Consider the following 288,358-nt stretch of genomic DNA (forward strand, 5'->3'; position numbering starts at 1 on the left):
CCACTGATCCCGAAAAAACGGATCTGGCATATCCAGGAATGAAGGCAAAAGTGGTTGCACATGCTCACGGCAGCTTCACCCATTCCAATGGGATTTTCAGAAGTAGTTCAGGAATTGAACTTAGCTATCTCTGCAAGCCCCATTGAAATGAATGAAGCAGTAACCAAACATGTTATTGTATTCATTGCCATCAGCACAGAGGGATATGGGACCGTCAGTCTGGATATTGGTGGGGGACACAGCGATCAAACACCATCAATCAGGTAATTATCCTCCAACCCTATAGTTAGCCTTTTAAGCCTCTTTTGCCTTGCCATTATCCCTGCCATCCCACTTTTGTTGTTGAGAACCAATTGTGCTGACAGACACCACTGACTAGAAAGGGATCCATTGGATTTCCACAAAATCCATCATTTTCAAGCCAATTACCAGACAGTGTTGATCGAGATAATGGCTTAGAGGAGTTGTTCCAGCAATACAAAGTACCCCCTATCCATAGGATAGGAGATAACCTGCAGATCGGCGGAGGTCCAACCACTGGGATGCTCGATAATCCTGAAAAAAGGGATCTGGCAAATCCATTAGATTTCCTTTACAGAGACTACCATTTTACTGGAATAGAATACTGCTACATGCTGCACTATTTTGTCCAGTGGTTTTGATGGAATCTGTGATGTTCACTCCTCATATATCCTTCAGTGTGGCTATGAACAAAACCTAAAATAATGATACATATAGACTTGTATTATATTTAGGGGGATATGGTAAATATTTCTGAAATAATACAATTTCAATAATGTTTTTTGCTTAAGCTGCCAAGAATGACGGGGCCTTATCACTTAGTAATGTACCTACAACCCAAATTTCGTAAACCGTAATCCACAACACCACGCAGCTTTAAAAGAGCCTGTACAAGAAAGTGAATTTTCATATCTGACCTGAGTTGCTCTTTGCGAAATCTACTGCATTTGACAGTGCATTTACCTAAAATAGCTTCATGAACCGCAAGTACATTATGAAGTGCTTAACTACAGCATCCAATGTCCTTAGAGAGTACATGAATTTTTAAAGACATTCAAAGCATTCCAAGGTGATCCAATTAACTAATGGGTAGGTTGCTGTGCATGTGTACTCAGGGCTAGATTCCACTGTGGCGATTATGGATGTCAAAGAGCGATGGACAAATAAAACAGAGGTGTTAACAGAGCGAAAGCTTGTCTGAAGACCACCTTCTGCTAGACTGCTGCTAGAAATCCCTGGTGCCGCATGTATAAAGGGGTAACATCAAAAGAAAATAAAACATGGCAATCTATCGCAGAGAAGGGATGTTGTGGGTCTGCATCAATCACATTAGATTTCAGCAGATACTTATATGGAATGAGTGGCTGAACCCACTCCTTGTTAACAGAGTTAAAGGGGTTGTCTGAGTTAAGGGATACTCCTGTCACTGGGTCCTCCTTGGTATAAAATAACAAACAAGCGGGTACTCGCCTCTCTCCACTCCCCAGCTTGTTCTCCGCATGCTCCAGTCTCTGTTTACAGGCTGCTATGACTTCCCGTAAACCTGCTGTAGCAGCCAATGAGAGCGCTCAGCCATTATTGTTGAGCGCTGTCATTAGCTGCTGCAGCCTGTTTATAGGCAGACTCAGCATGCAGAGTGATGTCACAGGGAGACTGGAGCTGGTGTCAGAGGATTACCGGGGTAGCAGGACGAGGTGGGTGACTGCTCATATGTTATTTAGACCTTGAGCGATCTGGTGATAGGGGTGGCCTTTACTCGGACAACCCCCTTAACCACTGATCGTTTGGGATCCATCGTGGATCGTTTGGGAGGCAGTCAGAGGCGCAAATACACAGAAGTCGGAGCAGAAGTCTCCATGCAGACCTCCGTGTAGTGGCCGGCGCTTGTAACTGCATGTATAGCCCGCGTTGCTTTTCAATGAGAGCCGTGCCTGCGGTTACATGCACCGATCACTGCAAAGAGGTCAGTGCAGAGACTTCCGCTGCTTCCGCTTTGACCTCTGTGTATTTGCAGCGCTGACAGCATGCGCCCGCTCAGCTGATCGGTTGGGGTCTCGAGCGACGGACCCTAGCCGGTCAACTATTAATGACCTATCCTGAGGATAGATCATCAATAGTATTCTCACTGGAAAACCCCTTTAAAACCTGAAACTATGTGCTCTACTACTGTAAACTCCTGATGTATCTCTATGACATGTCAGAAGCTTCCTACAACTGGAGATACACTTTAAGGACTTCTTCACAGGACCATATGTGCGCATGTTTTTGTGCACTTAAATATACGTGTACAAAGCACAAGGAATAGAACCCATTGATCTCAATAGACTAGCTCACATGACCATGTTTTACGTGCAAACGGAAAAACGTTAGACCTGCTATATCTTTCTGCGTATTGTGCACCAAAGGCCCCCATAGAAGTCTATGGGAGGTGCACAAATATAGAAGGGGATGCGTGAAACCCTGTACAAAACTGCGAAAAAAAGAACACATCTGGACCTCATTAGGTTAAATAGCCTTTTAATCCACAGAAAGGGCTTGTCGCGCATGTGTGTGAACTGGTGGTCCTGCATGCGCAAAAAATAAAGTACTATGTGCAGACACGAGCGTAAATCAACATCATCAACCTCGTTCATGTGCAAATAAGTATTTGCGCATATGTTTGTGTGAAGCCTGCCTAGCGGTATATTCAGACGTTGCGGAAATACTGCAAATCTGGTGTGTTGCAGGGTCTACTAGAATGTCTATGGGCTCATAAACAGCCTATTATTAGCATGAGATCTGCTCTGCGGGATATGGCGCATGAAACAATTGTGTTGGCAGTATCTTCTAAAGCAATTATGTACATGCATCGCTATTTCATGATGCATGTTACAGATTGCATGTGGAATGCAGAACACAAATACTATATGACAATATGTCTGGATAGGACATTTAAGTGCTTTTTTTCTTTTTGTTGCCATATCAGATAATCCCTTTACATACAATGAAACGCATAAATGAGGGTGCAAAGTGACAATGAACTTAATTAATTAAGCACACACAATAAAATAAATATGCACTGAGTACAATGTATGCAACATTGGCAAATCCACAGACCATTATCACAACACCTACATAGTATGTAAGGCCGGGAAAAAGAAATGTGTCCATCCAGTTCAACCTATTACCCCCCCCAATGATATATAAGCTCATTTAGGGGGAAAAATTCCTTCCTGACTCCAAAATACTGATGAATCAAACGGGGTTTATAGGAAGGAAGTATCTGATGTAAAATACTCGTTGTGCTATAAACTCAGCTAGAGCGAATACTGCAATATAAAGATATAACATTCCTGATCATCATGGTAGAAACTGCAGCAAACATTTTATAGCCGCACGATTCACAGCCCATCCAAGAAACTTCTAGTATTCCGTATTTGGAGCAGTTTGCACGACTCGTTACCTTGGAAACTTTTAGTTTGAATAAATGATAGAACTCATGAACATGAGAACTGAACCCAAAGGAAAACTATCATTTGCATTCATTTTAATGGATTATGAAAGAAACATATGTGACTTAAAAGTTCAGTACAAAAAGAACAATGTATGATGTGGCTTTTCCTTACTCTGTTCACTCACTACAAGATATGATACTTGTAATTGAAGGAGCTTTCAAGCAGTTAGGAATGGGGTATATGCTATATAGCGCGCTCTCTCTGTGAAGTTGCCGGGCTCTCGCGATATAATCGCAGAGAGCCCGGCCTGTTGCCATGGCAACAGGACGCCAGACACTGGCGTCCTGTGTTGCCAGTGCCTGAAATCGCTGTATAAGAGATAAGGCATGGCAGGGCTACTGCCCTGCCATGCCTTATCATAGCGATCATCAGGGCAGTGTTGTAAGTCCCCCAGGGGGACACAAATTGTGTTAAAAAAAGATTTAAAAAATGAATAAAAAAGCATAAAAAAGGTTAAAAAAATTAAAACCCCACATATTTGGTATTGTCGCATCCGTAATGATGCGTACAATAAGCTGCACATGCTTTTGACTGTGCACGGAAGAAAGCGTAAAAAAACGCTAAAAACTGAGGCAAAATGCTAATTTTTAGCATTTTGCCTCCCTAAAAACACAATAAAAGTGATCAAAAAAGCCATATGTACCCCAAATGGTACCAATAAAAACTACAGCTCGTCTCGCAAAAAATAAGCCCTTATAGAGCTCCGTACATAAAAAATTTTAAAAGTTACAGGACTTTGAATGCAGCGATATAGAAAAAAAAAAGATTTCCAAAAAAAAGGTTTTTTATTGCAGAAAAGTCGAAAAACCTTTAAAAAAAAGTGAGAATTTTGGTATCGTTGTAACCATACCAACCCGCAGAAAAAATGGATTGTGTCATTTATGCTGCATGATTAACGCTGTAAAAAAAATCTATGACAGAATTGATGCGTTTTCTCTCCCTGTTATCATAAAAAAATAAAATAAAAGTTTTACAATATAGTCAATGTACCCAAAAGGGGCACCGATAAAAACTACAGTTCGACACGCAAAAACCAAGCTTTTACACGGCCGCGTCGACGGAAAAATAAAAAAGATATGACTTTTGATAAATGGGGAGGAAAATCCGGCAAAATCCTTAAGCCCAAAATAGGCCATGTCCTTAAGGGGTTAAAGGTGAAGAACTAAAATAATGATGACCTATCCTCAGGAAAAAACAAGCAGTATAGATGACAGAAATTGAAAAGTGAAAGATTTATTTCAGGTTCCACAGAGGTTTGTGTATGTCTAACACGAAATAAATCTTGTACTTTTAGAATACTGATGTCCTTACTGCTTGTTCATGCACAACTGGCTTGTGGGTAAAAAGTGATTGTTCCAGTAAGAGAAACAAAGTAATCTTGTAGATATGATACCTTTTAATGGCTAACAAAAATACATGGTGTTATAGCGAGCTTCCGAACCTACTAAGGGCTCTTACTCAGACTTAAAGGGGTTGTCCCGCGAAAGAAAGTGGGGTTCAGCACTTCTGTATGGCCATATTAATACACTTTGTAATGTACATCGTGCATTAATTATGAGCCATACAGAAGTTATTCACTTACCTGTTCCGTTGCTAGCGTCCCCGTCGCCATGGTGCCGTCTAATTTCAGCGTCTAATCGCCCGATTAGACGCGCTTGCGCAGTCCGGTCTTCTCCCTGGTGAATGGGGCCGCTCGTGCCGGAGAACTGGTCCTCGTAGCTCCGCCCCGTCACGTGTGCCGATTCCAGCCAATCAGGAGGCTGGAATCGGCAATGGACCGCACAGAGCCCACGGTGCACCATGGGAGAAGACCCGCGGTGCATCGTGGGTGAAGATCCCGGCGGCCATCTTGGTAAGGTAAGTAAGAAGTCGCCGCAGCGCGGGGATTTGGGTAAGTACTAAACCTTTTTTTTTTTAACCCATCCCTTGGGTTTGTCTCGCGCCGAACGGGGGGCCTATTGAATAAAAAAAAAAACGTTTCGGCGCGGGACAACCCCTTTAATGAAACAGATCTGAAGACGCATTCATATAAATACATATACACATGGTCACATGAAAGGGCACAGGCATGATGTGATTAATTTGCATTTAAAAAGAATTCTAGAACAGGATAAGAGTGCACAGACATGTTGTGATTAATTATTACTTAGATAAATACCAGAAAGGGATGAGCATAACAGTAAAAACTAAATTAGTCTTGTGACAAGGGATGTGAAAGTTCTATGATCCCTAACTTGATGTTAGGGGGTAACCAAGCCAGAGTATTACCAGCGCTAGGTTTCTCTAGGTTCACATAAACACACGCCCACTTGAGTAAACAACATACACAAGTGTTTACTTTAGCTAATGAGGGAAATGGAGAGGATTTCAGAAGATATCTGTATTTTTAAATGTTTAGCATTTCATGCAAAAAAGTCATTAATTCATTCAGTTGTTCGGCTGTTCAAACAATAATCGTTGCGTGTAAAAGGGTATTAAGCCAACTAAAAAGCTGATATAAAGTAAGACTAGACAATCTTAAAAAATTCAACAGATTTATCATTCAGTAGAGTCACTGTGATAATCTGGCACAATTTAAGACTGTCTAGTGTAAGTTTACACTGTCTAATTCACTAGGCAATGTGATTTTTGTGTCTAAGAAAAGTTTATTTGTTCCTGTTAGCTTATTCTAAAATATAATGGAAAATAAATTTCACTTCGAAAAAAGTTTGCTTTTGTGGTCAAGACATCAATAATTTAAAATCAATGATCTGGAATTTCAAATGTTTCAAAAACATACACAGTGAGAAAAGAAATTACTTACAATCATGAGCCAAAAGTCATTATACCATGCAGAGTATGTCCATATAGTTCAAAATTAATAAAAATGTCTGTCTCTTTTCGATTGACGATTGTGTACTTGGTCACTTTCACGTACCAGCCCCCAGATGTAGTCGCCCATCATATTTGCATTGTATTGTCCTTGATAGCGACGCTCAAACTGCTGCATATCTTGGTGGAACCTTTCTCCTTGTTCCTCAGAGTATGCTCCCATGTTCTGCTTGAATTTATGTAGATGAGAATCCAGGATATGAACCTTGAGTGACATCCTGCAGCCCATAGTGTGGTATTTCTTCCCCATTGTTTCCACCAACTCCCCATAGTTGTCTGCTTTGTGATTTCCCGAGAACCCCTGAAGCACAGCAACAAAAATGTTCCAAGCTGCTTTCTGTAGTTCAGTGAGCATGTTAGGAACGGCTTCAGGAAGAAGTTTAGTAGATGTTTCATCCATGTAGATTCTTTATCTAGAGCTGTGACAAACTGTTTCATAAGCCCGAGTTTTATATGAAGAGGTGGCATCAGAATCATCTAACGATCTACTAGGGGTTCCCACTTGTCGTTGCTTCGGCCGACAGTGAAGTCAATGCGTTCAGGCCAGTCTCGTCGATGGTAGTGTTCAGTTTTGGCCCTGCTATCCCAAAGACAAAGACAGCAGGGAAACTTTGTGAAACTGCCTTGAAGACCCATTAGGAAAGCAACCATCTTGAAGTCTCCAATAACCTCCCAACCATACTTATTATACTTCAGAACTTGCAACAGGAATTTGACACTACTGTACTCCTTTAGATGTGCAGAGTGAGCCACTGGAAGGGATGACAGTTGATTTCCATTGTGGAGCAGGACTGCTTTTAATGCTTTTGGAAGAACTGTTGATGAAAAGGCACCAATCCTGTGCGTTACAAGGTATTCCAATTTCACTGAATAGACCTGTCACGTCATGGCAATAACAGAGCCCATCTTGAAGGTTGAAGGAGGTAAAAAAGAAAAAGATGAAGTTTTCTTTGACTTGTAAGCTGCATGCTATCATCCAGCAAGTTCCACTGTTTCAGCCTGGATGTCAGAATTTCTGCTTTAGCTTTTGTAAAACTAAGATCTCTTACCAAATCATTAACATCCTTCTGGTTTGGGTAGTATAGTGTTTTGTCATCTTTGCTGGCATGGAAAGGATCAGTTGCATCTTCACTGTCTGAGCTGATGTTTTCTGAACTAGTCTGCAGGCTAGGCATGCTCTGTGGAGCCGTCGGCATGGGAAGATCAGATCCATGCGGTGGCGGGGCCATAGACGAAGGAATGGTTGGATACGTCACAGTTACTTCACTTTTTCCACTTTGACGTTTGGAGGGGTTTACCATGCAGAAACAACAGTTGGTGGAATGCTCAGTTGGCTCCAGCCAAAATCTTGGTATTGCAAACTTCATGGCTCTATTTTCACCTTTAAACCAACTTTCAAGAATTTTCTTGCAATTATAGCAGCTGTAGTGAGGTTCCCATGACTTATCTTGATCATCCACAGCCATCCCAAAATAAGCTTTGCAGGCTGCATTCATTTTTGCTGTTGCCAAAGAGTACTTCTTTGCCCTTGTTTTGATGAACTCTCTCCATACATAACATAAAGCATCTGCAGGATATTTACAACCTCTTGATGCCGTACTTGATTCAAGTAATCACCAATTTATCAACAGATATAAAAAAACAAAAAATAACAGCATTATATTAGCATACAAAATAATTACTGTGCATGTATAATCATGAACCTGACTGCACATATAATCTTAGTCAGCAATGTGACAATCAAAGTTTTGGCTCAATAACTGTTAATTACCATTTGTTTGTTATCCAAATAATGTGAAAATACCATTGATTTCCCAGACACACAAAAAAATATAATTTTTTGTTTCCTAGTCGATTACTAAATAAACCACAATTTGTTATCAGATCTGTTTTCTTTACCAATTTTTAACAGTAAAACAAAATACTATTGTTACCTTAGCCTATAGTTGCCCATAGAAATTAGATTCTAGTCAATAGATACTAATATTTTGACATCTGCTCATAATCTAATGAGGCTTTCCAGGGGACAAAACTTGAATAGGGAAGTTTTGATTTTACTTCAATAATATTGCTTCTCTGCAAATAAGACTGGGGATCCACAGCGGCCTGTCATTTCTGACATCTTGCAATGTGAGCTCACACAAGACTCTATTGGGAAATCACAAGGTAAGTACATTGCAATTTTTTGCTATCTCAGTGTTGCGGTTGCTTAGCAATGAAATACATAGCATGCATTATTACATAATGTGCTGTGATCTACAATACTCAGAAAGAGCAAACAAAGAAAAATTCAGCAGCAGGTAGAATGTAGAAAACAAACAGCTCTTATTTTAAAGAGGATTTTCGAGACTTGAAAAAAAAAGTTTTTAAAGGGCTTAACATCAATTAAATACTTACCTATCCTGGCTGCTTCCTGTCCTGCAGTCCTGGTGCTCGCGACACAGAACTCAGTAGAATCGGCGGGCGGTCACATGCCGTTCATTGTTCATGTGACAGCTCAGCCACTCACAGGCTTCAGCAGGGATTCTTCTATGGCCGCTGAACCCTGTGAGTGGCTGAGTGGTCACAAGCAGAATGCATGTCATGTGACTGCCCACCGCTTCTTCCAGGTTCCGTGCGGCAGAGTTGGGTATTCAACTTTTATTGATTCTAAGTTGCTTTTTTTTTTTAAGGCTGCCTGTCCACGGGCGAGTTATCATTGCGAGATCCACGGCGATAAATCCCCCGCGGACCTCGCATGACACACTTTCCATAGGCTAGCTATGGAAAGCACAGCCCGACGTCCAGGAGTGGAAAATCATAACGATTCTCCGCTCGTGGGATTCAAATCGTGGGATTTAAAGCCTGTTAGATAGGCTCACAGTGGAGATCTGTCAGTTCTCCCCCCTGCTCCCCCACAGCGGAATATCGCTAGGGATATTCCGGCTCGGTCGTGGACGGGGGCCTACATCCTGTTAAACCCCTTTAGCATTACTCGTGTTGGCTATATTCTAGTTTTCATATATTGATATATTGGACTGAATAAAAGCTACATTTTATTTTTACATCCTACCTGGTGCTGGAGCTTCTTTTGTCTCTTCTGGGGGGAATGAAATTAACCCAACTTCCATTGTCTGTGTGCACAAGTAAAGATTCAGAAGTGAGGTGACCATTTTTTGCATTTGTGTGGTCTACCATATTAATATGATAATTGTGCACAATGTATCGCCATGGTATGCTGGTATAAGCTATGCAAGTATGAATTGAAACTACTGATTAAACCTATCAACTATAATGCTTCAGTCGTGGTAATGGTCTCCATATATGGGGAAGAGAGACCTTATGGGCTCTCTAATGGCTCCTTTACACCAGCCGCTGATCGCTAAAAAATCGCTAATTGGCGATCCCTCTAGCGATAATCGTTGCGTCTAAATGTGCGCCCATCATGTACTTTTTGGGCACTGCTAGCTGATCGTTGAATTCAGTCCAAACTAAAAATTGTCATTCAGCCTTATCAGCAGATCTCCTCAGGGAGTGCTGATAGCATTGTTTCCCTGTGGATAACAAAGTATCTGAGCACAGATAAGAGCCCTCCAACTATTAACTGCTTTCAGCTAAGGCTTCATTTGCACACTTAGATCTCCGCAGCGGGAGCCGCTGCATGGGAGCAGGAGCCGCACACGTTTCTCCGCAGGTCAGCCTAATCTAATAGATAGGCTGACTGCGGAGAATCGGTCATGGACAGAGGGCCCTAATTGCTATTAAGTAGCTGAGTAGCTACTTAATAGTTTATGCAAAATGATGGCTTAAAGCTGTCACTCAAACTGTGGTTCGAGCAATCTTCGAGCATTCATCTGCTGGTGTAAATGGGCCTTAAGGCGCCATGGTCTCGGTGCCATCACATCTTTTGAACCCATTATAGTTATACCCTTGGCTACAAATGTGAAAGCTAACAATTATCGTGCAAATCACTCAATCTAACAATTATTTGCACGATAATCATGCCATGTAAAAAAGTCCTAAGAAATACACAGAAAGCAAGTTACGTGGTTTATATATATTACTTGCAACTGACTTACAAACACCCGTGCCATGTGGGAACAAAAACATGGCTTTCCTGTTTGAAGATAACATCACTAATAAAATGCACATGAAGAGGCTGTCTGGGTAGCTCACAAGCAGCAGATTTGTTGCGCACATTTCTGCGACTGTCCTATTCATCTTAATGGGTATTCACGCCGGCCGACGCCAGTATACGCTGTCCCTCTCTGCAGGGGGAGGAGGCTGGATGCACTGAGCTCCCGCCCCCTCTCCGCCCCTCACCACTGTTTGCAATGGGAGGGGTGGTGCTAAGTTCCGCCCCCTCCCCGTGCAAATAGTGGGGAGGGGGTGGGAACTCAGTGCACTAGCTCCCGGCCCTGCTCCTCACCCTGCAGAGAGGGACTGCGTATATCGGCTGGGCGTGAAACACCCCCGACCAATATACGGATGTCGGAATAGGCACTTTGGGCAGGTTCACACAGGTGTATGTGCAATTGCGCACACCTAAACGCAGCATATTTGCACTGTGAATAGGTCTTTTTTACACTTGTCTGTGCATTTTACTGTAGTTTTCCTGTTTTTTGCACAGGACACAACCCTGCTCGGATTTAAATGGCTATTTGGCGTAATGAGTTCCAGATGTGCTCTTTTTCCCATGGAATTGCACTGCACATTGTCCATCTCCTTGCATATTGTGCCCGCATTTGTGCACACCCTATGGACTTCTACAAGGTTCTTTGGTGCCAAAATGCGTGCAAAAAAAGGAAATATGAACTAACCCATTGAAATCAATGGGCTCTATTCTCTACGTACTGCACACAAATTTCTCACATGGGAAATCATTCGTATGAAGCCGCCGTAAGGGCACAATCACACGGGCGTATACAATTTCAGTGCATGAAAATCACACTAATTCCACTGCATGTGTATGTTGGGAATTTAGCGTGTTTTTGGTGGTATGCATTCTTTTATACATGTTGTATCTATATTCATTGTGTTTTTCACATGCATTAAATAAAAAGGAAGAAGGCTTAACTAATATCTATATATTTTTACCCTGCCTCCTGCTGACATGTGTAACAATGTGGTGAATACGCATGTGACTAGGTATTTGCTGCATTTTTAAGTGATTCCATAGAGTATAATGGACAATTTCAATCCATGATACAGATCAAGATAGAACATGTTGTGATTACGTGCCTAAAAAACGCATGTCTAAATGCCCCAAGGCAAATCAATGGGATCTAGGGCTTCTTCACATGCGTGTATGCACACAAACGCTTGCCACAACGTAACATATTTGTTCATGAATGAGGTTGGATAAGTTATATTTGTGTACATTCCTGCGCTTAGTACTGTACTTTTAACGCACGCAAGGCTAGTCCATGCGATTGCGCAGCACACCCTTTCCGTAAATTAAAATTCTATTAGCCTAGTGAAGCCCAGATGTGTTCTTTTTTTCAGTTTTGTGCAGTGTATCACGTATCCCCTTGTGTATTTTCTCACCTCCCATAGACTTCTATAGGTGTCTTTGAAAGATAGGGCAAGTCCTATTTTCCTATGTGTGCAAAACACACTCATGAGAACAAATCCATTGAAATCAATGGTTTCTATTCTCTCTGTTTTGCGCACGTATATTTTACAAAAAAACATGCGCTAATATGGTCGTGTGAAGGAGCTTTTATGCTGTCTGCATTAAATCTGTAAAAATAATATGCACAGTAAATAGGCTCATGTAAATGTGCCCTAACAGTATACCCAAGTGGGGATATAAATGGCAATCAATGTCTGATGCAAATTTCCTCAGAAAATCCCAAAGAATGTACAATATCAGGAGGGAGATTCGGACATTGCGACAAAGAATGTGAAATATCTCCAGCTCAGTCTGTTCAGACTGACCAGCAAGAATGGAGGATGTGTGTACGATTGTAAATGGTGCATGTTCATGTTCCATTACTCTCCATTGGTTTTTAAGGACTATCCCATAATTACATCCGCTATTTGTACAGTGCAGGCATACTGTGCAGCAGTATAGATAACAATGGTGAACATTATAAGCTGATGATAAAATTAACAATAAACAATACAGCAATAAACCGGAAATTGTACAGCAGCTGTGGGTCAGACTGTTAGTCACCTCACATGGGACAAGCATAAAAGGGATTCTTATACAGGGTTATTACAAATCATCTTCCCCATTTGAAACCCTCATAACTCCCATTTAATGACACTCAAATACAGAAATGTGATATAAATGGAAACAGACAAAATACCTGCCAAAAAGGACAGGAGAATGTTTTCATGTATTAGTGTGAAATATCATTTTTAAACAAAGTCTGGTGAAGATGGGTTGCACCTTACAAAAACAGGTAAGCATATATTTGGTGGGTGCCTTGTTTCACTCATTAGGAGAGTTTTAACCCATTAAGGACCAGGCACGGTAAATATACGGCACCTGGTCCTGGGCTTAAAACCCCACCGATAGTAAAATTGCGGCGGCGCTTTAAGCCTCCTGTCTCTACAATCAATCAGAAGTAGGACAGGTTGTCAGCTGTTAGTAACTGCTGATAACCCGGAGGAGAAGGCAGGAGGGGTTTTAACCTCAATGAGCACTGTGTACTAGAAAGTGAAAGTGGAAGGGTTTCTTTCACTGCGGGAGTCAGGGGGGTCATGTGACCGCCGGGGTTCCCTGCTACAGCAGAGCTGGAGGGTCATACTAGACCCTGGCCAGCTCTGCCAGTGACTAATGTCAGTACAGGGGATGTTTTCCCCTGTAACTGGGGCTCCTATGGATGCCCCAGTTACAGTGGGAAAGTGTCAAATAAAAAAAAAAAAGTGAATGTTCCCCAGAGGTCTTATATGACATCATTGGGGATCATAGATGGTAAAAAAAACATAATTACATACACGAGTAAATAAAAATTACAGAATAAAACAACAATATATACATAGCAAAGAAAATAACACAAAGCCGACGCCAACCAAAACCGTTGCTGTATGTGCCCTGTAAACCAAAACCATACATACTATATATCAAAACATTCAAAACAAATAGAGAAAGCCATTCCCATACTTTATTTTGGCATAAACAAAATACGGCAGTAAAACCGCCACATAGGTAAAATCCCTAAAAAGTGTCTGGTCCTTAAGGTACAAAAAAGCTTGGTCCTTAAGGGGTTAAAGTAGAACAATATGGGAAAGGAAGTGAAAGGCGATGTAAAAATATACAGCTAATTAATACATTTGAGAACCTTGCTATTAGAAGTAGAAAGAAAGAACAAAGAAGAAGAGAAAGGAAGAGAAAGATGATGTCATAGGCATCATGGAAACTTGGTGGGATGATACACATGATTGGAATACAAGGCTTGAAGGATACAACTTATTTATAAGAAACAGACCTAAAAAAAGAGGAGGAGGTATTGCGTTATATATAAGGAAAACATTCATCTCCACTGAAAGTCAAGCTTCAGAGCATGGTAGTTCTGTAGAAACTGTTTGGGTAAAAATACAAGGAGAGAACAACAGAAAGGACACCTTTGTAGGCATTTACTATGGGCCACCCAGACAAGCAGAAGATATGGATGAACTCTTTCTACATCAGATGGCCAAGGTTGGGAAATATTGTGAAATGAGATTCTCAAAGCACAATCATTAACAATCCCTAAAAGAAGGAAGAATGGGAAGCATTCAAAGAGACCAGGACGGATGAACACAGAACTTGCACATATGTTAAAAATGAAAAAAAAAATGTTTATCAAATGGAAAGAGGGGGGAATGTCTAAAGAAGAATATAATGCCATTTGCAGAAACTGCAGGGCAAGTGTCAGAAAAGCTAATAATGAATTGATGCTTGCAACAGAGGCCAACAGCAATAAAAAAGGATTTGGGGGGTATGTCAAAAGCAAAAGAAAAGTCAAAGATGCTATTGGATGCTTACAAGATGAAAATGGTGAATTGGTAAAGAATTATGTTGAGAAGGCCGAACTTTTAAATTCCTATTTTGTATCTGTTTTCTCTCAGAAAGTAGATGTAAAATCAACTGATCTTCCCTGTGCTACTGGGGGAATAAAATAATGCAGGCTATCTGGAGGCAGAGAGATGGTGAGGGAACACTTAGCTAACTTAAATTCAAGTCTCAAGGTCCAGATGAATTACATTCTAGGATACTGAAGGAAGCAGCTGAGGTAACTGCTGAACCACTCGCCATAATCTTTGAAAATTCCTGGAGAACAGGAGAAGTCCCAGAAGATTGGAAAAGGGCAAATGTTGTCCCTATCTTCAAAAGGTGGATCCAGGAAACTACAGGCCCGTGAGCCTGACTTCTATACCAGGAAAGATCTTTGAACAAATTATTAAACAGCATATATGCAAGTACTTGGATAAGAATGGAGTAATTAACCAGAGCCAGCTTGGGTTTGTAACAAACAAGTCATGCCAGACGAATCTAATTTCCTTCTTTGACAGAATCACCGACTTGGCTGATCAGGGAAATGTCGTGGATATAGTTTATCTTAACCTTAGTAAAGCATTTGACAAAGTATCTCATATCATCCTTATTGAAAAAATGACCAAATGTGAGATTGACAAGGCAACTGTTAGGTGGATTCACAAGTGGCTGAGTAATCATACTCAAAGAGTGGTCATAAATGGCTGCACATCCAAGTGGAAGAATGTATAAAGTCTGGTACCACAAGGCTCTGTCCTAGGCCCAGTGTTGTTCGACAAAATGATCTGGAGGAGGGAATTGATAGGAAACTGATCAAATTTTCCAATGACACAAAACTAGGAGGGATAGCTAACACTAGGGAGGGAGAGTATTCAAAAAGATCTAGAAAAGCTTGAACAGTGGTCGTCGACAGAATGGCATTTAAGAAGAAGAAATGCAAAGTCCTACATCCGGGCAAGAAAAATAAAAAAACAAACACATTCAGAATGGGAGGAATTGGGCTAAGCAGCAGCACATATGAGAAAGACTTGGGTATACTAATAGATCATAGACTGAACATGAGTCAACAATGTGATGCAGCAGCCAAAAAGGCAAACACAATTCTGGGATGTATTAAGAGAAGCATAGAGTCTAGATCACATGAGGTAATTATTCCCCTCTACTCTTCCTTAGTCAGACCTCATCTGGAATACTGTGTCCTGTTCTCGGCACCGCACTTTAAAAAAGACATAGACAGACTAGAGCAAGTTCAGAAAAGAGTTACCAAGATGGTGAGCGGTCTGCAAATTATGTCATATGAGGAACGGTTAAAGGATCTGGGAATGTTTAGCTTGCAAAAAAGAAGGCTGAGAGGAGACTTAATAGTTGTCTACAGATATCTGAAGGGCTGTCACAGTGCAGAGGGATCAGTCCTATTCTTATTTGCACAAGGAAAAGCTAGAAGCAATGGGATGAAACTGAAAGGGAGAAGACACAGATTAGATATTAGAAAAAACTTTCTGACAATGAGGGTGATCAATGAGTGGAACAGCTTACCATGGGAGGTGGTGAGTTCTTCTTCAATGGAAGTGTTCACACAAAGGCTGGACAAATATCTGTCTGGGATGATTTAGTGAATCCTGCACTCAGCAGGGGGTTGGACCAGATGACCCTGGAGGACCCTTCCAACTCTACCATTCTATGATTCTAAGATCCGCCCAGCAGGCTTCACAGTTTGTTAAGTGGTACTTCAATTTTAAGGAAAAAGGTTGCATTTGTAAGGGTAAATCATCCGACTGTCCACCAGTAAGTGTGAAAACAGTGGAGCGTGCCCGTGCAAGTTTCACATGAAGTCGTCAGAAATCCGCTGTCAGAGCAAGCAGAGAATTGGACATCCCAATGCCGACTGTATGGAAGATTCTATGCAAATATTTATGAGGTTATCCCTACCAATTGCAATTTTTATAAGCCCTGAAACAGGACAACAAAGTGAAACGACATTCTTTCTGCGGGTGTATCCAAACTCTAATGGAAGCTGTTTCATGAAATCTTTAGCGTTTAGTGATGAAGTCGTCTTCTACCTTTTGGCACAGTTAACAAACATAATGTCAGAATCTGGGGAAACCCACCTGTCTACATGCAGTGCATGGGTGACCCCTCCTAGGTCAATGTGTTTGCACTATAACCTGTAGTAAAGTGTACAGCACCTTCTTTTTCCATGAGGAAACAATCCCGGGGATTTCATAATTGGACAAGCTACAGATATGACTTCTGCCGCAGCTGGAACAGGAAATCCCAGGCTTCATCCTATAGCAGAACGGGGCATCCCCTCCATTTTTACAATGAAGTCAGAAGTGAGCTCAATAGGCGACTACCAAACAGATGGATTGGCCAAGCAAATGGAGATGATAGTGTCAGTGCAAATGTGCTCTTAGATAGTCTGTGGGTGCTATATTAGGTGTGGTTGGTACAAGCTCTGAGAAGCCAATGAATAATATGTGTTAAACTGAAGGGCATCTAATTTCATAATGGCAGCAAAAAAGTTTATATTGTAACTCAGACAAAAGAAGGAGTGACATTCAGATACATTATAACACGTGTCAAATAGAAGGCCCGCGGGCCGAATCCGGCCCGCTGCCTCATGTTATGTGGCCCGTGGCGTGCCGATGTCGCTCACCACTGCAGCGATTACCAGCTGGGGTGCCGCAGCTCCCCGCTGGTAATCATGCTCTTAGTGCTGATCCCAGCTGCACACTGACGTCAGTGTGCAGCCAGGATCCTCCTCCTCCCCTGAGTCCCCTGCTCTTCAGTTCCACAGGAGAGGACTCGGGGAGGAAACGTGCCGGGCGCACACACTGACGTCAGAGTGCATCCGGGCTCAGTGTGAGTAGAGGGGGAGTGACGCTGACAGCTGGGAGGAGGTAAGTATATGGGTTGGGAGGAACTATTATTACTGAGGGTGGCTTATTATTATTGAGGGGGGCTTATTATTATTATTATTATTACTGAGGAGGGCTTATTCTTATTACTGAGGAGGGCTTATTCTTATTACTGAGGGGGGCTTATTATTATAACTAAGGGAGGGTTAATGTTGCTATGGGGGTATTACTACTGAGGGGGTTAATATTACTAATTGGGCCACTGTGGGGATCGTTATTTTTACTGAGACCACTATAGGGCTCAATATTAGGGCTCGTTCACACTGGTGTAATCGTATTTTGGTCGCACAAATACACTGTGTGTTTGCGCAATCGAAAATCGCTTATCCCTGCGTATTTGGGCACACAAAAAACGTAGATGGGTCCACTGAAATGGTGCGCAAATATTCAGTAAATACATAGGTTTTTTGCGCAATCACCACGTATTTGCATGGCCCGTTCACTTCAATGGCCTATTGGGGTGTGTAGTACGCAACAAAATAGGTCATGCTGTGTGAAAATATACATCATGTGAATGAAATCATTGAAATCAATGGCTTCTATTCACTGCATATTATGTACGCAAATACGCTGGTGTGAACAAGCCCTCTCTATACTGTCTTAGGCCCCCTGTCCACGGGCGTTGCAAAGTCCTGCGGTGAACCTCCGCCGCAGGAGTTGGCAGACGAATCTCAGATGGTCAGCCTATCTGACAGATAAACTGACCGCGGAGAATCGCGGCAATTCACAGCATGCTGCGAATTTTCGGCCGCAAGCGGAGAATCGCAATGATTCTCTGCTCGTGGACACGAAATCACGTCCGTGGACAGGGGGCTTTAAAATCGGCCCTTTGAAGGTCACAATAAGCCTGGTGTGGCCCTCGGTGAAAATGAGTTTGACACCCCTGCATTATAACATATCATGTGCTGATAGGTCATTCTCATGGGGAATGTTCATGAGGTAATCAAAAGGGAGGGAATTAACAGATATGCTCAGTAGGGTCTTGCCACATGACAAAGTTAAAAACAGACTACATCATTCATTTGGTTCAAGCTGGTTTTCCTTTGAAGTGTAAAGAATGATCACGTACTGTTGACTTGTCTCTCTGCTAGTTTTGTGTGTTTGATAAGAATCCATTTTTTCCTATTTATGTAGAAACTTCTCTAGATAAGAAACAATACATCACACTCTCATTGTGTATGGGAAATGCTTGCTGACATAAGTGGATTTAGACTAAAATACAAAACGAAATCATACAAGATATAATTTCCCTCACATTAGTGAACCTCTTCCTTGGCCTCCATGCTCCTCGCACCTTATGCCTTGTAATTTTTTTTCTCTGATAAGGTGTTAAAGATAGAGTCTGCATACCACCCTTCCCAACCACCATGCATGATCTGCGAGTACGCATCACAGAAGCCTTTGCATCAGTCAATCGTGATACGCTACAATGTGTATAGTAGGAACTTGAATACAGGTTACATGTGTGTCAAGTGACAAAGGAAACTCACACTGATCACCTCTGATGGCGAAAACACTTTTGATGTTGTGCAACAAAACTTTTTACGTTTCTGCTTTTATTAATATCAAATTTATGTATCTGAGTGTCATCAAGCGTCAGTTATAAGTGTAACAAATCAGGAAGATCATTTGTAATAACCCTAGATAATTGTTGCATGAAGCAGTCATCCAAAGTGTACCATGTGTATAAACTGCAACATAGAGCCTAAGGCCGGTTTCACACGAGCGTGACGGGCTCCGCTGCGGAATATTCCGCAGTGAAGCCTGTCACGGCGCCCCCCAGAGACCCCATACTTACCAGCGGAAGATAGCGTGAAGACGCTTCCCCGCCCACCGCCGTCGCGTCATGTGATACGCCCACCGCGTCACATGACGCGGCCGGCCGTGTCACGTGACGCGCCGGCCGCGTCATATGACGCGGCGGCAGTAGGCGGGGAAGCGTTTTCACGCTATCTTCCGCTGTGTTACAGCGGGAGATAGCGTGAACGGACGGCTTCCATTGACTGCAATGGAAGCCGTCAGCGCGTACACCCGCGGCAAATAGAGCATGCTGCGGGTGAGGACGGGAGATTTCACGGTGCGAAATTCCGCGGTGGAATTCCGCATCGTGAGCATTGTGCTATTAGGTTCAATAGAACCTAATAGCAGGGGGCAACGCAGCGGATTTTTGCCGCGAATGTACGCGGCGTAAATCCGTTCGTGGGAAGGAGGCCTAAGAGTGCCTTCACCCCGGAGAGAAAATGACGTGAGATTTGTACGTTGGAAGATGCACAAATCTTACACAAATATGAACCCCATTCTTTTAAATGGGTTCATTCACATAAGCAATGTTTTCCTGCATGGCACCGCAATGCTATGCAGGAAATAAATTGTGGCATGTCCTATCTTTCTGCGATACCGCTGGTCCCATTGAAAGCAAAAGGGAGAACTCTGCGATCCTCTGCCGTGGCTGTGACAGCTGTGGCGGGGGATTACCTTCATCCGCGCAGTGATGCGAGGCTGTTTTCTCATGAAAACACCTCGCATCCATGGGGCTTTCACATGGTGGCAAGTGCAATCTCGGGGCGTGAATCATGGCCTGATATTACCCTCGCCAGTGTGTAGGAGCCCTAAGGCCGGTTTCATACAAGCGCAAATGTAATTTTCTGCTGAACAAACACCGGTCTGTATTTGCCCAATAGAAAATAATAGCAATATGGAGGTAAAAATGGAAGACATAGTTCATGCTGCATTTATAAAAAATGGCCGCGTGAAACATGGACCACATACGGAGCTAAAATATTGTCTTCTGAAAGCGACCTTATTAGAGATGAGCGAACCTACTTGTTTCGAGTAATTACTCGATCGAGCACTGCGATTTTCGAGTACTTCCGTACTCGGGTGAAAAGATTCGGGGGGGCGGGGGGAGGCGTGGCGGAGCGGGGGGTAGCAGCGGGGAACAGGGGGGAGCCCTCTCTCTCTCCCTCTCCTCCCCACTCCCCGCTGCAACCCCCCACTCACCCATGGCGCCTCCCGAATCTTTTCGCCCGAGTACGGAAGTACTCGAAAATCGCAGTGCTCGGGGGGGAAAGGGGCGTGGCCGAGTAGGTTCGCTCATCTCTAGACCTTATGTAACTTGTTAGCACATATGGAAATAATACAGCAGGTACCCTATAAACCAGACTGTCCTTGCTCCTGAAGACCTTTAGCATCCTTGTAGTACAGAAATACCTATTTACGATAACGTCATTTCTTCTTTATTCTCCGCTTGAATTTGGAAGGGGTTAAAGGGAACCTGTCACCTCCCCCTGAAGTGATGGCGCTGTTAGGGGACGTGAACCAGAGTTGGGTGATGTATTTTTTTATAGTCACCCGATTCCGCGATCCAGCGGTGTCTCCCTCTGTAGTCGGCGCGTGGTATGAGAATCGGACTCATTTCAGAGTCCCATGTACCTTCTCCTATACAAGTCCATGGGAGAGTGTGGGCACAGGACTCTGAAAAGGGTCACATTTTCGGTAGGCATGTGAACTGTGCAGGTGGGCACCATGGGAACCAGGAATCGGGTATGAAAGATACATCACCCGGCTCTCTTTCACCTCGCCTAACAGCGCCATTAGGGCATATACAAAAATACGCTCGCCTCAGCATAACATATTTGCGCAGTGAACAAGGCTGCTTTGTAGCATACTACTGTACGTTTTTGCGCACACAGGGCCGGTTCATATGTGCGTGTGACATCCCCCACCCCGATTGGATCGGATTCCAAAACATTAGTTCAGATGGGTGATTTACCGGTGCGTAAAATCAGCCGGCAAAGATGGCGCATACGGTGTCCTATATTTTGCGGGAATACGCCGTCCATTCCCATAGAATCCTATGAGAGCCGTCAGGAAAGGGGGAGGGAGTTTAGCAGCGGCTCACGTTGCTAAAGTCCCTCCCCCTCCTGGCAGCTCCCATAAGAGGGAGGAAGTTTAGCGCACTGGCTCTGCTAAGCTCCCGCCCCCTCTCTTTGCCAGCAGTTGGCAAGGGGCAGAGAGGGGGAGGGAGTTGAGCAGAGCTGAACTCTCTCCCCTGGCCGACGGTATTCCAGGCTGCGGTGTATTGTACGTTGCACCCGGTCGTTGGAATGGGCAAGAAAACGGGAGATGCAGATGTGACTTGTTCTCGTTCGTGTGATTTTTGGACGCAATACAGGCGGCCAAAAATCACAGTGCCCCTGTGAAAGAGCCCTTATGCATGTGCGCAAATACGCAAAAAGATGGAGCTGGTCCTATTTTTTTGTGAGCACACGAAATGCGCGCAAAAAAACGTTAACGAGAGCGAAGCTATTGACATCAATGGGTTTAATTCTCTGTATATTGCGCTTATATGTTACGCTCAGATCTGAAGAAGCCCTCAGTTAGCTTATGGTGCCTCAGACAAGTGACAGGGTCTCTGAATTGAACCCCTCTTTTACGAGGAGCCCCCATAGAAGCCCCTGATATATCCTTTGCCTTCAGACAACACTACAAGGCTTGCTGGGACATCTAGTTCCCCAGTCGCCTCAGGTGGTCAGCATGGAGCTGCGGGATTACGTGCTCATTCCCGCGCCCTTTAGGCCGCACACGGGAGCGCGCCCTGGGAAGTTCTCCTCCGCCGCTTCCTCCTCCCCTCCCGTGTCAGAGGCGGGCGGGAGCGCGCACTGCTCGCAGCCTTGGATTGGCTGGCTGTCGGGGACGCGCTCGGCTTGGCAGTTAGTTATTTGGGAAGAACGAGGAGGAAGAAGGAATCGGAGCCCGGGGGAGGAGGGAAAAGTGATGGCGGCGCGGCTAAGAGTGGCATAAGGAGCCCTCATTAACGCTAAGTACTCCCCCCAAGTCCCGGTTGGATTATTCCTTGCTTTCATATCACTATTTGGGACGGATCCAAAGCACGCCTTCCGCAGGGGGATAACAGGAGTTCAGGTAACTTTACAAAGTTTCCTCCGAGGTCGTACCAAAAGTACTTGCGAGCACGGGTCGGTCCGGCCGCTTTGTGTTGAGAGGTGTTAATGGGGGTCCCAACTTGCAGCCTTGTGCCTGTTAGTTCTACTCCCCCCATTGGCTCCTCTGCATCATCCACATCCATTGTGTGTTCTTCATTGTCTCATCCTGAGATCCCCCAGCTGGGCTGCCTTCCAGAAAGACTTGGAAGCTCTTTGTAGTACTTCAATGGAAGTCTCCGAGCCTTGGACAGTATCAGCCCAAGTTCAAGAACAAATTGTCTTTACCAGGGAAGAGCTGGTGGGCATTTTTAATGGAATTTCTGTTTTATACCATCCCTTTAATAATATTTGTATATTGATATAGAGCTAACTGATGACTTCTATGACCAACGATTGCACCTGGCTGGGGTTGTAGTACCATGCTTGTACGCCATAGGAGGGCACTGAGCCATGCAGTGTGTGCCACTCAGGATGCCGCTCGTCTGGCATTCGCTGCAGTTCTCATCTGATCTTGCACTGTGCCACAACAACACTTTGTAGAAGTCGTTGGGAAGACAATGCAAGAACGGAGATCAACGTTTCCTTTGCTTTTAAAGGAGAAAATGTTGCAGACGTGTCTTTTATTTATTTTTATACAGTATCAGCGCAGATGGTCAGGAGGGCACTACAAGTGACAGCAACCCTTGACAGCTTCTGTTCCCCTTTAGCGAAGTGGAGCAGCTGATGATGTAATATTGAGCATAAATGGCCCCTACATCCCTAAGACCTTAGGGTACTTTGCTGTGTGCCAGAATTTGGCCGCAGGACGCATTGCAACACACGGCTGGAGCTGCGGAAATCTGCACTAAGGTCTGAGGGTCTACATGTGGATTTTGATGCAGAATTAAAGGTGTTTGGTTACTTGACAACATCCCTTTAATAGGGCTGCCTAAAGCCAAATAATTGCGCAGTGCTTAGACCGCTGCTGGGATCCAGCGCCGCTGTGGTCTTGCTGATGTCACCGGACTTCAGGTGACCGCTGCAGCGTCACGTTCCCAAACGCCTAACACCATTGTGAATGAGAATGAGCCGCACTTCTACAGCCTCTGATTGGCTGCGATGGTCCCCTGCCTTCCCATGTTGACAACTGTCACAGCAAACACCGGGACTACAATGGCGCTGCAGTGCTGGATCCCCACAAAGGGGTAAGCACTGCTCAGTTTATTATTTTACTAAGGGCAGCCCTGTTAAAGGCATGTTGGTCAGTAACTGGACAACCCCTTAAAGCAATCTTCAGTACCGCATTAAAATCTGCATGGAGGCATTTGGATTTTGATGCAAAACTTCTCACATGTTGCGGCAGCCAAATTTTGCCCATGTGAAAGGTGGCTGAAAATCACAACACCGCTGTGAGAGAGGCCTTATAAATGCTTCTGGCTGGAGTAATCATCACCTTCCCACTGGATCAGTGCTAAATGCTACTTTGGAGAGGATTTGGCAGCTGGGACCCCCATTGATTGCCTGGATGTGTTCCTGCTAGCCACCAGAGTGACGCGGAGCAGCAGTCAGCCTTGTGCTCTGCCGCTCTGTTTAAAGTCTACGGCATTTAAATTGACCCTCCAGTCCTAGGGACTAACCTGAGCTGGGACGGGAGGGAGGCGCAGGGCTCCTTGGCTGCCCTGTTTGTAGTGTTTGCTACAAGTCTGCTGAAGATGCTTTTACGCAAACCGATTATCATTAAGAATAAATAAAAAAAATTGCTTGATCACTTGAATTTTTTTACAATAATCATTTAGTGTTCACAGGTAAACGATTGAATAATTTGTTCACTTCTTGTTCATCGATCATTTCTTGCAAGCATAAAAGTCATCGTTGGCTTGTTTGCTAATCATTTGGTTTAAATATCAATCAGTTGTTCTCATTCACCGGTACAGCGAACTGAACAATCCTGTAAAAGTACAAAACCTATTTGTGTTTAGACTGAACACCTGCGCAAACTGTGTCATCGTGTGCGCAAATGTTTTCTTGCTGCGTGTAAAAGTACCCTAATGTAGGTCCCTCTTTGGTCTTCCCAATTGGCTACAGGGCTCCTCCTACTGTCCTGTGCATCACTTCACACTGCTCTTCAGTTGGCCAGCCAATTAGAACAGCATGTGGCAATTTAGACCACCAAGTGTACATAGGGTAGCCAGAGAAGTGCTGCTGCCAACTTACTAGACTGAGGCGGTGCCGAGGAATGGCAAATCTGTAGCAGAACACCACAAACTGAGGACGGCAGGCCCTATTACTCCCACCCCCATTCTAGTTCTGAGACCAGAGGGTCCCTTTAATAAAAGTATATCTCATATTTCACTTGGGGTTGTTCACATCAGTGCTGGAGGTTCCCTTCGGAACGTCCATTATTGAATTCCGTTAAACAGGCGGAAACAGTGCTGTATGCTGCGCTATTTCATCCTGTAAAATGCCAGCGGGCCGGAAGCCTCACAAGCCTAGTTGTAGTCAGCGGTCTGTTCAGCGCGGTTGGCTGCCGTCATCAGACCGTTCCATTCAGCTAGAGGATGCATAACCGAGCAGGAAAATGTAACCTCTTGGTGTTAGTCTGAAGCGGTTAATAAAAATAGAGATGTAACTTGTCACTATGGGTATTTCTAGACCTTCTGTGGGATCTTAAATTGATATCCTCTTTTGTAGTTCCCTAGAGCTTGATGGGCTGGAGGTTATCTAATCTGGTTTCTCAAACAGTGGGCCTCATTTATCAAAACTGCCTAATTTGCCAGAGCTCAGCTTTTTGTTTTATTTCTAGAGATGAGCGAGCGTACTCGGAAAAGCACTACTCGCTCGAGTAATTTGCTTTATCCGAGTATCGCTGTGCTCGTCCCTGAAGATTCGGGTGCCGGCACGGAGCGGGGAGCTGCAGGGGAGAGCGGGGAGGAACGGAGGTAAGATCTTTCTCTCCCGCCCGCTCTCCCCTGCTCCCCGCTGCGACTCACCTGTCAGCCGCAGCGGCACCCGAATCTTCAGGGACAAGCACAGCGATACTCGGATAAAGCAAATTACTCGAGCGAGTAGTGCTTTTCCGAGTACGCTCGCTCATCTCTATTTATTTCTCAAACTGCTCTGGTAAAGTGAAAGTTGCGCTGTGATTGGTTGCTATGGGCAACAAAGAAAGTTTTGAAAAATAAGTCCAGTATGTTATAAAGATGTCTGTAGAAGCTTGATCCCAAAGGGGTGTTTTCACACCTGCTTCGGGGGCTCTGTCTTCCGGCTCCGTCATGGAAGGGGAATCTCTATGGCCGAACGGTTCTGTCATGGGGTGGAACCGAACAGCTCTGAACAGACTCCATTGACTATAATGGAGTCTGTTCGCTTTCCACTCAGCTGCCTGGTTTTTAGCTGGAAGAAAAAGCGCTGCACACAGGGCTGTTTATTCCGGTATTTTGTGCTGGACCGGCGACAGAACCTTAGACTGAAGCTTCCATTACAAATGTGAAACCATCCTAACATGTTACGCTAGGTTCCATCATAAATGGCAGGAAGCGCGGTATTCAACATTATTTTTGTTTTCCCGATAGAATGATGGACCCCACGGTGGAAGCCTGATGGACCCCATCCTAGTCAGTTGGTTTTGTCAGGCGCTGTTGATGTATGTTATTTGATGGGTTCAGCACTGCTGTCATCATTTTTCCGTTCCCATGACGGAGCGAAAAGAAGGAAATGCACGTGTGAACCCGGATGTAATCATATTAAAAAAATAATTGAGGAAGTGACACTTTTATGTCAAGTTTTATTTCTGATACAAACTATCTCGAAAGATATTTCTGTCTCCTACAGGCAGGAGACTTGTAGTCCCGGTACAACCTAGCTGGCTTAGTCTTGGTTATTGGCGTCTGGTGTAGCTGGTCATTTGCAGAACATATGTTTAACCTTTATTGTTGTCATATATATATATTCCAGATTTTATACCACTTAACTTGATTCCTCCTATTACGATTATTAATGAAGGGCTTGGTGTTCTTGTATATCATTTATGCAGATGTGTCTTGTACTTCAGTACATCTCTGCTTATCATGGAAAAATGTTTAGTTCCCCTGTATGAATTTCTTCTTCTTTCGTTCAGCAGATGGTCGTCCTGTGGCAATGAAATTAGACAGACAGCTGAGTGCGGAGCGAGTGATTCACTGCTTGGGATTTCCCATGAACCCAGCGCTGCATTAATTCCTAAGATCCTTGTGTCCATGTAGAGAGGGGAGTGACGCTGTACGTTTTATCAAGCAGGGCAATTTCGTGAAAGGAAAAAAAAAAATGATGAAAACAGAAGGCAAAGGGGAGAGGACCCTCAGGAGTGCTTCTCCGCACAGGAATGCATACAAGTCTGATTTCCATGCTATCAAGTGCTCATTTGATGGGGTCAAACCAGAAATCTCTCCAAAGCCTACATCTTTGAAGTTAAATGCTAATGGAGCACAAGGGGACCTTAACCGAGGCCGTGCCTCCTATGGTAATCGGGTACATAAGATCAAGAATATGTTCATGCAGATGAGCTCATCTCCTCCTGAAACAGTGGAAAGCAAACTTATAAAGCCTGAGGTTTCTCCTTCTCCACCGACAAACACTTCTTCTGTAAGTGTGCAAAAAAACAATGCCTTAAACATTAGCCCCGAGTTGCCAAGTACAGATAAAGCCGTCAAAACGGTTGAAGAAGTAGATTTGGACAAAGCAGCTTTGGCAGAGAAGTTTTCAGAAACCAGGAAACTTTTTGAAAGGAATCTTAACCGCCAAACTACTTTTGACAAGGCTTCTCCAACCAAGGAGGACAAGGTGACGAAGTCTGACCGCAGACATGGGTCTGTTGAAATGGAAAGTGCCTCTTGCGATCGTAGCCCCAATAGTATTTCTTCAAACTCTGCCATGTCTACGTTATCTGAAAACATCAGCAACCGGTCCACATCTTCAACATCATCCTCTTCCTCCTTAAACGCAGGGCCTATAAGCAGGAGATTAGAAAGTTTTCTTGCTGACAGTGATGGAGAGGAACATAAAGACTTGTCCAAGACCAATGAAATTTTGATAGAGTCCCGTAGTACTGCTTCTTCTGTGACCATAAACCACTCTGATGCCTTGACTGATAAAGGGCTAAATAATAATGATGGGACCAAAAACATTACTGCTCAGGACCAACCAGTAGAAGAGGACCTGAGGTTAAATGTTGAGGCTACAAAAAATGCTTTAATGCAAGACGAATCCCATTCTCTTCAGAATAACAATGCGCTTCCAGGTACAAAAGAAGTTGGCGCCGAGGCTCCCGTATTGGAGAAAACTCGGACTCAGATGGTGCGAGCAGAACTTGTGGTATTACAAAATGAATCTTCTGAGAGTGAAGAAGATGCAATCTTAAAAGATGATGTATTTGAGGATATAAAGCCACTTGGTCCAAAGCCATGTCTAAATGATAGCTTCCAAATTGCAGAAAGAAAAGTCAAGGAAGAACGTAAGAGTTCTATGGAAGACCTAACAAGGGCTGGCACAGAGGCTGTCACAAAGCCAACAGATGAAGAGGTGGAGAGCGATGACGAGGATGAAAGTGAATTTGAAGAACCCATTGATGGCAACAAAAATTTAATACGCTACTCCACTGAGGCTTTTGGTATTGAAAATGCAGCCTTCGATGACGATAGAGACACTGAAGGAGAACCTCATGCAGCCGAGAACGAGAAGCTCGTAGTAAATGAAGATGCGGATTATGATTTCAGCAGCGACTATGAGGAAGTACCTGGTCTGTCGGAGGAAGAGGACTTGGTGCCTACAAGAAAAGTAAAGTTTTCCACAGCTCCAATTAAGGTATCCAGAGTTGTATCTTTAAATTTTCTGCTGTTCCATATATGTGCTATGTTGTGTTGTGTTTTTCTTTGTGTTCCTTCCCACAAACGCTGCAAACTCTGTCTATAGATTCTTTACAGACTGCAGACTTTCCTGACTTTACTATTTGATAACCATAGAAGAGCGCAGCAAATAATCAATTTAAAAACAAAAAATGGAAACTTGCCCGGCCGGGGATCTCTGCGTACCTGTCCGCAGTGTTTTCATCTGTATATACGGATGGGCGGGGCGCCTGGCACATGCTCAGAACAGATGATGCAGCACCGTCACTAGGCGATGATGCGGATTCCACGGCCCATCTGTACCTGCCCCTGATGCAGCCAGTAGAAGACCCGACAGGGACGTCATCAGTTAAGTCCCATAAACCTGCTGGGGTCTTCTATATTAGACCATGTGACAGGTTTAAGGGACGTCACCAGGTCTTCTGGCCTGCTGACATTACCTGTCAAATGCTATAGAACCGAAGAGGCGATCAAATGCCACAGTGAGCATATTGATTTTATATAGTTTTGGGCACATGGGGCCCAAAATCATATAGAAAAAAAATTAATTAAAAAACCTCTTTAAAGTGGGAAATATAAAATGATAAGTAAAAATACAGATTTTTAAATACAATTTGAAGGGGTTATCCAGTACTTTTAAAATTGGGTAGACCATCCGTATTAGATCAGTGGCTGTCCAACACTTGAAACAACCAGTGATCAGCACGTCGGAGATTGCTGTGTCCCCTTTATTCTTTTTGGGGCACAGCTCTGTACCTTTAGTAGTGGCTGTGACTGGTATTACAATTCACTACAGCGCCATTCCATTCAATGATGAGGACTGTAATACAAGCCACCGACACTACTGAAAATACGGTGGCTTTACATGATAAAAGTAGAAGGGGCCGAGATTTCGACCCCACCGTACAGACATTGATGGCCTATCCTTAGGCCATTTTCAGACAAGCGTATTATGAATGAGTCTGGCCCTGAACTTGGATCTGCCTATGATGCAGTGAGTTTGGATCAGTGTTATTTTTCAAGGCTAAGTAAAGGCCCTTGAATTTTTGTGTTGGAATTTGAAAACTCTTAGGTGGCCGAGAGATAACCAAAGTAATTTCTTAGATCCAGTTCCTTACCCTCTTTTTCATGTTTACCATCTTGAGGAACAACCATTATTGACTACTGGTTGCACTGTAGTTGGATAACTGTTAGATAGTAGATAGGTTCTATTGGTTGAGTGAAACCTGTCTAAATCAACGTAGTATGTCTTGAACTGCAGGGACCACAATCTGATCTACCGGCCTGTTCGATGACCTTAAAGGAGATGTCCCGAGGCAGCAAGTGGGGTTATACACTTCTGTATGGCCATAATAATGCACTTTGTAATATACATTGTGCATTAATTATGAGCCATACAGAAGTTATAAAAAGTTTTATACTTACCTGCTCCGTTGCTAGCGTCCTCGTTCCCATGGTGCCGACTAATTTTCGGCCTCCGATGGCCAAATTAGCCGCGCTTGCGCAGTCCGGGTCTTCTGTAGTCTTCTATGGAGCCGCTCGTGCCAGAGAGCGGCTCCGTGTAGCTCCGCCCCGTCACGTGCCGATTCCAGCCAATCAGGAGGCTGGAATCGGCAGTGGACCGCACAGAAGAGCTGCGGTCCACGAAGGCAGAGGATCCCGGCGGCCATCTTCAGCAGGTGAGTATGAAGACGCCGGACCGCCGGGATTCAGGTAAGCGCTGTGCGGGTGGGTTTTTTAACCCCTGCATCGGGGTTGTCTCGCGCCGAACGGGGGGGGGTTTAAAAAAAAAAAAACCCGTTTCGGCGCGGGACATCTCCTTTAAGGTTTGGTGTCCTACTGTCAGCCAGGGACCCCCCGACAAAGTCTAGTGGACCCAAGTTGAGGAAACTCTGTATTAACACAACCAACACTCCTTTTTGTAAAGCTTCTAATAAGGACTCTGCTTCACAGTGTACTCCATGATGTGAAAACCACTGCTAATTATTAAGTGCGTAGGTCTAGTATTGTATAACATGACCATTACAAGACTCTGACAACTTAATGGCATGTTTTAGCAAGTTATGAAACAACTGTATACATTTGATGGGCTAATGTATGTGTTTCACTTGGTACTAATTACCTCTTTTGTACATTCGTGAAGGTCGTGTAAGGATCTGTTGACATTGGTGTTTTTAGGTTTCCGCCAGCAATTCCACTATTTTGTGAGGGCAAAAGTAAGAGTTGCAGTGCTGCTCTTATTTTTCAAAATGCCAGAATCCTGGTGGACCCCGGTATACCTCAGTGGTATGCAGCAGCATTAGTTGGGATTTATTTGAAAATGTATTTTGTGTTGCCGTCCTAGCCAATTTATTTTTATTTATTTTTGTTTTTAGCATTTCTTGCATCTAGTCAGAACATAAACTGCTAAATGTCGTCTGCATACAACAGTTGCTGACCTATTCCAAAAAAAAAAACAACTTTTTTTTTTTTTCAAGACCCAAAATTGCAGACCCATATATACTGCCAAATGTGTTTACTAGGTTAGGAGTATTTAAAGGTAACATGTCCTTTTTTTCCACCCATTGAACTATCTTCAGCACGCTGTCAGACACCAAACCACATTTCTCAAACGCTGTTTTCTATGTTTGCTCCTTTCACTTGATTCCCTGTCATGCTCTAGAGGTCTCCTCTGTGTATTAGTCAGTTCCATGCAGTACAGTCCTCTCTCTGATCGTGAGATTGTTTGTTTTACTTTCAATCAATCCCGTAATGCATTAGTTTAGGTTGTACTATTTTATTTTTCTGCCTCCGGGGGTGGGGGGAGGTCATCAATACTTTGTATTTTCAACTAAATAAGCTACATAGCACAAGGATACAATCAATAGGGTGAGCTGTGATCTCCTCTATTACAATTGTGTGACCGGGTCTAGGTGATCATCAGCAGTAACTGCAATTGTGTCTGTATTATCCTCTGAGCAGTTTCTGCGGTAGATCCATGTAACTGCAGCTCACAGACTGTGAAATTTGAGTAGAAAATGAATACATAATCTATAAGTAGATCTGAGCTGGTCAGAACTGAGATCAGACGACCATCTGAGGGAAAAGAGGCTTCCGACAGAAAGGGATAACTAACCAAGGTAACCCCAGTATTATATATATATATATATAGTAGATGGCTACATAATGTGACTAAAAAACAAAACACCGGAGTGACCCTTTAACATGTTTTCCGTTTGTCAATACCGCCCAAATACCTTAAAAATAGGCTTCCTTGCAGAGCAGCGCATGTGCAGCAAAAAGGCAAAAGAGATGGCGAATGCACGAGATTTGGATGACGTAGGGGACAATCGAGGGCCAGAAGAGCGTTGTTTCAAAGAACCCTTCGGGCTGTTGCACGGTTCTAGCATGACTACTTGCCTGTTAAGTCCTCATTGGAATACGGTGTGGGAGTTTATAAAGTAGGTTTCCTAAGGGCTCCTGCACACTGGCGAGAGCAATATCTGGATGTGATTGACGCCCCGATATCGCTCTCGCAATCCTTCTGGAAGCCCTGGATGCAAGGCGTTTCCACAGGGAAACAGCCTCCCATCCCAGCAGGGCTGAAGAAATCTCCTGCTGTGATTGTCACAGCCACGGCAGGAGATGGTGGTCTTCTCCCACTGATTTCAATGGGGCCAGCGGCAGCAGTGCCAGCCCCATTGCAATCAATGGAACACTGTCACTGAAGGAATCCCCTGCTGCACTTGTCACAGCTGCAGCAGTGGATCCTGATGTCTTCAATGGGGGCTGCAGCAGCAACGCCGGCCCCATTGAAAACAATGGGAGATAATCGCGACCCTCTGCCACTGCTATGACAGCAGTGGCTGGAGACTCCCTACGACCAACTATTTATTTATTTTTTCTACAGTTAGGCGAGTTCACATAAAGATTGGACATGCTGCGATTTTCGCTTACGTGCTGCATGGCAAGCGTTAAAACATCGCACATGTGAATCGCACGTGAGCCATTGGAAGCCATTGTCTTAATAATTTTGCGATTTCTCGCCGCGCTGGGGAAATCGTGCGATTTCATTGCCAGTGTGAAGGCACCCTAGGTGTGACAATTTGTTGTTGGCCATTGTGGTTTGGTGGCTGACCGCACGCTGGGCATGTTTCATGAGTAAGGAGTTGATGGGTTCCCTTTTAGTACGTGGCGTAAGCTGATGAGATGTTCCCATAATGGCGCCGCTACAATAGCACGTGTATGTAAATGACGTGGCGGTCTTGGCTAATTGGCCTAGAGAGACTGTGGCCACGATTATTGCACATCTCCTACTAAGGACAGGTTCACATGGCAGATTCTGGCGCAGAAATTTCTGTGCGGAATTCGTGTGTAAAACCGTGGCAGAAATCGGAGGCTTTTCTACTATGGCATTTTATATATTTTGTTTGTGTGGCTCCAACGTGGATTTAGCGCTGTCACTGGCAAAATCCACCTGCTAAATTACCAACCTATTTCTGCATGAATCTGCATGTGTAAGTGACGTGTAGCTTCTCACGGATCCACATGGAAATGCTTTAGAAGTTACACATACGTTTGTGCACGGATCAGCGTGACAAAGTGCCCATCGGTTTGTACAAAAAAAACCAAAAGCGCACATATCAAGTTTACTCAGTGGGTGCGTTTGCTGTCCGTACCCATAAAAAATGCAGACTGTAGTACGGCCATGTGAATGGGCCCTTAGGGTTCATGATACTGAACGTACAGCCAGACATATGGGATATGACTATACGGGTGTGTGCATCTGTCATAGACTACAGTTACTAAATATATACAACATCGTATAATTGTAACTGGTGTTAATTTATCTTTAAATGGCAAAAACTAGTGACCGGCAGAAGGGTATTTGAGGCTCTGCAGGGAGGGACAAGACACCTCTAGGATACAATATGCTGACATTTTTGATAAAATTAATTTTTGATTGGAAAGAACATTGCATTCTCCTACCACGCACTTATACCGGCAGAGAGGGTTACTATGGTAACCCCATGTTATTTGCCCTTTTTTATTTGTATTTTTGTGAAGTACAGGGACACTGGCGTATCAGGCTTCCGTTACACTGTTATTCTAGGTATGGTCAGGTCTGTTATTGTATATCTGCCGTCCTATGATTTTACTCGTATGCACAGCAGTCCGAAAGTGTTGCTTTATACCGTCTGCATAGCGCTGTCTACATGTATATTAGTGGTTGTAGTGCAATATGGCTTACCTGACGGTATTGGTGTATCTTGACGCCACCGGAAGCTAGGGGTTTGACAGGAGAAACGCCCCTGTCACACCCCCAGCTAAAGGTCCTAGAAGCTGCTGCAGTGGATGAGGGGCAGAACCGGGCTGTCATGTATGTGAGCCATGGACCCTGTCTTCCCCGCGGCTGTGTTGCAACGCTGGTTTCTATAACCTTGTTCAGTGGATGAGGGGCAGAAGTGGAGTGCACTGCGATCCCTCTTGTGCTCTTGAAGTGTGCGGCTGCCTGTCACTGTCTCTGTGGCCTCTGCCCTGTTGCCCTCCTGCTGGCGGGCACTAGCTAACAGTGATATCGGGAGGATGGTGGCCAACTTCTGCTGTGCCGCCGGGAGGGGCTGGCTGCTGCTGCGTTCAGGGAGCCCAGCTTCCCCCCCCCCCCCCCCCCCCCCCCGGTCATTCTTGACTCCACCAGTACTTGCTGGTGGCATCAAGATACACATACTGCCTCTGACGATGGGTTTATTCACCTGTATTTTTTAACTTTTTTGCTCCATATTTTGTACCAAAAGAGTGCAACGAAACTATGGCATGGGACCGGAAAATTCTGGCTTGATAGCGTTGATATCTGAGCACAAAACTAGGATTAGTGCTGAAAACTATGTAATATTTATAGCAGTTGTTCTGAGTACTACAGGCTTATCTTATGGACGTGAATGGGACTGTAATTCTCAGAATGGCTGCTATAAATAATGCGGCGTCCTAAGTGCGAACAGGATTGTGCCGAGACGTTGAAGAGGTTGCGGCCCCTTCGATCAGCAGGGATCCTGAGTGGCGACCCACACCGATTAGATCATTTAATTTTTTAAGTCTGGATAACTGATGTAAAGTTGTCCCGAAGACGACGACGTCTTATATTTGGCCTAGAGATAGTCGGTGCGATTACTCAGTCTCTCATGAATATAATCTGTTTTTGCTATCTCTTGGGCTTTTATGTATTTCCCAGCAGATTTCCTCTGCTCTCGCTCCCCACACAGACTTCTGAATGCCCCTTTCATCCTTTTATTGCTATGTTTGTTTTGTGACTTTGTCCTTTCCAACAGTATTCCTTGTCTTTATGTGGGTTTCCTCACAGTAGTTGCTATGCTGACTTGCAGCTGTGCTTAGCGCATCAAACTTTTTAATTCTATCCATAAATAGAGAAAGTCTCTGTCTCTGAAATGCTCATGTTAAACAGTTACATCAGCGCAAAAGACATGGAAAAGTTTTTTGGCTCTCTAACTTCCTAACCCCCCTCCCTTTTCAATCAAGATCGATGAAATCTGTGGCATTTCTGAAGTTGCCGGTTACATAGTGATCTAGTTTGAGTTTAGGAAGGCTGTGGGATGTTTGGGTGTTGCAGCTGTAATCTTGGTCTCATCACAGTTTTATGGCACCAACCTTACAAGTTGTTACAGGCAGCCTGTCTCGTGAATGAGAAATAGTCACCGATTTATTGCTTTATTCTGTATTTCCTATTTACTCACCTTTTATAGCATGTTTAAATATTTTTGGTCAGTGTTCATTCTACAAATGTTTCTTATTCATCACAATCGTAACCGATTGTCACAGTTATGACTCTATGTAACAAATTCTGCTCTGTGACATCTGTGTTTGTCATTGGCAATGTGTGCCTTCTCCCTATGTCACCATTATAATGGAAGCCCGCCTTTTGCTTCTAGATAACTTTGTCCACAGCTGGTTGGACAAATATTTGTTCCTCTTTTCTAGCAGTTTGTTTGACAAGGATGATCCTTATTTGGGAAGTTTGTCTTCTCTGCAATTCTAAGTGCTTGAGAACAAACATTTTAATTTGCTTGTGAAGTAAGGATCTAATTGTTGAGTGAGAGGCATTGTTCTTCCCGGATTCTTTTGTATGTCTTACCGGTTTCATGCGAATGTTTTACTTTTCCAGCTTTGAAGTTTTTATAGGATGTTCTTGTAAAGTTGATGTAGCGACATGGTATGAGAACTGTGCGGTGGAAGTGTAGCCGCTGTATTGCCAGTCCTGTTCAATGAGGGTTATAAATCCATGTTAATACTTTCCTACAGCTTTAGGTTTGAAGCTTTGCAAGAAAAACTGCGAGGGATGGAAAAAAAAAAATCACCTAGATGTAGATGTCCTTGAGTTATTAAAGGGAGGCTGCCATCACCGTTGGGTGCCATAAACTATGTTTACAAAGGTGAGGGAACAGGGAGTCTGGAAAGCAGTTTTACATACTCAACGGATACCCTGCTCCTGCGCTGTCCCACCCCACGAAGTTGGCACACGTACGCAGTGTGAGTCTTTTTGGATGGCTCTGTGCACGGTCTCCATGCATCTCTATGGGGGAATGCATACACAGAGCTGTCTGTAAAGAGTCATGCTCACAATCCCAGTCAGTCAGTTGATTGAAGGGGCCATGGTGGTCATGCGAGCGCTGCAGCATCTTCATTGTTCACATCAGAGCATGAAATAGGTCAGTGTTCAAGGCTGTCATATTTATAGCGGCCTTGTCTTATTGAAGCGCATGGGACAAGCTTGTAGTACTTAGAATGGCCGTTAGAAATAATCTAGCGTTGGGGGTGCGAACAGGATTGTAACGAGGTTTAAATGCCAAAGAGGCTGAAGCGCTCGCATGCTGCGTCCATGCACCAACTTCATGCAGCCACAGCATAGAAACGGGGCATCTGGCGGGTATAAAACGCAGCTCCCCAGACTCTCCATTCGCTCACCTTGGAGTGCCTTTAAGGTGGAAATACACATGGCATACATTTTCCTTTTTAAAGGGTTGTCTAAGATTAAAGAATTGGGAAAAATGGTCTTTAGTGTGATTTTTTTCAACCAGCAATAAGGAAGATGAAACAATACCTCCGCAACGCCACTATTCCATCTCCCTTATTTGCATATTACCCAGAGGAGCATGAATGGCCTTAAGTCTCCTCACTCACCTTCTAGGTGCTCTCCCTAAGGAGAAAAGATAGTGTTTTCAACTGGAATTGATGGAGTTGCGTGGAAGTATTCATTAAAAAGTCTTGCTATGAATAATATATATATATATATATATATATATATATATATCTATCTATCCTGCACCAGCTGAATTGCGTTCAGCCAACAGAATTTAGTTTTTCTGCACGGTTGTATAGTAATATAACCTGCTACGGGGATCAGGACTATTGCTTCCAGTTCTTGATATGGGAGGCCTACAGGCAGGAGAGCTGCGTACTGCAGTACATTTGTGGTAATGCTGGTTTGTGAGCGCCTGTTCAGAAACAGAAAATTACAGGGTATTCGCAGAGAGTTTCTAGCACACATCACACCGATGTTTAGAGTGAGGCCGTAGGTTGGCCCTATTTGATGTACCGGCTGCTCTTTAGGGATGATGTGGGTGAGCGGAAATGTGTTTTGTTGTGTGTTTTGAGGACGCTCCCTTTTAATGTGCTGTATTGTGGCAGTACAAGTTCTGTATTGTCTGCATGTCACATAATGGTTCTGTAAACCTTTTATTAACCTGCTAATTCTAGTCATGTAGATCACTTTATCTGTAGATTATCTGGGATTTATATTATGTTAATTTGTCACTTTTCAGAGATTCTCTATGAAGTCTAATCTAGTCTTTACAATCCCTTTTGTTCCCTAGTTGACATCAGGGTTTGTGGGCTGTCCCTGTTGGGTACACCAATAACCATGATCTACCAATATTGGTAGACCCAACTGTCTAATGTACATGGTCATCTACCAATTCTCACCCTGATGCCAGATTTTGGGGGATAATAAGGATCAGGTATGTTGGATTTCAACATACCTAATTTTTATTTTTTGCTCTCATAGGAGGTAAGGCTTCAAGTTCGGCTTGTACACTGAGCCAAACTTGCATGTCTTTGGGGGAATCGGAAGGAATAGCTGTTGGCCAATGGCTACCTAAGGTGTATGGCCACCTTTTTTTTAGACCCTCCAGGTTCCAGGCAATGAGAACTTCAATCAACTTTAATGAAACCTAGCTTAAAACTTAAGTACCAGCAAGAAATGTCTATAGATTTCTGAAGGCCAAACGAAAAAAATAAAATAACTGAACCAAGGGCGCAGGATCTGAGTGTAGTAAAACCAACTGAGAAAGTGATGTGAGACTCGCCTGATCAGATGGCCAGTTTCATCCCATTGCTTCTAGTCGTTTCTTGTACAAATGAGAATAGGGCTGATCCCTCTGCACGGTGACAGCCCTTCAGATATTTGTAGACAGCTATTAAGTCTCCTTTCAGCCTTCTTTTTGGCAAGCTAAACATTCCCAGATCCTTTAACTGTTCCTCATAGGATATGATTTGCAGAACCTTCACCATCCTGGTAACTCTTCTCTGAACCTACTCCAGTTTGTGTGTCTTTTTTAAAGTGGGATGCCCAGAACTGGACAGAGTATTCCAGATGAGGTCTGACTAAGGAAGAGTAGAGGGGATAATTAGCTCATGTGATCTAGTCTTTGCTTCTCAACACATCCCAGAATTGTTTGCCTTTTTGGCTGCTGCATCACATTGTTGACTCATGTTCAGTCTCTGATCTATTAGTATTCCCAAGTCTTTTTCACATGTGCTGCTGCTTAGCTCAATTCCTTCTATTCTGTATGAGCTTTTTTCATTTTTCTTGCCCAGATTTAGGACTTTGCATTTCTCCTTGTTAAATGCCATTCTGTTAGTCGCCGCCCACTGTTCAAGCTTTTCTAGATCTTTTTGAATATTCTCTCTCTCTTCCCTAGTGTTAGCTATCCTTCCTAGCTTTGTGTCGTCAGCAAATTGGATCAGTTTCCCATCCATTCCCTCCTCTAGATCATTTATAAAAATGTTGAACAACACTGGTCCTAGGACAGAGCCTTGTGGTACCCCACTTGATACATTCTTCCACTTGGATGTGCAGCGATGTATGATTACTCAGCCAGTTGTGGATCCACCTAACAGTTGCCTTGTCAATCCCACATTTGGTCATTTTTTTTTTTTCCAATAAGGATGGTATGAGATACTTTGTCAAATGCTTTACTAAAGTCACACTAAAACTGTACATTTGGATTGCTGAGAATGCCGTGTGTTTGAAGCGCCCTAAAATGTGTGGTCTTCAAATGCAAAATCCACTTGAGATTTTTGGGCTGGGTTCCCACAGGACAGAAATCTTGCGGCTTGGATGCACTGAAAAGCCGCAGCTTCAAAACCCGTGGAATTTCGCCGTGGGTTTTGGAGCGGTTCGGCTTCTTGCATTCCGTTGCGACTTTCTCTTGCCATAGAGAAGAGTGAGGCCGCAACAGAAAAAAAAAAAGAATCTACATGCTGCGGTAGTCAATTCCGCGCCGCATTGCTAGTTCCATCCGGCTTTGCCGGAACGGATTGGCCTACCCACGTGGACGAGATTTTTGCAAAATCTCATCCACATGGCTGGCTAATCCCGGGATTAGGAGCTGCGGGCGGATTTGCCGTGCAAACATTTTGCATGGAATTTCCGCGGCAAATCCGTCCCATGCGAACCCAGCCTTACAGATTTCATTGACCTATGTGAAACATCAGGACACTACTAACGGTAAAACTGAACCTACCCATAACGCTCATGCACACCATCAAGGAGAAGTTTGGATTCCATCTGACAGAAGGTTTGGAAAAGGTCTTTCTGATGTAAGAGTACTAGATCGATATCTGTCCTTGGCTCACCATAACCACTCTTCGTTCAAAGACAGTTGCTATCTTTGCAACTTTTTGTTTCCGCTACCCCCAACACTCTGGGACTGGGATCACACAAACGGGTTCTAATTGCAAATGGTCACGTATACGTGCGGTTTTCTGTGTGGATGTATGTATATGGACACGGTAAGAAAGATGGCAAGCAGGGGATGAAATAAGAAAGTAGCCTTTGGAACAGGATACTGCTCTCTAGGTTTGGCTGGTTTTTATACTACTTATTTTGGAATAAGCCCCGTCATGACACTTCGTCGTGGTGCACCGTAAGCTCGGTCTGCCGGATCCACATCACTTTTCCACCTTGTTCTGAAGCGACGCCATGTCTTCAGACTTTGCTTTGTATCCTTGCTCTTGTCCACTTCCTTGCTGGAAACTTGCTACACCTCTATGATGTGCATCTCCTCTTATATATCTCCTTCTGAGGGCTAAATTCCACCCCCTTGCTAGGAATTTCCTGTACTGGTACAGAAGGTCCACCAACCTGCAATATAACATAATGTTACTTAAAAGGGTGTTCTAGAACTTCAACTAGGATCCTGAGGATAGGTCATCAGTAGTTAATTGACGGGGTTCACCGTTTGGGATCAGCTGATTGTTTGTCCTGCTATCAGCGCCAATAGTGTAATATCCAGCTTCGCTCTGGGATTGAAGCTGGCTATTGCGTTTCAGATGCTGATCGAGCCGCTTTACTGACAGCAGGTTAGAGGATCAGCTGATCGGCAGGCGTCCCGTCAATCAACTATTCATAACTTGCGTATTCCAAGGCTAGATCAATAGTTAAAGGTCTCAAAATGCCCCTTTAAAGAATGTGACCTCACAGCGCTGTAGCGGTAATCTATTTGTGACCTGCAGCACCTCCTATAACCGTCCTGAATGCCCCTTTTGCGCCTCCGCCTATAATATCGGATTTGCTATTTATGCAGACCTCCCCCTATAACAGAAGTTTTGCTGCTTTCTGTCTATTCTTAATTGCACCCTTAAAGCGTATTATAGGGTAAGAAAAATTCTATGCAGGCAATACCGGCCGAATGGTAGAAAAGGAAACCTTGTAGGGTTTATGCGTCGTTCCCGTGCAGACTACAAAGTGGGTCCGACGCCTTTAAACGCCGACTGCATGGCTGAATGGGGCCGTTCTTCTCAGCTTACTCCCTTGTAGAACTGCGCTTCTGTATTGGATAACAAATGACAGCAAGCCTATTGTCTGCCACTGTTTACTTGTTATGTGCAGCCGGATGGGAGCCAAAGTCAAGTGCGCCAGGTCGTACCGTTCCTTCTCCTGACTTTTAATATTCCTTATCCTGGTCTCCAAGTTAGAAATAATGCTGCTGCTTGCAGTACATACTGGCCCCAATCTATAAAGTAATATACATGTCTGGCTTACCTCTAGTACCTTCTGCAGCTCACATTTCATTTTTAGGCTACAGTTAACATAAAAACACATTCTTACTACTCGAAACTCTAAAATTAGTAACTTAACGGTGTAATTTTCGACTTTAAATATTGATGTCCTTTTCTTTAGGATTGATCATCCATATAAGATTGCTAAGAGTGCAGGATCCCCACCAATCGGCTGTTTTGAAGGAGGCCGTGGCTATTCAAGCAATAGCACTGTACATTTTGTAGTGGGTGTGTCTAGTATTACAGCTTGGTCTCCTTCACTTAAATGAGACTGAGCTTCATAAAGGCCGTTTTGATCAATGAACTTGGCATCACAGGTCACAGAAAAGGCTGTAGTGATCACCGCAAGCATTGTGGACCCTTCAAATGGCCAAACATGTAATCCGCAGTGATTCTATGTAAATACACTTATTGCGATTTAATTGGTTGCAGCTCATAACACACAAAACTCGCATTATTAACTCGCTAGTGCGAAAACACCCTTAACACGAGAACAAATGGTTACGTTAACCTGAAACGGACCATAATTTGTGGCATGTCCTTTGTTGGCGCGTATTACGTGCGCATACATGACAAGCTAGGGCACGCAATAAGTACAGATGCACAGGATATGTGTGTAGTCTGCAGGTGAACACAGTCGCGTGAGCCTCGGCGTTAGAATGCACGGAATAATGTAACCATTTTGTATCCGTAGCCTTAACAATTTTTCCAAAAACTAATATAATATATAGTATGCCTTTTCAAGCCAAAATGGAATTGTGTCGGTGTTAGAAATACCGAAGTGAGGAGAGCAAACGGGAAGAATTATTTGCATAAATCACTATATTTATTGCCCGATCCTGGACTAAATATTTTGTAAAGTTTTTAAATCTACTTTTTTTTCTTTTTTGCACAAAGGAAAGTAAGAAAGTGGGAAATTATACTTTTAAGCACAGTTTAATCGCAGTTAAAGCAAAAAAAACAAACAAAAAAAACCCTTTTCCCAGTTGACTTGCAGTGTTGCAGTGACCCGAAGCGGGTCGTGGGTACCTCCAGGCATTAAGTTGTCATGGAAATGGTAAATGTTTCCAGCATAACACATGAATCCTGTAAAGCATTAGTCAGTGATGTCAGTGGCCAGAGCCGGCGGGCGCTGATCCTGGAGTTACTTTGTATTCCCCCCTTGTGTACTATTCCCAGCACCGTCGCTGCAGAGACCCGAGCGGACATCTGCGCTCTTATGCCTTCTCTACTTGTAAAGCACGCTGGCTCAACCAGAGCATATCATTTGGGATTTTCTTGGCTTCCCTTTTTACTAAGAGGCTTTTGGTATATAAAGGAGCATTGTGTGCCATAGCTGAGGTATTCCTTAGCAACCACTCACATTCTTTCTGCAGAACGCTGGCAGCAAGTACTGTAGATTGTAATGGCGTTACTTGTCGCACTGGAGGAACCGCCGGTGTCCTGTCATGTATCCAGGGGTTTTAGTTTTTAAAGGATTTTTTTTTTTTCCTCTTATAAAGTGGCGTATCACTATATGCTATCATTTTGATTGGCGAGGGTCCCCCCTTCCCACCCTAAGCAGAAGAGTCTCTTTAATAAAAAAATTTTTTCCCCCCTGCATAGATGGCCGCTGGGAACTGCATTACTGCCTCACTCACTCGAAGGGAGCAGTTAGCAGTTTCCTTGCCCAGCAGGTTGGTAGGTCACCTCTGTGAAGGGGCGATAGCGCTCTAACCAGCGTTGCAGCCCTTTAGTTCTCAAGATTGGTGGAATCCCCTAAAATCAGACTCCAGGCGATCATAATGTGATGTATTGTACCATGACCATATGCCCTAACTTTGCAAGATGAGAAAAACTTGAAGTTGAGAAGGGTGCACATAGTTTGCTTTTTTTTTTCAATGCTATTTTTGCAGATTATATAGTAAACTTAAAAGGAGCTGCCTGCTTTAAGCTAAACCACTTAATTCTTCCTTTCGAGTTAATAAGGGGGCTCAGAATCTTCATCACTTGGCCAGAGTAGAGCAGTTACGGAAAACAAACCCTCTCTTTATACACATAGTATAATTCTTAATTTTTCCTTTAGAGGTGCTGTAGAGAAAGTTCACACTTACTTGCTCCCCAGCTATCACCACAGATTAAAGGGGTTGTCTCGTGAAAGCAAGTGGGGTTCAGCACTTCTGTATGGCCATATTAATGCACTTTGTAATATACATCGTGCATTAAATATGAGCCATACAGAAGTTATTCACTTACCTTCCCTGCGCTGGCGTCCCCGTCTCCATGGCTCCGTCTAACTTCAGCGTCTAATCGCCCGATTAGACGCGCTTGCGCAGAAGGGTCTTCTGCCTTCGGGTCTGTTCGGCAGCAGCGGCGTTCTGGCCCCGCCCCCTTCTACGCATCATCGCGTAGCTCCGCCCTGTCACGTGTGCCGATTCCAGCCTCTTGCTTTCGCGAGACAACCCCTTTAAGGTAAAGTTAAAGTCCCCTGGTGCAAGCGTGAGTCGTGACCGACTTCTACGGTGATGTCCCAGCGTGACGTTTTCTTGGCAGACTGTTCCTGCGGGGTGGTTTGCCTTCCCAAGTCATCTTTACCCTCCAGCAAGCTGGGTACTCATTTTACCAATGGAAGGCTGAGTCAACCTTGAGCCGGCTACCTAAACCATGTGGGGATTGAACCCGCAACCTTCAGGTCGTAAACGAGAGCTTAGGACTGCATACTGCTGCCCCACACAAGGCTCCTGTCCCCAGAGATTATTAATCAAAGAAAAAGGAACATGTGATGGATATCTGTGCAGAGCCTAAAGGGACCTTTACATTGTATAACTGTTGGGCACACAAGTACCTGGCAACCGTTCAGTGGCTATCACTCCTGTGCTTTCATACAGGGGCAATAGTCTGTCAGAGAATACAGGAAGAGCGGAACAGAGATCTCTTCCAACCGCGTGCCTCTGTTCACTCCAAACAGTCGTTCAGAGATTGAGCAGCAGCTATGTACATGGAGTGAGAATCCGCTCAGTAGTCCTGTTTCATTGTACGAGTGGCTTCTTGTTTAGTGCCCTGTTGCAGACCAATAGTTGCACATAATTGCTTTTTTGAGCGACTGGATGGGCCAATAGTCCCCTGAATAAAGGGATCGTCTGAGTTAAGGAAACCTGTCACTCAGTCCCCCGTGCCTTTTTAAAATAACAAATCGGCGGTTCTCCCCCACTCGTCCTCCCACGATTGACTCTAGTCTCCTTGTGACGTCCCTTTGCAGGCTGCAGTCGCCTAACCCCTTGTACAAACAATCCGCAGCAGCCAATGACAGCGCTCAGCGATCATGGCTGAGTGCTGTCATTGGCTGCTACAGCAGGTTTACAGAATGTCACAGCAGCCTGTAAATACAGTGGCGAGCAGACAACCCCTTTTTAAACTTTTGCTGATCAAACAATGGAAATAGTAACAAGTTTTTAGGCCTCTGACTAACTTTTATACTAGTCAGAGGCCTTTCTTGTTTTTTAGGCAACTTTTAACCCATACGGTGCTTGGTCCTCTGCTTTAATCCCGGTTGATAGTAAATATACAGCATTGGATTAAAGCTCCTGCAATCTAGCAGGCCGGGTCTTCGGCTTTCAGACCCGAGGAGGAGACGGAAGCTGTTTTGTCTGAGTTGTGTTAGAAGGAAAGCGAAGGAGACTGCCAAACCTCCTGGGATGCACAAGATCATTTTTGGATGCAGGTTCTCGGCCTTTGTAATGAACGCGGATCAACAAAGCATGTCGATCAACTCTTGTCTACTGCTGTGCTCCTATGACAGAGGGTCGCTAATATGGGGACACAATTGTTAAGACGTTCTTTCATCCCTATACAGATGGCATTCGCCAGCAGCACATCCCGCTGTCTATACGACATATAGAGCTAATATAGGTCTGCGCAAAAGATCCATTGATCAAAGTTCGTCAGTGGATTACCGGACTATTTTTTTTTTAGATGAGCCAATTTATTGGGCAAGTGAATGTTTAGGCCAACTTCTGTGCCCGATCAGCAGTCCGTGTGGTAGAGCCTTTAATGGAAAAACTTTTGGCATGTTATGTACTTGAGAATTATCATTTATTGATACTCTGTAACGCCATTTAAAATAATCTGTAATGATCGTTTATACACACAGAGTTTGTGCTAATGATTGTTGCTCATGGTGCAAAGTACAGTAAATGGCTTTTAGCTGTCTAACGGCCATACAATAAGCTGACTGTGTTTTGCCCAGTGCTTGGCATGTCATACCTGTGGAATGCGCTCCTCCTCATTTGTCTACATTCCTTCTTCCTAGCTCATGAATCCATACACACCCTTCAGCACTTGTAGGACAGGTGAGAGCTTCCGGCCTTTGCTCTCTACAGCCTAGGAACATAATAGAGCGTAATAAAAATAAAATAAATCTTATTTGTATAGCGCCAACTTATTCTACAGCGCTTTCAAGTAATTTATTTATTCGCCCCCCCCCCCCCCCACCGAATCCTTGAGCCCTCACAGATATAAGGCGTGTTGAGTATGAAGCCCTATATATGGTTATTACTTGGGTAGTAAATGGCGTATCATTGGTGGCTTTCTGTGCTTCTTGTCCCTTCTTGCCAGTGAACTGTTGTCCAAACTTGTTAAGATTCTCGAATGGTAGTGTGCATGTTTATGGTGGAGTCTGCAGAAGTAATTGCAATTGAGCTGTTGACTATACTTGTATGGCCAGCTTTTAAGTAACCTTCGAGTTCTGGCTCTCTTCAGACTTCTATGCTCTTTGGTAGTGCAAGTAACTTTTTGCACCAATCCAGTTATAGACTATGTTGTACCTCTTCCAGTAGAATACTTTAGGTGTTGTATGGTATGGGATCTAGCAAAAAAAAAAAAAAAGTTCATGCAGTGTTGCAGGAGGCAATTCAAGAAAACCCTCACAACCTACCATAATCGTCGCCCCTTTGTTACTGACCTATAGGAATAAAATTAATCCGGATTACGAACTGCTTGTATAAACTCTAAAGCTCTAAATGCTGTGGACTTTCCATGCGTAGAGACTGGACGGAACATCGCTGGCTAATCTGCCCTGTGTAAACATGGCCCTATTCTTCCTTTCCTGGCCCAGTGCTGCGGGTAGGAGCTACCGTAGATTTCCTGTGCCACAGCAGAACGTTAACCCTTTGCAATCCACTGTGACGTCCTCCAACATTCTGATTTGAAGCCTGTACAGCTCCGATGTCGGAAGACGTCCGGCAGGGTATTCTTACTGTATATTACTGGCCGCTCTGTTTTTCGGGGGCCTCTCCGGGATGTCACATGCTGCAGTACTGGCTCTAACCAGCAGATGGTGCCATTGTAAAATGGCAGAAAGAAAGAGCCCCACCCCCTTCCCAGGAAACCCTGAATCCAAAATTGGATTGCAAAGGGTTAATACATAAAATTGAATTTCTACACTTATAATCTTTTATAAAGCCTGCGTCTCCGTTTATTGTTCTAACATAGATGCTTTCTCATTACTAATGCAACCCAAATCTCCCCCACCAATTGAGGCAGTAATGAGTCAGAGTCTTGGGCCAGCCCTTTGTGCCATAGCCATTCCTTAGATGCCAGTGGTAAGAGACTTTGACAACCCTTCTTCCCACACCCACCATTTACGGTAACAGGATCTGAAAAACAGCTGCTTTTGAAAGAATATATTTTTAAGTGAAGTAGAACATGCACAATGTGTTATTACCAGGAATGTAGACGCATTAAATATTTCTGATTCTGCGGTCCCGCTGGTATAATCCAGGAGTAAGTGATGATATTCTAGGAAATGCTATAGCCTGTGATATATAGCATGCTCCGCTCACATTACTTGGGGCTTTCTTTTTGGCAGACTTCAATATTACAAGGTCTTTCTCTCCTTCCGAAAAGTTCGTTCAGTACGATATTTTTATTTTTTTTGTCTCTCTGTGCAATGTATTAGTAATGTTGATGAATTGGAGACTGAGTAAAAATGCGATTCATGGCCTGGACCACCCATACGATAGATTGAGTAATCACGTCTATCATTGTCTCAGGCAAACAGTCAAGATACTGGGAGCTCCTCTCAAACTGGGCAATAGTTTCCTGTACTAAACTCAAAACTGTAGCAGACAACAACTGTAGACGTGTCATGGAAAACTTTTTTAGTTTTGTGTGTGTTTTTTTTTTTTTGTTTTTTTTTTTTTTTTTTTTTTTTTACTTCTCTTCTTAACCTGCTTGGCCAAGAACCGCATTGATGTGTAGCGTGAACACCGTCTCCAGACCCACATTTACTATGGGAGCTGTTCTCTACCCTATGAATCTATATTTTGGATGTATAGACCCTCGCAGTTCTATAAGCAAGGCTTCTAGTGAAGATTTTCTTTGTGATTAAAAAAACCCATTGAAATTTTTTTTTTTTTAAAGAATCCATGAGGAAGTGCTACATGTAGCCCTATCAAAACTGAAGTCTTGAGAGGTATAATGTAGGCTCATAGACTTGTATTTGTGCCAATAGTATATTAGTGTGTATGAGGCTTTATGCTGATTCGCACAGTCAAAATATGGCCGTAGCACCATCCCCCAACGCTCCTACCAAACCAAACTTGGATCACTATAGGGTTTAATACAGTCCAAGGTTTCGGTTCACACCTTGTTGTTGGTGAACATCCAGCTTTTTGTCGGAGTTCTGTTTGAATGCTCCTAAATAGAGATGAGCGAACTTACTCGTTTAGGGTGTTTTTGCACTCGAGCACCGCTTTTTCCGAGTAACCAACTACTCGGGCGAAGAGATTCGGGGGGCACCGGGGGTTGCAAAGGGGAGTGGGGGGAGAGAGAGCTCCCCCCCTGTTCCCCACTGCTACCCCCCCGCTCCACCACGCCACCCGAATCTTTTCATCCGAGTAGTCAGTTACTCGGAAAAAGCGGTGCTCGAGTGCAAAAACGCCCTAAACTAGTAAATTCGCTCATCTCTACTCATAAACCATAATGGAGCCATTGATTTGTAAGAAGTCAATCTGAGACCTGAAGTGCATTGCACTTGAGGGTCCATTCACATCTGCATCAGAGGCTCTGTTGGGAGCTTTCGGGACAGATCTGCAGGAATAACCCAGACTAATCGCACCGCATGCTGGGACAGAATGCTGGAAGCCAGTTGGACTCCTATATAGTCATGAGTCTGTTCGGCTCTGTTATATCCTGTTCCTTTTTGGTTTTTATATATTTTTTTTTTTCACCAAAGAAACCATTTTGGGTAAAGAAAGTGATTTCCACTTGTGCTTATGCAATAGCCAATGTTATAACTGGCAAAAGTTTGTTAAAAAACTGAGGTTTAGGTGATAGAACCCCCACCGATCGCTGAAATTAAGTTGCAGAAGCTGATTTGCGTGCCGTGTGCAGTAGCTGAAGACTGGCTACCGATCGGCCAAGGGACCTTTTTGACTCCATTTGAATAATGCATCTGTATACTTCCATTAAATGTTCTCTCAATGCTCTGGATGATTAGAAGTGGCAAAACTTCAGGTACCAACTATTCAATGCTTCAACTAGCTGTTATCTACTGTCTTATTTCAGGCTGTCGGGGCCCTAACAAAAACCTGTTTACAGAGCTCTAACCTTGCCTTCAGCCTTAAATGGGTTGTCCCACTTTAGCTGTTTTGATGCAGGAAGCGGACGGCTCTGGACATTGCAGAGCGGCCCAGGTTGGTACTGCAGGATAATTCCCATACACTTCAATAGGACTCAGTCTACACTACCAACCCAGTACACCATTCAACATACAGAACTGTCTGCCTCCTGCAGCAAAACCACTATAATGGGGACAATCCCTTTAAAGGCTATGGTCGTCCCCCCCCCCCCCCCCCCCCCCTTTTTTTTTTCTTCTCTTCACTTAAATGCATGTATTTTGGGCTGACAATTATTTTTGGAATGGGGTTTCATTAAACATTTGGCACCATTTGTCTTCTGCAGCTTCTACTTATCACTGTACATAGAAACAGCAATAGATCTGTCAGTGTGCTGGACTGACCACTTGGTTTACCTCTGCTCTCTTCTGTCCTGCATATTAGCTAATTTATGGCCACCACAAAGCTGCTTTGGGAGTCATAAATAAGCTGATTAAAAAGTGCAGAGTAGAATAAAGAGGCCTCAAAACCCAGCCATCAGTCCAGCACACTGACGGATCTCCTCCTGAGACTTATGGGCCATTTACAAGGGATGAAATTTGTTCAAACTGACAAATTTGATCAATAATTGTGCAATGTAAAAGCAAAAAAAAAAAAACGCTCCTTTTTCGTTCTCAAGTTTTAATCGCTGACTTTCAATTAGCATAACAACTATCTTAGGATTACGGGCTTGTCATTCTGTGTAAACTCTCAGCGCTGTGCGAGAAGCCCGCATTAAAGTCTGTCAGTGTAAACGCCCTGCATGAGCGCTAACGGCATTAATTATGACGTCCGCGCTTGGCAGGCATCCCGTGTAAAAGGAACTATATATCAATATACAGTGACATAATGAAAGGCTTTTAAAAGCCCCTCCACTCCCATCCCCTCATCCCAAAGGTGTCAACAAAAGAAAATTGTTCCACCCTCGCATTATACATGGCATGAAGTTGTTGACCTGATCTTCACTCCATCATGATTCTTGACACTAATGTGTAAACAAGACCCCAGTAAATGAGATGTAGCATACAATGGGTAGGTTACCAGCAATGTCTAGTCACCAATTATCCTAGATGCCTAGCCTACGGCCGAGGCGCCGCCCGTAGATGCCTAGCCTACGGCCGAGGCGCCGCCCGTGGATGCCTAGCCTACGGCCGAGGCGCCGCCCGTGGATGCCTAGCCTACGGCCGAGGCGCCGCCCGTGGATGCCTAGCCTACGGCCGAGGCGCCGCCCGTGGATGCCTAGCCTACGGCCGAGGCGCCGCCCGTGGATGCCTAGCCTACGGCCGAGGCGCCGCCCGTGGATGCCTAGCCTACGGCCGAGGCGCCGCCCGTGGATGCCTAGCCTACGGCCGAGGCGCCGCCCGTGGATGCCTAGCCTACGGCCGAGGCTCGGCGCACCATGCGACCTGCCCTATAGCTATACAGTTGTGTAAGATTTGCTTTGACTCATATTGTCTGCACATCAAGAATTAAAGCTGTGGAGATGTTTGTGCGGCTGAGTAGCTGCTAACTCATCTTGTGACCAGAGTATGCCCCGCTGTCTGAGAACACTCATCTATCCATGTCTGGCAGGTAATTGCAAAACCCAAAAGGATTTCCGCGTTTTTCCTTTGTAAAAACAAACATTCATCTCTGCCCGGCTTTATTTGTAAGACGAGATTGTTCTTGTGGTTATTATATTGCTGCTGCGCTTTAGCAACTTTACATAAGATCTGTTTTGACTTGTTTGCTACTGCAGATATATCAAAATAAACTTTAATTTCCTGTTGTGTGTTTTTTTTTTTTGTTTTTTTTAATCTAAAGGAAGCCTTTTGTAAATCTTATACTCTGCGAGGGGAAAAATAAAGTTTAAGGCAAACCTTCCCGTATGAAAGGTGGATGTTCTGACAACAATAATGGAACTCTGTTGTGGACGAACAATCGTTCATCCCCCACAGAGTCTAAACCGGCCTGTATAAAGGCCAGGTAGACAAGCGTTGATCGCTGCTCGTCATCGGGACCCTATGTGTATATGTGAAGGGACCTTTTTGTACCAAATTTTTTTTTCCTTGCGTGTAAATAACATTTATGTACCAATTGTAACTCTATAGTGAAAAATAATATCTGAATTCGATCAAAGGTGTGATGTGATGATGCATGGCTCTCTGTGCATGGGGGTTTATAGGGTTTGCAGTTTAATAACCAAAGTTGACGCTTGAGAACTTCATTGTTTGGCAAAAGTTTTTGTTTTTAATATTTCGCTGGGTACTGCCATGGGGTCAGTGTGGATGCCGAGGGTGTATCTACCACAGGAATGGTCTTGTGATGGATACATGGCTTATTACAGCATGTGTTTTCAGCGCTGTGATGTCTAAAAATTCCTGCTAGGGTCTGTCAAAACTTCTGAAATGAAACAATAGATGTGCTTTTTTTCAGCCCATTTCCATGGGTGGAAATCCGCGGTGTTGCCCTGCAGCTATAAGGATCTATTTGAACCTAATAGCACAATGCTCACAGTGCATAATTCCACCGTGACGTTCCGGCCGCGTTATGTGATGCGGGTGTCGGTGGGCGAGGAAACTTTTTTTCACGCTATCTACTGCTGTGCTACAGCAGCAGATGGCGTGACGGATGGCTTCCATTGACTGCAATGGAAGCCGTCCACGCGTACGGCCGCGGCAAATAGAACATGCCACAAGTGATTTCACGGGGCGGAATTCCACACCGTGAGCATTGCGCTATTAGATTCAATAGAACCTAATAGCTATGGGGCAACGCCGCGTATTTCCGCCCGTGGGAATTAGGCCTAAGATCTCTGCTTGCAGTCACTCAACTGTGAGCAATTGCTAAAGTATATTGGAAATAACATTTTGCTAAAATAGTGGAAGAGAAAGTGTATATGAAAGTGTGCTGATATAATACATACGTTTGTCTTCTATCCCAAGTCCAAATGCAATACGTTTATTATATTTCCTTCATATCCAGGTATTCCCTACATTTTCCAATGAAGATTATGACCGCCGTAATGAAGAGGTGGACCCGGTTGCTGCTTCTGCTGAGTATGAGTTGGAAAAAAGAGTGGAAAAGATGGATGTTTTCCCTGTCGAAATTGAAAAAGGTACCGTAGATAATTTTTTTAAAACTATTCTGCTAGAAATACAATACAAAAATTATTTAAAAGCCCTGCAGTGATATGTAAACTAGCCCAACCTGCACTTCGTTTAGGTTATGCTCCATTGCACATTTTAATGGGTTTCTTTCTCCTATGTAGCCATTCTAATGCATTTTCTAGTATAGTATATACCTGGAGCTCCTCGGCTGTTGAGGTGCTACAATTCCTTGCAAGCTGGGAACTTCAAATTACATAACTATCATTAGATACCTTTTTTTTTTTACCAGAGCAGACAAATTATCAGAACATAAGGGATACTTAACGGTACACAACTAGTACATACAGCACATTCTCTCTACTTTCAGACTGAGTGTTTATCTCTAGGTCCCTTGACTAGTGGGACTTCTGGAGAAGTACAGTAAGGGTTGCCCTTCCTGATTTGTTGACCGTACCTCACTAGCGGTTGAAAGCTACCATCCTATATATCATATAAAAATTGATAAAGTAGTTGGATGTTTTGAAGCAGTCGGTTGGTACGGCCACGAGATAACGGGCACTTCTTGGAGCTAGGGGATTGCTGATTCTTACCTATATCAAAACCCCAAGTGTACATTTCTCGTCATATGTTTTTGGTCTGTCCAATTTTAATTTTAAGGTTCTTTAATAAAGTTAGTAGGTTTTAATAAATTCCTTCACCTGTGACTAAAGCTATTCGGTAGGGTTCAGGTCGGGACTCTGTGCAGCCAGTCCAATCATGGAACATCCATATCTCTAAACCAACGTAAAACAGGGTTGGATTTGTGACAAGGCACCTTGTCTTGTTGGAAGTATTGCTGACCATTCTCCGAGTATTGCCTTATTGTTGGCAGTACATTATTGTCTAGAATGTCAAGGTACACCTCCGTGTTCATGGTTATTGCCACTACAACCAATGGACTGAGACCATGCCACGTCAAACATTCCCAGACCATAACAGAACCTCCGCCATACTTAACGGTTGGCCAAACTCTCAGGCAAAAAGCATTCCCCAGCATCCTCCACACCCAGGGACGTCCATCTGATTTGAGGATGGAGTAGTGTGATTCATCACTCCATAGAACGTTATTCTGTTGCCCAACTGTCCAGTGATTACTTGCCCCATTGTAGATGGGCTGATGCATTGCGCTTCATCATGGACAGCTTGTGTGCAGCAGTATAACCCGTATATCCAGTAGGGTGCAGTTTCCATCACAAACTATGACTGCCACCTCCGAGCGTCTGCATCTTATGTAGCGTGGATTAGGACAGGTGATATGCTAATAAGACACTATCTAGTCTACTGTTAGGGCTGTCCAAATATTTTGGTAGGATAGTGCACTTAGATACTTGATTTGTCAATGGTTTTTGTCTGTTCCAGAAATGTTCTGTGTTCATTGACAAGAATGAGTAATAAAACTAACCGTACATGTAAGGATGCAATGTATAGGATCTGTTAATGTTAAGTTGGTTGATTTTGTTTAGTCATTGTTGTACATGGCAATTGTTAAAAATTTATTTCCCACCATTTCTGATTCTTACCACCTTCTGGTGATGGGTGTGTCCTATGTTTAATAGTTTATGTACTGTGTATTCTGGGGGTCAGTATATCTCTGCCTCTGTTTTTCTTGCTGATGTGCTTTATCTCTGCCCAGGTGACAGCGGCCTTGGAATCAGCATCATTGGTATGGGGGTTGGCGCTGACCAGGGCTTGGAAAAGCTGGGAATATTTGTGAAAACTATTACAGAGGGAGGATCTGCTCAACGGGATGGGCGGTAAGTAATTGGTTGTAGGGTATTGTTGGTCTTTTACTTTGACTAGTTTTAACTCTATTGGCACAAAAATGTACATTAGCTTGATAACAAGCCATTGTCATGGCCAATATTCTACAAACTCTTTAGCAAAGCTTTCAGTTTGTGTATGTATGTATATACAGAACAGGATCCGTTCCAGGAAGCTGTTTGCGGGAACATTTGTTCTTATGTCCGAACAAATGCTTTTATGGAGGGTGAACGCAAGCCGTGCTGCAGAATTGACGACTGCATTTAAAGTGTTAACAGTTCTGACAAGCGGCATGGCTTGTTGGAGCTGCTGCCAGGTGTCGGCTGTAAGAAACTGCCTGCACCCAATGTCCGGGGGTCCCACACGGCCTCCCGCAATAAGATCACGGAATGTCATGTGGTTGCCACGGCAGCCGGGGGGGCCTTCTGAAAGGCCCCAGCGCTGCCTATGCAGAGTGCCTATCAAGTCATGCCTATGGCACAACTTGATAGAAGCCTGTCCAATTGCTGCACATTATGATGTCATGCCATGGCATTACATCATACTGCAGGACAGGCTTGTTCGTATCTTGTGAAGCTTGTAACTCGAATGTTCGCAAGTAGGGGTGTTTCTGTATATCTAATATAATTTGCTTAAGTAACTTTAAGGGATTTTCTAGGGCGCTAATATTGAAATCCTTAGGATAGGTAATCAATATCTGAGCAGTCAGGGTCAACTACTCTTGATTCTTTAGTGCTGCGGCCTCTTTGCTACATCCCAGGCACAGTGCTGTAGATTTCGTAGTGGTTGTGCCTGGTATAGCAGCTCCTTCTCATTCACAGGAATGGGATTGAGCTCTAGCCAGATAACAACTGAATGTGATGTCGCTGGCCTGAAAAGAGGCCACAATATTCCCCTGAGTGATGCAATCTCTTGAAACCGCTGATCAGTGGGGTCCTGAGTGATTAACCTCCCCCCACAATCCAATACTGATGACCTATCCCTAAGGATAGATCATTAGTATTGGAGTCCTAGAAAGTACTTTTAAAGAGGCTTTCTTGTATGGCATATCCATAGGGAGAATAAGAGCTGAAGTGGCTGTGTATATGCATAGCTCACTCTAAGTTTATGGGAGTTACTCCCACCTTATTTGGCAGAACAGGGGACCCTCGTTATTCCAGTGGGTGAGAATCTCAGAAGTAGAATCTAGACATTTTACTGCATATCCCACCATAAATTTCGCAGATGGAAAATCTCCTTTTTATATAGTAACTTATTTGAGAGCCCCATAAATCCCAGAAAGTGCGTAACCAATGCGCCTTGAAATCTCCTAATGGCTTTTACATTTTTTGGCCGTCTTTTATTGATCTCTTTTGAAAATTCTCCTTGCTGAACCATTTAAAAAAACAAAACAAGAAAAACCCCAAACAAATTTGGCTCCTGCTTTGACCTTATTTGCTCCTATGGTATTTAGTTTGTCTCAAGTCGGTAACATCTGGGACTGTGTAGACTTTTTTTTTTTTTTTTTAAAGAGGTATTTCCTTTACATAAAGTGATGGCATATCACTAGGATGATTGGTGGGAGTCCAGACTTTGGGGCCCTCACCGATTTTAGAGTGAACCAGTACTGCGGCTTCTTCAGTTTACCTTGCACGGCAGTTTCTTGCTACCCGCTGTGCAGGGTAATTGCAGCACTGAGAGGTTGGACTCCCACCCATCAAATATTAGACATGCCATCACTTTGAGATGGTAATAACTCTTTAATTTCCCTGAGCTTGCTTTGCAAACATTTGTTGCAGATAGCAGTTATTTTGCAGTACTATTAGAGTAGTCTGCGGATTCACAAGCCGTCATATCCTGTGGGTACAGTGTGGCAACTTTCCTAATAACCCTATATTGGAGAACGTAGCCTTTGGGCCTTTGCTGGACTCCTGCAGCTTGCTGGTTATTAGTAACAAAGTAATAGAAACTATTAGAAGTGCAGAATTGTCAGAAGCTTTGCCAAAGCGTTTTCAATCATTTTTGCATAATACAACAGAAGCCAAGGATCTTCTGTTCTCCGATGATGACCTGTAATTGCTCCCAATAATCCCAACACATTATTGCTTATTTAGAATTGCGTAGATCTATCTGGCAGCATGTTGTGGCTTTTGTTCTAATGGAAAGGGCAAACGTTATCGGAGACTAATGCACTTGATTGCAGCTTAGCTGCTGTACATAGGGATGCGACGGCCGTGCCTGGGAAACATTGAAGGACTATGGCCTTCATACGAACCCCTTTGTTTGGCTTATTACTGAGGACCTTTGGGGTTTGATCTCCACCAATCACGCTTTCTAAAGATAAGGCTATTAATGTATATTACTTGAAAACTTCTTTAGGGGACTCCTGTACTGAGTATCGAAGGACCTGTAACTTAGCGTCTTTGGGGTAGGTCTATGAGCTCAGACCCAATGTCAAGAATTAAGGTCTGGAAATGGCAGTAGGGGCTGTTTACATTGGGATTCTAGGTTGTGTTTGGTATCAAACAAATTTAAAGGGGTATTCCAAACTCATCCTATTATGACTGAGATGGGAATACCGCGTTGGGTGGCAGAACGCAAACGCACGAGAAAGCTGTGCTATACTGTTTCCATAACTCCTTTCCTTCTATGCGAGTTACGGTAGTGGCGTAAGGCGGCCTGCTCTGCTGTTTTTCATCATACTTAACCACCCCTGGCCACCATATGCAGCCAATTCAGGCTGGTTGGGTTCCCCTATCAGATTTTTATGGCATATCCTTGTGGATATGTCTCTTCACTCCCTTTTGCGTGTGCTGTGCACACGCAGCATTGTAAAGTCTCGTTTTCATATGGATACACTCATTCTATAAATATAGTTTTATATCTTGTCTAATGGAAATGTTTTCATTGCTGATGGCGGTGTGCAGTGATCGCCATACCCAAGATTGTAGCCTAACAGGACCCACTATATTAGAGGAGAGCTATCAGTCACACATGAAACTGAACTGTAGTCCTCTTATTATACCTCAATGAAATATTTTTGTCTCTATCTATTTAGTCTTAGTCCATAGCATGCGAGAAAAACACGGACTAGAGTACGGGACATTCAGTGTTCCATAGACCTCTGCAATTAATCAATCAATGAACATGGCAGACTGCTCACGAGTTTCACAGAGGCAGTCAAGGTCCAATTACTAAATTCACCACTGACTCTTTTGGACGGCAGACTAATAAGCTTAAAATTAAAATTTAACTTTTATTTATTCACTTAAAAAGTATGAAATAGACAAACAAACATACACATATATGTAGTGGATACTGTCTCACTTAGAGATCTCAATTCCTCAATCAAAGATTTCGGACAACTAGTGTGTCCAATTACTAGCAAGCTAATATAGTGTGTATATTTTATGCGTGCCCTCAGGTAGAGTGGCAATTCTGAATAATTCACAGGCCCTCGCGGCCACAAACACACCAGTGGCGGTCGATTTGTATGATATATTTTGACCGCAACAAGTGTTTAATAAGTGCCCTACGCGTTTTACCCCCAACCACACAGGGGCTCCTCAGGGGCCAATAGTTATACCAGGAATCAGTTTCTGGCAAGTTGTTATGGAGAACAAGAATGTCGTGCGAAGGTCAAATCACCTCCCTCACGTACGTATTAGTTAGTGATCAGCTAGTATGTTTCAAAATTATTTGTTAGTGATTAGCTGGTATAATCTTCCCACAAAAACAATCGTGGACAAAAAAAAAAATAAAAAATTATAATCTTTTGGGGAGTTACCCTGAGGAGTATTGTTATAGGCAGGGAAACCCCAATAGATATTAATACGTCCCTCTATGGTTTCTACTGCCTTTTCCTCTAAGGAGCTACTCCCTCACTGGTGACTCACTATAGGGAAGGTAGTAGCATCCAACGAGCAGTTGTTCTCCTTGGATATCTAATGCATCTACCTAACCTTCTCTCAGGAGTCAGTAGTGACAACCCACAATTGGTTATTCACCCTCTGTTTCGAAGATAAGAGACAGCGTTTAAAAGCAGATATCAGAAAATAAACAGACAAGTTTGCTGTTAGCCCACCATCAGGGCTGACATGCTGCATCTCTGTTTATTTATTTTCTGATATCTGCTTTTAAATGCTGTCTCTTATCTTAGAAACAGAGGGTGAATAACCAATTGTGGGTTGTCACTACTGACTCCTGAGAGAAGGTTAGGTAGATGCATTAGATATCCAAGGAGAACAACTGCTCATTGGATGCTACTACCTTCCCTGTAGTGAGTCACCAGTGAGGGAGTAGCTCCTTAGAGGACAAGGCAGTGGAAACCATAGAGGGATGTATTAATATCTATTGGGGTTTCCCTGCCTATAATAACAATACTCCTCAGGGTAACTCCCAAAAAGATAAATGTTTTTTATTTTTTTGGTCCACGATTGTTTTTGTGGGAAAGAGTATATCAGCTAATCACTAACAAATAATTTTGAAACATACTAGCTGATCACTAACTAATACGTACATGAGGGAAGTGATTTGACCTTCGCACGACATTCTTGTTCTCAATAACCACTTGCCAGAAACTGATTCCTGGTATAACTATTGGCCCCTGAGGAGCCCCTGTGTGGTTGGGGGTGAAACGTGTAGGGCACTTATTATACACTTGTTGCGGTCAAAATATATCCTACACAACGACCGCCACTGGTGTGTTTGTGGCCGGGAGGGCCTGTGAATTATTCAGAATTGCCACTCTACCTGAGGGCACGCATAAAATATACACACTATATTAGCTTGCTAGTAATTGGACACATTAGTTGTCCGAAATCTTCGATTGAGGAATTGAGATCTCTAAGTGAGACAGTATCCACTACATATATGTGTATGTTTGTTTGTCTATTTCATACTTTTTAAGTGAATAAATAAAAGTTACATTTTGATTTTAAGCTTATTAGTCTGCTGGTCCAAAAGAGTCAGTGGCAGACTGCTCACCAGTCATCCGACAACTGTGATGTCTACCGGAGATTTCTTTCCCTGCAAGGCGTGTTAACTATTGGAAATGCTGCATTCTACTGTGATGTGGGTAATAATAGCCCCCTTCCAGGTCAACCCATAATACAGGCAGTGAAGCCATATATACATAGTGTCAGACAACTCGGAGAAGCTACTGTATGAGCCACAATGTATTGGAACAAGACAGGGGGATACACGCAGCGTGTTTCAGAGGGCCACCCACCCTCTGCCTCATTTTTCAAGCAAATTGAGTGAAGATATGCCACTTGGAAACATAGAAAATTAACGGCAGAAAGACCACATATAACAAATTATCTGCCCTTGTACTATTCCTCTCTTGGGACAGATATATGCTTATTCCTGTCAGGTTTGAATTCATTCATTATTGATTTTCCAAACATGTATGCTGGAAGTTAGTTCCAAGCGTCTACTACTCCATTGGTAAAGTATTTTCTGACATTACTTCAGATTTTTTTTTTCCCCACCCTAACTAATCTCAGATTGTGGCCGCTTGTTCTAGTGTTCAGTTTTCTAATAGACACTGCTCCTGAACCTTATTTATACCTTTTAACGTAATATAAAGGTTTCCATCATGTCCTCCTCTCCCTTCTCTCATCCAGTAACATATATAAAGGTTTCCATCATGCCACCCCCTCCTTTCACCCCTCCTGTAATATATATAAAGGTTCCCATCATGTCCCCACTCTCCCCTCCTGTAACATATATAAATGTTTCCATCCTGTCTCTCCTCTCTACTGTCCTCCTGTAAGGCCGCCTGCAGACGAGCGGGTCGGATCCGGCAGCGAGAATTCTCGCCGCGCGATCCGACCCGAGCGCCTGCAGGGACGAGCGCGTACTCACCCGCGCCTGGCGGCCCCGGCTCTTTCATGTGCCGGCTGCCGCGCAGCCGGCGCATGCACAGACCGGAGCCGGCGGCCGGGTGAGTGCGTGCCCCGCAAAAAATTAGGACATGCCGCGGTTTGTTTGCGCGGCCAAACCGCGGCCGGCTGCATAGGAGTGCGTATTTTAATGCACTCCTATGCAAACTTTCAGCGGCGGAAATCCCGCGGCGGGATTTCCGCTCGTGTGCAGGCGGCCTAACCTAGATAAACATTTCCATCATGCTTATCCTTTCCTTTCTCCCCTCCTGCAACCTATATAAAGGTTTTCATCATGTCCCCACCCCCACACACACACTTTCCTTCTCCCCTACTGTAACATATATAAAAGTTTCCGTCATGTTCCTTCTTTCCCCCTGTCACATATATAAAGGTTTCCATCATGTCCCCCCTCACCCTTCTCTCCTCCTGATAAGTTTTGGTCTTGAGACCTTCCACCATTTTTGTAGCCAATCTTGGGACTTGTTCTGTTTTATCAATGTCTTTCTGTAGATGAGATCTCTAGAACTGAACGCTATATTCCAGATGTGGTCTCACCAGAACTCTATGCTACAGGATCACAATGCCCCTCTTTCTACTGGTCATATCTATAGCTATGCAGCTGAGCATTTTACTTTCTTTGCTGCCTGACCGCACTGTGAACTCATTTTGAGGCTGTCAAATCACAACCATAAATCCTTTTCTTCTGAAGTCCTGGATAACACAGAACACACACTGATACTCAGTCCAAGACTTCTTTCTCCCAATTGCATTATTTAATATTTGGAAAACTTGAACTGGAGCTTCCATTGTTCTGAACATTTATCCAGTAAGGATAAATCATTCTGCATGTTCAAGCCACCACCTGTATCCCTCTGGTTCCAAAATATTTTGGATCATAAAGTGGCTTCTCTGAGCTTTCTGGCGCTGTATATAGGACTTTGCTGCATACCTTACGGGTGGACCTGGAAGGTGGTGGTTGTAACCCACCCCCCTCTTACCTCCAAGTAAGTCATAGTTGAGCCCTATTTGTCTGTGGCACTATACCTGTAGTAAATCCTGAGAACTGGTATATTTTCTTTCTGTATTTGGTTTCTTGTAATACCAAGACCCTAGAGATTCTTAGTATTTGGTGAATACTGGGGTATTCAGATTCTATGTTGATGATTTGAAGGCTTTCCTGACTTCAGATATTATAAAAAACACTTTCTGACAGTGAAGGTAATCAATGAGTGGAACAGGTTACTACAGGAGGTAGTGAGTTCTCCTTCAATGGAAGTGTTCAAACAAAGGCTGGACAGACATCTGTCTGGGATGATTTAGTGATCCTGCACTGAGCAGGGGGTTGGACCCGATTACCCTGGAGGTCCCTTCTAACTCTACCAGTCTATGACTTTTTGGTGTGGTGGAGAGTTCTGATGGGCCTACCCGAAACACCGGGCAAGATGCTCCTCACAATGTTGCTTTTTTTCCATTCTTCCTTCAATTTTGCAGTGTGGTCCCCCCCCCCCCCCATTCTTTGTGTTTTAGAAAGTCATTACAAGCTTTGTCCCATCAGGAAACCCCTGTCATTATGCCCTATTTCCCTAGGATTCCCCTCTATGAGCTACAGTGAGGCCCATTGAATATTAGTGGCTCCCTCTTTGGTGGACCAAACTTGTCAATCATGTATTGCATGGATGGCCATTCACATGAATGGTGATCCAGCATATAAAGCCTTGTTCATACTGTTTTTGCATTTATAATGGAAAACTCCATGCATTGCGAGTCTTGTTGCATAACTGTTAGGATCTATCAGCATCGGTATTATTGCCTTACAGAATGGTCAGCCGGCGTTGTGTTCTGTTCTGTCAGTACTCTCGGTGGCATAGCTGCCTCTCTGATTTACTGTTTGAACAAGAAAGGTCTGCGTTCACTTGTGCGTCCTGTTTACACAGGCGGATCGTTGGCTGAATTGTTCAGTCGCTCCCATTCACTGTATAAGGCCGGTTTCACATGGCCAAGAAACTTGCGTGAGATTTGTGTTTCGCAAGACTGGCAAATCTTGCGTAAATATTAACCCCATACTTTTGAATGGCGTCCTACACATGAGGGACGTCCTATGTCTTTGCGCTCCTTGGAATGCATCACCCGGTGTCTTCAATGGCACAGTAAAAGACACCTCACCGTGCAGTGTTTCCCTTTGAAAACAATGGGTAACATTTGCTTTCATGTAACGTGGCTGAAAGCTGCATCGGAGGATCGCTTCTTCACAGAAGTGAGCTGCCAGAAAAACACCTTGTGTCAGTATGAGAACCCAGGCTGGCAAACGCTATAGCGGGTCTAGTTTCTCTGCCTCATATCACGCTCGCCCGTATGTAGCCTAAGTGAATGAGAACGACTAATTGGTATTTACACCGAAGGATTAGTGAATGAGCCAACCATGATTTCTATGCCTGCATGAAATGAACACTAAGCAAACGAATTCTCTGCCCAGCCAAAACTTCCAGTGAAAAGTTAGTAGTTGGGGGTTTAAAAAGTTTGACCAGCTAACTTTTTTTTCTTCTTTTTTTTAAACTTTAATACATGGCATATTTGACCGCCTGTGTAAAATTGAGCTTTGCCGGCCATCATCGCTGCATGTACCTCCGTCAATATTGATTCTTAGTACCTAATCTTGATTCGCCTGTTAATGATTGAAGTGGACACCCCTCTGGACAGACGTCTGAGCAGTCTCTCTTCTTTTTACCTTTTCATGACCTTTTTAATCCTTTTTTTTTTTTTTTAACAATAGTTTTTATTGAAAGTTTTCTGATTATATAAAAGAATATAGCGGTAGACTACATTTTTACCGGTATAACATGGTGATATAGTTACAAAGCATTGTGTATTCTGGCTAGGTCAAGTTTATCAAAGTAGTAGCAATCCAGTGTTGTCAGTTTTCTCTCCTTACATTACTATTGTTCTTGTAAAAATGCTTGACAGAAAACAGCCTTTTTAATCTCTCCTAGATTTGATTCTATTATTTTATTTTATTTTTCCTTTTTTTCCCTCTTAGAATTCAAGTGAATGACCAAATTGTGGAAGTTGATGGTACAAGCCTAGTTGGGGTCACACAACTTTTTGCAGCTACGGTACTCAAAAACACCAAAGGTACAGTCAGGTGGGTACAAGTCTTCCGGAGTCATTGTTAACGTTTTTATCTGTGGCAAATTTTCGATGTGTTTCTGTTGCTGTGAAATTGTGTCCATTACTAATATTTATGCCTTCTTTTAAAAGAAGGGATTGAGTGTCTTTATAAAGGCTCCTTTAGACACAACAAATATCGTTCAAAAGCCGTCTTTTGAGCAATAATCATTGTGTTACTGCACCGACGTTTTCGTTAAGCCATCGCTCATCGTTGTATAACAATGAGCCTTATCAGGGATTCACAGCGGGATACAGCTGATACTATTGTCTCAGCTGTATCCTGCTCCCTGATGACAGACTGGGTATGAAGAACAGAACGGTATAACAGCCAGGCGCACCAAGCAGAGAACAGCTGGATGCAGAAGACAAGCTTTTTTTTTTTTGACGCATACACGTCGCGCGTGCAAAAATAGAACCTGCTCTCATTTTGTGTATTTGCACACCAAACATCCCTATAGAAGACTATGAGAGGTGCGCAATACGCAAGGGGATGCGTGAAACACTGCACAATTGCGTTCGAAGAAAAGAACACCTCTGGAACGTATTAGGCAAAATGGCTGTTTAAATCAGGGCGTGCTTGTCTGCCGCATGCAAATGAACATGCGCAAAACATACTGTAAAATGCGCCAATATGTTTGTGAAAGACTCGTTCATAGTGCATATACATTGCGATGAGTTGCGTTCCAAAGCGCATGCACCCATGTAAAGCCACTTAATACCGGCTCCACACAGGTGTAAGAGCAATTGCACTTGTCTTAGAGCAACGGTTTGCGCTGTGAATGAGGCTTTTTTTTTTTTGCGTGCTTATCTGCATATTCTGTAACGATTTTTCTGCCCGTACGGCATGATCGTTTGCTTGCGGCACACCAATGCACTGATCGAGATGGCTAATTAGTTCCGCAGTAAGAGCAGACTCTAAATTGTGTTTTTTGTTTTTTTTTGTGTGTGGGTGGGACCGAAAAAGCACACGCAAAATACAGGCATGTGAACACGACTATTGAAATTGATGGGTTGTTATCTCAGTGTATTGTCTGCGCAAATATGTCCGTGTAAAGGAGCCCTAAGGCTGGGACAGAATTGCCCTGGAATTCCCATGTGGATCCTCCACACGGAAATTCTGCATGTATTTTTAAACCTGAGACTAAGCGACAAAGTGGACGAGATTAGCAAAAATCTCATCACATGCTGCCGACAAGCCGCATGGAAACTGACGTGTCAATTTTGATGCCATTTCCTTTGCGGACGCTATTCTCTCTATGGGGAGAGATTTCTGCAGTGGGATACAGGCTGAAAAGCCACTTCAAAACCTGCAACGAATGGCTCTGGTTTTAAAGCAGCCTTTCCACTGCGGAAATCTTGCGGAATTTCCATGCAGACATTCTGCGAGATTTCCATCCCGTGTGACCCCAGCCTAAAGATGCAAAGTGCTAATAGTAGGAATACTAGACCAATCCCCTGCTGGTCTTGTGCTGCTACTTCCCCATCTGTGCTTTCTGTTGCAGCGATGTCTACACACTGGCTGCTGCAGCCCCTAAGGCCTCATGTCCTCTGCACGCACGGAATCCCGCATTGAATCCCTCCGCGGCCATGTACCATTTTCTTGCCTGTCCGGATGCGTTGTTGATCTCCTGCATCCCGGCCAGTATCTTCTTTCTTCTGCACAGCGGATGCGTGCAGGCGCACCGACCAGTGCCCTGTGAATGCACAGTGCATTCCCCCCTCCCCCTTCCAATCCCCAAATCTCCTGCTTTCCCACTGATCCGCAGCACATCCACAGTGTCAGCTGCGGGTATGCACAGATCGGATGGCTTCCTTTGACTTCAATGGAAGCTGGCCGTGCAGGAATCTACAAAAAATGGAGCATGCTGCGTTTTATTTATTTTTTTTTTATTTTGCCGCGCGTGAAAAAATGACATCCGCATGCTTCTAATTGTTTTGTGGATGCTAATGCATCCCTATGGGCGGCTTAATTTGCAGATCTCGCACGCGGGGAACGCAAATCAAATCCACCTGTGGACATTGGGCCTAAATGGCTGTATGGGGGACATGTCACTGCTGACGTCATTGGGTGCAGCAGTTGCATGTCCTGCTGAAACGCTTTTGCTAGGGGAGCAGTACAGACTTGGTAAAGTGGGTACTACTACTTTTATTTTACACCCCCAAAAATGTAAAAACTTCAAGGGTTGGGCAACGCATTTAACACCGGCTAATCCCTCAGTTTACCTGGCCTGATTTACAGGTTTATCATAGGCTCCAGGGTGTAAAAATGTGACAGGTGACCAGTGTAACCAGAAGTTGTATTTGTTTCCTTTTTGCTGATTTTCGTCATCCTGCTACATCTTGTCACGCTTATTGCTGGTTTACAAGGGGCACAACCTGTCGGGAGTTGAAGTGCCCTGGGAAGTGGATACCTAGATCTACTTCCCCTCTTTCTGGAGTTCTCTGTGCTGCTGTGGACTTTACATTGTATCATATTAAACAATGGAGGAGGATTTCCATCCAGTGGTGCAATGGTGATCTAGAAGTTACAGCAGCTGCAAAATTATTGTAACTGTTAATTTATAGTAAGTGTCGTTTTTTGTTTTTTTTTTTTTCCTTTTTTTGACAGCCATTTTTACAAAAAATGACAACTGGACGTGCCACTATATTTGTTGGCACCTTTTCAATTGGCCATCAGTTTCAGAAGATAACCAATTTTCTTAACACCAAAACAACTTTTTTCATTTGCTGAGATGCCAATTAAAGACACAACAACCAATATCACTGCTGCAAACGAATAGAATGACACTATTTCTAAGTAAACCGGCGGAGAGGACCTTTAAACCCTCTTCCATACAGGCACTGGCAGTCCTCTATGGCTGTCTATAAAAGTTTTCTAAGGTTTCGCACCATATTCTCTACTTGCCATGTGGAAGTAAAGTCCAGTTATAATGATATAATGTAGAGCAGTCAGTGACCGGGATGATAAAGGGTTACACCGGCTGCACTGGATTCCCCCCCATGATCTGATGAAGCCTTTGTATACATGCTAAGCTCTGTACTTAGGCCGGCAGCTGTCCCCTTATCCCCTGTAACCAGAGTATTTCCTCTCATCCTTATTTGCTGGGTGTGCTTCGCTAAAAAAAGGAAAAATCAGACAATGTAGAACGGAGCCAAATTACAATACCTCATAATTTCTAATACTACAAGGTGGTCTCTCCTCTGGCTGCCTATATAGCACCAACATATTCCAGAGCTGTGTACAGGAAATTGTCATATTGCCATATAGGCTGGGCACTTCTACACTATTGGAGGGTCCGCTATACTACCAGTGGTCACTGTCGGCTTGTTGGCCGGTGTGCCACCATATTGTAGATGTCTAGTAATGTGGTATTTTGACTGGAGCAGTCAGCAGCACCCCAGACAGTTTAATTGGTGAAGTCTGCCAATATTGGTGCCACCTTCACCGTGGATATTGATAATCTAACCCATCTGTTTTGTATCCACTTGTCTTGCATAAAGAAGACAAACGTCTTCTAGAGGTGACACCTATATTGGCTAACCAGAAAAATGTTTATTTGCAAGGTTTCAGAAGTTCCTTCTTTAGGCAGGATAACAAGCTGAGAGAAAAAAGGGCATTTAAATCACATTCTATCAAGATAAAGCCGAGTCCTGGCAGGAAGATTATACACAAGGCTCGGTTTGAGGACTCTGGCTTATCTTGATGTAACATTTATTTAAATATTGTGCTTTTTCTCGCAGCCCTTCATGTGCTGTTCTGCCTGAAGAAGGAGCCTCCAAGCTCGGAAAGCTGGCAGATTCCTTTATTGCTAACTAGAAAAATTTATATAAGGGTTATAATACACTTTTTTTTTAAACTCTTTTTTCTTTTATACAAGAGTAACACAACGTATACTTTTCTGGCTAACATGGTGCCACGCAATTTTTTTTTTTTTTTTCTCTACAACATTTTACAAGAGCATACAATAAAACATGTCTTTGAAGATATATCTTCTGGACTCGTATTTGGATTTCTTCTAGTGAATTTTGGAGCAGTCTGTGCCCAGAATATCCCTTTAATGGAACAATGGCAACAGGGCAAGTGGAGCACAAATGTGCTTACAGACTTACTGTTGGACCCTTCAGGTGCTAAGTGCTCTACTCTGTACAGATTGCTGCGCACACAGTTTACTGTATTACCTCCATTTACAAACAAAATCTTTACGTAGTAGACATTCTAAAATTCGCCCCGAAACGCGTTTGCCAATGCTGGTTGCTTACATTGCCAAATAAAGGAGAAGTTTCAACCTACTTGTTCTTAGTATTTGATCACTCTTGGAACGCTGCGCTGAGCCACCAGTTATTTGTTTTTTGACTATATCTTTTTGTTCACCAATGCCCACTTAGGTGGCGCACAGTATCTGGTCCATAATGTCTTGCACACTTTAAGCCCTATGGCCCTTGCCTCTTCTTTGGGCCATTCTTTGCTCCGCCCCGTTTTTCTATTCTGCATCTTTATTCTAAAATAACAGTATTTCCTGTGTTAAATTCAAATATTAAAATTAGAAAGCTGGTTGTTCAGGGGCTTCGTTCCTGGTTCCAGCGGTTTCTGGTTTTCCTGCTTCAGCTATGACGTGTGCCCGCCACAGCCAATCCGTGTCTGTAGTGGTGATATGTTAATGCCACTACTGAGGGCATTGGCAAGGTGAGTATTACTACTTTGGTTATTTTATAGCCCTGTCGGGCCGGGTTCCATTTATCTAGTCATCTGAGTACTTAAGGGTTTTTTTTTCCTTTTCGGCTTTGTAGTGAAACGCTAGAGGGAAACCGATGCCAGAACTGATCCTATAGTTTTCTGTGGGATTATTCATGGTATCCAACATGTCTGTTTTGATTCCAGATTCCTCGCTGTGCCAAAAATAAAAAAAACTGCGTGTAACTCTTTTCAGTCTGGCCTTTTGGATTGGTGCAAAAAAGGCACCCAAAAGTCAGAATTTGTTTCTGGCTCGGAAACAAAACCACTGCCCAATTACAACTGATGTGAACCCAATGGAAGCAGTGCAGCTCAAAAAACAACATGTTGCTGGACAACTTCTATCCGTTTAGTAGCTGCTCGTTTCTGCGGGGCCAAAAAAATTTTTTATTTTTTTTTAAACTTATTTTAGGTTCCTTATTGGGAGAGAGAGACCAGGATCACAGAGTGAAGTGGCTCGGCTGATCAGCGAGACTCTGGAGCAGGAGAGATGTCAGCAGCAGATGTATGACCAGCAGTACTCTGAAGGCAGCACCGGGCAGGTAGTTGAGTAGTGTCTTATGATGTGGATTATAGAAATTCTGTCGTTTTTTTTCTCTTTGATCATAAAATATTAAGGAAGAGGATTCAGTTGCTTCTGGGAATACGAATAAAACCTCTCCGTCTCTGATGTAGACCTTTTAATCGTGTTCTGATGCTTTAGGGGGACATGTGTAGGACATCTGTTTTTAATTCATTTGTAAGTTTACAAACTTTGAATTTTTGGCAAATTTCTGCACTTTTTCACAACAGGAAGAAGATTTCGAAGAGGATGATGAGGATAATCTAGAATCACATCTACATGGAAATTCTGTTGAAGTGTTTGAGTTGCCAGAGTGTGACGATATAAACTTTCCTTCAGATATGGATGCATCTCAGCTGGCACTCAAGTTTAAAGAGGTAGACTATTGCCAATATGACCAAACCGCTAGTATTCGGCTTTTCTACGTTTTGGTATATCAACAATGTTATGGGAGGTGGCGGCCTTTTATGCATTTGGGCTGTGAAAGTCTCTTGCCATATTTGTAGCATTGTAATGTGGCAGGTTGTGTATGGAAGAGTTTGGGAAAGTCTCCAATAGTTAAAAGGGGTTTTGGTTTTCTCTGGACATGGGTATATTCCAGTGTGCTGGGAAAAGGCAAATTTGGGCTTCGTAGTTCATGCACAAACCTCTGGAATTGGACTGGAAGCCCTCGGGTTGAATAGTGTTCAAATGCTGTAAGGGAAAAATGGTATTATGATGTCTGTTATCATTTGTCACAACAAGTCCACCAGGCACAATTTGTTTGGAATAGGCAAGAAATTGGGCGAAGGGGGAAAATTGGCATAATAAAATGCAGCATTACTTCTATCCTAAATTCCCCATCAATTCAGTGCTGCAACGGCGGTACTACCTGCAGTCTTAGTTTTCTAGATTGCATCAGTGACATCTTATTGACAACCTGTGACTGCTGCAGGCAATCGCCTGTCTTGGCTGTCTCTTGCTGTACACCACAGAGCGCACTGATTGGCTGCAGTGGTTATGAGTGTCGTGTGACGTCATCGTTGCTGCATTCTAATCAAAGATGGTCAAGGAGCAACAAGGCTGCAGCTGTGGGGAACTTATCAGATAAGTAATGCTACTTTTTATTTTGTTATGCCATTACCCACCCGGGCCCAATTTTTTTTTTTTTTTTTTCTGATCCTGGACAACCCCTCTGTGCCCCCTTTTTTTTTTAATTTATTTATTTATTTATTTATTTTTCTTTACTGTTGATGGTTGGTAATATGGACTTGCAGTAGTTGTGAAGTGGACTTTTTGTAAATCTCTGAACTAATTCCCACATATGTGTAATGATTTTTAGAATTATGGGTTGCTTGCAGATTAGCCACGGATTCCACTCTTTGCATTGCAAATATGCAGCATAAAGGCCTGTTTAGACACAACGATTATCGCCCAAAATTAGCTCAAAAGCCGTCTTTTGAGCGATAAACGTGTGTAACTGCACTTCTATCGTGCAGTTTTCGTTATCCCATCGCTCAACATCGTTTTTCAGCGTGCTGAAAGACAACGATGAGCCTTATCAGGGATTCATAGCGGGATACAGCTGATACTATTGTTTCAGCTGTATCCTCCTCCCTGATAACAGGCTAGGTATAAAGAACAGAGCGGTCCAGCTCTGTTCTCCATACCACGCCTGAGAGTGCTTAGCTGTATAACAGCCGGGCACTCCGAGCAGAGCACAGCTGGATGCAGAAGACAAGCGGGGACACTCCGCTTGTCTTCTGCATCCTTCGTTGGCAGCGCAAGGTGATCGCTCATCTTGAGTGAACCTCTTGCGCTGTAAATGACACGATTATCGCTCAAAAGTCACTTGAGCAGCATCTTTAGAGCGATAATCTTGTCTAAATGGGCCTTAAGGCAGAGTGTGGATTGGAAAACCACATTCACTAGCGTTGTATTATAATTGTTTACAAACTTTTTGGTGCAGAATCCACATGGAAAACATTTGCTGTAAATAAGGCTCCTCTGAACATGCCCTTTAGGCTGGCTTCACACGGCCGTGTCTTGCTCCGCCGCGGAGTTCTGCGGCGGAGCCTGTCACGGCGCCACCCCCCCCCCCCCCCCCCCAGAGACCCCAATACTTACCTGCGGATCCGGCGTCACACGTCCCGCACGACGCGGCGGTGGTAGGTGGGGAAGCGGTTTCACGCTATCTTTCGCTGTGCTACAGCGAAAGATAGCGTGACAGACTGCTTCCATTGACTGCAATGAAAGCCGTCCGTGCGTACACCCGCGGCAAATAGAACATGCCGCGGGTGAGGTCGGGTGATTTCACTGTGTGGAATTCCGCACCGTGAGCATTGAGCTATTAGGTTCAATAGAACCTAATAGCTGCGGGCAACGCGGCGGAAATCTGTTCGTGGGAAGGAGCCCTTACACGAAGGGCTTTACTACTTGGGCTGGATACACAATCTAATGACTTTCTAGTTGAGCATTTTTGTAACAGAGGTGTATATAGAGTTGACCTTTTTTTATCGATTTCTATGTACTTGCGTTGTGTTTTACTAGCAGAATGTTTTGTTTTTTTGTCTTTTTTTAGCTCCAGCTAAAGCATGCTGTCACAACTGCTGAAGTCAATCAACTGAAAGACAGGGTAAGTCAACAGGGCAAGGTTTTTGGTTTTTTTTCCTCTCTCCTTAGAGCGTGCATTAATGCAGACTTCACAAGACCGACTTTAATTTTCTTGTCACTATCTGCTTTTAAGATATCTATATTTTATTGGGATGTGTTACTGGTATATAATCCTTACATAATAGTAAAGTAGAAATAAACAGCCTGTCTTTCCTGTGGCATAATGGACCTTGAAGGCCATCATCTGACTGAGGTGGTTGGTCACGCTAAGACACGTTATCAGCCAGTTATTTGCAAATATGCATTTGACTTTTCCCCAGTCTTCCCCCCCTGTCCTTGCACTATGCTTTCCTTTTTAAAGCGGATCTGACAGGCCTCCTACCCTATCCTCGCCCACACAGAGTGGTTGACAGCTTTTCTTGTATGAGTTTCTGTATAACTAGAGCCATCCATCATGATGTATCCGCAGGGTGATTGTCTCACTCTATTTCCTATGCTACGTTACATAGGGGATCATAATAAACGTGATAGAGCTGCTGTAGACAATCTGGTGGCAGTGTGCAGTGATGGAAAGTTACATTTTTGCTGGAAGTGGTGTTTAAAAGTGGCTTTAACTTTTTTCATATCCTACAACCATGAATGGCCTCTTATAACTATAATTGCACGGATGCTGTTCGGTCAACTTCTTCTCCATATCGATTTTCTTGGAATTATGTAGAACTTACACAATGAAACTACTGTATTTTTCACCACTGAAATTAGATCCCTTGAAAAATATTTTCTGTAGACTATCTGCTTGAATATGTTAGCAGTAAGAATAGTATGAATATACAGTCATGAGTAAAACGCAGTACACCCTCTTTTGAATTTTATGGCGCTTCATATTAGAATATAACAGCATTTCTAGTCCATAGAAGGTCTGTAAAACTGGGTACATACAGTCTCAGATGTACAACACCACATGACATTACAGTGTAACTATTTATTTAACAAAAACTAGGCTGAAATGCAGATGAAGTGTGAAAAATTTAAGTACACCTTTACTGCTTTCATAAGACTTAAGAGGGTAAGTAGCAACCAGGAGTTGCTAATCAAATGCCCTTAATTAATTGATCATTAGCAAGTGACGACCTCTACAAAAGTAGGTTTTGGCAGTTTGCTGGTCTGGAGCACTCAGGCGTGTGTTAACACAATGCCAAGGAGGAAAGGTATCCACAATGATCTTGGAGAAGCAATTGTTGTTGTCCATCAATCTGAGAGGGGTTATAAGGCCATTTCCAAACAATTTGCAATCCATCATTCTGCAGTGAGAAAGCTTATTCACAAGTGGAAAGCATTCAAGACAGTTGACAATCTTCCCAGTAGTGGATGCCCCAGCAAATTCACCCCAAGGTCAGACCGTGCAATTCTCAGAGAAATTGAGAAAACTCTAGAACTATATCTTCATCTCAGACTCTAAAGGCCTCAGTTATCTTGTTAAATGTTTGTTTTCTTTTTTCTAATTGTCCTAAACGTGAACATGTATGGCTTGTTTGGAAGGGTTGCCAGGATAAAGCCTTTTCTTTCTAAGAAGAACATGGCAGCATGGCTAAAATTTGCAAAGTTGCATCTGAGAAACCACAAGACTTCAGGAATAATAATTTTTGGACAGACAAGGCCAAAATGGTGATGTTTGGTTAGAATGCCCAGGACCACATTTGTCGAAAACAAAAAATTACATATCTGCGAAACCTCCTCATTCCAACTAGCATTCACAGTGGTGGAGGGTTTATTTGGGCTTGTATTGCGGCCACAGGACCAAGTCACCTTGCAGTCATTGGTATACAGAGGAGCTAATAGTCAACTCAAAGTATTCTAGAGTCAAATGTGAGGCCATCTAACCAAAAGCTAAAGCTTGACCGAAACTGGGTCATGTAACAGGACAATAATCCCAAGCACACCAGAATGGCTGAAAAAGAAACAAATCAAGATGTTGCTATGACCCAGTCAAAGTTCAGACCTCAGCCCAATTGAAATGCTGTAGCGGGGTCTTTTTAAGAGAGCTGTGCATAAATGAATGCACACAAACCTCAATGAACTGAAGCAACGTCGTAGAGACGAGCGGGCCAAAATTCCTTCAGAATGATGCGAGAGACTGAGAGTCGTACAGAAAACTAATACTTTAAATTATTGTTGCTAAGGTTGGTTCTATAAGCTACTGATTTATGGAGCGTACTTTTTCACACACTGCTTCTGCATTTTGGCCTAGTCTTTGTTTGAAAAAAAAAAAAAGCTTAAAGTGATGACACTGTGTAATTTGTCGTGTGGTGGTATTCATATTAGGTTGCAGTTACCTAATTTTAAGACCCGAGGACCGTGTGTGTGTGTGTGTGTGTGTGTGTGTGTGTGTGTGTGTGTGTGTGTGTGTGTGGTGGTTTTTTTTTTTTTTGTTTTTTTTTTAATGTCCTGATATGTAAAACCGTGGAATACATAGAGGGTGTACTTAGTTTTTCTGACGATTCTATTTTATAGATCAAAGCTACAGAAAATGAGAAGCTGGAATGGGAAACAAACCGACTGAAGTACCAACAGTCTGTTGAGGAAAACAAGGAAAAGATTAAGAAGTTGGAGACTTACTGGCTGGAGGCTCAGGCACTGTGTAAGACCGTAAATGAACATCTGAAGGAGACACAGGAACAGTATGATACGTTGGAGAAGAAATATACCAAGGCCAAGAAACTATTGAAGGATTTTCAGCTGAAGTAGGTTGTGTACTTTACTATGCATCGCTCACAGACTAGAGTTTTTGCATGTAAGCAGAGGTCGAGATGATTCATGAATGCAGGTTCTGGTGTCTAGATTGCCTGTAACATGATTGCATTTCTTCTCTAAACCTGCTTACTTCATAGAGGTATTCTCATTTTGTAGAGCGATGGCATATTAAGATACAGTATTATTTGAGGTCTGACCCCTCAGACCTCCATTACAACAAAAAATTAAAGGGGGTGCAAAATTGGCACTTTGTGCATTTCACTGTTTTTCTGTTGCACAGCAGCACTCCAGCCACCCATTCTGCAGGGAATTGCAGCATGGCCCCATTAAAGTGAATGGAGCTCTGCCGTGCAGGAAAACTTAGAAGACACCGTGCTAAACCAGCACTGCTGCCCCTTTTTTTTTTTTCCTCTTTCAGGATCAGTGGGTCTCAGAGGTTCCCCCACCCCCCCACCAATCATAAAGTGATGCCATCACTCTGCAAAATGGAAGCAGAACCCATTATTTTAACCCTGTTTAGGCAAGCTTAAAAACTCCTCTTAAAGGGACACTCCATAAAAATTTTTTCTTCGATTAATTATGTAGCTAGTACCCTAGTAGATATAATTCAGCTAGTATTACTTTTTCTTTCGATCTTAAAATGTGACTGAGGACTACTTGTAGTTATGATGTCTCTAGGAGTCACGATGTCTCGTCTGCGTCACTGGCGGACACAGCAAGATCTTGGGTATAGCTTCTGCCACTAGGAGGCGGCACTAAGTATAAAAGTGTTAACTCCTCCCACTTCCTATACCCCTCCTGTAAGCACGAAGCTAGCTCAGTTTTTAGCTTGGTGTCTGCAGGAAGCAGACCTGTTTAGTGTAGGTCTTCGTCGAAGGGGGAATACGGAGAGGCAGATCTCTTACTGCCCTCCTTGTCCTCCCACGGGGAAGGCAAACAGTACAGTTTCTATGCCATGGTGTTACGCCTGACCCAAAGACGACAAGGTGGCACGATCATGCCTTAGTGTATTCTACTTGTTTGCTCTGACTGCTTGCATACAAACTGAGCTAGCTTTGTGCTTGTGGGAGGGGTATAGCTAGTGGAAGGAGTAACACTTTTATACTTGGTGTCACCTCCTAGTGGCAGAAGCTATAACAAAGGTCTTGCTGTGTCCTGCAATAAACAGGACAAGAAAGTGATTTTACAGTAAGTTACATAAAAAATCTTGTTGTTCAGCCACCAGCAGCACCTCCTGTGTGATGAAATAGCATGGACTGTGTATCATACAGGCTCTTCAGAGGGTGACAAACGTCAATCACAGTTAATGCTGATTATTAGTCTCATGCAGTTATAATAAAGATGACAGTACATCTTCTCTGTCTGAGTATACTTATGGTTTTTATCTTATTTAGGAGACTAGAGAGGTGAATTATCACACTGTCCTCTCAGTAGGCAGAGATGGCACTGGCTCTAGCTGGTCATGTGATGCTATGCTGATGTATCATGATTTTGCTAGCACAAAAAAAGAGGAAGAGAAAATAGGGAGAAATATAAAGCTGGTATTTAACTATTGGACAAGAGGCTGCACTGCATGGAAGGGAGCACAATATATATGACATCTAGGGTGTGATAGACAATCGGATGAGAGCCACAGTGATGGAAAAAAAAATGTTCTCTCTGGATTGGCCCTTTAAAGACTAGTGCATCATGATTTGACCTGACATGTAGGTTCACGCGTTGCATCTTCATTCAGTAACATATCATATGGTCTTTTTATAAGATGTCTTCATGATTCCATTGTAATTTGTTACATATTTCCTTTTTTTTTTTTTTTTAAAGGGAAATAGAATTTGAGAAGAAAGAACTGGAACACAAGGAGCTTTTAAAAGAAAAGGAAAGACAGCATATTGAACAAATGAATATTCTGCATGCAAGGGTAACGCTGATTGTATTTCAAGGATATACTTGAAAAAGTTGTGTAAGATTAAAGAAATTTGGCTTTTCTCTTCTGAAAACAGCGCCACTCCTGTCAATAAGTTGTGTGAGTGGTATTACAGCTCATGCCCCTATTAACCTCAGTGAAGCTGAGCTGTAGTACCACACATAACCTGTGGAGAGGCGTCGTGCTATTTCTGGAAGCAAGCAGTAGTATTTTTCTAATCATGGACAATCCCTTTTAATATCCACCTTCAAGTATTCTGCTGGTATTTTAGGTCTGAACTTCAATGCAGAATAATATCTTAAAGGGATTTTCCAATCTCAGACTTTACTATCACATCCACAGACTATGCAATAAGAGCCCCCTCTGGGCTCCTTAATCTTGCAGCCATATTTTCTTCTACTTTTTCCCTACTTCATGCTAATGTCCTGTACATTTAGTAAGAAGTAAAAGTGGAAAGGAATATTACTGCAGGATCAGACTACACCGAATTTGTTTGTGGTCTGTTGCCGTGGTGACACAAGTCTGTATAGGAGCTGTAGAAGCCAAGACGGTAGGAAACTTTTAATCATGACCTAGTGCAAAGTTGCTTCATTTCTCATTTTAGATGAATTGGGACTAGAGATGAGCGAGCCTATTTGGTAAGACAGTTACTCGAACGAGCATCGCTCTTCTCGAGTAACTGCTTAGTGATCCGAGCAGACTCGGGTGGGATGTGGGGGTGAGCAGCGGGAAGCAGAGCGGAGCAGGGGGAATAGAGAGAGAGGGAGATCTCTCTCTTCCCCCCCGCAGCGCACCCGAGCCTGCTCGGATCACTAAGCAGTTACTCGAGAAGAGCGATGCTCGCTCGAGTAACTGTCTTCCCGAGTAGGATTGCTCATCTCTAGTTGGGACAAATTGGTTGCAAAAATTTTATGTAGCCTCTAAAACTGGAGAAATCTGGGTTTTCTGCACGCTTTTTCTTCCTGCAGTGTCAATAGCCTATTAACACCATTGACCAGCCTTTTTTTTTTTTTTGATGCAATCATAATTTTATTTTTCTGTTCAATTAATGGTATGAGGGGCTGTTGTATTCTTTAATATACCATATTACGTATTTGAAAAACTTAGTGTTGAAAGATTACACATAGTAACATAGTATGTTAAGGCCCATTTAGACACAAAAATAATCGCTCAAAAGATGTCACTGAAGCGACTTTTGAGCGATAATCGTTGTCACTTGCAGTCCAAGATCACTCAAGATGAGCAATCACCTTGCGCTGCCAGCGGAGGGTGTCCCCGCTTGTCTTCTGCATTCAGCTGTTTTCTGCACGGAGTTCCAGGCTGTTATACGGCCGAGCGCTCTGAGCGGAGGATGCAGAAGACAAGCCTGGTGTCTCCACTTGTCTTCTGCATCCAGATGTTTTTTGCACGGAGCGCCCGGCTGTTATGCAGCAGAGCGCTCCATGCCGGGTATGGAGCACAGAGCCGGACTGCTGTGTTCTCCATACCCAGCCTATCATCAGGGAGCAGAATACAGCTGAAACAATAGTATCAGCTGTTTCCGACTCTGAATCCCTCATGAGGCCCATTGTTGTCTTTCAGCACACTGAAAGACAACGATGAGCGACGGCATAACGAAAACTGCACGATGTCAGTGCAGTTACACACAACGATTATCGCTCAAAAGACGGCTTTTGAGCGAATTTGAGCTATTTAATCATTGTGTCTAAATGGGCCTTTGGGCTGTAAGGAGACATTGTCCATCTAGTTCAGCCTTTCTCTCACCCCCCCCCCCCCACCCCCTCCCCTACTTGTTGATCCAGAGAAAAGCCAAAACCCCAATGAGGCAGAAGCCAATTTAGCCCATTTTGAGGAAAAAAAATCCTTCCTGACTCCATAATGGCAGTAAGAATAATCCCTGGAACAATGCTTTAAAGTTCCTACCTGACTCCCAAGACCCGAATCAACAACCCTGCTGGTTATTTAATGTCTATCCTGTAATATCATAGTGCTCTAAAGACATCTAATCTAGTGCCCTGTTAAACTCCTCTAGGGATTTTGCCATCCCCACGTCCTCAGGCAGAGAGTTCGTCTCACTGCTCTTCCAGCAAAGAACCCCCTTCTATGTTGGTGACGAAACCTTTTCTTCAGATGTAGAGGATGCCCTCTTGTTGCTCTTGGTATCCTGGGTATAAACAGATCATGGGAGAGATCCCTGTATTGTCCACTAATTGTTTGAATGGGTTAATAAGACAGCTTATTAACGGTATATGCACATCAGTCTCACCACCGAGTTTTACAAAAAGGTTCTTACATTTCACAATATCTCTCCACCTGAATTATTTTCTGGACGGGCATTTCTAGATTGAATGAACCTAGATGAGAAACGTCAGCCCTTTTTCCAGCAAGTTGTTGAAATTGAGGAAGATAATGAATACTGTAACACTCACCATATCTTAGATTGTTCCTAAAATTCTATTTTGCTGTACCATATTTGGAAATGCAATTGAGATTTAGGAACTGACGAAGTACAGCAGTTGTGTAGGCGGCAACGTTCAACTTAAAACCTCTTCATAAGGATGATGTGACTTGCGAAAAATATATATATTTTAAAAAGTCCCATCATTACTGGCAGTCTTAAAATAGAAATAATTGCATACACCTCTTATCTAATGGATCGGAGTGAATTTGTGCAGTTATTTTAAACTGTGTCTGACGGAATATGGTGTTCTGTAACACTCTGGGGAAAGTTCAGAGGGAGTTCTCATGAGCAGATATAATTCATGTTATCAGTATATACACTCATTGTCAAAAGTAATCGCCTAGAAGGATTTGTCGGAATCAAATGGAACTTTGTATGTGTGATTATAACGTGGATATAAGTGACTACAAGATCAGAGCAGAAGGATAATTTATTGCTGAAAACTCAACCTTTGAATGGGAGGCTCTAGTACCCTGTTATACCGCCTCTAGCTTGGATACAGGATGTGATACGGGTGGGCATGGAGGATCTAGTACCCTGTTGTACCATCTCTAGCTTGGATAAAATATGTGATATGGGCAGGCATAGAGGCTCTAGTACCCTGTTCCGCCTCCAGCTTGGATACAAGATGTGGTATGGGCAGGCATGGAGGCTCTAATACCCTGTTGTCCCCCTGGATCACATCTTGTATCCAAGCTAGAGGCGGTACATGGAGGCCCTAGTACCCTGTTGTACCACTTCTAGCTTGGATATAAGATGTAATACGGGTGGGCATGGAGACTCTAGTACCCTATTATCCCACCTCTGGCTTGGATTCAAGATATGATATGGGCGGGCATGGAGGCTCTAGTACCCTGTTATACTGCCTCTAGCCTGGATACAAGATGTGATACAGGAGGGCATGGAGGCTCTTGTATCCAAGCTAGTTGCAGTACAACGGGGTACAAGATGTGATACGGGTGGGCATGGAGGCATACAGATTCCGTATGGTGTCCAGCGGCATATCGGTCCACGTTTAGTGTAACCGAGCCTCTAGTGCAAAGTCATAGGCTGCCAAACTTGGGAGTCCCAGATGGTCTCATACATGTTCTATTGGTGATAAATCTATTGACCAGGAGGCCACAGAAGTGTGACAATGTTGGGGGGAAATTCCTGTGACACTTGTGTGTGCGGCCGAACATTATCCTGCTGGAAAACGCCTCTTGGAAGCTGCCATGTGAGGCACACATGTGGCTACAGGATGACCTGAACATATCGCTGAGTTGTCAGTGTCCCTCGTACCACTACTAGGGGTGACCGACTGTTGTAGACGAGACCATCACACCAGCAGAGGTCAGTGTGCCGCTCCACAGCAAAGGCAGGTTTGAGGCATTCACCCCCAGATCTCAAGACACGAATACCACATCGTCAGCACCCAAACTAAACCTCTATTTGTCGCTGAAGACAACCCAGTTCCACTCCGTAGCCTCCAGTTTCATCGTTCATGACACCTTTGCAAACGGAGGCGACTGTGTGGGTGTCAAAGGCAGAATATGTAATGGGCACCATGAGACCAAATGTCCTTTAGCCAAATGCCTGGTAATGGTTCAGGCAGACACAGAGGGCCTGTAATGATGGTGCCACCTGTCTCTGGATGGCGGATAATGAAATTGTCAGAGCTGCTTGTTGGATGTTCACTCTATTGGTGGTCTATGAAGGAAGGCATGATGTATCCGCCTGTCCCAACACCACCTAACAGTCTGGTCAGAACGGCACAGATGGCGGTATGACCATTCAGCTTTTAGTATTCCAACAATGCTCCCCTCTCAAACTCTGTTAACTGGGCAAAATCTTTGATTGTATCGTAGAGGCATCTAGTGGCCAACAAGCTCTACACAAGCAGAAGAAGAGGTCACTACACACAAGGAGCTTCTGAGGGCATTTTTATAGGCCAGGGGTGGAACCAATTTTGGGGCCTCAGGTGGCAAGACCGTTTATCTAATCACACCACAACACTAATCATTTACATATCTGCCTCAGATGGAACTGCATGCCGAGTTTTATAACAAAAGAACTCCTAGGTGATTGGTTTTTTTGGTTTTTGATTTGGGGGGGGATTCTTTTTTTTCCCTTTATGACCGTGTATGATTGTTTGTGAATCGTGTCTATTAGCGCTACATAAAATTTACTTCTGGTTCAATTTTTAGATTACAGATCTTGAGAACAAACTTGGTGCCTACGACCAAAAACTTCAGGTGATTCCCAACAATAAACATGACAATGACGACTTCACGCAACGTACTGTGACCGCTCCAGCTGAACTAGGATCAGAAGGCTGTACCTTCCTAGAGTGCTCCATATCTGGTAATTAAAAAAAAAAAGTGTCCAGATTTAAAATAGTCTGTTTCCAATAGTGAAACACTGAAGTTGTGAGAGTGCCACAATTTTAACACAACTTGTGGGTGAAATAGATATTGGCCACTAACAAACTTCCCTAGTGGCTGAGGTGTCAAGTTCACTGCTTGGTTCTTGTACTCTAGGAAAAGCGAATAAGCCATTTAACGAGTTTCTAGACAACCTAAATGCTAAATTCTATGCTACATCGAATAGTAAAATCATCAAAATAATGTAATTTAAAAAAAAAATTTCTACAGCGGTTTTCCAGTTCTTAGAAACTGATGACCTATCCACAGGAGAGGTTATCAATAGCTGATTGGCAGGGGTCTGCTGCCCAGGATCCTGGCAGAACAGCTGTTCACTGGGCTGCTGTCACTTTGTATGGAATAGAAAGCAAACTGCTCTGTACACAATGCAGTGGCCAGGTTTGGTACTGCAGGCACAGCTCCATTTCATTTTAGCGAGAGCTCAGCCTGCAATACCATGCCAGACTACTGCACAATGAACAAAGCCAACCTATTCCTGATCTGTATAGGGTCACGACGGCCTGATGAACAGCTAATTGGCTGGGGTTCCAGTCTACAGACCCTTGCCCATCACATATTGATGACCTAATCTGTCGATAGATCATTGGTTTTAAGAGCCGGAAAATGCCTTTTAATGTCTGTTGCGATTTTGAAGATTGCAACACAAACCAATGAAAATTATAGTAAACAAGAAAATGGTGACCGATAAAACTTCCAAAATTTTATTTTTTATTTATTCATTTTATCGAGACTTTGTCTTGGTTTTTATGTTGTTTTGAGTATTAAAACATTCTGACATTAAATACAGGGTATCTCTAGAGTTAGGCCTCCCTCACACAGGGCGGTTTGTACAGTGTTTAACACTGCATTTTCAGCCCAGCGCTAAACGCTGTACAAGGCTCCCATTCATTTCAATGGGGCTGCTCACACAGGGCTGAAAACGCAGCGCCTTCCAACACTGCGCTTTGACAGCGATGCATGTTCTATTTTGGGGTGTTTCCAGCCCTGCATCACCCATTAAAATTAATGGGCAGCGGTTTCAGCACTGCTGAAAACACGGCAACACTTTGTGCCACGTTTTTGGCCGCGTTAACCGCTCTCTGATTTTCAGGGGGGAGGGCTTGCAATAGAAGCCCTACCCCGAAAATCAGTCCCAGCTAGGGTAGATGGAGAAAAAAAGAAAAAGTAATACTCACCTAGCCGCTGCGTCTCTGACGCTCATCCGGGCTTCCCCTGCACTCACAAGTCTATTGCCGTAGGCCAGGTTTGAGAACCCCACCTCCAGCAATAGAGTGCTGTGATTAGTTGTCGGTGCTGGCTCGATGCCCAATCACAGCCCTTCATTGACTGTCTCAGCCAATCAGAGCTTGCCATCACTGCATCCCGCGTCCCCATGTATCAACCGAAATGAAAGGCCCATTTACACGTAACGATGATCGTTCAAAATTTGAGAACGAATTTGAGCGATAATCGATCAGTGTGAATGTGAAAATATTGCTGCCTTGTTTAGGCTGACTTTTCAGTCAGCTTAAAAAGCTTGTTAGCTCACTGGCTTGACGTTCCTTGTAAATGCTTCCTGCTCCCCACAGGAGGTGAAGCGCTGAGCGAGAAGCCAGCGAGCTGCCGGCAGGACTTTTGGTTTGAATTCTCTGCACGAGCGCTAACAACCTTTAGCGGTGACATAACTATGGTGTAACCCCCAAATATTTGGATACATTTTTGGATGACCTGTACTTGATGACTTACTGGATGTAGGATACAGTGATGAATGGCATGTGACCATGGCAGGGACCAATACATCTGATCTGGATCAAGGGAGGGGCGATTTAACAAGATTTTTTTTTTTTACCTGTTCCCAGCTTTTGGGGACTTTTAAAAAATCCAGGAAAACTCCTTTAAAATAGATGGATATGTCTTTCCAAGTCACCTTATGCATATGATCAATTTACATCTATAACCATTTACCCATAATTTTTAATCAAATCGTTTGAGAAGAAGTCATAGGGGTAACTTTTTCCAAATTCCCTACACCTAACGTTCTCTTAACCCCTTGAGTGGCACGCCCGGAAATTTTCTGGGACAAGCTCCACTGCCCATAGCGCTATAGCCCTGAAGATTTCCGGGCTATGTTCCACTATCGGACCTGCAGAGCACAATGCCATAAGCTGTGAACAGTGCAGGACTTTGAAAAAAGAAGCAGGGAGATATTACCGATCTGCCGCAATCTCTTCTATTTTCAAACTCCTGCACTGCTTTGTTTACAGGTTGCCATGGAGACCATCGGCTTGTCAGAAACCAGCCAATGGTCTCTGTGGCAGGGAGAGCTGGTGCTTGGCTGTCAGAGGATACCCAAGCACCAGCTCTTACACCGCAGAGAATAGAGAAAACCTCCGATCTCTGCTCGGTTAACCCTTTATATGCCGCGGTCTATGCGACTGCAGCATATAAAGGGCTGACAGAGGGAGGTGGCTCCCTCTATCAGAGGATAGCCAGGCACCAGCTCTTACACAGCAGAGAATGGAAAAAACCTCCGATCTGTGTTAACCCATTACATTCCGCGGTCTATTAGACTGCAGCATGTAAACGGCGGTCACAATCGGACCCCCGGAATGGGGGTCCTGATGGGTCTCTGTGGAAGTCCCTCCAAGGGACAAAAATTTAAAAAAAAAAATTTAAAAAGAAAAAAAAGGGAAAAAATTATTAAAGGTAAAAATAAAAACCCTTCTCTATTTACTTTGTAAAAAATAAAATTACTCATGTGGTACATTATTTAACCCCTTAATGATGCGGCCCCCTTTTTCCTCCCCCTGTTTAAAGAATCATAACTCCTTTATTTATCCATCGACGTCGCTGTATGAGGGCTTGTTTTTTGCGGGACGAGTTGTTTTTTTCAATGGTGCTATTTAAAGGACCATATAATGTACTGAAAAACTTTTACAGAATTCTATGTGGAGTAAAATGAAAAAAAAATATTCCACCATCTTTCAGTGTGTTTTGTTTCTACGGCGCACAAACTGCAACAAAAATGCCATAACTTTATTCCATACGTCAGTACTAGAGATGAGCGAGCCTACTCGGCCACGCCCCTTTTTCGCCCGAGCACCGCGATTTTCAAGTACTTCCGTACTCGGGCGAAAAGATTCGGGGGGCGCCGTGGGTGAGTGGGGGGTTGCAGTGGGGAATGGGGGGGGAGAGGGAGAGAGGGCTCCCCGCTGCTACCCCCTGCGTCGCCACGCCTCCCCCCGAATCTTTTCACCCGAGTATTGAAGTACTCGAAAATCTCAGTGCTCGATCGAGTAAATTCTCGAAACGAGTAGATTCGCTCATCTCTAGTCAGTACGATTACTGCGATACCAAACTTGTATAGGTTTTTTTTGCTGTAGTACTTGTATTTTTTTCAAAGACATTTAATTTTTTTCAACTTCCTGCTGCATCTTCTGCGCGCAATAACTTTTTAAAATTTTTCAGTCGACATCGTTGAGCAAGGGCTCATGTTTCGCTGGGATCATGTTGACTCAGAATAATGTTATCACATTATTTATTCTACACGCTGAACGTCGTAAAAATAAAATCTAAAAAACAAATGGCAGAATTTCTCCTCCTCCCCCCCCCCCCCCCCCAATCTCCCTACAATTTTTTTTTACAAAGGATATGCAATACATTATATACACCCAAAAATGATGCCATCAAAAAGTACAACTTGTCCCACAAAAAACAAGCCCTTATATGGCTGTGTCAATGGAAAAATTAAAAAGTTATGGCTCTTGGAAAGCGACTGCAAAATTAGTTGAAATTTAAATGTTTGGCCCATTTAAAAAATCTGCCCTGGTGGGTACGACAGGGTGGTGAAAAAACCCGCCACTGAAGGGGTCAAAGAGGTTTTCTGGTCAAAAATACTATTGATGACCTATAAGCGTCCGCCGCTAAGGACCCCGACCAATCAGCTGTGCAGAAGCAAGCTGTCAGCGCCGCAATAAGAGGTTGGAGCGGAAGCCTCTACGCCGACCTTTGTGTAGTGGCCGGCGCTGGTAACAGCAGGCACAGCTCTCATTGATTTCAAGCGTCGAACCCCGGCCGATCAACTATTGCTGACCTATCCTGATGATAGGTCATCAATAGAATTTTTGACCGGAAAACTCCTTTAAATCTAATAAGTGCTGAGTGACATTTACTGCTGGCACAGGAATTTTTTTTTGGTCAACAGGTACACTACTTCTGCCAACTGCACCGTAAATCGGTGTGCATACTTATTTCAAAGAGGAGTAAGTTGTTATATGACTTTTGTTCCTGCTCGAGCAAAGGATTCGGCATCATCAAATCTGACAATTGCCATAGAGAGAGTTGGCAAGAAAGTATGGCTGACTTCTCTCTATCATGCATGACCAGCGTTGGAGCCTTTTTTAGATTAACTTGTGGTCATTTGTCTATGACCTGTTCCAAAGACACCCCTGTTTGGATGATGCACAAACTTTTTATTAGATGCGATCTACGTCTTTGTGATGCCATAAAACCAAACGTATTTTTGTCTGTAGACAGATATTCTTGTATTAGGAGCAGCGTAATGTAGAGATGTAACATTCCTTGGAGAGAGACTTAACATCACTGAAGTGAAAAATTACTTGTTTAGTCTTGGCTGACATTCTAACAGTCTGTGATTGACACTTTAGATTTTGATGCGTGCGTGGGAGACATCCAGCGTTTGGACACGAGCGCCCACAGAGCCAAAGCACAGCTCGCTCATAAAGTGAGACGTCAGCGACCGTCGAGAAACAAGTTAAAAGAGCAAATCGTTGGCAAGGAACAAAAATTGTATCCAGAGGTGAGAACGTGAAAATGAAATGTACGAGGCTGAGTCAAAGATTATCTGCACTCTAACTATAGAATTGTATGATCTTTATCAACTTTCAGAAAAAAAACTTTAATTATTTTTCTATGTAATCTCCCGGCTTCTCGGTACTTTGCCAATCGGTCAGCAAGTTTTCGTACTCCATCATTAAAAAATGTTTTAGGCTGAGCTGTGAGCCACGAATGCACCGCCGTATTTAGCTCTTCATCAGATGAGAATCTTTTTCCTCTTAGGACCTCTTTTAGGTGACCTAACAGGTGATCGTTTAATGGGACACGATCAGGACTCTAGGGAGGATGCTAGTATTTAAATACTGGCCCCTGGCAATTTCAAAAAACTGTAAGCATCGATTTCTATCGAAGGATCACGTCAATTTTGAACCCAAACATTGAATGAAGTGTGTTATGAAGCGGTCACGCCTTTTGGATTATTTTGAGAACCCGCAGCAATTTTAAAGATTGAAAATTGAAACCAAATTGCCAATTGTATTTAATTACTTTCATATTTAACACTCCACAGGAGGATGAAGCAGAGGAGTCCCTGCAATCTGAAACCACAAGCCCTTGTGAGAAAACTGATGATTCAGAGGACCAGCTTGGCTCCCAAGACGAAGATCAAAGGATTGAAAAGTCTCGAACAGCAGAAAGTTTAGGTAGTCTCCTGGAGTCAAACCCCTCCATTTCCACTTCCTCCTCCCCAGCCCACAGGACTAACACTGAAACCATTCTAACCTCCAGTCAGTCTCCCACTGGGGAAGGGCTCGCTCAGAGTTCCTCAGGAGGATACATTAGGAATACCAAGCTGAGAGAATCTAAAGGCAAAGGAAAAGTCGCCAAAGGTAAGCTTAGGTAGTAGATAAGCTTTGTGCAGTATGTACAAAAGACCCAAGCTCCAGTGGTAACTATATAACCCAAGGGATATGATCATAGTATTAGTAGCAATCATGAGTAGGTGCAAAGATTGTAACTTCAAGTGACCCTCCGGTCCTGGACAAACAAAGATGGCCGAATCGCTTCTGTGACTACCTGATGCACCTTGTACATCTGCGTTCATCATTAGTCTAAGACAATGCATGCAGCTCTGACTGGCCAACACTACTCACATGGGCAGTGCTATCTAATTAAAGCAGGGTAGTCCGAGAAACGGTTCGGCCATCTTTGTCCAGGACCAGAGGATCCCTTTAGTAGGTCTACGGTTTCTACAACAGGGAAGCAGGGATACAGTGTATTAGAAATGGCTCAGGCTACACGGAACATGACATGACTTGGTTAGTATGTGCAGTTTGCATTGTTTCACAAAGGCATGGAAAGATGTTTTTGAAGAGCTTTCTGCAATTTTTTTTTTTCTTTTTGCTTGTGTTTTTTTGTTTTTTGTTTTAACTGGATGCATCTACGTAGGACACACTTTTTTTGGCCACTGTTGGGTAATTGGAGGCCTATGGATACAGTGTGAATGCATCCGTAGCTGGTTTGAGGTTTACCGTTTGGATTATATACAGCATCATCAGCTGCATGTGATAACCATTTTAATTTGCACTAAACAGGTTTCCTAAGCTTAAGCTATTGATGGCCTAGCTTCAGGACAGATATCCATGGTAGATGCTTGCTGGGCTCCCTGTTTCCACGTGGTCACCCTAGGTAGGGCTCGGTCTACCACTATGACTCCTTTCCTTCAGTCTGTGCGCACGCTCTGCTTATCTCTATAGGAGTGTGCAGTCATGGACTGAAAGAAGAGACTCCTATTGATAGACATAATGTTGGTTTACTGGGGTGAAAGCATGGAAACTTTGTGCCCAGTAAGTATGAATATTATACCCCTGGCCTCAGCGAGACCTATCCTATAAGCACCATGTGTTAGTTTGTGCTGTTTATAGATGGAGACCGCTTCTGTTTAAATCTAGAAAACCCCTTTTCATGTGTTCATTGCTAATTTGGTATGTTGTGTTTTTTCGTTTAAGCCCCCCTATCACCCCCAGCTGGAGCAGATATGTCAGGAGTTTATAACATTAACTTCCAGAGGAGAAAATGAAGAAAATTGACTTGGTTTATTTAAAAGGGGTTGCCATAGCATTAGATATCATACTCCTTATATGATACGGATCGTAAAAATAGTAGTTTCAAGTTTTACATGCTGTGTGTTTGGTTTTTTTTTTAAATAATAAAAACAGTGGCTTTATGACATTTTACTTACATAGTATGGCGTTACCTGATGATCAAAGTGTGCATCCACCTAATGACCTAAGGTCTGACACTCAGTCACTCTTATCACAGCCAGGTCTCTGCATGGTGATTCACTGCAGGGCAGCCAATAGAAATTGCTTCCCACTGTACCTCTCAGGAGGGAGCAGAGCCTCGACAATAGCATGCAACATAGCTGAGAAGACTCCTTCTGCGGAAAAAGTACTGTAATGAGATACTGTTAGCTGCCAGAAGGGAAAGGAGACTGATTTTGTTCAAGGGGGAAACTTGAAAGCAGAAAATGAGGGTATTTTTTCTACTAGAAACAATGAAAAGTACTTTAAAATGACTTTTGGGCTCCTTTCACATCAGCATTAGATCAGTCATAATTCTGTTTTTTGGAGCTGATAAACAGAATTACATTTATTTTCCCCCGTTTATCTCAAAGGAGTTTAAAAAAAAATTAAAAAAACAGCTGCCGGTTTGCTTTCTGTTTTTGAAAAACCCATTGAAATCAATGAGGAAAAAATTGATCAGTTAATCTTTTTAATTCGATTTTTCTGTTCCAAAAACAGGGCAGAGAAACCGAATTATGACTGAAGCCCTAACGCTGGCGCCATAACTGTATTTGAAGACTTGTTATAAAACTGATTCATGGGATAAACCCTGTAAATGGCGTTTTCACTATATACCGCAGTCCTCGCAACCCATAGGACAGGGAGATAATGCTATGTTAAGCTGGGCTCTATGATACATACACCTGCCCATCATAGAACGCTAATGCGAGCACCAGGATGTCTAGGTAGGTGGATCTGCTCTTACGTGGGGATGTGAAAATGTTTTTAGGACCAGTTCATAATTACATGGTCTTTTTCGTCTGTGGACTCGGACCAGATCTCTACCGTGTATAACTTTTTGATATAGAGACCTTTTTTAATTTGCTGACTTCTCAGGATATTTTCTTCCTTCTCTCCTCTGGCAGAACAGAATCCATTTGTTACATATTAATGTTTGTCTTAATGCCGATCACAGAGATGTACGTTACATTTGTTCCATAATATAGATTTATGTTTGATTACTAAATGTCTGTGACTTGTATCTGCCCGCATAGATGACAAGAAAAATGATGATAAAGCTGCAGAATCGAGCGAAAACGCAGGGAAGCACAAAAGAAGATTCCCAGATTTTGGGTACGAGACGCCAATAAGTGTTTTCATCCCTCTTTCTGATAGAGTAGAACTCGTTGTTTTCTGTTTATGCGGGATTTTTTGTTTTGTTTAATTCTTACACTTCTACAGACTACTGGGGGAGGTTGTCAATTGCATCCTGATACTTGTTGCTAAGCAATAGAGCTAACCTATTTCGGTAACAGTCTTTTAAAATGTTTCTTTTAATTAACATGAAAATTTTGTCTGCGTTTCTCTTTAAAATATCATTCGATCCTCCATACAAAGATAATTTGACACCTGAGCAATGATCATAAGTAGTATGTATTTACGTATGTTAATGCTTAGTGGGGCTCCTTTGGCCCTAATTATATTGGATACTCTCCGTAACATACTTCAGTGGTATTTAAAATACCTCAGTGGTGTTTCCCTCCATTCATCCTGCAAATGTCCAGCAAGTTCTCTCAAAGATGGATTCTGTTCATATTTCCTGACCTGATGTTCCAGTTCATCCCAAAGATGTTCAGTAGGTTCAGGTCGGGACTCTGTGCAGCTAGTCCAATCGTGGAACGTCCATATCCTCAAACCAATGTAAAACAGTGTTGGATTTGTGACAAGGCCCACTGTCTTGTTGGAAGTATGGCTGACCATTCCTAGAGTATTGCCACATTGTCAGCAGCACATTGTCTAGAATGTCAAGGTACACCTCCGTGTTCATGGTTCTTGCCATTACAACCATGCCACGTAAAACCTCTCCAGACCATAATGGACCCTCCCCCCATACTTAACTCTTGGTATACCACTCAGGCAAAAGGTGTTCCTCAGGCCGCCTCCACACCCTGGTACCTCCATCCAACTCATCACTCCACAGAACATTCTTCTGTTGCTCAACTGTCCAATGATGACGCTCCATGCACCATTGTAGATGCATGTCTTTTGAGAGAACTCGCCAGGTGTTTGCAGGATAAGTGGAGGGTATTACCAGCTAAGGTGTATCAGATGTTAGCAGAATGTATGCCACGAAGAGTATCTGATGTCATTGGGGGCCAAAGGAGGTCTACTAAGTATTAACATATGTAAATACTACTTTTGATTCTTCCTCAGACATCTATTTACTTTGGTAGGATAGTGTACATGTGAGAATAGCACATTGGTGAAGTTTTGATGTTAATTCACCACTGACTTGCAGGAGAAAGTGCTTAAGAGGATGGTGCCAAGAAGGCATTCCCTGTTCATATAGTTTATTAGGGAAAGTGAACATCATAGAATAGGGCACCTCACTTGGGACCACCTCTGTGACTTGGAACACAGAGCTGCTCTATAGTAGCTGCTGCCTTTCTGGCGGACCGTTTGCCATTCTTGCACTAGAGGGTGGCCACTCATGTGAACGGCTGTCCTGTAACAGTACATTTCCCATGCAGGAAAAATGCTTGCTTGGCCAATGCTTACCCTAAAAATGTTTTTTTTTGTTTTTTTTTGCCCCGGGTGCCAAATATAAGCCTTGGAACAATTTGCTGATCGCCTCTCGCCACCACATTCTGAAGTTAGTTGTGTATATTGGCACAACCCCTTTAAATCCCTTTGACACTTGATCGCTTCTACCTGACATCCAATGTGATTGGATCTTTGTAATAAAGTGTGGCTAAATGGCTGAAATAGCCCATCGACAGGCTGCAGCGAACAGCAATCTATCAGTTAACAGTATGTGAATGATAACTACAAGTTATCAGAATAGTCACTCTTAAAGGGAGTGTTGCTCATAATAAGGCAAGATTAGTATTATGTAATTGCACTAGGATGTTGTAAAGCCACTCTGAAGGAGGCTGTTTGGATTACTGATTGCCCTAAAGGCATATAGTATACACCTATAGGAAATCGTATTATCGAACTCCAGAGTAAAGCTGATGTAGATCTGTACATGTAGTCACAATTCTCACTTTACACCTTGAAATCTTGGGGGCCCCTCAGCTACAGGATGGTGCAGGACGATTCTCTCATGTCTATAGACAAGCTGTGTACATTTATGTTCTTTGTGATGGTTTCATTGCTTTTACAACAGTGGCTCACAACCCCTTGCCATGAGGTTTCTGAGTTTTGACCATAGGTACCGACAATTGACATTATTGCAGACATATCAGAACTGCCAAACCGTGCTAATTGAGATTACCTAAATTTCACACTGAATTTGCAAGCATTTGCTGATTCACATTTCAGAGTTTGCTGTTCCTTTACATTTAGGCAGGACTACACAGTGATTTCACGCACGACACACCTTGGTGGCCAGCCAACGATTGCACTCTGGCTCAACTACTTTAAATGGTTCTGGAAGTGAATGCAGTTTTGTTACGACTCGAAAGTTGACTTGACCATCGTAAGAAATCCATCAGGTTTGGATTCCTTGCAGTTGTCCCGTCACATCGACTGTCGAGTCTCCACACAACCACATTTACTTACATCAGGATGTGATCTAGCACAGTCATGGTCCAGTCTTTGGCTGGACTGTGTGTGTGCTGCACCTAAAGTTGTTGCATAGCCCCAACCTAAAAGTTTCTTTTCCCCATTTTTGAGTTGTGTGATTCTTAGCGATCACTTAAAGTTGAATGTGGCTCACAAGGTACAAAAGGTCGGGATCTTCTGCTCTGCAATGTTGCTGCTTGCCTGCAAAATCCTATTTTATTACAACTGGAATGTTTTACTTTAGGGGACTGCGAAAGTCTGGAGGGAAGGGCAAAAAGCAAGACCGGGAGAACCAGAGGGGATCCTTGGATAGTCGGTAAATAACACATACAGTTCTTTTTGTTTTTCTTTCATTCACTGTAGGATGTAAATGGCTCAGAAATAAAATAGAGTATATATATTATTTTTTTCTAGTTATTTATATAGTTTTTATGGTACTTCACTATTGTCCAAATTATATATTCCTCGTTTTAGTAATCTTTAAAACAAATAAAGGCGCCCCCTCCAGGATCCCCCTTACTCAGTAGCCTCAGGGTATGTCGGGCAATTACCTGATAATCTTCTTGCTGGTGATTTAGTAATCTGTTATAATCATTCTACTAGTGTTTCTGGAAAGCTGCATGTTATGTAATTTATTGTTATACACAAAACAGCCATATTATAAAAGGGGTTTTCTAAGGACCCCTAACATTGGCAGCAGGGGGAGTAGGGGGGAGGGGGGGACGTATTGTATGTAAAGAGATAAATCAAAATACTCGCCTCCCACTGCGTTCTGCTCCCCTGCTTCCGCTTGCTGTTTGTTGGGCTTTTATTTATCCACATGACCGCAGCAGCCAATAGGAGGCCGGACAGGGATGTCATCGTTGGCATCCCGTAAGCCCACATGACAGTCTTATGGGACATGAGCTGGCCTTCACACCTGGTGACGTTACCTGTTGGATGCTGTGGTGGCGGCCTGGTAAGTGTATTGTTTTATGTAGTTTTGGGCATGAGGGGCCCAAAACTATATAAAAACAATAACTTGGAAAACCTCTTTAAAAACCGGTAAAAGGTGGAGTGAATTACATTGATTATCTCCTGACAATGGCTCCTGTCAGGGTGTGGCATATATTAGGTAGCCAATTACCAGTCGGTTTTTGAAGTTGCTGTGTTTAGAAGCAGGAAAATTGACAAGTGTGAGGATCAGAGCGACTTTGACAAGAGCCAAGTTCTGATGGCTAGATGACTGGGTCAGAGCATTTCCAAAATGGCAGGTCTTGCGGGGTGTTCCTGGCATTTGGTAGTTAGCAGCTACTGGAAGTGGGCCAAGGAAGCAGAAGCAGTGAAGCAGCCACAAAGTCATGGGCACTTAAGTTTCATTTATGTATGTGGGAAATGAAGGATAGTTTGTTGGATCCAATCCCAGAGAAGGACTAGTGTAACACAAATTGCTGAAGGGGTTACTGTTGATTATGATGGAATGATGTGAGAAGAAACAGGGCATCACGGCTTATAGTGTAGCCATAGACCGCTCAGAGTTCCCATGCAGGCCCCTGCTCACTGCACTGCCGAAAGCGCCTACAATGGGCAAGTGAGCATCGGAACTGGAGCAATGAAAGACTGATGAATTACGTTTTCCCTTATATCATGTGGGCGGCCGGGTGTGTGTGGAAGAGATGGCACCAGGATGTACCAAGGGAAGACTACAAGCCAGCAGAGGAAATAGGATGGTCTGGGTAATGTTCCACTGGGAAACCTTGGGTTCTGGCATTCGTGTGGATGTTACTATTTCATGTGCCTCCTACCTAAACTTTGTGCAGATCAAGTACACCCCTTCATGGCAGCGGTATTCTCGAATAGCCATGGCCTTAATGCGTCCCGCCACAATGCAAACATTGGTCAGGAATGCTTTGAGGACCATGACAAAGAGCTCAAGATGATTACTTGGACTTCAAATTTCACAGATCTCAATCCAATTGAGCATCTGTGGGGGTGTGCTGGAAAAACCAGTCCAGTCCATGGAGGCTGCACCGTGCCAGATGCCACAGGACACCTTCAGATGTATTGTGTAGTCTATGCCTTGACGGGTCAGAGTCATCTTGGTGGCTATAGAGAATATTAGGCAGGCGGTCTTAATAGTATTGCTGATCTGTGTATATATAGATTGACCTTATTTAAAGGTGAATCTGCAGTATAGGTCAAGCTCTTTCTAATTCTGTTCTGTCTTATTTCCAGTGGTTCCAGAGACTTGCTAGACGAATCTGGAAATCAGTCTCTGTCCGATTCCGACTCCCCAGTTCCCACATGCATGCCCTTTTCTTGGTTTGGCGAGAGCCACAAAGAGTCTGCTTACAGCGGTAGCCTGTCCTTTCCCAGCTCCGACCCTCTGGATGAGCAGGAGCGGGCCCGACTCAAGGTAATGACTGACTATTATATTGCCTCTACTATCCAAAATTCGTACAAACCAGTAAGGCCACTGAAATGGCCAACTTATTTTGGTCTGGCAAAAAACTTTCATAGACCTCAGTAGAAAACTCCAACTTGTTAGGGGCCAGTAACAAACTGCTAGGTAGATTCGTCGTTTGACGCTTGGGAAAATAAATAGGACTTTTCATATCACGGGATTGCAAAACTTCCAACTCCCTAGTGGCGAATAAAAAAAAATCTAAGGGAGCTTGTGTTGAGCCATACTTTTTGCCAATTGGGAATATCTGTCATCGTCTGTGTTTGTGGTTTAAATCCTATAAGAGAAATGCATAATTCAAGCCTCAGACCAATGCGGGTCAGGGCATACCCCCGCTGGAACTATGCTAGGACTGATGTTTCTAATGGATAGCGCTTGGAAATCGGGAAGCCATTTCAGGCAAATGTAAACTTCTTAAAGTCTACATTTCTTCCTGTTTAGGTCTGAATTAGGACAGTACGATGGTAACCAATGCTGGCAAATTGTTGAGTGGGTCAAAAAGTCACAACCTTAAGGGAGAAACAATCCTGTGCAAAGGAGTTGTCGGCTCCAATCTCCTGCAGACTTCAGAGTTCCTCCAGTGCTCTGTACTCTATAGTGATGTTTAAAGGGGTTGCCAGGGTTAGAAAAATAGGGCTACTTTCTTCCAAACATAGAGCCACCCATCTCTATGGGCTGTGTCTGGTATTGCAACTCCGCTCCAATACACCTCAATGGAGCTGAGCTGCAATATCGTAAACAGCCTATGGGCAAGAGTGGTGCTGAGTTTTAAAGAAAATGATCATGTTGTTCTAAACCTGGACAACTGAAAACTTTAACCCCTTCAGCATGTGGCTTTTTTGGGGGGGGTTTGTTTTTCCTTTCCATGTCCAAAAAAAACCCAACTTTTTTTCTTTTCCTGCCAATGCAGCTGGGGGCTTGTTTTTTTTTGTGAGTGGAGTACATTTGTCAATGTTACTATTTAATGTACTAAAATGTTTAAGTACAGTGAAATGGGGAAAAAAAGCAACTCCGCCATTTTTATGGAGGCTGTTTTTACAGCATACACATTGCGACAAAAGTTACATAACTTTATTCTATGTGTCAGAATGACTACGACAATACCAAACTCTTAGTTTTTTTTTTTTTCTTTCAGGAATGCTTTTATAAAATGAAATGTTTTTTTCATAATTCAAATTTTCTGCCGCTGTGTGCTGACCACCCTAACGCTTATTTTCCATCAATATAACTGTGAGGGCTCTTTTTTTGTGTGTGATGTCCTATAGTTCCTGCATTGTGGAGTACATACTACTTCTTAGCCTCCAAGAGAAAAATAAATAAATGTAATAGAATGCGACTATTTGAGCAAAAAAAAAAAAGCTATTCTGTCTTTGTGTATTTTTCTTTTCTGATGATGATCACCGTACAGGATAACGAATGTGTTACTTTGATAGTTGGGACTTCTATAGATGCAGCAATACCAAATGTTTTGTTTCCAATTTTTTATTCTAAATACGGGAATTAAAAGAAAACTTAAGAACATTTTTTTTTTCCCTTTAAGTCTCCATAGAGGACATAAATTTCCAATCGTTTGATCTTTTATACCATATACTGTAATACTGAAGTATTGCAGTTTATGGTATATATTTGACAGCATTCTATCAAGACAGGCCACCAGACCATCTTAATAGGCAGAAATACATGGCAGCCCTGGGAGCCTTGAAAAGGCTCTTAGATGCCATGACACCAAAAGGCAGCTCACAATCTCAACGGGGGTGTTGGTGGGGGGCAGTGAGTATCGGGCATTTAAAGGGCTAACTGCTTAAAAGAGAGCTTACCTCTACCTTGTTTGGAATGGACTCCACTCCCGAACCTGCTCCATACAAACTGTGAGCACGTGCTATGTGGTTAATAAGGCTTTTGTGCCCTGTTTGAGTTTTTAAATCTGTATTAGGCCGCCTGCAGACGAGCGGGTCGGATCCGGCGGCGAGGATCCACGCAGGCGGCCTTAATCTATGACTTTGTATATGATGATGCGGCCCACAAGCTAGATATCTCTTAGGCTATATTCACACTTCCATTGTGGCTGCCATTATGAATTGAAGCAACAATGCTCTGCCGGATCCATTACACATGGCATACCATCTGTGCCCGTCAGACCCCATTGACATGCAGTGGTGTCCTTTTTGTGTTCCAACATCTGTTAATTTTATATTTTTATGTCTCACGTTGTAGAATGTAGAAATTATAGATCCACAAAGCTGAGAAAATGCATAATTATGTCTCGTGTGTGAATTGTCTGCAAACTTTCTTCCCTTCCTGGCACAGCGTCTCACTTCGAGCTGATGCAGTCTGACTTCAAAGTAACACACTGCAATTTAATTCTAACTTCTCACTGTTTGTTTCCCTTCGTGTGTTAATTATCTCAGCACATATTTGTATAATCTGAAACAAAGTTAATTGCTGAAAAACAATAATTGGAGAAACATCATGCTAGGCAGCCAATTCTGCCAACTGTGACTTACATGTTTATCATCTTGGCGGATAATTGAAGTCCGTCTTCCCTAGCACCGATTTTTATAATGCCAGCGAGGTGAATGTTATGCCAGCGCAGGGATATATTTCATTTAACAGTTACTGGAATGTGCACTGATCATCATGTACTGCAAGTCGAGACACTAGACTGTTCATGTGCATTGCCAGGTTTAACCCTGTTGACTGTGACTTAGGGTATAGTTTCTCCTTAAGGAGAGCAACTAGAAAGTGCAAGGAAACTTTTATAAAGCCATGCATGCTCCTCTGGGAATATGCAAAAGAAAGATGGAACCATGCCTCTACAGCGCCACCTATTAGAAGGTAACATTCCTGCAAGTCCACGTCAGACCTTTTCACAAGCCTTGTAACAATGACTGGGAATAGGGACAAAAGCCAGCGTCTTCTCCAGAAGGAAAAGCTAATCGTACATGGACAGAATGTTTCAGGGGTATTCCCTTAGGTTGCTGGCTGGCTGAGAGGCCTATAATATGTGTCAGGAAGGGTATAATCTACTTGCACCTAGATGCCCTCCCTAAGGAGAAACTATACCCTTCCTGGCCTACGTCATATGCCTCTTACCCTCTCAGCAAATACTGCAAGCTGATGAGGGTCAAAAACTCTGAAGCATTCTGTCTGTACATGGTTATCTTTTCCTTCTAAAGAGGACTTTGGAAATATAACCCAAAGCCAGTCATTGTTACAAGGCTTGTAAAAAGGTCTGACATTGACTTGCAGGAATGCTGCCTTCTAAAAGGTGGCGCTGTAGAGGCATTGTTCCATCTTGGTGTTTGCATATGATTACAGTAGATGACATTTGATAACTTAACACCTATGATTTGAAATTTCTTCAGGCTCCACATCCATTAGCTTGGATTATTCTGGAGTTGGAGAAAGGGCTTACATTGAATTCGGGATACAGTTATGACTATCCTGGGAGCATTGGGAAATCATTAGGCTTAGGGGGATATCCAGCGTTGTTTATTTTTTTTTTTTATGGAGGTTACCAATCATTCTAGTTGGCATGGTCATTGTAGGTAGAGTAATCACGAGTGCCCCCCAGCTTGTTAGTGTAACACCGCCCGTACCTAGAAGCATGTTATGGGTGCATTCACACGTCGATGATTTGCTGAAGATTTTGGTGCAGATCCGCAGCTGATTTCACCCTCTACTGAATGCAAATTGAAGGGATGAAATCTGCTGCAAATCCACAACAAAATCTAAAGCAAATCAGCAATGTGCAAATGCTTCCAAAAGAGAGTCCAGATGATTTTGTGATATGTCATACATGCATAGGAAAAGATCACATTGGTGAGTCTGACCTCAGACCTGAAGTAACGAAGGGCCAGCCAATTTACGTGTGTGTGTGTGTGTGTGTGTGTGTGTGTGTGTGTGTGTGTTTTATGCTCCTGCGTTATTCTAGTCGAATGCCATAAAAATAAAATGACAGTGTGCATCATCGGATGGTGATCTGTAGGGGAGAACTACCCATAGAAGTCAATGGAGAGTAAAAATCACATACATGATAGTGAGAAGAATCTGTCTGTGGCATCTGTAATATAGTGAAGTGGTTAGTGGGCTCATGTATCTTGGCCAACATCCAACCAATGCCTTGCATTTATTATCTATCATTCACATGCAGTGTGGAATTAAGACTCCAGGGGGAGCCCAGGGTGACAGTACCAATGTGGTTCACTGATGGAAGTGCAGGGCAACCCGCCGAATTATCATGGCGTCATTAATAGGTTGCTGGTCTGCATGGTGAACTACATATATCAGAATGGTCTGGCACCCTGTATCCACTATGTGTGGGAGTATACACCAAGCACCCACCCCCCTCATTATCAGGAGGCAGTGTGAGTGGGTGTTTTTATCGGTGCCCTCACAGGTGTTATTGGCTCCTCTATTTGGTAGTCAGCTACCTGCATGGTGAGAGGAGGATGCATCTATATGCACTCCTCAGTCAGTAAGTAACGGCCATTTTCTGGGATTTCTTTTTGTCTTCTCGTCGCCTCTCTGCCGGTCAACAGAGTCAGGTGATCGGCACCAGTAACGTTTGTCGCAGGTGGCCAATCCCCAACCACACTCAGTGCTGCCACTGTCCGCTGCATTCTCTTTGTGAGACAGACTATGATTCTAGAGGTCATGGAGCAGACTCTCTACCAGTGTGATCTTCTCATATACATCTATGATGGCCCCAAACGGTTTGTCTAGATTCCCCTGCAATCTTGTCCCTTTTCTCAATGCACCAATGTGAGCCAATCAGGAATATCTCTTTACTTGGCGGCACTTTCCTGCTTTTTGCAAAAGACCTACTTAAAGAATAGAAGGTTAAAGAAGTCATTCCTACGAACCTTGTCAGAGGGGTGTAAGCTAACCCAAGTCTGCTGCAGCTGTGCGGTCTCTTGGCTGAATCTTCACTCTTGGTTGTGTACTGTGCTCTTATTCCCCTGACACTGGCGGTCTTGTAAATGGGACACAATCTGCCTCTAAGAACAAGGAAGGTTTTGATACTAACCTTGGACACAATTTCACTATAGATCTGAAAGTCTATGCAGATTAACTTCTTAGTGTAACTTTTTATAACTTTCATGAACGGAGTTCCAGGTCCGCACCATAGGAATCTATCAGCAGTTTGGACCATACAGAACTGCTGACTACGCCAGGCAGGGAGAGGGTTGGAGAGATGTCAATGGTTTCATTTAAAATTAACTCTTATTTCCCCGTGCGCTGAAGGTTTTTTTTTTTATCCTTAAAGGGGTTGTCCCGCGCCGAAACGGGTTTTTTTTTTTTTTTTAAACCCCCCCCCGTTCGGCGCGAGACAACCCCGATGCAGGGGTTAAAAAAACAACCCGCACAGCGCTTACCTGAATCCCGGCGGTCCGGCGTCTTCATACTCACCTGCTGAAGATGGCCGCCGGGATCCTCTGTCTCCATGGACCGCAGGGCTTCTGTGCGGTCCATTGCCGATTCCAGCCTCCTGATTGGCTGGAATCGGCACGTGACGGGGCGGAGCTACACGGAGCCCCATTCAGAAAAGAAGACCCGGACTGCGCAAGCGCGGCTAATTTGGCCATCGGAGGGCGAAAATTAGTCGGCACCATGGAGACGAGGACGCCAGCAACGGAGCAGGTAAGTGTAAAACTTTTTATAACTTCTGTATGGCTCATAATTAATGCACAATGTACATTACAAAGTGCATTATTATGGCCATGCAGAAGTGTATAACCCCACTTGCTGCCTCGGGACAACCCCTTTAAGTGCTCTCGGTTGACAGCTTTAGCAGTCTCCTATCAATCGGAGCTGTATTGCAGCTCAATGGAGAAAAGGGAGAGCACTTTCGGGAGAAGGACCTGATGGAGCAATGTGCAAAGGAGTAAAAAATGTTAAATTTTTTTTTCCTACATCGATTATCTTTTGCATATGTGACAAAAACTCGGAGTAATGCAGTGCACTGTAATTAATGATGACCTGAACAGTATGACCTTCGCCCCGTGCGCCTAGGTAGTCCTCCGTGTACATGGTGCTTATTGAATTTGTGTTATAGATGTTTCTGGAGGAGAGGGGCCCGGATAATACAGTCTTGTTTCTACTTGTTTTCAGAGTAGAGTTTACATAGATGATTCATACAGTTACAGCCATAGCTCTGATCTATCAGGGTTGGTGGCAGAGCCCTCCCTATCGGGACGCTCACACACTTTCACCTTCTCGTCTAATGAGGTGAGTGGCAGACTTGTGTACGTGGTGTGGTGTTAGTGTTTTGTGTTTACCGCATGTCTCTTGTGCCGTCCTAATCTAGTCACGTAAAGCATTCATGGGTTAACAAGTCGGTGTTCACGACTACAACTTTTTCAGTGTCTGCAACCCTAAGATTTGTTTGCCGTAAGTAAAATAAAAGTAAAGCACCCTTATTAGTGAAGGGTCTGCAGTGCATCACTGCGGGGCAAAAAAGCAAAATAGACACTGAAAATGTTAATAAAACTTTTTTTCCTCCTTTTCGTTACTTAGCCTGAAACTAAAGACAGTTTAAAAAGGTGTAATGCTAAACCTGACCCTAACTGCCTCATGGTGTTAGGGAAAGCGGTGACACACATGTATTCGCATATGTGATCCAATTAAATGTCTTGCAAACCCCCACCTGTCACCACCCAATACTGATAGATGATATCACTTGTGGATTTGCAGCATTCATGGTGGAAAATCTACGGCAGATCATTTCTGTGTGTGAACATGCCCCAAGTGTGTCAAAGATGGCTGAATTACCAAGGCATGTCCAAGGGGCAAATCTTGGTTTATAGTTCAGTAATTGAAACAAATGGAACCACCAGTTCAATAAGCAGATTACAAGATATACATTAGGAAACCAAGGTCAGGTTGCATTAAAAAAGGAACACCTACAGGTATTGAAATTTGTGGATGACGAAAAGTCAAGTCAAGACTTGAACACAACTGAAGGAAGACCGCGGACAAGTGGGGAAAGTAAAATGAAAAGTTAAGGAAGGAGAAAGAAATGGAGTGGGGGGTGGAGATGAGGAAAAATGGAGAAGTTAATTAGGGGGAATTGATTACCAATTGGAAAATAGGATGGACCAATCACACTGAGTATCAAGAGTTCAACCATTCCATAATAAAGAAGACCTCTAAGAACACGCTGGACTTGCCAGACCCTATAATATTGGTTAGACAAACTGGAATCTGCCGCTAGAAGTTTCTTCATACAGTGTAGCTCTTCAAACCTGTCCAGCCATTCCTTGGCTGATTGAGGATTTCATATTGTCGAATATAACCAGATCTTGCTGCCTGAAGGAAAGAGCGTAATCAGTCTGTCTTCAGATGTGAAATCTTACCCGGTACTATAGACAGGAGTATATATGTCCAATGGGTGGAAAATCTACACATCCTATTATACAACTCATTGATGGAGTCCCAGAAAGGTCTACTTCTGGTACAGTGTTGCCATATGTGGATCATAGTACCATCCTCCAGACCTCTTTAGACATAAGTAGTTATTTATAATTTTTGCAATACGTAATAAGTTTCCTGGTTTGTGGAATATAATATATAATGGATTTATGTATAAGAAGTTACACACCAATACAACGTATAACAAATAACCAACCCAAAAATTACTTAAAACACATTTTATATGAGGCTTTTGAATTCCTTGGAACTGTTCTTAAGGTGGTAGTGACACTTGGCTCAGATGACTCCTTTTGCTGATCATTGAAACAATTGCGGTCTGTAACGCCTGCGTCATGCACTCAACAACCCATTCAATCCATACGTGAAAAGGCAGCCACACTGGTCTATATTTAGGATTGACCCCTTTCCGTTATGCATACGGCTATATACGTCCTAACTGCACATACCCCGTATACTTAGGACGTCTGTATCCGTCCACAACATATGCTGTATATGTAGCGGACTCGTGAGCCAAACCCGCTCCATTCATGATCGGTATCGGCTGTCTTTCACAGCCAATGCCTGCATTAGCTGTAGCTGTTAACCCTTTAAAAGCCGCTGTCCATTCTGACAGCAGCAGAATTTATATATTCCAATCCATCGAGATTTAAATTGCCCAAATGGCGCCTGTCCTCGGGGTCATTGCAGCCTGAGGCCTTCTGAAGGCTCTCAGGGCTGCCATGAAGTGTCTGTGGCACGTCATTAATGGGCAGCTTCTTAAAATACAACATAATGCAATACCATACCAATGCATTTTGCTGTATAAGTGATCAATTGGAACGCAAGTTCAAGTCCCCTACAGGAACGAATTAAAAAAAAATGTATTCTCTTTATTTTTTAACCTTTTTATTATAAAAATTAAAAAAAGCTAAAAATAACCCCTTTTCACAGTTGCATTAAAAAATCAAAAAATTGATATTGCTACATTCATAAAGTTCTAATATTTATTAAAATATCACATTATGAATCCTACATGGTTAAAGGGCTTTTTGGGGGACTTAAGGCTTAAAAGCAATAAAAATTAAATGCTCCTCTATCCTGGCCACTTCCCATCCAGCGCTGCTGCCCTGGAGCCTGCTGCAGGACCCAGGAGAAGCAGCGAGTTGTCACGTCGTACCGTCCACTGTGCACTTGACCACTCAGCCACTCGCAGGCTTCAAGGGTGATTCCTCTGTGACCACTGAAGCCTATGAGTGGCTGAGTGGTCACATGCACAATGAACAGCACTGACCGCCTGACGCTTCCTCTGGGCTCTGTGCAGCAGTCACTAGAGTTCTAGTGCTTGATCGGGAGCCAATGGAATAGGTGAGTATTTAATTTTTGATCATTTTAAGCCCTTTAACCTGTTTTCCCATTTTGACCCCACTTAGGAATTTTTAAGTCTTCCAACACATTGTATGCTATATTAAGTAGTGCCATTGAAAAATATAACTCGCCCCACAAAAAAACAAGCCCCCCTCTAGAGTAGTCACTGGAAAAATTTAAAAAAAATCATAATTTTTCAAAAGTGCAAATACCAGAACAGTAGAATGTGACCTGGACCCAAGTGCACCAATGGCCTTGGTCATGAAGGGGTTGAGGATTAAGGTTTGTTCTATTCAATAATTAAGAAACATGCAGTAATTTCGCTTTGTTTCAACACAACGGAATGATGTTTAAAGGCATAAATTCTGTAAATTCATGCGATTTTTTGAGTCAGGGGTGTGTACCCTGAAATGTCCGCACAGCTCTGTGATTATTAAGAAGTAGTAGGTAGCTTCTATTCCCATGAGAACATGAGATTTCATAATTTTTATTCACTGTAAACTACTCATTTGCGATGGCCATGTACTTCCTTTTGTCTTCAGGAAACGTCTTGTTTTCTCTCCATGCATGCACCCAGAAGTGCATAAAAGGAGTCTGCTGTGGTGCATGTACAAGCCTCCATCATCCCTGCAGAATAGTGTTACTGCTTGGGGTTCTGAGGTAGCTCTGTCTTTCCCGGAGCAGGAAATCCCAGCACACTTCTGAGAGTTAATCGACAGTTGCACGCAGCCAATTAGCTAGACATGTTATTACTTCCCACACACTGTCGAAGTTGGCAAAAGAATTAATCTGCTTCTCTGCTTAGGATGATTACTCTTTTTTGTTTTTTAAAAGTAATTTACAGGCCCAGAAACTTCAGGTTTTCACCTCACAGGACTGCTGTTGGCCTACTAAAACGTAGGGTCACAAATAAGGTAATGGAATACTGTGAATGCTCAGATAACACTCAAAGAAAATTCCTTAAAGGGAAAGTCGCCGCTGAATGCATTGAGCGACGCTGCTAAGTAGTCCACCCATTATAAAATTAGGGTAAGAAGACTACTTCAGCACCGCTCACTGCTTTCAGCGCTGACACTGGGGGTAGTGGGGGCCGACTGGGAAGGTAAGTATAACCCTTACATCCCTAGACTTAGCGGGTCACCGACTTTCAGCCCATATCGGCTAAATAACTTGTAGAACATCTAGAATAGCAGCAGAGATAGCAGAGTGGAGTTTAGCAGTTGGTACAACTTTTTATCATGTCTTCATGAATTATCTCGGATTTTCCATAGGAGATTTGGTACAAATTTGCTGCTAATCTCTTGTGTTGGCTTATTGAGTTGTCATGTGGCACCATGGAGACCGGTCACAGCCCTGTCATACTTGTTAGATTGGTAGGGCAATGCCCCCTAATAGTACACAGAATAACCCCATTCTGCACACCACAAGCAAGCAATATACTAATCCTTCTATAATGACCCTTCTAGTAAGTGTAGACTGCTTGTAGACTCTTCATTACGGCTTGTCACACGGGCGTATTTGCGCAGTGTATTATGTATGAAACATTTGCGCTCACAATACACGGTGAACAGAACTCATTGATTTAAATGGGCTTGTTATAAGCGTATTTGGTGTGTGCATGTTCGCGGGAAAAAATCTGCAGCATGGTCTATTCCTGAGCAGAGCTGCAGGAAATAAGAGCACATATTGAACGAATTATAGGAATTGCCCATTTTAATGAATGGCAGCATGGTCACGTGGCTTTTTGCGTGTGCAAAAAGTACAGTAAAACACAAATGCCATGATGCAAATGCACACATAAATGCATTGACACCCGTGTAGAGATGGCCTGAAGGTGGTTTGGTACAGATAAAAGCCAATTTCTCAATTTTCTATTGCGCAAAATCGACAAATGCAGGATGGTGACTGTGTCTACTGTGATTGGATGTAGCTGCCATCTACCATTTTTCAATATACAAGCTTAATTTTCTGTCCCCAAACTGCCCCTTGATTTCGTTCTTCGGGCCTCACGGCTGTCGCTCAGTGTGAATAGTCTCTATCGTGGGGAAAGACCTGTAGTTCTCATGATTAAGAGAGGAAGGAACTACTGTAGCTTCTCCTCCCACTCTGGGTTTGAATAGAAGTCATTGTAGATGGTCACTTGGATCATAATTATATGAGAAGATCTTGTATTTTACCAAAGAGAGAAATCGACTTAAAGGGAATCTGTCAGCTAGTTTTACCCCCTACAAGGGTGAGGGGCGAGGAGTGCTGCAATGCATTTATGTTTATTTATTTATTAATACCCCTGTTGGTGAGTAACTTTGCCTGTAAAGTTCTTGTCAATCCTTCTCTTGACTCCCTTTCTTCCGCGCTGCCCTTGCAATGCATATTGATTTTCGCCAGGTCCTCCCCCTCTCTGGACTGCGTTGTCAGAGCGAGATTTGTCTTCGAATCTCACACATGCACAGTTTGCCTAAAGAAACCGTGTCCTATGTAAATACTGTCACTTCTGCCTACCATCTTCTGTCTTTGGTAGCGTTTGACTTTCCTTTCAGTAAGGCTGTCTTTGTCTATAACTGGGGAGCAGTGGCCCTGGCCTCTAAGCTAGGGAGGGTCCACGGGCCCCACTTGCCACACTATAGTGTCTACTATGCAGCCCTCCCCATACTATAGCACCTCTTGCCACTGAATGGTGCTAGAAGATGAAACTTCCGGTCACCACCATTCTCTAGCATAATCCGAAGGCCTTGCAGCACGAGTCCTCTTCTATGTTTCCAGTGCAAGCTGAGTGCTGGAGACAGTAGAGGGGGATAATTACCTCATGTGATCTAGACTCTATGCTTCTCTTAATACATTCCAGAATTGTGTTTGCCTTTTTGGCTGCTGCATCACATTATTGACTCATGTTCAGTCTATGATCTATTAGTATATCCAAGTCTTTTTCACATGTGCTGCTTAGCTCAATTCCTCCCATTCTGTATGTGCTTTTTTTCATTTTTCTTGCCGAGATGTAGGACTTTGCATTTCTCCTTGTTAAATACCATTTTATTAGTTGACGCCCACTGTTCAAGTCTGTTTAGATCTTTTTGAATCCTCTTTCTAATGTTGGTTATCCCTACTAGATCTGTGGTGTTGGCAAACCTCATCAGTTTTCCCTCAATTCCCTTCTCCTAGGTCATTTATAAAAATGTTGAGCAACACTGGGCCCAGAACAGAGCCTTGTGGTACCCCACTTGATACATTCTTCCACTTGGATGTGCAGCCATTGACCAGGGACAGTGCTTGGAAATGGCAAAAAGCTTAAATATTTCCAGTACTGCCATTGCAATGAATAGAGTGGTAGCCAAGCAGATGCACTGCTGCTCCATTCATTGCCAGTCCCACAGGGAAAAATGGGGTACTCATTTTGGTGATCAGTGGGGTCCAACCTCCAGAATGTCCCTTTAAATTGACCCATTTTACAGTCACGCCTTAACACAACTGTCCATAAAGTAACTATCCTGATAACTCAAAATATACATTGAACCCCCTGTTATCTAAATGCTGCACTATATTACCTCTCAAACCATCTTGGGTACATCTTGGGCCGGTGTTTTAAAGCACCGTAGATGTATCCCATACAGTTGAGATGGTGGCAGATATTAAAGGCTTTTTTTTTTTTTTTTTGACTGGAGTCCTTGTCCTGTGAATAAAGAAGCAGACCTCCACATATATTGCAGAGATACACTGACCTGCCACACATTATTAGGGTAAGCTGACGATATTGGCAACTATGTAGTGTGTAGTTGGAGAGAGTAATGCTCTGCAGCAGTTAGGACCCTCAAGATAAGAGGCAGCGCTGTGTACTTTAGAAGGATGACCATCTCTAGATCTTCTATTGGACTTTGTACAATGACAGCTATAGAGTGCCAATATAATATAAAGCAAATCCCGTTGTGTTTACAGTCAGAGGTTTGTAATGGGTTACCTGGGTTACTTTATGTGTTTTTGTTTTTTCATATTTTTATATTTTAATAAACCATATATTTTAGAGGGGGTTCGCCACTAATTACATTTATCCCGAGCTATAGGGTAGGGTATAAATGTCTGATCGCTGGAGGTCCAATTGCTGGGATCCCTACCAATCCTGACATCTGCACAGCCATATCTCCCCATTTGAACGGAGTGGTGGCACATATGCGTGATTGATCCAATCAGCAATGCCGCACATGAAAATGGACGATTAGGGAGTCAGTTTAAAAAATAAATATATAATCACCGGAGCTTAAAGGGTTTTTTGGGCATAAAATGGAAATTCTGAAAATGCTGCAATCTAGGAAGTACAGCCAAGTAGCGGTAACCTGTACCTCTTCTTCGTCCCCTGCACCTCTTCTTCGTCCCCTGCAGCCACTGACCTGCTGCTGTTTACATGTATCCCTTCCACAGTAACAGACTGTTACCTTCAACTCCCAGCGTGCATAGTGCTTGTTTATTGGCCAGCGCTATAGCTCCGCCCACAACTCACAGGTCCTACAACTTACTGGCACCAACCACCTCCTCACTCATGGTGAAAACCTGAAGCAGACAGACAGGAGCTTCCGTCACTCTGAACTGCACATGAGCAATACAGCGGAGTGCTTCCACCCCTCCCATCATGCACTGCTCACAGGATGTTGGAGGCTATAGACGGGGGAGGAAGTAGCAAATGCCGCCAAGATGTCCGACAAAGTGTAGATGTTTTTTGGGCAGAGGGTCATGTGACATAAAAAAAGAAGAAAGTAGCAGACCGGGTACAGTGAACCCATAACAAAATTACTTATTGTGGTGTTGTACATTAGATTCTAATGTTGGTCTGTGTCGGAATCCCCCTTTAAATATAGCAGCTGACCCCACGTCATACACCTGTTATTTCTGCTGCGGTTCGCGGAAGTTTTTTAACTGGACACAGTTCATGCATTACGGACGATCGTTCAAATTTTTCAACAAAGGGTCACCCACCTGAAATGGCAAAAAGTGGCCACCTTTTACCTGTCGCACATCCTTGATACAATCTATGCAAATTTAGCATTGCCTTGTAAAGGGGTTGGCTGGGTGTGGGTATGATTTATTTATTTTATTCTTTATACTGGTTCCCAATCTATTAAACCGATTAAAGCAGCGGTACTCACCCGTTTTCTTCCCTGGCGATCCAGTGCTGCAGTCCTATGGTACTCCTGGCCTTCTTTTGGAGTAGCTTCTACCTGACCACTGCAGCCAGTTAGATGCTGTAGTGGCCACTGTGGCCTATGCTTAGGATAGGCCATCGATAGTAGATCAGCAGGCATCTGCTGTCTGTTGATCCCCAGCAATCAGCTGTCCTCTATGGCAGTGCTCTTGTGCACTAAGCCAATTTCTGCAGGAAATGGACAGCTCTGTTCCCACTGCAGTGGCCAGGCTTAGTATTGCAGACAAACTTCCTACTGAAATGAATAGGAACTTTGCCTGTTCTACCAAGGCTGGCAACTGCAGTAGGAACGGAGCTGTTCCCTTCTTGCCAAAACTGGCTTAGTAAACAGCTGATTGAGAGGTCCTGGGTAACAAAGCTCACCGATCCACTACTGATGGCCTAGCCTGTGGGTGGACCATCAATAGTTTACCTTCACTTTTCTATTCCTTGAAAATTTAAAAGGGGCTGTCCAGTTGTAATGTGTGGGGGAAAAAATTGTGGTGTTTTTTAACAAAAAGGTTTTAAAAAAACGACATTCATTAGATGTTCACTTTTGTAATAGACAGAAATACAAGATTAATTCTGCAATATTTAAATAAGCCCTACAAGATAAACTGAGTTGCTTCCCCTTTTAGAACCAGAACCGTTTACAAAAGTCTGTATTATGGTTGTTGAATGAACGTAAGTTCCGTAGGCGTGAGCCATACATGAGTGACACAAAGTGTTCGGTTTCTTTGTGACCTTGCAAAAGATACCGGTCTCCCGGGGCTGCCTGCAGTATCATCAGGAATCCACTAGAGGCGGACGGCAGAATGCCCAAATAAGCACAAGCAGATAGACGACTAGGATCGGTGCCAGCATTGACTACAGCTTACAGAAATGAGACCTTTAGTGCCAAAATATTGGGGCTTTTATGTTTCTTTTTAGGCCTGGAGTCTTTCCAGCTCTCTATACCCAACAGACCCCCAGCAGCAGCATTGTTACTAAGCATTTTTCTTGTTGCAGGCTTTAGATGACGATGCTACCCCAACCGGCAAACAAAACCAATGGCATAGTCGGCCTGTGTGCGACTGGAGCTGCCAGCAAGTGTGTCACTGGTTAATGGGAATGAACCTGGAGCAATACATTGAGGAATTCACAGCCAAGAACGTCGATGGTCAGCAGTTAATGCTGCTGGATAGTGAGAGATTGAAGGTAAGGTCCAGCGCGTCTTGCTACATGCGGAGAGAAGGCCAACGCTGTCCGACAGCTGGGATCTTTATTTTCATAAAATGTTGCGTAATCGCACGTTTCTTAGCAATAAAAAGAAATGTAACAAAACAGCATAAAATATTTATCAAGAGTTGGTAATACTTTTGCTCTCTCCAGACTTGTTAGTTTAGCCTTGGCTAAAGGACGCCATCTGCTGTTAAAATAAAAACTAGCAGTGACTTGTAAGATGCAAGTAGTTAGGAAATTGCATGAATACTGTGCTTCCTCTAAAATAAGGCACTGTCTTATATTAACTTCTGCCCCCAAAAGAGTCAGTGTCTCATTTTCAGGGAGGTCTTATAATACCTAGCAGCCGGCATTCGGGTCCCTCGCGCTGGCCTGCCGCACTGCTGCAGGCTGCCGTTTTCTGAATGCCGACGGAGCATTTCTTCCTGGTAGCTGGGCTTGAATACCCCGCCTCCAGCAAGCTAATGCTCTGATTGGTTAATCGAGCCCCGCGTCTGCTTTTTTTTTTTTTTTTTTCTTTCCCCCAATTTCTGTGTTTTTTCCTTCCCTACTTTTCAAAAGTTCTTTTGTATTTTCGTTGACTCGGCTGTCTGAGGGCTTGTTTTTGATGGGCTGAGAAACAGAAGTAGAGTGAATTGGAAAATGAAATTCCACCTTTTTGAGGTGGGGTGGGGTGTTATGGCATACATATTGTCTTTTTAGAGTTTGGTACTGTGTTGGCCAGTAGAGCAGAATGTGATTGTTCCCAGTAAGAGAAACCAAGTGATCTTGTATATATACAGTGGGGAAAAAGTATTTAGTCAGATACCAATTGTACAAGTTCTCCCACTTAAAAAGATGAGGCCTGTAATTGACATCATAGGTAGACCTCAACTATGAGAGAACATGAGAAAACACATCCAGAAAATCACATTCTGTCTGATTTTTATTTTTAAACAAATTTATTTGCAAATTATGGTGGAAAATAAGTATTTGGTCAATAACAAAAATTCATCTATCCTTTATTGGCAATGACAGAGGTCAAACGTCTTCTGTAAGTCCTCACAAGGTTGGCACACACTGTTGCTAGTATGTTAGCCCATTACTCCATGTAGATCTCCTCAAGAGCAGTGATGTTCTGCAAGTAATTCACTAGGTTTCCCCGTGTGGTTCTGGGATTTTTGCTCACCGTTCTTGTGATCATTTTGACCCCACGGGGTGAGATCTTGCGTGGAGCCCCAGATCGAGGGAGATTATCAGTGGTCTTGTATCTCTTCCATTTTCTAATTATTGCTCCCACAGTTGATTTCTTCACACCAAGCTGCTTGCCTATTGCAGATTCAGTCTCCCCAGTCTGGTGCAGGGCTACAATTGTGTTTCTGGTGTCCTTCGACAGCTCTTTGGTCTTCACCATAGTGGAGTTTGGAGTGTGACTGCTTAAGGTTGTGGACAGGTGTCTTTAATACTGATAACAAGTTCAAACAGGTGCCATTACTACAGGTAATGAGTGGAGGACAGAGGAGCCTCTTAAAGAAGTAGTTACAGGTCTGTGAGACCCAGAAATCCTGCTTGTTTGTAGGTGACCAAATACTTATTTTCCACCATAATTAGCAAATAAATTCGTTAAAATTCAGACAATGTGATTTTTCTGGATGTGTTTTCTCATGTTGGCTCACATAGTTGAGGTCTACCTATGATCTCTTTTTAAGTGGGAGAACTTGTACAATTGGGGGGGGGGGGGGGGGGGGGGGGGGGGGGGGAGAGTATTTGTACCCACTGTACCTTTTTTTTTAATGGCTAACAAAAATACATAAGATCCCTGCGACATTCTTATGGTCCACGTCTGATGTTTTGTACCTGGTCCTGTGCAGTAAATGTTCTGTTGGGGGCCTTATGTTGGAGAAACAGGACAAAATCTGAAAGCGATAATGTCTCACCGTCACACACTTAAAGGGGTGGTCTCGCGAAACCAAGTGGGGGTATACACTTCCGTATGGCCATATTAATGCACTTTGTAATATACATCGTGCATTAAATATGAGCCATACAGAAGTTATTCACTTACCTGCTCCGTTGCTAGCGTCCTCGTCTCCATGGTTCCGTCTAAATTCGCTGGCAGCTTGCTTTTTTAGACGCGCTTGCGCAGTCCGGTCTTCTCCTTTCAGCACGAGCCGCTTCAGTGTGCTCCCCGCTACAGCTCTTCTGCGCATGCGCAGACGAGCTGTCACTGCTCGGGAGCGCGCTGGAGCGGCCATTCTGTACCTTCCTCTGTTAGAGGAAGGTGCAGAAACTGGAGCTGCCGTCCGGAGAAGCCGCCCAGCTGTCCTGCCGTCCAGGTAAGTGATGGGCCGGGGGGGGGCTGCCGCTGCGCCGGGGGGGGGGGGCTGTCGTCGCTGTGATGCGCCGGGGGGGGGGCTGTCGCTAGGCCGGGGGGGGGGGGCTGTCGCTAGGCCGGGGGGGGGGGGCTGTCGCTAGGCCGGGGGGGGGCTGTCGCTGCGATGGGGGGGCTGTCGCTGCGATGGGGGGGCTGTCGCTAGGCCGGGGGGGGGGGGGGCTGTCGCTGCGATGGGGGGGCTGTCGCTAGGCCGGGGGGGGAGGGCTGTCGCTGCGATGGGAGGGCTGTCGCTGCGATGGGGGGGCTGTCGCTAGGCCGGGGGGGGGGGGGGGCTGTCGCTGCGATGGGGGGGCTGTCGCTAGGCCGGGGGGGGGGGGCTGTCGCTGCGATGGGGGGGCTGTCGCTAGGCCGGGGGGGGCTGTCGCTAGGCCGTGGGGGGCTGTCGCTAGGCCGTGGGGGGCTGTCGCTAGGCCGGGGGGAACTAGCGCTGGGCCAGGGGGGTAAGTGATGGGTCGGGGGTGATGTTCACTGACAGGTGAAGGCCCCGGAGCCCAGCGCTGGGCTCCGGGGCCTTCACCTGGGCTGAGGGTCTAGCGCTGGGGAGCCGGGGGCTAGCGCCGGTTACCTGCTGCCTGGCGGTGGGTGACTGGTCGGCGGCTGCTGGGCGTCTGGTCGGCGGCTGCGCGGCGTCTGGTCGGCGGCTGCAGGGCGTCCGGTTGCCATGGAGACACAGCTGGCAGCGCCTCGGGAGCGCGCACGTCGGGCTGCAGCGAGCGACGGGGAAAGAGCCGGCGGCCATCTTGGGGAAACTTTTATAAGTTGCTGAAACACTGGAACGGTAAGTACAAACCAGCTAGGAAAGTCATTTACAGGGGTAATTAGTAATGTATGTTTAATTAGGGGGATTGGGCAAAAAAAAAAAATCACTGCTTCCTCGAGACATCTCCTTTAAAGAAAGGAAGACAGAATTGCCTGCGGCGGAGCACAATATAGAACACATGAAAGACACCATATTAAATGCCCATTTCAAACCACAAAGCCACAGAGTACAAATTTATAACAACTTTTCACACTTTCAACAGAAGGCTAAAGTCTTCAAGAGGATTCATGTGTGACTGGGAAGTATGAGAACTCTATAGCAGAGATAACACTCTGGTCTGTTGACCCCCTAACACTAATTCGGAGACCATAAAACCTTTACATCTTTATCAAGTATTTATTTGTCTCTGGTCATCCTGTTGTATTTTTTTTTTATGTCAATTAATCACATCCATGTCTGTGAGGAACCCTGAGAGGTTCAATAGCTCGTAATAACCTCATGTATTTTTCTTAGCCGTTAAAAGGTATATTCACAAGATTTCTTGGATTCTCTTACTGGGAGCAATCACAAATTAATAAAACTTTCTCTTTTTTTGCCCCTATAGGGAACCTAAACTTGTGAACATTTGATTGCTCATACAGTATAATGCAAAACCATGGTATTGCATTATACAGTGTTCTACATGCTACAGGCATGTCTTAATAGGCAATCAGTCTTACAGGTAGGTGTGGGGGATGTTCAGCACCCCCTGACGCTGATTGGGGCATTTAAATTCTTTACTCAGAATTGACACATGCATTTAAAGGGTTAACAGCCGCAATCAGCGTCAACACTTTTCACAAATGTTGCATGCAGGTCTCCGTTATTAAGCACAGCCAGCACCTGATATGAATGGAATGAGATCAGCTCAGGACGTAACTGTACCCTCTGGGGAATGAAGGGGTTACAGTGAATGTTGATGTCGGAGCTCTAAGGAACTCCATACAGCGTTTCATGGTCTACTCTGGATTATTTATGAGAAGTTGTGTACACAAATCACTGACACATGACACGGCCAGTATCATGGGACAATGATGCTCTTCTGCCTTTATTAACATTCTCATGGTACAAATATACCTTGGATTACACCCCTCTGTACTCGTGAGAACTCATGATTGGCTCTAGGTGCTAATGATTTAACATATGTTAACGCCTTAAGGTGTGTTACTACTAAATATGTAAATAAGGGAGATGGAATAAATCCTCCACAGTGCCACCTACTGAAAGGCAGCATTCCTTCGAGTCAAAGTGGGACTTTTTATACAAGTCTTGCTACAATGACTGGGAATCAAAAGCAAAGCCAGACCCCATGTACATACAGCTGTTTCCGGGTTATTGCCCATCATCAGTGTACAGTAGGAGTCTGGCTTTTGCTAGTGAGAGGCCAGGGACAGGGGTCAGAAACGCTCTTTTCTCCTTAGGGAGAGCAACTATATACTATAAATAAGTGAGGAGACTCAAATGGCCACGCACGCTCCTCTGGGTAATATGCAAATAAGGGAGATGGAATAAATCCTCCACAGTGCCACCTACTGAAAGGCAGCATTCCTTCGAGTCAAAGTGGGACTTTTTATACAAGTCTTGCTACAATGACTGGGAATCAAAAGCAAAGCCAGACCCCATGTACATACAGCTGTTTCCGGGTTATTGCCCATCATCAGTGTACAGTAGGAGTCTGGCTTTTGCTAGTGAGAGGCCAGGGACAGGGGTCAGAAACGCTCTTTTCTCCTTAGGGAGAGCAACTATATACTATAAATAAGTGAGGAGACTCAAATGGCCACGCACGCTCCTCTGGGTAATATGCAAATAAGGGAGATGGAATAAATCCTCCACAGTGCCACCTACTGAAAGGCAGCATTCCTTCGAGTCAAAGTGGGACTTTTTATACAAGTCTTGCTACAATGACTGGGAATCAAAAGCAAAGCCAGACCCCATGTGGCACTGTGGCACTGTGGAGGATTTATTCCATCTCCCTTATTTGCATATTACCCAGAGGAGCGTGCGTGGCCATTTGAGTCTCCTCACTTATTTATAGTATATAGTTGCTCTCCCTAAGGAGAAAAGAGCGTTTCTGACCCCTGTCCCTGGCCTCTCACTAGCAAAAGCCAGACTCCTACTGTACACTGATGATGGGCAATAACCCGGAAACAGCTGTATGTACATGGGGTCTGGCTTTGCTTTTGATTCCCAGTCATTGTAGCAAGACTTGTATAAAAAGTCCCACTTTGACTCGAAGGAATGCTGCCTTTCAGTAGGTGGCACTGTGGAGGATTTATTCCATCTCCCTTATTTGCATATTACCCAGAGGAGCGTGCGTGGCCATTTGAGTCTCCTCACTTATTTATAGTATATAGTTGCTCTCCCTAAGGAGAAAAGAGCGTTACTAAATATGTGATATCTAGGAAACCAAAACTTAAGAAGAATAGGCTCATTCTGCATTTGTTTTAACAGCCCCTCTCTGAAGGGAAGGGGCAAGAACCTGCTATCTCAGGACATTCCTAAGCCAGGAAAGGATATGGGGGAGTGCGAGCCTACATCTAATACATACCAGTGCATAACAGAAACATGTTAACCATGTACATGCTAGCTATTAATGGAAATGGACCTCCACCAATTTGTCATTAATGGTCTATTCCAAAAAATAGACCATTAAAGTCCTGGAAAGCTCTATTAAAGGGGATATCCAGTTTCATATACCTAATCATGGAATGAATTCTCAATTAACACAATTAGGACCAAGCATCCTTTAAATATATGGCACTTGGTCCGGAGTTTTAAACCTAGACAATAGTAAAAATATGGTGCAGGAGCAGTTTGAGTGCCTGGCTGTCATCGGCAGCAGAAGACCCGGTGTAGAAGACAGATTAGCCTTGGCAGTGATTATTGTTACTTTAGGGGGATGTTTGCCCCTGTAACTGGAGCTCCTGTGGGTGCCCCAGCTACAAGGAAAACGACAATGGGCCATAAAATCATCATATGCATAAAATCGCAAAAAAAGTGTCTGGTCTTTTTTAAGACCGAAACACTATTGTCCTTAAAGGGGGTTATCTGATCGCTGAGCCTTGTTATGGACTGCAGCATCTGTGACGTCCCGTAAACAGGATGGGGGGGGGGGTCTGTAAATGTGCCGTCTGAGAGGAGAGTGTTCTGAAATGGCACTTCTTGTTTCAAAGGGCCGGTCCTGGCAAAAAATTATACGGTATCTAATCAAGTCAATGGGTTGTCTTTGTAAATTTGACCCGTGGGGGCGCTGCAGGTAAGATGAACACTTACAGGCTTTCCTACAGATTACAGCTGATCACTAGGAGTCACAAGTATCATTAAGCAACCCCTCGTAGCTAGTAGGGATTGTCCAAAGCGGAGAACCCCTTAAAGCGGTTGTACAGCATTATGAGGAAGTGTCCTGTGACCTCTTCCATCTATTCTGTGACTCGGTGCCCCTGTCCTCCATCGTCTGTCTTGGGTATTGCGGCTCAGTGTTGTACATTCTCTGCAGCCACCACTGTTTTCTTGAGCAAGAATGGAGGAGTTCCAGATTTCCTGATGTTTTTTCTTTTACCTTTCAAGGCACTAGGAGTTTCAAGCCAGACAGACCGAGCCATGATCAAGAAGAAAATTAAGGAAATTAAAAAAGCACAAGAGAAACTGGAAAAGCAAAAGGAAAAATGTTCAAAGAAGGAAGCACAAAAGAAGAGTGGCAGCGGTGGTGGTGGTAGTGCTGGTGGCAGTGGTGGCGGCGGCGGCAAAGTAGTCGCCACTGTAGAATCGAGCTGCTAAGATACCGCACCACAATCTTGTTTTCAGTCCCCGTGTTGTATATGTATATAGCTGTACAATTAAAGTGACGATGGCAGATCTCTAACGTAATTAGATCATTTAACTACTCGTAGGGTCGTCTTCTGAGGCGTACGTCACCCGCGGATCAGGATTTTTATCTAGCCTTTTTATTAAGATAAAGAATAGATACTATATTTGTACTGATTTCTCGAACTGTAATTTTATAAGTGTCTGAGGATGTGGATATTGTAGAGATGAGCTTTATTTTTTTTCTTCCTTTTTTTTGCCCTGAAACAACCACTTTAATATATATAGCATGATGGCATACGGACCTTGCGTCAAGGACTGTCTGCATCGCTGTCCGCAGTACGTGCTCGTAGACCTGTGGTTACATGACTGGTCAGTCTGCCGTTGGTGACCGCATGTGCTAATGGTATCCAAGTGTGAGTGTTCTGCCTTTACTGTAAAATACATGACCAGAACAGACCTCAGGCGACGGCAGGAGGACGTCTTTATATATGACCGGTGAGACTGAGGAGTATGACCACTGATAACCGGATGAACAATGTGTGCTTGCTTTGTCATCACCTGCGTTTAGCGTCCATTTCCTTCTGCCTGGGCTTCCTTGACAAACTCTTCCATTCTTCTTTTATCTGTTGCCTATCTCTGTGCACTTAAGTCTACATACCTTCCAATGAATCTTGGAGCATTCCCCTCAACATGCTCTAATAAACCTGTTTAGCCGTTAGCTCTTGATTGATTTCCAACTTTGAACATCTGTTTTTTGTAATCTAAATAGGTCCATAATTCCATGCTGCCTGATTTCCCAATATATCTCCATATTGCAATCAAAGCTTTGTTTATAGCCTTATTTCAGTGAAACTGGGTGCTGTGAGCACCCCCTAGTGGTGGCTGGAGGCAGCTAGATTTGTAGAATTTTTAAAACGGGCCGATCAGCTGATTGGACGCCTGCTGTTACACTGGGGTAGAAATGGAAGCTGCTGCTCCGACCTCCTGTGTAGTGGCCGACTCTTGTAACTGCAAGCACTGCTCTCATTGAAAATCAATGATGGCTGCATCTGCTCCCACTCTGTAACCCTGAGTGTAGCTGCAGTAATAGCAGATAGCTGGTTTACTGGGGTTCACCACTCGGGACCCCTGTCAATCAATAGTATTTCATTGAAAACCTCCTTTTTAAAGGGGTTTGTCCAGGATTAGAAAAATGATTGGCTGTTTATTTTTCTAGAAACCCTTCCACATATGGTGTGCTTAGAGAGGCACATGACTGCTGGATCCAGAGGAGAGCGGAGACCATGGCAACCCTTTTGGACCTGGGTTAGGTTATTTTTTGGTGGCAGCAAAAAAAAAAAGTTTGCGGTTGATGCGCGGCACATTGTAATGCCCGTGTAGTGGACCCACTTGTATATTGGCACAGCCCTCAGAGAGCGTGGTGCTATTTCTGGACAAACGGCAGTCATATGGTTTTTTTAGTCCTGGACAAAGACTAACTTTTTTTAACCCCTTCAATGTTGACTTGGCAACTGTGTTTCAGAAAAAAAACACAGACTTCCACCCGATGTAAAGATATATTAAGAAATTAATCAACACAGAATACTGGACCTAAAATGACTATTGAGATGTGGGCATTTATTTTCAGGACTAGATTACTCTGCTTGCCGTGTTTAAATTAACCCTATAAGAGGACAGGTGCGATGTAGGTACCTGTTGGGGGGAAGAATGTGCATCCATCTGCCTGTGGTACTTAGTCACATTTTTGCGGTCTGCACCCTATTCATTGTTTTGTATCCTGCCAGCTTTGGGGTTCATGGAGAACCAGCCACAGTACTTATTACTTTACCCTGCTGAGTAGTAGTTAGATGGTATACAGCTCACAATATCATACCACATGGGAATTCATGGTTATGACCTACTGCAGCCATCTAAACCTCTTGTGTGATGTAATCTATGGATATTCATGAAAATGGCTATTGCTGCTAGACTTTTTTTTTTTTTTTTCTTTTGGTGTGCAGATCCTCTTACTGCACATTTAGATGTTAACATGTTGTACCTGATACGACTGGCCTCCGAGTCATTACGGTGCACATATACACAGGGTGCTTATGTCAACAGTGACCTATATCACACCACTGTGCCAGCATTACTAAACCCATCGTTTTACGTGCACACTTGGTCAGTCTCTAAGGAACGAATTTGGAGATGTTGGTGTTTGGCATGAGTAATGATTTCTTAAAGGGGGACGGTCAGCTTGAACATGCCGGCATCATCTTATAGAGCATGAGGAACTGAGCAGATTGATATATAGTTTTATGGGGAAAGATTCAGTAGAACTTGTGTTTTATTTCTAAAAACATCTGTACATTCTGAGCTGAACCGTCCAATGGGCGGAGCGATCAACGATTGACAGGATCGCCCACTGGACTCTTATTCAAAAAACCTCTGCACATTCTGAGCTGAAAACAGAAGTTATACTGGATCTTTCCTCATAAAACTACATATCAATCTGCATCTGCTCAGCGCCTCATGCTTTATAACATGATGCCTGCGGTTTGGAGAACAAGCTCGAGCTGACAGATTCCTATAAAGCAATGTATCGATACTCGAAGTGGATGTGCGGTTCTCTTAATGCATTTTTTCTTAATTCCTGCTGAAAAAACTGGGATCTGATCAAATTGGGGGACACATGTATAAAGGTTTACTCGACACATTCACATAGTGTGACTGCAGCCTAAGTAAGAGACTGTACATTTCTGTGGTAGCTGTTTTATATGTCTGAAGTACCGATTTTGTATACTTTAATATAGAGCTCGATACACATATATATTTTTTGTACTGTTTAGGGGGAGAGTGAGAAAGATAGTAAAATGCTGTTTCTTGGGTTTGACCTCTAAAGGGGATGATGTATTGGCTACTGTACACCTCTTTTTGGATGTTCAATAGGGTCTGCCATGTCTGCGAGATGATTTCCTAATTGTAGTTTATATCTCACTTTGGCCTTATACAGACAAGCCTATTATGGCTCCATATAACCTGCGAGTTGTGATGTCACTCCTAGTCCTGTACTGCATTACTGTACCTTCATATGCCCCTGACTTACTATCATCTTCAGTAGGAATCCAAGGGGGGGGGGGGGGGGGAAGAATGGTGGCATCGTCCTGCGGCCGTCATGTTATGGAGCTAATCTCCATGAGAATCGTTGCTTCTATAGGGACATGGCTCAGTAATGCCTTACAGTGACACATAGTGATTCGGGGTTACTTTATGCCCAACGACTATCACTCCTGTCCTTTAATACACAAGAATGAGTCGTTCAGTGAAATGCGCGGGTCTCCTCTGGCCGCACGCTTCCATTTATTGTCAACATCTATTTATTCGTCAGTACATACGTGACACTAACCTTTTAAAGGGATGGTATAAAGAAAAATGAAATCAGTTGTATGTAATTAAGTTGATTTTTTTTTTAGAAAACGTTGTAGGTAGAGATGAGCAAGCATACTCGCTAAGGACAATTACTCGATCGAGCATTGTCCTTAGCGAGTATCTCCCCGCTCGGAAGAAAAGGTTCGGCTGCCGGCGCGGGTGAGCGGTGAGTTGCAGCCATGAGCAGGGGGGAGAGAGCGAGATCTCCCCTCCGTTCCTCCCCGCCCGCCGCCGGCAGCCGAATGTTTTCTTGCGAGCGGGCTGGTACTCGCTAAGGGCAATGCTCGATCGAGTAATTGCCCTTAGCGAGTATACTCGCTCATCTCTAGTTGTAGGCAGATTGCGTCCCCCTATTCCATTCTGTTTAGATGATGCTGTCCCTTATAAGATTATTGTACAGTAGTTGCATTTTTTTTCTCTAAAGTACAAATGAATTCTCCTTCACCACTACATGTGTGTCCTGTTACTCCTGCGCTTTTTACAATCCTGTACTAATTGTATTTTTCAATTGTGGACCAATTCTTGCTCTGAACTTTCACTTTTTCCACTAAACGTAGCTCTTTAAAGAAAATCATGAGAAACTAGAACATTTTTGTAAAAAAGAAAGTGTTTTATATAATAAAACTGACCATTTTCTGCAATGTTGTGTTCATGTCTCATTTTGCAAAATGAGTGAATATTTAGTTCATGCTGAGATTTTTGTTTTCTTCTAGGTTGTCCTTTTAGTAATTGGTCATTTATTGAGTGCAAAGAACCTATAACCCCGTCTGTCAATTTTGATCTGTTCACATTATGGCTAAATACTGGCCAAGAAAGTCCAAAGAGAAGTTCGTGGTACGATCAAACAGTTACTGGTGGTTTGGATGTTGGGCAAAGGGTAAACTTAGAAGTACATTAGCGCACAGAGGGAATTTTGTAGACTTTCTGCTGCAGAAAATCCGCAGTATTTTACCGTAGCGGCAGTACGGATGCAATCGCTTCCACCTGCTGCAGAAGAAATGCACTGCGGAAATTCACTTGTGTGTGTATTTTAAATCCGCTTCATGTTAACTTATGTTGTGTATTTCACCTCTTCAATTAAGGGCTGTAAATTTGCATCAAAATTTGTGTAAGGGGCAGTTGACGTCCCCTAAAGCATCCTACAGTCGCCCCAGCGATCATCCCTCCTGCTCTTTCACATTGGAGCAATGATCAGTGAATGGAGGCGGAATAGCTGCAGATCACTGATCGCCCGCCTCCATTCACAGTAAACTGGCAGTCATTTATAAGCTGATCATTGCCTCGATTTATTTTTATACCGGCACAAACCGAACGATTAATGAATTACGTTGATCGTTGTTGGCAGCATTTACACTGAACGATTATAGATTTCCGTGATCCAGCGAGAATCCTTCCTTGTAAAAGGGCCCTTAGTGGATTTTCTACTGCAAAAAGTCTGCTGCAGATCCGCGTCAAAATCCACATCAGTGTGTGAATAGAAGCTACTTGTTTATACACTCTTTGACTCTGGGGGTCATTTTCCATAAAAGCATTGCTTTATGACCTTTTTCTGTACACCAGAGGTCCCTCAAAGCCTTACAGCTCTGCTATGTATATGAGCCCTGGGGGTATTTTAACATTAACGGTTTTGCAATAAAATGCCTCATGTGAAGGTCATTTTTATGTAATGGTTTGCAGCAATCTGTGCGCCGGCTGCAATTACTCCCCCATTCAGACGTGTGGAATAGACCTTTTACAGAATACGGGAAACTAAACTGTCACATGCAAATATACTCTAGGATTTTATTTCTGACGGGAAAAAATATGGTCCAAACTCTCCTGCTGCCTGTCTGTTCATAGCACAAAAATGTTGTAGGCTGGCTTCAAAGTTTATTCCCCCCCCCCCCCCCCCCCCACGTGTATTTTACTATACTCATTACCCGCGTGGCATGCTCATTTGCGAGCGGCAAACCATTACACCAATTTAAATGGCGAGCTGGTTTCAGATAGTGTTTCAGGGGAATTGCGCAGTGATGTTATTTTCAAAGATTTTCTTGTTACTTTCCCCAAGTCCTGTAAAAGTATCGCAAAGTTTTGATTACTGTGGGCAGAAAGTGGCAGCAGCTCAGTGGTTGGCACAGGCTTCTTACAACGCTCGGTCAAACCCAACCAAGGACAACAAGATGGAGTTTGTATGTTGTCACTCTGCTGGTATGGACTTCTCATTAGAAATGAAAACTCGGGCAGACACAACTGATCTCAGAATCCCACTTTAATAATTTTATTGCAACTTAAAGATCATTAATCTTCCAACAAATAAAAAAGTGTGTCTGTGACAGAATGCAGATCAGTCTCTGCCGCCTCCACAAATCTGTGATCCAGCGATGTATAAATAATTTACACCAAATCTTCACTAACAGTTACAGTAATCAGCAGTCCGCTACACAACTGCTACAAAGTTATCAGCTGGTGCATGTAACTGCACTTGTTTAACCGCCTGTGTGACCCTGGTCTAAGGGGTTGCAACAGAAAACAGTTTTATCACCTATTGGTAATGAAAGGCTGATTAGTGGGGGTCTCACTACTGAGACCCCCCCCCCCCCCCCCCCCCCCCCCCCACTGATCCCAAGAACAGGGGCCCCATCTCCCTTCTCATCACTGCAACCCCCAGAGAGGAAGAGATTGAAAGGAGCGGTGTTCATTTTCCATAGAAGTACCGGTCATAGCCAAACACTTGTACTTTGCTACTTCTGTCAACCCCACTGAAATGAATGAATGCAGGGGCGGCCTCCGCTCCAATGTGCCATCACTGCAGGTGGGTGCAGAGAGCCAACAGTGAGACAAGAGGAGGGGAGGGGAACTGCCACAACCCCATGATCAGTGGGGGTCTAAGTGGTGAGTCTCCAACCCCTCAGATGTATCACCTATGTTGTGTTTTCTGGTGTAGCCCCTTTAAGACTCTGTTCACGCTGGCCTCTTACATTGTCAGCACTGTGAAGAAAATGTGACATAACTCATTTGTAATAGTTTGGGGTAGCATGAACCTGGGACAGGTATGCATGTTGCCCCTGTGTGTTGGGCTTCTTTGACACGAAGCGATTTATCATTCGCATGTGTGAACGAGGCCAGTTAGCGTGTGCAGCCATATAAATTGTTTGCTCATAGATCGTTCACATTCACTGTACCAGTGACTATCAAAACCCCTGCCGTTTGCACGCTGCGAGGTGTAGTGTAAAAACTACAATGGGCATACCTGTGCCTGGTTCGGGCAGCATGTAAATCTATGCAGGAGATTTGGCGCTCTGCTTATTTTTCAAGCTCAATTTCTGATGCAAAGTGTTTTAAAACCAATCTAGAGAACAAAAATGGTAAAGCCCCATTTACATGCAAGATAATCGCTCCAAAGACAGGCTGCATTACCGTTTTGAGTGAAAATTTTGCATAGCTACTAATGGGCACTAATGTCCATTAGAAGCTAATTAACATAATGTGCATGTTAATGAGCCACATGAGATGTATTTATAGAACAGGAGGTGTTCTGTTCTTTAAATACGTGCCCTTTGCTCTGCTGCTGGCTAATAATATCAGCGCTGCCCCCCGAGAACTCAGCCTGCAGTCCCTATCACAAATGATGGATTTCATGCTCACCTGAAATCCATCGTTCAGCAGAAAAGCAAGCGAGGGTAGGATTTAGCCAGATTGTGAGCGATAATCACTGTGTCTAAATGGGCCTTTAAATGGTAATCCGCAGTGAGCACTCACTTTAACAATAGTAGTGTGAACAGAGTCCCTTCACCATTTTTGCTATTGTGGTATGAGTAATATTACTGACCATAATTTTTTTTTCCCATTTTTCCCTGCAGCCCCTCCCCCAGGCTTAATGGGGTTAAGTTGGGAAGGGGTCATAAACAAAAGTTTATAAAAATGCATATTTAGAGCACATATGCAGTACTGTACATGTTACAGAAAGCTCTGTAGGAACACTCCCACAATATAACACATACAGGATTTATATGTGCTGGTGAAGCAGTTTACAGCACTTACCACTGCTAATGCCTCCTGTGTGAAAGAGGTCCACGCCACAAAATTAGCTGGGATTATTTTTAAAAAATTTGTAAAAAGAAACAGCAAAAAAAAATCTGGTGGATTTGTTGCCTTTATTTGCCAACAAAGGCGAAAGAAATATTTTTACTAAAAAAGGCACACAAAAAAAAATAAAAATTAATGGGAACCAGTCAGCAGGTAGGAGCAACATAAACTCAGTTCTGGTGCCTATACAGCAGGTTCCCTGAAGTCCAGGGAGGTATTTCTTATACTTACCAGACTCCCTGATCCAGCACTGTCACCCCTGAAAGCCATCGTGGATCGTGCAGTCGGCCCGTTGGCTGCACACTACATGCGCACTCCTGTCGAGTGTGTGTGCAGGCAGCGATCCGGCTGAACGATCCACGCTGATTTTGGGGGGGGTGACGGTGCTGGATCGCGGAGTCTGGTAAGTATAAAAAAAAAAAACTCCCCGGACTCCAAGGGATCTGTCGTATGAGCACCATAACTTAGTTTATGGTGCTCATAGCGGTTGACCGTTTCCTTTTAAACAAGGCGTATTTTCACTTAACAAATGCAAAGAAAGCATCAAACTGAAACAGAGGCACAATCCTGAGGGAGATGAATGTAAAAAGGCAAAGATCCCAAATAATCCAACCTTACTACACAATACAGTGATTATTATAAAGAAAACTTTATTTAATCTGTAAAAAAAAAAAAGCTATCTTTTTTTTTAAATTATAGGCGCACATGTTAAAACAACAAAGGCAGCGGTAGTTACCCATCATGTGCCTCTGCGGTCCTCTAGGACTGCTGGAGCCACTCAAGAGGTTGCAGTGGTCAGATGCCATTCTTCTGGCATCACTGTTCAGATACTGGGAGCCATGATGCCAGGAGACCAGAATCGGACCACTGCACTCTGATTGGTCCTAGTGGTCAGGTGGTAGCTGCTATACAACTAAGACTGCAGGGCTGCAGTTCCAGATTGCGGGGGCAGAAGACAGGCAAGTACCCCCTGCTTTGTTACTTTTACGCATGCACCTATCACTAAAGGGTTGTCCACTTGGAAACTACTGATGGTCTTCCACTGCAAAAATCAGCTCACTCCACAAACATATCAGCCTGGTTACTAGCTGATTGGCAGGGGTTCCAGAAGGCAGATCCAACCAATGAACTATTGCTGGCATATCTTGAGTATAGGCTACCAGTAGTTTACAAGCGGCCAACCCAGTTAAAAAAAAAAAATCTAACCCCTTAAAGGGCACATTCACATTTGATGCCCAGCAAGGCTTTGTGTAAAAAATAATCATAATTATGTAAATGGGATACATACAGCTTGGACAACTCCTACATTGGTGATTGGGTAACAATCTATTCAATAACATAAATAGGCGCTCGCAATTATTGCAGCTGTGAAGCAAGCCCCAAGCTTCAGCGAGGAGCGGCTCAGCCACACGGACTCCGCTACCCCACAGGGCGTTTATCTACAATACTGCACCGCAGAGCCAGAGCGTTCGCTTAGACGGGTTTGTTAAACTCTTCAGATAATGGATCCCACGCAGTAACAACGTTTAAGCACCTTTTCTTAGAACAGACATTTCTTTGTTAATCCTCCTGGAAATGTATGGATACATTAAAGGGGTTGTGCCAAGTTATAAACTTATCCACAGGATAGGGAATAACTTTAGGATCATGGAAGGGGGTGGGCCCCACCAATCCCGAGACTGGACATTGAGTCAGTCCACAAGTCAATAGAGTGGAAGTTACTCAGGAGCTTCAGCACCATCCCTGAAGTGTATGGAGCAGTAGTGTGCTGTTGTGATCTCCACTCCAGTTACTCAAGGACCAACCGGACCCCCATTCTCGGGATCGGTGGGGGCATAGCAGTCGGACCCCCCACCGATCATAAAGTTATCCCCTATCCTTTATAACTTGGCACAACCCCTTTAAAGAACCAGGAGTTACCTACCATACACAGTATGAGTGAAGTGGATGAAGAAAAAAAAAAGAAAACGGGAAGCGGAGTGATGGGCGGGACCAGAAACCAAAGTCAAGTACTAAGAGGAAGAAACCAATTGTAGGTGCTGCCGGCCTAGGCTGGTAGACCTAAAAGGTGGTGGTAGTGTCAAAGTGCGTTGTAGTGAGAACGGAGTATGACACTGCCCTACATGTTCAGGTGCACGAATACTCAGCGTATATGCATACACAAAAAAAGAATGCAGATATGCCCATGGAAACTGCACAAATATACAGTGAATAAGCAGGTTTCCTGCATATACATGCCTGCCCATTCACTTCAATGGCCTACTGGGGCAGTCAAAGCGGTATTTCCATCTCCGCTCTTCATGGCCAAGATGGGAAAACCTGGCGCTCCGTCTCGAACATCTATAAAAAAAAGTTGAGCGCTTTAGCAGAGAACCATTTCCATAGGTCTCATTGAAGTGAATGGGAGCAACAGGGAAACAGTTCTTGGCTCTTTCCATAAGGCTTCGGGCCGAGTGGCCAGTATCCATAGCAGCAGTTTCCCATCTCAGCTATGAAAATCCAAGATGGAAACACCCCTTTAATTCTATGACCACTACAGGTTGTAGGTTGCGCCAGCCAGCCCCCTAGTGTTTTTCTCTGTTTTCACTCCTTTCCAAACACAAATGACACGGCCAGCACTGATTGGACAATATCTAAAAGAATATGTAGAGGCACCGCCCATTGACAAGGGAATGGTAACATATAGTCAACAATTTATTTGTATATTTCCAGGAGGACTAACAGAGGAATGGGACACTGCAGAATTCTAAAACAAGATGCTTCTGAAGTGTTCATATTTTATAGAGAATCCAAGTATTATGTCAGGAAATCTGAAAGGTGGTCTTTAGTTTTTACCACAGTGAATTTGATGCATGAATGGTGCACACTGAAAAATACTAATTACATTACTGAGAACAATGATAATGTAACCTCTTGGGCTCTACAGTACAGCGAGAAAAAAGCCGAAGTCAAAGTGAGTCTTACCTTATGCGGCACAAATTAAGCATCTTGCTTCATTCAATAATTAATTGTTTGGATAGTTCTTAAACGAAATATATACAAAACATCACAAAAATATCTATAGAGAAACAGATTTAAAAAAAAAAAAGGCATTTTGAGAAATTTGAAAACAAAAACACACCTTTGTTGGTGAAAAAACCTTGAAAATATTCTGCAGATAAATCAGACTTCTGAAAGCACAAAGTTAAATAGGTTGAAAGAAAGTGTCACCCTGACCGCTAAAATTCAGCATTGTGGCCCATAAAAAGTATCGCTAAGGTTAAACTTAGCCTCACAGCACACCGAATAATAAAATACAGACAGAAAACATACAGAATATGCTAATTGCTTCGACTTAAAATGCTGGTTTTCATGAAAGAGCATTTCACCTAACAAAAAAAAAAAAATCCCAAATATGTGACCTCCAGTTTTTTGTCATGGGACCGAAGAGTGGAGCATCTATTACTAAACGTCATTCTTTTTTGTCAATGTTCCTCTGATCCGCTGGTTTGGGATCCAGTTTTTTGAGCATCCAAGATGGCACACTGTGCACTGCTCTCTGACTGGCCAGGACTGATCACATGAGTAGGTATAGGGCATTGGTAGATTAACACCACCAATTCACTGTGGGGATTAGGTAGTCTAAAAACTGTATTGGCCATATTGGACAGCTGAAAATGGGACTTAAAGGGGAGTCAGCATAGAAGACGCAACAGTGAGTAAATACAACTGCTCCCTCAGGGCCCAGGACAAAATTCTGTCCCAAATACAGAGAGTCACTTTATAAAGAGCTCCAGTATCCGCTTTGCATAATCCTGTTTCAATAGATGGGTTCCCTAAAAATAAACGGATCACTGGATATCGCGGTTCGAGAATCCCCAGCGATCAGCTGTGCAACAGAACCTAGCAGCAAGTGTTCAATTCCCCTGCAGCGCCAAATAAAAAGCATTACATGCTGCTCACTGGCACCATGTAATACCCAATTTCTCCAGCAGTGGCCGCAGTAGGAGAAATGGAGGTAAAAAGGAGGTGGAGCAACCCCATGGGGGTGTATGTAAGAGAAATGGACAGCTGCCTTCAGTAGTAACAGTGAGTGTTGGGTGCTTTAGCTGCTGGAACGGATCCATATTTAGAATGGAACCACTTTACCGGGTAGTTTTTTTTATACTAGGGGAAATGCTCTCTCACACCAGCCATAGTCTGGCACGGCTTTACACTTATCAGCTTATCTCTTATATATTAGCTTATGAGGCATGAGAATATATGTATATACAAGTCCTGTTCATGGACACAGAATATCGATGTCATTACTTCCCTCCCATGAGCAGTCGGACACACCGTGCAGAATACAATGTGTTATAACTGGATAGAGGGGGTTAAGCCTGTGCAATACATTTCATCACAGAATGCACTCGGAATAATGCATAAAAAGTGCAAACCGCACAACGAAACGGTGAGCGACAAGCCGGGTCCAAGACGTGCTGAAACCGAGGGCGGCTCAGCTGCTGCGGAATGTGGTCATGTCCTTAGGTTCACTGCTCGGCACACACCAGTCGTCAGCTTCATGGTTGGTCTTGTAATGTTTCCATGCGGACTTGTTATACACAGGGAGCCTCTCTATTGATTCTGTAGATAAAGCCTGGTGATGCAGGCAAAAGATACAGAAAAAATAAAATAATTAATTTGCATAGCACCAACTTATTCCACAGTGTTTTCAGGTAATTTATTACCCCCCACCAAGCTGGGTGCTCATTTAACAGACATCGGAAGGATGGAAGGCAGAGTCAACCTTGAGTCAGCTACCTGAACCACGCGGAGATTGAACTCGCAACCTTCAGGTTGTGAGCAAGAGCTTAGGACTGTATTTCTGCTGCCTTAGTACTCTGCGCCATACGGGACTCTATGGGATTTATGATCGCAGTCAGAAAGTGGAATAGTTTAAAGATATTAAAAGTTGTCTGGGAAATGGGGGGGGGGGGAAAAAGGAAATCGTGAAAAACCCAGAATATACAGTATTTTTAATAGATACCTGTATTGCTTTAGTCATTTCTATCGTCTCGCTTGGTCTAGAGGATAATCATTGGCCAATAAAAATGGCCATTAAAACACAGAAGCCTTCCTGCCAGGACGGGTTGCGTCAGGACTGAGAGCCGAGTACGCACCTAAGGCTCTCCTTACTACTCTGACCATCCTGCACTTGTAACCCCTCTGAAAGAGAAAAGTAACAGTAACAAGTGTGGCTATCACAGCTCAGATAACATCTCAGCTATATCTGTGAGTCAGAAATGGGGCTTTTATACCCTCGGGCTGCAATTGCCAGCCTTGCCGCTTCTCGCATGCTGTTAGTCCTGTGGCCAATGTGTCTACTGTGTCTTCTTGGTGCTCTCCGCCTCTTCACATGCGAGTAAAAAGCTCCATTCCTCCTGCTGACAGAGAGGTTATCTCGGCAACGGTAACAATACATACTACTGTCGATTGTCAGCGGGGTTACTACTGCATGGAATGACTACTGATGGGCAGAGTAACAAGGAAACTTAGATAGGTGCTCAGCTCTCTATCCTGACATTAGCGACCTTAACAGGACGGGTTCTGTGTTTAGGGGCCATTTTCATTCCCCAAACATGAATCCCTAGGCAAAAAGAGAATGAAAGCTATTCAGGTATCTCTTTACTCTGCTGTATACATTGAGTTTTTCACTTTTATCTTTTTTTCTATATTTCTCAGCCAACCCCTTTAAATTTAACAATTAAAAAAAATGAGCAACATCTTAATTCCAAATGAGTTAGAAAAGTAGAAATTTTTGAACCTAAAAGTGAATCTATAACATTTAAGTGAGTTATACGCATAAAAGCGACACTACGAGCTCCGCAATACTAAACAACGTTTTAAAGCCTATTTAGACACAACAATTATCACTCAAAAGCCGTCTTTTGAGCGATAATTGTTCTGTCTAACTGTACTGACATTGTGCAGTTTTCGTTATCCTGTCGCTCATCGTTGTCTTTCAGCATGCTATAACAGCTGGGCTCTCCGTGCAGAAGACAAGTGGAGACACCCCGCTTGTCTTCTGCATTCTCCGCTCCGAGCGCTCGGCTGTATGACAGCTGGGGGTTTGAAGCAAAGAACAGCTGGATGCAGAAGACAAGCGGGGACACCTTGCTTGTCTTCTGCATCCTCCGCTCGGAGCGCAAGGTGATGACTCCTCTTGAGCGATCATCTTGCGCTGTAAATGACACAACGATGATCATTTAAAAGCGATTATCGTTGTGTCTAAAGATACAGCAAGTCAATTAGCACTTGTTTAACTGCATTAACATATTTCAGTTATCAGGCTTGATCGTTTGTTAACCCCTCCCATACAGTTTCCATTATTGTAGTTTACCAGCAATTGGTAGCCCACACAAGCTTTCATATCTTTCCGTACCTTGATGTATATAACAGCATCAGTCCCATATCCTTCCAAAGAATACAACTTCAGATCCCCTTGAAAGTAGCGTGCATACAGTCTGGATATAGGCAAGCCATAGCCGAACCCCGCCTGCGTGGCACATGGAAGGAGCAAAAATTACAACTCATTGGGTTTTATGTAATACTAGGTGATTGTATACCCGTGTGTTGCATGGCGATTTTATGATAAACGGTCCTGGAATATACAAAGTGGCCACAAAAATGAGGCCAGCACCGCACTCTTATGAAAGCTGTCCAAAAGAAAATCTGTTACCCATAGCAACCAATTACAGCGCAGCTTTCATTTTACCTCAGCAGTATAAGGCCAGTCTCACATGACCGGATTTGAATTGTGGAATCCGCGATTGTCAGACGTGTGGATGATCCGTGGTATTCCGCATCCATTACAAGAATAGAACGTTCACGTGAGCGGACAGTGATTCTGATTTCCGGAAATAAAGTCGCAGCATGTTCTATTCTTATGTTGATTCTGCACAGTCGGATTCCACTGAAGTCAATGGAAGCTGTGCGACCCGCAGCCCATCTGCAATTGACATCGCGAATTGGTTGCGAGTACCCGCGTCGTTGCCTAGCGGTGGCGCGGGTATAGGATAGGTATGCGCGGATGCCGGCCTGGGACAGAGGCGGATTCCGTTGCAGGTTCCTGCATGCAGAATCCAACCCATCTATGCGAGACCAGCCTTAGAAATAGCAACCAATCACAGCCCAGCTTTTATTTTACTTCAGTAGTATAAGAAGTGGCAACCAATCACAGCGCAGCTTTCATTTTACCTCAGCAGCGTAAGGAATGTAAGCTCAGCTGTGATTGGTTGCTATTAGCAACAAAAATTACAGCGTAAGTCATCAAGTTTTCGATTTTTAATTCCGCCAGTATTTGTTACCTGGTGCTGAAAAACGCTCATGCAGAATTTCACTCGAAATCGGACCAGAACCATGGATTTGTATAGGTCACAAACAAACAGATTTTGTATGTGTTATATAATGTGTCCCAGATAGTCCCAAACATGTTCTATTGGTGATAGATCTGCTGACCAGGCGGTGTAGTGCAGATATATCTGTTACCCCCTTGTGTTTGCGGCCGAGCATTAGCCTGCTGGGAAATGCCTCTTGGAAGCCACCATGAGAGGAACACATGTGGCTGCAGGATGTCCTGAACATATCGCTGAGCTGCCATTGTCCCTCGTACCACTACTAGGGGTGACCGACTGTTGTATGCAATCGCCCCCCAGACATCACACCAGCAGTGGGGGCAGTGTGCCGCTGCACAGCAGAGGCAGGATTGAGGCGTTTATCCCAAGGTCTACAGATACAAACACAGCTGTGATCAGTGCCCAAACTAAACCTGGATTCATCACTGAAGACAACCCGGTGCTACAACCCGTAGCGTCCAGTTGTGTCGTTCACATCACTGCAAACAAAGGCAATGGTGGGAGTCAAAGGCAGTGCACAAAATGGGTGGGCTACATGATACCAAATGTCCTTCCACCAAACAAATGGAAACAGTTCTGATAACACAGGGGTGTAACAATGGCGCCACCAGTCTCTGGATGGCGAACAATGAAACAGTTGGAGCTGCTCGTGCTTGTTGGATGAGATGTTCCTCTCTACTGGTGGTCTGTGGAGGGTGTCCTGAGCCTGGTTGCCTTAGGTGCCCTCACATATTCACTGGTCCCAACATCTCCTAACAGTCTGGTCAGAACAGTCCAGATAGCAAGCAATTTGTAGATATGACCATCCAGCTTCTCGCATTCCACTAACGCCCCTCTCAAACTCTGTTAACTGGGCAAAATCTCTTGGATTGCGTCATAGAGGCGTCTAGTGACCAACAAGCTCCACACAAGCGGATAAAGAGGTCACTACACATAAGGAGCCTTCGAGAGCCTTTTTATAGGCCAAGTAGGGGGAACCACTTTTAGGACCTCAGGTGCCAAGACCATTCATGTAATCACACCACAACTGTCATCATTTGTATATCTGCTTGAGATGTAACTGCATGCCGAGCTTTTAAGGAAAATGACAACAACTTGTAGGGGATGGATTTTTTTTTTGACAAGAGTATATATAAACCGTCACATGCAGAAACTGCCCACACATCTGCGTATATAGTGTGGGCCAGAAAGGGTTAACAAAAACAGGTCTAGGAGATCTTCAGGGCATCTTCATACAGGATGGATTTGCTGCGGAATGTCCACAGTGGACAGTATACAGCAGATCCGCAACTTCAAGTCTACATCAAAACCCGTACCACTTGGTGCAGATTTTGACCTGGTTTTTAACATGGATTTTGGTGCAGAATTCACCCGTCATTGAGGAGAGGTCGATTTCGCAGAGTAAACGGCCATAAAATTGACGTGCTGCAGATTTAATTTCTGCACTGCATGTCGATTTCTGCAGTGTGTAGATGAGATTTTGAAAATCTCATCCACTTTACTGCTACTGTAAATGCAGTGCATTTTCTGCCATGCTTGAACATGGCCTTATAAGGCTGCCTGTCCACGGGCGGGTTTTCATTGCGTTCCCCGCAGCCATAATCCGGTCCATGAGCGGAGAACCATTGCGATTCTCCGTTCGCAGTGGCAAATCGCAGCATGCTGTGATAGGCTGACGGCAGAGATCCGCCTGCCATCTCCTGCTCCTGGGCGGCGGTATCCCGCGGCGGAGATCCGCCACAGGATACCGCTGCGCCTGTGGACGGGCAGCCTTAGAAATGCTATTGGAAACTGTAATTCAGTATTTAGGTTTTCCCAACTGAAGTGATCGTTGGAAAAATACTGCTTTTGAACGTATTTAGGCCGGCCCATTGATTTCAATGGTCTTCTACAGTGCGTAATACACACCAAGATAGAACATGCCACGTATACGCTCAAGTGAACAAACCCACTGAAATATGCTTGTGTGAATGAGTCCTTAGTCAATGGGGCTCATCAGTCGCCATCTGTATGATAGATCCAACACAACACAAGGGCTTCCACAATAAAAGGAAGTCCTGATGTGAATATGGTCTAACCTACACCAATTCATTCAGCTTCATAAACTCTGCCCACCATTTTTATGGCGTGGCCCTGAACTGTGGGATGTTCCTAAGCCATAAGAATGCACTTACCGTATTTGTTATAGACAACTTGTTGTGAAGCCATGGACTTACCAGCGGTGTGGCACGAGAAGTCTCCATTTTAGGAAGAGGAGCAGTAGAATACATGTAGTTGAACAGCCTATCAATTTTCCTGAGGGGCACTCCGCCGCCACGATCACTCAGCTGTAAGGTAGCATGAAGCAATGGTTAGTTTGAGGATTAGGGTAAATTCGGATGTGGATGTGTGGTGTGGATTCTGCAGTACAATACATGTGGATGGGGTATTTAAAAACAGCATCAACATGTAGCAAAAATATGGGCACGGTGCCGATTTTCACCAACAATTTCACACCTTCAACGTATAGGAGTAAATCAGAGGTGAATCCACAGCACAAGTCACAGGAAATCCGGAACACGGCGGCCACTTCCATAGACTCCTGTGGGAGCTGCCGTAAAAGGGAGGTGGGAGGGAATTTAGCAGCGGCTCTGCTAAACTCCCTCCCCTTCTCCGCCCCTTGCCAGCAAAGAGTGGGAGTTTAGCACTAGCTCTTGCCCCATCCCATGCCCTGCCTTTGCCGACAGCGAGCAAGTAGTGCCTTAGCCAAGTATCACCCCGCTCGTCTCTAAATATTCAGGGGCCGGCGCCGGTGAAAGGGGAGTTGCGGCGGGGATGAGGGGGAAGGGGCATTGCCTTTAGCGAGTACCTGCCCACTCAAGACCGAAGGTTCAGGTGCCGGCACGGGGGAGCGGTGAGTAGCGGCTGTCAGCAGGACGGAGCAGGAAGGGGGGGGGGGTGGAGAGGGAGAGAGAGATCCCCTCCGTTCCGCCCCGCTCTCCCCCGCAGCTCCCTGCCCGCCGCCGGCACCCGAACCTTCTGTCTCGAGCGGGCAGGTACTCGCTAAAGGCAATGCTCGCTCGAGCAATTGCCTTTAGCGAGTATACTCGCTCATCTCTAGTCTGAACCTATCTTTGGCCGGAACACGGCGGCCACTCCCATAGACTCCTATGGGAGCTGCCGTAAAAGGGAGGTGGGAGGGAATTTAGCAGCGGCTCTGCTAAACTCCCTCCCCTCCCCTTTTCCGCCCCTTGCCGGCAAAGAGTGGGAGTTTAGCACTAGCTCCCGCCCCATCCCATGCCCTGCAAAGGGCGGAAAAGGGGAGAGAGTTTAGTAGAGCCTAACTCACTCTCTTCCTCCGCCCGACGGTATCCCGGGCTGTAGCATAATATGCACCAGAGCCCCAGCCATCTGCATAGGCGAAAAAACGAGAAATGCAGCTGTGACTTGGTCACGGCTGCCCCTCGTTCATGCGATTTTCGGCCGTGCTACGGCCAAAAATCACAGCGCCCATGCGAAGGAGCCCTTACGTTGAAGATAGTTCTTAGTTACATTGTCTGTATGGGGTTGTTGTCTGGAGGCAAAAAAAATTGGGGACCAATCAGATGCCTTCCTCAAAGTATTGCATGATGGATAAGTATCTGCCCGTATTTCTCAGCATTGAAGACACCATTAATCCTGTACCTGCTGGCTCGTCCCTGAAGATTCAGGGGGGGGGGGGGGGGGGGCTGCAGAGGGGATCGGGAGAGAGAGAGAGATCTCTCTTACTCTGGACCCTGCTCATCTCCGCCGCCCTCCCCCAAATCTTCAGGGGCGAGCCAGCAGGTACCCAAAAAAGGGAATGCTCTCTCAAGTAAATGGCCTTAACGAGTATGCTCCCTCATCTCTAATCATTATCACCTGTTTGGTAAAATTGGTTAATCATACACCTGACTACAATCCTACAAAATCTCTGACTGTGTGCAAGTGTACTTAAAAGAACTGACGCGCATTTGAAGGCAAAGTGGTCACACTATATATTGATTTGGTTTACATTTCTATTTTTGTTCATTCAATTTGCATTTTGTTAATTGATGAAAATAAACGATTAACCCTTTCCAATCCAATTTGTATCCTGGTTTTCCTAGGGGGCTCACTCTTTTTCTGCCGTTATATAATGGCGCTATCTGCTGGCTAAAGCCAGTACTGCATGAGGTGACACGTTGGCTAGGCTCTGACAGCAGAGAGGCTGGCAATATACAGTAAGAGAACCTCGACGGACGTCTTCCAACATCGGAGCTGTACAGCCTTAAATCCTAATGTCTTCATATGTCAGACAGTGGATTGGAGAGGGTTAAAGGAGTTGTCCAGTCACTTTAATAGGAGCGTTGCAGTTCCATTGTAGTCATGGCATTTGTTATGATAGCTGCTGTCAGCAGAAGTCAAGTGACCACTGCAGCATCACCGCTCGTTCTCCTAGAATTTGGCACTCACATTCTAAGTGCCATGATGCCAGGAGTTCGGGAACAGGACGCTGCAGCGGTAACCTGACGACCAGTGATGACAGCTATCACAACAAACGTCGGGCCCACAGCTGGGCTGCAGCACTGGATCCCAGTGACGGCATATGGGTAACTACTGCCAAGTTTATCTTACTACAGCCCAACTAACTGGACAACCCCTGTAACACTTCTATTTTTGAAAGCATTCTTAATTTTCAGCAATTTTTCCACACTTGCGTAAAACTTTTGCACAGTACTGTATAATAAAAATGTGCTACCCAATATATGTTCTGTATCAGTTCTTCATGGTTTTTCAAGACCTCTGCTTGCAGTCATTAATTAAAAATTTTCATAACTTACTTCCTAAAGACCAAAATCACTTAAGGCCATGCAAGACTGACGCAGGTGCACTGCTCTAAAGTATTACATCACTAACAGATTTTTATCTGCTGGAAGTATATAATGAAGATTCCAATTCAAAGTCTGCAAGCAGAGGTCTTGAAAGTTATGAGGAAGGGATACACAGACTATATAACAAAATTGTAATTGCTGAAACTGGAATATACTTTTAAAGATAATTCTCTAGGAAGGCGTGTAATCCAGAATGAAAAGCTTCCATCTCCGGTCAGTCTTTAACCCCTTCCCTGCACTACCATGGGCAGATAGGACTTAGCACACTGTACCATATATTTACGGTAATGTGATGCCATCGGCAGCAGGTCTCCATTGTATAGCACAGCAGGCATCGTTGTTTAAGCCCTTAGATCCTGTAGACTATAGCAGATGTGATGTATAGGGACTTTGTCAAACATGCAGTAATGAGGTACTGATGGGTTATCATGGCTTGGCTATAGTGTCCACCAAAAACAATGATAAACTGACACCAACATATTCGTTTTCCTACAGGTGGATGGTGCATGAATACAACAGTACATACCTTGACTGTTAAGTCTTCACTTCCCAGAGATACTCTCACTTTGACAGGAGGATAAACGCCTTTATCTGCATGAAATTCCATGGTGGCACGCATCGCATTCTAAGCGGCAAAAGGATAAAAAAAAATAAATAAATCAAAGTCATGTAGCTACTTATCAGTTATGTAGGAATGCTTATTTATAAAAGTGCAGTACTAACCCTCTTAACATAATGCATCACATGTCCTAAAAAGTTTTGATAGGTCATAGGGATATGTTAAAAGTTCTGATCGCTGGGGCTTCGGCCGCCGAGATTCGCACCGATCACTAAAAAGAGCCATCTAAAGTGCTCATCCGAGGGCTGTCCCTGCTCGCTAGCTGAAGAGTAGTCCATAGACTTTCTATTGGGCCAGAAAATCAGAATACAAAATTGCAATCTTCAGCTATTTGGGGCAGTTGGGACTGAGAACAAGAAAGAACCAGAAGTTCTATGCATGCGTTCATTTTTTTCTATTTCCTCCTAGCAGGTGTCCATATATCTTTGCTAAGACTGAAAGGATCCGTCTGCTTTTGATAATCTTTTTTGTTAGCACAGTCCCCGACGATAAATTGACCTGGGCTCCCAACGATCAGACCTGCAGTAGAACCCAGAAACAAAGATCTCAAGGCCTGCACTCTTTGTAGTTGTCCTTCTTTCTGGCTGGTCGATGGGGTTCCTGAAGCCACTTTCACACAGCAATATTTTGTCAGTACTTTGCTTCTGTATTTGTAAGCCCAAGAGTGAGTCCCATAAACAAAAGGGTACAAGTCTTTCTATTTTACTTTACCCTCTGCTGGTTCCATTCTTGATTTTGGCTCAAAAATACTGAGCAGAATACTGCAGTGTGAATGGGACAACAACCTCTATTACCCCAGATTTCACCAACAGGGATTTTGAAAATGGGTTTTCTAAACCAGACAACCCATTTAAAGGGAACCGGTCATGTATTTTATGCTGCACGCACTGAGGAAAGACTCAAGTAGAGACAGACAAGCCGATTCCATGGGGCAATGTTTTGTGGTGTCTGAGCACTTACATAGTGAAGTTACTGCGCTTGGCAAGAGGTCAGTCCAGCTTATTCATGAAGCAATGCTAATCCTAGCCACCCGCCATGATTGACACTTTTCTCAGCATGCAGTGCAACACCGAGAAGACTGTCAATCATGGCGGGATTGGTGGCACATTATCAATAAGCTGGACTGATCTTTCACCGAATGCTGCAGTAAATACTCGGAGACACTAAAGAACACTGATCCATACATAAGGGTGGCTAAAGGGAACCTGTCAGATATGTTATGTTGCCCTCACTGACGACAGCATAAAGCGTCGCTGTGATTGAGGTGTCTGTCATAACCTTTACGCTTTCCTCCGTGAGGGCGACATAAAGTATAGGACAGGTTCCTTTTAAAATGTAACTAAAGGTTTTAAAAACTTGTAATATGTTACAGTGACATCCTGGAAGCGTTGAGTAGTGGAGGTCAGGATGCCGATACCCCACCAATCACTAAAACGAACAGGCAGAAGCAGTGACCTGAGCACTGTGTCTGTTTCCATCACTGCTCGGAGTGGTGTATGGGCTCCATAGAAATACTACGGAGTCCATGCACCATTCACGATGACAGACGAACAGGCATAGCACTCAGAAGAGCGCTAATGCCCATTTGTTTTAGTAACCACTAGGGGTCTCAGCACCTGTATCGCCACCGATCAAAACTTCTGACATCACATTATGACGTCAGGAGTAAAAATGTGTCATAGTGGAGGAATTACCTCCCACCAATGTAATGAACTGATGCACATTATGGAGCCATATTACACAAAGCAAATAAAAGTTAAACAAACTATAGACTGGGCAGAAAGAGGTTTAAAAGTGCTCCTGATCATTAAGATGTCGGAATAGATCACACACCTTGAACAGCTCAAACACCATATGGTACAGATGAGACGGGACATACACCACCTGAATCGGCTGTCCTGGATTCTGTGCTGGGATATGAATACAATAAAATGGACACAGTCAGGCAGCAACATCTACAACTTGGATGAAATTGTATTTGAATGGATAGTCATAAATGTGAAGAAAATGGCCTGCAATGTTGTGCTCTGATGAACAGACAACCATATTTTGTTAGAAGGATTCCTTGACAATTAGCTGATCCCAAGTTGTCCCTGAGCTGGAACCCAAATAATCAGTGGTAGAACACTTCAGCACTGAATGTGCATTCAGCTTCCCTGCAGCGCCACTACAGGGGGAGTGAAGTATTACACTGTGCTCACTAAAATCAGTGGTCAGTTTGTAAAATGTAGAATCCTCCATTGAGAAGCTTTGTTGCTACTTTTTACTTTGGCTAGTATATTAGTGGTTTTAGTAGGATATGTCCCTCTTAAAGAATTTTAAGTTGTGGGGAAACCCCTTTAACAACCCCACTCAGTCCTTCCTGGTTGCTTCTGAATTGGACATGTGACTGCTGCAGCCAATCACTGGCCACAGCAGTGACCTTCTATAGCCAGTGATTGGCTGTTGCAGTCACATATTCAGGTCAGTAGTAACCAGGAAGGACAGAGTGGTTGTGAAGAAATTTTAAGTGATGGAACACCTACTTTTAAAGGGTTTTGTTAGTTCTTTTTGTTAAAAGTGCTGGCCATACAGAAAAATAATAAAACAGACTATATTCGCCCATCCTGTCTCCCCACAGTTTAAGTGTCACTTAACGGGACATCACTGGTTGACGAGACATCACAGTCAGCTGCAACCAATCATAGACCTCAGTAATTGACCACTAAGGACTGATTGGCTGCAGCAGCTGGCAATGTTCTGTTCACAGGTTGACTCTGCAGCTTGTAAAGAGACACAACAAGGTAAACGAAATATCTAATAAAACCCATTACTAGTGTATTGAAAAACCACAGAACCGCTATACAGCGAATCGGTCATTATAATGTGCTGCGCATGTTAATGGTCTGCTATGACAAATGGGACAAACGAATAATGCACCATTTGTGTAATAGCCCTCAATGAGACTGATGCTCCCCCCTCCACCCACCACTCCTCGCTCTTGACTTATATTCAGAAGCTATTCAATAGGGAGGAGGGTGGGAATACGATTTGGCCACAGAAATGTATAGCACCAACAGCAGTACAAGAACTGAACTTTGAAAAGATGAAATACATCAGGGAGACCCCAAGTACAATCAGGATACACACCATTGAATTCTGCAAGCTCTAGTTCCGGAGAGCTCATGTAATACAAGTCACACAGCTGTTTTGCGTTCTCATAGCCATCTAGGGGGGGGGGGGGTAAAGAAAAAAAAAAAGCACATCAGTTTCTAGACAGGGGTCTACAGACATGTACTATATCATCACCAGTTACGGATCTTAACCCCTTAGTTTTTTCCTACTCCCTTTTAAAAAAATCGTAGCTCCTTTATTTATCCATCGAAGTCGCTGTATGAGGGCTTGTTTTTTGCGGACGAGTTGTATTTTTCAATGGCACTATTTATTGTACCATATAATGTACTGAAAAACTTTTTTAAAATTCTTAGCGGAGAGAAATGGAAAAAAAAAAAAACGACATTCCACCATCTTTCTGTGCGTCCTGTTTCTATGGCGCACAAACTGCAACAAAAACGACCTGATATTTTTATTCTATGGGTCAGTATGATTACTACGATACCAAACTTATATAGTATTTTTTGTTGCTGTAGTACTTGTATTCTTTTTTAAAGATATTTAATTTTTTTCAATTATTTTCTGCGGTCATTTTGTGCGCGCAATAACTTTTTTATTTTTCCGTCGACGTAGTTGTGCGAGGGCTCATTTTTTGCGGGATGTCCTGAAGTTTCCGATAGTATCAATCTGGAATACATACAACTTTTTGATCGCTTTTTATTGCATTTTTTCTGGAAGACAGGGTAACTAAAAAAAGTGTATTTCTGGCATTCTTTATTTTTTTTTTTTCGGACCACGTTCACCATGCAGGAAAAATAATGCACTACTTTGATAGATCGGACTTTTACGGACGCGGCGATACCAAATACATATTTTTATTTTATGATTTAGATTTTTTAGTAATTGATATGGCAAAAGGGGGGGGGGGTGATTTAAACTTTTATAACTTTTTTTTTTTACAATTTAAAAAACTTTATTGATCTTTTTTTAACTTTACTTTGAAGTCCCCCTGGGGGACTTTAACATGCGATGCTTTGATCGCTCCTGCAGTATGACGTAATGCTATAGCATTACGTCATACTGCTTTTTTACAGGCAGTCTATCAAGCCACCCTGTGTGGATGGCTTGATAGGCAGTCTGCTAAGGCAGCCCTGGGGCCATTCATTAGGCCCCCGACTGCCATGACACCTGCACGGATCCCCCGATCTCACCGCGGGGGGGCCGTGCAGGACCCCCAAACAGCGTTCGGGGGATTTAAATGCCGCTGTCAGAATTGACAGCGGCATTTAAAAGGGTTAATAGCCGCGATCGGCCGAACGGGGCTATTGCCCGCGGGTGTCAGCTGTAATAAACAGCTGACGCCCGCGCTGTATGGAGGGAGATAGCGGCGCTATCTCCCTCCATACACGTCCTGCAGCTGCAGGACGTAAAAACACTATAGGGTGGTCACTAAGGGGTTAAGGGCCTTTTCCATGACCTTATAATCAGGCAAGGACGTTCTGTTCCATCATCATCGATCCATGTAAAAGTGCAAATGATCAGCTGACTGATAAAAATGCTGACTGGTCATCTGTACATCTTCCGCTGCTGTTGGTCAATAATAGCTCTATAAGGAGGGACAAACTACCGTATAGAGGACAGATCATTCATCCCCTAAGAGAGTCTGAATCAGTCCATGTAAAGGCCCGGTAGAGGAGTGCCCATCTTATTCATCCATGTTAGTCTACAGGAGCAAACCTCTCCATGCAAAAGGACCCTTAGGCTGGGGTCACACAGATCGTATTCCCGGCAGAAATCTTGCGGTTTTGCCGCAGCTAACACACTTGTGAGTTTTGGAGTGGCTTGGTCGCATGCTTTTCTGTTTCGGCGCTTCCATAGAGAGGAGCGAGGCCGCAACGGGAAGAAAAGAAAAAAATACATATGCTGCGGCCAGGGAATCCATGCTGCGACGTTTTTTTTGACAAATTTTGTCCACATGGCTGGCTAATCCTCCCTGTGTGAACCCAGCCTTAGTGCTTACCAGTGGCTGAGGCAAAATTCTGGCTGCTGTTAGTCAGCACTATGGGGACGTATGCGCTTCCCATATACACTAGACTTAACAAAACATGGATATAGTAAAGATTAGGAATTCACTTTAATCTATTAATTTTTAAAATGTTGATGTGTTAAGAGTAACTTTCTAACGACCAGCGGGAGGTCTCAGCAGCAGGACCTGTATTGATAAAAACTTTTAACATGTTGCTCTAGCACGTCAAAAGTTTGAAAATGTGTAGTTCTATTCTAATGACCGTTACTTAAACCTGTGTGAAATATTTACATATTAAAACTACCACTTCCTGGCAGAGAACATACAAAGAAAGTTGTCGAACTTTTCATAACTTTGAAAAGTCTGCAGAAACTGAATTATACATGAGAGTTTACAGAAGTGTTGGAATTTATTTCCATGCTTGGTAGCGGCTCCTGTTGGAGAAGTAACTCAGTAACGTTGTCAGTGGTCTGGAACTTCTCCAGTGAAGTAACCTGAGCTGACCTCTCTACTAGCGAAGGACGTCACAACACATTCAGTGCTTCAGGCTATGCAGTTACAGAGGGTGGCTAGTTTGTAACAGTCGTGGTATGCTATAAAATGAAAAGCTTGCCTAATAAAGACAGTTCCTTGCCTAATTAGCATTTATGGACACCAAAGGGGGGGGGGGGGGTTCTTTGCTTATGAAGAGATGATGTATGCTTTGCGTCAACATCATCCAAATCAAATCAACTAAAAAAAAAAAAGTTGAAAAAAGATTTGTATTTTGGAATGGCCAAGTCAGAGCCCTGACTGTAACCCTATCGATATCTTGCAGCACTAGACCTAAAGAGCAATGTGTATGCAAGGCATCCCAGAAATATTGATGAACTGAGACCACATTGGCAGGGAATAAAGGTCCAAAATTCCTCCACAACCCTGTGCAAATTATTTGCTGCTACAGGAAATGCTAGATGCAGGAGATTACTTCCAAAAGGGGATCTACTGGTCACTAAATTCAAAAGTTCACTTTTAATTCCTGTTCTGTGGATATTTACAAAAATGTGCTCAATAAAAGATATGAACAGCACAACCGTTTGCGTGTCATTAGTTTAGTTAGATTGTGTGTGGGTGTCTATAATTGAGACCTAGATATAAATCAGACCACATTTTACTAGCCATCAATGCAGAAATCCAAAAGGTTCCAAAGGGTTCACTTATTTTTAACAATTACATTATAGTTCTGAATTAAATCCTGAGAAAATGAACAACAGAGGGAACAGAGCGAAACGGGAGGGTATTCGCTAATGAGTGGCCAATTCCACTTACCAGGCAAATCATTATATGCACAACCTCTATGCATCACTGGAGACGCGTCTAAAATGCAAAAAGACGTGTATCTCACTGCAGCCTTATCAAAGGAGCCCTTACCTCTCACAACATCCAGCACATCACTTGTTGGGTCTATGCTGCCGATGTGTTTCGGATGCGCCGGGTTCTCCTTCACTTTTCCACCAAAAAGCAGTGCTACAATATAAAAATACAAGATTTGTAAAGAGAAGTCGGGCATGTCTGAGGAATATCTAGTAATAGGCGCTTATATAACAACATACAGGGGGTTTCAGTGCAGTAATAAGTCGGCTATAGCAGCTTGTCAGGGCAGATCAAGTCAAAGGGCAGTTTCTACTCTACTCAGTACATGCAATTAAGCAAGAAATTCTGGTTCGCTGTACGCCATGAAAGGTATTTCACTGACAATTTACAGCAATTCCTCTCACTTAAAATTTAATTGCTTGGGTTAATAAGCTTCAAGAAAAGAAATAAAAAAATCAAGACTCTTACTTACCCAGTGGCAAGTGCTGCCACACCTCGATGACTCAAGAAAAAACACCTACAAACAGCGGGCACCCGCTACAAGCTAAGACAAGAACTGAAAACTGGCGTACAGTCAGTGGAGAATGTAATGATGCGTGTGTACAAGGCTTATGTGACTAAGCAGGAGGTAGGACTCTGCAACTGCCTGAGGAAGGGGCCAGTTCTAACTCCGAAATGGTACCGTAGATTACCATCAAGTTAACAGTAATCTCCACTTCTGTTGCATGACAGTACATTCAAAGAGGCCAATACCCCAAAAAGAGAAGGATAAAGCTTCTTCATTTTAATTCTGGGAAGCATACTCTCTAGGGGCCTTTCCATTAAACCTAAAACCCAATCCACCTAGCAATGCAAGCACTGGGGCTTAGGGAGTCATACTGACAGCCTAAGGCTCAATGGGTATGGCTATACATAAGCAGTAATGTAGACATATGTACCCCAAAGTGATGCATAGAAAGATATTATATTTTGCAGAAACGTTTTGGATCTCTAAGTGGAGAAAAAAAATTATATATATAAAAAATAATATTATTAATATTTATTAAATGTAGGAGGAAAACAGAGAATTCACCTGGTTCTGAAAGACAAAGTGGCTTGGTCCTTAAAGAGGTTTTTCCAGGACCCTGGTACTACTTACCTATCCTTAGTCATCAATATCTGATCGGTGGGCGTCTGCCACTAAGAACCCCTGCTGGTCAGCTGTTTGAAGAGACCATGGCACTCCTTGTGGCCTCGTCACTACACACCAGACACAGCGCCATAGATTTTGTAGCTTTAGTGCTGGTACAGCGGCTCAATATGATTCACCTTTTATGTGCTCAGGCCACGTGATGAATGAATGTGAAGCCACTGACCAGAGAAGCTCGGAGGTCTCTTCAATAAGCTGATCGGCAGGGATCTCAAGCAGTTGACCCCCACCGATCTGATATTGATAATCTCTGCAGAGGGTCATGAATATCAGAGCCCTAGAAACCCCTTAAAGGAATAAGTCACGTTTACTGGAATAGAAACATCGGTGTGACGGATGCTGGCCTTCTTACTTACTGTGCTGATTAAGCAGCATCCTTATTGATATGCGGCTCATGTAGAAACGATCTAAGAAATACTGCACATTCTGAGAGGTTACTGGATCTACCCCGAAGCTGTCTTTATACTCCACAACGCCCTGCGCCATGGTTGGGATGACGTCATTGTGACGATTTCGAATTATTATTACTGTATCTGTGAATCTGTAAAAAATAAAAACAAATAAACTGTAAGGGTACATTCAGAGGTGGTGGAAATGGTGCAAAATCTGCATCAAAAAACACATCAAAATCTGCATTAATTGCAGTTCTGCAGCTGGCCTCAGCCTGCACATAAGAGGTCCTCTCACTTCTGAATACAGCCCAATACCAGACCAAAGAGCGCAGCACATGCAGTCATCTGGCAACCACTACTGAGCGCCACCGCCGGTCAGAGGTTGCATCATCTGACAAACAGTGCCGGTGCTCAGTAGCGGTTGCCGGCGTGCGCGGGACTCTTGGGGCTGGCAGCGTGCAGTATTCGAAAGTGAGAGGAGCTGAAATCAGCAGCGTAAGAAAGTCAAAAGATTACAACTTTTACTGTGCAGTCATAATCTATAGTGATCAAAGCAGAGAAGATAAACAATAGAAAGGGACAAAACAAATGCATAGGAGACTAACTGTTTACTTTTCTGTCACTGCAGCCACACAAGCTCTTGTTTTTTGCAGGACAGGTTGTGTTTTTAATGGTACCATTTACTGTACTGTAATGTATTGGAAAATGTAGTCTGTCAGACAATCACAACTGGCGCTAGCTCTATCACAGCTGTTTGCAGCGGGTGGAGCCATTTCAAACAGACGGCATCCAATGAGTATGCAGCAGGCTTGGCTTCCCGCTTCATAATAAACCTGCACCCCTTTGATGTATATGTCCATCACAGGGGACAGACAGGTTAAAGGGGTTGTGATAAGACATAACGTTATCTCCTAGCCACAGGAGGATTGTTGGGGGTTTGGCTGGGTTGTCTACCAATCCCAAAAACAGGGTTCCAGAAAGTCTTCACAAGCGCACCACTGCTCCATTAACTTCAACGGAAGCACCAGAGATTGCCAAGTTCAAGTGCTCAGCAACGTCCGGTGCTTCCATTGATTTGCTTGTCTTAAAATGTAATGTCCAGGGTTAGAAAAAGGGTCTACTTTTATTTTTACGGGACTAGTATCACTCTGGTCCGTGGGCTTTGTCTGTTATTACCTCATCCCCATTGAAGTTACTAGGGATCGGCTGCATTACCTAACGGAGTGACTGACAACGCTCCGTTTTTACAAGAACAAAAAGGAATACTTTTTCATGCCCTGGACAACTCCATCATGAGGATGCAGGAATTAAAAGTGTGCTGTGCTCTATTAAATGTGAGGCTCATCTAAAGCAGCGACTCCAGAATCCATACAAGTCAGTATACATAGGATGAAAACTACTGACCACATTGCGGAGAGCAGGGGACTTACTGGCGGACTGTGTCAGGATCGTCTGTATTTCTGTCCTTGAAATCCACGATCTCCTGGAAGCTCTGAACATACCTGCGGAGAAGCAAACATGTCTGCCACATGAAAATATTAAATGGGCACTCCACAGCTTTCTGTTCATTAAAAGGGCATACATCACCTATATTATATATACTAAAAACCAGATAGTGAAATATTTTCCATTTTTCTAATCGTTTTTTTATTTTGATTGCAGATTTTTAAAATTCTTTTTGTGTACATAATTATAATTAATGTTTTAGAGCAGCCTTATGGGCTATTCACACAATGCACAGGAGCTGAACTATTGACTTCTATGGGAGAGTGTTGTGTCATGCTCCGTGACCTGGACAGAGGTCACTGTGCAGGGAGGAGGAGGAGGAGGTCTACTGTGGCCAGTACATATTGTGAATGGTGGATCCTGTGTTATCTACAATGTACAATCACTGCATTAGGAACACCTACTCAATAACAGGTTGGTTCACCTTACAAGGCAATCACGGCTTTCAGACGACAGGGAATAGATTCCACAAGGTAGCAAACATTCTCCATACTCAACCTGACCCATGTCCAGCTCTGTCAGTTGGTGCATATTTTGCAGCTAAGAGGGAGAAAATCTCACAGCCCTTTCTAGCATATTCAATGGGGTTGCAGTCCGGCGAGTTTGGGGCCAAGTCAGTATGGAGAATTCACTGTTGTGTTTCTCCAACCACTCCCTTGGAATTTGAGCTCAATGACAGGGAGTGTTGTCCAGTTGAAAGACGGTGCTGTGGTCGGGAAAGACTTCTTGAAGATATGGGTGCAGATGGTCAGTAACAGGTCCCTGTAGAGTTCACTATTCAAGGACTATGGCACAATGACCAAAAGTCCTAGGCCATGCCAGGAAAACGCACCCCAGACCATGACACAGCCACCATCACCACCAGCCTGCTGAACCCCAATGGTCCACACATCAGATATGGCTTCATGCTCACTGCACCAGATGCAGACCCGACCATCCCATAAACTAGAGCAATATGGGAAGGGAAGTGAAAGGCCAGGTAAAAATATACAGCTAATTAATACATTTGAGTACCTCACTATTAGAAGGGAAAAGAAAGTAAAGGAGTAAGAGACCGATCATAAACTAAAATGCTTTTACACAAATGCACAGAGCATGGGAAATAAACAAGAGGAACATGAGTCAACAATGTGATGCAGCAGCCAAAAAGGCAAACACAATTCTGGGATGTATTAAGAGAAGCATAGAGTCTAGATCACGTGAAGTAATTATTCTCCTCTACTCTTCATTAGTCAGACCTCATCTGGAATACTGTGTCCAGTTCTGGGCACCCCACTTTAAAAAGGAATAGATAAACTGGAACAAGTTCAGAGAAGAGTTACCAAGATGGTAAAGGGTCTGCAAATCATGTCCTATGAAGAACAGTTAAAGGATCTGGGAATGTTTAGCTTGCATAAAAGAAGGCTAAGAGGAGACTTAATAGCGGTCTACAAATATCTGAAGGGCTGTCACAATGCAGAAGGATCAGCCCTATTCTTATCTGCACAAGGAAAGACTGAAGCAATGAGATGAAACTGAAAGGGTGGAGACACAGATTGAATATTGGACATTGAGGATGATCAATGAGTGGCACATGTTGCCACAGGAGGTGGCGAGTTCTCCTTCAATGGAAGTCTTCAAACAGGGGCTGGACAAATATATGTCTGGTATGGTACAGTGAATCTTGCACTGAGCGGAGGGTTGGACTGGATGACCCTGGAGGTCCCTTCCAACTCTACCATTCTATAATCCATATGGTTCAGCAGAAAACAGGACTTGTCAATGGAGATGACCTGACACATGTCTAAGGCCCAATGAAATCTTTCCTGGGCCCATGCAAGGTGTTGTTGGTGATGACACAGGGCACCCTTTTTGATCTTCAACTATTCAACCCCAGTCAATACAAGGTATGCCGCATGATCATTGTGGAAATTCTCCGCTGTTGTATACTGCTGAGTCAGTTGGTCCACTGTGGCATGTCATTGCTGAGTGCCACCTGACGCTTGCCTCTAGGATCAACCACATGTGGCTTGCCGCTGTGTGATCCTCTGTCAGATGTCTATCAACGGTTCAACCAGTCTTTGTATATTCCTGATACCATGGTTTGGGAACAGCCAACAAGTGTTACTTTCAGAAATACTGGCACCACACTTCCAGGTACCAGCAATCTGCCCGCCATCAAAGTCACCATGTTTACCCATGACCGCCAAATGTTGCCTTCTGCTGCACAGGGAGGGGGTCAGCACATTATCTAAGAACAGGTCGTGATTCAGCCATCACATGGTACCACATTACTGATAATAAAATGTCAAGCGCAAGCTGTTCCTAATGCAGTGATTGTACAGTGTATATATACTATATACTTCATTGTATTTCTGCTTGCAAGGATAATGAGATGAATGATTATTCACCTACAGCAAAGACCAACAACCAAAATAAGTCCAACAAGACTCTGGCAGGATCGGCCATCACTAGACGTCTGTCACACAAAGGTCGACAGAAAATAGTGTAAATAGGACAGAAATTCTGGATAATTACGTTAAAGGAAGCCAGTAAGAGCTCTGCTACGATTAAAGAAGTTATCATGCCTTTAAAAATTGGTGGCCATCAATATCTGCTCAGTGAGGGTCCGCCACTCAGGATCCCCCCCCCAATGAGAAAAGCCTGCAGTACTCAGAGTGGCCACAATAAATTACACAATGCTCTGAGTATTATCATGATCATGCTCAGATGTAAACAATGAAGAGGGAGCGATACTTACAGGAGGGTTACAGCCCCTTCAATCAGCTGATCGGCAAGGATATCTACTGGTGGTCCTCAACCAATCAGATATTGAGGATAAGCCATCAACTTTTTCAAGGCTGGATAACTCCTTTAAACTAGTTGCAAGGCCAAGTGGGGGTGAGAAACATTTCAAAACATGCCTTAATTGATGTGAAGCAAGATAGAAGTCCATAGAAAACGATGTTTATTCCACTACACAAATAAGGCAGCAAGTGTCCAGGCGCCTCCATAATCTCTGCCTCGTACCTCCCCTTTGTCGTGACTGACAGCTCCTTTGCTGTCCAATGTCACTCCCGTGCATGTGCTGTGTGAATGACGTATGCGCAGTACTATCCAACCTGTGGGTGTTTGCTTCAGCACCGTACTGCACATGTGCCGCATATATATGCCGCAAGCATGGAAGAGGAAGATTGGCGAAAGGCCAGGACTCAAGTTGCGCATGTGCAGGATTTGAGCGCAGGGCAGAGTGATAACAGATAGCAAAGGAGCTTTAACATCAGGATAAAGTGGGATGCATGTAGCAAGGATTAAGGAGGAAAGCCTGAGCACTCGTCACCATCCAGACTGCCCACTGGGCACTCGTCACCATCCAGACTGCCCACTGGGCACTTGCTGCCTCATTCCCATATTATGCCCATTTACACAGGACGATTGTTGGCTAAACGAGCACACGGGCTGTTGAAAGTAAGCAACAAATAAAAAGTAAAAAAATAGTGCCCGATGGCTTTGTGTTTAGACGTGATGGTTATCGCGCATTTTTGTTCCTTTGAACGAATTTTGCGTGACACTCGTTACCTGTAAATGGGCCGTTGGAATAAATATTACATCAATAAAGTTATGTTTCAAAATGCTTTTCTTCGCCCGACCTGGCGCTGCAATCAGCTGCATTGTGACAAGGGCTCTGATAGACTAGGTTTAAAGATGAAAGGACTCTCACAAAGCACATTTACAAGAACTATAGGGACGTTCCTGACGTCTTGGCGGTGCCGTAGAAATCCTCTTACCAGCTCTGCACCAGCTTGATAGAAGGCATCTTTAGGAGGTTGTCAGGAAGCAAATTAATTTCTTTCATAATATTTGCTAACCGTACAGGCAATTCTTGCCGGAGAAATATAAAGGATGTTTTTTCACAAGCATTTACCGATCCTGCAGACAAAAAAAAAAATAATTCAAGACGTAAACCATAAGATAAACACTTACAAGGCCGGTTTCACACCCGGATGGACGTTCCGTCGCAGATCAGGCTGCGAATACTGGAAGAAAGAGCGCTGCATGCAGCACTTTTTCTTCCGTCCCAAAACCGGACAGCTGGGCGGACCCCAATTATAGTCAATGGGATCTGACCGCTGTTGTTCGGTTCCATCCAGAGACGTAACCGCTCTGCTACCCGAACGGAGAAGGAAAGCGAAATCCCCAGCGCAAGTGTGAAACCCCTTTACACACTACAAACCGGCACTTGTGAACATACCCTTCTGCGCACTGTGATGTGCTGCGGACCCGCAATTAATGAGGCTAATCCACCAGCTTTCCGATGAGGTATCAGACGATAAGCAGATATGTTATAACATACAGAAGTTTCCATAGAATATGAGTGGGGTTGCGGACACACATGGGGAATCCATACCAAAACCCGTATCAAAGTCTACATGTACGAACGGGGCCCAGATCTGCGTTCAGATAATGCATCCTGCATGTTTTGTGGACGACCTATGAAGAGGGTTTCTTATCAGGGGAACCACTATTTCCTCTATGAATATTATAGGGTGGGGGGCCATTTGGGACCCCCCTCTCTTATTACCCAGTGTATCTTGCTTTGGAGAACTCAATGTGACCAAGTACTGTGTGGGCACCATGTGATACTTCCATTTTCCCTAAAGTAACAGCTGCTGGGCAATCAGCTCCTTGTTGGGTGGGCTGCTGCACCAAAAGGTGCACCAACTTTAATCAATTAAGGACCAAGCACTTTAAATTTACGGTGCTTGCTCCCGGGCTTAAAGGAGATGTCTCGAGGAAGCAGTGATTTTTTTTTTTTGCCCAGTCCCCCTAATTAAACATACATTACTAATTACCCCTGTAAATGACTTTCCTAGCTGGTTCGTACTTACCGTTCCAGCGTTTCAGCAACTTATAAAAGTTTCCCCAAGATGGCCGCCGGCTCTTTCCCCGTCGCTCGCTGCAGCCCGACGTGCGCGCTCCCGAGACGCTGCCAGCTGTGTCTCCATGGCAACCGGACGCCCCGCAGCCGCCGACCAGACGCCCCGCAGCCGCCGACCAGTCACCCACCGCCAGGCAGCAGGTAACCGGCGCTAGCCCCCGGCTCCCCAGCGCTACGCTCCCGGCTCCCCAGCGCTAGACCCTCAGCCCAGGTGAAGGCCCCGGAGCCCAGGTGAAGGCCCCGGAGCCCAGGTGAAGGCCCCGGAGCCCAGCGCTAGGTTCCGGAGCCCAGGTGAAGGCCCCGGAGCCCAGCGCTGGGCTCCGGGGCCTTCACCTGTCAGTGAACATCACCCCCGACCCATCACTTACCCCCCTGGCCCAGCGCTAGTTCCCGCGGCCTAGCGACAGCCCCCCCCATCGCAGCGTCAGCCCCCCCCGGCGCAGCGACAGCCCACCCCCCAGGCCCATCACTTACCTGGACGGCAGGACAGCTGGGCGGCTTCTCCGGACAGCTGGGCGGCTCTGCACCTTCCTCTAACAGAGGAAGGTACAGAATGGCCGCTCCAGCGCGCTCCCGAGCAGTGACAGCTCGTCTGCGCATGCGCAGAAGAGCTGTAGCGGGGAGCACACTGAAGCGGCTCGTGCTGAAAGGAGAAGATCGGACTGCGCAAGCGCGTCTAAAAAAGCAAGCTGCTGGCGAATTTAGACGGAACCATGGAGACGAGGACGCTAGCAACGGAGCAGGTAAGTGGAATAACTTCTGTATGGCTCATATTTAATGCACGATGTACATTACAAAGTGCATTAATATGGCCATACAGAAGTGCTTAACCCCACTTGGTTTCGCGAGACCACCCTTTTAAGGGTGCATTCACACGAACGTATATCGGCTCGGTTTTCACGCCGAGCCGATATACGTCGTCCTCTTGTGCGGGGGGGGGGGGGGGGGGGGGGGAAGAGCCCAGGAGCAGGAACTGAGCTCCTGCCCCCTCTCTGCCTCCTCTCCGCCCCTCTGCACTATTTGCAATGGGGAGAGGCGGGACGGGGGCGGGGCTAATTCACGCCACTTAGCCCGTCTCGCCTCCTCTCATTGCAAATAGTGCAGAGGGGCGGAGAGGATGTGGGGAGGAGGCAGAGAGGGGGGCGGGAGCTGAGTTTCTGCTCCTGGGCTCTTCCAGCCTCCCCCCCTGCACATGAGGACAACGTATATCGGCTCGACGTGAAAACCGAGCTGATATACGTTCGTGTGAATGCACCCTTAAGCCCAGCCGTATGTAAAATTATGGCGGGGATTAAAGCCTCCTGTTCTGCAATAAATCAGAAGCAGGATGGGTTATCAGCTGTTAGTCACAGCTGATAACCCCGAGGAGGAGGGAGAAGTGGGTTTAACCCTTTCTGACTCCTCCTTTAGTTAATACATCTTGCTTAATGAGTGCTATGGACTAAAAATGAAAATGGAAGGGTTTCTTTCCCTTCTCGAGACGGCAGTCAGTGATCGCCGGGTGACCTCTGGCACAGCAGAGCTGCAGGGTCCTAGTTTACCCTGATTGTCACTACAGGGGATGCTTTTCCCTGTGACTAGGGCTCCTATGGATGCCTCAGCTACAGTGGAAAAATGTGTAATAAAAGAAAAAAAACAAAAAACACATGTGAACGTCCCTCAGAGGTCTTACATGACGTCATGGATAGTAAAAAAAAAAATTATAATAATTACATAAGTAAAAAAAAATAAAAAAATCTGTGAAAAAGATATTAAATAATTAGCCCTATGATGTGTCACGGAAAAAAAAACAGCAAAATTCTTTTGATAGCTAAAGGAAAAATAAAATAGGGCAGTAAAACCGCAACATGGGTAAAATCCCTAAAATGTGTCTGGTCTTTATTAAGGTACAAAACAGCCTGGTCCATAAGGGGTTAAGAAGCAGGAAGAAGTTAGATATACGCTCCCTCACCTAACTACACCCAAGTCTCATACATATCACATGTCAAGGATTACCGGCTGCAGCGGTCTACACAATGAGCGTGGCACGACACAATGAATGGGCTTTCTTTTATGATAAAGACAGAAGCTGAAGGAGAAAAACTGGGCGAGCGAGCTGAAAATCTCCAAGGAGCCTCAACAAGGGCAACTAGTTATCTGGTTTAAGGTACCTTTACGAGGGCAAACAGTCGCCTGAATAATTGTTCAACGAGTGATTGCAAGCAACTGCGGGCCCGTGTACATACGGCCCCGACGGCAGAGAGAGAAGTCGTTTTAGTCGCTAGTCTCTCAGTTTCAGCGCACTGAAACGGAACGACCACTGAGTGACTTCCCGGTCAGCATGAGGCTGTATTCACATGGACAAGTGCGATATCGGTCTGAAACAATTGGGTCGATATCATGCTGGTAAATATAGGATTCTTTTTTTTCTTTGACAGACTATCGCTGGTACGGCAGTCCGATCCCTACATGCCCAACATTCAAGGTTCCTCTAGTGACAGCCCCGGCCGGACTCACTTACGGTTGTACTCTGTTCTATTTATTGTAGGAGAAACCTTTTATCCTCCCGTTTCTAGCATTTAGGTCTCTCTCACACAAGCGGTTTTTTACCGCAAGTTTTGTGCGTGTAATATGCGGTAACAAACTTTACATGACTCTCAACGGTGTCGCTCACACAGAAAATAATGTGACATGCACTATCATGGCGCGTATTACACGTGCAGATCCCCAAAATAGTGTATGGGGATTTGTTGGCACACAGCAGAGCTCCCTGCGCTGGTAAACTCATCATCCTTTAACCCCATCGTACATGTTATAAATAGAGAATATCCATGTAAACCATTGTTTGCCATCTGCAATGTAGTATCAGTCCCGAGTTACATCCCCTATTATAGTCATTACAGTCCGATGCTGCTTGCTGTCAGACACCCCTAAGGCATGTTCAGATCGGCGTTGGACGTTCTGTTCGGAGATTCCGGCACAGATCTAGCTTGTAAGATGCCGAGCGGCATGCTGGAAGCCTGGCAGACCCCATTATAGTCAGTCCAGCACTTCCAGTATTCTTGTGGTTGGGCTGCTATTACGGAAGCAACAGAATAGGGGGGCGCAGAGGTGGAAGAGGCTGAACACATTATCATTACTGCTATACAACGCCTCCTGCAAAGAAAACACTTCCCAGAATGTAAATCACCCCTAAAAATATTTGGAGATTTCAGCTCTGAAGTCTAGAGCTAATAATGAACTGAAATCAAAGTAATGCAATGTATTAACAAAGTTATCAACTTTTTGTGCAACTGGTTGATTTGCTTTAGAAAATTTAAAAAAAAAAAAAACCACTCCGAATGATCGTTCCGGATATTAATATATAAGCCGCCCCCCTCACCCTCCGCCAGCAACTGCTGCCCAGCGACCAATGCAAATACACCAGACACAGAAACCGTGATCTTCTTGCCCTTGAGGCGGCGGTGAAGGAAATACATTGCTGGCTATTTATAAGCCCGTGACCCAGTGAGCATTTAGATGCCGGCTTTATTCTGAGCGACACAGAAGCCATTCAGGATCGCAGCTCATTGTGCGACTACAGCAGTGAATCAGCACGACGGGGTGAAAGGTCACGCGGACGTCAGGGTCAGGCGTTATACTGACCAGCGGTTCCGATTTTGGATAGAGAAAAACGAACTGATTTTATCCACACGCATGTCAGTTTTGCATCATTACATAGAACAGTTTTTTACTTCCATGTGACATCTATTTTTTTTCTTGCGCACAAGAAGAAAAAGAAAATCGAAGGCCCAATTTTTCAAGTTTTTTCCACCATTGCTTAGAAGTGATCTGTGAAGAACAATGTGCAGGCGATGTCATCTGTGTCAATGGGTTCGCTCACATTTCCATATTTTGGCACGCGCATTTCGGTTGCACGGAAAAAAAAAAAGATAGAAACAGTTTCTTTTTTTCGGAGTACTAAAGATTCCTATAGAAGTCAATGAGGGGGGGGGGGGGCAAATGCATGTGCAATACACAAGGCGTGAAACATTGCGTTATTCCGCTGGGATAAGAACTCATTTGGAACTCATTAGACGAATTAGCCATTTCAATCGGTGTCTGAGTCCTGTGTACACGAGAACAGTCCCTGCGGGCAGAAAAGGTGCAGCGCATACGCCGAAACGTGCAAAAACCCAAACTCGTTCATGGCGCAAAGAAGCTGCGCTAAGGCGTGCACAATTGTGTTTAAGCTCGTGTGATACCGGCCTTAGGCACAACTGTAACCTTATACACTGGAAATAGCTATTTAAAGGGAAACTTGGCCCTTGATGCAGAACAGGAAACTGCATAAATAGCAATTCCCTAAGATCACTCAAGCTTCTCCCGTTCTGACGGGATACGAAATGCCCCCTAGAGGCTCTCGTGGGGCGTCAGATGAATACAGGAGTCTTATACATCCTCTTGGTATGATATCAGCAGGTGATCAGAGGCCCCTTCATTCCTAGCATCAGTGGGGGTCCCAGAGGTCAGACCCCACCGATCATAAAGTATGGAGTTGGGAATACCCCTTTAAGAGAGGCAATAGCCGTATATTATGGGATTGATGTTCCTGACTGCATCCTTTACAGCAACTCTGAAGGTGGCAACACTCAAGGCAACTGTAATTAGTGGTTATCTAGGTAAAAACGGTCTCTGCGGCTTTAAATACCTCTTTTAGATGGGCGCTGTATCAGTTGAATGTGCCATTTTCAATGCCAGTCAGGAGACCACTGCAGCACCCGCAGTTCAACAGTAGTCAGTGGTGCCAACCACTTGCCCTGGTCAATGGGCTACACGTGTCCCCAGGGGTTGCCATATCAAAGCGGCATGTGACCAGGAAACATCCCGCTCTTGCCATCACTCCGTATGGGGGCGCTGTGGAGAGCGATAAGCGAGTAGTCCGAGGTTGTTATTTAAGGGGACCCTCCGGTCCTGGACAAACAAAGATGGACGATCTGCTTCTCTGACTGCCCGATGCACAGTGTATTAGTAGGCACCGGTAGTCTAAGACACTGCATGCTGCACTGACTGGCCGGGGCTGTCCGTGTGAGCAATGCTGCATGTAGTGTAGTCATGCACAATGCAGGGTGCGGCCATCTTTGCTTCAGGATCGGAGCGTCACTTTAAAGCCCCAGAAATCATTTTTACTCTATAGAAGGGGAATCTGAGCAGGTTACACGGAGGCCGGGGGTCCGCAGGAGAGAATACCTTGTTGTGCTCGAGGTTTTATCATGTGATGACCCTGTGGACACCCGAGAATTAGGATAAGAGTAAGAATAAGTACGCTGGCAACACGTGAGCGCCTACCGGATGGGCAGACGAGACTTGGATGATATGACTGGCATGGTGCTGCCAGCTGAGACGGGGAGAGGCGGCTGGCAGAAATCACACACAGTCAGGCTTTAGCAAAAGTCAAAAACTGTGATTGTTCGGGTATGGTTATCTAGAAACCAAGAAAGTGGGGACCCGGAGCTGTGCCTGCAGTTCCAAACCAGGCCACTACAATATGGACAGCGCTATCTGCTTCCAGTGCTGTGCACAATGACAGTGGTGCCGAGATCAACTGGGATTCCAAGTAGCGGCCCCCTTGCAGATCAACTATTGATGACCGATCCTGCAGAGAAGTCATCCCTAGTAAAAGTCCTGGACAACCCGTTTAAAGAGGACCGCTCACCCCTCTTGTAAAGCCATTTGGGTAAATATTTGTATCCCATGCGGAATAACAATTCTGGAGCAACTTTTTTAAGAGCTCTGTAGTTTACGGTTCCTCTGTTATTCTTCCTGGAAACGTATGAATAAAATGACAACAGACAGCCATCGTTCCTCTTGTCGATAGGGGGCGTCTCTACCGCCAGGCCAGCATTTGAAAAGAAACACTCCTTTAAGAAGGAGTTGTCCGGGACTTTGGGCATTTTTACTCTTGATGACCCGATCCATCGCTCTCCTGCTAGGGATTACTTGCATTTCTTATGACATAACAATTCTGTAGCACCTTTGAACTCTCTGATGTGCCCTCCCTCTGTTATTCCTCCTGGAAATGCATGTCCCATTCCCCTTGTTAAAGGGGTTGTCTGGTATTTATTATTGATGACCCATCTTCATGATAGATCACCAATAGACGATCAGTGCGGGTCCACCGCCGATCAGCTGATTCCTGGCGCCGCGGTTAATCTAGTTGGCGCCTGAAGCAGACAGTGCTGTCAACATTGCAGTGGCCCAGATTGGTACTGCAGGTGGAGCTCCCATTGAATTCAATAGACGCTGTGCCTGAAGTACCTTGGCAGGCTGCTGCACCACAGACAACACAGTCTGCTTCCTGCGGGGTCCATGCTGACAGCGGCAATCAACTGATCATAGGGTTCCCGAGCGGCAGACCCCCTCAATCCTGAACATTGGGGATTTTTACTATCGATGTCCTAAGCCCCAGAAAAACCCTTTAACGGAAAGAGGATGAAACCTGCATTTCCAGGAGGAGTAACAGAGGAATGGCACGTCAAAAGGTTCAAAGGTGCTTTAGAATTGTTATATCATTGGGAATGCAAGTATTTACTAGCAGGAGAGCGAGGGACCCCTTTATATGAGGATAGTCAGGGCACAAGTACATGATAATATTATATATACTGCCCCCTAGGGACAACATCAAGGAGCTGCAGAGGCTGGAGGACTAATTGCTGCCTCTGCTCAGCAGCTGGGTAGTCGGCAATGAATGGATTCCATGCAGGTTGTCCCCCAACTTACCAAAATCCAAGAACTGCTTCATGGAGAGGGGGGATGGGGAGAACTTGGAGTAGTAGTCCACCAGAGTGGGGGTGCTGCTGCTGGTGAGGGGGGCACTTCTCATAAGGGCCCTCAGGAGCCGCATCTTGTAACAGCTGTTGGGGTCACCTTTAGAGGGCGCTGTTAGACCAAATGTCACCCCCTGTACAGTCACATCAGTGCCTCCTGTGCACACAGCGGGACCGTCTCCTCCGCCCACCGAAGTCCCTGCCGTGTCCTCTCCAGTTCAAGGATGCGGATTCTCCTCTCACACGCGTCCCCCCAACTCCATCCAATCGGAGAGCCGAGAGGACAGCAAGAGGCGTGACTTCCAGAATAAACAAGCAGCGCCATCTTTGTCCTCCCAACCAATCACATAGAGCTAAAAAAAGATATCACGTGAGGCGGCAGGCTGCCAATCGAAACCCTGTATCACGTAGCGTAACGCTGGCGAATAGAACGTGAGGAAGAGTGCGTTGTCCAATCAGCGAGGAGAACGTCACACGTTCAACGCGCATCAGGGAATAGAAAGGCAGCGAAGACTAGAAGTGTGCGAAACGTTAGCACGCCCTCTGCTGCTTGGGAGTGGTCTAGCAGACTGGGTGCCCAAAGCCACAGGCGCTGGGAGTCACGTATTGGCATGCTGCGCAGTAATAATTGTTTGTGTTGCATAAATTTTACTTTCATTCGTGGTTATTTATGACATAAGAAAGGAAGTTATTCTATTGACTGGTTTGTAAGGAAAATTAGAATATCCAGAGCCCCCTCTGCTGTACGGGAGTGGGATTACACAGGAAAATCTGGGGATTTAATTTAAAAAAATACTTCCAAAAAATATGTATTCTGCATGATAACTGCAATATCAGTTTCTTGTTTAGTTTTCAGTCCTTTTTTGACATGAAGTTATATGAGTCAATGCAGAGGAGACCGAGGGGGGCTAATTATTATTCCGCTTGCCTCAGCATTCTAGCGTCTAGGGCTGTATTTACATGACTGTATTTGCACACACAAAATTTGCGCTCGCAATATACAGTCAACAGAGCCCATTGATTTTAGTGGGTTTGTTTACAAGTGAGTATTTTGTGTGCGCAATTCACGCGTGCAAAAAAATATGCATGTTCTATTTTTCTGCACATTTGTGAAGGGAAATAGATCATATGGAACTAATTATATTTCTTGGTATTTCAATGGCTGGGACCGTAGTTGCGTGTTTATTTGTGTGCACAAATGCACGCAATTTGCACGTGCAAAAAGTACAGTAAAAACACAGACACGCGTGCAAAAATGAAACGCCTGTGGCGCAAATATGCGGTACAAATGTGCACGTAAATGTGAATCCGACCTAAAAGTAGAAATTTTAGAAGCAAGCTGAAAAAATTGCAACAGTTTGAAGATTTATGACTCCCCTGCTCCTTTTTTAATTGGGCGGGGTTTAGTGTCAGGGGGCTTTACAAGCACAGATTTACTGTAATTTGCAATGGCGTTTATTATACCTGAAGTCTCCTGCATGTTGTAGCTGCCATACATTTCAGATTTAGTGCATGGATGGCCCAAAAGATGCCCTTAAACGCACGAAGAGCCTCCTCTTACTATCTAGAGGGAATTGACACCAGCGCTATTTTTACTTAGATCAGCATATACAGCAGCGGTCTAAGTAGATATGGCCCAGAATGTTTTATCAGGACCCGTATGAAGGTCCACAAGTTTCATCACACCTTCCACGTGGAGCCTCCTTCTACAGATCCGCCACATGCAGCACTCTTCTTGCTAGCAAACCCGGTGAAACGCAGATGTTAGGCCTCCCTCGCACAGGTGTTTGCAAAAACAATGCGTTTTTCATTTCATTGGCATTCATTTTTGACAAAGTTTCGGCTGCAAACGCACAGCTGAAAACGCAGTCAAAGAAGCTGAAAAAAAGAACTTACACACTCACCAAACTGGCGCTGCTCTCCAGAGCTCCGGGCAGGCTTCCGGGCACTTGTCATCGCCGACAGAGCCTCCATCAAAAGATTGCTCTGGTTGGTTGAGCCCGTGGGCTCAGCCAATCACAGCTAGTGCTGGATGCACCAATCACAAGCATTCATTGAATGGCTGTGATTGGTTTATTGAGAGCTGGCTCTGATTGGCTGAGCCAGCGCTGAAGGAACCAAGCAGAGCAATCTCTTGCTGAGGACAGGATCTTCAAACCCCATCACTAGCAAAAGATGCGATAACAAGTGCCCAGAGCTCCGGAGGGCTGCGGCAGCTAGGTGAGTATTGATTTATTTTTTTTTAGGTAGTGCAGCTAGCGCTTGCGTTTAGTGCTGCCAAGAATGTGGTACCAACTTCTACGTTTTCAGCAGTGCTGAAACCCCTGCCTATTCATTTCAATGGGCGACACAGGGCTGAAAACAGCCAAAGATATAACATACATTGCTGTCAAAGTGCAGTGTTGAAGACGCTCGTCTGAACAGCCCCATTGAAATAAATGCGAGCGTTGTGCAGCATTTAGCAAGGCGCTGAAAAGGCAGCGTTAAACGCTGTACACAAACTCCTGTGTGATTTTTTAATGCACCTCATCATCCATCACAAGGGAGTGCATTACAAAGTGTTGTCGAACGCAGTGACCTGTTCAGAAACACAGATTATAATAGTGGTGAAACGCGTTTTTACCCACGTAGTGTGTGAGAGCAGCCTGAGGAAGGCAAGAGGAAGATAAATACCTCAAGTGATCCAGACTCTATGCTTCTCTTAATATATTCCAGAATTATGTTTGCCTTTTTGGCTGCTGCATCACATTGTTGACTCGTGTTCAGTCTATGATCTATTAGTATACCCAAGTCTTTTTCACATGTGCTGCTGCTTAGCCCAATTCCTTCCATTCTCTGATTGGCTGCGCCAGCGCTGAAGGAACCAAGCAGAGCAATCTCTTGCTGAGGACAGGATCTTCAAACCCCATCACTAGCAAAAGATGCGATAACAAGTGCCCAGAGCTCCGGAGGGATGCGGCAGCTAGGTGAGTATTGATTTATTTTCTTTTAGGTAGTGCAGCTAGCGCTTGCGTTTAGTGCTGCCAAGAATGTGGTACCAACTTCTACGTTTTCAGCAGTGCTGAAACCCCTGCCTATTCATTTCAATGGGCGACACAGGGCTGAAAACAGCCAAAGATATAACATACATTGCTGTCAAAGTGCAGTGTTGAAGACGCTCGTCTGAACAGCCCCATTGAAATAAATGCGAGCGTTGTGCAGCATTTAGCAAGGCGCTGAAAAGGCAGCGTTAAACGCTGTACACAAACTCCTGTGTGATTTTTTTTAATGCACCTCATCATCCATCACAAGGGAGTGCATTACAAAGTGTTGTCGAACGCAGTGACCTGTTCAGAAACACAGATTATAATAGTGGTGAAACGCGTTTTTACCCACGTAGTGTGTGAGAGCAGCCTGAGGAAGGCAAGAGGAAGATAAATACCTCAAGTGATCCAGACTCTATGCTTCTCTTAATATATTCCAGAATTATGTTTGCCTTTTTGGCTGCTGCATCACATTGTTGACTCGTGTTCAGTCTATGATCTATTAGTATACCCAAGTCTTTTTCACATGTGCTGCTGCTTAGCCCAATTCCTTCCATTCTCTATGTGCTTTTTTTCATTTTTCTTGCCCAGATGTAGGAGTTTGCATTTCTCCTTGTTGAATACCATTCTGTTAGTTACTGTCCACTGTTCAAGCTTTTCTAGATCTTTTTGAATCCTCCCTCTCTCTTCCCTAGTGTTAGCTATCCCTCCTAGCTTTGTGTTGTCGACAAACTGATTATGTTTCCCCTCAATTCCCTCCTCCAGATCATTTATAAAAATGTTGAACAACACTGGGCCTAGGACAGCCTTGTGGTACCCCACTCGATACATTAATGGTACTGCAGCTCATCCCCTATCAAGTGAGCAGGCCTGAACTGCAATATCACATATAAAACGGCCGAGCGCGCCAAAGTGAGGGAGACCACAGGGTTTTGCAGAAGGATCGTCATGGGTGGCTGTGTGGTCCCTCCCGTCAGTGGTGCTAAGAGTACTTTGCTCAGGGGTTACGCAGTGGCCCAAAGGACGTACCGTGGTACGCTTAACAGGAAGGCCTGTTTTGTCACGGATGACGCCAGTACTCCAACCGTGACCCTCGGGATGGAATGCCGATGAAATAATTGAGACGAGTCCAGTAGCTTGTGGTAGTAATCTGGGAGTACACAGATTTACTAAATTGAAGTTTGTAACAGTTGAAAATACAGAATCTCCAATGCGGTAGTTGGTAATGGTACAAGTAGATACAGCAATATAGAGTGAACTGAACACGATGAAGAATACAGCAATATTGACTTGAATAGAAAACTGACTTCAACACTCTTTCCTTTGCTTTCTGTGAACACTGATTTGCAGGACAATTTCCCCACTAGCTCTAGCTGAAAGGATGAGTGAATTTATCAAAGTGTAAATGAAGCCGAGTGGAAGGTGGTCAGTAGACTAATGCTGGCTTTGAGTTCACCGGGTAGTTTTGGATTGTTTTAGTGGAAGACCGACCTCAGAATGATCCTCCTCCTCTCTGCTGTAGATCACCAAGGGAGCGGAATGAGACCTCACTCAAGAACTTGTGATAACTGCTTGTTCTCTTGCACGAGTACCTCCTCCGACTCCGACACAACCTCCTTTCTCCAATGCCTGACAATACAACCTCCCCTAACTGCTCACTGCCTCCTCCTTTTATCTACTCTTACCATTCCCGCACTTTCTCGACTCCTCCCACTCTGCGTAGGGACTTGTGTTGCTGTTTTCCTGCCGTTGTACTCTGCACCAGTGAATTTGAAGCTGACTGTCAGCCAATAGGACACCAGCTGACATCAGGACTAGGCTCTAGGCTTAGGGGAGAAACAGGGTCTCTCCTACAAGCGGCACCTTCTATGTCCAAGGATGGCATGTAGACAGGTGGGACAGGACAGGATTTGCTGTGTGTTCTGTAGGACCTGCTGAGCCTCTACATAAACAGCTCATGGATATGAGAGACACTGATTTAGGAATAAGGCATATTTGTTTTAATCTATACCTAAGAGAGATGGAAGAAATCCTATAGCCATGTGGGAATAGGTGTGGAGAGCAAGGACAGAAATAAACCAGTAAAGGCCACTGGATGACAAAAAAAGATGTCCAAGGTTACTCAAGAAAGATGCAAATCCAGGCTATCATAGCAAAAATTAATCCTAAAGTGTAAAGCCCATGCGTATCGCCGGTATTGCGGTTTCACCAGGGAAGCTTATCACACTCCACATACCTGCACTGGCCATATGTCTTTGCTGCGCTGCTCTGTGTGTTTCTACTCTAAAGCCGCCTTAAGGCTAATTTCACACAGGCGAGTGCGATATTGGGCCATGAATTATTGCCCGATATCGCTCTCACCAACATGCAATTTTTTCAGTGGATGCGAGGAGTTTTTATATCAAAACGCCTTGCATCACTTCGGTGAAGTAGTGATCCTCTGGAACGGCTGACAAAGATAGGACACGCAGCAATACATTACCCACATTGCGGTGAGATGCAGAAAGACATTGCTCATGTGTAGTCTTTCGTGAGTGGAAGGATATTACAGGATATAGACATTAGGTGACCAGCGGGGTGGTTGTTCCGGGTCTTATATTCAGGTAGGAACTATCAAAGGTTGGTCCAGGGATTATTCTGATTTCCATTACGGAGTCGGGAAGGACTTTTCCCACAAATGGGCTAATTGGGGGGATTTGCCTTCCTCTGGATCAACTAGGGGGTTGAAACAGGCTGAACTAGATGGGCATTGTCTTTATTCAGCCTAACATACCATGTTACTATGTGTATGACCCCATTCAAAAGAAAGGAGGTCATATTTGTGCGAGATTTGTGCATCTTGCAACATAGAAATTTTGCGCGATTTTCTCGGCTGCATGAAAACGGCCCAACATGGCACATAACAGTTGTGGTCTTTCCGCAGCAAATATACTGCAAACGCACAATGGCCAAATGCACACTTGAATACTGATTTTGTAACCGTTTTTGTTGTAGATCTGTCATGGATTTTGTCCCTTGTATTTCAAGGGTTAAATCCACAGCACAAATAGGCATGCTGTGGATGCAGAATCCAATCAGAACATTTTCTCACCATAGGAAGCAGATTTTTGAACTCTCCAGCACACGGGCTTGTATGGTAAATGCTAAAGAATTTCCACAGCAAAATCCCCTATGTAAATTCCACAGCATTTACACTGTATGTGAAGCCGCTGTAAGGGCTCCTTCACACTGGCGATCGCGAGAAAATCGCTGCAAAATCGTGACTTTTTTTTGAGCGTCAGTGCTGCTTTTTCCTGCAAAAACATCAATGCCACTTGCGATTTTCTATCGCTTTTTTTTGCGCGATTTATTTTATCGTGAAAGTCAATAAGACTTTCTATTGTTAAAAACGCATTGCACAAAAAGCGCAAGCTTGTGCTTTGTGATGCGATAAAAAAGAAGGCTTCATAGGAAACGTGGGAGATAAAAAAAATAAAATAAAAAACACACAAAATGCCGCAATAATTTTTTCCTGCAACATTGCATGAGAGAAAACATCGCAAATGTGAAGGAAACCATTGAAAATCATTGGTTTCATAATTTCTGCGTTTTCTAGCAGCAAGTCAAGGTGCAGCCTGTCACTTAGCAGTGACCTGCAGAAGTTTAACCCTTTGCAATCCAATTTTGGATTCAGTGTTGCCTAGGGGGTTTTCTCTTTCTGCCATTATACAATAGCGCCATCTGCTGGCTAGAGCCAGTACTGTGGTATGGAACTTGCTGGAGAGGCCCCCGACAATAGCCAGCAATATACAGTAAAAATACCCTGCCGGATGTCTTCCAACATCGGAGCTGTACAGTCTTAAATCAGAATGTCTTTAGACGTCAGACAGTGGATTGGAAAGGGTTAAAGTGTATCAGTCGCAGCGTTTACAGGCGCCCTAGGGCCATGTTCACAAGCTGCAACCTGCTGTGGGATGTTCCCTGCAAATTCTGCCAATAAAACTGTGGAACAGAAATCTGTGGCTATTCTGCTGCGGATCCACGCACAGACTTAGCCCTGATGAAAATCTGCATCTTAGTAAAATGAATAGGACTCCATTTTTCCTTATCTGTCTTGGAAGTATGAGGAAGTATGCTCTTTCCTTTTTGTATGATATGGTCTGTGTCAATGTTATGTACTCTTCCTTTAACAAGATTTGTTAAAAAGGGAACTTGATGATTAGAATATTCCAGGGTTCTATATTGAATGTCTTGGGTCATTGCATTCTGTTCTCCAGTTACTCTCTAAATAGTTTATTGTTTATACTTACTGTACTTTTGTATTCTAAGAAGTTTGCCTGGCATCTCAGGTGTTAAATTCCTTTTCTTGCATTGTTATATCATGCTTATGTTTCTTTGACCAATGGTAATAAATGAATTGGAATCGATTTGAATTATTGTAATTAAAGCATGTGCCCCCATAAAAACTGCTGCCTGTTAATCAATAAACAAATAACTTTGATCACGCTAAGTGTTGCTGTGGTGCTATTCTCCTGAGCTCAGCTTATCCTTGAACTAAAAATTGGACCCCAAAAGCATATTGTATAGCAAAATCGTTTGCACTAACAATGTGGAAATCTGACACATTTCCACTTGAAGCAGTGGTATGTCATTTCTTGATGGTCATCTGCAAGGAAACGTTGTGGAATTCCACATGTGGATGTTGCTCATTGACAGGGCTAAGTGTGGATCCACAGCAAAAACTGCAGTAGAATAGCCATAGATTTCTGTTGCAGTTTTACAGGTGGAATCAGCATGCCGTGTGACATAGCCTATGTTCATATGCAGCGATCGAGGACCAGGCCTTTAGCTGAGGGGAGGGCGGGATATACTTTGGCAAACAGTTCACAGTTGCTCTATTGTCTCCCTCTTTCCAAGGTGGTCGGAGGGTAGCCCAGCCGCACGCTGGGGGAACTTAAAAGGGGGGTTTTACCTGGTTCTCACAGCAGTGTTCTTGTTTTGTCATCGTGACGCCAGTGCCCCTGAATAAGTGATGAATTCACTCACCCAGAATAAAGTATCATCCACAACAAGAGACTTCTCCGAAACCAGGGGCACACAGTTCTCTTTTACTCAAGATTAACGTGGGAATTTGCAAGTACAAAAACAGTTCACTCAAGCTTGGTAAAATACAGCATTCAGTGCTTTAGAATAAACATTTTGAGCATTTACAGTTCCTTTAAAAGGACTTTGTTGAAAATGTAGTTCTTTTCTCAAGGCATACACATCCTCAGCCACAGCTATCTGATGGACGCTCCTCTTGAACAACATGTTTCTTTCATACACGTTCCTTCTTATGACACTTCAGACAGTTTCCTTACGGTTCTCTTCAAGCTGCCGTTCAGCAGGGGAGTGGATGGTATCATATTCTCACTCCAACTCCTTCTCTGCATGACAGACCTCTCTATCGGGGATGAACGTCCCACGAGGGAAGATGTCGTCCAAGCGCCGCTCCGGCAGGAGCAGCCTTACTCTCCTCCATCTACATTCTCTTTCTCATTCAATGACTGTCTATCCACACTCCAACCTCCTGTCTCTTCTTCTCCCAACTTCTCACTAACGTCTCTCTCTAACTCCTTCCCTATCGGCTCCTTCCCACGGACGGATTTCCACCGCGTAATACGTGGCGAAAATCCGCCGCGTTGCCCGCAGCTATTAGGTTCTATTTAACCTAATAGCTCAATGCTCACGGTGCGGAATTCCATCGCGGAATTTCAGTGAAATCACCTGACCTCACCCGCGGCATGCTCTATTTGCCGCGGGTGTACGCGCGGCCGGCTTCCATTCCAAGCCGTCCGTCACGCTATCTTCCGCTGTAGCTCAACACTCCTAACAGTGACACAGGACACACATAAAACATACAGACTCTTAAGTGCTGGAGGAACCCCAACTCTGGGCCTCTACACATATATAGTGGAAATGCAGCGGATTTTCTGCAACAGAATTGGGTACAGAAATTCTGCAGCATTTTACAGTAAAGCAGTGCTGATTACTTTTCATCCACATGTTGTGTGCAGTGTACATTGATTTGCGGTGTGGATTCTAAATTTGCAGCTTGTCCGTTAATGCTGCAGATTTTACCTCTTCAAATGATGACGGTGAAATCCGCACCATAATCAGCACCTAAATCTGCATGTTGCATGTGGGTTTTGATGCAGATTTTGTGCCGATTTTGACATAGATTTTCAGCACAATCTCATACATGAGGACATAGCCTAAGACCGGATACACGCAAATGTATGTGCGCAGCGTTTTGCGCATGCAAACTTTGCACACACAATACACAGTGAATATAAGCCAATGATTTCAATGGGTTTGTTCACATGAGCGTATTTTGTGCATGTATTTCATTTGCACACAAAAAAAAAATACACAACATGCACTATGTTCTGTAACGCCACGGGGGTTAATGAGTACACCAACGGTAACTTTTACTTCTCGGTCAGTTTATTCAACGTAAGTTTAGCATTGCAGAAACGACTGGATCTCCAGAAAAATTTGAAAGTTTGCCAAGTCCATCAATTTTATCCTCCACCAGTCCACAGGAGGAGCAATTAAGTCCACAACGGACTTTAACAGCAATAAGTCTGTATTATGTTCACAGACCTGTAGTCTTCTGGAGGCGCAGCTTGTCTTATGGCGTAGTGTCTCCAGGCCCCGGTCCTAGGGGCGGAGTTCCCCAAGTGTCCTGCCGGAACAATGTAGCTCTCAGCTTCTTCACAGCATCCCTCTGCTTACAACAGAAGTCTGGTTCTTCCAGACACCCCCCCCCCCCTCACTTCCACCTGCCTCTTTACATAGCTTGCTGGTTCAGGTGGAATATCTGGCCTGGGTACAATTGGACCGATCTACATCACAAAAGCTAACAACCTCTGTGACATATATCTACCATTCCAGACCACACCTCTCACCCTGTTACAGTTCCTGTACATTTGCGCACAAAAATAGCACATATTGAACTAATTAACTTAGCTGCCCATTTTAATAAAGGAGCATGCTTGTGCTTTTTTGTTCATGCAAATGCGCATGATTTGCACGGACATGCATGCGCAAATGCATGCTACCCATTGTGGAAATACATGCTGTAAATGCATATAAATGTGTTTACGCCCATGTGACACCGGCCTAAGGCTAGCTTCACATGGGGATATATGTAATTCACACATACCTTCACACCTCAGTGTAACTTTTTTTGCGTTATGAACGAGGCTTTTTTTGCGTATCAGTGTATTTTACTGTACTTTTTCTCCCCACAGGGCATGTTCATTTGCGTGTGGTAAACAAATGCACCTATTGACATGGCTAATTAGCTCCAGATGTATTATTTTCCAGTGGAATTGCACAGTGTTTTAACGCACCCCCTGCGTATTGTGCACCCCCCCCCTTCCCAATTGACTTCTATGGGGACCTTTGGCCCACAAATGTGGAGAAAAATACAGCATATTCTATCTTTTTTTGCATGGTCGAAAATGCACACGCAAAATATGTGCATGCGAATGAACCCATTGAGCTCAATGGGTTCTATTCACTGCGTATAGCGCAGAAACAAGTGCAAATGCAACCATGTGATGGAGTCGTAAGGGATATTAATTAATTAATCACACAGTATATTTGGCTATTTTGATAGCAAGGAAATAATTTTTTTGCAGTGGACTTTGCTGAAGATCTGTTGCGCTTTCATTCTGATGCTTGTTTGGGGTCCTGGAGGTCAAATCCTCATTGGAAAATTGCTTTTAAGGCCAGATTCACACGGCCATATTGTGAGTTGCGTCCAAGATTTTTGGGCGTAACTTACATAATTAGTACATATGTGGAGTCCAGGGGGAGGCAGGCCAATACAGGGGAGACCACGGGTAAACAAGATGGATGTCACAGCTGGCCTTGTGATCTCTACCGGCAATGGTGGGAAAAACAGCCCAGCTCGTCACACACAGTGGAACAGGAACAAATAGCTATTGAAATTTGGTTTAACGGTGTTGTTACGTGACGCCAGTACCTATTGGGGTTCTGAACCTCAGCAGATGGTCATGAAATAACAAATCAACTTTCACTTATTTGTAAACCGAAAGTACACAGTTTACTGTGCAATTTTGTCAAACATGAAAAATTTGTACTGTTCACTACAATGCAGATTCCAGCTTAGCATCAGATAAGATTGTTTTAAGCACCGATCTGCATGGACACTACACATTGCTTGTACTATTCTAATCTGTGAATAGGTTTGTGTGTACAGCCTAACACGATAAACTGACAGAGTGTGGAATATACCGACAGCACATGGCCCAATACAGCAGTGTGAATTGGCCCTAAATTCTGTAGGCCATAAGCACTATGCAGTCTGCCACCAGATTCCCATAATATATTATTATATTAGAACGTTGTTTGTGTGATTCCTGCACCAATTTATTAATTCCCTAAACATTTCCCTGTCGTTTCTTATATCGCATTTAATACATTTCTCATTTTTTTATAAAAAAAAAAACATCTTTATTTCACTTTTTACTTTACAAATATCCACAGGTATGTATATTCACCGGATAGAACTGTTGAACATTTCTAGTTAGTACAAAATGAACTGCAAATAGAAATACGTGTCACAAAACCTGCATTTAACACTGTACATCTCATTGAAAAGCAACATTTGGATTTGGTATATAAGTGCTGGAAAAAACAACTGAAGTAGAAAATACAATGTTAGAAATATGCAATAGTACAAGACATGTAATGTATTCTGCCTCGCTCGACACTGGTTTGTAGTGAATTAATAAAGTAAAACCCAACTTGCCCAAAGCTGTCATTCTGCATTGGATCAAGAAAAAAATGTTTTGCTCATTAAAGGGAACCTGGTATCACCTATAATCACCATAAATACGTTTATGGGGTCATAGGACAGGGCCGGTCAGTGTGAGGGCACACCCATAGAGAGCAAGTGTGACTGCAGAGAGGAGTCTGATGCATAGACCGAGTGCCGATTTCCAGGGCTGACTGTGAGGGAATGGGGAGCCAGGTAAGTATAAAAGGAGCATCACTGCACTCTTCCATCCTGTCCTATAAGCCCATAAACTTATAGTGCTTATAAAAGGCTGATAAGTTCCCTTTCTTTAAAAAAGCAATCTTAATTTGTTGAATTCTATGTAGATCCAATATTCTATTATATCTTGATTCATTATTATAATATACAGTATTATTATAAAAGTCCAAACTCCATTCTGGCTACTTGAGGCCATCACTAGGTGTTGTGTAGGAGCTTACTTCATGCTGCTGTATACATCGTATACAATAAGTGCCCCCTTGTGGTGGCTCCAGGCAGAAAACGTTTTATCCTTTAACCCTCTGACTTTGCAGGGAATTTGAAGCTTTATATAAGGAAAATTGAGCACTGAATGCTTTAAAGACACTCAAAAATTAATCAGCACAGACTTTTTAAAATCATTTAAAAAAAATGATAGACAAGAGTAGACAAGACTCTTCGAGGAGCTGGGAGAGAATACTTAATGGCAACGTAATGCAGTCAGTACAATTTGCTTTCTAATAAAGAGTATATATCATATGGATTGAAACTTCTCTAATAAATCACTTAAAGCTTTGTAAAGATTCTTTGTAGGGTAAAATATAGCAACTTATAGCCAAGTAGTGTTATTGCTAAAGGGATGGAAGCTGTTAGAACTGTCTGGGTTTGTATTAGTGTTTTTTTTTCATATTAGATCTGATGTGTTTTGAATATGAAACAATGTAAATGTATCTGTAAAATATAAGAAGCACTTATGTTTGCAACAGTTGACTAAAAAAGTGGAACACGTAAGTAATAAAACAGAGCTATCACAAAGAACAAAAATGAGTAGGGATATACACAATACTGTAATGTACAATTTAGGCCACTAAAGGGACCAATCCGATTGCTTTAGTGTCCCCACAAAAGGAACTTTTATAGATATTAATAGAAAACTAGACAAAGGATTAAGCACCAGTAACAAACTCCTTGGTGCCAGGATTTGCGCAGCCTTGTCTTGCAGTTAATATTTTTTTTAATAGTTAATATTTATCACACCTAAGCACTGGGACTATTCAGTAGAACTGGGAACTAGAGCGATCAGCTGTTTCCATATCTCCCCAAAAAGTTATATTGAACAGCAGCCACTCCATACGGGATGGGTAATGAGGGTCCCCCATGCTATTGGACAACCCCTTCAATTCAATTTAAGTGGAATTACATTCGCTTCCTTTTTTTCCCCATTGATTTATCACCACATCCCAACTTTTGCTATAGGAAAATACATTATATACATGTGCACAAATAATTCCCCTTTCTGGGAGCACTGGAGTAATTCATGTAGTTGTCACAATCCTATATACATATGTCAAAATAGTTACAAATAAATTCTTTATCCAGTGTTTACTCATTCACCTAAGAAGTAGGAAAATCAGACCACAGAGACATGGTACCTGCTTTCCCTATAATGTAGTACAGTATTTTTTTTTTTTTTTACTTTTATGTTAATATGCATTTAAACAAAAAATATATTAAAAATGTACCTACGTTATAACCTACAGTAGTGATATTAGGGTGGTTTCACACCTGCTTCTGGGGTTCCGCATTCCTGCTGGAAAGGGGAATCCCCACGGGCAAACGGCTCCGTCTCAGGATAGAACCGAATGGACCTCATTGACTAGATTAGGGTCTGTTTGCCTTCCGCTCAGCTGCCCAGGCTTTAGACGGGAGAAAAAGCGCTGCTGAGTCGGATATGTGGCGGAACGCACATATGAAACTTTCCTTAGTCACTGTTTTACACCATTAAAATAGTACGTCGTCTAATAATATGGTCTCGAAAAGATGAATATTCATTTTATAACCAAGAGAGGATGCAAAAAAAGAAAGCGAGAATTCTTTTAGACGTGGTCTCTTGTTAGGAACCACCCTTGTCTTTGGCTAAAAATGTGGAGTGAGAAGGAAAGAAGAAGTCTTGGCAGTGCCAATGGCAGGAGCGGTACACTAAAGTGCCATGTACTAGAGGACATGGCAAGATTGATGTCGTAGAGGTGCTGCTGGCTTAGAACACTGGTCGACCAACGGTCAGGTTAGCGTCGTATGACGTTATGAAGAGTGGAGTGAAAAGTTGGGACTATGGCGCAACTTGTTGGTAAATGCCAACTTAGATGAAGAGCAAAATCAAAGATATAGATAGCAGGGCATATGCTTTATGTTAACGCGTTTCGGGGTTCGCAGACATTTTCATTGGACAGTTGGGTCAACAGATGGTTCTACATAAGAAATTCTCGGTCCAATGCTGCAGGAGCTATGGAGACCAGAAGATGGCCAGCAGGAGTATCTTGGCAGTCGAGGGCAGTGCCAAAGAATAGCAGCACTTAATTACTTTACTATTTCACTTCAGCTCCGCTACATCTGTACATTTCAGATCTCTCGGGAAGTGCACGGTACGCTTGAAAATTGCTCCCCTCATGTCCAGTGTCAAAAGGTTTCCACTAGGCAGTCACAGATATATCATATATATGTATACGTGGACATTTGTAGAAAACCGTGAGAAAAATAGCCGACTAGTTCATTTCAATGGGCATTGTAGTCCGTGAAATATGCACTACAATGGCGAAAATAGAACACGCAGCATGCAATTTTACACGTGCTAGATACTGTACACAAAAATGCTAGTGTGAGAAACCCTATGTGGCGTAATTCCATCCCCAAAGTCTCTTAGAGGATGATCTCCTCCATTTTACCTGCCTTGTTACAAGGCATTATGTCCTGGTTACGAAGCTAAAGTCTAGACCCTTATTCTCCTTTGTGAAGGCGGTTTCAAACATCACATTTTCCCCAGCGTTTTACTACGTAAGCAAAAAAAAGCCTCGACCCAAAGTTATCTGTAGACCAAAAGGAAGTTATGGAACGCACTCCAAGCATAGCTTGTTAATGTGAGCTTTACGATCTATGGCATTTTTTGATCTATGCTGTCCTTATCCAAGCATGGCATACTCTAGGTGTGGTGTTTTTTGTTTTTTTTTAGGTATTTTCCCATAAACTTTTTAATAGAAAAAAAAGTATCAAAAAAATGCATGTTTGTGTAAAAAAAATGCCACCTAGAAACGTTCCTTAAAAGCTCAATTGAATTCATGGCTTCTATATAAGCTTTAAAAACTCTGCATAGGGAACCTAATATTGCATCCGATAGAGCAGGCACGTTTTTTTTTTCAGATTCACTCAATACCTGACATAAAAAGGTTCAGTATGAAATTGGACCATGTGGATAAGGGTTTAAGCTACCTGTTTCCATCAAGTAGCCAGAGAAGCTGGTGCAGCCATCCTTGTTTCTCCAGACCCGTTGGTCTGCTTTAAGGTAGCTGGTACCCTGCATGCTCAGGAGAAACTTAAGCCACAACATCAGCAACATATACCAATTGAGTAGGGAATCAGCTGACATGTCCCTTTTAAGGGTGGTTTCACACCTGCATCTGGGAAAGGGGACCCCATGTTGTTGAATGGCTCCGTCTCAGGACGGAACTGAACAAGGCCAAATGGACTTCATTGACTATATTGGGGTCCATTCAATTTCCGCTCAGCTACCCGGATTTCAGGCGGAAGAAAAAGTGATGCATGGAGCACTTTTAGTCTGGGATTTTAGGTTGGATCTGTGATGGAACCTCAGACCGGTGGTTCAAATGCAGATATGAAACCGCCCTAAGGCTTATTAACCTACCACCAGAGGCATAACTTGAAGCTCCTGGGCCCCAATGCAAAACCTGGAACGGGGCCCCCAACTATAATGCTTTATTCATAGTACTGGACTTCCTATATGGAGTAGAAAGGCCTTATGGGCCCCCCAAGGCTCCTGGGCCCGGGTGCAACCGCATCCCCTGCATCCTCTAAAGTTACACCCTGCCTACCACTCTACAGCCATAGTAAATACAGACATGCTGGGCATGTGGCCCCCTTTAGAAGTAACATTTTATATGTACACATCACAGTATTTACACATTCACCACATACATTGTAAGGCTGCAAAAAAGTAAGGCAGTTTGGAATTTTCCTGGGCACAATGCAAAAAGATTGATTCACACACTAAACACAACATAAAATGCAGCATTGCACTTCAACAGAACATAAAACACAATACAAAATTCATTAGTATAGAACCGACTGCTTACATTATAGCACTAGTAACACCCGAACAGGAAAGGAAATCTTTGGCCTTAATGTGTATTTATCACCTAAACACATTGGAGTGTCATTTTGACAGGCATATGGAATTTCATGGATACAAAATGGCCGCCTTCATTGTGCACACATGATAGGTAGACGTTAAAGACAAAAGGAGAACAATAAATACCTCACAGGTTCAGCTATATACAAAAAGGACTTTGAAGCGTCGTTGCTAGGTTGGGAATCAGATTTACAAATGTTACGATGAGGACAGAGAATCATATTGCACATTTTCAATTTTTGCACTCAAGTGATTTTGCAGCCTCTAAACCACCAGGAATGTCTATTGAAAGCAGAAGCAGATCATTGTTTCAGTGTTTGCATCGATTAAAAAAAAAAGTATACCACGTGGTCAACTGCACTTTTCAATATAGTTGAGCCAATGTTATATCGGCCCACCTTCCTCTTGACATACATCTGGATTCTAAAAGGCACCTTAAGACTATTTAGCATTATGCAACACTTGTTTCTAGGGCTTTCCTTGCAATGAAGAAGTTAAAAGCCCACTGTACCAATCCTTTGAGGCACCATTGAAATGACTGTCTAAAGATAGCTTGCATAGGTAATATTACCAAAAGTAGTATTATATAGTATATGGCACAGATGCATGTGTTTAAGACAAACAGATCACAGATCTCATCAGACTTTGTAAGAAGGTCTTATAGCAGCTATAAAATCCCCTTTACATTGTTAATGCACTTAAAGGAGATGTCCCGCGCCGAAACGGGTTTTTTTTTTTTTAAACCCCCCCCCCCCGTTCGGCGCGAGACAACCCCGATGCAGGGGTTAAAAAAACCACCCGCACAGCGCTTACCTGAATCCCGGCGGTCCGGCGTCTTCATACTCACCTGCTGAAGATGGCCGCCGGGATCCTCTGTCTTCATGGACCGCAGGGCTTCTGTGCGGTCCATTGCCGATTCCAGCCTCCTGATTGGCTGGAATCGGCACGTGACGGGGCGGAGCTACACGGAGCCCCATAGAGAAGAGGAGAAGACCCGGACTGCGCAAGCGCGGCTAATTTGGCCATCGGAGGGCGAAAATTAGTCGGCACCATGGAGACGAGGACGCCAGCAACGGAGCAGGTAAGTATAAAACTTTTTATAACTTCTGTATGGCTCATAATTAATGCACAATGTACATTACAAAGTGCATTATTATGGCCATACAGAAGTGTACAGACCCACTTGCTGCCTCGGGACATCTCCTTTAAGTCATTCAGTGGCCGATTCCTCCATTATTGCGTAATAACAGTAGATCAGCATTAAATAAAGCATAGCACCCCTTCTTCCCAACGCTTTGTACACCAGGTAACGATTATCATGTCAAATAAAATAACCTACCAAGACAAACCCTCTTTCTATTGAAGCCGGCCCGGTGGTCAGATTTTTGCAACAGCTGCAACTACTGGGACAATGTAGTATTATGCTGTGCCCACTCAAATGAACTGGCATTTATGTGTAATACATGAAAGAGCCCTCGCCACCAAAGTGGAAGCTGTTGATACTTAGCAGCTCGCAACTCTGGCTTATTGAGGTGGGTCCTGAGCAGACGACCCCCTCAATGATGTCCATATGCCTAATGGGACGGCCCCTTTAATTCAATATTTCACTTGCTACTCTCAATTCATAAACTCAAAATCAAATATCATGTCACACAGTAAGTCACATACGTTTTGGAAGCAATATCCAGCCAACAATATAGTCTGTTGTTTGGCACCTATCCAATCCGATCAGCACGGTGCCACTTTCCTACTAAATTAACCCTTATTTTATAAAACATACAAAAAATAAAACAACATTTCTAAGAATAGCTTTCATTTTCATTCCAATTGGTGACCCATTGCTTTTTTTCTGTGTTGGGTTTTAATTTTCCGTCTTCGAATTGGCGTTCTTCTTTGGGGATTCGTATAGCGTGGTATCGCGGGACACTGTCGTCGTACCTGGAACGTTTAAAAAATCCACACTGGAAAGAAAGAGACCAGATTTTGGTCAGTATGAAATAATTAAGCATGCGAAGGGTAGACTATTTGGATCTGAACATGAAAAGCACGTTACCGAGACCGAGGAGCTGTTAGACAAAGACAACAAGGCGGCAACATAAGAAAAGCATTCACATACATTTTCAGGTTAGGAAACTTTTGTAAATAAGAAGGACGCACCACAAAGAAGTGTCAATGTGAAAAAAACAGCTGGACTGGGAGTGGTGAGGCTCGGTTCTGGAGACTTTCTTGGCCTATTCTATGGATGTGTCATAGAAGTCCTGGATGGAAATATACTTTTAAGCCTGATATGAAAACAGGCATTGTAAAAGAAAAGAAGTGTATGAGAGGATTACATTCTGCATAGCAAAGGTAGGTCCTAAATATCATGTTTAGGCTCTATGGTCTAAGTATATGCCAGGAGATTCTCTTGACATATAGGTCAAATGCATGGCACATATTGGCTATAGATTTGTCCTTGTATGTCTTCTTGGTATATGTTTATATGGCTTTGACTCAATCGTATGGAGCGTAGTGGAGTGAACTACACTTTTCAATATAACTGTGCACATACAGTATGGTATACGTTTTTTTCAATGGGAAGTATAGCATATGTATGCAACTGCAGGCATACATCTGGTACATATACACTATCCTGCCAAAAGTCATTGGACACCTGAGTAAAAATCATAAGTAGTATTTGCATGCTAATACTTAGTGGGACTCCTTTGCTCTAATGACAGTGGATACTCTCCGTGGCATATATTCTACTAATGTCCGACACTTCAGATGGAATTTTCCTTGATTCATCTTGTAAACGCCTGGCGAGTTGTCTCAAAAAAGTTGTATGCTGTTATTTCCTGACCCGATGTTTCAGTTGATCCCAAAGATGTTCAGTTGGGTTCAGGTAGGGACTCTGTACAGGCCAGTGCAATCGTGGAACATCCATATCTTAAAACCAACCTAAAACAGCGATGGATATGTGACAAGGTGCGTTGTCTTGTTGGAAGTATGGCTGACCATTCCCAGAGTATTGCCACATTGTCAACAACACATTATTGACTAGAGTGTCAAGGTACACCTCCATGTTCATAATTTTTGCCACTACAACCAACGGACTGAGACCATGTCACGTAAAACATCCTCAGACCATAACGGAACCTCCACTGCACATAACTGTTTGCACACCACACTCAGGCAAAAGGCGTTCTCCAGGCTCCTCCACACCCAGGTACATCCATCTGGTTAAAAATGGAGTAGCAGGATTTGTCACACCCATAGATAGTTCTTCCATTGCTTAACTGTCCAATGACCATTGTAGACTGGTTGATGCATTGTGCTTCATGATGAACGGCTTGTGTGCAGCGGCATAACCCATATATCTAATAACGTGCAGGTCTGTCACAAACTATAGTTGACACCTCCAAGAGTATGCATCTTATATGGCAGGGTTTAGAGCATGGGATGTGCTAATAACACAAGATCCATTCTACTGATAGGGTGTCCAAATATCTTTGGTAGGGTAGTGTATTTTACATAATGTCTCAAGCAGTCCTGTCAAAAACTGTGTAAATCTAGCCTAATGTAAAAAGTATATGACATTTGGAGTCTTTGGAAAGTTAGCTGACAACTCCAATGGCAATAAAATGGTTGCCATCAGTGATTGTCACCCAGGATTTCTTACCCATGTACGAAAAATAGCTATATAGAATATTAAAAGACTTTAGTAGTGAGTATATAATATTTCAAAGTAGTATTTTGATTTGTTAGCGAAATGGTCTTTAAAAATGAAATAAAGTGTCCATTCATCTTCATAGAACCGTCTTCATTTCGATGGCTCCCAAGTCAACAGGACTGGACAAATGCAGAGCAGCATGTAGGCATTTTTTAGTATTTTTTCCATGCATGGACATGTTACATGTATGTGCTATAAAGTTTATGCTTCCAAGGCAAGACAAAGCAAGAAGAGGATAGGTAATGCAATGATTAATTAAAGTTTTCTGCAGCAAAGCGATGTTATGCTTTAAGGAAATCCTGCAGCCAATCCAACACCCAAAAGCAATGATTTAAATATTCAATTACCAATCACAGAACACTGATCAATACTATGCGTCCGATGTCAGCCTTTCTTTATCAGACGGCTGAGTATGGATTTCAGCTTTGTGATAAGTGGCATCAAATTCATCTTGCTTACTTCTCTTGAAAAAGCCACACTACAAGGAATCAAGATTATACAACGGATGATTTGTGATGATCAGAGGAAGAAATTAAAAGCAAATCAAAAAAATCAGTGAGATATGTCATGAAGAAACAGTGGTCATGGCGGTGAGGGTCTGCAGGACCCATATTAGAGTCTCCCAATGGAGAAGATAGAATTCTTTAAAGGGAGTTTCCAGGCAAATTATATTGATGAACTCAGAATAGGTCATCAATAGATAATAATCAGGGACCTGCCACTTGGGATCCCCAGTGCTCAGCTGATCATCTGGACATCGTCATAAAGGATCGAGACAGAAGTATCATAGAAGGCTTCATTCCCGTTGACATCAATGAGGATAGATCTTCAATACAATTTACCCAGAGAACCCCTTTAAGTCAAAATGACTCAAACTCTTGATTGAAATGTGCAGGGGTCAATAGATATAGAGAGTCAGTTGAGGTCTCACATCCTGAATCCCAGTAATGTCACCTGGGTGCTACCATTTGGGGGTGGTGGCTGTCCTTACACATTCTGACACTGTCCAATCAGTACAGAGAGTGTAGAGATATACCCTTTTGATGAGGGGCAATGGTAACACCCAGCTGTCAATTAAAGGGGATGCTATACAACTTTTTTTATATAAATCCAAGTGTGTGAACACAATAAAAGTAGCGGTTCTTACCCATCCTCAGCCCCGGCAATCCAGCACTGCAAACCCACGGTCTATGTTTTGGAACAGAACCCACTTGGCTGCTGCAGCCAATAAGAGGCTGCAGTGGCCAGGTGCCGTTCTCCTGGCATCATTGCTCAGATGCTGGTAGTCATAATGCCAGAATGGCACCTAACTGCTGTGGTCTCTGGTTGTTTGCAGCAGTCAGGTGGCTTGGCAAAACGAAGACCAGGAGGACAGTGGGGCTACAGCACTGGATTGCCGGGGCTGAGGACTACTTTTATTGTTTTTGCACATTTGGATCTATGGTTAAAAAATGCATAGCATCCAGACAACCCATTTAATTCATTAATTTCTAGGAGGAATAACAGAGAAATGGCACAATGCAGAGTTATGAGACAAGATGCTCCAGAATTGTGATTCCGTGGAAAATGCATATTTAAAAATATTAGATACTTCATATATTTCCATGGATATTTACTAAAACAGACATGTCAAGATTGCTGACATCTTTAAAGCCTAGTAGGATATTGTTAACTTAGGTGATCTGGAGTCACACAAAGGCATCGCTGCACCTGACAGAGTAACTTCAAGCTTCAGTCTCAGCTTAAAGACACTTTGTCACCTACTTTTAGCCCTTAAGCTAAGCTTGTGGGATGGAAGTAGGTGACCCGCTGAGTCCAGGGGGTGTAAGTGTTATACTTACCTTTCCTGTCATTCCTTCGGCGTCAGCGCCAAAAGCCACCGCTCAATGCATTGAGTGGCGCGCTAAGTAGTCCATCTGTTCTAGTTTTATAATGTGTGGACTGCTTAGTGTCGCTCAACGCACTGCAGTGGTGGCTTTCAGCACTCACACCAGGGGAATGATGATGAGGTAAGTAGAACACATTCCCGGACTCAGCAGGTCACCTACTTTCAGCCCATAAACTTAGTTTATAGGGATAAAAGTAGGTGACAGATTCCCTTTAAATATAATTTGATTTGTTAGCTTTTTAATTTTTGATCTGCCCAGTCTCCTTTAAAGTGGAACGGTCGGTAAGACTAGTTAGCACTATTGGCACCTAAACACCCCAAACTACTCAGCTGAGAGCAAAACATAATGAGTTAATGAAGACCAATCAAATATCAAGGATTATTATAAACTACATAGGATTACAAATGGCAGATTTAGGCAATGTGGCAATAGTTTTTTTTATGGCTTTTAGTAATGATGCAGGTTAAGTAGCAATGAACTGTAATTCAAGCCAGACAGCAAAATCCACATTGGCTTTTCCGTACGGCAGAAATCCACATGTAAGCTACATATTTGCCGTTCTGTTTGCCATGGATACGCACTCAGATAAGTAAAGAATTGCCTACGAAGAGTCGGCATGGAATCCATGGCAAGACATGATATTGCATTTTTTTCGCATGTCGAAAAAAATAAATGCCATATAGACTATGGCGTGGTGTCCCATTCAAATGAATGGGATACTTAGCTGGCACGGATTTTGTGCAGAATCCACACTTATTCCATGTCAAATCTGCTGTTAAAATGCACCATGTGAACATACCTCAACATTGTGTGCTGTAAAAGGTTCACCTGGCAGAACCAGACATGGATTTTTCCACCTCCAAAAACTGTGGCAAAAATCTGAAGTTGAGGTGCAGATTTCTGCCACAGTTGTACAAATGTTAGGCCTAGGATTCCCAGGTGGATTTAACTTTTTTCAATGGACAAATCCACTTATATACTACATTTATTTTCTGCAGGTGGATTTGCATTCCGTGTATGGGAAAAATCCATATCGTATAGACCAGGGGTCCCCAACACCAGTCATCAGGGACCACCAACAGGTCATGCTTTCAGGATATCCTATAGTAAGAACACCTGTGGCAATGTCTGAGGCACCGACAATAATGACATCACCTGTGCAATACTGAGGAAATCCAGAAAACATGACCTGTTGGCGGTCCCTGAGGACTGGAGTTGGGGAACACTGGTAAAGACTATGGAATGGATTCCCATTGAAAATAATTGGATGCAGATTTGACGAGAGTTCACTACCAGATTCCACTGCAAAAATCCGCCGTGTGAACAAACCCTTCCTTTTTAGGATATAGATCCAGTGGTCAATATAAACAACTATAATTGTACTTACCTTCCATAGTATAAATACTAATAGTGCAAGCATTAAGATTCCTGCTAGTATAGCAACTAAGATAATCCACCATGGCATTCCGGAATAATGCACCTGCGTCTTCTCTGGGAAAACCGTAACCCGCACCTATAGAAAGATAAAGATGGTAAGTGTCCCGCAAATAAGCACAGACTTCACAGTCACACGTGTAATTACAACCCCTCTAAAAGGAAAAGAATTTTAACAGTATTCGCAGAATTAATGTTCTGTTGTCCATTTAATCAAAAAGCTCCACATACATCTTGTCTTATTGTTGATGCAGCCTGAGATTTAGTAGGATTTTACTAAAATGTATGGGAACCATCATAACACTCCATGTATTCACTCAGGTTAACATATTGTATATGTACCAGATGTATGCCTACAGTTGCTATTCCTCGCATTGAAAAAATGTATACCATACTGTATGTATACAGTTTTATTAAAAAGTGTAGTTCACTACACTACGCTCCATACGATTGAGTCAAAGCCATATCAACATGTGCCATGAAGAAATACAAGGACAAATCTATGGCTAACATGTGGCATGCATTTGCCCTACTCTATGTTGACAGAAGTATAAGAACATGCATAGAAGGCGATGAAATTTCATTTTATTCACACTTTTCAATATGGTGTTGGGCCGCTCTTGGCCTTGATGACTGCAGTAACCCTTATAGGCACACTTCCCACCAAATTCTGACAGTTATCTGGAGGGATTGTGCCTCCATTCATCGAGGAGAGCTTCAGATAATTTTGCAAGGGATGATGAGGGTGTTGGGCGTGCAAGAATACAACGTTCCAGTTTGTCCCAAAAATGCTTGATGGGATTGAGATCCGGACTTTGGACTGGCCAATGAAGTTTTCAGACGTTCTGTTCCTCAAACCAAGCCTCAACACTGCTGTATGACATGGTGCTCGGTCATGTTGGTAGAGACATGGAGCTGTACCAAGGTATGCTACTTTGTCCAGAATGCCTCTATGCCCGTTGACATTAAGGGTGGATTTCAATATAACCAATCGTCCTAGGCCTTCCCAGCAGAAACATCCCTACATCATTACAGAACTTCCTCCAAACTTCACTGTTAGGACGATGCAGTGGAGTAGAAACGACACACCCAAGTGTGGTTATCCGATCAGAAGACGGTGTGCTGTGATTCAGTTGTCCACAACACTTGTTTCCACAGATTTACAGTCCAAGAACAACGCTCCAAGAACCATTACAGATACCTCTGTGCATTCATTGTTGGGCTTGTGTACAACCGCTCATCCATGGTAACCCTTTGCATACAGTTCCCTACAGATAGTTCTGGTGGTAATGGGTGTTCCAATGTACTGTGAGACCTTTTGAGTGAGTGTTTCATAAATACGTTTGATGCCTTTACAGCTTGTACAAGACTTTATTGTCCACATTCTGTCAGTTTACAAAGTTTTGTCGAATGTGGCTGCACTGCACACTCTAGATGATTTCTATTTCCAAATGGCATTGCCAAAAATGGGCCAAAAGTGCTGCGATATCCAGGACTGAATGGTTGCTCAAGTGACTTCCCACAACCATACCCTGTTGGGAATCTGTCAGCTCTACACCTGATGTCATTCTGATGGTTTCTGGATTGGGATAGTGTGATACTCTCCTTTATACCTAATGCTCACACATCCGGTCTGCAGATCCTCTTTGCCCGACAGTACAGGATTGGTGGGGGGGGCCCAATACTTTTGTCAATATAGTATATATCTTTATAAATTTCCTTGCAATAAGCTAAACATGTGTTTATTTACCTGAGAATTCTGATAACCTTCATTTGTCCATTTAATGTTGTCGGCTGTTGTGTCAAGACTGACTGAGGCTTTCACAATAATGTCTAGATAGTTCATTTTTGAATATTCCTGTTAACAAAGTTTAGAAATAGAAGATGAATGCATAGAATTCAATAAGACATTATTGATGTAAGTACATTGCTGTAATAGTACCTCAAGGAACGTGCTGTTCCATAACCTGGAGCGTATACTAATAACGCCATTACTATCCAAACCTCGAAGGGGGCATTTAATTGTCACACACTTTGCATGAGTATTACAGTCCTGAAATCAATGGAAGAAATATAAATCATATGTATAAATTAAGGACAAACAGTCACGTTAAAAGTTACATAGCTTAAAAATCTCGTTTCTCACACAGTGGGGCAGATTTATTATTCCTATTGCACCAAAATTTTTGGCAAATTGTTTTAGACAAATTTAATAATGATTTGCACAAAAAAAACAAACAAATGTTTTTCGCCTTGCTAGACACTTTTCAAAAGTGTTCAGAAAAGGAGGCAACAATTTGTGGAGTTGTAAAATACACTAGATTTAGTGCTGGCATACAGCAGTTCTTAGGCAAAAAAAACTGGGTCTAAAATATACCACTCAAAAAATGGTCTAAAGTAGAAAACTAAGTTCAACATGTGGCAAATCTATCAAAACCTGCCTTCCTCTGAATTAACATTGAGGGGTAATAGACTGAACTGGATAGATATGTGTCTTTCAATTAAATTCAATAAATGGCTGAGCGCTGCCTCTGATTGGCTGAGTGCTGTGACCAATCACAGGCTGCGTTCAGCTGTCAATCAATAAATGGCTGAGCGCTTTCTGTGATTGGCTGAGCACTCAGCCAATCAGAGCAGCACTTTCTGGGGGCTGCAGCGCCGGTCCCATTGAGAGCAATAGGAAATCGCAATCCTCTGCCACAGCTGTGGCAGGGGATTCCTTCATCCCTGCGAGGAGTCCCCTTGTCACAGTGTTTAGTGTTGAGGGGACTCCCACGGGGATATTTTAGGTGCAGCACGGACCTTCCCGGTGCACGATGAACTATCTTTTGCAGATGTGAGTATTTTGCGCCTGTAAAAGACGGACATGTGAACGCTACATAGGGAACCAATGGTTCTATCAGACGCGCTTTTTTTTGCGCTCATAAGCCAGCGCAAAAAAGTACCCGTCTGACTTTGCCCTAAAAGTGAATTAGTCTCAATAGTTACTGGCTTCTGCTCATGTCTGGCCTCAAGTAGTTGGATCAATAATAGCATTCCTCAGTGATCCCGTCGGCTTTCTCGGTATTTTTCACATCTAGCTAAGTCTACAGCATTCAAAGCACCAGAGTCCTTCATTTGTTTGAGGTCAAAATCAATGTGAATCAGAAAATGTTCCAGAATGTGCAGGTCACCTACACGATGAACCTCATGTACAAAGTAAATTGCTGCAGTGTTCCCTATCGGTGGTACTGTATATTTACTTCTATAAGATTATCAGTTTAAAAAATGTTGTGTACAAAAAAGATCACCAAATCTTACCAGGGTCATGTACCTCCTGTCTGAGAGAAAGGAGAAGGAACTGTCATCTGCTTTGGTTTTACTTTCCCCAATTTCACGCCTGTTTCGACTTTTACCAGACTCCTATCACAAAGAAAAAAAATTCTATAAATTTTCATGTCACAGGAACAGAAACTTTTTAATACGTGAAAGGGGTTATCCTTTTTAGGATTTTTTTTTTAAACTATGGCTGCAAATATGTGATAAAATAACAAAAACAGCAGTACTTACCTGTCCTCATCTGTGAACCAGCCCCAGGGTCCTCCCAGTCTTTGTTTAGCGGTGGCTACCACCTGACCACTGCAGCCAATCAGAGGCCACAGTGCTTACATGCTTTTCTCCTGGCATCACCACTCAAATGCTTGGCTTGAGGAAGGTCTATTACGACCGAAACGTTGCCGTAATTTTTGTAATGGGGAAATAAATCTTGTATTTTTCTACATTGCTGAATGCTGCCAGTCACTATTTCCTTATTCCTGACTGCACCCTTGGAGCCTCTCTGGTTTAGGCTTCCTGACTGGCTTTTGCACACTGTTTTGCCTGGCTCTATGTGAGGATATATGCTGTGCTGCTGGGAACCTCTTTTTTCCACTCAAATGCTTGAAGTCACGATTGAAGCCATGCTTGAACAGCACCTGATCACTGGCCTCTGATTGGCTGCAGTAGTCAGATGGTAGCTGTTCCTAAACAAAGACCAGGAGGACCGCTGGGCTGCAGCACTGGATCGCCAACCGAAAGGAAGCTTAAGTACCCCTGCCTTTATTATTTTAACAGATTTGCAGTTATAGTTAAATATAAATATTCCACAACCAGACAACCCCTTTAACACCTGGGTCAATTTAGCTAAATTGGTATAGTTAAAGCAAAATTCTGTCCCAAGACTGAAGGGTGGAGGGATATGTTACCTGTACTTTATGACTTTATGTTCTCTTCCAGGCCCCTTTGTTCTACTGGTTTGGTGTTGCGTTTTCAGGCAGCATTGATGGCTGCTGCCATTTTCCAGTAATCTAATAGATGCTGTGAAGTGCTCTATGATTGGTCAGCGGTGATTACGTGAACAGCGCTGCCAATCACAGAGCAGCTATAGTGGACTGCTATTCCTAACACTACCAGTGCACTATGGATGCTCCGGTAGTCTAAAGATGGCAGCGGCTATCTTGGCTGCCTCAAGAAGCAGAACAGGCAGAACAAAGGGCCAGAAGGAGAAGATAAAGTACAGGTAAGATACCTCTCCAACCTTTGGGCACAGGACAGAACTTTGTCTGGAGGGTCGCTTTAAAGCTATGGGTATACTACCAGAGCAGCATGCACTGCACGTACTTTGAGGCTCAGTAGTTAAGAGCCCACCTCCTCTCATAGCTAATGAGCAATTAGTGTGTGATCACTGAAGATACACGAGACCCCATTCCAAGTTTAGCTGTAGTGCTACATTGTTACCTGTTATGACTTTGGTCAAAGCTCCTCAGGGACATATTTTTTGTCTGCAAGGGTAAACACTGTGCATTGGTTCTTGCAGAATCTTTTTCACCCAAATCTGCATTTATGGCAGATCCTTAACCCTTTCCTCTGACACAAATATTTCAAGGGTGGACATAATATATAGGCAACCTGTGCAATTGTCTGTCTCAATAGGTGGGAGCATTGGTGTGTGTTTTTTTGCGCATGCAATTGCACATGACTTGCATGCTTAAAAAATACAGTAAAATACACCGATGTGTGTCCAAATATACACCGCCCATTCTGCAAAAATGCTCTACAAAAACATATGGTAATACGGTTATGCTCGTGTGAATCCGGCCTAAGGCCTCATGTCCATGGGGAAAATCAGATCCGCTGCGGATTTGTAACGTGGATTTGGGCTGCGGATGCTGTGCGGATGCACTGTAATTGTCTTTTATTTTTCATGCGGGAGATCAATTGAGCTATGTGCTCTATGAGCTCCCGCACGCGTGATACGCACTAACATGGAGCATGTCCGTTTTCTTTCATGCTCCAGAAATTTTTTAATTACCATCCGCGGGTGGTCAATGCATTCCTATGGGACGCGGATCCGCGTGCGGGAAAAACGCTGCGGATTTTAATTCTTATTTTCCCCGTGGACATGAGGCCTTAGGGGACTGTGCCACATAGCAGTTCATGCGGGCAGCCAAAAACTGTGTTGACTTACAATGAGTGTGGTTTTCAAACTGAACATAAAAGGCTCCTTCACACAGGCATATACACAACTGCACGTGACTGGATTTGCGCTATTACCTAGGCTTTTTTGAGCACACATCAGTGTATTTTACTGTACTTTTTGCGCATGTAGGGCATTTTAATTTGCGCTGGGTCAACAAACACTCCCCGGTTTAAGTGGCTATTTAGACTGTTGAGTTCCAGATGGGTTCCGTTTTTTACTGAATTGTGCAGCGTATTGCACATCCTATTGCCTGTTGCATTTATGCACCTCCCATAGACTTCTATGGGGACCTTTGACGTGCAAATGTGCAGGAAAATAAAGCATGTTCTTATTGTTGCGCGTGCAAGAAATCCACACGCAAAATTGGGAACAGTGTACAAAACCATTGACAACGATGGGTTTTATTCTCTGTGTAGTGCGCGTGTAAATTTTACGCATGCAAATACACCCGCGTGAGGCAGCCTTAATAGTCACACGGTTTTATGGAGAAAGACCAGTCGCCCATTAACATTGATTGCTAATGGCTGTGAAATATTGTGGGTAAAACTGCTGTTTATTTGCATAGAAAATTGGAAGACAGCGGTAACGTACCTTCAAATTTAGTCTGTTGATTTCAAAAGGTGGTTCACATTGGACTTTGTCCAGTTTTTTGGAGTCTATTTTTACTATGTACAGAAGCCATTTTCCATTGTTAATTTCTTTTGGCCACTGGATTTCTAAAAATGCTGTGCCCAGTGATTTAAGAGGTCGTCCAAAATTAGTGACCTGAAACGTAATAAACATAAGAGGGTTAAAAGGGTAACAGAATATGTAAGCAGATTGGTTGTTCAGATGACATCAACTGACAAGGTTTATTTTGTGCTGTGGTTGGATATAGGAACAGAGACTCTTCTAAATCCACAGTTGGACACTTTACTTTGGGGCTGTGCACATCTGGCCAAATTATGCCTTTGACTGCCAGTGACCATGTGCCTTTGGTAGTACTTTGTGTGGCCACTGTTTGCCGCTAGTGGTCATGGTTTGAATTTGTGCAATCAGCTACAACGGTTACAAAGTTTTCCCACTTAGAGGCCAGTAAAGCCACTGCAGGAGCCAGTTGTAAGGTCTGAGCTGAATGCCAAAAATACCTTGTCCAAATTGAATGTAATGGTTGTCCCAAAGAACAGATATACACACTAGTAATAACTCAGAAAACAAAATAACCAATAACAAACCTAAATTGTAGGGAAGGGGGGGGGGGGGAATCCTAATATACTAATACAATAAAAACCCTGCCTAATGCGGGGCGATTGCCCTGATGAGGGCAACCCCATGTCTGGAACCTAGAAACTTTCTTGACTGTCCTTAAATGGAAAAGGGATGACAATAGACAGAAGTGAATAACAATGACAGGACCAGAACTCCAGCAAACAGAGGAGTAACTGGCAGCCTCTATATCAGTGGTTGAGTGGCAAACTGGGGACAACACCTTCCTGCCCAGCAATCAGACCACAGATCAACAGAAGTAGGTGGACTCGTCGACATCATATGCCAGATGCCAGCCTGGACCCACTTCTGTGCTGTGGCAATTGGGCCACGATACTGATGTGGCCAGCACCCTGTAGTAAAATCTCTTTAAGATTGTAATAGCATGTTGCACTTGTTTTTTATTTCTCTTCCCTGCTTCAATATCTGCTGTGGCGTATGGACCGATTGACCTATAGGGAGGTGTTTCCTGTAGCTGGCCAATCAGATATAATGGAAGTCTATTTATTCTGGGCCCACCTCTACATGGGTGCTGGTTATTTTTCTTGCCTGGGGTGTTTGGTGTGGCAGTGGTCATCGGCAGCTAAGTATCAGTAGGGCTTATTCACCTATGCCTATCTCCGTTAGCATTTATCTTTCCCTATTTTCTATCTAGTGACAGGCTAGGTCCCCTAGATTTGAGATGTGAGGCTATCCATATCAGAATGACTACTCTGCTTTTAGTTAGGGTCCACAAAGCTGTAGTTGGTTAAGGAAAGAGTTTCACAGTCTCAATAAATTGAAGCGAACTAGGGAAAGAGTTTCCTCGGCTATACTTAGTGTTTTCCTTGTTTCAGTGATGTAATGCATTTATATGTTGGTCCCTTGCAGACATTATTACGTTTTAGTCTGACATTTTGGTGATATCTGTAGAGGGAATCGTAGTTGCACCCTACATAAACGTAACAGGTCCACTGGTCACCTTTTGGTCTATCACAGAACAGAAACTGGGAGAGCACCTAGAAGGTGAGTGAGGAGACTTATAAGGCCATGCATGCTCCTCTGGGAAATATATGCAAATAAGGAAGATGGAAAACATGACACTAACGTAAACATATCCTTACTATTTGTATGAATGACTAAACAAACAAATAAAAACAGGAAAGAAAATAGTATTAGAAAAGTAGTAAAGGTAGAGAATAGTAGATGAATAGTAGTCATTTTAAAAAATACAATTTCATGCTAATAAATAGATCAATAGTTATAAACAAACAATTTTTCTAGGAAAGACTGATATATTTGATCAAGTATTTTGAGCTTTAAAGAGAAAAAAATTATAGCAAAATTAAAATGTGCTTTATATTCCTTTTTGTGTTTTTAGAAACTGCAGAGATTGTTTTACGGGAATGTAAAATATCACATGGTGTGTACATTATCCTGTTAAGGCTGCAGGGGGCACTCTAACTTCAAAAACGGAATCAAGGCATATATGTCACCATGCTAAATACTCACTGTAAAGTCAATATTAATCAAACTTCCAACATCATCTTCTGTTTTCATAGCACTTTCTCCAATAACTTTGCCTCCAAAATACACCTGAGAAGGATCTGCAAACCTATGAAACAAAAAGAAAGTACATAATACATGCAGTGGGGCGCAATCAGACTGACATCAGTTCTGTGATAATTATAGGACCCGTCAGACTCCTCCCGGCAGCTGAAGATAGATGCATAGAAGTCTATAGACATATTCTGTAGACCTCTATGCATCCGTCTTCAGCTACCCAGAGGAGCCAGGGGGGAACTAAGACAACTGAAAGGGCACAGTGCTCGAATGAGCGCTTTGGCCCCCTTAGTTCAGCGATCAAGGAAGGTCTCAGCAGTGGGAATCCCATTGATCAAACCTTTGCCATATTGCTCTGACATGTCAAAAATGTGACTAAAAATCTACATAGCAAGCTATACTATATAGCAAATAAATCCATATCACATATTGTTTGCTGAGCGATAATGAGATGGTAAAATCTGACATGAATGCAAGGTTTATTTTCTCATTTGTTTCTACACATGGTTTATTTATGCTCTTTATTGATCTTTTTTAGTTATTTATTTAGAGATCAGGTTCTTCAAGTTCAGGGTAGACAGGAAAACAGTCACTCCTGCATTACACGTGTCCATAAGGATATTTAAGAGCTTAAAGGGGTTTTGTCATTAGAAAAAAAAAATCAATTCTTACCTATTCCTCCCCAGGCAGCCTTCTTACCAGATCTTCACCTCACCGATCTTCTCCTGGGACACATCGCCTCCAGCTGGTCTGATCCTCTTCTTCCTGTTTTGGAGCATCCATTAGCTGCTGTTCACTGCAGGACAGTGAATGCTATGAGTGCTGTAGCGTTCACTTCCTGCAGGGAATGCTGAATCCTCGGCAGCCTGCTTTAGCGTGTATGCACTATGAAACACTGGCGTTGAGACATCGCGCATGTGCAGACGCGCAAAAGCAGGCTGCCAAGAATTCGGCACTCCCTGCTAGGCAGTGAACACTACATCACTAGTGACGTAGCGTACACTGACCTGCAGTAAGCAGAATGCTGGCAATGTACGCTTTGTCACAGGAAGAAGAGGATCCGTACGGCTGAAAGTGACATGACCCGGGAGACTGGAGGAGCCAGGGGAAGATCTGGTAAGAAGACTGCCTGCGGAAGAATAGGTAAGCATAGAATTTTTTTTTAATGACAGAGCCCCTTTAAATAACAACTTGCCACAAAGACCATGATTTTGATACTTAGAGTATTGCATGTTTAAACTAACTGCTTAATTGGTAACTGGACAAATCAGAAAAAAAACGTCCTAGTCACATCATCCAACAGGGAGCGCTTGGCTCCTCTGCTATCCTTTTTTGCACTACGTATTTTTTCAGGACCCTTATGTACATCCAGGTCATATTAATTAATATTTATATTGGATTTTTTAAGTGATGGTAAAAAAAACTTACCCAGATAAAGAAAGCAAAAGTTCGACTACGACTCGGGCCTTAGCAACTAGAGGTCCTAGATCCGGTTGTGAGCTCGTTCTGTAATGTTATAAGAAAAACATTTATAATTTTCTATAATAGCTTGATAAATAAGTGGTCCACTATTGTGTGTAAAGGGGTTACTCCAGGAATGTAATATTGATCACCTATCCATAGGGTAATCTCAGACTGGTGGGGACCCAACTCCAGACACCCCCACCGATAATGAGCCCCAGCACTCATGCACCCTAAGGCCTTTTAATTATTTAACACACATAGATTCATACATTCTCTAGCAGCTGTGCCTGGAACTACAGCTTATTACAGTCCCATTTGAGTGTATGTAACTGAGTTGCAGTGCCAAACACAGTTGCTACCAAATGCACAGAGCTGTGCCTTCAAAACAATGAATAGGCTGCAGCAGTCATATGAGCACTACGGTGCTTTAATCTGCTGATCGGCGGATGTGTCAGGAGTTAGAGTCCCACTGTTTTGATATCAATGATCTATTGTTAGTATGGATGATCAATATTAAAACTCCTTTAGGTAAAGATTAAATGTTACCAATATAGACAACTAGACAAAAACAGCCTAAAATCGCAATGACGCATATGAATATCTTGAAATCTACCACTACACCTTTTTCACAAGTTGGGCTACACTTTTTTTAAATGTATGCGTTCTTGTACAATCATCAAAAAATCTTTCATCATGTTCGTTAGTTATCCAAACTTTAGATTCTCTTAAATTATAATTATTCCTTTCTACTAGTAGAATGCAAGTTTCAGAAACAAGCTGATCCAAATACAACATGCTTCTCTTCAAAGCAATTACTTAATGAATAATAGAAAGTAAAGTAGCAAGATGCACTGGAAATATGGCCTACAACAAATGATGCTTAAATTAAAGGGGTTGTCTGTGACTAAAGTATCAATGACCTATCCTCATCAATATGAGATCGGAAGTGATCCTTGCCCATCAGCTGATTGAAGAGGTCTCAGCACTCATGTGAGCTCCGTGGCCTCTTCTCAGACCTGTGACGACACGTTCATTGGTTACATGGCCTAAGAGAAGCTCAGTCAAGTAAATAGGGTTGAGCTGCAATACCAGGCATAGACACTATGAAACATACAATGCTGTGCTTGCTACACAGTGAAGTGACAGGGGAGCTCATCTGAGCATTGCAATAGACTTAGACAGCTGATCGGTGGGATTGCAGGAAGTTAGACCTTATCCTAACAATAGGTCATCAATATTGGAGCCATGGAAAATCCCTTTAAGGGGTTTTTAGTATAATCTCCTTTGAAGACTTTTTTCTAGTAGAAATGAACCAACTCAACAAGCAAGAATGTATTAGGCATTACTATACTGTAGAGGAGGCGGTCTGCTTGCCAACTTTAGATGGCAAAACAACCCCAATATTTTGGGCAAACTAGATTCTGAAAGGTAACTATGCACTATTTTCAGTAACTGAACAGAATTCATTCCAGACAGAAGAAAACAAATTAGTAAACTCCTCAGCGTGTCAAAAATAAGTTCACATACGTTTCCAAAATGAGAGGAATCTCTAGCTCCCTGGTGTCAACCGTTATTTCACTTGTACTCAAAATCAGTAAGAACGTGATCTGAAGGAAAATAAAATAAATTGTTACACACGTACATCTTCATATTTGTAGTATTTTAGGACTGTGACTCCATGAGATTAGTCACAGCCTGCAGCATACAGAGACTTTAAGGCCTCATGTCCATGGGAAAAATGAGGCCCGCCGTGGATTCTCCATGCAGAATCCCGCAGCGGGTCGCTCCTTTCCTGCGGACATGATGGTAAAAAAGAAAATTTTACTCACCTGTCCGGACGCTGCGGACCTGCCCTCCTTCGCGGCCGGATGTTCTTTCTTCGGCGCGGTGGATGTGCTCTGCACGCCTGCAGTGTGCCGTGCGCATGCGCCAGGCACTTCATCTTTTTTTTAACTCCTGCTCTCCTATGCTCCCGCGCGCGGAGAGCAGAAATTCAGGCGTCTGTGTCCCGTGGATCTGGACGGCTTCCATAGGCTTCAATAGAAGCCTGCGGAAGCCGTCCCCGCGGGACAGCCGCACTAAAATGGAGCATGTCGCGGTTTTTTTTTCGCACACACAATCTGCGCCTCAAGGGGAAAATGAGATCAGCAGGTATTTAACTACCTGCTGGTGTCCAATGCATCCCTATGGGGCGCGGATCACGCGTGTGGGAAAAACGCTGTGGATTTTAAATTACAATTATCCCGTGGACATGAGGTCGAAAGGGCTTGTCTGATTACAGACATCCCCTTCAATACCAGAGCCACTGTCTTGATCAGCTGATTACTACTGCAAGTACTGCTCACGGTACTCATTTTGCAGGTTTAGCCAGCTATTGCAGGAAAAATTAGTATTATATGGTAGCAAATCAGTTAATGCAAAACATGGACAGTCTAAGTCTGTCAGTATAATGGGTTAAATGCCCATGTGTACATATATATTATATAAGAATATTACTGTTGCACATTATTTTATGTTCCTGACAGGACCTTCAGAGAGAGGTAGCATGACTTTGTTCACTCAGATTTTTGTTACTATGGACTGACAGGAGCTGAGCAGCCCACTGATTGGCTGATGGGCTGGGTATAAAAGAGAGGTTCTGTTCCCAGGCTTTGGTATGCAGTTTCAGAGAGTGCAGGAAAGAGAGTGACTCTGTCAGTGAGAGCTGCAATTGGACATGGGCACTCGAGAGAAAGGGGAGCTGAGGTGAATGCAATACCGTTCACCAACAGATACAGTCTAGGCTCCAGAGAAAGATTAATCTGGTGCCGAAGGAGCCTTCAGTTACCGATTGCTCTCACTAACAGCAAGCTCCAAGTTTTCAATGGGATAAAGGACAGCAACAGTGATGAAGGATGCAGCAACTATCTGAACAGCCACATTTTGGACATGTGCACAATTGTTAGTACCACCGCCCCACGGTGTTTCCGTTAGATTGAATCATGTAGGACATCAGTGTACAGCCTCGCCAAAAGTACTTTACTAATCAGTTGTTCAATGGACAGTGAATGTTTATTCTAATGAGCCGAATTTCTTACTTGATTAAGCAAAGATTCTGAAAGACTAAGTTGCTTACGGGGCGCTCTCACCTCCAAATAGTACCTGTGGAGTTTGGACTAAGTTATAGCATTAATTGATCATTAATAGCCTATACTACTGTGTCCAAATAATACTATTGTATGTTATTGTCATAGCTTTCTTTATCAGACCCTTTGTAAAGTATTAACTGAACTTCTTTAAAGGGAATCTGTCACATACTTTTAGCCCTATAAGCTAAGCCTATGCGCGGAAAGTAGGTAATTCTTGTGAGTCCAAGAATGTTAGTGTTATACTTACCTTCCCCGACATTCCCCTGGTGTCACCATTGAAAGCCACCGCTCAATGCATTAAGCAGCGTGCAAAGTAGTCCACCCTTTTTTAATTATATAATGGGTGGACTACTTGGCAGCGCCACTCAATATGCTGCAACGGAGGCTTACAGCGCTCACATAGAGGGAACAACGGAGAAGGTAAGTATAACACTTACATCCCCAGACTCAGCAGGTAACCTACTTTCAGCCCATAAGCTTAGCTTATAGGGCTAAAAGTAGATGACAGAGTATCTTTAAAGACTTTTCATAAGCGGCATTGTATCTCATACCGATTACACCAGAGCGAGAACCACTGCTTCTTAGTAGCTCTGGCTCGTTGTTTGGGTAACCCTTCTATGACAAATGCACAAAGGCTTTGTGGATGATACAATCACTTTAAATGTGACTCCATTAGAGTGATGCATATTATGTTCAATCAAGGCTGAAATAAGTTCATTTGTTTCCAGGAAGGACTAGAAGCAATGGAATGAAACTGAAAGGGAGGAGGCACAAATTAGATATTATAAAAAAAACTTTCTGACAGTGGGGGTGATCAATGAGTGGAACAGGTTGCCATGGGAGGTGGTGAATTCTCCTTCAATGGAAGTCTTCAAACAAAGGCTGGACAAATATCTGTCTGGGATGATTTAGTGAATCCTGCATTGAGCAGGGGGTTGGACCAGATGACCCCGGAGGTCTATTTCAACTCTACCATTCTAACCCCACCTTGTCATCAGAAATTTGGGACATGGGTGCTTAACAATAAGTATGCAAAACACACGTAATGCAGATGCCCTTACCCATGGCTAGGGATTTAAAGCAGATATGTATTAAGTGAGCACCACTGATCCAAGCAGAGGTATAAGATAGATACCAATAACTTACATTGGAATCTCTTTTGAAAGGATTTCCAAGATCGCACTCCACTTTGGATCCATTCTGGTTAGATGTACAGAAAAAATTTCGGTCCTGTGCATCAATGAGAAAATATATTAATAGTTCAAACTAACAACTACTGTTAACTATCTGTGACATAATGCTCTTATTACTTACAGGACTTTTAGAGGAGTCCTTGAATGACGAGAATGATAAGGTAGCTGGTAGATCTGCAATAAGTTTCGCTTCATGAGCATCGTCGCCATCTTTTTGTGGATTTTTTGGATCAGAGGGTCTATTTGTTACTGTGACTTCAAGAGCGATAGCTTTCTGATTTTGAAGTGCCAGAACCGGGAAATCATTTTCACTGGGTTGTGGAGTAGAATAATGGCAATCAGAATTGCAGCCAAAGGCAGTCATTAACCATTTTTAAAAAATATCTGCAAATATTTAATCTTGGTGAGCTAGAAAGTGATAACATATAAGTTGTGTAGCTGAAAGGTTGTGTGAATATGTTTTCAAAACATATGACTAGATCTTCAAGTGTATCTGCAGTGAAACATTGAAACTTCACATTGCTCTTACCGTAGATCCTCATATATTTGGGAAATCTTTCCCTGTTTGTGCTGCAGATCTCTAAGTTTTTCCAAATTCACCAACAGGAAGCGGTTAACATTGTCTGCTGCTGAATGCTATAGTGCTATAGATATAGTGCAGCCTGGTCACTATAGATATAGTGCAGCCTGGTCACTCTTTCTACAAGACTGATAGCTCACATTATATATGCCCTATTCTTGTCACTACTAAGCACTTGCACACTGCTTGAATTAGTGCCCATGCTGCTGTAATCACTGGACTTCATTAACTAGCAGTGCTATTATATTACAATATAGGACCCTGACCTGACACCTTCCAATGGGCATTAAATCGTTAAAGTGTTGGACCTCTTTCAGCATCTAAACTTTGTTGACAAACACTTTCTGACAAGATTCAAAGAAAGTATACCTCTTTAATTCTGTATAGGAATCTGGTCCATCCTTTGAGAAAAATTTGTAAGTAATCTGTACATTACTGTTACAGATATTGTCGGCTCCACATCCTTCTTTTAAAAACTGAACCTGAAAAGATTAATGATTACCATTAACTTACACACATTCAAAGCCGAGTTAGCAGGAAAGCTATGTTTGATCATTACAGTTCAATGCACCTGTCATAGTACAACAGTAGTATACTTATAGTATTGAACAGTATATATACATAGATAAGCCATAATGGGTTTTTTTCCAGCAAATATCACAGATTCTTGATTATATTGAGGTCTGGGGAATTTGGAAGCCAGGTCATCACTGTGAACTGTTTGTCATGTTCCTCAACCCCTTCCTAGACAATTTTTGCAGTGTGGCAGGCTAGCATAATTCTACTGAAAGAGGCCATTGCCATTAGGGAATGCCACCGCCTTGAAGGAGTGTACTGAATCTGTGCATTGTTTAGGTAGGTGTTACATGTCAAAGTTACGTCCACATGAATGTCAGAACCCAAGGTTTCCTAGCTGAACATTGCCCAGAACATCACACTGCCTCTGCCAACTTTCCCCCCTTCCCATAGTATCCTGGTGCCATCTCTTCCATGAGTAATCCACTAACATGCACCTGGCTATTTACATGATGTAAAGGAAAACATAATTAATCTGATCAGACCACCTTCTTTCATTGCTCCATGGTCCAGTTCTCATACTCATCGTAGGTGCTCTTCGCAGTGGACAAGGATCAACAAGGGCACTCTGATTGGTCTTAGGCACTACTCATGTGCAAAGCGATGCGATCTGCTCTGTGTTTTGGTACCTTTCTATTGTAGCCAGTATGTATTTTCTCAGTAAACATGCTACAGAAGGTAGGCTATTCTTCCCAAACACATCAATGACTTTTGGATGTCCACAGAAGTGTAACTTGAAGCTCCTTGGCCCCAATGCAAAATCTGTAACAGGGCTCCCCAACTATAATGCTTCACTCATAGTACTGCTCTTCCTATATGGGGAAGAGAGACCTTATGGGCCCCTTTAGGCTTCATAGCATGTGTGTGACTGCAACTCCAACACCCTATTAGTGTTAGACTTCTGGGTGCCACGACCCTAATGCTGATACATCAGATATCCTTCTTCAGATCACTTTTAGTAGGTACTAACCACTGCATACCAGGACCACCCCACAAGACCTGAGATAATCAATGTAATTCACTTCACCTGTCAGTGATTTTATTATTATGTCTGAACTGCATATATAACATATACCTATTCTATATAGAATATGATAAAATAATACAAATGATTATTCCCCTAATGGATTGACTCTTGTCAATTCATATTTTACATAGATCATAATTGTTTGTGGGAGTACTTTGCTCTGTTATTTGTATACTTCTAATGTCAAGCCACGTATAGCGCATGCGGAGGAACCTTTGTAGCACATGTTAAATGCCTCGCCAGCCGGAAAATTCAGCATTATACTTTTTTCTATTGATATTAGTTTCTGCATACGTACTGCTTGGACATTCCATGTCCTCCTGAAAGAGATGCTCTTTTTAGTTACCCATCACTTTAGCTAATAGATGAGGGTTCTGAATGGAGATCCCCTCTACTAAAGGGGTCATACAGCATAGGTAATCAGTAGTAGATCAACAAGGATTTGCAGATTTCTGCAGGAACAACAGAGCTCTATTCCCATTGCAGTGGCCTAACGTGGTATCACAGGCAAAGTTCCGTTTCACTTCAATGAAAACTTTGCCTGTAATACCAAGCCTCACCTCTGCAGTGGGAAAGGAGCCTTCTGCTTCCTGCAGAAATCAACTCCATGAACAAGTGCTCTGGCCTGGCGAATCCTTGCTGATCTATGATTGATGGCTTATCTCGAGGATAGGCCATCAGTACTTTAAAGCTGGACAACTCTTTTAACACAGAATTCATTAATAGGGTATTTTCAAAAATAACTTGGTGACAGACTTCCCCACGGATAACAGATAAATGCTCTAAGTAGACAACCCCTTTAAATGCTAAGTTTAAAGGGGTTGTCTCGCGGCAGCAAGTGGGGTTATACACTTCTGTATGGCCATATTAATGCACTTTGTAATGTACATCGTGCATTAAATATGAGCCATACAGAAGTTATTCACTTATCTGCTCCGTTGCTAGCGTCCCCATTGCCATTGATCCGTCTAATTCTGATGTCTTCTTGCTTTTTTAGACGCGCTTGCGCTGTGCAGTCTTCTTCCTGCTGAATGGGGCCGCTCGTGCCGGAGAGCTGGTCACCGCATCGTCATCGTAGCTCCGCCCCGTCACGTGTGCCGATTCCAGCCAATCAGGAGGCTGGAATCGGCAATGGACCGCACAGAGCCCACGGTGCACCATGGGAGAAGACCCGCGGTGCATCATGGGTGAAGATCCCGGCGGCCATCTTGGTGAAGGAAGAAGAAGGAAGAAGGAAGACGTCGCAGAGCGGGGATTCGGGTAAGTAATAATTTTTATTTTTTTTTAACACATCCTTTGGGGTTGTCCTGCGCTGAACGGGGGGCCTATGGAAAAAAAAAACCTTTCGGCACGAGACAACCCCTTTAAATGTTTCATGAATCCAATAACACTATAGGAAACTAGTAGAGCATCTATAAGGCTGAGTCTCAGCCACCTCTACGTGCTTTATGTAGCTGAGAAGCACATTGGGCAGGACATAGGGGGTTTTCCACTCAGTAAATGAAAACAGTATCAATACAACTAGGATGAGTTAAAGGTGGTTTATAAGGCTTGACTTTACCAAAAGATTGTATAATAAGAAATGGTACATTTCCCAGGTAATATAATTTCCCCTTAACCATTATTCTTGTGCTATTATGATATAACATGATGAATACTGTACCTCTGCAGTAGCTTTTTTCGGCTCATTTGCATTCTGGATTGGCATAAGCTCTGGCAGTAAAGTACTCTGCCTTCTTTTCCGGCGGACATTTTTAATGTCTGCAGTGACAGACACAGGAATCTGTCGCAATCTGTCCTTAATATTTTCCTGTAAGAGCAAGAGAATTGTATGGTCAGCTCTAGGTTCACAGCATGAAGGCATCCATATATTTAGAGAATACCATTGAATAGGATTACTAAAATAATCTACATGGTAAATTAACATTAAAGGGTTATTCCTATCCACAGGATATGTTATAAACATCTAATAGGTGCAGGTCCTAACTCTAGGACCTGCTGCTATTTTGAGTTGGGGGCCGCCCCCAACCACTCTGAATATGGCGGTTGGGAGGACAGAAATATTTGAGCAACCAGCGCTATGTTGTTTCTCTGATGCCCATAGAAGCCAATGGGATTTACACAAACAGCGTAGCACAGCAAACTATGCTGTTTTTGTAACATGGGAGCTGCGGAAAAGGGGTAGTTAACTGTTCTTTGTTGTTTGACTTCTATGGAACTTATGGAAACAGTATAGCTCAGCTGAGTTTGGCCGTTTCAGTCATCCCGGCCACCTTTTAATCAGCTGTGTTCTCATCTTGGCCACGTTTGACTGAGATGGGAATACCCCTTTAATTAGGAAATCTGTTATGCCTCTCCTTCATCTGGGGCAAAGATAACAGTACTGTATTGAGATAGCCTGACCAATGTAAGGCTTGACCTAACTCCTGAAGAGGACATTACTACATAGAAAAGCAAAAAGCGAAGCACAGGAAGTATTTATGGATGAGATTAGAAGAGAAAAGAGCTGAATTTTATTATGAGGCTGATAAGAAGCCAGTGAAGCATCTAAGGGCCAATCCGTTCTGAGTAGTTTACCATTGTGTCTTTTACCTTACTAGTATGGTATGCTATACTATCACCTATTTACATAAGTCACTTCACTTACCTGTAGATTGAGAGTTGTGTTAGAACATTTCACTTGATTTTGTGCTCTAAAGTCCACAGTCCTTGTTATCGGTCCTGGAAAATTTGCAATCCTGGAGGACAGGCCTTGACTTTGTCTTACACTTTCAACTTCAAGTGTGTAAGCAACAGCTAAGAAAGTTGGAAAAAGGAGTATAAGATCTTAACAGAGCAGCTTTCAAGAGTTATTCAAATAAATAAAATACATAGAATGCACTTACTTAATCTTGGATTGTAGCCTGCAGTTACTGTTGAATATGACAGACACACCTCTACTGTCAAACTGAAAAACAAAAGGATTTTTTAGATTAGGTTTTAACACAGCCTATGTACAATTTAACTCCTTAACACTACAGGGCGTACATGTATGCCCTGGAGATCAGGGTTTGTATTGAAAAAAAAAAAATTAAAAGTCAGTTTAAAAAAGTTTTATTAATTATTTTAAAAAATTAAAGGTAATAAAAGTTAAAAATAAAAAATTTTTGCCATAATTAAAATATCTAAATTTTAAAAAGCAAAAAACATTTGGTAGAGCTATGTCCACAAAAGTCTGATCTTTTTTGGTCATTCCAGTCTCCAAGAAAAAAAATGTAATAAAAAGTGATCAAAAAGCTGTACGTACTCCACAATGGTAGCAATAAAAACTATGGAATGTCCCGCCAAAAATGAACCCTCGGACAATGTTAACGGAAAAATTAAAAAGTTCTGGCTATCACAAAAAGGCGTCGAAAATAACTGTATTTTTTTCCAAAGATTTTTTAGGTTTTAAAAATAGTACAGCACAAAAAAAATACATTTGGTATCGTAGTAGGTAATTCTACTGACCCACAGAATAAAGTTATGTCATTGTTGCTGCAGTGTATACACCATAGAAACAAAGCCCCCACCAAAGATGGTGGAATTGCAAGATTTGTGCGTTGTGAGATGCACAAATTCCGTAAGAATATGAACCCTATTCTATTGAATGGTGTCATATACATAAGCAATTTTTCTTTCCCGCACACCATCACGGTGTGGGAAACAATCGAGGCATAACCTATCTTTTGGCATTATCTTGGAACGCCTCAACCATGGTTTTCAATGGAGCCAGAAAAAAACAGTGCACGGCATGTGAGGAGCACATGAGTGCAATGCGATGTCTCCTCTGGTGCGGCTTGCATTACTTCCCTGAAGTGATGGGAGGCATTTTAGACACAAAAACATCTCACATCTGCGGAGACATCGCACATTTCCGAGTGCAATATCGGGACAAGTTTCACGGCCTGATATCACACTCGCATTTGTGAAATTAGCTTTAGAATTTTTTAAAAGTTTTTCAGTACATTCCATGGTACGCTTCTTCCACAAAAAACAAGCCCTCAGACAGCCATGCTGATGGATAAATAAAAGAGTTAGCATTTTTTAAAAGCATCAAGAAAAAAAAATGAAAAAAAGATTATGTTCTTAGGGGGTTAAAGACATTTTCCAAAGCCAAACATCTTAATTATAGAGATGAGCGAGCACGCTTGTTTAAGGCTGCTACTCGATCTAGTAGCAGTCTTATCGAGTAACTGTGTACTCGCCAGAGAAGCATCTCTCACTCTCCCCCGCTCCTTCCCGTCCCCCCCCCCTCCCCGCCCCCCCCCCCCCCTCCCGCATGCTGCTCGGGTGAGTACACAGTTACTCGATAAGACTGCTACTCGATCGAGTAGCTGCCTTAAAAGAGCGTGCTCGCTCACCTCTTATCCTAATATAGCCTACCAGATTCCACTGGGTGCCGCACAGTTTTTCTTATTATAATCTATCTTGTCTGGCATCACTCTAATTGTCTTCTTGATGCTGATCACCGGGCGTGACCTAAGAAGAAAAATGTACTTAGATGTTCCATTTGGAAATTTACAGGTTGATTTTGTATAGATCAGAGAGTTAAGACAACTATATTTTACCTGAAAACGCTTAAAGAATCTGACAAAGATCCCACTGCAATATCCGGATATGTATTCCTATCTAGATCCATATTTCCGGCAATGGAGTAACCAAAGGATTTGGTGTTTGTGCTCCTGCCATCCATGACCTTGAAAGGACACAATGTTAGTAGCAATACATTTGGAATCTATCTACTCTGCTTGACTAATGCTCTTTCAGGCAATGTTAAGATAGTTGGAGACAGCCTCATATTGGAATTTAGATAGAACTCATAGGGTGTTTAACAAAATATGGGATCTAGACCAAGAGGTAATCTAACAGCAAAGAATCATCAGATGTAATAATGGTTAGTGTTAGAATGGTTTTATATGGGATGATTGCCAAGATAATAGCTCAAAAGAGCGAATACAAATTACAGTCGTTCCATGTAAACATGGCCACCAAAAGGGTGACAAGTAGAGATGAGCGAGTGTACTCGCTAAGGCAAACTACTCGAGCGAGTAGTGCCTTATGCGAGTACCTGCCCGCTCGTCTCTAAAGATTCGGGTGCCGGCGGGGAAGAGCGGTGAGTTGTGGGAGTGAGCAGGGAGGAGCGGGGGGAGAGAGAGATCTCCCTCCCGTTCCTCCCCGCTATCCCCCGCCGCTCCCCTCCCCCCGACTAGTGACAAGCAATAATTCGCTCACTAGTCACTAGCCGTTTTGTTCAACTCACAAACATATTCGCTGGCTGATCAAAAGTCATCAGGTTGCAATTGTTCGTATTTGAATGACTTGCAAACAAATTTGCATGGAGATACCCCAGAAAATGATGTCTCGGTGAACAGCAAATGAGCAATAAGTGCTCTGTGTAAAAGCTTTCAAACAACTTTGATCATACACTTCGCGACTTTTTTAAACAATTATCTGAATGACAGTTGCTCAGTGTAAAGTTACTTTTATTCTACTGTGTAGGATGCCCACAGCAATCAACCAGGTTGCAACTTCCATTTAAATAGGCGCCTCTAGAAAATGAGTTACTATGGGCAACTGCTTTTCTCTTGCATAACTTTTGATAGATTGTTGCCCATCCAATGTGTGATCCAACGCAAGAAAATCATCAACTTCCAGGAAAAAACAGTACAGATGAAGTCATCATCTAGGCCCTGCTTTTTTCCCAGCAGGGGCACAGCATGAAAAAATGGCATATAGCAACAATTAGCTGATTGAAGTACCCATAGGAGGCTCCCTGCAGCCAGCTTAAAATAGGGCCAAAGCTATAGCAGTTGCTGTACCTGCCCAAAGGCCCGTCTGCCATATAAGACATCAGTATTATAAATGGCACACATTAGATGGACAGCCCAGTTACCGGTTTTGCTTCAGGGTTCAAAAACTTCATGTTGCATCTTTTTTTAAAGAAATTTACCAAAAGTGAACAACCAAATACCATGTTTGGTCCAAATGGACATGGTTGACTATGATCTCCATAACAGAGATGGACTTAAACTGCAATAGTTGTTTTTGTGGTGTAAAATCCATCACCCTATACCTGTGTTGGTTCTCGAATGATGCCATCTTTAGAGCCATGGTATACAAAGACTTTTCCAAAACCATCGGCATATGGTGCTCCAACTGCAATATCTAATTAAAACAAAATATACAAATTGTGAAATTCCTAAATTACACCCTTTTCGTTATCAATTTTCATTCAATGTCAGAAGGGAACAAAATGGAAAACAGAAGATAACCTAATCTATATAGAAAAATGAAGACAACCATGTAAGTCAGCAGTTGACAATTGTATGTCAGATTGCTCTGCTTGAGAACTCAATAATAAAATTTTTTGTACATTCATATAGTTCGTATTGAATTCTGCACATCTTATTGCTCAGCTAAATAAAGTTTCTTTATTGAAAATTTTACAACCCCTTAATGTCTACTCTGAGCATATTTTGCATTTCAGCCGCACTTCAGTAGCGGTGAGCGATTTCAGCGACCTGATTGGTTGTTGGGTACACACCCCCCCCCTTTGGAGATGTGCACGAGTGGGCGGCCCGTTAAATAAGCAGCAGCACAGCCGTAGGAGGGTCGCCAACTAACCCTAACCCCTAACCCCAACCCTAAACCCTAACCCTAACCCCCAACCCTAACCCCCAACCCTAAACCTAACCTCCCGCCGGTCTCGTGAACTAGTACTCGTGCAGATCTCCAAAGGGGGGTGTGTACCCAACAACCAATGAGGTCGCTGGAATCGCTCACCGCTACTGAAGTGTGGCTGAAATACAATATATGCCTACTCTGAAGGTCTTCAGTCCTCCAGCAACATGCAGGGTACCTTCTGCTGAGACAGTGTTTTATACTGTGCAGGTCTGTAAACCACAAACATATGTACTGGCATTAAAATACATATGGGAAATTAAATAGGACTAGTGCCAGGACTAGTGGTGGAAGCTTCAACTTCTATATCAAGCGAATCCCATTTCCATGACAATTTTCTTTAATTAGAACTTTAACTACTTGAATAGAATTCTAACAATGATCATTTCTGCATCTATGTCATAGCGACCCACAAGGAGAAGCAGTACATTGCAAAAGGCAATTTATTCATGACATGGAAAAGTCTGTTAATTGGTAATAATTTGAAGAAGATATTACTTTAAGACACCCAGAGAATATATGTTTAGCTAGAAAATGGCTGTAACAACATGGCAGGATTGTACACCATAAATCATTAGTTAACAATGAATTTTCTTACCTGGGTATCCGTCTTGATTTATGTCTCCTACATTCTTCACTGAAATTCCAAACATTGAATCTCTAGGGCCTTCAATTCGGATTGGTTTAACGTTCTCCCATTTCCCCTGCTGATTCATGTACACATAGATGGCTCCCCCAATGTCTTTGTTATCCTTATCAAAATATTGAGGTGCGCCAACAACTATATCCTGCCACCTGTGGAGAAGACAAATACAAGTGATGACTAAAAGGTTGTTTTATTTTTTATCTAATTTTATTGTTGAGACTATAGGTCTGTATGGACGTTTTTAGTTCACATTAACCCTTTCCAATCCAGTGTCGGACCTCATCACTGGGATTTTCCTGCATAGCTCTTATGTCGGGCAACACATGTTTCTAACACCATGCAGAAGACAGCTGTGATGTCAAAGCTTTTTTTTGCATATGTATATTACACTATGCACAGGAAAGCTCCGATGTTGGAGCTCTGTTCTGCATAGTGTAATGTACATATGCAGAAGAGAGCTCCTACATCAGAGCTTTCTTCTGCATGGTGTTAGAAACATATGGTATGCACAGTGTATACAGTTACAGGATGTATCTGTATGGCTCGGTATCTATCTATCTATCATTAGAGAAATTAGATATGAATAGAGTCGTATTATACAAATGTACGTTAGATCAATTTTACATATGTTTACAGGACTATTACAAATGGCCTTGTAAAAACAATCAAAAATCATCATGACAGTTCATTTTTCTGTTGAGTAATTCGAAGGAATCCACAACGCGTTTTCCCACCCAAAATAAATAAGAAGAGCTGTGCGGGCAGGAAAATTGGATTGGACAGCTTGACCTGCCTGCAGAGGCCCTTACAGCTAAAACCCTCAGGGTATAGTCACATGCCGCAGATTTGATGCAGAAATGTCTGCGATTGCCCTGTTCATCTGAATAGAGCTTGCATAAATCCATGTATCAGCTGTAGAAAAATTTGCCACTTGTGAATATACCCTAAGGTCCCCTGCACACGGGCGGAAATTCCGTGGTGGCATTTCCCACGGAATTTCCGCCGCTGCAAGCCTGCATAGGATTGCATTTACAAACGCAATCCTATGCAGACAGCCGCAGTTTGGCCGCGCGAAGCCCCGCACAGAAACGTCACTCACCTGGCGCTGGTTCCGGTCTGCGCATGCGCCAGCTGCCCAGCAGCCGGCACATGAAAGAGCCGGAGCTGCGGGGCGTGGGTGAGTATGCGCTGATCCCTGCAGGCGCTTGGGTCGGGTCCCGCGGCAAGAATCCTCACCGACGGATCCGACCCGCCCGTCTGCAGGCGGCCTAAAACTGAGAATCTTAACACAATTCACAAAGCCAAAGCTATACATAAGAAATAGGACTTTCTATGCAATTTTATTTCTTCTAAATAAATGTAAATTATTTAAGTGCTCTTCTTTTAGAATTCAACTTTGGTTTTGCACAGAAGAAACGGTTTCCAACTAGTATAAATATCTACTTTTACGTGCAGGTTATTTCATACACACAGCAGTGGAATGAGATGACTAATAGGAAGGATGTCTGCAGGTTTCAATATGAATATATCTCCAGCAATGTGTTAGACAAGAGGGTCTCTGTTATCGGCTGCCAAATCTCTTATCAGTTGCTTTCGTTGCTACGTGGAGTACATTGATATTAGCGGAGGCCAGCTATAGGCTCCCTAAGGGCAACTTCACATGACCGTATTGTTACAGCGTATTCTGCACACGGCTTGTTCATGTGGAATATGCTGTGCCAATTTACCATTGTTCCCATGATGCCAATCACACATATTGCACAAAATACACACGCAATACAGATCTCAGCATGTTCTATCTTGGCGCGTATTATGCTCACACCCTCCAAGATACTGTATGGCAATCGGTGACCCGAAGCAGGTACGCAATGCCATTGCGCATTTGCTGCATGCCGCACCACTGTCACATGTGGGCGGCACTCAGCGAATTACGCTCAGCCGTGCAGCTGGCCTAAAGCTCAATAATAATGGCAAGGTTTTAATCACCTCGTTTAAATATAGAGAACAAATCCACTTTAGGAAACTCCTAAATATGACTTGCTGCTGGAACACAGGACTCTGCATGGGAAAATCTTAAATTATCGGGAATCTGTCACCAAGTTCATGATACCTGAACCACAGGACTGGTATGTTCATTGTTCTCATGTATGCTTTATTCTTTATAATAACCATACTTTGAAGTTGTTGTCCAAATGGAGCTCGGAATTGCAAGAGTGCTGCCATGTTGGTCTATTCCCCCCTGGATCATCTAGAGTGTGCAACTATTTCACAATCACTATTTCACACTGCGTGATGACTGAACACTGCAAGGGTAGGTTTATGTAATATATAGGATATGTTTCCCCGTAGCATAAACACTGCAGATCATCCACCAGTAAGTTGTAATAAATGAACTGTGTTTTTACAGGTTATTGGTTAGACTAAATAAAGGAATCAGAATTATAAAACAAAAATAAATCTTTAGCATCGCTATGACCGTAAAAGTCCCATCTATCAAAGTAATGCATTATTTAGCCTGCATGGGGCTAAATAATTGAATGGCCGAGCACTGCCTATTATTGGCTGAGGACTGTGACCAATCACAGGCAGCACTCAGCTGTCATTCAATGAATGGCTGAGCACTGCCTGTGATTGGCTCAGCACTCAGCCAGTCAGATACAGCCCTTTCAGCAGGAGGGGATTTAACATCCCCGCCTGCTGAAAGAGATGCAGAGCAGTGCAGGGAGAAGATGCAGCTGGACGTGCCTGAGCCCTGGCAGCTGCGGAGAGGTGAGTATATATTTTTTTTATTTTTAACACATTCCAGGGATGATTTTCAGGGAAGGGCTTATATTTAAAGCCCTTACCCGAAAATCCCTGCAGGGCTTGCTGGCAACCCATTGCTTTCAATAGGGGTGCAGAAGCACCAGTCCCATTGAAAGCAATGGGAGAACATCGCAATACTCTGCCACAGCTGTCACAGCTGTGGCAGGGGAATTCTTCATCTCCGCGGGGAGTCCCCTTGTCATTGAACACTGTGACAGTGCTGTCACAGTGTTTGGTGATGAGGGGACTCCCCATGCAGATGAAGAAATCCTTGGCCACAGCTGTCATAGCTATGGCAAGGGATGCTCTACTCCTCGTCGGGAGTCCCCTTGTCACTGAACACTGTGACAGTGCTGTCACAGTGTTCAGTGATGGGAGACTCCCTGCAGGGAATATTTACACAACAGTGGTGCAGGGGTGAGTATATATATATATTTTTTTTTTTTTTCACAAACTAGGGATGATTTTCAGGGAAGTGCTTATATTTCAAGCCCTTCCTCAAAAATCACTGAGGGGTTGCTGGTAGCCTATCGCTTTCAACGAAGGCAATGGGCATGGACCTGCATTCACGCGTGTTTGTGCACGTACGTGGGTGTGTGGTTTTGTGCGCACCTATGTAGGCACACGCTCGTGTGAATGCACCTTTAGTCTGATCTGTAAAATGACAATAATTACCACCATAATACACAACTATTTTTTCATGAAAAAAATACCCCATGTTTATGGACTGTCCAGGAATATCTGGATGGCTTGAAACCCTGGGAGGGGTATTAGTGCATTTCAATGTAAATGGTGGTGGTGGTGTGTATGTAAAGTCAAGCAGTAACTCCAGGTCATGGAAACAAAGGAAGGACTGCACGATATTAACCCCTTAGTGACCGGGCTTTTTTTCTTTTTTTCTATTTTTGTTTTTTTCTACTCCCTTTTAAAAAATCATAGCTCCTTTATTTATCCATCGACGTCGCTGTATGAGGGCTTGTTTTTTGTGGGACGAGTTGTATTTTTCAATGGCAATATTTATTGTACCCAATAATGTACTAAAACTTTTTAAAAATTCTTAGCAGAGAGAAATGGAGAAAAAAACGACATTCCACCATCTTTCGGTGCGTCCTGTTTCTACGGCGCACAAACTGCAACAAAAACAACCTGATATTTTTATTCTATGGGTCAGTATGATTACTGCGATACCAAACTTATATAGTTTTTTTTTGCTGTAGTACTTGTATTTTTTTTTTAAGATATTTAATTTTTTTCAATTATTTTCTGCGGTCATTTTGTGTGCGCAATAACTTTTTTATTTTTCCGTCGACGTAGTTGAGCAAGGGCTCAATTTTTGCAGGATGTCCTGTAGTTTCCGATAGTATCAATTTGGAATACATACAGCTTTTTGATCGTTTTTTATTGCATTTTTTCTGGAAGACAGGGTAACTAAAAAAGTGTATTTCTGGCATTCTTTATTTTTTTTTCGGACGACGTTCACCGTGCAGAAAAAATAATGCACTACTTTGATAGATCGGACTTTTACGGACGCGGCGATATCAAATACATATTTTTATCTTATGATTTAGATTTTTTAGTAATTGATATGGCAAAAGGGCGGTGATTTAAACTTTTATAACGTGCGAGACCCCCAAACAGCGTTCGGGGGATTTAAATACCGCTGTCTAAATGCCGCTGTCAATTCTAAGGGTTAATAGCCGCTATTGCCCGCGGGTGTCAGCTGTAATAAACAGCTGACGCCCGCGCTGTATGGAGGGAGATAGCGCCGCTACCTCCCTCCATACACGTCCTGCAGCTGCAGGACGTAAAAACACTATAGGGTGGTCACTAAGGGGTTAAGGGCTCCTTCAGACTAGAGTATGCACAAATATACTAGCCTCAGTGCAACATATTTGCACAGTGAACGAGGTTGATTTGTGTACAAGTCTAAACAGAATTGTACTTTTTTGCACACGCACAGCATTTTTATATGCGCGTGACACAAAACGCTCCCTGATTTTAAAAGGCTATTTAGTCTAATGAGGTCCAGATAAATTCTATTTTTCATAGAACTGCGCAGCATATTGCAGATTTGCATGCGCATTTGTGCACTTCCCATGGACTTCTATGGGGCCCTTTTCTGTATAAATAAGTAAAAAGATAGGGCAGGTCTTTTTTTTTGTGCACAAAAAAATCATTAATGGGAAAGAACCAACCCATTGACATCAATGGGTTCTATTTTCTGCGTATTGTGCGCGCATATTTTATGCACGCAAATACGTTCAGCTGAAGAAGCCCTAAGAGATCTTAATTTCAGGAACACAAGTCCATAGTATGAGACCCAAACTCCATATCCCTAATCTACAGATGAAAACTCTGAATATGCAGAAATTAGAGTATAAATTCCAAAGCTATGTTTAGGCTCAAAAGAGGGATTTACAAGCTGAAGTATCACTTTGGTGAATGAGTAGTGTATCAAATGTCTTTTTCTTCGTTATTCTCAACAAGGAATAATGCAGTTTTCTTATTTACTATAGATTTTGACATAGGAACAGTAGTCATAATAATGTGTGACATTTATGGAAATGTGACCCTAAACTCAAATCATATCCATATTCCACAGTGTTTAAAATGTAGAAGCCCCCTCACCTTTTTTAGGGACCAGTAGTGTTCCTAACAATGCTAAAAATCTATGCACACAAGGGAAGACAGATTGTAAACTAGAACACATTCTAGATATGAGATGAGGCTTCACACCAAGACCAGGCCATCACTCTTTTTCGACTTACCATGTTCTTCTTTGGTTTCTCAAGTGGTCAATTTATGCAAATAGGAAGATGGAGCAATACCTCTACAGCACCATCTATTAGAAGGCAGCATTCCTGCAAGTCAATGTCAGATCTTTTAACAAGCCTTGTAACAATGACTGGGAAAATATTGTAAGCCAAAAGTGAGGTCTTCTCCATAAGGGAAAATTAAACCATGTGCAGATATACTGTTTGGGTTTTTTTGTCCCTCATCAGTGTGCAGTAGGTTGCTGGCTTCGCTAGGTGAGAGGCCAATGAGAAGGGTCAGAAAGGCTATGATGTCTTCTTAGGGAAAGCATCAAGTGAGGAGACTTATAAGGCCATGCATGCTCCTCTGGGAAATTTATGCAATGACATGACCTTATAGACCTACTCACTAGGTGCTCTCTCCAGGAAGAAACCATAACCTTCCTGACCCACATCATGGGCCTCTCACCTAACTAAGCCAGCAGTCTACAGTTCACAAATGGTGGACTAAAAACCCCAAACAGTCTGTCTGTTCTTAATTTATCTTCTCCTTCTGGATTTACAAGACCTGGCTTTGGCTTGTATTCCCAGTCAGTGTTACACGGTTTGTTAAAAGGCCTGCAATGACATGCAGGAACACTGCCTTCCAATAGGTGGCTCTGTAGAGGCATTGTTCCATCTTACCATTTGCATAGATCTCGCAGAGGAGCATGAATGACCTTAAAAGTCTCCTCACTAGGTGCTTTTCCTAAGGAGAAACCATTCCCTTCCTGACTCAAGTAATGTAGATGCGTACATTTTAATGCAGAAGAAATGCTCCAGCTTACTGATTAGTTTTTAGTACATTTCAGCACATTATTGTAACTTACAGTATAGACAATATTAAATCATAAAAGTTTTTTACGTTTTCAAGCATTAAGGAAAGTATTCTGAGCGCTTGTAAGGTTTTATGCTTTGAAGTACTATAACTGTTCACCTGAATATTTTTAGGACATAATCAGAATAGTTTGTGTAAGTAAAACAGGAACTAGGAAAAGGAAGAAAAGCAGCTGTTGTTGAGAGATAAATTGGGCACAGAGGTCAAAGTAGGCAATAGGAAAAACAGCAGAATCTGAAATTAAAACATGTGAAAGGGTACAATAGTTAGTTAAGAAACTAAAAACCAAAGGAAAGGTTTAGGAGATGTCAGTGTATAGGGGGACAATTTCTTGTTTGGGGATCGTTGGTGAGAAAGCAGATCAACAGCATCTTAGAAAAAAAGGGTGTAGAGCTAGGGGGAGCATAGGGGGCTTTGAGTTGGGAGGAGAGGATTTAGAGCTAGACAAAGGGTCTTAGACTTGATGAAAGTAAAGTCTTTTGACATAGGAAATAGAAAGAGGAGAGATACATTTTGGTAAAGAAATTAAATTTGCATCTCTCAAGGAGGAAGAGAGCACCTAAAAATGACAAAAAAGCTGAAAGTTTAGCAGACGTCATATGCTTTTGCCTTTATTAAAGAGCCATTCTACTGATTTTTTTCTTTCATTCATTATGTAACTATCCCCCCAGTATATATAAGTTGCTAGTATTACCTTGTTTAGTTATTCCTTTCAAACTGAAACTTACTGGAGTATTTCTCCCCAGGTGGGTCATGTGATCTCATTCTAACCACCTGAGAATTTACTTGGCTTTATGATCCCTTAAGAAGCCAGTTTTTTAGTTAGTATAATTCCTGTGTATTGATATTACACGGAATGTACCACACAAGCTTTTTAGACTGGGGCATAGAAATTCCTATCACAGTTATTCCTGATAAGAGGCTCCTGACACACAGTTAGGCCTTAGTCACACGGGCGTTTTTTCCCGCGATTTGCGGATCGCATAACGGATGCGCATCCGCAAATCATGTGACCGGGGCCGAAAAATCGCCCGAAAAAACTGCTCCTAGACGCGTTTCAATAGAAACGGGCCGGAGCTGTCCAGCGCATTGAATTCAATGGAGCCGGCAATACAGCCGGCTCCATTGAAAGCAATGGGCTGCGGGTGATCTCACGATGAATTTTCTGGAAGGGCTTAAAAATATAAGCCCTTCCGGAAATTCATCCAGAAATGTGTAAAAAAAAAAATAAAAAAAATTATATATATATATATATATATATATACATACATATATATACACACACACTCACCTGGTCCCGGCAGACGGAGTTCAGCCGCGGCCGGCAGTTCTCCTGAACTGCTCTGAGTAGTATTCAGCAGCCGGGGATTTAAAATCCCCGCCTGCTGAATGAGCTGCCTCTGATTGGTCACAGCCTCACCAATCAGAGGCAGCACTCACTCACCCATTCATCATGAATCAATACTACTCAGAGCAGTTCAGGAGAACTACCGGCCGGCCGGCCGCGGCTGAACTCCGTCTGCCGGGACAAGGTGAGTATATATATATTTTTTATTTTTACACATTTCTGGATGAATTTCCGGGAAGGGCTTATATTTTTAAAAATATTTTCCCGAAAATTCATCGTGAGATCGCCCGCAGCCTATTGCTTTCAATGGAGCCGGTTGTATTGCCGGCTCCATTGAATTCAATGGGCAAACATCATTCTTCTCTGCCACAGCTGTAACAGCTGTGGCAGAGGAGAATGATTTGTCTAGTATATGTTCTCAATGGGGTCGGCGCTGCTGCCGCCGGCCCCATTGAGCGCATATAGAGAAGAGAGCAGGAATCGCAGATAGGTGCGATCTGCGATTTCTGTTCTATAATTTATCGGATGGGCGCATAAAAAGCGCTCATGTGTCCGATACCATTGCAAAGCAATGGTTCTATAAAATCGCCGGACGCATGCGCATGCGCAAATCGCGCAAAAAAAACGCCTGTCTGACTGAGCCCTTATAATGAAGGAGATCACAACTCATCTTCCTGACTGTATATTTATGGCCTGTAACTTATTTAGGTGAATATACAGAGAAGTGATAATCACACTGTCCTCTCTGCAGACAGAGATGGTGCAGACTCTAGCTGGTCATATGATACTGTGCTGGTGGAAAGTGGTATTAATAGCACAGAACATTGAAACCGAAAGTAGAAACAAATCTCAACATCAAGATGGTGCCCGATAAACATCAGGCAGGAGGCGGCACTGCATGGAAATGACTGCAATATACATAGGAAACGTTCAGAGTGTGACAGACAATCAGATGAGCGGGAAATGGATGGACAAAAATGTGTTTTTGCGAAGTCGCCCTTAAAAAAAATATAGGGTTGCTGCCGAAAATGAGAAGAATCCCCACCAAACAAGAAAAGAACAACTGACATAATAAAGCATGGGAGGGTTAACAGATATATGGACCTAAAACATCATTTTAGAAATGGAGAGGAATCTGAAATGGTGCTTTGGACATCTCAAAAAGAAAATTTAATTTGTGTTAATTGCAAGAAAAAGAGAGACTGTCTGAGGTTAGATAGAGGTGAAGAAGGGCGTATATGTATTCTATTCAGCCCTTGCTAGCCAAAAACACAGCAACAGCTATAAGGCACATTGCTTGTTTAGGAGGCATCACTAATTTCAGAAAGCCGTTGACCAATGATCTTACTTGTCACTGTTGAGATCCACTACTGCTACATCATAACCAAATGAAGAGGCGAGACCCTCCCCTTCAAAGATAAACTCTGGTGACAATATCCAGTCATTGGATTGATACTTCTTCAGAAGAACCACCGCTCCGCTGTGATTGGCTCTGGGTGCACCTGATACAAATGTAACTTCATCTTGTGAGATTATTCCCTTGCCAGTATCCAAAGAGAATCCTGGGAATAGGAGCAGAGAGAATCTAAGTACTCATTACATAGAACACAATGGTGATCTTGCAAACACTATGAGTGAAATGCTAAAAGGAATTATGAGAGGCAAGAGTTGAAAACCACATCAGAGTTCCCCTCAGTCTTCATATAATTAAAGTTAATATCACACAGTCTAAATCACTATGAGAGATATGAATGAAACATACAGGGTGGTCCAAAGGTATGGAGACACACGAATAAATAGAAAACGTTGGTTGGGAACACCTTCCTGTGTGTGGCATGTAACTAGGGGCAAGCAGGCAAATCTGTGAGGGGCAGCGTCCAACAAGGCAGCCATTTTGGAACCAAGTGGATTTTTTCAAATAGAAAGGGGTGCTTGTCACACATGTATTTGATAGAGAACTTGAGCAAGAATCTAAATCTCAAATGTGACATACCTTTATTCCTGCCAAACTTATTATAAATTCCCCCTTTGTTACAGGCACAGATATGACTGCAAGATTAATACGTGAGTAGAGGACTCAATACCTAAGTCATTGCAGCAGGTTTCAATGGTTGGCATCCTAACAGACCACCCATGGCACAGTTGGCAAATTGCTTGCAAGAGTTTGCCTACAGGTTCTGTGTTGGACCTGCTAAAAAATTGGACGTAACAAAACTGCCATAGTTGAAGCAAAAACAATGGCTATTATGACGTCCTTCTGCAACACACACATCGTAGCTCCCGGCATCCATCACAGAAGAGCGGGGTGAGTTGAACCACTCTTGGGCAGATACTGGCTGCGCACAAATGTCACCCATACAGGATCTAGTTGCTTCATCATCTCAATGAGGATGATCCTGATTGATGAGTTGAATTTGTGGAATGGGTGTAACAGCAATTGCAATGGGATCAACATTTCACAGAGATGGTACTGTTCAGTGATGAAGCAAACTTCTACATAAGCAGAGAGGTGAACAAACAATACCTGCGCTACTGGTCTGACACAAACCCACACTGGACAGATCCCTCCAAGACAGTTGGCACACAGAAAGGCATGGTGTGGTGTTGTGTGGGGGGTACAAAAATAGTGGGTCCATTCTTTATCGAATGTACGCTTACTGCTGCCAAGTATCTACAATTGATACATGATGAGGTGTTCCCGTAACTGTGCAACAAAGATGGCACATTCCCAATGGTCTTTCTGCAGAATGCTCCCCCCCCCACACACACACACACTATGGACGTGATGTTGGCAAGTTTCTGGACTAGTAGTTTCTGGGGAGGTGCATTAGACGTTAGTGCCTGGTGGAATGGCCCCTGCACTCACCCCCTTGGACTGCTACTCGTGGGGTCATGTCAAGTCTAGGGTTTATGCAATGAACATCTAGAGTGTGGCGCTCATGCAACAGCAGATCCTGAATACCCGTGCCAGCATGTCTGCTGAGGTGTTGCTCTCAGTGCATCGTGAATGGGAGAAAAGGATAACTGTAATGATTCTGAACAACAGGGTGTAAATCAAGCTTATCTTGTAGTTGATCATCCTTGTGTTCCATGTTACGGAAATTTTTTTAACTTTAGCAGGAATAAAAGGTACATGACATGTAAGCATAGATTTGGATGTCACACGCACCCGTTCTCATTTGCAAATATCGATTGGGTTCCAAAATGGTGTTTTTCAAAATGGCTGTCATGTTGGACTCCTCCCTTTACATATTTACCCCCATCCCTGTAGCAACAAGCCACACATGATGGAGTTCCCAACCACCGTTTTTCAGTTATTTAGATGTCTCCAAAGCTTTGGACCACCCTGTATAAATACTGTGAATGCAATATGAAAAGAAATCTAACTGCAAGACAGACTTCTTGCTGCATAACATCCTTGGATGCTGTTTTATCTATCAAGGCTGTCGTTGTCATGTTTTACCATGCAACCCTATTATAGTAACACTTTTGGAAACTTTGGCCAGAATAAATACCAAGATATGGGTATAAGTGACATTTTTGTGGGGTGTTTGGTAAGGTATAGATTATAATTCGGCCAAATACCTAAAGGGGTTGCCCTGCATTGCAATGAGCTAATGGCAGAGAGAGAACCTGTGACTGCGTACATGCAGAGGAAATGTGGTAGACCTGGACCCCCATTAATTTAATGAACTTGTAATATATTATACAGAGTCCTCCAGTGTGAGAGTTGCTCTTTGTAGTGGCTCTTAATAGGCTACATGGGGAGAGGTTATTATCATAGAGGAACCTCTTGAATTTATATTTTTGCACTTTTATTAGTTTTTTCATTAAAGAGCTTGTCCAGTTGTAAACTACTGAGAGCCTATATACAGGATAGTTCATCTATAAGAGATTGCCAAGGATTTGCTGTCCATGATCAGCTGCTTGATAGGCCAGGGCACTCATGCCAATTTCTGCAGGAAGTAAACAGCTCCGTCCCCACTGCAGTGGTCAGGCTTGGTATTACAAGCAAAGTTCGCACTGAGGTGAATAGGATCTTTACCTGTAATACCAAGGAGGACCACTGCAGTGAGAATGGAGCTGTCTGCTTCCTGCTAAAATGGCTCACTTCAAGAGCACAAAGGCCTAGTGAACAGCTGATCAGGGAAGTCCTGAGTGGTGGACTTCCCCTGATCTACTATTGATGGCCAATCCTGAAGATATACACGGCATGAATGAGATCTTTATAGTCTTAAGATTTCGTAAAAGTAGCAATGAAGTTCATTTGAAGAGCCAAGAACTATCTCCATTCCATTTCATGCATATGTTGGTGAAATCATCATGGTGTTGACATTTACTACATGGAGATTTACATATAATGACTTCATGCTATCCACCGCAATGAATGATGGGTGATTTAGCACATTGCACAATGAACCACAAACCTAAGTAGCTATTAGATACCACATCAATCAGTTTATGATTCCTTGATTTGGAGGGTCCAGACTTATAGAGAAATTGATCTGGATCAGTACTGGACACTGATGTCATAAAAAGGAGACCTGTGTGTATTTTTAAGAGCAAGAGGACAGAAAAAGAATAAAACATTCAATGCATAATGTGGCAAACAACAAAAAAATATTGCATCATACAATGTTCAAGGCAGAAAAGGTTGAGCGCTAAGTCATGTGTCCGGTTCCATATTAATAGGCTGGTTTATAAGATGACATCTGCTACTGATGGGTCCACATGTATGCACGCTCAATACAATCAGAAGTGAATGAATGGTTACCTAAGTAACTGTTAGCTGGAACTGGGACTGTTTCACCACCAGTCTCATAAGGACCATCGTCAAAAATCAACAGGTCCACAAATGAACTATTTCTGTGTTCTGCTCGAACAAACCCTGAATAAATGAGTGAAATGGCAAATTAAAAAAAGGCAAAGAACATGGCAAAACATATAACAGAATTATATGAACTGATGTAATATAGGCTAAAAATGTACAAAAATGAAATTATAAATGTTTTTCATGAAGTACTTAAACTGAAAAGCATGTAGGATGGTTTTAATGAGAACTTCTGACTACCAAAAGCACTGGGTATTGCATGCCCATGCAAAGTTTCAAGCAGCTAGGCTTTTTATTCACCCATAGCAAAGATTCAGTATGCTATCTTGGCTTCAATCTAAATACCATGGCAGAAGTTAGCATGCAGTCACCTGGCACACTGGTATATTGCTAGGATATGCCATAACTATGTATTAGGATAGGCTACTGAATCTGTGGGATTTCAATGAAGGGAACTCTCACTGATTTCTAGAATTAAGTGGTCACTTCAGATTTTTTTTCCTACACAATGTTGCTCTCTACCCAATCAATTCACTTTGAGTTAGGAGTCGACCTGAACAGAGAAGGTGCCCCTTTATTTTAGGGAACCCCTTTATGATTTTGACCACTAGACATGCCTCTACGATGCAATCAAAGAGATTTTGCCTAGTTAACAGAGTTTGAGAGGGGCACATTATTAGAATGCGAAAAACTGAACGAATTGCCCGCTACCTGGGCCATTGTGACCATACTGTTAGAAGATGTTGGGACTAGAGAATGTGTGAGGGCACACACACAAGGCAACTGTGCTTAGGACTCCCTCAGCAGAGTACCAGTAGATAGGATCGTCTGACAAACACAAGCAGTTCCAACTGTTTTGCTGTTCGCCATCCAGAGACAGGTGGCACCATTATTACCAGCCCCTGTGTTTGTTGGAACCATTTCTAGGCGCTTGGCTGAAACTTAAGTTGTTTGGCCTCATGGCACACATGTACTGCCTTTGACATCCACCCACCGTAGCCTGTGTTTGCAGTGGTATCGAGAATGACAAAATTAGTCTGCTATAGAGTAGAAATGGGCTGTCTTCAGCGATAAATCCAGGTTTAATTTGGGCACTGATGATGCCCCTGTTTGTGTCTGGAGACCATGGGATGAGCACCTCAATCCTGCCTTTGCTGTGGTAGGGCACACTGCCGCCACTGCTGGTGTGATCCCCACTACTAGGGATGGCAGTCAGTCATCCCTAGTAGTGGTACAGGGACACTGACAGCTCAGCGATATGCTCAGGGCATCCTGTAGCCACATGTGTTCATCTCATGGTGGCTTCCAAGAGGCATTTTCCAGCAGGATAATACTCAGCTGCACACACAAGGGTGTCACAGGAATGCCTCCACAACATTGTCACACGTCTCTGGCCTGCCAGATCGCCAGGTTTATCGCTAATAGAACATGTATGTGACCATCTGAGATTAACAACTTTGACAGCCTACGAGCTTGCATGATCTAGTGGCTCAGTTACAGCAAATTTAGACCAATATGCTGCAAGAAACCATATGGAACCTGTATGCCTCCATGCACGCCAATATCATATCTTGCATACAAGCTAGAGGCGGCCCAACAGGGTACTACAGCCTCCATGCCCACCCGTATCACATCTTGCATCCAAGCTAGAGGTGGTGCAACAGGGTACTAGAGCCTCCATGCCCACCCATATCACATCTTGTATTTTGATTTTTTTTTTGACAATGAGTGTATCTGCTTGTTTGTTGTGAACCTACAGGTTAAGAATCCTTTTACAGGTGCTGTTTCTTGGGCCAGTGTAACAAGCGCTGAACAACAAGGCATGTCTATTAGCACTCGTATAGATTTCTTTATAGGGGCTGGTTGATTGGCACTCGTTTAGACTTCTACGCAGGGGCTTTAAATCATGACAGTTCTCAGTGCTGTCATTGGTCAGCTATACATCTTACCATTCACATAGCTGACTAGTGAGCATTTTTAAAGCCCTTTTACATGGCGTGATTATCAGGTACAAATGTTCGTTCAAACATCTGTTTACACAATTATTGGGCCATGTAAAAGGGACAACAATCAGCCATAGATTAAGTAAACGCTTATTCATTGGTTGATCGTTGCTTTTTAGCAAACACAAGGTTCTTTTTATATAGCGCAATGTGCTCCAGTAGACATGATCAACGCTTGTCTACATGGCCTTTATACAGGCTGATCCAGACTCTTTTAGGGGATATACGACTGTCACAATAGAATATAGTCATTGATGGCAGCACATTCTCTTTGCTGTCAGTTAGGATTTTTTGTTATGAGTGGCACATTCAGATGGACCACTAATTGGTCAAACATTTGGGTCAACCTTTATGTCATTAAATCAGCCCGTGAACAAGGCCCTTTAGTCATCTAAACCTGTTGGTTGAACACTATTATAATAAACAGATATTTGCAGCACACAAACTACCTAATAATATTGCATGCACCACCAATAAGAAGGATATCTTGTAAGGTTTCTACTTCTATATAAGCAAATCATTATCTGTACATTTGTGATGAATGCAGCTAAGATAAAGCATACAGAGAAAGGTTACAGCACCATTAGAAAGCATCATACAGTGCCTTGGGCATTTTGGCCATCTATAACGTATTCAAAAGAGGGCAAGTAGTCTAAATAACAAATATGGTATATACGAGTATACCAATTATTCTACAGCTTGAAGACTACACCATGTTGGGTCACAGTTGACTAGACAGCAAATAAACGATGGTCCTCCACAAATTTACAGGTTAGAAGGTTTAGAAAAGACAAGCCTGCATCCTACCTTTCCAGTTGTATGTCCCAGGGGCTCCAAACACAACATAATGGTAGTCCTTTGTAAAGGTTGCAGCAACACCTTGCTGACAAGATCCAAATTTCTCATGACCCCTGAGTCGCCCATCACAAAAATTCCAGGCTCCTCCATCCATGTCATCTGAGATAGTGAGATCCTGGCTCAGCATGTAACACCTTCCAGTGATGTCACGAGATTCTTGGGGTGTATTCACAAATCTCCTTTTTTCATATCGATGAGCACAAGTCTATTGTTCAAGACAGGACATATTACAATTGGTACAATATTCATGCTCAGGGACGTAGCTAAAGGCCCATGGACCAGGGTGCAAAAGTTTATCTTGTGGCCCCTCAACTTCTCTTAACCCATCTTGCTCAAGGTTTTCTGCTCAGGACTCCACCACTATCTCTCCTATACCCTTTCAATGGACACCTACTCTTAGGTCTTGTGAATGTGCATACAAAAGTTAAGATAGATTTGTTATTGCACGAACATACTCATCAATGCTTTGCACTTTGCCTTATTTGGAATTTTTTATTTAGTGATACAAAGGAAAATAGATATTATGTTAGATATACTGTATTTAAAAACCTATTTAGTCTGAGTGACTCCAATGAAGCACATTGATAGGACATATTTTTATATTGGACCCTTTGCTTAAGGGTGCATTCAGACGACCGTATATCGGCTGGGCATGAATACCCGCCTATATACAGTCGTCTGAATGCACCCTAAGAGAAACATCTTTCCACAACACTTACCACAACTTTGCCTCCTGGTCCTTGACTTTGAACACTTACACCCATCCATTGGTTTTCTTTGCTCTCAGATGTCGGGTCCACTGTAGAGGTAATTATGATAAAGTATATCTCAATACGGGTGACTACTTGGCTGTATTTACACAAACCATTTTGTGGTGCATTTTTGCCATGATTTTGTGTGACTGCAGCATTTTTTGCCAAAAATTTTAAACAAATCACAGCAAAAGCACCACTTAGCATAAAGTTTACATGAATGGAAATAGTTGTCATTAGTTTACCTGCATTGTCAAAAATAACCCTCGTGCATGGAGAATTGGATGTAATATCACAGGAAAACAATCCACCCGAGATGTTAGCTCTCTGTGCAGGAAAGGCCTTTGTTCTAGGTGCACCAACCAGCAATCTATCAAATACAGGAGGAGAAAAATAAAAATCGAGTTAGTTACAGGGTTTCAATGACTTACATCACACTTAGCTTACTGATGAACCTAAAATATAGCTGGCTTTATATAGATGAGCCCGTTGTAAAAAATATCAAGCGCCTAGGAGTTGTCGGAATCTAATGAAACATTCTATGTGCGATCGTAACGTTTATATAAGTGATTACAATATCAGAGCAATAGAATACTTTATTGCGGAAAATTGAACACTTGACGGGAGGCTCTAGTACCCTGTTGGGCCGCTTCTAGCTTCGACTGCATCAGGGGTCTGCAAAGGTCTGCAAAGGGGTCACTACACACAACGGCCTCTGAGAGCCTTTTTATAGGCCAAGGGTGGAACCACTTTTAGGGCCATCAGGTGGCAAGACCGTTCATCTAATCGCGCCACAACTCTAATCAGTTGCATATCTGCCCAAGATGTAACTGCATGCCAGGTTTTGCAGCAAAATGACAACTGCTTCTAGGAGCTTGATATATATATATTTTTTACAAAGAGTATATTTGCGTGTAAAATAAATAGTCTACATGTAAAAACCATCATCGTTACAAACAAAAAAAAAAAAAAAAATCACATTAAAATCACAACCATTCCCTAGGCGGCTGTAGAAGTATATTGGATGTAATATGAACGTATGCCAAATCTGTGTTGTGGGCTCTTTTTTGATCTGTCACCACAGCTCCTCCTCACCTCTCACATCATGCAGTCCCACAAACACAGAGAGAAACAGCAGCTGCATCCCCCTCCTCCCTGTCTACTCCTTTGGGGTACTTTTAAGCAAGCCAATAGTCTCCCAAGTTATCTCTCAAAAGAATCACTCAATGTGCTAGAACATGCACAAATCTCCGAGGGCAGTGGGACGGACCTCACCTAGAGTTCATTAGGCTTAATAGCCTTTTAAATCAGGGTGAAGGGTGGAGGGAAGGGGAGAGCATATGAACTGGCCCTACATGCGCACAGAAGTAGAATTGTATGCACAGACATGCGCGCAAATCAATCTCATCAATCTTGTGCACTGCACAAATACGTTGTGTGAGGTGAGCATATTTGCACATGTGCTTATCTGAAGCGTATGTATTTTATTAACTTATACTTTAGGCCTCCTTCACATGGGCAACAAAGTCGTGTTGCTACAGTGCTACAAATCGCATGTATGTGAAGTCAATGCTTTCCTATGGGTTACTTCACACATGCGATGTCTTGTAGCATGCAACAACCTGTGATAGACATGATAAATTCTGTGGGGGTTAATGTGTCGGGAGGGCGGACTCGGCTGTTTAAGTCTGAGGGAACACGCCAGTGACACGTGCTCCTAGGTAAAACTAGTGTGAGGTTAGGAAGATTTATGATACGTATACTTAACTTTATGATTGAGCGTGTTATGTTCTCATATGTGGAAAGGTATATACGTATGAAGTATAGTCGTGCTTTGTGACGGCTGATTTCTCCAGAATATTATTGAGGTTTTGGTCATTGAAAATAATCGTCAGTCTCTGTGTATAGCTAAATGTCCTGTCTAGATCGTGTACAAGGAGTGCTCTTGGGGATTACTAGACGGTGGGTTGTTAAAAAAGGTAGATGAGATATATATATACCTTGAGCCGTTGTGGGTATTCTCCAGTAATCCCGTCTGTCTGGTATTATAGAAAGAATGTGCAGTGTTTATTGTTGGGGGAGGGCTGCTGATAAGAGTGAACTGAAAGCTTTTTCCAATTAACCCTTTCTGTTTACTTTGTCGTTCCCTGTGTTTTGTAGAATTAATGTGCATTATAATTCTGAGTGGGAAAGAGGTTATATGGAAAGGATTTGAAGAAAGCAGATTTTACAAGAGAAACAGTACTGTGTGCAGAAACTTTGAATAGAATAGAATAAGCAGGTAGCATAGAGTTGAGCAAAGTGAGCAAGGACAAAGGTCATAGAGCTTGTGATTTGGTTACTGAACAATGGGAAAGGATCAGGAAAAGTTGCAGAAAGAAATGCCAGGTTATAGACAGATAAGATAGATTGTAGAAAGTTTTCAGAAGATGAGCAGGAAGCCTAGCAGAAAGAAAGGTGTTTTTAGATTGCTAGGAGGAGGTATAATGTAGTTAAGAGATTAAAGAGGAGAAAGCATGTAGTGGGGTATGTGTATTGCTAATGAACAATGTAATGCCTTTGTGTTGACTACAGCCCCTCCCTGTAATGGCGGCCGTGCTTGCAATGTTTACAATCCAACATAGTGTGACTCTGCAGAAAACGTAGTGAGGCCTGCCCCCACCCTGAAGTTACTTCCCCCCATGTGCTCACTTTCAGGGTGTGTGATGTTACTTCCGGTCCCTCCCCATCCGGGACAGGACCTGGCCCTGCCCCTTCCTCCTCCAGCGGCCATCTTGCCTCACCTGGAAGTGCTGCTACTCAGCAGCCATTTTGCCTCACCTGGGAGTGCTGCTGCCCCTGGCCCCGCCCGTTCCTCCGGCAGCCATTTTGCCTCACTTGGGAGATTTGTAGCCCCGCCCCTTTCTGCCTCTGGCGGCCATTTTGCTGCACTTGGGAGGCCTATATTTCCCAATGCCACAGTATCCAGTGCTAACCTCATGATTGTCTGAAGTAAGGTTTTGTTTGACCAGACTTTGTTACGCTCCAAGATGTGGCCACTTTGGATGTGTGATAAGTTCAGGGAAACAAACCTTTGTGGAGATGCAGCTTGGGACATAGTAGACGACTAAGCTGGTTTATAGTGCATGGAAGATTGGAGTTGATGCATGGGGGGCAGAGGCCGGGAATACATGACAGGGGACGCTCTCTCATGTTCCCAGGGGCTCTGTTTTCCACTGCCCGCTTCTCCAATGGATGCTCAGACAGATGATGTTATGGAAGGCTCCTACAGATGGAATAATTTCCCTATAGTCACCCAGCAAACTTTTTCATGCAATTTGGTGAAGTAATTTTACTTTTTATGTGAAGAAAGAGGGACTGAATTGCCCAGAGTAGGATGTTAATTCATCCGTATTCTTTAGTTTTTCTTTAAGTCTTTTGTATATTCTAGTGTCAGTTTACACTGAAGCTATAATTATATTCCGACAGGAGAGTAAAAGCTAAACGCTGGCCATACCCTGAAATACTATTACACTGGGTGACGTAAAATTTTACTTGTGTTGCGCCCCCTTGTGTTAAAAAATGCTAACTGCGACCTGAAATTAAAAAAAAAAAAAAAAATTTTTTTTAAGGAGATTTTCGCTCAGACTTCGCTGCATACAATATCACCTTGACCTACAAAGTGCTTGTTTTTGTGCCTCTTGGTTTACTAGTTTGAACGCAATGACTCTTTTTCCATTGAGTATTGCGGTTCAAAAGGGGGGAGGCATAGGTGATCTGGGTCATAGATGATCTAGGTGTTGTAGATCAGCTATTGGGTTTGAAAAAACAATAAATAAATGATTTTGTGCTACAAGATTCCGAGCCATGTGAAATAGAACATCAGAACGATTATTTAGTACTAATTCAGTAAGAAACTGCAGATATGCAAACAGTTATCAGAACCTCTGTTGATAATGCATATGTTGAGCTTTTTGCAGATGGTACCAGGGTGAGGACTGATGACTCCACATCGGATATGCAGTGGTCACACAACAAGATGTCCTAGAAGCAGAAGCTCTGCCTCCGCATGTCACAGTACAATAAGCGGAATGGAAGGCCCTCACTGAGGCGTGTAGAGTGGCGAGAGGTAAGACCGGCAATCCTTTACACTGACTCCTGGTATGCATTTGGCATAGCTCATGATTACGGCCCAATATGGAAGGCCAGACAGTTTTTACCTCAGCAGGACAACCAATTGAGAATGGTGCAGCGGTACAGAGTCGCATGGAGGCCCTGCTTCTACCTGACAAAGTTGAGAGTTCGCACCGATTCCTACACTGGAGAGGCGAGAGACGACACACTCGCTGACAGCGCAGCAAAGGCAGCGGCCCTCAAGCCGTGGAAGAAAGAAGAAAGATACTGACGGCATGAGTCAGTGGTAAAAAAACTTTGGACATTGACAAAAATTTGGACTTTGATATGCTAAAAGACTTTTACAGTTACAAGCCAGCAAGGAAGAAAAGAATAAATGGACTAATATGGGAGCAGCAGAAACAGGACAGTGTGTGGTGAACGGTCAACAGCACTTGCCCACCACAGTTCCTGTATCCCATGATGGCCCAGCTGATGGACGGAAAGACCCACCTAGTAAAGCAGCATTGACGACGACGCTTGAAAGAGGTTGGGCGACTTCTGGGTTCTCTGTAGCTGCTGCATCATTTGTCCGGTTTAGCATGATCTATGCCATGGGTAAGTCAGGGCAGAAGTAAATTTGCCACATCACACTTGCCGGGACCACTCTACCCATTTCAGGGATTGCAAATTGACTACGTTCAGCTCCCACTTGTTGGGAAGTATGACTACGTGCTTGTTGTTGTTGATGTCTTTGCAGGTTGGAGGCCGACCCTGTTACCAAGGTAAACAAGTAGGTAACCGCAAAGAAGCTCATGAACGAGGTAAACTGTGAATATGGGGTACCAGAGGTGATTCAGAGTCAGACAGAGGTATAAACTTCGCAGGTGAATGTAACATGTCATGTCTGCTCTGGGTGTATCCCAGGCCTTTTACATACTCTACCATCTTTAGAGTAGTGGAAAGGTGGAGAGACGTAGTGGCACGCTAAAAGTAAGATACTTAAAAATGACGCCACTTTGGAAAGACTGTCATCCAATAGCCTTATACAGTGTTAGATATGAACCCAGGGGGGATTATACATTGTCTCCCTACGAGATTGTTTGGGCTAGCCCCAAGGCTAGGTCGTTACTATCCTCAGTGGTTACAATTACAATCTGATGTGTTGACTGAGTATGTGATTTCCGTTGTTAAAGAACTAACCAAAGCCTATGCACAGGTGTTCTCTTCCAGACTCAGAGGCAGACACTGGGACACATATCTTGCAGCCTGGGGATTGGGTGTGCGTCAAGAAGTTCCCCAGGAAGCACCCTCCTGAGCCCCGATTTGATGGCCCCTACCAGGTGCTTCTGACTACTGCCACAGCTGTGAAACTAGCCGAAAGACTTACATGGATCCATGCTTCATACTGTAAGAAAGCTTCAGATCCGGGAGACCAGTCTTAGTTGTGCCAAAGACGTTACTCTGGTTAGGGCTAGTGAGAGAGGAAGGTGGCAACTGGAATCCTTAGTCGGAAGAATATGGGGGTATGGTTACCTTCTAGTATAACTCGTCCAATGCTCAAGTAGCTGCATATTCCTTCGACTATTGTACTGTGGTCCCGTGTCTAGGCGCAAGATCCCACCGCAGGCCAGATTTAGCTCAGTCCAGCTGGTTATATGACTTATATACCCGGGGAATACAATATATGTTTGCGCCACTGATAACGTCTGGGGAGAAGACTGCCGTTATTGGGGATTAGTGGGATGGAACGCAGGAACAGACTAGTCCTATAAACCGCGAAGTGCCTTAAATAAGAAAAATAAGAGCGGGAAATCCCTAATTAGTCGTATAACCCTCCTTGAGAATAATAAGGACAGCAGGTATTGGAAGGCTGAACTTAGTATGCTGCTTGGTTTTAATGCGGTTGTTACACTAACCATGGAAGATCCAAGCCCGGGGGACGGGGAGACTTATAGTCTGGGGACATACCGGTACGGGAGGACAGATCCCTTAGGGAAGTTTAAAATAAGGGGTATGGTAGATGCAGCCGAATGGAAGCCTTCACTTAGTCCCGTGCCCATAATTAACCCCCTCCGCCGTAAGATAAAGACCTTGACGAACATAATGATCATAGCCGACCCTACCTTTTGAGGACACCTTGACAGTAGCGACTGGCTACTCTGACCAGAATCTCTGGTTGGAGTTGATGAGGTACAATGCTAACAGGAGCAACAAGTCTAACTGTTGCGTGTGCGGTAGTGCCCGACCACACTCGGGGATGGTCCCCCTAAATCTCCCTGTAGATGCTGAAGAGTGGTTTATTAGTCTCTTCACGAACATTTCCGCTAATTACACTGTCCGTGAGAAATGGAAGAAGGAATACTCTATAACTACTTAAGTGTTTTGCACCGGAGAGAGTATTACTGACTACCCTGGAAACTACACCTGCCAGGCAAATAGGCAGGGTGGAGGGAGATTTTTGGGGAACTCGCCAACGGGTATTGCTCCTCCTACAGTATGATAGGAGGGGAATAGATGCAGAATCAGGTCCAGTCCTTAGGAGACGTTTACTGGCTTTGTGGAGACATGAGGTAGAGGACCCGCCTGGAGGGTAATTGGACAGGGGAGTGTGCCTTAGTAAAGCCCTTATGCTCCTCCACATCCTGTCAGACACCAACGTTTCCCTTGTTTGAAAAAGATGAAGAGCCAGTTCCGATAATGCCAAACACATACGCTACCAAAGAAAAAGGAGAAATGTACTAGTACTGTGCCTGCCCCGATCTCCTAAGATGGATTGTCAGTGGAATTCCCATTTGCCTAGGGATAGTGCAGAAGACCTTAGGTTCCGGCGAGGGCACACCCTGTGGGGTGTTAACTTGTACAGATAGAGGGTATGGATGCCCGGAAATGAGCCCAGGGAATCCATGGCCTCCCTCTGAGGTGAGGTAGGGATCCCCCCCCCCCTCCTAGGAGTAGGGACTTACGGGCAGTGGGAAAGCCCTGACGCAAGGGTGAGGCGACTTGGACGTGTTCACCATTAGGACTATCTCCAGGAGGGACATTGGTGTGGGTGAAGATTAGGGAGTCCCACACCGTGCGTACCTGTGCACGCTACTAGTATTGTAACATTATGCTAGAGCGAGAAGAGAGACCCCTGGTGGTAGTTTTGATCTACACGTGTACATTGACGTCATAGGATAGCCAAGGGGGGTACCTGACAAGTTTTAAAAATTAGAGACCAAGTTAAAACTAGATTCGAGTCCATTTTCCTGATCATTATGGTAAATAAACGTTGACTGGATTAATTATGTTTATTATAATTAGCAGCGGTTTATAAATTATACTAGAGACGCCTTATAGGGACTAGTTGACCAATAGGACCTACCTCGACTATGACTTTTTTTAAAAAATAGAATGGCCTTAGATATGACTTTAGCTAAAAAGGGGAGTGTCTGTAAGATGATAGGGGAGACTTGTTGTACCTACATCCCAGACGACACGTGACCCGCGGGTAAAGACGCAGTTGCTATTAAGAAGCTGACCGCACTAACTAAAAAGAGCTAACTTTTGGGACCAGCCCTCGCCATGGATGAGCGGGTGGTAAAGGATCCTGGCACAGACGGGCGTCGCTGTTGTATGTGAACTGATGGTTACCTTTTCTGTTCTAGTCTGCTGTGTTATCCCCTGTGTCAGAGAGACCTGTGAAACTGATGCTGGAAAAGCCGCTCCCACCATGAGTTTGCTGGATGCATCCCCAGAAGGAGTGGACAAGTCCTACACCCCCTTGAAGACCCTAAAACGAACCTTCAACGCGCTCCAGTTATAGGCTCATGCGCAGAGAACTGTGAAAATTAGAGGATAGACATTTTAAGGGGGGATTGTGATAGACATGATAATTATTTAATATAAAATGTCTATTGATGTTGTAATGACTTTCAGCTCAGGAGTTTAAAGGACACACACACAATCTAATCATAGTATTTGCTAGACAATGGATGTCTGATCTAATGTTAGTTAAGTACATAGAAGTTACACAAGTTGCACAACCAGCTTCTAAGAGTTAAGGGCCATAGTGTCGTGTATATCCTTATATCCTGTGTTTAATACTGAGTGTTTGTCTAGCCCCCTTCCACTCCTCATCCTGAAGCTAGGTAAACAATGAATCATCACTACACGGAGATGACTTCAGCTAGAGGACGAAGTCCATACCACCTCAACACTTGGAGGGGGTGGGCAGAGAGGTGGGGGATTCTGTATGATCCGACAAATGAGAATCTTATATGTTACTGATGTAATCTGTTGCACGCCCATTGAAGGGCGGTTGTCATGTGTTATAATAAAAGGCTTGAGCCTCTACACATTGTAGAGACTCTCCCAGTTTTAGACCAACATTGGTGTCTGATTCTGGTTCGATGATGTGTGCACACGATACTCAATTTGGAAGCGACAAAATACCCCAAAAGCCTGCTGGAGAAATCATAATCCAGATCAAACCCGACACAAAAACCTCACGGGTCCGGCTATATGCACGCGATTCGTGAGGTTTTGTAGCCCATGTTTCCCTATGGAGCCTTCCTTTCTGTTGCATCGCATCACACGAAAACATTATTTTCGTGTGGTGCGATGCAACTGTGACAGTAGGAAATCCTACTGTCAAAGCCCTAATCTAAGTACTGGCTGCAAGAAATAAAATTAAAAAAAAACCCACATACATCACCTCTCTGGCGCTGTCAGCCTGGGTTCATCTTCTCCCCAGGTCCCCAGTACTTTTTTGCTTCTGGCCGGGGATTGAAAAATCCCCGCCTCCTGGAAGAGCTGGCTGTGATTGGCTGACACTTAGTTAATTACAGCTAGTGCTCGATGAACCAATCACAGCCATTCATCGAGTGCAGTCTCTGATTGGCTAAGCATCAGCCAATCACAGCTAGCGCTTCCATTAGGCGGGTATTTTCAATCCCTGGCCAGAAGAGATGAAGAAGTGCCAGGGACTGGGGAGAAGATGCAGCGGAGCCATGAACAGAGTGCCTAGGTGATGTATGCTTTTTAAATGTTTCTTTTCTGCAGTTAGGGTATTTTTTCAGGGTAGGGCTAATATTTCAAGCCCCACCCCCCCAAACATCACGCGACTTTGTAGAACCACACGCAACTTTGTAGTGCTGCAAAATCGCTGTATTGCCACGAGAAGACACAGCGATATCGCGCAGTGCAGCGATGCGATATTGCTGCGATTTTCTCACCACGATCCGGTGTCGTCCGTGTGAAAAAGGCTTTATTCATTTATATCTATTGCTATACTATTCTGTCAAAACAGATCCCTATGGATATGTGTTTGCCATTTCCCTTACAATGGAAGTCCATAACAGACTGATACAACCGTATGGTTACAGGTGTGGCTTCGTCTTTCTGTGTCACAGAGAACAGGACTGCAGAGGCATTGTTTATTCACATATACTGTACATGATCAGAAAGGCTACTCCATGGATGCAATGCATATACAGATGCATCTACCGTTACTTCAGGTCTAATTTGGTTAGAGGGGTTGTCGGAGTTAAGGAAACCCCTGTCACTGGTTCCCCCATACCTTAAAATAAAAAAATCAGTAGTTACTCACTGCGCCCTGCTTCTCCATTTGTTCCCCGCCATCAACCTGCTGTATCAGCCAATGACAGCACTCAGACAAGATTGCTGAGCACTGCCATTAGCTGCTGCAGCGTCTTTGCAGATGGGTTCAGCATGTAAAGTGATGTAACAATGGAAACTATGGTGTAGGACGAGTGGGAAGAGGTGAGTAACCACTGATTTTTTATTTTGAGGCATGGAAACCCAGTGATAGGAGTGTCCTTAACGCGGACAACCTCTTCAATGACTCAATTTCTTATTAAATCAATTCAATACATTACTGCAACATGCTAGCAAGACTCTCAACAGGCTACAATGACCACTAGGTGGCCACACATAAACACATAGCATAGACATCTCGTCACAGACTATCGTGAAATCATGTTTTTTTTTTACAAAATTGGTCATCCTGTGCCACACAATCCTGGATATGTAAACTCAAGAGGAAAGGGAAGGACATGTACTATATATGAAAGGTCCCTTGGATCCATTAATATGTTGAAAAAAAGCCATAAACATATGGTATATATGGCTTGTCTTACATTATTGTAGCATCTGCTTGATAAGTCAGATCTGGCAAAGAATATTTGTCGGTCTCATCAATGTTGTGAAATACAGTCATTAAAGGCATAGATATAAATGTATGTAGAAAATTAAACGAGGCTGTGTCGAGATCACGGTTGTAAGTCTTTAGGGGCGTAGAATATAGACGGCGTGATAGGTATTGTCGAAATAAATTATCTAGTCAGTAAAGGTTTGATATGTTATTTTTGAAAATTCATTTCTTAATTCTAAACAAATTTCCACATCTTCCAAACAAGGTCGATGTACAACGGGTCTGGAATATGAGACGTAGCATACATATGGTAGGAGAGCAAGATCAATATTACAGGCGAAAGTAAAATCTATATTTGTAGTAATATAAAACGTTTAGCACCGTGTTAGCCAGTAGAGCAAAATGTGATTGTTCTCAGTAAGAGAATCCAAGTAAACTTGGTCTTCAGATCTGTTCCATTATATTTTAGGAAGAAACCCAAGTAGGTTTGAAAGCTCACTGTAACATCATGTATTTTTGTTAGCCATTAAAATGTATCATGTCTACAAGATTCCTTGGTTTCTCTGAGAGCAATCAGATTTTGTAGTAATATATACACATGCTATTGCAGTACTCTAGTTGACCAGCAGGTGGTGAGGTGGTTAAGCATTGACTTCTATTACTGTATATTCAGATCTGTTTTTTGTAGTTTTGTGATATTGGAATATATTTTGTAGGCGGCTTTGAAGAGTTGATTTTTAGTGCAGCCTCATGCAGTGGATCATTTACATACCAACAATCATCAAACAAGAAGCAGAACCTCTAAAGTTTGTTGCAGATTCTGGCCCATTTGTACTACGGAAAAAAAAAGTTGATGCATATTTTAGGGCAGATTTCGTGTTGCATTCAGATTTTTCCTTGGATTTGCTACACATTTGCAAACAGATTCAGGAATTTCTGCTGCATCTGAACAAACATATGCTAAAACTTATAGTAACTTTTTATTTGCCGTTTAAATTAGGGCTTCTTCAGACAACTGTATGTGTAATTGCGTATACTTAAGCGCAACGCATATGCATAGTTGACAAGGTTGATTGAGAAGGTTAGTGCACATATCGGCATGCGCAGAACACCTCTGCCCTGATTTAAAAGGCTATTTAGCCTAATGAGGTTCAGAAGTGTTCTGTCTTTCACGGTATTGCACAGCATATTGCGCATGTCTCTGCATTTTGCACACTTCCCATAGACTTCTATGGGGGGGCTTTGCTGCGCAATGTGCACAAAGAGCAGGTCCTATTTTTGCCGCGAAAATGATCATGAGATTGAACCCATTGACATCAGTGGGCTCTATTCTCTGCGCATTGCGCTTTTATATTTTATGCACGCAAAAACGACTGGTTTACGTTAGAAGGGTTGTAGTGTACAGTAGGTGGAACAGTAAAGCAGCCTGAGCCACTGATAATACCGGAGGTAAAGTTCATATTACATGAAGGACCTTTCTCACAGGATGAAATTACACCGCACGATGCAGCCAAATTCATGCCGGCATTCATTCGCCGAGAGCTGCCTGTGATTGGCTGAGCACGTCAGCCAATCACAAACAGCTTTTTCAGCAGGCGGGGATTTTAAGAGCAGCACTAGAGAGCCGGGGACAGCCAGAAGAAGACGCGTCTGAGCCCGGCAGCCGAAGGGAGGTGATTATGTTTTTTTGTTTTTTTAGCACTTTTACATGATTTTCAGAGAAGGGCTTATATTTTAAGCCCTTCCCTGAAATCAATTGCCGGCAGAATCCTCTACCGCAGCTGACATGTGTGACAGCTGCGGTAGAAAATTGAAGAATTCCTCTGCTGCATCTGCCACAGATGTGGCTGATGTAGCAGCAGGGAATTCTTTTAACTAGCGGGGATGAAGGAAACATCTGCCTGCAGATTTTACACTAAAATGTTTCTTTTTCAGGGAAGGGCTTATATGTAAAGCCCTTCCCTGAAAAAGAATGCTGGGGTGCCGGAAGAGCATTGTTTTCAATGGAGCTGCCGGCAGCAGCCGCGGCTCCATTGAAAGCACTGCACGGACCTGCATTCACGCGTGTTGTCGCACGTACATGGGTGCGCAGCTATGTACGCACCCATGTGCGCGCAAAAACCCGCTCGTGTGAAGCCACCCTAAAAGTAGCACATATTGAATTATTTAACTTAATTGCCCATTTCAATGAATGGGAGCATACTTGCGTATCTTTTTGCATGCGCAAATGCGCACAATTTGCATGCGTAAAATGTGCAGTAAAACATACTACGCATGGGCTATTGCACAAATACGCTTATGCCTGTGTGACACCAGCCTTTAGGCTATTCTCTCTCTCTCTCAGAAAATTCAGAAACACATGCCTTTCAAGACCACGGATCTTCTGCACGGACAACGATCGTGGATTCTACAATTAAAATCCATTCGTGTCAGACACACAAAGAGATATTCCATACCCAATTCACATTCAGTGGAAAAAGTCAATGTGAACTATGCAGCATTCTCTAAAAGCTGGGGATTAGCCCAATTGAAAGACAATAGTGCTAATCCTTGTGCAAATCCATGGCACAATCATAGCTAAAATCTAAGAAGCGTCAGCCTCAGATGTTCGCTCCCGGTTCTTTGTAGTATATACATTGCAGGTCTGTAGCCTTGCATGTAATTGTTAGGCCCATAATTGGACATCTCCTTTAAACCCTACAATTTTTTACTAAAACTCTCATTCATGGCAAAATATTACCAATGTGCGCTAGTAATCTGACCTTCACACATAAATGCTTCTGTCCGTGCAAATGCAATTAACTGCAAGGAATTAATAAACTCATGAAGAACAAAGACTCCAGTTCTGCCATAGGCCAGATGAAATGGAGCATGGAAAGATATTATTGTCTCACAGTGTTTCCTAAAAATTGGCACTTGGTCACAATCCCATAATACATACTGCAATTCAGATTTCTATTATGCTGAAGTTATATTCGGCCGATACATGACAGTATATAAGGCAGGGGTGTCAAACTCATTTTCACCGATGGCCACATCAGCGTTATGGTTGCCTTCAAAGAACTGTTTATAATTGAAAGACTGTATTATAAAGGATTTATTAAAAAGGGTAGAGGGGAGAAGAGATAGACCTGAGCAAGGTTCTAGTCTAGAAAAATTAGGGCACAAGTTCCCCAATACAGACACTCTAAACTGCCAGGTAGCAGTCAGAGGAAAGGAAAAATTATGGAAGTTAGCAGAACCTGCTGAAGAGTTTTCAAAAATTCCTTAGGGCAAAGCCCTTACTCCTTTGGTTAAGCAGCAGTATAACACAATGTCCTCTCTGATCCGTGCAGTGGGCTCACAGGATATGGACAGGCAGGCTGCAACAGACTGTCCTCTGCAGGATGGTAGTGAGAATCAAATCAGAATGTACAAGCCACCTCACGGTCTGAGCCTCGACAAGCAGACCGGGAAGTACATAACAAAACTTTGAGGACTGCAGTAACAATCACAGCGCTCAGTCTGCATGCACCTGACGATGCAGTGTAGGACCAAGATGGCAGCCACGATCCTGGTAGCCAGTGGAAGCTGCAAATGAGTCCACAGTGCGCTAGAAGGCACAGCTCAGGACTCTCTGCTCTAGAAGAGGAGCTTCTCTATCCAGACCTCATGGGCCATTTATAATTACATGGCTGGCTAGATTCCGCCCACGGGACTTAAGTTTGCCCACGTGATATAATGTGTTTAGTGAATAAATTAATTACTTTTTATAGTCATACTTCAGCCTAAGAACTCACAACCAACTGATAACACCACTATCTCATAACTATGTCAAATCACAACTTATTAGTACATTCAGCTTGTTTACCCTGCCATCATCAGGAAGCTGCGAAATAAGGAGCCGTTTGTTCACATACACATACTATAGAACTGCTTTAACTTTCTTTGTGCCTGTGACGTGGATGTCTCCCAGTCAAGGAATGAAAGGCAGATTTTTTTTTACCCTGTAGCGTGGATGTTTTATCAGTTATGGGAAGAAAGCTCCTGGTGAGTACTGTGTTCGTTCTATGCCATAGGCAGGAACAAAGATGGCTAAACTAGATCTCAACTAAAGGGGGTTGGTTATCCCTTGAAAACAAGTTATTCCCTATCCACTGGAACTTATACGGATCCTTAGAATGGGGCTCCAAGGAATCCTGAAGTGTGGGCAGAGGCGGTTGCACTTACATACCAACGCTTCATTTATTTCATGGGACCACCGAAGGAGGTAGACTAGCCAAGCGCCTAAACTTGGCTATCTCAGGTGCTCACACTGAAATAAATGGAGCAGCAGCGTGCTTGTACAACGGCTTCTCCTTTTATGCGAGGGTCTTCAAGACCCCCGTTCTTGAGATCAGTGGACTCCCAGCAGTTGGACCCTCACTAATCTTAAAGTTATCCAATATTTAGTGGATAAGGGATAACTTTCTATCCTGGCACAACCCCTTTAAGTAGCTCTTTCATATCGATGGTGATTCCATCAATCAATAACATAAAAGTGTACCTGAGTTTTCTACAAGCATTCTAAAATATACCAGGTTCTTCTTACACACTCATTTGCTGCAGTTTGCTCTTTTTCATATCTGTAAGTTCTAATTTTCAGGTAGTCTTCCCCTTTTATCTGTTCTGCTGTTTTCAATCCACTTTCAGGAAGGCGGCATGCAGCAAGCATAGCATTCTGCTAATAGTTCCCTGTCTTGACTTCCTTGCCCTTACTTCCCATGCTGCATTGCACTCAGGTCCAATCAGCAAAGAGGTAGTATCTGAATGCCCACTCCACTGTTTTCCCAGGACGATCAGGTATTTAGAGACATTCTGGCCAAATAGTGAGTACACCCATTATAATGTTTGTGTTATGTGCGCACACGCAGGGGAGCCGCTTGTGAAGATAGCCAATCAGCCTGTTGCTATGGAAACATCCATGTGTCCTTGTTACTATGGAAGCTCTGTAGCTAACGACAGAGAGAGGACTGCAGAGAAGCTGGAAGGGAAAAATCCAATGGTGCGGATTTTGACTCTCTGGATGTGGAAATTCTGCAGTATTTCTGCCCTGCGTGAACATACCCAAAGGCCTTATTCATACGACCGTATATACGCTGCTATTGTAGCTGCGTCCAAAAATCATGACTGTCTGAATGATTGGATTCCAATGTATTTATTCAGATGAGCGATTTTTTTTTTGCATGTAAAAAGAGCATATCAGCGACCGATTTTATACACAGCGTCAAAAGATAGGTCTTGCTCTATCTTTTGACGAGATACGCAACTCTATAGACTCTTATGGGAGCTGAAAAAGGAGGGGGCAGAGTTTAGCTCTGTCCATTGCTGGGAAAAGATTTTAGCCGGCTCTATTTAGTCATTCCGAGGATTTCTGCCGACCGAGAGATTTCTGTGCTGTAGCATATTTTTTCAATATGCAGCAGCCTCTCTTGTGAATAACTAAGAAAACAGTAATTAAAATCGGGACTAGTTCGCAGCTATTCTTCATTCATGCGCATTTTAACCGTGATTAGCTGAGCGCAAGAACACATACGGTCGTGTGAAAGAGGCTTAAGGCTGATGTCACACATCGTTTTTTGGCGATTTTAAAGTTAGCGTTTTTGACCCCTTTTTGGAACAAAACCATTACATGTTTTCTGAAAAATCAAATGGTAAAATATGAAATGCAGTACAAACAGTGCAGTTTTACTGCTGCCATTTTTCTCGCTTTTGTGTTTTTGGGTCCATGGCAATTTTTTTTCACATTTCAGTATGCTCTGGGTCGGACATTTTTTTTCTGGAGTTTTGTTATAGTCTTCACTATAGGAAAAAAAGCCAAAAGAGAATGCATGCTCGATAAAAAAAATGCCTGTAAAAAATGTAGGCATCATTAAAAAAAAAAAAAAAATCACATGAAATTTTTCTGGCGTTTTTGTACAAAAAAGGCTATGCCCGAAGAAAATTTATTACTGGTTTTCTTTAAAGTGGAACAATGTATTTATATTTAGGAAAAAGCACCATAAGTTTCATAATGTCTATTTATCTCAACCCTGTGACAAGTAGCTAGAGGGCCTCGCTGTGTTCACTGGACTCCGGGACAGTACTTTTTGGAGTAGTAACTGAAAAAAAGGGAATTGGTATCTGTTATTATTGTGCAACACAGTTTTTCCATATAGTTAGTAGGTCTGCAAGAAGTGAGACTTCAGTGTAACCAGACAAAGCTCAGATTTCCCCTGTATGTGTAGGCATCCAGTAAGGCTTTTTCCCCTATAGCTGTTCTGTAATGCTTGCTGCTTGTTGCTGCAGGTTAATTGATTTAATAATAATCTTTATATAGCGCCAACATATTCCGCAGCACTTTAAGCATTAGTGGGTACGCGTGCAGACGAAATAATACATTACATATACAATACACTTATAAACAATCTGAGGAGTGTAAGCCCTTGACAATAAGGCCAAAATCACTGGGGCACATCTCTGTTTATATGCATAAAAAGTCTACTGACCCTAAATAAAAATGTTCACAGACATCAATAGAAAACAATCCAAAAATGTAGGGCCAGCAACAAACATAATGCATATTTATCAACACAATTCCACTTGTTTTCTAGAGCAATTACATAAAAAAGAATGTAATTCTGGCTAAAAACATATTTATCAAGTCTGGCCCCATTCTGTCTGTCACTTGCGTAATACTTATTAAATTAAAATAAATCTCAGTAGCAGAGCTGTGATGATGAATGTGGCACACACTGCATAGAATCTGAATATTGGTGCACCACCAAGCCCCATTGACTATCTGAACCTAGAACCCCAAGACCCCACCAACTAGCAAATTGAACCATACGACATAAGTTGAAAAGCCTGGATAACCCCTTTAAGATAAGAGGAATATCCAATATTATTACATCTTTTGTTTCTATCTTACAAGCCTAAAGGGCTTGTCTATTTCTAAACTACTGATATCCTATCCTTAGTATAGGCCCTCAAAAGTAGATTTGCAGGGATCCACGCTGACCAGCTGCTCGCCTCACTGGTGCAGTTAATAGACCAAGCTGATTTCTGCAGAAAGCAGACAGCTCTGTTCTCACTACAGTGGCCAGGTTTGGTATTGCAGACGATTTTCCCATAGAAGTTAATGTCCTGCAGTAACAAGCCAGGCCACTGCAATGGTAATGGTGCTGTCTGCTTCATGGAGAAATCAGCTCAATGCGTTGCACCAGCCCGGAAAAAACCTGATTAGTGGCGGTCCCAGGTGGCAGTCTCACACTGATTTACTATCGATGACCAATAGGTCATCAATAGTTTACAACTGGACAACCCTTTTAGATACCAGACTGATCTGTTTTTATAACTCTATCTAATGTGACATTTTCATGTGCATATATATGGTATGATTCTTGAGTCAATGAAATGCCATTACTAAATACTGCACATGTCATACTTAAAGGGGTTGTCCCGCGCCGAAACGGGTTTTTTTTTTTTTTCAAACCCCCCATCCCCCCCCCCCCCCCCGTTCGCCGCGAGACAACCCCGATGCAGGGGGAACACCGGAGAGCGCTTACCTGAATCCCCGCGCTCCGGTGACTTCTTACTTACCTGATGAAGATGGCCGCGGGGATCTTCTCACTCGGTGGACCGCAGGGCTTCTGTGCGGTCCATTGCCGATTCCAGCCTCCTGATTGGCTGGAATCGGCACGTGATGGGGCGGAGCTACACGGAGCCGGCATCCAGCACGAGCAGCCCCATTGAAAAAAGAAGAAGACCGGGACTGCGCAAGCGCGGCTAATTTGGCCATTAGACGGCGAAAATTAGTCGGCTCCATGGAAACGAGGACGCTAGCAACGGAGCAGGTAAGTGAAAAACTTCTTATAACTTCTGTATGGCTCATAATTAATGCACAATGTACATTACAAAGTGCATTAATATGGCCATACAGAAGTGTATAGACCCACTTGCTGCCGCGGGACAACCCCTTTAAGGGGGTCCTCCAAAATTAGAAAAGCATGACTGCTTTCTTACAAGTCGAAAGGTTGAGTATGGTATTATGTCTGAGCCCTAATTAACTTCAAAGAAACGGACCTGTACTACCAAATCAAGCCACGGATAAGTGTGGCGCTAAAAGAAATCAGCCATGTTTTTCTAACCCTTGACAATCCCTTCAACAGACTTGCAATGAAATTGTCCCTTAAGGGTGCAGTTCGAAGTAGAGTCGATTTTTTTGGAGTGCAGTCTCTTTATACAGCTGTGTAGGATTTAGGCGGCATACAACAGATGACAATGAGATTCCATAATGGACCCATTTGTTTAAAGTCTGTGATGTGTTTGTCTTATATAGAGCATGATGCTTAGAAAGAACAGACCTGCTAACATAAGAGAAAAAAAACCTGAAAAACAATGCTGTATTTTCTGTCACCGGTGGAGCGAGAAGATAAGATTTCATTAAGCCTCATATTTGAGGAGCGCAGACTCTACAAAGAGCACAAACCACAGTTGGCGTCTTGGCATAAGAGGTGTCCGGTTACATCAAAACAAGGTATTGACTCCACATTCACTTCTAGGAGTGATTTACAAACCCAGGGAAAGTAAAAGATAAGTGATGGAAAGTCCAGACTTGCCAACAGTAGAAAAGAATTTGGAAGAAAACTTTAATTTAGCTCTCTAGGTCTGAAGAGCTGGGGGAGGACAGAGCGCCTGACTAATGAGCTCACAGTGAAAACACAGTCTCTTTTGAGCAATGTGCCAAACACTTGACCTGCACTCTGCTAATAACTATTACTAATTGGTATTTCTCAGCCACCAATATGCCGGAACAGCAATTCCTATTGAAGTTTAAACTGGACAATGCACATCAGTAGCCCAAAGCATGCAACGCAAAAGGCACCAATGCTGCTGGTTTAGGGCGGATTCAGACAGGTGTATTTTGCGTGCGCAATGCAAAGAATAGAACCCATTGATTTGAATGGGCCTCCGTGTGAAGAAGCCACATGCGCATGTTTTTCCTGCACATTTCGGTTGTGCAAAAAACACCCGCATAATACTCTACTTTCCTGCACATTTGCACAGTCCCTATAAAAGTCAATGGGGCTTGGGCAAACTACAATAAGCATGAAGCAGTGCGTAATTGCGCAGGAAAAAAACACGAGACTAAATAGCCATTTAAAATCGGGGCGTGTTTGTCTGCCGCGCGCAAATTAATATGCCTTGTGGGCACACAAACTGCAATAAAGTACGTTGATACATGCACAAAAAAGCCTAATTCACATTATCATTCAAACATGCGAAAATAATCGTTCAGTGTAAGAGCAGCCAATGATCGAATGACAAACGATAAATCATTCGCTTTTTGTTCATCATTCATTTTCTGCAGGCATAAAAATCATCCTTGGTTTATTCACTAATCGTTTGGTTTAAATAGCACTTGTTCAGTCATTCTTATTCACTTATACAGTGAATGTGAACGACTGAACGATTTCTCATTTGAACCATCTAACATTGTATCGGTATTAGTGTATCTTGACGCCACCAGGAACTCCTGGTGAAGTTTGACAGGGGGTGACGCCCCCTGTACCTGATTGGCTGCAGAGATGGATGGGAAGCAGGTCCTGGCAGCACACTAAGGTTTAAGGAGGAAAGCATACAGCATCCACCTGTGCAGGCAGGCAGCCCTAGCAGCAAGGTTTTTGCATGGCGGTTGGCCTGAAGGCGTTGTCTCAAAAAAGTACCACGGCCTCGGGCATCATAACCCCGTGAAGAAACTTGCCATCCGCCAGACTATTGACCGCACGGAGGGGATGAGGGGAGGCTTCAGCATGGACAGCACAGCGGCCTAAAGCCGCTTCCCTGGGGACGACGCAGCAGCACGGAGGCCACAGCGACATCGGAAAGTGACTGACACCCAGCAGCCGCAGAGGCGCGCATTGGGGCACCAGAAAAAGGGCACTGACATCACTTAGTTGCCATGCAGGCCCCCCACTCCAGGCGCGCATTGCCACATCGAAAAAGGCCTTCCCCAGCTGCGGCACCCCGGTCAGTGTTAAAGGAGATGTCCCGCGCCGAAACGGGTTTGTTTTTTTTTAAACCCCCCCCCCGTTCGGCGCGAGACAACCCCGATGCAGGGGTTAAAAAAACCACCCGCACAGCGCTTACCTGAATCCCGGCGGTCCGGCGTCTTCATACTCACCTGCTGAAGATGGCCGCCGGGATCCTCTGTCTTCATGGACCGCAGGGCTTCTGTGCGGTCCATTGCCGATTCCAGCCTCCTGATTGGCTGGAATCGGCACGTGACGGGGCGGAGCTACACGGAGCTACACGGAGCCCCATAGAGAAGAGGAGAAGACCCGGACTGCGCAAGCGCGGCTAATTTGGCCATCGGAGGGCGAAAATTAGTCGGCACCATGGAGACGAGGACGCCAGCAACGGAGCAGGTAAGTATAAAACTTTTTATAACTTCTGTATGGCTCATAATTAATGCACAATGTACATTACAAAGTGCATTATTATGGCCATACAGAAGTGTATAGACCCACTTGCTGCCTCGGGACATCTCCTTTAAAGCACAGAGCAGGGTCCGCCTCAGGGACTGCTGAGCAAGGTGAAGCCGCTTTGCCGGCGCGGCAGCCCCCTTCTCCCCCAACATATGACTGTTTTACAACGCGCTCGGCAGCACGGAGCACACTGCGGGGGTACAGTGTAAGCCAAACCCGTCCTACATCTGCAGAACAGCAGTGAGCCAAAAGCGCCACCCCTGGGGGACAGGCAGCTTACAGCGGTGCAGCACACGGACCTCTCCTCAGTTGTATCATGGAGGCAACAGCAGCAGGGCTGGGGGACAGGAAGTTAACTGACATGCAGCACAGGGAGCGCTTCAGGTTGAAAAAGGTTTTGTGCAGCTTGTAGCACCTTTTGGTCCTGACCCAATCAGAAGCTAGGGGTGTGACAGGGGCATTCCTCCATAGAACCCCTGTCAAACCCCTAGCTTTTGGTGGCGTCAAGATACACTAATACCCATTGTATCTGCCTGTCTAAACAGGCTGCCCAGGCAAACTCTGATATGGTTCGCTTGTTTAAACGAGACATCGGCAGGTTTAAACAGACCCTTAGGGCAGCTACGGACAGGCATGCGAGAGCGCGCAATACATGGCAACTCTGGCCACAACAAGGGTCATTATGTAGCCCTGTGATCTCCTAATTACATTGCAGTCATGAAAGTCCTTCTCTGGACTTCTTGTGTTTTGCAGGTTGTGGATACTTCCACTTTGCAATGCTTTGACTTCAATGAAATTAGAAGATTGCAGGGCTACATCTTTGGTCGTGGCCAAAGTCACCTCGCAGCCCAATCCTAAAAGGGGCTGTCATGCTAACAACCACAATAAGTGGAGATTAGGGTCATGTGCCTTCCAACACAAATCTTGAACACCTACAGAAAGACAAGTGAACAAAAGTGAATTTTCATTTACTGTGTAACCTTTGTCTGTACTTTCAACATCGATGATAATCTTGCTTTTAACTTACTTCTATATCCTGTTTGTACAAATCTTGTCTGAAAAAGTACTTTCCTTCAAGCTATAGTTACAAAAACCACAATGTGTCTTCTTCATCACGTACACCACACCATTAGCAAACAAGGGTGAGCGGAACCTGACCTTTAAAGTCACTTCGACTTATCTCTACTGTATGTACATCACTGGCATCACACATACAAAAATCTATGCACAGACAAGTGTTTAGATACCTGAAGTAATTTAAACCGTGTAAATCCCAATTTACATGCAACGATTAACGCTCAAAATGTGTTCAAACAATGGCTTTTGAGCGCAAATTATTGCGTTTAAACGCTTCCACATTTCACTCTTCAGGTGAGCGATGATTTTTAGGTGAGCATAAAATCCATCATTCGAGAGAGATAGTAGGGGCAACATGCTGTGTTTTCCATGGGAGCAGCTGATTACATTGTATTCAGCTGTCAGCCAGAGGCAGTCCTTGCTAAGACAATGCAGCTGAGTGAAAAGTCCAGACCACATGCTGGGATTTGCAAACAGCTGCTGGAGGCTCATTTGCACGCAAATTAAGCTTATGAAGTGCTAATAGGCATTAGTTCTTTATTAGAGATGAGCGAGCACCAAAATGCTCGAGTGCTCGTTACTCGAGTCAAACTTTCAGTGATGCTCGAGAGTTCGTTTCGAGTAACGCACCCCATTGAAGTCAATGGGCGACTCGAGCATTTTTGTATATCGCCGATGCTCGCTAAGGTTTTCATTTGTGAAAACCTGGGAAATTCAAGAAAGTGATGGGAACGACACAGAAACGGATAGGGCAGGCGAGGAACTACATGTTGGGCTGTATCTCAAGTTCCCAGGTCCCACACTGTCAGCATAAAGATCGTTCTCCTCTGCCACAGCTGCAACAGCTGTGGCAGAGAAGAACGATGTTATCCCATTGAATTCAATGGAGCCGGCAATACAGCCGGCTCCATTGAAAGTAATGGGCTGCCGGCGATCTCAGCATGAATTTTCGGGAAGGGCTTAAAAATATAAGCCCTTACCTGAAAATCATCTTAAAATGTGTAAAAATAAAAAATTTATGTCAGCATAAAGATCGTTCTCCTCTGCCATAGCTGTAACAGCTGTGGCAGAGAAGAACGATGTTAGCCCATTGAATTCAATGGAGCCGGCAATACAGACGGCTCCATTGAAAGCAATGGGCTGCCGGCGATCGCGGGATGAATTGTCGGGAAGGGCTTAAATATATAAGCCCGTGCCTGCAATTCATCCAGAAATGTGTAAAAAATAAAATAAAATAAATAAATATAATATATATATATATATATATATATATATATATACATACACACACACACACACTCACCTGGTCCCGGCAGGCGGAGTTCAGTGCGGCCGGCGGCAGTCCTCCTGAACTGCTCTGAACAGCTGTGAGTAGTATTCAGCAGCCAGGATTTAAAATCCCCGCCTGCTGAATGAGCTGCCTCTGATTGGTCACAGCCTGACCAATCAGAGGCAGCTCTCACTCACACCCATTCATGAATTCATGAATGGGTGAGTGAGTGCTGCCTCTGATTGGCTCAGGGGCAGCTCTTAGCTGAATGACAGCTGAGAGCTGCCCCTGATTGGCCCTGCGCTGAGCCAATCAGAGGCAGCACTCACTCACCCATTCATGAATTCATGAATGTGTGTGAGTGAGAGCTGCCTCTGATTGGTCAGGCTGTGACCAATCAGAGGCAGCTCATTCAGCAGGCGGGGATTTTAAATCCCCGGCTGCTGAATACTACTCACAGCTGTTCAGAGCAGTTCAGGAAGACTGCCGCCGGCCGCGCTGAACTGCGTCTGCCGGGACCAGGTGAGTATATATTTTTTTTTTTTTTTACACATTTCTGGATGAATTGCAGGGTAGGGCTTATATATTTAAGCCCTTCCCGACAATTCATCCCACGATCGCCGGCAGCCCATTGCTTTCAATGGAGCTGGCTGTATTGCCGGCTCCATTGAATTCAATGGGCTAACATCGTTCTGCCGGGAGAAGGTGATTATATATTTTTTTTATTTTTTACACATTTCTAGATGAATTGCAGGGAAGGGCTTATTTATTTAAGCCCTTCCCGACAATTCATCCCGCGATCGTCGGCAGCCCATTGCTTTCAATGAAGCCGGCTGTATTGCCGACTCCATTGAATTCAATGGTCAGTGCTCGTTTAATCGAGACTAGAACCGCGTGGTGCTCGTCTCCAGTAATGAGCATCTCGAGCACCCTAATACTCGAACGAGCATCAAGCTCGGACGAGTATGCTCGCTCATCTCTATTCTTTATGCAAATTGATCGCTAAAACTGTCAATCTTTCAATCGCTTGAAAGATTGTGTTTGCGTGTAAATGAGCCTTAACCTAGCTGGCCACTGTAGTCGGATATTGATACTTCCATCCAAGTGTGGACTCTTAGGGCCCTTTTACATAGATGCCCGACAGTTCGTCCCAGCAGTAATTATTATTATGCTTCTACACAGGAACAATCATCACTAGTGAATAGAGGCGGAGCGGGCTGGACAATTTTTCTGGCCTACTCACCTCCTTTCACAGTAAACAGGCAGTCATTCATAAATGACTGACTGCCTGTTTACACTGGACGATCTGTTGTTCAGTTTTATGCATGCAAAAGCTAAATAACGGCCGAGAAACGATCAATGCGGGGATCTGAACGATTTATCGGATTGTATAATAGGGCCCTTATATAGACTTATTATATAGACTTTTATTGCTGGAAGTGTTCTTCTCCTAAGATCATTGGAACGAAGCAGCTTTGGATATACTGAATATACCCTAAAGTGAGCCTGTGGCTAGTGGAGTACTAGTTTAGGAAGACATGAGATGGAAGTTTTGTGCCAGAAAAAAAAATTTGCAGATCTTCTGCATCAGTGGCCAACTAGCGGGATTATCTGCTGGAGTTCTGCAGAATCACCTGGGCATCAGAAGCTCTATGAGGGAGACCCTTTCACAAGGAGGATACTGAATCTAGAAGTACAGACATTGAAGAGAATGCCGCTGCCTATCTCTTATTATAGGTCGCAGCCCATAATAAATTCTCTGTACTTCTCATCTGAGGAATGCTTGTGACCGAGCCTTTGCCAGCATCCATCCACTTGTGTACCACCCAAGCCTTGTGGAGCCAAACAACCAGGGCAGGGCTTTCCCCTGTTTGTTCTCCAACCTGCCCACTCATCTCAGAACTGGTTTTCAAGACTGGCATATTAATTACTGTATATCACAATGGATTGCCAGATCAGAGATCAGTAGGGACAGCATCAATATTTCAGATAAAGATATCACTGGTACTGGTGTAATATGTCTCCACCAGAAGCATGGGTGGAGACATGGGTTGGCTGGGCTGAGTTACAGGGAACAGGCAGGTTACTCCCACAGCTGCAGATTAGCTGATGGCCTGTACACAGCTCCCCAGAGACACATGTACCAGCTCTCCCCACTAGCAGCTCATACATCTTCTCGCCCTCCTACTCCTGGTCCTACTACTGCCATCTCCGCTCCTGGCCCTGCTGTTACTCTCCCTGCTGGGCTCCCCGCCCCAACTATCACTTTCCCCGCCAGGCGCCCATCTCACCTCCGGGCACTGCTGTACCGACCCGCTGTCACTCTCCACCCCCCCGACGGCCTGCCATGTCCGCTCTAAACTTTGCTGTCACTCTCCCCGGCGGCAGGGGAAGGGGCCTACCATGTGGAGGGGCCAGGGCTGAAGACGGGACAGCCCCCCCACAAAACAGCAGCAGACTATTGTCAGCCGGCATGTAACTGGCCGACCAGGAGGAAGAGCGTCGTCTAAGGCACACTGCCGGCCGGCCAGCCGGAGTGAGCGGCATGCAGAAGCTAAGGGTCTGAGGCTGAAGACGACACAGCCGCACAAAGCGAGAGCCTGTTACCTTGCATAAGTAACAGTGGGGATGGGATGGGACACAGCAGAGACCAGGAGCCAATTGGCAGCTAGGTGCATGACCGGGGCGTTACCTCTAGCTCTGCCCAGTCAACCCTTAGTTTCCGGTGTAGACATATAACACCGGTACCGACATCTCTGAGGAGAGATCACCATTATAAGAACATAACCATATATAATTTATAGAAAAATTGCCCAAAACATCTTTCCATGACAATAAAAGATCATATTAGTGACTGAGGTCTGCTGTTCTCACCAACTAAATGGATACCTCAGGTAAATACCTGTAGATGTCTAATGGTTTTGGAAGCCAGAAGGAACAGTATTGATAGTATATGACAATCCACATTACAGACCAGCATTGATAATGTGCATTATCAAACGTGATACTTTTACAAGATGGAGCAATATAACATCTATGACTCGGATATTAGGGGTTAAAATTTCCTGCCATTGCTGAGAAAATCCATCAGGCAGACTTATTCATGGCAGCCAGTATAGTGCAATAGTCATACTGCAGTGTGTAGTCTGTTGACAGACGGACCATGAAGTTCTGCACTATTTGAATACATTAAAGAATCACTATTTATGCAGTTCTCCAATACAATAATGTTAGCATTATGTTGTCATTGGCACTTTTTAAATTCCTAAACCTAGATTATAATATTAGGGTATGAGCATTGGGGTGTTTTTTTCATGAAACAGCTGTTGTCATACAAAAGACTAACCAAAATCTACTTGGATTACAAATGCTTCTAACCTGAAAATCAAAAGTCACAATCTTCCAGAAGCTGAAACAGATGGCTGGTTGTGTAGCAGCTTTATCACATCTTTAACGCACATGGACATTATGACAACCAGCAAGTTTATGTTTAGAGATGAGCGAACACGTTCGGCTCCGCCCCTTTTTCGCCCGAACACCGAACTTTGCGAACACTTCAGTGTTCGGGCGAAAAAGTTCGGGGGCCGCCGTGGCAGCGCGGGGGGGTGCGGCGGGGAGTGGGGGGGAGAGGGAGAGAGAGAGGGCTCCCCCCTGTTCCCCGCTACTGCCGCCCGCGCCGCCGCGCATCTCCCCGCCCCCCGGCGGCACCCGGACACTTACGCGCGAACACTGCAGTGTTCGGCAAAGCCGGTATCCGGGTGCGGATGTGTCCGTAACGGACACGTTCGCTCATCCCTATTTATGTTCAATCAATTTTATTGAAGATTTCCAAATTGACATTAATAACAGTGCATGGAATTACTCTACCAACAATTTCCAGTTGCATCATAGCCGCAAAAAAAATACTACAAAAATAACACTATGACTAAGCTTAATGTCAATAAACTCAAAACTAGAAAGAAAAGGGGAGGTGATGATAGAAAAGGGAAGGAATAGTGGGGTCAAAGGGGGAAAGGGAGGGGAAGAGACCCTGATCCCTTAATTCTAAGGACCCTTAAGAGTCCAATCTACCTGTTTCCAACCAGGTTCTAAAGGAAGTTGAGGTTCTCATAATAATCCAAGGCCTCCATAGTTCATGAGACCTGTTCCATTCCTCCTCCTCCAAAACCCCCTCCGTCTCATATCTCAGAAGCGTATAGAACTTCTCTGTCTAGATAATCCTAGTGGGGGGAGGAGGTGGAGCGCCACAAACCAGGGACAGACATCCTTACTGCCAATATAACCAGCCTTAATAACTCCAATTTAATCTGGGCCAAAGGCCCAGGTAGCATCAATAAAAGGGCCATTTTAGCTGTCAAAGACACCGCCGACCTCGTCATATTGTTATAAAGAAGTTCCACACTGCTCCAAAGATCTCTGACTGCTGGGCACTCCCACCATATGTGTAGCATTGTCCCCGGGCTGTCTTGACATTGCCAACACATGGGGGGCATCAGGGCGTTCATTTGATGCAGCCTCGACGGTGTCCTATACCAGCGCGATAAAATTTTTAAATTTTGTTCTTGTAGTCTACCAAATTTAGTGCTCTTATGGCACAAGAGGAAGGCCCTCTTCCAATCTGATTCCTTACAGACACTCCCCACTTCCCGTTCCTATTGCCCCGTGTAACCGGAAAGGTTGTCCTCAGTCTCGGGGGTCAGCAACAATTTATATATTAAAGAGATCCCTTGCTCAACTGGAGATGTTGACATACATAAAGCTTTGAAGCGTGTCACGGTAGCAACCTCCGGACATCAGGGACTCAACAAACCCCCTCACCTGAAAATAGCTCAGCCAGGCTAGAGGTCTAGAATCCTTGTAGAGGTTCCTTAAAGGCTTAAACCCCGAATCGGTGACCACATCCCTAATTTGCGGGATCGGGTTACTAGGGAGTGATAGAACAGTAGATCTATCTCCCGAGCCAAAACCAGAGGGTTGGCCACCAGCGGTGTTAGTGGTCCTGGCACGGATATCAAGCCCATCTTCAGAGCGAACGTTCCCCAGGACTCCCGACACAAGTGTCGAGAGGGTAGGGATTTCTCTCAAGAGCTGCCTCGGTATCCATGGGGCTCCCTGGACCGCAACAGCACGGGAGCAAGTGTATGCGGGTACGAGTATAGGGCTTCATTTGCCCGACAGTCATTCCATATAAATGGGCCTTTAGATAGCTGCTGAATGCTCACACAACATGCCAATAAACATGCACACTCTGCTCAGTCAAGCTTACATGCATTCTGTATGTGGAGAGGTGAAAGAGCCGAAACAAAAGTTTAGGGCAGTTAAAATCCAACTTTTTCTCCCCAACATCTGCTATCAGGAAAGAGCCAGGAGGCCCCCATAGACATTATATGATCGTCCGGACCCACTGGTGGATTCAGCTAATATATATCTAATGTGTATGGCCACCTTAAGACAAAGATACTATACATTATTACTATTATTGCACATATATGTACATTCTTTGAAAATTGATATTCCAAATATGGGCACTTTAGTACAATAGGGACAAGAAGGCAACTGCAGTACAATATACGGCCAACTTCTATGAACTGTGCTGAGAAGCTGGAGTAAATTACAAGAGTAATATACAAATGTTGCTGTTACTAGAGTGGATTCATTGACAAGTGTGCCAAAATAATGCCGCACTTGCTCCATTATGTTTTATGCATTCATTATAGAATTGAAATGTGAAATCTGACATAAAAAGACATAAAAATAGTTTCCGGAACTAATGTACGGAACAGTACATTAAACTAATATTTATAGCCATGTTCAAACAATAGTTAAACTATGTGGTGGCACAAGTTGTTTGCATATTTTACATATGATTCCATAAATGGTGACATTGTACTAAAAACAATTACAATGATGGAAAAAAGGAATTTCCAGTACAGAGGACGGACGGAATGCACTAAATAAAGACAAAGTCACCAACACAAAAGAAGAACCTGACATAGGAGATAATGCTGAGATGTATCTCTTGTGAAAACATTCCAGTCCTTGTCTGCACAGATAAAACACACATTTCCATCTACATCAACGGATTTGCAGTATTTTCCAGCGCACATGTTGTCTGTGTTTTTTTCTGTTCACAAAACAAAGAGCATGCGGCAAGCATACAACCCAGATGTTGTTTTACAGTCATTCGAGTCAGCAGACTCTTTGAACAATTATCCAAATTTTACAGTCGATTAAGTGCCACCAGCATCATAAAATTACAGATAATTGATAATAATCTGTGCAATGGAAAATTTACCAGATCTTCGAAAAATAATAGCTTGCTCCTTCCTCTGCCTTTTTTTATATAACAGCAATCAATAGGTGGGTTCCCTTGTGGGGTAATGCAAAGGCAAACATATGGGAATGTATGTCCTAATAACTTGCATGCTCATCCGCATATCATCCAGGGAGAATCGGGAGGCCACATACACACTAAATGATCGTTGGGAGGTCAAAATATACATTATATTAGCTGATCTGACCAAGGTTAGTGGGTTTGGATGATCTTAATCTGACATGTATCGCCAGCCTTAGTTGTGCTGCGTTTTCTTTCTTACATTAGCTAGGTATGCTCCTGACCTCTTATTATACTCATAGCTAGCTTGTAGAAGGAGTTTAGACTTCCTTCTCTCTAATGTGTATGGCCACCTTTAGCCTGAGTACAAGGCTGTATCTAACCTATGGCAGCTGAAGGTAAAATCTAGAAAAATCATATTTTCATACAGTACCCTGAGATGCAACTTCATATATTATAGAGAGAAGACAGCAGCATCCATAGAATAGGTTAACTCTTCTTTGGTCACATGAGATATGCTGCAGTCTGTTTTTCTTTCTATGATTGATTGCCGAAGACTGGGTCGTCCTTAAGGCTTTTCATCTTTACAGTCAGTGTACCGTGTTGTCCAGAGTCTTCTAACACTTCCACAAAAGATCCTAATGGGAGATCAGCTTTAGGCCTCATTCACACGGGCTACAAAATCTCACCACAAAATGCATGTATGTGAAGCCGATGGTTTCCAATGGGTTCTTTCAGGCTACAAAACATTTCTCATGTAAGAGAAGCTATTGGAAACCATGGGCTTCACATACATGCGTTTTGTAGCAATGATTTTGTGGCGAGATTTGTAGCCCGTGTGAAAGAGGCCTTAAAGTGTAACTGCCCTTTCTAAAAACTTTAGATATATCATAGGGGGATTTGTCTGAAGTTTTGATCCTTGGGATCCAGCTGCTGAGACCTCCACCGATTGCTAGAATTAGGCCTCATGTCCACTGCTAAAATAAAATTAAGAATCCGCAGCGTTTTTCCCGCAGCGTGATCCGCGCCCCATAGGGATGCGTTGGACACCCGCAGGTAGTTAAATACCTGCAGATGTCATTTTCCCCTAAAGCGCGAATTGCTCCATTTTAGTGCTGGTCTCCCGCAGGTTTCTATTGAAGCCTATGGAAGCCGTCCGGATCCACGGCACACCCGTACCTGAATTTCTGCTCTCCGGCGAGATAGTGCGGAAGAACAGGAGTTTAAAAAAAAGGGAGTGCCCGGCGCATGCGCGCGGCACACTGCCGGCGTGCCGAGCACATCCGCTGGGCTGAAGAAAGAAGATCCAGCCACGACGGAGGGAAGATCCACAGCGTCCGGACAGGTAAGTTTAATCTTCTTTTTAGCCTAATGTCTGCGGGAAAGGAGGGACCCGCCGCGGGATTCTGCATGGAGAATCCGCAGCGGGCCTGATTTTCCCCATGGACATGAGGCCTCAATGAGCCAGCTGAAGTGCTCATCTGAGTGCTGTCACTGCTTGCTAACCGAAGATGGGCTCAATAAAAAGTCTATGGTCCCGTCTTCAGCTAGCAAGCAGAGACAGCACTCGGATGAGTGCTTCAGCTGGCTCCTTCTCTTGCATGGTGGGGGTCCCAGCAGACAGACCCCAGCGATGAAAACTTTTGACATGTCCCTATAACATGTCAAAAGTTTTTAGAAGGTACAGGTGTTCTTTAATACTGTGATTTTATTTGACATTTTCAAATTTTACAGCAGTATAATAGACATTTAACTGAATAGCATTACAGTCACATTAATATGTAACAAGCACAATTTGTAGAGAAATAGATTGGGGGGAGAGAGAAGAGAAAACACATCTGGTAGGCAACTTTTGAAGTAGCCCTCTCTTATTATATCCCGGCCCAATCCTGAAACTAGACTGTTAATTAAAAGTAACAGAATACGAACGGCCTGGCCAGGGCCTAACCTGGATTTAGGGGGAAATAGGGAGGAATTAGGAAAGATAGGTAAGGGGGGAGGGGTAGTTTCTGAGACAGGTGGAGTTTTTCCCATGGGGTGGACCTGCCGGGGGCAGTCTTGGGCTATAGAGCAATAATAAGGTAAGTATTTATTATTATTCTCTTTTACAGAGGGAGGTTAGGAATCTATTATTTTGCGAGGCGCAGGAGTAATCTAGCCATGGGGACCATATTTTTAAGAATTTCTTGTGCTTATCGGCTAGAATGGAGGTCAGCTTTTCATTTATTAGGTACCAGTCCATCCTGGGTTTGACCTCAGTAAAATCCAGGGAAGCTTTGCGCCACAAATGGGCAATAACTTGCTTCGTGGCCAGAAAAAAGAAAGAGATTATCTTCCTAGAGTCAGGGGGAATATTATTTATATGTTTATTTAAAAGTGCCTCCCAAGAGTTTTTGCGGATGTTGTGGCCTGTGACTGAGTATATTAATGAGTAGACTCGAATTCATAGCCTCTTAGCCCAAGAACAGGACCACCAAATATGGAGCATATCTCCCGAGGTTAAACATCCACGGAAACAGTTGGGAGATCGCCCTGGTATAGCATGGGATACTCGATCTGGGGTTAGGTACCAGCGGAGCAAAACTTTAAATTAGGTTTCTAACATTACTATATTTCTGGTGGTACTGTTAGTAGACTCCCATATCTGAATCCAATCTTCCTCAGAGAGTGTTTCGCCGAGGTCCTTTTCCCAGCACATTACATATGGTAATTGTGTACGAAAAGAGGAATGCACCAAATCCGAGTAAATCTGCGAAATGAGGCCTCTTACGTGCGGGTATTTATAACAGTATCTCTCAAATGGAGCTAGGGTCAGTGGAGAGCTTGTGTTCTTAAAGGGGTTGTCCCGCGCCGAAACGTTTTTTTTTAAATTCAATAGGCCCCCTGTTCGGCGCGAGACAAACCCAATGCATGTGTTAAAAAAAAAAACGTTTAGTACTTACCCGAATCCCCGCGCTGCGGCGACTTCTTCCTTACCTTAGTAAGATGGCCGCCGGGATCTTCACCCACGATGCACCGCGGGTCTTCTCCCATGGTGCACCGTGGGCTCTGTGCGGTCCATTGCCGATTCCACCCTCCTGATTGGCTGGAATCGGCACACGTGACGGGGCGGAGCTACGAGGACCAGCTCTCCGGCACGAGTGGCCCCATTCACCAGGGAGAAGACTGGACTGCGCAAGCGCGTCTAATCGGGCGATTAGACGCTGAAATTAGACGGCACCATCGAGACGAGGACGCTAGCAACGGAGCAGGTAAGTGAATAACTTCTGTATGGCTCATAATTAATGCACGATGTATGTTACAAAGTGCATTAATATGGCCATACAGAAGTGCTGAACCCCACTTGCTTTCGCGGGACAACCCCTTTAAGGAGAGAGGATATAAAATGTTTTAGCTGCAGATATGGGAAGATTTCTGAGGGCAGTAAGTTAAATCTTTCCCGTAGGATAGGAAAGGGGATGGATCCGTCTGTTGAAAGCAAATGGTATAGTTTAATGAGGCCTAATTTCGTCCAATTCACAAACGACTGGGGTGATTCCATTCCTGGCAGTAACATAGGGTTATGCAAAAGTGGTATAAGAGGCAAATGGGGAGATAGCAGCTTCCCTGAGTACTTTATAGAGTCCCAGATATGGAGGGAGTGGTTAATAATGGGATTACTGATTGGAGGCCTATGTGTGGGTGGTATCCATAAAATGGAGTCAGTCGTAAAGGGGTTTTATTTCAGTTGTACTTTAAAGAGGAGCTGTCAGGACTTTTGACGTGTCTGTTTTAATAGTAGTGGTAATCTCCATAAAATATCAGTGCTGTAGCATCTTTACTTAGAACTCGGTGTTGTTACAGTCCTCAGTTATTCTTCCAGGAAATATATGAATTGACGAACTTCAATTTAAAATTCAGCCAGTGCCCTCAATAAGGGCTAAAGGAAACTTCTCAGCTTCTTCAATTGTGGCCCAAATAGATGGTTCACTCTAATGATTGGGCATTAATCTGGGCATGAATACGGGGAAGGGGGAGAACCTTAGGAATGTTGCAATTACAGACTCATGTAATTATAACGTTTCTAGAATTTTTCTTTTTATTAAATTGCATAACACTGTGATATGTTGTGGCCAAACCATCAATATAATGGAATGACTGAAACTAGTTTTCATTACCCCATTGTCTATTATATTAACACATGCCAACACTTAAGAGAAAGTAATAAATAAGTATGTCAAGCTTTGTAAGGATACAGCAAATGTTACCTTGACGTTTAATGCGTTCTGATAACTACAATGCTGTGAATTGAGTTATCACGATGCGCGAACCATGTAAACGATTGTAACGTATGTATCTCTGGGGTTTCCTTGGTTTACAATCTGCATGTTAAGAATGCTAAAATTGATTTGCAATGCTTAAATAGGAGATCACAATAGCAAGATGTCATCAATAATGACTGATAATTAGAGATGAGCGAACACGTTCGGCTCCGCCCCTTTTTCGCCCGAACACCGAACTTTGCGAACACTTCAGTGTTCGGGCGAAAAAGTTCGGGGGCCGCCGTGGCAGCGCGGGGGGGTGCGGCGGGGAGTGGGGGGGAGAGGGAGAGAGAGAGGGCTCCCCCCTGTTCCCCGCTACTGCCGCCCGCGCCGCCGCGCATCTCCCCGCCCCCCGGCGGCACCCGGACACTTACGCGCGAACACTGCAGTGTTCGGCAAAGCCGGTGTCCGGGTGCGGATGTGTCCGTAACGGACACGTTCGCTCATCCCTACTGATAATCCATAACTTGCTTTAAATAGTTACATGCATTTAAATCAGAGGCAGACATTTTACTAGCCACAGTTACGGGAATCTTACTATTCATAGTTCGCCATAAGGATTTTATAGTATTTCCAATACCAAACAATATGTGCAACACATAGTGCAGGAAATAAATTAATCCTTCTGAATTGTAAAAGCACAGACTTCTGAAAGCCAGAACTTGGAAAGAATCAATAATTATGTTTCTGGAAAATAATTTCGCAATGGATTCCTTCAACCTAAGATGTCCAAAAACCTTATATTATTGTGCCTGATGGGGCAGTCCTTTGTGGCTCAAATTGGGATACGGTTAGTTCAAGTTGCAATTGTGTCATCTAATAGCTATTGTTTACCCTATAATAAGCTGAAACCAGAGCTACCTGCAGAATACTGTGGATTGAGGTGATACGCACTTGTGGGGGTGTCAGCAGCTGACGCCCCTCCATTATTAGTGATAATTGAGGGGTTACTATATAACTGCACTTTTCCCATGCAGAACTGCTATTGGCACATCCTCAAAACACAAGCAAAAAGTTATGCAACAACAAATTTCACTGTACCTTTTTAAATTACATCAATTTGACCTCCTTCCTTTTCTTGAATACTTTTGAAAAATGCGTTTCACTCTGATGACACTCACATGTTAAAAATGCAACAACACGTATATAAGAGGCACATACACTTAAGGTGAAATCGAACAAGTGGCCAAATTCCCTATTTTTGACTTAAAAGTAGGACAGGTTTGTACTCTCCCTCTCCATAAAGTGCATACATTCATTCTTTCATTCAAGTCTATCGAGAAGGACAGCAGAGACTTGGCCCCTCCTTCTTGGACAATGGTGGGGTCCCTTAGGTTAGATCTCCACCTAGCTTATTTTTATAAACTGTCTACTATTGCACCTTGTCACCACCGGAAGCTAGGGGTTTAACCGGGCTTGCATGGAGGAACGCCCCTGTCATGCCACATAGCTCCCGATTTGCTGTGGACTGTAGATAGAGTTCCCTGCTTCCCCACATGCCGCAGATGTGCCTCGTGTCCCGGCTCCATAGATTAGGTTCCCCGCTTCCCCACATGCCGCAGGTGTGCCTCGCGGGACGGCTCTGGCGCTCACACTTTCCACGGCGTGTCTGCCCCCTGTTCCCATCAATGCTCCACTGCTGTCCGCTCCCCGCTGTCACTCTCCACGGCTCCCTCACATGAGTTGGGCCTTGTATCCTGGCTCTGCCGATCACACTTCCCCAGACGCTGCTGTCCAGCGGCGTCTCCCACCTCCCAACCGAGCGAGTGACATCACCGCTAGCTCATTCGGTCTCGTGCAACTTGTTTAGATGGACAAATGCATTGTTGGCTCATTCATACGAGAATCGCTCAGTCTTTCACATTTGCTGTTTTAACCAAACAATAAGCAAATGAGCCAACGATGGTTTTATGCCCACATACAATGAATGATAAACTAAAAGCAAATGATTCCTATTTGTCGTTTGGTTGTAGGCCTGCGTTTAGACTGAACGATTATTGTTCACTTGCTAATTTGAACAATTTTTTCGAATGATAATTGTTCTGCCTAAAAGCACGCTTCGATGTATTACAGGTAGAAAATCTCAAACACTTCATATAGCTATTAGCTGAACACTTGTTTGGCCCACAGCTATTCCTCTTGACCCCCCAATACATATGCACTCTCAGCCCAGCATGCATTTGTTCTCAATAGGAAGGGGGAAAATAGCCGTCGCCAGACACCTCTATTAGCAGCTTCTCTCCCTTGAGAACAAAGAATTAGGCATGCTGAAATCCAACTGGCCAATCCTTTTTTTCCATTGACATCTGCCCATGAAGGAGAGTTGGGATATCCTGTTAAACAATACATAGTCGGCCATTGAATTCGATGATGTTGAATTTGATGGGTTCTGCCAACATTTCTTCAATGTATATGGTAACCTTAAAAGGGGTTGTCTGGTTGTAAACTATTGATGGCCTATTCTCAAGATAATTCATCAATAGTACATTGACTGGGGTCCGCTGCCTGGGGCCCCTGCTGATCAGTTGTTCGCTGGGCCAGTACAATCGTGTACTGAACCGAATTCTGCAGGAAGCAGACAGCTCAGTTCTTAGTATAGTGGTATTCCCATGGAACTATTGAAATGAATAAGAATTTTGCCTGCAATACCAAGCCTGGCCACTACACTAAGAACAGAGCTGTCTGCTTTTTGCAGAAATCAGCTCAGTGCACAAGCATGTTGGCCTGGCAAACAGTTGATGGGCAGGGGTCCCAGGCAGTGGACTCCCACTTATGCATTATTCATGACTTATCCTCAGGATAGATCATCAATAGTTTACAACTAGACAACCCCTTTAAATGTCCTTATTTAGGTCTGCAAAACTTTATTTTAGCACCCATCATCTTCACTAGAAGGTCTGTTAGGCATGTGTAGACAAGATTAGACACACTTCATTTATGTCCTGGCTGGACAATATTCTTCTTGTCTTTGTATTTATTTAACCTGACCCCACTGATAAGAGAACCCATATCTGCATCAATGTGCCAGAGATTTGTTAGAAAAATTGCCTGTTCCCATAATAACCTTCTCATCATAGTGATGTAATGGCACAGTTCGAGATAGCAATGCTTTGAAACTTCCTACTAGATTCGGTTGGACAGCTAAAAAAATAGTCAGTTTCCATTATTCTGTAATAGGCCATTGCCACCCAAAATGCGTATACATTATGTAATCAGCACCTCATATGGATGTACAGGCCAGCGTTAATATGACCATAGGCATTAGAAAGCTGAAAGTTGTCTAGGTGGCATTTGTTGTCCCCTGATACATGCAGGTACAGATTGAACAACCAGACATCACCAGGAAGAAAAAGAGGAATGAATGGAAAATCCAGCACAGCTGATCGTCTAATCTCCAATGGGATCCGTCAGCAGACCCCAATGTTTTGGGAAAAATCTACTGATGTGAAACAAGTGGACTGCAGGTATGAGCAAAACTATTAAAGGGAGGGTGTCATCAGAAAACAACTTTTTTCATGCATCAAGTTTTTGTTTTGTTTCACAAATTTTTAAAGAATTGTAAAACGGGTTGCCTGAGTTAAGTAAAGCCTTCTCACCGGGTCCCCATGCTGTAAAATAACAAATCAGCCAATACTCACCTCTCTCTGCTCCACGCTCGTCCCATCATTGGCTCCAGTTTCCTCTGTGTTTGTTTACAGGTTTGTTTACAACTGTCTACTGCAGCCAATGACAGCACTCAGCGATCATTGCCGAGCGCTGTCATTGGCTGCAGCGGTTGTTTGTAGACTGCTCAGGCTGACTGCGGCCTGTAAAGAGGAGCTGACCAGGGAAACCTGAGCCAGCAGCAGGGGAAGAGCGGGGAGAGAAGAGTATCAGCTAATTTGTTATTTTACAGGCTTGGGGTGTGAGGGTTTTACTTCAAGGGGTTGTCCCGCGCCGAAACGGGTTTTTTTTTCTTCAAACCCCCCCCCCCCCCCCCCCCCCGTTCGGCGCGAGACAACCCCGATGCAGGGACCTAAAGAAAGCTTACCGGAGCGCTTACCTGAATCCCCGCGCTCCGGTGACTTCTATACTTACCGGTGAAGATGGCCGCCGGGATCCTCTTCCTCTGTGGACCGCAGCTCTTCTGTGCGGTCCATTGCCGATTCCAGCCTCCTGATTGGCTGGAATCGGCACGTGACGGGGCGGAGCTACACGGAGCCGGCATCCTGCACGAGAGGCTCCATTGAAGAAAGCAGAAGACCCGGACTGCGCAAGCGCGGCTAATTTGGCCATCAGAGGCCGAAAATTAGTCCGAAACCATGGAGACGAGGACGCCAGCAACGGAGCAGGTAAGTATAAAACTTTTTATAACTTCTGTATGGCTCATAATTAATGCACAATGTATATTACAAAGTGCATTAATATGGCCATACAGAAGTGTATAGACCCACTTGCTGCCGCGGGACAACCCCTTTAACTCAGACAACCCCTTTAATGATTTTTTAAATGATTTTTTAATTTTCGATGTCATGATCTATACATATTTTTTTTAAATCCTAATATCTTGCACTTTTTACATTGACCACTAAAGGTCCATTTACACACACAGATGATGGCTCAAAATTCGTAAGAAACCGAAAGTTTTGAGCGATCATTTTGCATTAGCTACTAATGAGCTAACCAGCCCATTAGAAGATAACCAGCTTAATTTGCGTGTATTTAGAGAACAGCAGGTGGTCTGTTCTCTACATACATCGCTATTGTTCTCCAGCGGGTCAGCTGCTGAAAGAATGTTATCAGCGCTGCCTGCGGAGAACTCAGCGTTTGGTCCCGCTTATCAGGGACGACATATTTTAAGCTGAGCTGAGCTCAGCGTTGGACAAAAAGTGCACGGTAAGTGCACAATGGGCACACATTCACATGCAACGATTATCGCTGAAAGGATGGCTTTTAAGCACATTTTGAGCGATAATTGTTGTGCATAAAAGGGCCTTTAGCCTAATAATAGTCTGACACTTCCTGTTCTGTAGAGGACACTTTTCATCTCATTATCATCACAGGCAAAGTTACAATGACAGATAACACCTATACACAGATAACACAGGATCTACCATTCACAAGAAGTGATGGTCACAGCTCACCTCCTGCCCTCTGAACAATGACTTCTACATAAGGCACATGCTCAAAACAATTTCCTATAGAAGTCAATGCTTCAGATAATCTTTACTGCATGATGCATCAATTCCCTTATGACGCTGCTGTAAATCATCTCTCTAAATGCTGTTAATTGCAGATCAAGCAAGATAGCTGCCCTATAGTCATAGACAACAGAATAAAAAAAATCTACAATCCGAAAACAAAAGCAGATTAGGAAAATTGAATATTCTTCACTATTTAAATTTAATTAGGAAAAAATGTTTCATTTTGTTTTGGTTTATATAGGTCCAAAGGCAAGCGTGATTAATTTCACATCAGACTACCCTGGATAGAAATGCGGAAACTCTACACAGCAAATGACCATTTAAGTATCATTTGTCCTTATCTACATTTCAAAAATGTCTTGGCTAAACTATTAGAAGTTTTATCAAGAGCATAACCTTCACATTCTTCAAAGAGAAACCAAAGCTTCCTGCAACACCCAATAATGAACAGTGTGCACTGACACCAGGACTCAGCATAACATGCATTGGGTATAGGGGATTAATACAGCATAAATCAAGCAACATAAAGATTTTTATACAGTGGGTAAGTAGTAAATCACTAAACCCTGCAGAATGCAGAAATATTTCTGTAGCAATCATAGCTCTGGAGCCAATATAAGTCATTCGGCTCTGTCAGATGGAATGCGAGATTGAAATTCATAAACATTTACAGCAGGTTAATAGGGAGCAGAGAGAGGTTCCTTTCAGTGCCGCCAGAAACCTTCATTATGCTCAAAAACCTCTACAGGACTCAATCAATACCGGTTACATTAACTTTGGATTCTTAGTATATTGCAGATATATGCATCCGTTACTGGTCATCGGGCAGTCAAGCAAAGAAAGGCTACATGCAGCCGATTGAATAATGTCTTCCGTAATATGGCATCAGGGATGCTTTTACATGAAATGGGGCCCTGGGCAACTAGCAACGTACCCCATATTTTGCTTACTATTAGGCCACCTTCACACTTGGCATATTTGCGGCAGGCATTCCATAGCGGAAAACCCGCAGCAAATATGCCGCAAAGCTGCATTGGCCTGATCTGCACCTAAGGCTGGGCTGACACGGCCATATGCAGAATCCGCTGCGGAATTCCAGCTGTGAGCCCGATTGTGACCCTGCGTACGGCCACGTAACTTACTGCGCATGACCGCGTACTCATGCAGGCGGTCATGTGCAGTACACCTTTTTTGTACTTATATTTCCCACGCCGTTGCTTAGCGATGACGCGAATACCCACAGCCCATATGCAATGTAAATGCGTATGGGCTGCGGGTATATCCATTACCATAGAGAACAATGGGCTCCATGTTGCGCATATCCGCTGTAAAATAAAACATGCCGCATTACACAATTCTAACACGTTAATGTGAGCGGTACTGTACAATTCAATGCATTTCATTGAACCGTGTATTACCGTAAATCAAAAGCTCGCGGAATTTCTAAACTGGTCGTGTGAGACTGGCCTAAATGGTGCGAATTTTGCAATAATTTTTGTAGCAGACCAGCTACGGATTTTAGCCATTTTATTTCAAGGGTTGTAATCCGCAACAAATATCCGCAGCATAAATAAGCATGTTGCAGATTTAGAATCCTCAGGGTTTTTCAAAAACATTGCAGATACGTTGCAGAAATTTCGTGCTCCGTGTAAGGGTGACTACCCACGACAGTTTTTTTTTTCTGCAGGGGTCTATGGAACTTGTAATGTTAAAATCGTGATCGCGAAATCGCGATTTTAACATTACAAGTCCCATAGACCCCTGCAGAAAAAAAAAAACGCTGCGAATTTCGCAGTGAAAAAAAACTGTAGTGGGTAGTCACCCTAAAATAAATTTTTTGAAATCTCCACCACATGGCTTGTAGTGTAAATGCCGTGGGATTTTTTTCTGGCAGAATCGCTATGGAAATTGAACAGCATTTACAGCACAAGCCATGTGGAAGGGATTTAAAAAATCTCCTTCACACGGAGCAGAAAATTGTTGCAACGAATCCACAGATTCTAAATCCACAGCATGTTATTCATGCTGCAGAATCATGCTGTGGAATTCAACCCTAAAAGGGTTAAATCCAGCAGCAGATCTACAATTAAAACCGCGGCCAAATCCGCACCATTTAGGCCAAATCCACACCATGATTATATTTCTAAAGCTCACTAATTAGCTCACAGTATAATGAGACTGAGAGACGGAATGAATAGAAAAGAGTCTAGTAATGAGGAGAAACTTTACCGACTGTGTTATATAAGCAATTCAGCGAGACAACTCTTTATTCTCAGACCACCCCTCCCCCATTGTCCTGCCATTGCAGCAAAGACTCTATCCTCCCCTCAAATCAAGGAAAGGTTTGTACAATTATACATGTATTTGCCAACATTTTGGAAATTCCTGTTGTACAGAATTGAACATTTCTTTACAGTTCCTCAATGACAACCATACTTCCAGTCCAATCATCCAGTCCTCATCCGACCCATTACCAGGCATTATGCTGGTTTTGCCATGTGCCTTTATACAGGTTGTAGCTTCATATTACCTTGTGCTGATTATAAAAATAAGAACTCATTAAATTTTGATCCTTGTAAGGGTACTTAGGAATAGGGCTCTTATGGCAAGAACATTGACATTACACCCAGAGTAGTAAGGAAAGATATAAACCCTCTAGGGTTTTCATAGGGGGTGCCGGGGGGAAGGGGGGGGGGGATTTTTCAGTCCAATAGTCTGCATTTTCTCCTCCAACTTAAGCTTGTTGAATAACAAAAGATTGCCGGCCTCAACACTAGGACAAGTCATTCATAGCGCTGCCCTTTTGTTGTCCCCGGATTCCTCACTAGCCAATATAGCCGCTTCTATATACACATAGGTAGGAATGACTCTGCACTGTGCACCCAACATGCAAATGCACCATACAGTATACTATATGGGTTACTCTGGAAATAGGAAAAGACAGATTGCAATGTAGGGATGAGCGAACGTACTCGGTAAGGGCGATTTCGCAATCGAGCACCGCGATTTTCGAGTACTTCACTACTCGGGTGAAAAGTACTCGGGGTCACCGGGGGGCAGGGGGAGGCGCAGCGGAGCGGGGGTAGCAGCGGGGAACAGGGGGGAGCCCTCTCTCTCCCCCCCCCCACTCCCCTCTGCAACCCCCCGCTCACCCCCGGCGCACCTGAGTACTTTTCACCCGAGTAGTGAAGTACTCGAAAATCGCGGTGCTCGATTGCGAAATCGCCCTTACCGAGTACGTTCGCTCATCCCTAATTGCAATGTAGGGATGCAAATCTTTTAATATTTGTTATACATACATTGATACATATGGTACTGTGCAAACGTTTTAGGCAGGTGTGGAAAAAAGCTGCAAAGTAAGAAAGCTTCTGAAAATAGAAGTGTTAATAGTTTATTTTTGGCAATTAACAAAATGCTAAACAAGTGAACAAAAGAGAAATCTAAAGCAAAATCAATATTTGGTGTGACCGCCTTTTGCTTTCATGTACATTTTTTTGCCTTCTAGGTACACAAAGTATAAATATGTAGGATTATAGTCAGGTGTATGAACAATGAATTATACCAAACAAGTGATACTGATCATCATTTTCACATGTAGGTTGAAATACAGTCACTACCTGAAACAGAAACAGATGTGTAGGAGGCTTTGACATAGAAACAAGGCCAAGCGACTCAACTATGCATGAAAACGTAGGAAATGGGGTGCAGAAAGAGGCAGCAGGTGCCCCGGACCAATAACTAAAAAACTGAAATATCTGGCTGTAACAGAAGGCAGTTTGTTCACAAAAGGGCTGGAGAGCGGTGCAATAATGAGTGTCTGCAGGCAGCAGTGAAGGGTGGTGGAAGTTCATCACAAACTTATGGCTGTATTTCAGCAAATGGTGTTGGAGATTTGGTAAAGATTAATGGTGTCCTTAATGCTGAGAAATACAGGCAGATACTTATTTGTCATGTAATACCACCAGGGAGACATCTGATCGGCTCCACATTTATTCTGCAGAGGAACTATAAACCCAAACATACAGCCAATGTCATTAAAGGGGTTTTATCATTAGAAAACAAAAATTCTATACTTACCTATTCCTTCCCCGTCAGTCTGCTTACTACAACTTCTCCCGGCTACTGCAGTCCCCTGAGTCACCTCACCGCAAGCCGGACAATTCTTCTTCTTCCTGTGACGAAGCATACATTACCGGCATTTCCCTTCCCGCAGGGCAATGTATGCTACATAACTAGTGACGTAGCGTTCATAGCCTAGCAGGGAGTAACAAACTATTGCCGAAACTGCGCATCTGCACTGTCTCTCTGCGACAGTATATGAACTCTCGCAGAGAGACAGCGTGCAAGCGTAGTCTTGGCAGTAGATCGGCATTCCTTTCTAGGCATTGAACGTTGCATCACTAGTGACATAACCTACACTGACCTGCCGGAAGAACAATGCCGAGAATGGATGCATCATAACAAGAAGAAGAGCATCCGGCTGGCTGGAGGTGACCCGAGGGACTGGAGAAGATGCTTGAAGAAGGCTGTCTGGCGAGGAATAGGTAAGTATTGATTTTTTTTTTTTAAATGACAAAACCCCTTTAAAAATCATCTTCAGTATAAAGAAGAACAAGGAGTCCTGGAAGTGATGATACGGCTCCACAAAGCCCTGATCTCAATATCATAGTGTCTGTCTGGGATTAAATGAAGAGACAGACGGATTTGAGCAAGCCAACATCCATAGAAGATCTGTGCCTAGTTCTCCAATATGTTGGAACAACCTCCTTGCTGAGTTCCTTCAAAAGCTATGTGCAAGTGTACCTAGAAGAATTGATGCTACTTTAAAAGGTAAAAGGCAGTCACACCAAGTTTTGGTTTGATTTTGATTTCTCTTTTGTTCAGTCACTTTGTATTTTATTCTTAACATAAACTATTAACATTTCTATTTTTTTGATCAGAAGACTGAGCTGCAGTACCCGATACTACGGTACTACATGTACAGATCTGCAACTGTAAAACTGTTAGCATTATAAATAATGATCATGATATAAACATTTTGACCACAGAGTGATGTATCTCTAAATAATGACTCACTGAGAAATCAATCTAAAAGTTGGATCTTTACTCACAGGGATATTCTGTTTGTTGGGAGCCAAAAAATAAATTCTTGCTATTGCCCATATCGGTGATTAATTCTTCCCACATCCCATTTACATGCTTACTAATAAGAGTGGCGCAGGGGTTGGCATTGCTTCCTTGCAGCACAGGGTTTCTGGATTAAAGGCGACCATAAACAACATCTGCATGGAGTTTGTATGTTCTCTCTATGTTTGCATGGGTTTCCTCCCATATTGTAAGACGGCACTACTGTGTGTCTGAGCAGGGAATGTAGATGCAGAGAAATGTGACAATAGAAATAGCATCCTGAATGTAGCACTTGTATTGCCCATGTAGGGAATTCTCGTCCTCATTACCTTTTACATGGTGCACATTCGCTGCAGGATTTAGGTGGGAATTACAGTGAGTGTATTCATCAATTGTTTATTTGTTTAGCATTTGGAAGCCCATCAATTTGCCATATTCCCAGGATTTTGCACATATCAGCAGAATGAATGGTTTACGGTATACCAGCAAGCACCACAGCCCTTTGTACTACTGATAATAGGGGTCAGATCTCCACTGATGGCACATTGATGGAATATTTAAATGGTAATTCCAGGAAGACTCTTATCACTTATCCATAGGTTAGGTGATAAAAGTCTGATCAGTAAGGTCTCACCGCAGGGTCCCACTGACCCCTTCCTCCTAACTGGGGGCTTGCTGCATCCCCCTGCAGTGAGAAGGAGACCAAATGGGGAAGCATGCGCTGTGCCGCTTCATTCATCTTTTTAACGGGGCTGTAATTGGCATAGGTTTCAGTCTGGTACATGCAGGTACTGCCAGACAACAACAAATGTATTAGGAGGCTTGCACCTCGTAAGACATTTGTTGCACTCGTTTGCACTAGCACTATGTATTCCATTTTCCTGCTCCAGTATGGGAGCATAAAAGCAGAACCCAGTGGACAAACATCAGCCATAGTTGATAACCAAATGGTACTCAACAGACCCCATTGACTATAATGGGGTCTACTTAGTTTCTGGCCAGGTTTCCAGTACTTTAGAGAACCAAATAACGCGACATGCTGTGCTATTTCAGTCTGTTTTTTAATGTAATTCAATGCGATGGAGACTCTTGATTGGAACCTCTAACACTGACGTGAATAGGCTCTAACACTCGCACAAACTTTACACTGTTGGGGATTCTGTTTTCTTGCTCCTTTCAGGAAGCAGGAAGGGAGAATCCCCGCCTCTGGATGGAACTGGACAGTGCCGGATGGACCCCATTGACTATAATGGGGTCCACCCGCTTTCTGCCCAGCTAACAGACTTTTGGAGCACTTTTCCGGTACTTTGAGCTGGATCGATGACTGAACCTCCGGCGGAAGGTTCCGATGCAGATGTGAAACCGGCCTAAACATGTTCCACTGAGATTACTTTCTTGTTGACAATAAATATTTAGAGAATACCACTAATAATAATAAGAAACATACAGCGAGTACAATGCACAATAAAGCCACAGCAGACGTGCATTTCCGGACCTCCCTTAGATTTCCATTCTAATCTTCCAGTGATGTTTTATTAGACAGCTGACAGTCAGCACACATAGAAGATTCACTGGGGTGTGAAAAGCTAAAGCAAGCACATTGAACAATGCAAACATTAGTGGATGGGGGAGAGAGACTCGCTAAAGAATTCCCACAGGGACAAAGTGGGAGTAGGGGTTATGAGGGATAATTAACCATTCAAATTTCATTATAATTACTTTTGCTTGGAGAGGACTCTAACTTGTCCAATCACATGTATGTATACCGGTAATAAGAAGTTGTAAATATAGATCATGTTCCCACCACGTCTGCCATGGATCTTCGGACCAGGGAATCTGCTGTACCCCTGTATTTTGCAGAATTTGGAGGATCACTGTTCATGGTGCTGCAAAACCTAGTTTTGGTGACTCGATTTTTCCAAGGGTCTTCCTTAGGGCTTCTTCACATGGGCGTATGTGCAATTGCGCACTCTTCAGCTCCATGCTTTTGCGCTATGAACACGGTTTCTTTACATTTACTGTACTTTTTTGCGCACATGAGTCATGTTCACATGGGCATCGGACACCCCACCATCCTGATTTAAAAGTTTATTTAGCCTATTGATGTCCAGATGTGTTCTTTTCACCACAGCTTTGCGCAGTATTTCGCACATCCTCTTTTGTAGTGTATGTGCATTTGCCCCCTCCCCCCACCAGATTTCTATGGGGCCCCTTGGTGCGCAAATGCACACAAAATAGACCATATTCTACTTTTTACGCTCAAGAGAAATGAACACACAAAAAACAGAAATGTGAGTGAACCCATTGAAATCAATGGGTTCTATTGTCTGTGTTTTGCGCATGCAACTTTAGGAAGTTGAAGGAGCCTTTATAACTGGTTTCCATTACGCCTCATTCACAAAAGTGTTTTGTGCTTTCTTTTGGGTGATTTTTCAATCTGTAGTTGTGTATGTGAGGGGCGGGGGAGGGGGGGGGGTGAAAGCACAAAAAATAAAGTTGCTACCAGTGATTGAACCGTGAGATACGGATTGTTTTCAGTGCACCCTGATATACTCACCTCTCCCTACTCCCGCTGTGTCTCACACCGGTGCTCAGTTGCCTGCTTCAGTCTCTGTTTAGAGCTGCAATCCAGCCTGGTTTACGGGAAGTCACAGGGGCTACAGCCAATACCAGATCACTGAGCTCTACTATTGGCTGCCCCTGTGACATCCCGTAAACCAGGCAGGACTACAGCTCTAAAAACACAGACTGGGGGATCGAGCACCGGCAAGGAGGATTAGCAGGAGTGGGGAAAATCGAGTATATCACTATTTCTTATGTTATTGCATAGGAAGGGTGTTGTACCGATTTATTACAACTCAGACATCCCCTTTAAAGGGGTATTCCGGTGATTCAAAGTGAAAGTTTGTAAAATCATGTTATAATTTGTTTTACAAAGCTGCAGAGATATTGCTGCTTTCGCACCTGCTTCAGGCCTCAGTTCAGGTCTTCCATCTCTCTGCTCCCTTTTTGATGAGAAACTGAAATATAATAGAAAAAAAACGATCCATTTTTTCCCCATTGATTTCAATGGGGTTTCAAAATGGAAAACCTTCCATTTGTTTCTATTCTGTCAGTTTTTCATCTTTTTGTACAGAAAAATAACACTGCACTATTTTGGTGTCTGAAAAACCAGAAACCTGACATGGAAGTAAATGGATCAATTTTTTCCAGTTTCTCTCCTACCAAAACGGAGCAGAGAGACGGAAACCCTGAACTGAGCCCTAACCCAGGTGTGACAGCAGCCTTGTTAGTTCGCCATTGGTATCCACTGTTTTAATGGTCAGTCATGCTCAGTGCCTTCAAATTCTGTATTAAAGGGGTTGTCCCGTGGCAGCAAGTGGGGTTATACACTTCTGTATGGCCATATTAATGCATTAATTATGAGCCATACAGAAGTTATTCACTTACCTGTTCCGTTGCTAGCGTCCTCGTCTCCATGGTGCCGTCTAATTTCAGCGTCTAATCGCCCGATTAGACGCGCTTGCGCAGTCCGGTCTTCTGCCTGGTGAATGGGGCCGCTCGTGCCGGAGAGCTGGTCCTCGTAGCTCCGCCCCGTCACGTGTGCCGATTCCAGCCAATCAGGAGGCTGGAATCGGCAATGGACCGCACAGAGCCCACGGTGCACCATGGGAGAAGACCCACGGTGCATCGTGGGTGAAGATCCCAGCGGCCATCTTGCTAAAGTAAGGAAGAAGTCGCCGCAGCGCGGGGATTCGGGTAAGTACTAAACGGTTTTTTTTTTTTAACACATGCATTGGGTTTGTCTCGCGCCGAACGGGGGGCCTATTGAAAAAAAAAAAAACCCGTTTCGGCGCGGGACAACCCCTTTAACGACACCATTTGTACAGTTGGCAATGTGCACTCATTAGTAACTGGCAATGGGGCATTGTGGGAGATGAAGTTTAGTTTGATGATTTAGATGGACGTTTGGAATAATCGCAATAAGTTAAAATGTTAGGAAAATGTTTAAAGTTTTGCTCAGTCTTCGGAATATTCCTTCAAGCGAATATATACAGATGTAGCAAAGTTTTACTTGACTGTAATACCATCATGTGCAAGTTATCTTAAGCCATTGAAAAGTTATTTTATCTTAACACAACAGATCTACTGAAAGGCTATTGAGAGGGTAAACATACTGTGGTACAGAAAATTATCTCAACCCATTAAGGTAAACTTTGCTACATCTGTGGGAGTGACAGATAAAAGTAGCAACCAACAGCCAGGGTCATGACAATAATTCATACAATGAGGATATTACAATTCTTTTCATGCCCATTTCTTACAAGGTTTGAAAAAAAACACACAAAAGGTTGGAATACCTATCAAGTTATATCATCATCATAGATACAGCACTTCCTGGGAAACTTACCAGAGATGACAACCAATGTATGCCATTGCAGCCCCAACAGTTTTTTCACCCAGCTGACTTTTGAATGGCAAATCTGCCTAGTTATGCAGTGACATACTCATGCAATACTACATAACTGGAAGATTATCTTCAGAAGTGTGAGGAAGCTGTGTGACAATATCAGTGGGAGCTTTAAGGTGGCCATATTGGTTGCCACATGACCCTTCCACAAAGAGATATAACCAAAAGATAACTAAATCAAATTTTTAACAAACTATCAGATGCTGACAACTCAAGGAACTACATTTTAATGTTGGCAACTTTTCTAGCTATTGTGCAACTCTGAGCCGCAGCAAGATGATGAGACTTGTAGTCCTTAGGAATGTACATTAGTGACAAAATATACTTTTTATGGTCCTGTCTGACAGCCCCCATTCATTGCATACTGTGGAGTCATTTTGCTCTGTATGTTACTGCTTTTTCCAGTCTTCCTGGAAGAGCATGAAGACAACTTAATATTTCATATATTATTCAGCAGTTTAATCATTTACTCCACAGTTTCAAAGTCCACTAACTTAGGCAGCTGTTCAAAGGCAAAGGCAACAAACAATAGAGGAACCAGTTTTGAAACACTAAGACACCGAGCAAAAAGTGCTGTAAATCAGTAATCTGTGTCCTTTCCCTATACACTGGACACAATGCAGGCGCTCAGCACAGCAGCCGGTCACTAGAATGTATTTAGAATCTCTAGTCATATAAAGTGCAATTTTACAGACAATCTAACCAAGATTCAGCCATGAAAACTTTATTCTGTATTCTTGACCATCATTCTGACCTATAGTCTGCAGCTCAAAAAAATGATCAGTCAAAGGAATTGTCCACTATAGATATTGATGTGATCTATTAGGACCCACTTTTATCAGCCAAAGCAGATCCTCACCATCACATATTAGATGATCACTCATTCACATGAACTGTAAAGGCACTGGTGACTTTCCACAGTTACAACAGTTGGTCGCTAGGAGTTCCATCAGCCAGACCCCTGACTTGTATGTAAATGCTGCAAATTCTCAAAACTGAATATAAGTACATTCCTCCAAGTTTCTCTCTTTTGACCGAAGTCCCTCTTTGCTCCTTAAATGTCCCACTTTTTGGCCTGTGTAATACATTCCTATTAATAAACTTACTATAGCTCTTGTTCTTTATCTGCATGTTAGACCCACATTACATATTATTTCATGATTTGGTACAATTTGAATCCTAAAACATTTAATATATGGATAACGTTTGTGCTAATATGTAAATTAGAAACTAAACATACATATAAAAGAGGGAAAGGTTGATCCTTCACAAAATAAACCACACAGCTGTCCCTCTTTGGTTGTCTAAAAAGTTGGGAGGTATGAATAATGTGTGCGAGATAAAATAATGATCAAAGGGGGCATAGAATTTAGATTTCTCTTCAATAATCCCTAACACTACAGTCATGGCTGATAACAGAAAACAACAGCTTGCATTCAACAGCAATCAAATGCAAATATGCAAACTTTAGAATTATTGTCCCCTTAAGTAATTCTTTTAGCTAATATGTAGAATCCCAAAGCTGCCAGTGACCTCTTGGATCATGACCCAAATATCATCCAGAAGAAATCCCCATCACTCTTATTAGGTACAAAATGATGAGAGGTAGCAGAAAATCAGCAGAATGTTTATACAGTTCTCTCCTACCAGGGATCTCCAAAACAGAGAAGACAATATTGCACTCACAGATACAATGTTGCACTTATATGTTGCACTTCTACAATGTTACAATGATATACTGAACAAGATAGAATGCTGCACACATAGATACACCGTTACATTAGTATGCTGAACAAGATACAATCTTGCACTCACAGTCTCTTGTCTTCAGGTTGTAGCTGCCGATGCATGGCCAATGAGAAGCCGAATAAACTCCCTTGTTCTCCTTGCTTCAGAATGACATTGTCAGTATCCAGGTTAAAAGCATTGATCCCAGTGCCAAGCAGAACCCCTGAGCAGAGCAGGTAGAGCCATGCCATCCTCCCCTGAGCCGCCATGTGTGTGCCCAGTATCCTGTGGTATTTCTCACCCTCTCACTTGTTACTCCTGCCCCCCTCCCTGTGCCCTTTCCCCGTCCCACTCTGCAGCTCAATGCTGTCGTTGTTCTCCGGAGAGATGGGCTTTTATATGAGCCGGCAGTCCCCGCCCGTCTTGTCTGCAGCCTGGGGGTAAGGTCTCTTCTTCTGCAGGGCTCTCCTGCCCTGCCCTCCTCTCCCAGTTTCCGGGCTCTACAGCAGGTGCTTTGACTGTGAGCAGTGACTGATAATACTATGTACAGTACAACCCTAGGGAGGGGCTGGCACAATGCACAGACACTGCCAGGGAATCTGGGCACAGAGCCAGGCGGTGCTACCTCACTAGTCATGCCCATGTGCTCCAGGTAGAGCAGCAGGGTTGGGCACTTACTGGGCCTTATGTTTGAAAACCTCAGATGTAAAAGGATCAAAGCTGAGCAGCCGGTAGTAATGATCACATAATTTATATATATGCTATACCTCATGTATATTGTGTATACTAAATAGGCAGAAGTTTTAAAGGGGACCTGCTAGTAAATAAAGCTTTAAAGGGAACTTGTCACCATGAACATATTGTCAAAGTGCTGCCATCATGTTATAGAGCAGGAGGAGCTGAGCAGATTGATACATAGTTTTATGGGGAAAAATTCAGTATAACTTGTAGTTTATTAATTTCTATCTCTTTCTTGGTTTAGAGGTCCAGTAGGCGGTTCTATCAGTGACTGAAATCCATCTGTGGATGACAGAAATAGCTGTCAATCACTGAAAAGACCGCCAACTGGATCTCTAAGCTCAAAATGAGCAGAGATTTAAAAGGGTTGTCCAGAATTAGAAAAATATGGCTGCATTCTTCCAATCACAGCACCACCCTTGTCTGTCGATTGTGTGTGATGTTGCAGCTCAGTTCTATTTAAGTGAATTGGAGCGGTACTGGTGCATCTTGTCTCCACCAGCAGAATGGGTGGAGACAAATTGCACGCCAACAACTTGGGATTGGCGGGGCACCAGAATGGGTGGAGGCAAACTGCACATCCCAAACTTCTGATTGGCTGGCCCGTAGCACCCGCAACCCTTACCGCTGGGGGGGAGGGGGTGGGAAGCACTGCCGGATGGTTGACGACCACAGTGTCCCGAGCGGAGGAGCAACAGCAGCTGCTTTCAGTCCTTGGCAGAGCCGCCCAGCACAGCGCCACAGCAGGAGTACAAGAATTGCTGGCACTCCGGTCTTCAGTATAGCCGAACAGCACAGCGCTGGAGCGGAGTGTCAGCTGTCAGTCTGGTCCTCACCAGAGCCTCCAACGGTTAGTGCGGTCCTCTGCATAGCCAGCCAGCCACAGAGCCGGAGCGGAAAACAGCTGTGAGCCTGGCCCTCGGCATAGCCAGCCAGCAGAAGCGCCGGAGTGGCTTGCAGTTGTTTGTCAGTCCACTCCTCCAGTCGGGCCCTCGGCATAGCTGGCCAGCACAAGCAAGCGCTGGAGCGCCTTGGAGCTTGCGGGATTTGACAACATGCTGTGTGCAGGGAGCAGCAGCCAATCCATTGTTGGGGGCATCACCTGCCCCTTCCCTGTCACTGAGCCAGGCCAACCCATTTCTCCACCCCTAGTTGCAGTGCAGACAAGATGCAACAGTACCAATGGGAGCTGAGCTGCAATACCAGAGACAACCCATGGACAAGGGTGGCACTGTGTTTGGAAGAAAGCAGCCATGTTTTTCTAACCCTGGACAACCCCTTTAAATGCAGTTTTCCCTAATGTAAAATTGCTTCAAAACCACTCTGTCCTTCCTGGTTGTTGCTGACCAGGACCTGTGACTGCTGAAACCAATCACTGGCACAGCAGTCACCTTCTATAGTTGGTGATTGGCTGCAGCAGTCCAAAACTACATAAAAGTAATTTACTCATAGTGGCGCCAGACCACCACTTTAGCATCTGACCAGTGATGTCATCAGGTCAGAAGGCCTAGTGACGTCCCATAAACATGTCAAATGGGCTTCTAATGTAGACATCCCAATAAAGGTTTATGGAACATCACTGATAATGTCCCTGTCCGGCCTCCTATTAGTTGCAGCGGTCACGTGGTAAAACAACCCAAGTGACTGCTCCAGGGCAAGTAAAGAAGGCACCAGAGGACCGGGAGTTGCAGTGTGATAGAGCATGACCTACTTTTTTCCGCGCACAAAAAACTTCCGGCATTGGCAGTAATGAGCTCCATTCTTTGCGCATTGTGCTCATATATTTTATGTGTGCAAAAACGTGTGCAAATACGGTTGTCTGAAGAAGCCCTTACTGAGCAAACACTAAATCACTGGCTTACAATGGGCCAGACTCTTCCAACAGCTTTGCAGAAAATACATCATTGCAGACAACAAAATAAAAGTGAACAAAACCTTTTCAGAAGATGCAAATTAGAATTCAACCATTGAAGCAACCAAAACCTCCAAGAACATATGTGACTTTCTCCAGCTTACACGTATTGAAACCTCCAGTGGCATAGGATGCAAACCTAAAGGCATTGTGGCCAATCTGAAAAGAGAAAGAGTGATGTTATTGGAAAAGCTGCTATTTGATGAAGACATTCAGTAAGTGAAAGAGCAGGCTCTGCCATTATAGTAGAGCTAGATACTGCATTCATGCATTAGGCTCTGTTCACACTTGTGTAGTAAGCTGGCCATTAGGGCTTCTGGTATTTTGACAGCAAGAACAGTGCAGTGTGGAGCGATATTCTTGCTGTCAAACATACTAGAATTGTGATGGATGGCAGATATCAGGCATGAATTTACAAGAGATGCAGAGGTGGTGGAGTGTAGCTAAGGGACAGGGGTGTAGCTAAAGGTCCATGGACCGTGGTGCAAAAGGTCAGCCTGGCTCATTGCTTGTCATGCAAATTCTTTTTGCAGCCACAGTTCTTCTACAGAGTTTTAGTCTATGTTCACTTGGGTTACATACACATCAGATTTTTCCAATATGGAATTCAATAAAGATATGTATCTGAAATCCACACGGTTGCCTCATAGTTTTGAGGTAGACTTTCATTGCTTTGAGTTTCGAAACCACGTATGGATTTAGCCTGGTCAATGGACAAAATCCATGTGTGGACTTTCCGATGTGGAATCCAGTTTAAGGCCTCATGTCCACGGGGAAAATCAGGCCTGCCGCGGATTCACCACGCAGAATCCGCAGCGGGTCCCTCCTTTCCCCAGGGACATGAGGCCTGAAAATAAGAATAAACTCACCTGTCCTGGACGCTGTGGGTCTCCCCTCCATAGCGGCCGGATCTTCTTTCTTCGGCTCGGCGGATGTGCTCGGCCGCCGGCAGCGTGCCGCGCGCAAGCGCCGGGCTCATCCGCCGGCCCGAAGAAAGAAGATCCGGCCGCAACGGAGGGGAGACCCGCAGTGTCCAGGACAGGTGAGTTTTAATTCCGGTGCGGGTGTTCCGCGGATCCGGACGGCTTCCATAGGCTGCAATAGAAGCCTGCGGGAGCCGTCCCCGCAGGAGACCCGCACTAAAATGGAGCAGGTCACGTTTTTTTTTCCTGCACGCGGATCCGCGCCTGAACGGAAAGATGACATCCTCAGGTATTTAACTACCTGCGGGTGTCCAATGTATCCCTATGGGGCGCGGATCCGCGTTCGGGAAAAGCGCTGCGGATTTTAAATCAGAATTGTCCCGTGGACATGAGGCCTAAAAAGTGACACAGTGTCCACTAAAACTAATGGGTGACATCAGATGCGGATTTTGGTGTAGATTTCACATCAAATTCACAGCAAAACATGCAGTGTGAACATACCCTTAAAATATCAAACACTCAGGTCTCAATTCATATCACCCCCTACCACCACCTCCCAAAAAAAGTTTATACACATTAGAGACAGCAAAATACAACTTTTATGAGATTACAGGTTCAGATATAGCAGCTCATTTTTAGTATGCCTTTAAATAAAGCAGTCACCAAATAACAACCACATACCAGCTCTACACTGATAGTGACTGCAGTCCACGTACTGCATATCCAGTAATAGCGATTACAGTCCATTTACCTCCAGTGATCATAAGGGATGCAGTCTATAATTGGTGTCACTTGCTTTTCCTTTTGTTCTCCATCTGGGTCCAGATCATCATGATTTCCATTTTTTTGAGCATACACTGTAGAATCTGTATCCTTCTTGCTTACTTTTATATATTGTTCCAAGGTTAGGAGAAGTTGAAAATCCATTACAAATTAACATAGTATCTTGGCTGCTGTATTGTCTGATGATTTACTCTACCAAATGATTATATGCAATATCATTTGTTAAAAGCTTCATGTCAAAGCTTACCAGAAGTACCGATCTAGTGCTATTTTTTAACACCGTTTCTGTCAGGAGAAAACTCCAGCCAATTGCATCTTTGAGGAATTCATAATTACATCTGTAGTAGCAAAAAACATTGCAGCTCAACACTCATGTGCGTTTAACATCCGAATAAAATTGCACAACTGTTATATTTACTAACCACATATAAAAGTGAAAGGTTCCTGGTGCATATTTTGATCAAAACGTATAGGCCCATCTGTCATTCTTAGGTGACACTTACTTTAGATGGGCACTTAACTCCAAACAGACTCATCTCTCTTTAGGCCTTAGGGCTTCTTCAGACGTATGTGCTTTTGGATTGTTTTGTGAAAATCACGTCTGTAAAACGTTACAAAACATAATCAATGATTTCAATAGTTTCGTTTTCATAGTTGTGTTTTTCGCACAATATATTACTACTTTCTATTTTTTTTTGCCTGCGTGTTCAGCAGAAGCAAGACCCAGGCTACATATTTTAATTAAAAGCCCTTGGAATAGATGGGGAAGATAGGAAGCACAACAGATATGGAGGCAGCAACTGTTCCACAAATGCAAAAACAAATGTAGTCTGCACTCTGCGGGTCCTTCTCGCTGAGCTGTGGCGCTCCAGCAGTCTTCTGTGTAGTCCTCAGTGCTTAAAGAGCATTTTCTTCTTGGTAACGGGGCTTCAATACCCCGCCTCCAGCAGGAGATTGCTGCGATTGGTTCAGGAATACCCCCTTGGCGAATCAGAGCCGGCGCTCGATGAACCAATCACAGCCATTCAATGACGTAATTCAATGAATGGCTGTGATTGGTTTATCAAGCGCCATCTCTGATTGGCTATGGGGGGTTCTAAACTAATCACAGCAATCTCTTGCTGGAGGCGGGGTATTCAAGCCCTGTCACTAGGAAGAGAATGCTCGCTCAGTGCTGAGGACTACACGGAAGACTGCCGGAGCGCCCCAGCTCAGTGCAAGGGACCTGAACGGTGCCTACTAGGTAAATATTAAGACACCCACCAGAAATAAGACACTGTGCCTCTTTTGGGGTGAAAATATTATAAGACAGTGTCTTATTTTTGGGGAAACACTATTTCTAGCAAATTCTCCATAATGCTTGGTTCGGCTGAATTTTTATGTATTTAAAATGGGGACAGTGAAGAAAAACAGTCAGACAGCCCTGGTGGCAGCTTATCTTCCAGAGGAACAAAAGGATCAGGCATTGAAATTCAACATGTCCAATCCCTCTTTCCCCTGATATCATCTGTCGGGGGACCGCTATACTGTTGTCTAATTTGTATGGGTGTCTTTGTATGGTTCCTGCTCTCAGCTACATTTCTTAAAATCCCAGAAAACCCCTTTAACTTAGGGGTTTTCTTTAGTCGCAAGGAATCTATTCCCAAAGTTAGCATAATGTACAGTGACAAAAACGAAAAGGAAATAGGACATTGCAGAGATTTCCTTCATAGTAAAACAAATCCTTGAAGTCATTTTACAACATCCTTAAACTTTCTCCATAAGTCACTGAGTTTGATTTAAAGTCTTTATTCATCTGCAGGATATATTTGTATGCTCCTGCTGTAGGGCCAGCCCATCCGATAATCACTTGGCATTAGTCACATCCTGTATAACGTTAATCTCACATACGCTACACACTTCCCTGACTGCTCACATTATGTAACTATATAGTTCACTTTCTCCACAATATGGACTGAGTGTCTTTGATCTATGAGCGCATATGTGTTAGGGCTTCTATAAGCAGAGAATGGGTACGTTCTCATTTCCTGCTCTATTTTTCTGCGTGTTTGTACACCAAGGGCTCCACAGAAGTCAATGGGAGGTGTACAAATGCGCACTCAATATGTGCGCAAATGCGCAATATGCTGCGCAATTCTGTGAGAGACAGAATACATCTGGACCTTATTTGACTAAATAGCCTTTTAAATCATGGCTTGCTCCTGCGAGCCCAATACTTGTATGGTCCCTGGGTACCAGGGTCTAGGGCAGTTGTTCAGTTTATCACTTCCTAAAATTAGCCCTGACTTTCATTACTACCGTGTTTCCCTGAAAATAAGACCCTGTCTTATATTAATTTTTGCCCCAAAAGAGGCACTAGGTTTTATTTTTGGGGAATGTCTTATTTTACCTAGCAGGTGCGAATCGGGTCCCTTCCGCTGCTGCTCTCTAACTCCGTAGCTCCGCCGCGCTTCTTACGCTCCTCGGCCTCCAACAGAAGATCACTTCCTAATTTCAGCATTCATAAATCCTGGTCCAGGAATTGATGGCTCTGATTGGTTTAGCAAGTGCTGCTCAGCCAATCAATGCAGCGCTCGCTGAACCAACACGATGGCTGTTATTGGTTCTTCGACCAGTGCTCAGCCAATTAATGTAGTGGTCAACAAACCAATTGCAGCAGCCGTGTTGATTCAGCGAGTGCTGCATTAATTGAGTAGCGCTCGCTGAACCATTTAGAGCCATCGCTTCCTGGAGGCGGGATTTATGAATGCCGCAATCGGAAAGTGATAGTCTGTGGGTGGGCGAGGAGAGCAAGAAGCACGGCGGAGCTATGGAAAGCAGCAGGAGGGACCAGAACCGGTGCCTGCTTGGTAGTGTATTCCTTTTTTTATATAGTCTAGTTAGGACTTATTTTCAGGGTAGGGCTTATATGTCAAGCCACCACCAAAAATTTAAAAAAATCAGGATAGGGCTTATTTTCAGGGAAGCACGGTGGTTCACATGAGCCACTTGCATACAAACTAGAGACATGTACTAAGTATGTACAAGTATACATGATTGGTGGAACACAATGGATAGTAAATACGTGCATTTTTATTATTTACAGTAGCAACAAAGTTGCTGCTGTGTATAGAATGTTACGAGTCTGTGTGCTTAAAAGAGCTTTACTGTGTGGTGTGATTCTCCAGATAGCAGGTCTACTCCAAGCCCGGCCCTCATCACACAGGCGATTGCTGTACTCATGACCTCCTACTGTGAAAGGGACAGTGTGAGCCTGTTGGAGAGTAGACACGTATCTGACCAGAAATGACCATTTTTAGAGGCTTCTGTACTGCGTGCACATACATAAATAATTCAATTCCGGAGCCGGTAAACAAGCGTCACCGCTATCAGGTTGTTATACTCCTCATCCAGTCTCACATGCATGCAATCTATATAACAGTATACGGTAACTCGGACAGCTTAGCCTTCAAGAAGGCCTTGAGAAAATCAGGTGCCGAATACTTAAAGCCACAGGAAATAAATAGTTAACAGAATTGTATTTGCTCTCGGGCTCATACAGTGGAGGTGTGTGCTAGATCTTTATGGCAGTGCATGAGGACCATATAGCTCTGGAGTTGTGCAGCCTCCTTCTGCTGTAGAGGTTCAATGCCTCTACCATGTGCATGAGTCTTAGGGCTTATTCAAACGGACTTACATACGCTCCATATTAGGACAGACTCACATCGGCATACGTGCAAGACGCATGCTTTTGCGTGAATTTTTGCGCATATTACTACACTTTTTGCACTTGCAGGGCCTTTTCACATTGGCATGGGACATACCTGCGCTCAGATTTAGGCCTCATTTCCACGGCTGAAATAAAATTTTAAATCCGGAGCGGATCACCCGCAGCGTGATCCGTGCCCCATAGGGATGCGTTAGACACCCGCAGGTAATTAAATACCTGCGGATGTCATTTTCCCCTGAGGTGCGGATTGCGTATGGGGGAAAACACTCGCAGCATGCTCCATTTTAGTGCGGGTCTCCCGCAGGCTTCTATTGAAGCCTATGGAAGCCGCCCGGATCCGCGGTACACCTGCAGCTGAATTCCTGCTCTCCAGCGCGGGAGAGCAGGAGTTGAAAAAAGAATAGAGTGCACAGCGAATGCGCGCGGCATGTTGCCGGCGTGCCGAGCACATCCGCCGGGCCAAAGAAAGAAGATCCAGCCGCGATGGAGGGGAGATCCGCAGCATCCGGACAGGTAAGTAATTCTTCTTTTAGGCCTCATGTCCATGGGAAAGGAGGGACCCGCTGCGGGATTCTGCATGAAGAATCCGCGGTGGGCCTGATTTTTCCCGTGGACATGAGGCCTTAGGGTTTCAGCAAACAAGTGTGTTTTGCAATATATTCGCTCCTGTGCAATGTTTTGGTGCAGAGAACAAGTATACTTCACGGGGGTACGTATTTGCGCAGGCACCGCTCGTTTACACGGGAAAAGGGGGGGGATCACCTAATAATGTGCCGATAATTATGGGCATGCACAGTGTTTTGCGCATACCCCCATCTTAAGATGTGCCTGTTTGCACACCTCTCAAGGACCTCTATGGGGCTATTTGGTGTGCAAATACGCACAAAACAGAGCAGGTCGCAAATATGCCAAAAAATGTGAGAATTAACCTATTAAAATCAATAGGTTCCATTTTCTGCATTTTTGTGGGCGGGATTTTCCTATGCGCAAAAACACTTTTGTCTGTCGAAGCCCTTAGCCCTTAGACTATTTTGTCTAATTAGTTCTAGTCATATGATCACCTGATGGTGATATCATCACAGGTCCTTCATCCCTGTGCAAATACTAACAACCACCTGTCTGTGAGTGAGTTACATGTTCCACCCCTGATCACATGATGGTGACATCATCACAGGTCCTTCATCCCCGTGCAAATACCAACCAGCACCTGTCCGTGAGGGAGTTACATGCTCCATCTGTTAGGTTGTGCTGCTGGAGTTTGTTGTTCCACGGGGTTCCAGGAGCACACCTGCACAGGGTTAATTGAGCTGGCTGCGTGTGGTTGTTCAGGTCAGCCAATCCCCTTGGTCTGGGTGTAGATATTGTTACGATCGTGTGGGCAAACTAAGCATGGGGCCCACATGATCGTGACCAAGAGGAGACGGATGGGCACACACGGATTTCTGACAACTGTTCCTGAACTACAGGGTAGATGATAAAGGCCCTATCTACTATGCAGAGCGATCGCCTCTATAAAGGTGGCCCCATGCTGGAACCTCGGCCCTGCTCTCCCTGAAAGGGGAATACTCCCAACCAGGCGGAACTGACACAATGTACAAACACACCACACAACCTTGCACTCAACAATAGATGGTAAAGCTGAATATAAAAGCGAGGTGTTAGTTTGTACATTGGCCAATGAACTTAAGCTGCAAGCACCAACAGGGCCCCTCATGTCTTGCAGTCCCTACACTAGCAAGACACATCTACTAGAGGACCCTAGGGGCCACCCTAGCGCAGAAATAGCAAACAATCTCAGCAGAACAAACGGACAGAAAATAAACGTACAAACGGACATGACCCAGCAAGACACCAAGCTGCAATGGACAAGGATTCATGACTGCTCACCCTGAACACCAAACACACAGCAAGCTGTAACGGGCATGGATACATGACTGCTCACTCTGGACACTAGACAGACACTGACAGGAGCAGGGTTTATATGTGAGCAAAGACCCAGGAGATTGGCTAGCAGGAAGTCACCATACCCAGCCAGCTTAATCTTTCACCACCTGTGTAGCTGTGCTGCTAGAAACCGTAGTACTACAGGTCTCAGCAGCAAAACGTAACAGATATATACCCCAGCCCCTCTGCAACGAGGAAGCTGTATTTCCTTGGTCTTGTCTGCTGTGTGAGTAGTGTCTGGTCAGCTTGCAGCTTGCTGTATGTGTAGTGTCTGGTCAGCTTGCTATGTATGTAGCGTCCTGTGCTGTCTGTTTAGTGTCTTGCTAGAGTAGGGACTGCAAGACACAAGGAGCCTTGTCGGGGTCTTGCAGCTTAGGTTCATTGGCCAATGTATGAACTAATCCCTTGCTTTTATATTCAGCTTTACGATCTGCTTTAGCGTGCGAGGTTCTGTGGTAAGTGAGTTTTTGCATTTAGTGTCAGTTCCACCTGGTTGCAAGTGTCACCCTTTCAGGGAGAGCAGGGCCGAGGTTCCAGCATGCAGCCACTTTTATAGAGGTGATCGCCCGCTTTATAGGTAGGGCCTTGTCATCTTCCTTGCAGCACAGGGTCAGTTTCCCCTAACCCGTGTCTTTGGGTCACGTTCGTGTAGGTCCAGTGCTTGTTTGCCCACACGATCGTAACACCACCCCTAATCACATGATGGTGATGTCATCACAGGTCCTTCATCCCTGTGCACATTACGGGCAGACTACATTTCCTACAAGCATATATCTATATTACACCCCAGTTCGGCACTATGCAGCAATTCCAGCAACCTCATTGGTTCTGATTGACAATTCCTGCAATCTCATTGGTTGCTTGGCTTGTGTGATTAAACCTCATTAGTTGTTTGGGTTCCCTGATTCAACCTGATTGGTTGTTAGTGCCGAACTGGGGTGTAATATAGAGATATGCCTCCTGCAAACCTCCGTGGCCTCAGTTTCTATAGAATACTAACAACCACCTGTCCATCCTTGAGTGAGTTACATGCTCTACCCCTAATCACATGATGGTGATGTCATCACAGGTCCTTCATCCCGAGGGAGTTACATGCTTCACCCCTGATCACATTACGGAGATGTCAGTAAAAGTCCTAAAACATTCAAAGCCTGACAGCAGCCTGACATGACCATCATGTGATCAGTCACCTGTGTGGGAGGAGGCTGAGGTCACATGACGAGGGGATTATCAGTGTGTGCAGGACTCTGCTGTGCTGGTTGTGATCCCTATTGTATGGGATGAAAAATGTATGTAGCAGAGCTGTATGTGATGTACATGTAGCAGAGCTGTGTGTATATGACATGCATGTACTATAGCTGTGTGTATATGACGTGCATGTACTAGGGCTGTGTGACTAATTGTGCCACCAGAAACACTGGTGCTATAATTTCCTAATAATTATATAGGCGAAAGCCCTCACTTAATGACTGACTGATTTGTCATGAATTAGGAAAAGTAAAGGGGTTGCAACTTGGTTATTCAATTCTAAGCACAAAAGTAAGTGACCCCCTATGTAATGTAACTAATATAACACATCTGTACCACACAAACCTGAAATTTAGCACGAGCATTCTTTAGGTCATGAATAGGAAAAGTAAAGGGGTCAAAACTTGATTGTTCAATTCTAAGCATGAAAAACTGTGCAAAAATCCATGATACATGAGGTAGTTCTTTTCTTAAAAACCATAAAGCCTAGGGAAATGATTTATATACTGAGGAGAATCTACCTCACCTCTATGTGTATATACTGAGGAGAATATAACGAACCTCCGTGTGTATACACTGAGGAGAATATAACTGACCTTTGTATGCATATACTGATGAAAATCTAACTGACCTCTATGGGCATATGCTGAGGAGAATCTACCTCACCTCTATGTGTATATACTGAGGAGAATCTACCTCACCGCTATGTGTATATACTGAGGAGAGTCTAACTGATCTCTATGTGCATATGCTGAGGAGAATCTACCTCACCTCTGTGTATATACTGAGGAGACTCTAACGCTCCTGTGTATGTGTATATACTAAGGAGAATCTAACTGACCTCTGTGTGTGTATATACTGAGGAAAATCTACTTCACCTCTGTGTGTATACTGAAAGGCTGTTAAGTGCATAAGGAAGCTGCCATGGACTGCAGGGATGGAGCATGCCTTTAAAGCTAAGAAGGGGTTGCAACCTCCAGTCTGGGGGTAAATTTAAATAAAAAGGGGCATTACCTTTTAAAAAGTGAGGAGAGTGGGAGGGGTGGCACATTCTGCAGAGGGACATCAGTACATGCAGTCTGAGGAGGATCTAATGCTCCTCTATGTGTATTACATATTTTATTCCTCGGTTCCTCTGAAGTAACCACGACTTCATAAAATTTCCTGTGTGAACAACAGGTAAATGCCTGTAACAAATTAACCTGTATATCAGCTAGTATATAACTCCCATTTTTCCTGGAAAATAAGACCGTCTTATATTAATTTTTGCCCCAAAAGAGCCACTAGGTCTTATTTTAGGGGAATGTCTTATTATACTTAGCTAGCAGGCAAGGTCAAGGTCCTCTGGCTGCTCTCTGGAGCTCCAGCACACTAGCTTCAGTCCTCGGCCACCGACAGAAAATCACTTCCTGGTTATGGGACTGATAAATCCCGCCTTCAGAAAGCAATGGCTCTGATTTGTTCATCGAGCACTGCTCACCCAATCAGTGCAGCGCTCAATGAACAAATGCAATAGCTGTGATTGGTTCAGCAGAGCTCGAGAACCAATCACAGGCATCGCGTTGTGGAGGTGGGATTTATGAATTGGCCAATCGATGCTGCAGCTCAGCCAATTCATAGATCCCACCTCCACAATGCGATAACTGTGATTGGTTCTTTGCTGTTCAGCCAATCAATCCAGCAGTTGCAGAACCCATTGCAGCTTTTGTGTTGTGGAGGTGGGATTTTTCTAGGGCCTAAATTTCAAGCCCCACTGAAAATCCTGAAAAATCAGGGTAGGTCTTATTTTCAGGGAAACACGGTGTATATATTATGTATACACTTGATGCCCAGCGAAGACCTGTATAGTGCTTGTGGCTTGCATTGCTGATGTATCACCAGTAGGACCTAGAAAGCACTAGCATAATAGCCAACATTGGACATGGTTTATCAAAGTGTGGATTGGTAGGGGGCATGGATTGTGCGGATGTGGCTTTTCATGTGGCAGGGTTTGTGAGAATATACCTTTTTTCCTTATGATACCCTGTATACTGTACTCACTATCAGGACCTTGGAGCAAAGATAGTATAGAGAGATTGGATTGGTTGAAACCGTGGTCGCAGATGTCGTTTAAAAACATTGCAATTTTATAAGGCGCAGATAACCCTTTTAATCCCATAATTCAGACCCCAGACGAGACTCCATATTTCAGACCCTAGACCAGACCTCAAACTGACCCCTCTAATTATTCTCCTTACTCCTTACTCTTCTTTGAGTAGTTGTAGTTTCTACCTGCGTTGTGTTCAATAAAGCATTTCAACTTTCCCTTCCTGGTTCTCCGGTGTGCACTGATCAAAGCCCTGAGTCCCATCTTCTATCCTTAGGATAGGTTATCAATATCAGATTAGTGGGATGCCAACCTCCAGCACCTCCATTGATCAGCTGTTTGAAGAGGATGCAGTGCTCCACAGCCTCTTCCACAGTCTGTGAATTGAATAGCACTGACTGAGTGTTAAGGCACTGCCGCTATGAAATGCTGTGAATGGTATACAATACAGAGACTATGGTGGTTGTTGGAGCATCGTGGCCTCTTATAACAGCTGATAGGTCATCTTGTTTTTCTGTGAATATGCACAATTTTTAAACAATAAAGCAGCAAGTTTCTCACACCAGTGCCTCCCCTTCTATGGAACTTACATCAATATGAGATTGGTCGGAGTCCCACTGCCTGCACCCGACCTATCTTAAGGATAGGTCATCAGTATCTAAGTTCCACAAAACCCTTCTACAGCTGAGCTCTGATTAGTTTCTATGGGCAAAAGGGGCACTTTTTGTATCTGTATCATACCCAATTACCTTCATTATTTTGCAATGTCAAACAGTTCTTCTTTAAAGACGCATTTCTTGTTACTTCGTTGATTTCCATCTTGGATGACCTTCTAAATAACGTATGGGCAAAAGAGAAAACATTAATTCGTCTGTAAAGTCATAAAGCCGACAGCCAGCCTCTGACTGCTCGTAATTATGCAGGAATGATATTGCTCCTATGAGGTTGACCTTGTATTGAGAATAGAGTAATTATATTAAGAGGTGGCTATATACGTTGCTTTCAACACTAATACTTGTGTGGCGTTAAAGGAAGCTTAGTGCTCCCGCCCAAAGCAGCGTTTACCTTTGCTTAAGACCTGCAGTATTTGGTTGATGTCAGTTACAGGAATGTGAGCTGTGAATGATACATTCATACGATACAACACGGGAAGTCAACGGTTTGGCTGAGAGTTTTCCATTTAGGTTTCTTTTCTAAGTGGGTAAAATCCTAAACTTGCCAACACTTAGTATTTTGCATATCTAAGCATGGAGATTTGTTTGCGAACTTGTCGTTGCAATGTAAAACAGCTCAGTAAATATCTTGGTAAACATGGTCATTAATATTGCACTTTGTGTTGAAAGATACATTGTTTTTCGAGAAAATATTTCAAATGAAGGCCCCCATACATCTTTAACCACTGTCAGAGAAACTATGGTTTGTCTGACAGCTGTTTCTCCTCGATTCCCCATACGCACGAACATTCAGCTTGGCCAAGCATTTGTGTGTTTAGGCAGTTAAGCTATTGCCAGACAGCTCTGGTAGCGTCTCCCAGGGAACAAAAGATCGGGCATTGAAATTCAATGTACCCAATCTTTCTTTCCCCTGACATCAGCTGTTGGGGGAAAGTTGAGTTGTTCGCATATACATCAGAGAGTCATCTGACCCTACCAATATCGGCCTTTGTCCAAGTAACTGGGGTTGAAATGACCCACCAGTATCAAAAGGTCTATCGGTGGGCTCAGACTGCCACAGCAACAAATAACCCCATTTGGAGCTGACATTTGAGAAAATCACTTGGCACTACAGTTTGTTTCTTGGATTGATTGACAAATAACCTATTAGATTTTATGGATGATATGTCCCATGTGTGCAATGCTAAAAGCAAAATTGAAACTATTAGTTGTAACTTTGCAAACAAGTCTACATTTTTGATCCATTCCATTCCATCCTCTGTGTGTATATACACAACTAATACAATAGAATCATAGAATGGTAGAGTTGGAAGGGACCTCCAGGGTCATCTGGTCTAACCCCCTGCTCAGTGCAGGAATTACTAAATCATCCCAGACAGGTATTTGTCCAGCCTTTGTTTGAACACTTCCATTGAAGCAGAACTCTTCACCTCATGTGTCAACCTGTTCCACTCATTGATCACCCTCACTGTCAGAAAGTTTTTTTCTAATATCTAATTAGTGTCGCCTCCCTTTCAGTTTCATCCCATTGCTTCTAGTCTTTTCCTTGTGCAAATGAGAATAGGGCTGATCCCTCTGCACTGTAACAGCCCTTCAGATATTTGTAGACCGCTATTAAGTCTCCTCTCGGCCTTCTTTTTTGCATGCTAAACATTCCCAGATCCTTTAACCGCTCCTCATAGGACATGATTTGCAGACTGCCCACCATCTTGGTAACTCTTCTCTGAGCTTGCTCCAGTTTGTCTATGCCTTTTTTAAAGTGGGGTGCCCTGAACGGGACACAGTATTCTAGATGAGGTCTGAATAAGGAAGAGTAGAGGGGGATAATGACCTCACATGATCTAGACTCTATGCTTCTCTTAATACATCCCAGAATTGTGTTTGCCTTTTTGGCTGCTGCAACACATTGTTGACTCATGTTCAGTCTATAATCTATTAGCATACCCAAGTCTTTTTCACATGTGCTTCTGCTTAACCCAATTCCTCCCATTCTGTATGTGCTTTCTTCATTTTTCTTGCTCAGATGTAGGACTTTGCATTTCTCCTTGTTAAATACCATTCTGTTAGTCGCTGCCCACTGTGCAAGCTTTTCTAGATCTTTTTGAACACTCTCCCTTTCTTCCCTAGTGTTAGCTATTCCTCCTAGCTTTGTGTCGTCAGCAAATTGGATCAGTTTCACATCAATTCCCTCCTCTAGATCTTTTATAAAAATGTTGAACAACACTGGGCCTAGGACAGAGCCTTGTGGTACCCCACTTGATACATTCTTCCACTTGGATGTGCAGCCATTTATGACCACTCTTTGAGTATTATCACTCAGCCAGTTGTGAATTCACCTAACAATTGCCTTGTCATCCCATTTTTGGTCATTGTTTCAATAAGTATTATATAAGATACTTTGTCAAATGCTTTACTAAGGTCAGGATAAACTATATCCACTGCATTTCCCTGATCAACCCAGTCGGTGATTCTGTCATAGAAGGAAATTAGATTAGTCTGGCATGACTTGTTTGTAACAAACCCATGCTGCTCTGGTTAATTACTCCATTTTCATCCAAGTACTTGCATACATGCTGTTTAATAATTTGTTCAAAGATCTTTACTGGTATAGAAGTCAGGCTCACAGACCTGTAGTTTCCTGGATCCACCTTCTTCCCTTTTTTGAAGATAGAGACAACATTTGCCCTTTTCCAATCTTCTGGGACTTCTCCTGTTCTCCAGGAATTTTCAAAGATTATGGCAAGTGGTTCAGCAATTACCTCTGCTGCTTCCTTCAGTCCAATACTATTTGCAAATCATCTGACAAGAAAGATCATGTCTCAATTCCTGAATTACAATAAAGAAACATTTAAAAACTTACCCAAGCTTGGATTATTAGCATTGATACACCGATCACCATAATGAAATCATATTTACTAATACCGACATAGAATATCAGTGTAGTGAGCGTCGTATTCCTCACGGCGTGCTAATTGAAGAATATGATCCACCTACTAAGCTATGCTAGGTAGAACTTAACATAGCTCATTGCTATGTGATGCAAATCTTCAGTAAATAAGTTACATAGTGCAGTGACCCCTTCTGACCAACACTTACGAGAAAAGTGTAACTGTCCGAAAAAGTGGCTTCAGCTTGAGCATCATTCTTCTTTATGCATTTAAGGTGGCCATACATGTTAGATTGAAGTAGGCTGATGGCTGAACAACTTCTGAACACACAATCATCTGGTAAACATTCATTTCTCAGACATGCTAATACACAATTTTGTCTCGAGCAATAAAATATTATATTTTATAATCATTAACTTCAGAAGGGTCAGTGATCCGGGATTATTCCGATTTCCAGATTGGAGTCAGGAAGGAATTTTTTTCCTGAAATGGGAAAAATTGGTTTCTACCTCATTGTTTTTTTTTGCCTTCCTCTGGATCAACATTGGGGAGATAATAGGCTGAATTTTATAGATCAGCGAGTATACTCGCTAAGGGCAATTGCTCGAGCGAGCATTGCCCTTAGCGAGTACCTGCCCGCTCGAGACAAAAGGTTTGGGTGCCGGCGCAGGGGAGTGGGGGGGGGGGGGGGGAGATCTCCCCTCTGTTCTTCCCCGCTCTCCCCCGCCGCTCCCTGCCCGCCGCCGGCACCCAAACCTTTTGTCTCGAGCGGGCAGGTACTCGCTAAGGGCAATGCTCGCTCGAGCAATTGCCCTTAGCGAGTATACTCGCTCATCTCTAGCTGAATTGGATGGACATGTCTTTTTTTGGCCTTACATACAATGTTACTATGTCCACATTGACCATTACAGTTGTTCAGATGAATGTTTTTTAGAAAAAGGGGTTTTCATATATGAAAGATCTTTAGTCTGACAGTTGGGCAAAAATTTTAAACATTGCAGACTTCTTTCCAGATGACGACTGTCTGTCATCAATAGGCTAACACAATCACTCATTGCTATAATTCACCCAGCGAATGATTGTTTTGGTGTTGAAGGTGTTGCTCTGCCAGGAGAAGCATTTTCGTTCCCCTAAAATCAACTGACTGTGGGATGTCTGATAATTAAGAGATACTGCATCAGCTTATTCCAGTGGCGCAACACTATGTATTGCTGGGCACCCATTGAAATTAATGGCCATCCGACGAATGGAAGTAAGAAGTCCCTGTAGCAGCTTTTAAATGGAGACAACATTTCTTTTGCATCCTTTCTTTCACAAATTTTACGCTAATCGGCCCTTATTTCACAAAAATTTGCTTCTAGCCTGTTAATCTCACTAGTGATTTAGTTATGTGCAAGTTATATTTTTCACCGTGCAGCAATAAATATCAATGCTCCGGCTACCTGTTTGGCTTGGGAGTGCTTCTGTCATTTAAACAGTGTGCTTATGCCTATACACAGCAGTATAAAGCATAGAGGACATAGGTAAGGTGATACCTATTCCATGAGTCTCTGACATTATCATGAATAAGGTGCAAGGTGAATAACGTGATCATAACGTGTTGAGCAAAGCTGAAAAGCAGCCAAATACAGGTTGCATTACCTGAGAGGAGCAGCCAAATACAGGTTGCATTAAACTGAATCGGAAGTTCACCAAACCCCCTAAAACAGGTGTATAACACTGTCTAAGGCCTCATGTCCACTAGAAAAATACAATCCGTGCAGAATCTGCCGCAGATTCCGCGCGTTTTTGCTTTAAATAGTATTTTTTTGCATGCAGATATCCGCACACATTGCTATCAATGTGATAGCAATGTTGTCGATCATCGCGGAATCCGTAGCAAAATGGAGCATG

The 288,358-nt window shown here is 43.6% G+C and overlaps 3 protein-coding genes and 1 long non-coding RNA gene across 8 annotated transcripts; 1 reads left to right on the forward strand and 3 right to left on the reverse strand.

The window, feature by feature from the left end:
* Positions 1-21,969: 21,969 nt before the first annotated feature.
* Positions 21,970-118,664, forward strand: LOC136576513 (neurabin-1-like). 4 transcript variants are annotated; one of them, XM_066575845.1, is made up of 19 exons: positions 21,970-22,193; positions 26,310-28,030; positions 51,003-51,135; positions 52,800-52,920; positions 61,829-61,933; positions 67,104-67,233; positions 67,484-67,630; positions 69,814-69,867; positions 72,357-72,586; positions 74,418-74,514; positions 79,168-79,324; positions 84,051-84,202; positions 84,749-85,067; positions 87,518-87,596; positions 90,274-90,345; positions 92,244-92,424; positions 98,587-98,703; positions 107,423-107,611; positions 114,376-118,664. In XM_066575845.1, exons 2-19 carry the CDS (start codon positions 26,495-26,497, stop codon positions 114,583-114,585), a joined length of 4,029 nt encoding a protein of 1,342 aa, XP_066431942.1. In that variant the 5' UTR covers positions 21,970-22,193; positions 26,310-26,494; the 3' UTR covers positions 114,586-118,664. The 4 variants fall into 4 exon arrangements, with proteins under 4 accessions (XP_066431942.1, XP_066431941.1, XP_066431944.1 ...); XM_066575844.1 differs by having other exon boundaries at positions 26,313-28,030; XM_066575847.1 differs by having other exon boundaries at positions 26,313-28,030; positions 84,749-84,881.
* A 3,476-nt stretch (positions 118,665-122,140) lies between these two features.
* PDK1 (pyruvate dehydrogenase kinase 1) lies at positions 122,141-156,493 on the reverse strand. Its single transcript, XM_066575848.1, has 11 exons — positions 156,173-156,493; positions 148,284-148,425; positions 144,441-144,512; positions 142,975-143,159; positions 141,487-141,582; positions 138,087-138,164; positions 136,791-136,867; positions 134,865-134,963; positions 131,684-131,794; positions 128,495-128,608; positions 122,141-126,709 (listed from the first exon to the last, which is right to left on the reverse strand). Exons 1-11 carry the CDS (start codon positions 156,294-156,296, stop codon positions 126,569-126,571), a joined length of 1,239 nt encoding a protein of 412 aa, XP_066431945.1. The 5' UTR covers positions 156,297-156,493; the 3' UTR covers positions 122,141-126,568.
* An 11,229-nt stretch (positions 156,494-167,722) lies between these two features.
* Positions 167,723-173,574, reverse strand: LOC136576517 (uncharacterized). The gene is made up of 2 exons (XR_010786382.1): positions 172,151-173,574; positions 167,723-171,963 (listed from the first exon to the last, which is right to left on the reverse strand). It is a non-coding gene; the product is annotated as an uncharacterized lncRNA (long non-coding RNA).
* Positions 173,575-173,627: 53 nt separating this feature from the next.
* On the reverse strand, positions 173,628-270,067 carry ITGA6 (integrin subunit alpha 6). 2 transcript variants are annotated; one of them, XM_066575849.1, is made up of 26 exons: positions 269,648-270,066; positions 219,579-219,703; positions 219,301-219,380; positions 218,531-218,786; positions 215,664-215,777; positions 212,238-212,451; positions 203,059-203,255; positions 201,853-201,944; positions 200,348-200,475; positions 200,163-200,258; positions 198,644-198,705; positions 198,406-198,554; positions 197,422-197,568; positions 194,525-194,637; positions 193,697-193,886; positions 193,529-193,612; positions 190,782-190,861; positions 189,219-189,296; positions 187,740-187,842; positions 185,595-185,768; positions 182,807-182,908; positions 181,449-181,559; positions 181,257-181,364; positions 179,460-179,585; positions 176,531-176,661; positions 173,629-174,432 (listed from the first exon to the last, which is right to left on the reverse strand). In XM_066575849.1, the coding sequence occupies exons 1-25, from the start codon at positions 269,827-269,829 to the stop codon at positions 176,554-176,556; spliced, it is 3,219 nt and encodes a 1,072-aa protein (XP_066431946.1). In that variant the 5' UTR covers positions 269,830-270,066; the 3' UTR covers positions 173,629-174,432; positions 176,531-176,553. The 2 variants fall into 2 exon arrangements, with proteins under 2 accessions (XP_066431947.1, XP_066431946.1); XM_066575850.1 differs by lacking the exon at positions 176,531-176,661 and having other exon boundaries at positions 173,628-174,432; positions 269,648-270,067.
* Between the last annotated feature and the right edge of the window lie 18,291 nt (positions 270,068-288,358).

The sequence above is a fragment of the Eleutherodactylus coqui genome, chromosome 8 (genome assembly GCF_035609145.1).
Source record: "Eleutherodactylus coqui strain aEleCoq1 chromosome 8, aEleCoq1.hap1, whole genome shotgun sequence".
Taxonomy (NCBI): Eukaryota; Metazoa; Chordata; class Amphibia; order Anura; family Eleutherodactylidae; genus Eleutherodactylus; species Eleutherodactylus coqui.

Coding starts and splice junctions, on each gene's coding strand:
- LOC136576513 (XM_066575845.1), top strand. CDS start 26,495: ATGATGAAAACAGAAGGCAAAGGGGAGAGGACCCTCAGGAGTGCTTCT. Junction 84,203..84,748: donor AACAAAAATTGTATCCAGAG/GTGAGAACGTGA, acceptor AACACTCCACAG/GAGGATGAAGCAGAGGAGTC. Junction 90,346..92,243: donor AGGGGATCCTTGGATAGTCG/GTAAATAACACA, acceptor TCTTATTTCCAG/TGGTTCCAGAGACTTGCTAG.
- PDK1 (XM_066575848.1), bottom strand. CDS start 156,296: ATGCGGCTCCTGAGGGCCCTTATGAGAAGTGCCCCCCTCACCAGCAGC. Junction 144,513..148,283: donor ATCAAGCTGGTGCAGAGCTG/GTAAGAGGATTT, acceptor GCTTCTCCGCAG/GTATGTTCAGAGCTTCCAGG. Junction 126,710..128,494: donor ATGCTGTTATATACATCAAG/GTACGGAAAGAT, acceptor CTGCATCACCAG/GCTTTATCTACAGAATCAAT.
- ITGA6 (XM_066575850.1), bottom strand. CDS start 269,829: ATGGCGGCTCAGGGGAGGATGGCATGGCTCTACCTGCTCTGCTCAGGG. Junction 219,381..219,578: donor GGTTATTTTTGACAATGCAG/GTAAACTAATGA, acceptor TTACCTCTACAG/TGGACCCGACATCTGAGAGC. Junction 190,862..193,528: donor CTTTCAAAAGAGATTCCAAT/GTAAGTTATTGG, acceptor ATTTTCCTTCAG/ATCACGTTCTTACTGATTTT.